General features: G+C 39.4%; 5 protein-coding genes and 1 non-coding gene across 17 annotated transcripts; 3 read left to right on the forward strand and 3 right to left on the reverse strand.

Moving 5' to 3' along the window:
- Positions 1 to 2,054: 2,054 nt before the first annotated feature.
- On the forward strand, positions 2,055 to 97,211 carry BPTF (bromodomain PHD finger transcription factor). 10 transcript variants are annotated; one of them, XM_087710238.1, is made up of 33 exons: positions 2,055 to 2,914; positions 21,284 to 22,106; positions 33,043 to 33,266; positions 37,228 to 37,425; positions 37,737 to 37,922; positions 39,104 to 39,277; positions 39,395 to 39,570; positions 41,748 to 42,103; positions 42,377 to 42,439; positions 42,566 to 42,697; positions 42,810 to 42,939; positions 51,534 to 51,669; positions 53,223 to 53,474; positions 54,206 to 56,525; positions 58,194 to 58,318; positions 61,092 to 61,220; positions 61,324 to 61,474; positions 62,760 to 62,883; positions 66,728 to 66,980; positions 69,938 to 70,099; positions 71,213 to 71,364; positions 71,894 to 72,017; positions 72,733 to 72,953; positions 73,605 to 73,827; positions 75,832 to 76,721; positions 78,382 to 78,464; positions 81,718 to 81,943; positions 85,362 to 85,696; positions 89,762 to 89,935; positions 90,647 to 90,839; positions 91,382 to 91,466; positions 93,942 to 94,128; positions 96,281 to 97,211. In XM_087710238.1, the coding sequence occupies exons 1-33, from the start codon at positions 2,263 to 2,265 to the stop codon at positions 96,315 to 96,317; spliced, it is 9,696 nt and encodes a 3,231-aa protein (XP_087566364.1). In that variant the 5' UTR covers positions 2,055 to 2,262; the 3' UTR covers positions 96,318 to 97,211. The 10 variants fall into 10 exon arrangements, with proteins under 10 accessions (XP_087566364.1, XP_087566363.1, XP_087566366.1 ...); XM_087710237.1 differs by having other exon boundaries at positions 2,056 to 2,914; positions 37,225 to 37,425; XM_087710240.1 differs by having other exon boundaries at positions 2,056 to 2,914; positions 37,225 to 37,425; positions 62,760 to 62,802.
- A 4,064-nt stretch (positions 97,212 to 101,275) lies between these two features.
- CUNH17orf58 (chromosome unknown C17orf58 homolog) lies at positions 101,276 to 113,340 on the reverse strand. The gene is made up of 6 exons (XM_087710247.1): positions 113,147 to 113,340; positions 111,020 to 111,160; positions 107,863 to 108,501; positions 105,632 to 105,712; positions 104,887 to 105,078; positions 101,276 to 103,530 (listed from the first exon to the last, which is right to left on the reverse strand). Exons 1-6 carry the CDS (start codon positions 113,223 to 113,225, stop codon positions 103,340 to 103,342), a joined length of 1,323 nt encoding a protein of 440 aa, XP_087566373.1. The 5' UTR covers positions 113,226 to 113,340; the 3' UTR covers positions 101,276 to 103,339.
- Positions 113,341 to 127,908: 14,568 nt separating this feature from the next.
- Positions 127,909 to 127,981, reverse strand: TRNAR-CCG (transfer RNA arginine (anticodon CCG)). The gene has a single exon. It is a non-coding gene; the product is annotated as a tRNA-Arg (tRNA).
- A 586-nt stretch (positions 127,982 to 128,567) lies between these two features.
- Positions 128,568 to 135,173, forward strand: KPNA2 (karyopherin subunit alpha 2). Of its 3 annotated transcripts, none has more exons than XM_014067016.2 (11): positions 128,568 to 128,732; positions 129,699 to 129,803; positions 129,884 to 130,021; positions 130,407 to 130,495; positions 131,172 to 131,440; positions 131,825 to 131,919; positions 132,005 to 132,268; positions 133,182 to 133,415; positions 133,935 to 134,117; positions 134,279 to 134,428; positions 134,682 to 135,173. In XM_014067016.2, exons 2-11 carry the CDS (start codon positions 129,729 to 129,731, stop codon positions 134,766 to 134,768), a joined length of 1,584 nt encoding a protein of 527 aa, XP_013922491.1. In that variant the 5' UTR covers positions 128,568 to 128,732; positions 129,699 to 129,728; the 3' UTR covers positions 134,769 to 135,173. The 3 variants fall into 3 exon arrangements, with proteins under 3 accessions (XP_013922491.1, XP_013922492.1, XP_013922493.1); XM_014067017.1 differs by having other exon boundaries at positions 128,731 to 128,799; XM_014067018.2 differs by lacking the exon at positions 128,568 to 128,732 and adding an exon at positions 128,738 to 128,771.
- Positions 135,174 to 162,713: 27,540 nt separating this feature from the next.
- On the forward strand, positions 162,714 to 228,709 carry SMURF2 (SMAD specific E3 ubiquitin protein ligase 2). The gene is made up of 19 exons (XM_087710249.1): positions 162,714 to 162,927; positions 195,244 to 195,282; positions 197,568 to 197,676; positions 200,396 to 200,529; positions 201,002 to 201,067; positions 204,888 to 204,972; positions 205,193 to 205,276; positions 206,675 to 206,877; positions 207,228 to 207,312; positions 208,799 to 208,957; positions 214,567 to 214,774; positions 216,874 to 216,977; positions 219,067 to 219,181; positions 219,603 to 219,781; positions 220,509 to 220,646; positions 220,868 to 220,988; positions 222,006 to 222,207; positions 223,663 to 223,738; positions 224,673 to 228,709. Exons 1-19 carry the CDS (start codon positions 162,876 to 162,878, stop codon positions 224,770 to 224,772), a joined length of 2,259 nt encoding a protein of 752 aa, XP_087566375.1. The 5' UTR covers positions 162,714 to 162,875; the 3' UTR covers positions 224,773 to 228,709.
- A 3,088-nt stretch (positions 228,710 to 231,797) lies between these two features.
- CEP95 (centrosomal protein 95) lies at positions 231,798 to 268,081 on the reverse strand. The gene is made up of 22 exons (XM_087710250.1): positions 267,953 to 268,081; positions 266,208 to 266,336; positions 265,093 to 265,200; positions 262,527 to 262,637; positions 259,842 to 259,950; positions 258,393 to 258,508; positions 257,476 to 257,595; positions 252,496 to 252,710; positions 251,282 to 251,354; positions 249,844 to 249,926; positions 247,860 to 247,978; positions 246,469 to 246,592; positions 245,468 to 245,582; positions 244,270 to 244,451; positions 241,715 to 241,807; positions 240,344 to 240,494; positions 237,544 to 237,704; positions 235,926 to 236,000; positions 234,930 to 235,082; positions 232,809 to 232,955; positions 232,657 to 232,728; positions 231,798 to 232,171 (listed from the first exon to the last, which is right to left on the reverse strand). Exons 1-22 carry the CDS (start codon positions 267,972 to 267,974, stop codon positions 231,992 to 231,994), a joined length of 2,658 nt encoding a protein of 885 aa, XP_087566376.1. The 5' UTR covers positions 267,975 to 268,081; the 3' UTR covers positions 231,798 to 231,991.
- Positions 268,082 to 272,450: the final 4,369 nt, after the last annotated feature.

Below are 272,450 nucleotides of genomic sequence, written 5' to 3' on the forward strand. Positions count from 1 at the left end.
ATGGATCTGGTTTTTCTGAAATATAGCTATATTCTCTTGAATTACCATTCTTCTGACTCCATACATCAAATAACTATCCATAAAAAAACTCTTTAGTAAATTGCCAAGCTTTAATTTTAATTAAAGTAATTTTAATATTTTTCACAGAACTCCCCATTTGAGGAGAAACCATTCCAATTCCACCAAACACCAGTTATCTATAGGAAAAAAATCCAGTCCCGAGAGTCGACCTGGGAGTACTTTGGGGAAAAAAATCAATTTTTCTCTTCATAAGTTGTTTATAAAAAATTACTTTATCTTCATTTGGGACGTAGACTTCCCATCCAGAGGTTTAATTTAATATAGTGTTACTTCTGTTCCATTTTTGTGAATTAAAATAAGTTCTAGGTTAGTTGAGGATTAATATAAAAAAGAACTTTATTTCTCTTCCTAATATATCCTGAGTTTCTCATCCAAAGTTTTATAAATCAAATGTTTCACATCTTTTTTCCTAATTGATTTGCTTGTAGGCAAATAATATATTGTTTTTTAGAACACTTTATGTTATAGCTTTAAGAATTTTATAAAATGCATCATTAGTATTTGTCACTAGAGAAATTGCCCAGAATATATAAAGGTACTTTGAATCTTTGCTGAAAATGAACATGAAGGAGCAAGAAAAAAGTCACAGAACAAACATGCTTTTAACATATGATAACCACAGTGAAAACATTATATGCTCAAAAGTGGAAAGGTTTGACATTACCCATAACAGGAATGGCTGGTGATGATGGTGGAACTGGCAGAAGTAGCTAAATTTGCATCTATGATAATAGGGGAAAAGATGTATTTATGACTGACTGGAATACCTTAAAGATTATTTGCATAAAACAGAAAGCATGAATTCATGTTGTGGTTTGGATGATTAGAAAAAAAATGGGTAATAGACAATATTGAAATTGTGCTTATATTTACTGAAGGAGAAATTGAAAGCTGCTTTCTGGTTTTGTTTTTCTGCACTTTTCTTCCTTTTCTTTTTTATTGTTTATTAATTTGGATCAGTTTCTATTTTCTTTGTAAAATCCTTAATTTAAAAAATTCTCAAAATTGGTTCTATTCAGTGTGCAGATATAGAAAGACAAGTAGGTCAAGGATGGCTCTAACAAATAGTTTGATAGATACAGGAAGTAGCTACCATGGGGAAGGTTGGTCTCCTAAATTTGGAATATGTAAAACACTTGAAAGTGCATTATGACTTAGTTTGAGGTTTGGGCTTTTCTACTTCATTTCATCCCTTTCTTCTTGTATTCTTCCTTTCCTTTCCTCCTTCCTTCCCTTCCTCCTCTCCCCGCCCCCCCACAAAAGTAATTGACCAGGAAGGCATAGCATAATTTTGCTATTGCATTTCCATGCCACCTCTCTTGAAACCAGCCTGACACTTTACAAACTTTTCTTCGGGTACACATACAAAACCTTGCTCGAAGAAACCAATCCAACTATTAGAAAAGAGCGGGAAGGGACCCTGGAGGTCTTCTAGTCCAACCCCCTGTTCAAGCAGGAGACCCTGGCCTTATACCATTTCAGACAAATGGCTATCCAGCCTCTTCTTAAATACCTCCAGGGATGAAGAACCCACAATTTCTGAAGGAAATCCGTTCCAGTTGTAATGGGCAACGGCTCTGAATCTGAAACATTTCCAGGAAGTAAATACGGAGCAACCGGGGCTTGAAAAAAACTCTTCGACGTTATCAGGTGCCCGCTGAGGGAGTGAACCACATACGGGCGGGGGGGAGTGTAGAAAGGGGCTCTCCCTTACGGAGGGTTAACAGGTGTCTGGGGCGGTTTGTGAGGCGGGATGCTTCTCGAGAGGATGGAAGAGAGGTTGCAACCGGCGCTCGCTCCGCATCGAAGATGGCTGGGAAGCCAGGCGAGGGTAGCCGCTGCCCCCGTAGATAACTCTCGGGCGCCCCCCGGCGGCCAAAGCCAGCCTAGAGAGCCGGTCACGTGAGGCGCTCTGGGCCTGCCGCCGCCGCCGCTTCCCCCAGTCAGAGCGGAGCGATCCGAGGCAGAGACGAAGAAACAAGATGGCGGCCGGTGGCGATCCGGAGCGGGACGCCGGCGATTCGAATTGAGCCTTCGGCCCTCGCAAGTCGGTGGCGCCCCCTCCCTCCCCCCAGAGCTCCGACCGCGGGGAGGAGGCTCCCGGCAGCCTCCCGCCGGACCCGAGTGCCCTCGCCCCCTCGCTTCTTCTCCCCCCTCCCTCCCCTCGGCTAGCGCCCAGCGATGCGGGGCCGGCGAGGCAGGCCGCCCAAACATCAGCAGCCACCGGCGGTCCCCGCTCGGGTGAGCACCCCTGCTCCGCCCGCCCCGCCGGGTCCCATTGGGGGTCTGAGGTCCCGATTGCGGGGCAGCAGCCGGGGCAGGTGGGCGGCTTCGGCCCAGGCGACTGGGGCTGCGGGGCCCAGGTCGAGGGGGTCCGGAGCTGGCCAGGCCTCCGCCGCCTCCTCCTCCTCCAGGGGGGGCGGCAGGAGGAAGGGAGGCGGCGGCAGCAGCAGCACCCCTGGTGGGGGAGGCAGTAGCGGTAGGGGCCGGGGTAGGGCTGGAGCGGCGGCGGGGGGAGGAGGAGGCGGAGGCAGCCGGAGCAGCAGCAGCAGCCAAAGCAGGGCGGCCGCCTCGTCCAGGAGGAGCGGCGGCGGCGGCAAAGTAGTGTACGACGATCATGAGAGTGACGAGGAGGAAGAGGAGAGCGTGGGGTCCGACGAGGAGGAGGAGGAAGACGGCGAGGCGGAGGAGAAGCCCGACTCCGAGGAAGAGGAGGCGGTCATGGACGACGACGACGATTCCGATTACCCCGAAGAGATGGAGGACGAGGATGATGCCAGCTATTGCACGGAGAGCAGCTTCAGGAGCCACAGCACCTACAGCAGTACCCCAGGTAGGGAGGGAGGAGGAGGGGGTCGTGGGTGGGGGTTCCTGGTTGGGTGGGGGTGTTGGGGAGGGTCGATCCTTTACGAGGGGGGGAGAGGGGCATCGCTCCGCTGGTCCAACACCGGCCTTGAGGGCTGGTTGGGGAGCGCGGCGGGGGTAGAAGGGGGGCGACTGCATGCAGACCAACAACAGACGGCGGGGAAAGAGAGACTCGGAAGGGACTTTTTCGAGAGAGAGAAAAAAAAAACAGGGCGGTGGATGCCTGAAATGCAACAATGCCAAAGCTGCAAAGGAAACAGAGGAAAGGGGTGGGGGAGCTCATCCTGTTGTACTTGGGGAAAGGTGGCGTTTGTAAGTAAATATTGGCGTAGGAGGATTTCTCTGCCTCGGTTGGGAAAGGGGCTCTGCTCTCCATAGACAGTCCAGGTGAGTTGTAGAGTTACCTGGAGCAAGGCAGGTGCCTTGTATCTTGAATGTTAGGGGTGGTGGTGGTGGAAAAGTGTGTGGTTTAAATTTAGTGTGCAAGCCTGCTTCTGTGCTTCAAATTAAAATGGGCATCTTCGTTTTTGGATGTCGGATGCTATTTTTAATTTTGATAGTTTTGCTGTAAAACTGGTTAAGGACACTGAAACTGTTGCTTTATTTGTACTGTGGTTTTGCTAAATTGATAATTGCTGGAGCTGATCTCTCTTAATTATACCCATATTATATGCTTACATAATTTAAATTATAATATTGATTATATTTTATTTCCAATAAGTATTAATAGAGTGCAAATCATATAAAGCATTGTTTGACACAGTGCTACACTTAACTTTAAGTGTGCCTTAAATTAATTTCAATTGAACTTAAACTTCCGAGTAAATATTGTATTCAAGCAAAATGTTAGTTGAGATTACATGGTCTTAATTTGTTCTTAGGTAATTTTTGTTTCTGTTTCTAAATTAACATAACTAAATAAGTTGAAAGTAAAATATTTTAGTTCAAGGGAAACAATATTTGATTTGCCAAAATACAGTTTATTGGGGTTGTGATTAAATGGACATTTATACTGTTATCATGTCAAGGATTTTTTTAATAGTCTAGGTTTTAAAATATAGATAGGTACAATGAATGATAAGATACAATAGATATATTTGGGGTCTTCTGAATACCCAAATCAGTCTTTTCCAGCCTAACATCCTTCATTTAGATTAGATTACAATTCTTGTAAATCACAAGTAGGATTTTGCTGATTGAGGAGTAAGGGAATTATGTACATTTGAAGAGTATCATATTGCCCTCCCTCCAAATACATTAAGCTAATTTTGCCAATTTTTATAAAGCAAACTTCCTTAGCTTCACAGGTCAGAATAGATTGCATAGAAAAGTATAAAGCTTTGTTTATCCATATTATGTTTTTACCAGCTCAGTGTTTATTGATTTTTCTTTGTTTTGATTCCTCAGTGAGAAGGGAAATATTTTATACAATTCAGTGTTTAACTAGGATGTTTGAATTAAATTTGTCCAAGGAGACATTGATAATTATGCTTCTCCAGGAAAGCAAATAACAAAGCTGTTTACCCATGCTCACAACATGGAATGCATTTTTAATTATATGCACTTATGATTTTGAATGAACTTTAGCATGTATTTAATACTTCAGAGTTGCATTTAGTTTGTGTAAACTATTCTTTATATAACACTAATTGTGTGACTATAGATGTTATTGTACATAAGATTAGTTTTAAAGATTAAAAAGTAAAGATTCTTATCAATATAATAATGTATCAAGCTTGTATACTGCCTGGCTCTCAGTGACTAATATCAGATAGAATAGCCAGTTTTATTTCGTAGATATATTTTACCATGTTTTCTTATTGTTTTGCTTAATTACCAGTGATAACAAAGTTTGGTAGTTTATAATGAATGTGCCTGAACAAAGTCTCATTGACCATAGCAATGTGCTAGTTTGCAAATTTTATTTCTACCTGTTGTCCTGCACTGTTCACATATATGCAATTTCACACTAGCGTAATATACAGGTTTTTTTTTTAAAGTTTTCTTAAAATGCTAAAGAACAAAATATTTCTAAAATATACTTTTATTTTGAGTCAAGTATGTTCTTTTTTTACTTAATAGATTTTTATGCTGCCTTTGTTTTTGGTCAACGCTAGTTAATGTATAATTTAGCATAGAAATGTGCAAATTTTTGCAATCCAGATAGGGACATCATGGCCACCATATCTCACAACTTCGAGTTCAAGGAATTTACTTCCCGATATGGTCCCAAAACTGGCATGTTTCACAAAGCAGAGATTTAGCATTGCCTGGATAGGGTTCAAAATTCTCAGGAGTACTCTGGAATGTTTGCTTCCTGAATTGCTGAATTTTGCATATCCCTAATTTAAAGCAATAAGCATATGATAATTATTATTATCTTCCTCAGTTTCCTAATTGTGCCATACCTTGTGGGTCAGTATTTTTCTTTCAATTATCACTTGTAGAAAAGTGTCCTTCCCACTACTCTTTGCAAGTAAATGTAAGGCATGAATGTAATAAAAGTTGTCATTTTGGGGATGGTGCTTAGTAATGAGACACAAAAAGCAACAATTCCCTCTCAGTTTGATTGAAAAGCCATCTTTGGACCAAACTAATTTTAATAATCATATATTTGTATCCTTTATTTTGTATTTAGAGAAGGGAGATAGTGATACTGTAATTTCAGAGGACCTTTTAGAGGAAACTTGAGTATTATGATCCATATTTTGGTTGCTCTTCAGATCGTATCAATCTTTTGTCTTAAAGTATTATGACCCATATTATGGAGTAGCTTTTGAATGCCCTAATAAACTTTTACCAAGAGAGACATATGTATGGTTGTGGTAGTACTCTCAATCTGTTCAATGACATTTGATATCATTGACCATAGTACCCTTTGTTAGCATTTGAGATAGTTATGGATTAGAAGTGCTGTTCTGCTCTTGGTCATGTTCATAAAGAAACATCTGCTCAACCTTTCAGGAATTTTAGGTTGTCTTGGAAAGCAATTGAAGTTGTTCAACATGGTTTGAAAAAAAGCACCTTTACTTCAGAGAGTAAAACTCTCTAGAGATAAACATCCTGAAAGTTTATACATGTTATTTTAGAGCTGTTGGTAAAATCTTTGAGAATTTTTGAAGAATAGGTGAGTCCAATGGATGACCAGTTAGTTGATCTTGTTATTGAAACTCAAAAGACTATATATAAATCTTATTAAAAATAATATAGAGCAAATGTATAGGATAAATTAAGTGCCTGCTCTACAACTATCTAGAAAAGGATCTGTTGACTACTAAAAACCATTGTACAATCAATAGCTCCTCTTACACTTCCTTTCCTTTTTGTATACTAGAAATTTTCTGTTTTAATCACAGGAGATCTAATCTAGACTTTGTTTAGTCTTCAGCATGCCCTGATTTTACCCATTGCCTCTAATTTTGTGTGGATTCTCAAACAGGAGCAATAAAAATAAGAATTGTGACCTTCTATGTACCACTCCCTACATCAAAGGTTGGCCTGCCATACAAAACCATCAGCCAAGAGTCCCTTAAAATAATGTGGGACACAGTAGTACTAAAAAAAAAAATCAAGCTTGTAAGTACAAACAGCACCCTCTCAGAATTTAGTTTGCTTTACTTAGATTAAGACATTAGTGAGATCCATTTTGACAGGATTTGACTATTGGGGTGAGGAATAGGTGAATGCAAGAATCGGCCACTATGGCCCTTTTAGGATCTGTGGACTCGACTCAGGAATTCTGGGAGTTGAGGTCCACAGGTCATAAAGGGGCCATAGTTGCTCACCCTTGAGTTAAGTAATCCCTTTGATATAAAACTAATTGCTGGTGTTACAAGTTTTGTTAGGAAAGGAGTCATAAAGATATTTTAGGGAGTCAAGGTATCACAGAATTTGAGAATCTCTGAAATTAAACCTAATCTGTAAATTGTGCTTGTGAAAGGCCAGGAAGACATGGCTTTTTACTCTGACCCTGAGGCAGAGTGAGGATATTTTGGATTGGGGAAACCGAAGGGATGACTGAGGTACCAAGTTTTGGTTATGTGTTATGGTTTTTATAGTTGTGGGTTTTACTTGTATTTTACAATGGACACATACAGTAATCTGGACTTCAGTAGCTCTCATGTCCAGACTTAATCTTTTTAGTCTTTAGTCCATTTAGGCTTTATAATACATCTAATTTCCAGAATAAAAGTAGTCTTTTCTCCATATGTACATGTTTCAAAGTTAATGAGTGAATAAAAGAAGTTTTCTTGTCTCTTCCTTTTCTTATCACCACCAGTTAAAACAAAATGGTTTTGCATTTTTTAAAAATTCTAAAGGTTACAACTCTATAGTCTATCTCAAAGTAATTAACAAAAGTAACTATTTTTTTTTTTTTGCTATTTATTATTTAGGTTACCTATTCTATTTTTACATTGTACATCTACAATCATACCCATTATGCTGTTTTCTACTAAGGTGAGCAGCATTATGTGGCCAGTAGAAATAATTGCTCATAAAAATTAAAGGCTTGAGATCAGACAAAGAAAAGAAAACAGCTAAAACTAATTTACGCCCCCATATCTTTCTATTCTTACAAACCATCCTTGCTTCCTCTGCGCCTAACAACTGCTTCATACGTTGCCTTTTGTTCTTCGGAGTTCTTTCCTCTTTCATTTGGAGATTCTCCACTCCATCTCATTGCAGCTTTCTGTGTCTTCACCTTCCTCTTGATTCATTCACTTCATATATTTGCAGTATTTTGCAGTTTGAGTCTTGTTCTCTCTATATGACCAAACCACTTTAAATAAATTTTCATACCAATCACTTTTTTTAAAATCCAGTTTGCATTTATTCACATGTCATCTCCTTGAAAAAGTCAGCAACAATCACTTCTTAAGTACCCAAAATATCCCATTTAAACTGTAGTTAATTTTGGTTTCTCCTAATATACCCAGCTCTCACTTAGCAGAAGCAGTCTTATATATAGCCATTTTCTTTCTTTGGACAGACAGACATTCCTTGTGCATTTATCTGTAGTTACCATAAATATCAAGTGGACACCACACTGCCCTGTCTTACCTATAGTTTAATGTTGAACTATTTACTAAGCAATAATTGTTTTTGCACATACATGACTGTTCTATGAGAGGTCATAATTAAAGCTTGTTTGTTTTCTTGTTTGTACACCTTCCAGTGCTAGTGATTGCAGTTGTGAGGATTTTTATATACTGTTTCTTAAGTGCTGACATAGTGCTTTGCTGTTAAGTGCCATTGTAAAACAAGGATTGTGTAAGTTAAAAATGAATTGTATTGTGTTTGTATTTTTTGCCATTTTTATGTAGGGCTTCCAGAGACCTGAAAATTATGTCAAGGGTTCCTTCAGGGTGAAAGGATTGAGGAACATCAGTGCATTCTCTAAATCAATATGTTTAACATAATCTTTCTCAATGCATGCACGTATTTTTAAATCACCTGCTGAAGAGCAAAAACTTGGTACATAATCCCTTGTTCTGCAGAAAATTACCTTGTACAGCTCAATTTTTTTCAGTCTCATATTTCATACCATTTCATTCAACATTTTGACACCTTCCGAAACTAATCCACCTTCATATTTATTTTTACTCTTGCTACCTTTTGTTTTATATCAGCTATTGCCCTGGGTATTTTCCAATTGTAGAGCAACTGCCACTTTGTAGATAAACTACATATGTATTTAACAATTTCTTCACTTATAGTCTACACTTGCAGCCATGCAGTTTGTTGATATTCTCACAGCATTTATGACTACTTACCCACTTTCCAGTTATGACTAACATCCACTTAAAACTAAATTAATTGAGAGATTAATTTGTGTCCCAATATTTTTTCATATGGGATTGTACTTTTTCTTTTTGCAATTATTCTGTTTTCATTCTCATTTCTTTAACATTTTAACATCCGTGTCAGTTTTTCCCAAGAGCACCCCTTGACACTACCCAAAATTGGCATCTCCAACATTCAAACCTGTCATTGCATTTTAATCTTTCATTTCTCTCTTTGTCCTTCAACATAATCAAATGGGTCATGCTTTTAGACTTGTATTCCATTGGATATACAAGAAGTCCTTGCTTAACAATTGGTTCAACAACTCACAGTTATGGCTGTGCTGAATGAATGGTATTTATGCTCAGTCGTCAAAGCTATGACTGTTGCAGCACCCCCATGGTTGCATGATCAAAATTTGGGCACTTGGCAGCCAACCCATATTTGCAACCACAGGGACACTTCAGCTTCCCACAGCCATTTCCCTCCCCCTATCTCTGCCCTTCTAGCCGCCCTGCAAGCCAGCACTCTTCAGTAGTAGTGGCAACACAGGAATGGAAATAGACATCTTGAGGATAGTAGACCCCAGGTGGTCTACTTCAGCTCTAGCACTGCCACTGAGGAGTGCACTGTACAGGGCAGCCAGAAGTACAGAGATGGCAGGGGAGGCAGATTGAAGAGGAAGCAGTGCCTTATCTTATTGGGGATCCGGCTGGGAGCAACCAAGCTAGGAATGGTTTGGGTCAATATGAGGATTTGCTTAACAATTCGGCTAACAACGGTAATGAGGATTGACTAAGCTAAGTGATGTGGTTGCATGATACCGTGTTTCTCTGAAAATAAGACATGGTCTTATTTTCTCCCCCCCCCCCCCAAATAAGTGCTTGGCCTTATTTTCAGGGAGGTCTTAGTATTTTTGAGGTGCAGGAGGCGGTGAGCATGGTCACTTCATAGCTCCTATGTTGCAATATTTTCAGGGAGGGCTTATTTTAGTGCATGTGCTCAAAAGCACGGTTGGGCTTATTATCCGTGGAGGGCTTATTTTCAGGGAAACAGGGTGTATACTTTACAACTGCACCACTTATTGACAGAAATTCCAGCCCCAATTAGTATCTTACCTTGAGGACTAACCGTGTGTATGTACGTATCTATGACTTAAACTTTGCAAATGAAACACAGAACTTTTTTTAAAGAGCTATGGTATGTCACTAGTCTCATCCATGCTTATTCTTTGAATGGTCCTGTCATTTTTTTTTGTACTCATTTGTCTTGTTTTGACCCTAGAATGAGAGTTACCTGAACTGTTATTTTAAGAGGTGTTTCCAGGATGGGCCAGAGATGGTATTATCACAGCCAATTGGCCTCGAGACTGGGTTGAAGCTGAAGCCACGCCTCTGGGCTCCTCTCCTCTGACTCCAGTTTCAATGCAGTATGCAGAAAACAAGTCACAAAGAAGACACCTCCACCCCCAATACTGTCTATCTAACTTAGGGTGGGAACTGGCCCATCCTGCAAACACCTCTTAAAATAACAGTTCAGGTAAGACCAATTGTCATTTTCCAGAGTGGGTTTGCAGGATGGTCCAGAGATGGGACATTCCCAAGTTTCGTCCCAAGGGTGGGCCCTCACTGATCCAACAGGACCTGTTGCAGGACCCTGCGGCCATTGGAAGATGCGAAGGCATCCAGCCTGTAGTGCCGGATGAAGGGCGATGGGGATGCCCATGTTGCTGCCCTGCAGATGTCTTCTATAGGGGCCTGGGAGGCCCCAGGCCACCGAGGTGGTTGCACTCCTAGTGGAGTGGGCCGTGATGCCAGCCGGAACTGGCAAGTTCGGCGCCTCATAGGCAAGGGCAATGGCCAGACGGATCCACCGACTAATGGTGGACGGAGAGACACTCTTCCCTAGCGATGAGGGTGGGAATGACACAAACAGAGCCTCAGACCAAGAAAGTCCGCCGTCTGCCTTAGGTAAATCCGTAAGGCCCTTCTTACATCTAAACGGTGCCAACTGTGCTCCCGCTCCCTGGTCGGGTCTGGGCAGAACTCCAGAAGAACCACCTCCTGCGCCCGGTGCAAGACCTGTTTACCTTTGGCAGGAAAGCCGGGTCCAGGCGTAGCACTATCCTGTTATTGTGAAACGTGCATAGATCCTCCCTGGAGGAGAGAGCCCCCAGCTCTGTGACTCGCCTAGCCGAGGTGATAGCCACCAGGAACACAACCTGTTGCAAGTGAGGAGCTTCCGGTTAACCGTCCAGAGTGGTTCAAAAGGCTCGGCCATAAGGAACCGTAGCACTGTGGGAAGGTGCCATGTAGGAAACCTGTGGATTGGTGGTGGACGAAGGTGGGCCGCCCCCTTGAGGAACCTCTTAACTAAGGGCAAACGAGGTAGCGGAGTGGGCCCCTCCCCAGGTAGCACTGTTGGCAGTGCCACCAACTGTCTCCTAACTGTGGCTAGGGACAGGCCCTTGTCCAGACCCTCCTGAAGAAAATTCAGGACTTGAGGGACCGTGGTCCTGGAGGGGGTCACGTGGGCAGCCTGGCACCAGGAGACAAATGTCTCCCAAGTGGAATTGTAAATCCTGTTGGTTGACTGTCTGCGGGAGGCCTCGATGGTTCTGATCACCTTTTCGGACTGCTCAATCTCCACATGGCCAGTTGGAGCCACTGTGGTTCTGGATGGACCAACTTATCCTGTAGCAATCTCACCTCCCCCCGGGGAATCCTCCACGGTCTCCCTGCCGACAGACTCAGCAGGTCCGCGAACCAAGCCCTCCTGGGCCAGTAGGGGGCCACTAGGATTACTTCAGCCTGCTCACTGACTACCTTCTGGATGACCCTGGGAAGGAGAGGTGGGGGGGGAAGCATACAACAGCCTGACCGGCCACTTGGAGCAAAGGGCATTGACCCCCTCTGTTCCTCGAGCTGGGAACTGAAAGAAGAACCGCGGCAGCTAAGCGTTGGATGGAGTGGCGAACAGGTCCACCACCAGTTTCCCGATCCTCTGGAAGAGGTCCTTGGATAGACTCCACTCTCCGTTGTCTACCGTCTCCTGGCTCAGCCAGTCCACCTGATGGTTGTCGACGCCAGTGATGTGTTCCGCTCGGATGGAGCGCAGGTGTTTCTCCGCCCAGTATCCCAGCGACATCGCCTCAGTGTGCAACGCCCTGGACCGTGTGCCCCCCTGTCGATTGATGTGTGCCTTTGCTGCAACGTTGTCTGTTAAGACGAGAACATGATGACCTTCTACTGAGGTTTGGAACCGTCGTAGGGCAAAGTGGACTGCCCGAAGCTCCAGCCAATTTATGTTGTGTTGAAGGTCGTTCTTTTGCCACCGGCCGGAGCCTACAGTTGCCCCACAACCGAACAGGCTGGCGTCTGTTGTCAGTATGAGGCACTGTTGTTCCCTGAATTCGAAGCCCTTGAGCAAAGCTGGGGACATCCAACACTTGAGAGACATCAGCCTGCGGCGCCGCTGGTACCTTGAGTGTCGAGTTGCTGGAATCGGCCCTCTGATATGGCAGTAGCCTCCATTGGAGCGTTTAGTCTAGTCCTGGCGTTTAGTTGCGTCCACGGGACCACTTCGATGCATGAGATGAACTTTCCCAGCAAGCTGGAAAGAAGAACTACGGGAACACAATGATCCTTCCGGATCTGGTTAATTAACTTCAACAAGCTGGACCTGCGGTCCGGGGAAAGAAACACTCAACCCAGCTGGGAATCAATCACCGCCCCCAGATGTAGGATTCGGGTGGATGGGGAGAGAGTACTCTTCTCGAAATTAATCGAGAACCCTAAGTCCTGGAGGGTGTCAATGACCTGCTGAAGATCTGACCTAATCTGAGCAGGAGACGCCCCCTGGACAAGGATATCATCCAGGTAGGAGAAAAGCCTGATGGGAATCTCCCTCAGATGGGTGGCCGTTACCACTAACACCTTAGTAAAGGTCCTGGAGGCCGAAGCCAACCCAACGGTAGAGCCCTGTACTGGTAGTGAAGCCCTAAGAAGGAAAAACAAAGAAAACGCCTATGCTCAGGGTGGATGGAGATGTGCAGGTAGGCCTCCGTGAGATCAATGGATGCCATGTAGTCCCACTCCTGGATCCCTGCCAGAATGGACTTAAAGGAAGCCATCTTAAAACGTCTATACACTAAGGATTGGTTTAGGAACTTTAGGTCTAAAATGGCTCTCCATCTCCCGATGATTTTGGCACTAGGAACAGGTTTGAATAAAACCTCTTGCTTGCCTGGTCCTCGGGGACTGTCACTGCTCCTTCACTTAATAACCAAGAAAGAAACCACTCGACTCCATTTTGCAGAATTAAGTGTACTTTTACTGATTATAAGTGATGAGAAACTAAGCAAAGCTGATCTGAGCAAAAGAGCGCAAAAGCAATAGATATCAATACATGATTCATTCCCCTCCCCTTGGTACCCCAGTCCATAGTCCAATCGTATATCACCACAGCTGTCAGGTGGGAGATACCTTCAAAAATCATCATCAGGTTGGAATGCTGGACAGTTGGTCTTGGCGGGAAACTCCCCTCTTTCCACATGCGCAAACGAACGATGTGAACAACCCCCATTTAACAGTCCTCCTGTACAGATTACTTCCCTCACCCAATTACCATGCCCTCCCTCCCCGTTTCATGGCAGCCGATAACAAGCAGCAAAGCAGAGGCTGACATTTGGCCCTCCTCCAGAAAAAGGACATTTTGCCCCAGCACAAGTGGGGCAACTAGCCACATAAGAGTCAATGTCTTTTTTCAATGAGGGCCACCAAAATTGCCTCTTGACAAGATGCAGGGTTTTCACAAAACCAAAGTGACCGGCCATGCGAGAGTCATGAGCACGTTGAAGGACCATGGCTCTAATAGTTGCGGGAACATATAATTTAGCACCAATCCAAGCCAGGCCATCCTTCACGGTACATTCATCCGTATATTGGCGGAACCACTCATCAATTTCAAGAGCTCCCTTGAGCTTTGTAACGAGGTCTTGTGTGACTTCCAAATTGGAAGTGGTCTGGCTTCTGGTGACAACAGGAACGGCGAGACTTCTCATTGGCATGACAGGTTGGACAACACTCAAGCTTTGAACCGTTATATTGAGGAAGTCTGGACAATGCATCAGCCATAAAATTCTTCCATCCTGGGACATATTTCAAAGTGAAATTGAATCTATTGAAATGTTGTGCTGGTTTCCGGGTTTCTTTTAATGCCTCTTAAGTTTTTGTGATCAGTCCATACCTCAAAAGGGTGTTTCGCCCCCTCCAAAAAATGACGCCAGGTCATCAAGGCCCACCGGACAGCAAAAGTTTCCTTTTCCCAAATAGTCCATCGTCTCTCAGTCTCTGTTAGCTTTCGAGGGGTATAAGCGCAGGGTTGCAACTTCCCGTGTGCATTTGGCTGAAGTAGCACCTCCCCTACTGCAACATCACTAGTATCTGCCTGGACTACAAAAGGTGAATCCATGTCCAGGTATTTCAGGACTGGTTCAGCTGCAAACAGGCGTTTTAATTTCTCGAACGCAGCCTGGCATTCCATAGTCCAGTTCAAGGGCTTACCCGGTTTGGGTCCCCCCCCCTTTGATTTCAGGATATTTGTAATTGGCAATGCAATCTTGGCAAAAGAAGGAATAAAATGACGATAGAAATTAGCAAAACCTAAGAAGCTTTGCAATTGCTTACGCGTGCGGGGGGGCCACCCATTCAGTGACTGCTTTGACCTTTGCTGGGTCCATTTCTATCCCCTCGTGGGAGATGCGATACCCCAGATAGTCCACCACCTCCTGATGAAATTCGCATTTGGATAATTTGGCATACAGTTCTGCTGCACGAAGCTTTTTGAGTACTGTGCGAACAAGTTTCACATGTTCTTCACGTGTTTCCGTGTAAATAAGGATATCGTCCAGATAGACCATCACGCCTTTGTAAAGGTGATCATGTAAAACCTCATTAATTAATTGCATGAAAACAGCTGACACCTCCTGCAGTCCAAACGGCATAACTCAAAATTGGAAACAACCAAGAGGGCAATTAAACGCAGTTTTCCACTCATCCCCTTCCTTAATTGTGACCCGGTAGTATGCCTCCCATAGATCTAATTTTGTGAAAATCTTCCCTTTACCCAGTTGGGCTAGCATGTCCTTAATCAGTGGCAAAGGGTAGACATTTTGGACACAAACCCCGTTCAGGTTTTTAAAGTTCACACAGAGCCTGAAGGAACCATCTTTTCTCTGAACAAGACCGGAGCAGCCACTCCAGTTCTAGCTGGTTCAATGAACCCCCTTTCCAAATTTTTGTCAATGAATTTTCTCAATTCGTCCATTTCCCTAGGGGTCATTGAGTAAATTTGGGTCTTAGGGAGTTTTACTCCAGATAGAACGTCAATGCTGCAATCGGTGGGTCTGTGTGAGGGCAACTTATCTGAAGATCTTTCACTGAAAAGGGGTATTTTGGCTCATCTTGTCCTGACAATTCACGGTGCGATGCCCCTCCTTCCCACAACGGAAGCACACGGAAGGCTTGGGTTTGCTTGCAAATCCCCCCTTCCCCCCTTTCGGAACTCTTGGGGGGGGTTGGCAGGGGGGATTCTTCACCCTCCCCCTTTGAAATTCAGCCCGGCTAGGTCAATTTCTACCTCAGCGGCTGCTTCATATCAAGGTTGTAATCTACGGGGGGGGGGGCGCTTCTGTTCACACAATGCTGTTAAATCTCTTTGTTTAACCCATCAGCGAAATGGTCTAGCAATGCTTCTTCAGACCACCCCCTCATGTAAGCTGACAGCTCCTGAAATTCTTGTACATACTCAGCTACTGGCCATTTCCCCTGCCTAAGAGTTGTAAATTTAATCCTGGCTCTTCTCTCTGTGAGGGGATCATCAAAACATTTCCTCAAAGAGGCCATAAACCCATTAAAGACTCTCAAAAGTAGGGAGTCAGCATTGTGCAACCCCACCATCCAATCTGCTGCTTTTTTCTCCAAAGCCATCAATATAATTCTTACTTTAGCTTCATCAGAACCCAGTTCATGGCCATACATCTGCATATAATTCCACACTTGAATAAGAAATAGGCCAAGCTCTTTTGGTTCTCCCCAGTATTTTACACAAAGGAGGAAACATAGCCATCCGGCGTCTGCGAGCCCCCCCCTCTCTTGGAATGTCTCTAGCTGTGGGGATTGGGGTCGGCGCTGGGTCATCTTGTACAATTCCCCCTTCGCCCCCCCCCAGCCTCTCTCAAGTCAGGCAAGGTATACCTTCTCTCTGTCTCTGCCTCAATTCCTCTCTCCATTCCACTCTCCCAAGTCTGGCGTCTCTCCCACACCCCTTTGAGAAGTTTCATGGCTTGGGACATCATAAGATTTTCCTCCTCAGGATCTCGCCAGTCAGCTGCTGGTCTTCTGGGTCTCCTCACAGTAATCCTAGTCAACGGTTCTTCAGGGTCCTCTTTCTGTCCCACTCCCAAGTTCACCTTAGTCGAACAGATTGTTCCTCTACCGGCAGGTCAGCCAACAGCTCCGTCACCGACGGGCCTGTGGCCGCTCCCATATCTTCCTCTTGATCACTGCACTGGTGGGACATTCTTCAGCGTTGGGTGCACCCCCCTCAGAAAGTGTCAGCTTCGGGATGGGTGCGAGCTGAGATCCAGCTTAATGTCACGGCGGCTTCACTTAATAACCAAGAAAGAAACCATTCGAATCCATTTTGCAGAATTAAGTGTACTTTTACTGATTATAAGTGATGAGAAGCTAAGCAAAGCTGGATCTGAGCAAAAGAGCGCGAAAGCAATAGATATCAATACATATTTCATTCCCCTCCCCTTGGTACCCCAGTCCATAGTCCAATCGTATATCACCATAGCTGTCAGGTGGGAGACATCTTCAAAAATCATCATCAGGTTGGAATGCTGGACAGTTGGCCTTGGCAGGAAACTCCCCTCCTTCCACATGCGCAAACAAACGGTGTCAACAACCCCCATTTAACAGTCCTCCTGTACAGGTTACTTCCCTCACCCAATTACCATGCCCTCCCTCCCTGTTTCATGGCAGCCGAAAACAAGCAGCAAAGCAGAGGCTGACAGGGACTCTCTGGCTGCAATGTCGAGCAGGTGCTGGATGGCCTGCCACATCTGCTGGCGCTTGTCAACGTTCTTGGTCGGGTGGAACACCTGGAAACAATTGGGGGGAAGGGAAAGGAATTCCAGACAGAGACCATGGGTCACCGTACTGAAGACCCAGGCATCCGTGGATATCTCTGTCCAGGCGTCTGCAAATAGAGCTAGGCGGCCGCCAATGGGTGGGGTCGCAGGTGACCTACTTGCCCCAGCGGAAGGGGCGACCACCCCCTTCTCGAAAGGGCCGTTTGCCCTGAGGCTGGAAGCGGGGCCTGTCCCTATTGAATCCCCTGTTGGATGGCCTATCCGCCCTGCCCCCCGGGTACCTGCTCTGATTGGTGTCCTGTTCCTGTGGTTGCTGTGCTGACCTGCGATAATAGGGCGTGGACCTCTGCTCTGCCTTCTTGGTCGATGTTGGAAGTGCCTTCTTCTTGTTCTTATCCTCCACCAGGATGGGGTCAAGGGAAGTCCCGAAGAGGGAACCCCCTGTATAGGCAGCTGTCACTAGTTGCCACTTCGCCTTGTTATCTGCCTGCCAGCCACGGAGCCACAGGAGGCAGCGCGACACGATAGACGATGCCATAGCCCTGGAAGCAAACTTCATGGCGTTTAAGATAGCGTCAGCTGAGAACTGAGCAACCGCCAGTAACTTGTTGATGTCCTGGTGTAGGTGTACGTTCTCCAGTGGAATGCGCGCCTGAATCTGCTCCATCCAAAGGATGGCCGTACGGTTGAAAAACGAGGTGGAGGCTGCCGCCTTAATGGCCCAAGCCGACAACTGGAAGGTCTTCCTGAGGATTATCTCTGCCTTCCTGTCCTCTGCCTTCAGGTTGTCTGCCACATCCTTGGGTACCAGTGATGCTGGGGCACCCAAGGCCACCACCGGTGGATCCACAATGCAATGCTTGAGAGAAATCTGGTTCAAAGTTATAGAACCGTCTTTCATTGCTGCCTGAGGTGGGGAAAGCCCCGGGTGTCTCCCATTGTCTCTTAACTACTTCCAGGAAAAGGTCGGGAGCAGGAATCTCCTCCTTAACCTCTTTGGGTTCGGAATAGACCATGCTTTGGGGCTTCCTTACTGGCTCACGTGCCTTGGCCCCCTCGCCCCCCCCCCCAAGCTGAGCAGTGGCATGCGCCTTGCATAGGAGGGACTGGAACAAGTTAGGGGGGAACAATCCTGTGAAGGCTGGCGGTTCAGGCTCCAGTTCCTCCTCATCCTCAGAGAGATCTGGGTCATGCTGCGCTTTGTCCCCCAGGACATACCCCTCACTTGCCAAGGACGGGGACCCAGGGGGCAGACTGGCTGGGAAGGGCCCTGTGGCTGGGCTGATGAAGAGCTGGGGACCGTGACCTCGCCCCAAGAGGCAGAGCGAGGCCCTTGGTGTTGCACGCTTGCAGCCACACCAGATGCAATGGCTCTTTCAATGAGGTTCTGAAGACTCACAGGCAGGTCCTCCATATCCAAGGAGTTCCAGCTGGATGCCCCAGGCACCTGACTATGGCTGGGGGTAGGTGCCAGGGTTGGCTTGGATGGATCTCTACCTAGGGATAGAAACCCAGGCTGGTTATCTACCTGGTCAAAATCCTCCATGGAAAGGGGAGGGGAATGGGCAATAAATCCCCCCCCCACTACACTCCCTCAAGGAATCTGGTGACCTAGGGGGAGAATCCTGCCTGGTAGGGCCCCCTAGGGGTGACCTGGACCTGGAGTGGGAGGGACTGATCCTGCCCTGCAGAGCCCTCAACCTCTCTGCCCTGGAGAAAGTTCTCACCAAGGCCCTGTGCCTCCTAGCTTCGTCTCTTTGGCTGGCACGGGAAGGGCGAATGTCAGCCGAGGCTTTAACCCTCCTGGAAGAGGCAATGGAACACTGCCTGGTTGAAGTCCCCTCCCCAGGAGACGTGTGGGGGGGAAGGGGATCTACCCGCCGGGACAGCAACCCAGCCACCGGAGCCTCCAAGCCCTGAAATATAACCCTCAAGTAGCTGAAAAGCCCGCAGCTAATAGCAGGGACTTACTGGGAGGTGAAGGAAGGGTCTCCTTGTGAGAAGGAAGCAAGTTGAGTCGAGGATGGTCCAGAAAAGTTGAATCAGATCAGGAGTCAAGAATTTACAACCTCTCTTTGGCCAGACTGGATTGAAACTGGTGTCAGAGGAGAGGAGCCCAAAGGCATGGCTTCAGCTTCAACCCAGTTTCGAGGCCAATTGGCTGTGATAATACCATCTCTGGACCATCCTGCAAACCCACTCTGGAAAAGAATACATTTTTCTTCTGGATTTTATTCATTCAGAATGTTGCTTACTGGAGCATAATATGCAGTTATCATGAGCCTGTGGATTCTTCCTTTAATGCGCACTTACAACACCCTAGATGACAACCATTGATATATTTAGACGTGCAATTTAGCCCTTTCATTCATTATGAAATCCACACTCCCTTTCCTGCAGGCTTCCAAGCACTTTTATGGTGTTTTGTGTTAGGATTTTTTTACGGGGAGGGAGGGGGAGAGAGAGAATGAGAATATGATTGCAGTAAATATTTTTAGTTGGGGATGGAGATTTGAGTGCAAGTTGCAGCAATTCCAACAGATTAATTTTCTTGTCAAGCTTCTTAGAAACATTTAATTGTGTGCCATTAGTGTTTTGCTATGAAGAGTAGCAAAATAAATATTGTAGCCAGTTTTCTTATTTAGAAGAATCCCTCATCCTGAATCCTGGTTTGTTTATCCATTATTGGTTGAATAGGCCAAAGGCGAACTACAAAATATATTCATCTGTAGATAGTGATTTACCAACTACAACAATCTCCAGAGTTGGAATGAGTGCACTATTGGGCAAAGATTGTGACAATCTTTGTCTGTTTTCCCTTTGTTATGCAACTATTTGGCTTTCCTAAACTTGACCATTTCTAGGTCTCCTCAGAGTCCACAAACTAACATTTAATATAGAATTTGACATTCCGCTAGGATTTGAAATCTATACACCTGGAAATTGTCATGGTTGTAAAACAACAGTAGACCAGCAAAAAGTTTCTCCAATCTCACACAAAAAAGAAGTGGCAAGCACCTTCCTCTCCGAATTCAACAGGCAATTGCTGGTAAAAGAGCCGAGGGCAGCTTGAGGCTGTCCTCTGCCAAAGAAACATTGTTTATTTCACCCTTTCTCCCTTCATTTGAACTACTGTGCAACATTAAGGGAAGCTCTGCAAAAAAATAAAAACAGTCTACCTCAGTCCTATCTTTATTTGAAAATGGGATCACTTATAGAGGACTGCATATCTGTTTACATGCTTTGGGAATATATAGGTCTAGAATGAAGATTGATGTCTAAATCTCCTTAGTCTTAACTGGCATTTTGAACACGGAGATTACAGTTTGTTCTTCTCTGAAGGACCCTTCAAAAGGGAAAATGAATGCTGCATGACAATTCTCTGATTTTGAATGAGAATCCCTAAGTCCAACTGTGGATCAGTAATTTGCAAATTATAGTGCAAACTTCCTTGTATATAGCATTGCTAAATATCTATGGAGATTCTCAATCATCCAGGTCATGGTTGTCCCAATGGTGCTTTTTCAAAAGGCATATGAAGTTTTTTTTTTCCTGGAAGACATTTTGCTTCTCAGCCAAGATGTTTCTTTACTTCTGAAGAAAATCAAATTAGCAAGAGCAGAGAAATCAATAAAAATACTGTTTGCATGCTTTTATTAATATAATTGATTTTACATAGTAAGCTTTGTCTAGGTCTGTAGAGGTTCCCCTTAGAATATGAAGATATTTCATTTTCTCTGGTTCCAGAATTAAGATATATTAATTTTCCAGATAGGTTTTTTTTTAGAATTCTAAAAGGAAGCAGCAGGTCTTAGCTAATTATATCATAAAGCTTTTTTGCAGAGGGTAAACCACCAAAAGCAGAAATATTTTGCCTGCTCATAAAGTTTGATTAAATAGCTGTTGATTTAGATACAGGTAGTCCTCAACTTACGACCATAATTGAGCCCAAAATTTCTGTTAAGTGAGACATTTGTTAAATGAGTTTTGCCCCATTTTATGACCTTTCTTGCCACAGTTAAGCGAATCACTGCAGTTGATAAATAAGTAACCTGGTTGTTAACTGAATCTAGCTTATCTGCTTGTCAGAAGGTTGCAAAAGGGGATCACATAACCTTTGGACATGAACCAGTTGCTAAGCATCTGAAGCTTGATCGCATGATCCAAGGGGGCGCTTCAAAGGTCGTAACTGAAAAACGGTTGTAAATCATTTTTTTTCAGCCCCGTTGTAACTTTGAAGTCACTAAATGAACTGCTGCAAATCGAGGAAATCTTAAGTGCTATTGCTACAGATATCATTGTAACAAGTGAAAATTCAGTCACGATTGTCACTGGGGATATTTCTGCTTTTGCTCACTATTCTCACATTCTTCCTTCTTTACTGTTCATTTATAGGTAGAAGGCGACAGAGAGTACATCGACCACGTTCTCCAATCCTGGAAGAAAAAGACATCCCTTCTCTTGACTTGCCGAAATCCTCAGAGGACTTAATGGTGCCTAATGAGCATATCATGAATGTTATTGCCATCTATGAGGTACTGCGGAACTTTGGCACTGTTTTGCGCTTGTCCCCTTTTCGTTTTGAAGACTTCTGTGCTGCTCTAGTAAGCCAAGAACAGTGTACACTGATGGCTGAGATGCACATAGTGCTTTTAAAAGCAGTTTTACGTGAAGAGGACACTTCCAATACTACCTTTGGACCTGCTGACCTCAAAGATAGCGTTAATTCCACATTATATTTTATAGACGGGATGACTTGGCCAGAGGTTTTGCGGGTATACTGTGAGAGTGACAAGGAGTATCATCATGTTCTTCCTTTTCAAGAGGCAGAGGACTACCCTTATGGACCAGTTAAAAATAAAATTCAAGTTCTGCAATTTTTAGTGGATCAGTTTCTGACAACAAACATTGCACGGGAGGAATTAATGTCAGAAGGGGTGATACAGTATGACGACCATTGTAGAGTTTGTCACAAACTGGGAGACTTGCTTTGCTGTGAAACTTGCTCAGCTGTCTACCACTTAGAGTGTGTGAAACCGCCTCTTGAAGAGGTCCCAGAGGATGAATGGCAGTGTGAAGTTTGTGTAGCGCACAAGGTGCCTGGTGTAACAGACTGTATTGCTGAAATCCAAAAAAACAAACCATACATTCGACATGAACCTATTGGATATGATAGAAACAGGAGGAAATACTGGTTCCTGAACAGGAGGATTGTTGTGTAAGTATATATTCTAGCCATATCAACATTATACACCTTTTTAATAAAAGACATTTGATTGATGTATTTTAATTTAGATTAAACAAAATCTCCATATTTTTGAGGGGGGGTGTGTGTGATAATTGTAGCTGAAAAATGCCAGATGCTTATTTTTCAGTTTTAAAACTTGATATCTGAGCTTAAAAAAATTGGTTGCTTTTTCCTTTTTGTGTTAGTGATGCTCTTTTTTTTAATTTAAGATTTTTAAATTCAAGAAAGCAATTTATAGTATTATTTATATCCCGTGTCTCTGAAATGGCTATTTTACTTGATTCTTCAAAGTGGCAGTTTAACGTTTTTCATATTACTTGCAGTTTTTCTATGAAAACCCAACTAACAAATTCATATACTGTATTTTTCAGAGTATAAGACGCACCAAGATTTTGAAGCGGCAAATAAAAAAAAGTTTTTGCACTCTGCAGCTCTACCCAAAATGGCCCGTTTTTTACAAAAATGGACTAGTTTTTTATCAAAAAAAGGGGATACATAGCCTTTAGGGGAGGCTTGGAGAGTGCTCCTGGGGGCTCGGAGGGGGGCAAAAATGAGCAAAAAACGGCCTGTTTTTCACAAAAACGGGCTCATTTTTTGTCAAAAAAAAAAGGCAGGCATAGCCTTTAGGAGGCTTATAGAGTGCTCCTGGGGGCGGGGGGGAACTGCCCATTTTTCGCTCATTTCCCCCCCCCCCAGCCCCCAGGAGCACTCTGGAAGCCTCCTTAAGGCTATCCACAGCCATTTTTGCAAAGTGGGCGGGGTTTTGGGAGGCCAAAAATGCTGTATTCAGATTTTCAGCCTCTTTTTTTGAGGGGAAAAATGTGCGTCTTATGCTCTGAAAAATATGGTAATTTGAAATGTAGCAAGCAGTTACAAGATGATGACAACAACGATGATGATGAACCCTGAGTACAGTTTTAGATTTTGTGGAAGTCTGATAGAAGCTTGAAATGGGCTTTGAATAACCACAGATACATCTTTCTATTTGACACCAGCATGGTATAGTGGTTGAAGTGTTGGATTCAGAACAAGGAGACCTCTCATTCATCCATGGAAACACACTAGATTATTCTGGGCCACCTATTTCCGCTCAGCCCAGTTTACTTCATCGGGCTCTTATGACAAAAAGAAATAGGTTTTGTAATGCATTAGGCATAAGGATGTTCCTGATTAAAAAATAATAAAATATAATTTGCTTCCAAAGGCTCCAAAGAACAGGACATTGCAGAAGAATCAAATGTTGACATTCTAGTCAATCACTGGTCTAATCATATATAATACTATATTATGATTTATTAGACAAAGCAAAGTGACCTGGTTTAGATATATTGCAAAGTCATAATAGCTGATTTTATCATTATGCTTATCCAAAAACAAACTACATTATATTTTAGTATTGTTTGCCAACCTTCACAGACATCAGATAAGGCACTGATATAAATCCAAAGTACATCATGAGAGGACATGGGTATCTTTGACAGCCTGATATACTTGATTATGATTCTGGTGTCTCTGGGTTCTTAACAGAATTGAAATGATCAACTTCAGTATTAATGTGTTTAATTTCTTTTACTCAATGCTTAATTTCATAACATATTGTCGATGTTTTAGTTTCTTTGTGGTTTTATTTGTAACTGAAATGGTAGTCAATATTTCTGTTCCCAAGGGAGTGGATTTAAACCAAATGAACTAATATCAAATATAGTTTTATTTGTGAAGAGAGAAAACCATATATTTTTTAACCTGAAATTTACACTTTCATCACTAATCATATTCGTGTAGAATGCTAAGCCAAATTCATCAAAATAAAAAAACACTTATTGAATATATTCTTCTTAAACTGGGGTTTTTTTCAACTATTGCCAGTTCTTGCTTTCAGAGGGTTCACTTGTTTGACAGGAAGAAGTTAAGGTTCCTTAGATTATTTGATATTCTTGACAAACCATACCTCTTCCTCTTGTGAAAAATTTTGCTTGGAAAATCTGTTAAAGTATTAGCAGAAAAAACGCCCAGGCTGTTGGATTAATTAAGAGGCAGCCTCCTCATGAAAAACCAGGTTTTTTTCTTCACAAATACTGCAGGTATGTCTGTCTGGTCTTTCCTTATCTTCTGAGGAGAAGAGCTTAGCCAGCCTAGTGGTTTCCTAGTCTAATGCAGTGTTTCTTAAACTTTTTGCTGTCAGGCCTCTTCTTACTTTTAAAAATTATGCAGGATCCTGAAAGTGGTTGTGTTTGTGGATGCATTTCATATTTATCAATATTTATCACATTAATGATTAACATTGATGTCTTTTTAGAATATTTAATTTATTGAGTCATGTAACAATAATATTAAACCCCTTGGATATTAACAAAAATGAAAAAACTACATTTTTTAACTATCAGAAAATAATGAGAAGTGTGACGCTGTTTTTATATTTTTGCAAATATCTTCAATATCTAGAAAATAATTTTGGTTTGGCCAAGCCCTCGTAGAGTTTGGTAGACCCTCATGGGACCTCAGAACATACTTAAGAAACACTGCCCTGGTGGTTCTAGTGTTACCATTTTTGTCTCACTGCTACTTCCTTCCCATATTTAGAAGATTGTACCCAGCACTCCACCAATTTTTGTAGAAATTATTCTCATTGTCAGAAAAATTCTTCTTAGTTCTAGCTGGTTTCTCCCCTTGATTTGTTTCCATCCATTGTTTCTTGCCTTGCCTTTAGGCGCTTTGGAGAATAGGTTGAGCCCCTCAAATACTGGAACATTGCTATCATGTCACCCTTGTTAGAAGACAATTTTATATGTTTTACTATTTATTGTTGGAATACATTAGCTGAATTTGGTGATCAAATAAAATTTTAAATGAATATTAAAATGGATGTTTTCAAAATTTTGATTTGGTACAAAATGTAACTCTCAAAAAGTAAATTGATGTAACTATAAAATAGTTAACATGTACGTATTTCATATGATGGTATCATTCATCGTCAGAACTATAATTTACAGAGCTGATGCATGGATAAAATAATGTGTGTCTTTATGTGTATCTTCAGTGAAAGCTAATGTGTAAGGTTGATGTGCTGACTTGAAGGTCATACTAGGCTTAAAGGATACAAATGGATGTTTTACACCCTATAAGACTTAAAGTTATTTTCCCTTGAACCTCAAGAAAGTGTGAACTAAAGAAGGTTGATAAGCTCTATGCATCCCCAAGCCACCTTTTTGCATCACTATTTTAAGGAGATTTTATAAACTCAATCAATCTTATTCAATCCCCTTCTAAACTGTTTAAAATGGTGGCTATCACATCTCCTAATGGCATATTCACTGTGTAACTACATGTTGTGTAAACAACACCCTTTATTCAATCCTGAATGAATAACTTAATTCAAATACTATAAAGAGAAAAATCTCTATCTCCTTTTTCCATACTGTGAAGGAAATTTCCCAGTATGCCTTAACTTTAAAAGATACAAACATTAGGCTTAAATATCAGTGACATTTTTTTGTTTCCTGTAAAACTTCATTGCAGTTAAAACTCAATGTCTGTATGTTGATATAAGAATAAATAAAGAGGGATTAAAGGTTGTATAACAAAATTAAACAGCATTCAGGTACAGATTAGCATGATACCTGTATTAGTGGCAGTGACAATAATCCTAGATAACAAACATGAGCCAGCAGTATACCACAGCTGCCGAAAAAAAGGCCAATGCAGTTATATGCTGCATTAACAGAGGCATAGTATCAAGATCACATGACGTGCTACTACCGCTTTATGCTGCACTGGTAGCATCACACTTGGAATACTGTGTCCAGTTTTGGTGGTCATGATATAAAAAAGATATTGAGACTCTAGATAGAGTGCAGAGAAGAGCAACAAAGTTGATTAGAGAACTGGGGTCTAAACCACACAATAAACAGTTGTGGGAACTCAGTATGTGTAGTCTAATGAAAAAAGGGACTAAGGATGACATGATAACAGTTTTTCAATATTTGAGGGGCAGTCACTGAGAGGAAGGGGTCAACCTATTCTCCAAAGCATAAGTCATAAAACTACAGTCCGCGGGCCACATGCAGCCCACAAAAACTATTAACCCGACCCATGCAGGACCATGAGTCTGCCCCTGTCCACAGCACCCCACCCACCCTTGGCTGAGTGTAGGACTTGCCTTCCGAGATAATTTCCAATTTTGACCTGCAGAAATGTTCTGGAAGTGTGTGTGTGGAGGGGGGGGGGGGACAGGGTGCATAGATACCCCAGGAGGCCAAAAAACGGGCAAAAATGTCCTGTTTTTGCCCCCAAACCGAGCTGTTTTTGGCCTGCAGAATGCTTCTGGAGGTGGATGGGTAGGTGTGAAAAATGTGGCGAACAGATGCCCCAGGAAGCCCCCAAAATGGGCTATTTATGCCTGTTTTTTGGCCTGCAGAATGCTTCTGGAGGTGGGGGGGAGAATACGGTGCACATAAGCATCAGGAGGCCAAAAAAACTGACAAAAACTGGCCCATTTTTCGCCTCCAGAGCATCTGAAGGCTAGATAAGATATAACAGATGGAAGCCTAAGAGAGATCTAACCTGGAACCTAAACAGCTTGTTTCCTGTCAGTGGGAACAATTAATCAGTGGAATGAACCCCTGAATTAGGGTTGCCTCCAGAAGTTGTGGATGCTCCATCACTGGAGGTTTTTAAGAAGAGATTGGACAGTTATTTGTCCAGAAAGTTATAGAATCTTTTGCTTGAGCAGGGGGTTGGACTAGAACAGGTATCCCGGACTTGTGGGCTGTGGGGTTTGCACACTCCATTTAAGTGAGCAGCAGGCACATGTGCACATCATTTGCACAAATGGAGTTGCATGCACACTTGCCGGCCACTGGCACAGAACAATCCCTTCTCTTTCCCCCCACCCCGCCAGACCGCAGAGTTGGAAACATTTGGGAACTCTAGACTAGAAGACCTCCAGGGTCCCTTTCAACTCTGTTGTTTTGTATTCTGTTTAAATATCAACTAATTTGCAATTGCTGTTAAAAAGTAAATTCCATGCTGGGATACAGCATGTCAGGGTTCCGAGTAAGACCCGTAACGAAAGAAGTCTCTGAGGTTTGAGTTTTCTCAAAATCCCATTTTATTAAAGATGTCATATTGGTATACCTGGGAAAACCCGAATCTGAAAGCTTCTAGGTTTCCCCACCCAAATGAAAGTCCAGCACCCACATGTCTGTCACATGGCCCAATCAGGCACCATCCCAACTAGAGATGCCTCCCAGTCACACCATTCCAGGTGCAGGGCAAAATGTCTTTGATTCTCTGAGAAAGGAATGTTATTTTGACTATACTTCCCATACTCTATATAGTCCCCGCTCTCATTTTCCCACAGCATTAAATGTGGCAGGTATGAAGGCCCAATGCAAAGATGGCTTCCAGGCCTGACACAGCATTTATGACCTGGAATTAAAACAGCCAAGATAGTTAAATTTTTATATAAATCAATGTTGAGACAAGACTGTTATGGCCACCTGTTAAAGACCACTTTGTTCAACAGTTCCAATCAAAGACAATTGATTATATGTGACTAGTCAGCCTAAACATCTTGACGCTTGCTTAGTTTGTCCATATGAAGAGTTCTTAGTCTTTCTAGTCAAGACCTCGCCCTCTTGTAAAGCTCTATCAAAATAGAAAATAAGATTTTATTTTAATTTTATTTTATTCAAAACAAAGTTAAAATAAAATTTTATTTCATGTATTTATCAAATTTATATGGCCACCCATCTCACAAAAATTAACTCTGGGCAGTGATGCATTGGAGAAAGATACATTAGGCTGTCTGGTCAACAGCCAGGGTGATAGATCATAAAAACTTTATATTGTTCTTGAAACAAGCAAGCTCTTTAACCGTGCAGGGGAGAAATTCCTTTATAAATCAACCATTGAAAATGTATAGACACGTACTGTATTTTTCGGAGTATAAGACGCACCAAGATTTTGAAGAGGCAAATTAAAAAGAAAAGTTTTTACACTATGCGGACCTCCCCAAAACAGGCCCATTTTTCAAAAAAAGGGGGCATGAATAGCCTTTAAGAGCCTTGTAGAGTGCTCCTGGAAAGGGGGGGGGGGAAATGGCCTGTTTTTTGCAAAAACAGGGCCATTTTTTGTCCCCCCAAAAAGGGCATGAATAGCCTTTAGGAAGCTTGTAGAATGCTTCTGGGGGGTGGGGTGGAGGCCAAAAACAAGCAAAAAAGGGTATGCAAACCCTTTAGGAGGCTTATAGTGTGCTCCTGGGGAATGGGGTGGGGGCAAAGTTGAGCAAGAAAATCCCCTTTTTCTGCTCATTTCTGCCCTTTCCAGCCCCCAGGAACGCTATGGAAGCCTCCTAAAAGCTATGCCCGACCATTTTGGTGAACAGGATGGGGTTTCAGGAGGCAAAAAATGCTGTATTCAGTGTATAAGACACACCCAGATTTTCACCCTCTTTTTTGAGGGAAAAAGGTGTGTCTTATACTCTGAAAAATACGGTGAGTTTATTGGGGAAAGGGAAATCGAAGGAAAATAAGAAAACAACACCATTAAGGTATTATGGCACTAAGGAAGCACACTTTTTAACATTTGGCACCGAATATTACAGCCTCTCTGTCAAAGAAGTGAAGAGCTGCAACAAATAATATTAGAAAGCATTCCCCTTCCTTCTTTCCACCCAAATGTAGCCTTCAATTCTCACTATGCTGAACCATGTCTAGTGCATTTAAGTGAAAGAAGTTGTAGTCCCATTATGGAATACGTAGTCCATAAGACGCTTATTTATTATTAACAATGAAAATTGAGTACAAGAAAAGCCTAAAATTGCATGCCACTTTTTTTCTAGTGTATTCTCTTTCAATCCTGATAAGCTGTAAGTCAATGAACTAGACTCCAATAATTCTCAGCTATATGTTTGCTGAATTGATCTGGGAATTGAAACCCATACATCTGGAGGGCACAAAGTTTGGAAAAGGTTGTCCTAAGTATAAGTATTGTACCCCTAATGTATGGAGCTTTATTCACAAGAACCTTGGGCAAAAGTCCCTTGGATAATTTTATTGTATCTGATATCATTGCAAAGGACTGCATACATTTTGCTTTGTTTCTTAAAGTAGAATCCATATTTTCCTTCTCATAAACTACTGTATTTTTCGCATTATAAGATGCACCTAGGAAATTGGGCAGTGACAAAGACAGAAGAGGCAAGTCAGCACTGTAAAAGGACCCCACTATTGTGGCACATATTTTTCGCTCTGTAAGACACAGACATTTCCACTCACTTTTTTTGGGGGGGAGTGCGTCTTATGGAGTGAAAAATACAGTAAGTTGTAAATCCGAGTCTCTGTTAGAAGAACAGATTTGGAGAAACAAAATTAGTATTTAAAAATAAATCACCTATAGTATCATGTCAGATTAATACTTTAATATTTTTTTAATTGTCCAGAGTGGAACTAATTGTATATGCTGCTTGCATATTAAAAAGAAAAGTGGGAAACCGCTGGGAGAGATCATCCGCAGGCACGGGATTAGATACCATCAATATGCGGACGATACTCAATTGTATCTGTCCGCCCCGTGCCAAATCAATGAAGCGGTTGACGTGATGGGCCGGGGGCTTGAAGCCGTCATGGACTGGATGAGGATTAACAAGCTCGTGCTCAACCCAGAAAAGACCGAGTGGCTGTTGTGTTTTCCTCCCAAAAATTTGGCCAATAATCCAACACTCAGGCTGGGGGGTCAAATTTTACACCCCTCAGAGAGGGTTCGCAACTTGGGAGTCCTCCTGGATCCACAGCTGTCATTCGACCACCATATAGCGGCTGTGACCAGGGGGGCATTCGCCCAGGTACGCCTGGTGCGCCAGTTGCGACCCTACCTGAATCGGGAGGCCCTCACAACAGTCACTCGGGCCCTTGTGACCTCTAGGCTGGAATACTGCAATGTGCTCTACATGGGGCTGCCCTTGAGGAGCATCCGGCGACTTCAGCTAGTACAGAACGCAGCCGCGCGAGTGATCGCGGGTGCACCCCGATTCACCCGCATTACACCTATCCTCCGCGAGCTGCGCTGGCTACCTGTCGATCTCCGGATGCGCTTCAAGGTGCTATTGATCACCCATAAAGCCCTACATGGCAGTGGATCTGGATACTTGAGAGACCGCCTTCTGCCAATTACCTCCCTACGACCTATACGATCTCATAGATTAGGCCTCCTCCGTATTCCATCGGCCAGCCAGTGTCGGCTGGCAACTACAAGGAGGAGGGCCTTTTCAGCAGTGGCCCCGACCCTTTGGAACGAGCTCCCCGTAGAGATTCGTACCCTCTCCACCGTCCAGGCCTTCCGCACAGCCTTGAAGAACTGGCTCGCCCGTCAGGCCTGGGGATAAGGATTGCTACCCCGCCCGAATGTTGTATGCATGTTGCTCATTATTTTATTTTATTATGTGTTGTTGTCTCAACGTTGTATCCCCCCTTCCCTGGTTTTCTGTGCGCCGCCCTGAGTCCCCTCAGGGAAAAGGGCGGCCTACAAATGCAAATAAACCTCTAAACCTCAAACCTCTAAAAAAATAACTTCCCTTTGCAGATGGTAAAATTAGACTTAATGCATTAATTATTTAATGGTATGGAATTTATACAAATCAGATCTGTTGAGAAGAGGAAAAATGATTTCCTATATAACCAGTATATCACATTTACTTAAGTTTGCACTGCTCATATCTACAATAAAATCAAAAATAAATAAAGCTAAACAGATTATTCCACTGTATATAGTGTGCATACATATGTTGTGCATTCTTATATAAGAGAATTGAAGTAAAAGTAATTTGGTAATAATTTTGCACAGCTTCCATGTTTCATAGTAGGAGAAAGTCTGTGAAGAAATATTGAAATTCATTTTTTTCCACAAAACTGGGGAGTAAGCAGGACCAAAGAGTTTTACCACCACATTATTCTTAGTTTATCTTGCATTTCTGTGGCTAAACTAATTGATATCGCATATATCAAGCCATATCCTTATTATGTTCATAGTGCCTTCCCCAGCACAGTTTCTTATTGTTTCAGGGTGCTTCCAAAGTTAGCATGACAGAAGAGATATGGACCTGTCCTTTCCCAAGTTAGAGAAGGGGCTGGATCAGTTATATTTTTCTTCCAATTAAAGTTTGAGTATCCGTGGGGTAAGTAATTTTACCACCACCCAACATAATGAATTTGGTATTTATCTTTATATAAGAGGTCCTTGCCACTAGCATTGATGATGTTACCTAGTTTGGGTAGTGAAATGTCCACAGGAAAACAACAAATCTCAGAGAGAACCAAGAACCTGTTGCAAAAATCAAATCCAGAAAGCACAGATAATTGATTCAGCAGGATTCATTAACTTCTTTATATATATAATAACATATGAATAAATGTACAATACCAACAGCAGATTCTTCCCATGTGGTAGAGAGGAGAGATTGGTTTCCAGTTTCAATTCAGAGAGTAGACTAGATTAGTTCTCTTGCAGACTCAGAACTACATAGATAAACCACCCCCAGGCTCCGGGTCATCTGGCTTGGCTCTCAGTCATCAAATAGTTCTCATTGGTTGATCCAGTTGCCATGCCTATACATTGGCTGACCTTGTTACCATGTCCTATTCCAGCCAGTCCCCAATGGTTGACCTGTTGCTATGTCCTATTCCAGTTGATGAATATTCTGACAGAACCCCTCATTTCAACCCTGAGCTACAAATATACTTCTTTATTCGCATCTATATAAAACCTCTCATGTATGTAACTTTTACTGGGCAAAACAGTGCATCATAGGGTAAAGCTTTTTCAATCAAGGTATTTTTAAATGGGCTAACTTACAAAATGCATCAAAAATTATGACTCCAATAGAATTGAAATGTGGCAAATTTTATAAAATATTTTAGGACATGAACTTGTCAGAAATCATTTTATGACATTACTGTGGTCAACTCTTAATATGTGAGACTGTTATACTGTTCAACATGAATTATTTCAAGGCAAAAACATTTCTGAATATGTCCCTGGATTTTGAGGAACCTTTCCAGTGAAGGAAATTAGAAACTCTGCCATAGTTGAAGGCATTAAGGAATCTGGTAAGGAAATATCTCTGAAACAATAACCCAAGGGATCAGAGACTGTCTAGTTTTACATAAGAGTGATGGTTCCATTTCATTTTGATTCTAAGGCTCTTCTTTGCCCTTTTAGTAAACTCTTTTATTCTCTGCAGAATGTTATTAGGTATAGTTTGATAATGTCTGTAGAAGAACAGAATACAGATAATCTGTGATTTACAACCACAATTGAATTCAGAATTTATGTTGCTAAGTGAGAAATTTGTTAAGTGAGTTATATCCCATTTTACAACTTTTCTTGTCACATTTGTTAAGTGAATCACTACAGTTGTTAAATTAGTAACACAGTTGCTAAGGGAATCTGACTTCCCCATTGACTTTGCTTGTCAGAAGGTCACAAGAGTGGATCACGTGGTCCGGGACACTGCAACCGTTGTAAATATGAGACCAGTTGTCAAGTATCTGAATGTAACCCATGTGACCAAGTGCATGCTGCAAGGGTCATAAGTATGAAAAATGATTATAAATCACTTTTTTCAGCACCGTTGTAACTTTGAACAGTCACTAAACAAACTGTTGTACGTCAAGGACTACTATATTACATTGTAATTGAGGTGACCTCATCTATACCCAAATATTAATTTGTACATAATGTTGTTTGTAATACCTTTACTGTTTTTGTTTGATGCTATGTTGACATGAAAAAACAGTTCCTAGCAGTGGGATAATTTTTAATGTTTCCCTTCTGAGTATGTGTGTCTGTGCATTTCATTCATTTATTCATTCCTCACATCTCAGAAACAATTTTTCTCATACTGTCACAGAGAAGAAGATTCAGAATGTGAAAAGCATAAGAGAATCTGGTACTATAGCACAAAAGCCCAGCTGGCAGAATTATCTGAATGCCTAGACAAAGATTATTGGGAAGCGGATATCTGCAAAACTCTGGAAGAAATGCATGAAGAAATTCATCGGCACATGGACATAACGGAAGACCTTACTAATAAAGCACGTGGCAGCAACAAGTCTTTTCTCTCAGCAGCAAATGGTAAGAACCAATTAATCTTACCTTTTTAATTACTGATAAACACATGTTGATCGTGTTGATTCATATTTGCAAAAAATAGAATTGTGAGAAAGATGTATTAACGCAAAAGGGTAGGATAAAAGGCACAGCTAATTGGAAAGAGGATCTTCAAAATATTTGAGAAAGCAGCATTTATTTGCAAAGCCTAATAATTGTTGGATCCCAGAATACTCAAAAAAGTGTGCAAATACAGCTGAGATAAGTAGCTTTTAATGACAATGGAATCCATTTGAGAAGATTCCATTAAATCTTAAGTGCCATTGTAGAACTTTTGAGGGATGACAAAAATAGACTTGTATATGATGAAAGCACCTGTGGCTCACAAAAGGATTGTTCCTTTAATAGAATGTGCTAGTCATTCTGTTACCAGAGTCCCGACTTGGGGCTATCATATATCTCCTTCAAATAGTGATTCATGTTTTCTTGATTTCAAACACACAAGTACCCCCAATTTTTGAAAACCAAGACAGATAATTAAGATGTAATTCATTGCATCTCTATATATATTACAGATTAATGATTACATTTTAAACACTCAAATCCTAATAAGATGTGATACACTAAAAAGGCGTTTGTCTGAGTATAGTCCTTTTTCTGCTCCCCACCCCTATATACTATGTAGATGAAAAAACAAGAAGCCATGGTTAAGCATAGCTTTCCATTAGGCACAAACAGGAAATACAGTTAATAACTTTTAAGCAAGCCAGGTCTATTTGTAATCTGTTGAACCGTTGTTTTAGAAATAAGACATAGGAAACTGGTTTATTGTATCTCGCTTATTTCCACATTTATGGGATTAAGTGAACAAAATGACAGCTAATTGCAACTTGCTGAACACAACAAAAGTGATTTTTTTGTTTTATAAATTTAGAATAATTGAATGAAAATAATTGGGGGGTGAAAACTTCCTGTAATGTAGGTATGATGTGTATGTTGGCATTATTATTCAATAGAGAATGTATGCAACCTCATATCAATAATGGCCATTATCTCTCTGGGGAAGCCAGCAGAGAAAGATTGCAGATGGCAATCAAATGATTGCAAGGCATTTGGCAACCAGCTGTACATGCAAACAGATTGCCATATGTCCGGATTGCAATCATTTGACTGATAGTGGGGGGAAACACTGCAGTGGCCATACTTTCAGGGAATGGTCGTAAGTCCATTTATCGTTGTTACTCTGAACAGTCACTGAACAAATGATCATAAATCGAGGATCACCTATAAATTTTTTAGGTGATGTTGGTGATGGGGTTCATCAAGGCATCTTTTGGTTGGTCTTCATTTTGCATTTGGATACTGTTTATTGTAATGTGCCATTTAAAGAATGACTGGTGTCATATTTCTAGCCATTGGTTAACTTAGTTTTTCAAACTAATATATTGTTTTATTTTTAAAAATGTTAGTGAGTTAGAATGGTGAACATTTGTATTTCCTACCGTGTTTCCACGAAAAAAAAACCATCCCAAAAATAAACCCTAAGTTGATTTTTACATGTGCAACTAATATAAGCCCTATCCCCCCCCCAAGAATAAGGGGTAATTAAGACCCCGCCCACTCGGGTACATAGGGTGGGGTGAGGTGCATGAATAAAAATTTAGTTAGGGTGGTGTTAGGGGTGGAGCTACCCTACTACTTACCAGAAGTTCCTGAAGGCCTCTGACAGTGAAAAGGAGGCCGGGGGCAACACACACAAGTGAGGTGAGTCAGTGGAAAACATCCCCTCTGAAAATAAGACCTGGTACCTTTTTTTGTTGACAAAATTTATAAGACCAGGTCTTATTTTCGGAGAAACACGGTAATAATCATTGCCTTTGACTCTGTGAAATCTTATTAAAATGGATTTTTCTGCAAATTGTTAGGTTACTAGCTGTATATATGGATTTTTCTGCAAATTGTTAGGTTACTAGCTGTATATAGTCTTAACAACTATAACTGGTATCTCTATCTGAGTTCTGCTTTGCAATTACCAACTATTTATTTTGACCTGACAGTGTATTTCTTTAATAGATTTGTTTTTATTTGTTTGAACCAGATTTATAGTTCAAGGCCCCTCATTTAGTTCTGATGTTTTTTCAAATATTACAGTGAATAAACACACTGGGAATGGAGTGGATTAAATTAATTATCTTTCCTCTTGGGGAAACTCTTAGCTGAAGGTTCATTTAACCCCACCGTCCCAACTAATTTTCAGTTAGGGTAGAGATTTCCTTGTGTATCTAAGAGAAGATACCCAGTTTTTAGGGCCCTATGAAAAGCTAACAGGGTTGGCAAGGTTATGCTGCCAATTTATATTCCAGTTTCTGATTTGTTTATGGTTCTTAAAATAATTTCTGTATATAAATTGCATAAGAAATGACAATTGAATTATGCCACATACTTTTTCCACTCTATAACCAGTTTACAGAATATCTCTACATTCAATACCATCAAAGGCTTTACAGTAGTACAGATATGCTTTCTTTTGAAATGTCCAAGTTCTATTAAACATTTGCAGTGTGATCTCAAGGGCCTCTAAAATCACCAGAATCCCATTTTGCATGTTATATGATTTTCCACAACATCTAACATCAGGACTTTCATGCATTGCTTGGAGCAGGCTCATATGTCACCCGTCTTTTGGGATTGGAATGAACACTGACATTTTCCAGTCTTTCAGCCATTTACTGATATCCCACTTTTTGACATAATTTTACAGTTGCTGCTGTGGATATGATGATACCAATGCCATCAATTCTAGGCATTTTCATTTTTGACAGATGTTTCAATGTCTATATTATCCTCACCTTCCGGTACACTGGGCTCTGCTTCAAATTTCTTGTTGTTAAAGAACATTAGTAGTCATATACAATTCCTCAGTCTGTTCCTTCCATCTATTTTTCATTTGATTCCGATTTTTCACTTCCTTCCCATTTCTACCTCTTTGTTCCTCTATGTAGAGTGAATAGTGTCTGGATTTTCTTTATTAAGACAAAAAGATATCTGGTATGTCCTTTTTCATTTCTATCTTCCATTTCTATGGATACCTCATTCCGGTAATTTTCTTCGGTTTCTTTTTCTAGCATTATATTAAAATCTTTTATTTATCCATCTTGCTTTATCTCTTTTACCAATGGTTTTAGCTTTCCTACTCTGTTTGGCAATTTGAATTGTTTTTCTCTGAAAACAATTTGCCTTCATATTGGAAGGGTGGGTTGGATTAGATAAATCATATTTCCTGGATGTTCATGTACAGTTTCAAGGTAAATTTGAGACCAATTTTGATACAGGTCATCCATGATTAAAAGTCATGGTTTGCAACAGCCTAAGTTTTATGAGAGAGATCTCTGCTTACCATTTTGATTAAATAAACCATAGTGGTGATCCCCAGCTGGTTTTCTTGACAGAAGCACATCAAGTGGTCACTTGCCTCATTCTTTTCTCCTAAAATAAATCTGCTGACAGTTTCCACTTCTTTGTCTCCAGTGTTCAGATTGAAATCTCCCACATTATATTCTTTTTGCATTTGCATTAGTTATTTCTTGAATGTCAGCATACAACTCTTATTTTTTTTCTTCAGATATTCTGTATCTGTTATTGTTGCATAAATATAGAAAATTACAGGTATTCCTTGCTTTACAACCATAATTGGGACCAGAATTTCACTTATAAACTATTGCAATTATACGTTTGAGGCACCATATGACTGGAACTGACATTCTGAAAAAGCCACCCCATTAAAAAAAAGGTAGAAAAAGTTAATGATGTGCACAATGCTGCATAATTACCAACTGTCAGTTGTACTCAGTTCATTTTCACGTATAGATCTGCCACATATATACTTCTGTGTCTTGAAAGGGTGGACTAGAACATATCAATGGTACTCTTACACTTGAAAACGTTGTCCTTGATTCATCTTCTACCCCCATATTTGCTTTAGAAGAAATTATGGAAGCCGTCAGAGGCAGAAAAGGGGAACTATTAGAGGACAGAAGCTCAGTTGCTGATGAAGAAAAAGGTACGGTTGAAAATAAAGAATGCACAGATACTGAGAATGGAAAAGAAGACCTTTCAAACCAACAGATGGAGGTCAACAAAGAAATAGTAGCAGAGGAAAATTCTGAAAAAGGAGGAAAGGAAGGTAATAGTGATACGCCTGCTTAGTTAATGTATTTGTTTTAGTAGCAATGCTGATACATTTTAAACATTTTAAATTTTATAATCAATACAGCTATTTTTTCACTGAATCAGGTGTAATTTTCCAGTGATGCTATTCAGGACAGATGATACTAGCAGATTTTTATGAATTTATTTTCAGTTCAAGTTCAATTAACATTGTTCACCACCAGTGAGTTATTTATAAAAATAATAAAGATAGGATATAAATCTTTAAAAAGATTGTTAAATCAATATTAAAAATGCTTATGAACTTTTATCATGTGTTTCTTACAGAATCATCAGATGCATGTGAGGAAAACAATTCTGGACTATCGCTTCCTGGAAGCAGCATCCCAAATGTTCCTGCAGAAGAGGCTGATCCTTCTGAAGGGAAGAACACAGTAGGATGCGATTCAGAAATTTCTGATGATAATAAGGCAGACAAAAACAGAGTATCAGAAGTTCTTAAGGATATTTCAGGTACATAGATGGTTTTGTTTTTTGTGTCTTGAGTTGAATGAGTAGTTTCCTAAAATTAAACACTGTTTCCTTTTCTTTATCACGGTATAGTTATTAAGTTTAGAGTTTATTGAGCTGTGGTGATGCAGTGGTTACAATGCAGTATTGCAGGCTAATTCTGCTGACTGCCAACAGTTTGATTCTCACCAGGCTCAAGGTTGACTCAGTCTTCCATCCTTCCGAGGTTGTTAAAATGAGGACCCAGATTGTTGGGGGCAATATGCTGGCTCTGTAAATTGCTTAGAGAGGGCTGTAAAGCACTATGGAGCAGTATATAAGTTTAAATGTTGTTGCTATTTTTGGAGTTACGGTTGATATATATGTTTTTTTTACTGTTTTACTTTCCATAAGATACACAGTTTGATTTAGTGGTTAGAGGAACCAGGTTAAAAACCAGGAGACTGTGATTTCTAGATCTTTAGGTATTTTGTGACTCAAATCAGTCATTCATTTTCTGCCTTAGGGAGAAGGCAGTGCAGACCACTTCCAAAAATATTAGCTAAAAACCTACAGGAACCTAACTAGGCAGTTACCAAGAATCAAGACTGACTCAGCAGCACAAATTTAGTTTACATAAACTGGTGCAAAATTAATAAACATTGGTTAAATGTTTAATGAACATCTTTCACATTATTGTATTTGCTAGTTATACTAACTGATAGTATAATGATACTGATTGTTTAATGCTGGTATTTATAATAAAATATAAATGACATGATTTCGATTATAAAATCCAAAATCTAGCTATCATGTACTAATAAGAATTGAGGATTAAAACTTCCTAGTGGGGAAGATTATTAATTACAAAGTGCCCAAATTCCTCCAGTTTCATAACCACCTCTTAACTATATTTAATATTATGACATCAATTTCAGATGGTGGCTTTGTCAACATGGTTTCTTGAAATAAACTCTAATTAATATTAAGTACATTGTGAGTAGGCAGTTGTCTTCCCTTATAACTTTCCTCATCTATCTGCCTTCCCCCGCAGTTCCAGTCTAAAATAATATAGATATTTATCTATCAGATATACGAGACTTATGTAACTTTCTGATTTCAGATGTTAATGTTCTGTATTGGAAGTGTTCTTCAGGTGAATACTACATACCTAAATTGGCTTTTTTCTTTTCTTTTTTGGGTAGATGAAACAACTAAGGCAGTTCCTAATCTGAACATTGATTTATCTGCTGAAGCACTTTTGTCAGACCCAGAAAACAGCAGTAGCAATGAACCAAATTCTATGCAGAGTGAATCTGCGAAGAATTCTGATGAAGTGGAAATCACTGAAGGAGGTTCTCAGAACTCAGATGATTTAGGTACAAATAATGCTTAATAATCACAAGAATGTACTGTGCTAATTTTTAGTGTAAACTGGCTGTGCTCATTTGCTTTACTTGTATATTCCTATTTAAACCTTTTTTTTTCTCTGATAGGTGATAAATCTAATGGTGAGAGAAGTGACTCTCCAAACAGTGGAATAGGCACTCCAGGTTCAACTCGAATGGTCACTAGGTTACGAAATCCAGATAGCAAACTCAGTCAGCTGAAAAGTCAGCAGTTTGCTGCTGCAGCACATGAAGCAAATAAGCTTTTTAAAGAAGGCAAAGAGGTTTGTGTCAGTGCTGAAATCTGATTCATTGAAATGCCAAAATAATAAGCGTTACAAACAAAATCAGAAACAAATATGCATGGAAATGCCAGCAATGAAGGCATCAATAGCTATACACATATGTATACATGTGTGTGTATTATTATTATTATTATTATTACCGTGTTTCCCCCAAAATACGATCTGTTCTAAAACTAATGCCTTACCACATTTTTCGCATGGGCAAAAATATAAGCCCCCGCCCCGAAAATAAGCCCACTGGACAGTGCACCACTCACTGACCTAGCGGTATCCCGAAGGCACCAAGCCACGGGAGGCGGAAGAAAGGCACTCGTTGCTTGGCACCTTTGGGATACCGCTAGGTGGGGAGTGGCGTTCTGCCTGGCTGGAGGGGGGAGTTGCGGGCAGCTGCTCCCTTGTGAGCGGGCTCCCAAAGAGCCGGGCACAGCCTCAGGGGCGAAGCAGCCATGAGGTGACCACGCTCATGAGCAGCCACCCAGCAAACCCCCTCTCCAGCCGGGCAAAGCTCATTCGCTGACCTAGGGGGTATCCCATAGGCGCCAAGCCACGTGGCGCTCTGCCTGCTCCCCAGCTCCCATGGCTTGGCACATTAGGGATACCCCCTAGGTCAGTGCATGGAGCTCTGCCTGGCTGAAGAAGAGTTGCGTGAGCGCCTGCTCCGCCCCCAGCAAGCATGCCTCTGGCTTCCAAACTCCAAAACTCAGCTGCCGAGTCTTCCAGCAGTGGCCGCTCTAGGAGTGCGCTCTATGGTTGTGGGCTGGCTGCCGGACAGAGAGTCTTCCAGCAGCCAGCCCACAACCATACAGCACACTCCTAGAGCGGCTGCTGCTGGAAGACTCAACAGCAGAGTTTTGGAGTTTGGAAGCCGAAGAAGAAGTTATGCTCGTAGTGCGGCGGTGGCCGGGCCCTGCAGTTAGAGCTGTGCCAGGGCATGGTGAGGCTGGGATACATGCTTGCTGGGGGCGGAACAGATGCTCGTGCAACCCCCTTCAGCCGGGCAGAGCTCCATGCACTGACCTAGGAGGTATCCTTAATGTGCCAAGCCGCGGGAGCTGGGGAGCGGACAGAGCGCCATGTGGCTTGGTGCCTTAGGGATACCCCCTAGGTCAGCAAATGACGCTCTGCCCGGCTGGAGAGGGGGGTTGCCAGGCGGCTGCTCGTGAGCCTGGTCACCTCATGGCTGCTTCACCCCTGAGGCTGTGCCCGGCTCTTCGGGAGACAGTTTGCAAGGGAGCAGCTGCCCGGCAACTCCAAAACAATAAGTCCTCCCCCTATAATAAGCCCAAGGCCATATTTCGTGGGGCAAAAGAAAATAAGTTCCTGTCTTATTTTCAGGGAAACACAGTGTTATTATTGTATGCTTCTGAATCTGGAATGATACTTGTTTTCCTAAACATGTGCTTTCAGTTTCTTTGTTCTGGAATTAAAAAATTCTGTGCTAGTATCAGAGATCATGAATCATGCTTATGTTTTTTTGGTTAAAAATGTTAATGGAATGCAAGCCTAGCTTATTATTGAGGTTTGTTTATGTGTTTATTTATGTTTGGAAATGTTTATTACACTTGTATGCCGCCCTATTCCCGAGGGACTCAGGGCGGCTAACAAACCAAGATGGGGGGGGGATACAAACAACAAATGAGACACAAACAAGTTAAAAGATAAACAACAGTCGCAACAAATTCGAGTGGGGCTGGGAACTCATCAGCCCCAGGCCTGCCGAAATAGCCAGGTCTTAATAGCTTTGCGGAAAGCCTGAAGGGTGGTGAGGGTCCGGATCTCCACGGGGAGATCATTCCAGATCTTATTACCACTATACTTGCATTGTTGAATTCCGGAAAGACTTTAAGTGTTACAAATAATAGAGAAATAAAAGAAAAAGAAAAACAGAACATCCCTTTCAAAAGAGATAATGGTAAACCTGGCAATAGTGTATAGAAATTAACTTTTGGTTTAAAAACAATATCTACCATGGTATGTAGGAGACTAACCCTATGGTCATATACATGCCATAGTAAATATTATTGCTCATTCTTAACATAGTAGTTCCTAAAGGCTGTAGAATTTTCCTCTTGTTTAAAACTTTGAGATTTAAGGTTTTTTTTTTAAAAAAAATTAAGTTTCGTTGCTTTTGTTTGTTTTGTTTTGACTTCAATAAGGTGCTTGTGGTTAATTCCCAAGGGGAAATTTCCCGAATGAATACCAAGAAGGAAATAGTAATGAAAGCAGGCATCAGCAATTATTTTAAGCTGGGTCAAGAAGGGAAGTATCGTGTCTACCATAATCAATATGCTACCAATTCTTTTGCTCTGAATAAACATCAACACCGAGAAGACCATGACAAAAGACGTCACCTTTCTCACAAGTTTTGTCTAAGTCCTGCTGGAGAGTTCAAATGGAATGGTTCTGTCCATGGGTCAAAAGTTCTCACAATATCTACATTAAGATTAACAATAATTCAGCTAGAGAATAACATCCCCTCCTCATTCCTCCATCCCAACTGGGCTTCGCACAGGTAAAGACATCTATGATTTTCATAGGTATATTGGGCATAGGAGCATTAAATTATGGGAAACCACACCAGAGTTGAGCTTTTTATTGAACATTTAACACTGGAGAAATAAAGAAAAAACAAAGGACTAAAAATAAGATAAACATAAAAATAATAGGTAGTTGCTTCTGTTGCAAAGAAGAGAACAGATATAGAAAAGACATTGCAAAGTGGGGGGACATTAAGAAGAGATTTGAATGAAAATAACATCAGATTTTATATTTTATCATACTATAGATATACGCCAATAGACCCAGGATTGAGGTTGAAGATAGGGTTAAATTATACCATCACTTCAAGGTTGTTGCTTTTTTTTTTGCATCAATGTGGCTGTTGCTTGCTATTTTATTGTTTTTGTTTTGCTGTTGAAGATGGCCTAGTGAACACAATCTACTTACTGTGTTTCATATTTTTGTCAAATCACAGATCTAATTGGATCAAAGCTGTCCAGATGTGCAGCAAACCTAGAGAATTTGCATTGGCTCTGGCTATATTGGAATGCGCAATTAAACCAGTTGTTATGCTGCCCATTTGGAGGGAGTCCTTGGGTCACACCAGGTAATATATTTTGAGTGTATATAAAAGCAGTTCCCATAATCTCTCCCAGAGTACTTGGTAATGCTAGGCTAGCTTCATACTTTAAATGCTCTTATGTGTATCTTACAATCAGGTTACGCAGAATGACAGCGATTGAAAGGGAAGAAAAAGAGAAGGCAAAAAAAAAGGAGAGAAAACAAGAGGAAGAAGAAACCATGCAACAAGCAACTTGGGTGAAATATACCTTTCCTATCAAACACCAGGTATTCTACATAACATTATTCTCTCTTTTTAAAAAAAACTAACTTATTTTAGCAGATTGCTACACTTTGAGTAAATTAAAAAGCTGTGAATATTAATGGAATGAGATTTGAAATAATTGCAGTAATACAATAAACAAAAAAAGAAGGGACCTGAATGAATTTGGAGTGCTGCTGTAATCATATCTCATTCCATTAGGGATGAAATCTTGCTCATTTGATCACCAAACATATTTGATATTGAATGTGGTTAGAGTTAATTAAGGGAAATTCTTAGATGGACCCTTTTTCTTCTCCCCCAGTGAATTCTGAGTGGAGGTCAATTTCTTAAGGAGTCCAGCTGGGAATGGCAAACCTATATCTCCAAAAGAGTGTGTGTGATCTTTTTCTCTCTTACTCTGGTAAGCATGGTACATAGATGGTTGTTAAACAACTGAGAAGATCACAGAATTAAAATGCACTGACTTTTGACTTAGCACGTGGAAATTCTAACAACCAGAATCTGAGCAAGAGAGAAAAGTAAATTATTGAATAAAATTGCTCCTCTTTTACTTTCAAGAACCCTTTTGCAAAGCTTGTGGAAACAAGTACACTCTGAGTTTTGTGGGAATAGGGAAAAACAGGCAGTTCTGACAGACCGTGCATTCATGTGTGATGAGTAAAAGGATCATATCCCAAACCATTGGTATTTGCAAGGTGTGTGACCAGAGAGCTGATTGTTAACCATTGTGGGTGACTTTTACATCAACAGGTAAAACTCTACCATTATGACCTGAATTTGTGCCTGAGAAGCACTCAGAAGTGCAACCCTAAATTTTAAAAATAGGAAAATGGGTGCAATGAGTCAGCATACCCAGTTGAAAAGAGGGCAAATGTTTCTTAGATCAAAGAAAGGTGACACCACAAGAGTTGACAAAGGATGCAGCTGTTCATAATGAAGTGAATCAAACAAACAAAAAATAAGGCCCAGTGGACAAAATTGACAACTAAAGCTAAAGGTGAAGGGACTTCCTGAGAGGCAAATGATGCATCAATAAAAATATACATTCCAAATGATGTGAAGTAATATTTGTACCGGATACTCAGACACTTTCCTTAACTATTTTATCTAGTCCTGGGAATCAAACAGTAATTTAAAAAAATTCAGGTAAACTGAAGCAAATTCAAAGAAGGACAATAAAAACAATCCAGAATGAAGAAAAATCTTGTGAAGAGAGATGTGAAGAAATTAGAATTTTTCCAGGGTGCTGCTCTGGAGAGTCCAAGCAAGGGTTAAATACAGCCAAACTGCCCAGAACTGAATTGAAATTTTAAGCCACGCCTCTGGTGCTGACCATCTTCAGTTTTTTTCAATTCAGCTAGCCCAGTGGATGCGCTTCAAGTTTCTCTTCAGTTCTACAGATTGCTTGGACTCTCCTAGATTTAAAAGTAGGAAATATTCCTTTAATTGTGTCCATTACGAGCAGGCTTGGTGAGAGAAAAATTCCCTTTCCCTTAATTGGCTATTTGCTCACCTCTTGGTCCTCCTGGGGTCCTGGGCTCGCTCGGGCGTCGTAGGGCTACAGGTAGCTGTCTGAGGCACGTGGGTCGGAATGCCGAGGCCAGCACCATCACAACAACTCCGCTGCGATAGGGATCCCCGGTGAAGGCTCTGTTGCCGCCAACTGCACTTTGAAGAAGTTGGCGTTCGGTACGGCTCTTCAGGCTCTTACCTAGTCCCGGTGGCCATTTTAGGCTGCATGACTGGCACGGTGGCCATTTTGAGGAGCCAGAAGTTCCGGCCGCCATTTTGTTTAGCCAGTTTCACTTTCTGAGCACATTGCTGCAGCTGCCTGGTTGCCTGATTCACTGCAGGTCGCCGCATGGAAGCTCTTTGTCTGGTTTTCACTGACGATTTGACTCCTAGCCTTGCAAAACTATCAGTTTGGTGCGGCATGGGATTGTGGCTCACCTAGGTCGCCTTCCATTACATGACCTGCCAGGTGCTGGGAGCTGTTATCGCTCGCATCAGAATCCTGCTTGGCTGGATCTGATCTCAGTGGCCTTCTGTGTCTCTCTTCTGAGCACTTGGGTCTACAGTCTGCAATGGCAGATCAGATCCCTGAGAATTCAGAGCAGCTTGGGCCCTCTTCCAGAGCATTCTCCAGGCAAGCTGGCAAGGCTGCCTGGGAGGCCATCAAGGGCAGCAAACCCTATTCTAGGCCAGGACCCAAGCAGGGATCAGGCCCAGATAGGGGTGCCGTCCGTCACCAGAAGATTTTAGAGAAGCACTTTTCCAAGGCTCAGCAGCAGGCCCAATCCTCCCAGTTGGTGTCTCTAGTGGAGCCCTCCATGGGGGTTCAGCCAGAACAGGGGCAACCCATTTCCGATAGTGATAAGGAAGGTCAGGAGTTCTCTCCCATTGCCATGGCATCTTCTCCAGGCCCCTCATTGGCTGACCAGGCTAATCTCTTCACCTGCCCATCAGACCTGGAGGAAGGCCAGTTCCCGTGGATCCCTTAGTGCCCCAACAACCGGCTGTCCAACTCACTCCAGGGGTTCGACCTGTCGAGGACCAGGGCCCTAACCTTTTAGCAGAGATGCAAGATGCCATTACCAGGGCTATATCCCAGGGCATAGAGGCGGGCATGCTGAAGCGGGGCAAGCGCTCGCGTAAGACCCGACATCTCCAAACCCAAGATACCCCTTGTGAGGCGTCCTTGACCCAGCCTTCTCAGTCTCCACATTCCTCCCCGGCCAGCGAGGATTCCGACTGGGAGGAGGAGAACATCCTACGTAGGCCAGAACCTGAGTTTTCAGGGGACAAAGGTGTTGCCTCCGAAAAGCCTGTCTTTTGGGGTTTGTTTAAGCTTGCCAACTTCAAGACTATTTTGAATAAGGCAAAAGTCTCGACCCGCTTGGGGTCTAGCCCTCCAGATCAGGGAACTGCTGAACCAGATGACCTGTCTGGAGATCTCTCTGAGGAGCCTGTGTCGGCCCAAGAGATAGTGCCAGTTCTCAAACTTTTTCTGAATGTGTTGCAAAAGCAATGGGCGCAACTGGCCACCCTGGCTACTCCCAATGGTAATGATAAAAAGTTGTACACGGTAGATGCCAGTCTGGAAGACTTGCTTAAATTGCCTCCCATTGATCCTCCTGTGGCAGCACTTACCTCATCCTCTTGGCGTCCAATGTCACTACCTTTCACCTCTTGTGGCTCAGGCACTGGAACGTCGATATGCGTTCCAAGTGGAAGCTTGTTTTTGCCCCTTTAAAAGGGACAAGCATTTCAGGGAGGTCCTCGACCCGGTCCTTGTGGAAAACAAGGATAAAAAGAAAGTAATGCCATCGGTCACTAAGAAATCTGACCAGAAGGGTTCCAACTCCTACAGGAGGCAGCCTTTTCGGAACACAGAGCCCTCCACCAGCTCCACTCCCTTCCATCGGCCATACTCACAGCACACTGACAGGTCCCTGGACTGTCAACCATTTCGCGACACAGGTTGCCAGCAGAATTTCTCCAGGCGTCCCTTTCGAGGGGGTCTGGTTCCTGACCTTTCAAAAGATATAAGTGACCACCACTGGATAGCTCCCATAGGAGGGCGTCTCCAGCTGTTCCACGCCCAATGGGAGCAGATCACATCGGACCAGTGGGTCCTACAGATGATCCACTTGGGTCTGACCTTAGAGTTGCTTTCTCCTCCCCCCATCACTTCATTCGTTGTCCCACTCCCTTGTGTCTCATCAAGAGGTCTCATGGAACAGGAGATCCGTCATCTCAGGGACATCAGGGCCATAGAACTGGTTCCACCAGGTCAGGAAGGAGCAGGCTTTTACTCCATTCTGTTCCTGGTCCCCAAAAGCTCTGGGGGATGGAGGGGAATCCTAGATTTAAAAAGGTTAAATTGTCACATAACTTACCGGAGATTCAAGATGCAGTCCCTGCAGTCCATCCTGGGATGCATCAGGCCAGGAGATATCTTGACATCCATAGATCTCAAAGAGCCCTACCTCCACATCCCCATTCGCGAAGCTCACTGCAGGTTCCTGAGATTTGTTTATGCCGGCCACGACTACCAGTACCGGGCCTTGCTTCTCGGCCTGTCATCAGCCCCCAGGATGTTTAAAAAGATCCTTGCAGCTGTGGCAGCCTTCCTCAGATCTCGTCCAGTGCAGCTTCATTGCTACCTAGATGACGTTCTCATCCAGTCATCGCCACAGCAGGCGACTTAAGACCTGAAGTACACCATGAAGGTCCTTCAGGACTACGGCTTCTCCGTAAATTTGGAGAAAAGTCATCTTCAACCAATGACCAGGTTGAGAGCACCTGGGCGCCATCATTGACACCGTCACCTGCCAGGTCTTCCTGTCCCCGGAGCGGGTAGCGAGCCTTAAAGAACGGGTCCTACAGGTGTAGCGATCTCCTCACGCCAAGGTCGTGCAGTTATCGCAACTCCTAGAGAAGATGATATCTTGCCTGTCCATTGTTCCGTGGGCAAGATTCCATTCTCGTCCCTTGCAGTGGTTCCTGCTGCCCTACCAGAGGGCCAACGAAAGCAGCTCGACGAGGTTGGTGTTGGTCTCCCCGAAGGTACGTCAATCCCTCAAGTGGTGGCTGTCTCCCACCCTGGCGAAGGGCACCCCGTTCAGGGAGCCGGCCCGTCTCACCATCACGACGGATGCCAGTCTTTAGGGCTGGGGAACCCACCTCCGCAATCAAATCACACAGGGCAGGTGGTCTTCAGTCGAAGCCTCTCACAGCATCAATTGGCTAGAGCTGAGAACAGGTTGGCCCTCATCCATTTCCGCCACAACGTTCAGGGACATCACAGACAATGTAGTGACAAAAGTGCACATCAACCGCCAGGGGGGCACTCGCTCCAGATCCCTGATGACAGAAGCCGACGCCCTGGGTCAGTGGGCGGAGAAACACCTCCAATCAATACAGGTGGAGCACATCTCCGGAGTAAGCAATATCCAGGCGGACTGGCTAAGCAGGGCCACGGTCGTCCGCTGGTCGACCTGTTTGCCACTCCAGCCAACACGCAGCTTCCCAGATTCTTCACGAGGTTTCACGAGCCGAAGGAGTCAACGCCCTGTACTGCCCATGGCCGCAGGGACTGTTGTATATGTTCCCGCCATTGCCTCTCCTTCCCAGAGTCATCCGGAAGATCCTGTCGGAGGAAGTGGAGGTCTTGCTTGTGGCCCCGTTCTGGCCCAGGAGGACCTGGTTTGCCGACCTGGTGAGTCTCTCCGTCGACCCTCCTTGGCAGATTCCCCCGCACGAGGTCTCTCTCAGCCAGGGGGCGCTTCAACATCTGGAGCCCCAGTGGCTACAGCTGGCTGTCTGGCACTTGAGAGGGATCTCCTGAGCAGGGGCAGTCTGTCTACCAAGGTCATCCACACCGTCCAGGCGGCCTTTCACGACCCAGATCTATGACGCCATCTGGAGGTCGTTCGACGCCTGGTGCACCTCTCATGACGTACCAGTGACTTCAGCTACGATTCCGATCATCTTGGACTTCTTGCAAGATGGACTTGACAAAGGCCTGGCGCCCAACACACTACAACATCAGGTGGCCACGATTTCCACAATACTTGCTCCTGATGAACACTCCTTCCTTGGACGTCATCCTACTATCCCTAGTTTTCTGAGGGGCGCAACCAATCTGAGGCCCCCAGTGGTCCACAGATATCCCTCATGGGACCTCAACGTAGTCCTCCGCGCCTTGATTGTTCCACCATTTGAACCGTTTCGGTCCACCAACCTTAAACATTTGACCTTTAAGACTGCCTTTTTAATTGCCATCACTTCTGCGTGGCGTATCTCAGAGCTAGCAGCCCTATCCGTTCGGGAGGACTTGTGTTTGATACAACAGGACAGGGTGGTCCTCAGGATAGATCCAACGTTCATCCCTAAGATCAACTCCTGGTTCCACTGAGCCCAGGAGATCATTCTCTTGGATTTTTGTCCGCATCCCAGATACCCGAGGGAGAAGCGGTGGCAATGTTCGATGTCCGTAGGACGCTCCGCAAATACGTCAAGCGCACAGCTGTGTTTCGGTGTTACGAATCACTCTTCATTTCTTTCCAACCAGCTTTCCAGGGTCGCAAAGTTTCCTCCTCTACCATCGGATGGTGGTTGAGAGCCTGCATTACCCTCGCTCACGTTCTTCAGTCCAAACCTGTGCCTAGCCACATCACGGCACATTCTACAAGGAGTGGCCGATCGAAGAGATTTGCAGGGCTACTTGGATTTCCTTATCTCTGTTTATTCGGAATTACAAATTGGACAAATTTGCTTCAGCAGAAGGGGCTTTTGGGAGGCGAGTTCTCCAGGGCATTCATACCAGCGGAGAGACCCTGAACGCAACTGCTTCCCGCCCTAGTGACATTTAGCTTGGGTATGTCCCTTGCTTGGACTCTCCAGAGCAGCACCCTGGAAAATGGCCATTGTCTTACCTGAAGGGTTGTTTTCAGGGCGCTGCGAAGGAGAGTCCAACCCCACCCTGGGGTCTTTTTTCGCTGTTTCCCATGCAGTATTCTGGAGTTTCCATTTGGATACTGTTCTGATGTTAGATGTGGTTCTTAGACTTGTTGAACTTCTCAGTGCGTAACAATTCCATGCCTTCATTGAAAAAATCAAGATGGTCAGCACCAGAGCGTGTCTTAAAGTTTCAATTCAGTTCTGGGCAGATTGGCTGTATTTACGGTAACCCTTGCTTGGACTCTCCTTCACAGCGTCCTGAAAACAACCCTTCAGGTAAGACAATGCTCATTTTCTTCTTGAGAAAGAAGAAAGCAGATATGATAGTAGCAGATACCTGAAATAACTTTCTAAAGAACATCAAGATCTGCCCTATATGGATTTCAATCACAGATTCCATTTGAATATTAGAAAATAGTGTCTAAAGAGTATGGGCAGATTGACAGTGGAGCCAGTTATGGAAAAACCGAAAAATAACATAAAGGTAGATAGCTAAATCTCCAGACTTTGTTGTATTTTACCAACACTACCAATATTGAGGAATACTGAAAATTATAATTCAAGAATAGCCAGAGAACCACACATTTTCCTACTCCGTATGAATTCAAAAGAATGAAAATAGTGGAAAAAGTACCCCTCATATTGTTAACAGCCTGCCCGCAATTCCTCTTTTAGATTGACTGGAGTCTGGAGCAGGATCTCCTATCCCAGCAGTATAGTCTATTGATATATACTATATTCTATTGCCTTTCCCTTGGTTTGTATAATTGTAAACTTGCTTTTTTAAGCCCAGTGTCCATGTATATGTGTGATTTGTGACTTCTTAATTAAGACTTGTGGTTAGCCCCTGTAATATACTAGACCCCAGCATGGTGGCATGTTTTTTAAAAACCCTCTATATATTGGTTATTAATTTTCCATACCGTATATAATGCTGCTTTTAATGGGTTATTTTTGTTCAGCTTTTATTTTAGTTTAATTCCAGACCTAGGATTTGTAAACTGCTTCAGATTTCTTTGTAATAAATTATTATGCTTTTTTATATCTAATACATAAACTGTATTTATTGCCTTCTTGAATGCAGTTCATATAATACCACAGACACACGTCTCATTTAGTGTCTGTGTTGTGTTCCAGAGACAGAAGATTAAGCAGAATCGTAACTAATCGGACATGTGATAGAGGGAGGGAGACAACAGACAGAAACTATGAAGACCATTGGTTGCTACAGTCTCATTCAGATAAAATTATCTTGTGCAGTATGCCAGGCTTACTCAGGCACGCATTGTTGTCAGGCAAATGAAATTTAATTATGAATGTGTGCATTGGCTGGAAATGAATCTTTAATTACTGTTATATGCTATCATATTTGCAAATGGTTGCTAACCTAGATAATGTAGCTAAATGAGGGATAGATGTAGGGTTACCACTGAAACAGTATTCAGTGCTACAGATCACAGTAATTCAAAAGAGAATATTCTTGGTCAATCCTTTTAGCAAAGTAATAAGGAGAAGACAAACGTTCAGTTTTAAATATCTTGCCAGATACCACTTGAATTAATCAGAGTTGAGAACCTAAGCATTGTTTGAACTTCCAAGGAAATTAGAGAAATCAAGGTTTAAGATTAGTTGTCTGTCATTTTCAAGTCAGTGCCTGCTCCTGATATACAAGCCTCTGGCAGTGAAGAATGGCTATTAACTAAGGCCCATGTATTCACACCAGACCTTAGATAAACTTTTAGTTTCAGCATTAGCTAAATTCATAGAGTAGACATAAGACAGTTTTATTAATTTTTCTAAAGCTAGTTGTTTTTTTATGCTCAAGAAACCTGAATAAGAAGTTCTATTGTCACCTTTTTATACTGATGAAAAGGATTTCTGTTTTAGGCAGAGGAACTTTGCTCTGGGAGGCATGTGCACTACTAGCCAATTGTTTCTAAAATGCTATGCGACTTTTCATTGTAAAAAATAAATGGCCAAGCAAAAAGGTTGTTTAGAACTTGAATGACTAAAACATTAACTTCTAAGAAGAAAAGGAAATTTGAAGCTTTATTTCAAAGCTGTATTTTATATGTGATAAGGCTGCAAATTCATATGAAAATTAACAAAATGTATTTCAACTTTTTCATAGGTCTGGAAACAAAAAGGAGAAGAATATAGAGTAACAGGATATGGTGGATGGATATGGATTAGTAAAACACATGTTCATAGATTTGTACCCAGATTACCTGGAAATACTAATGTCAGTTACAGAAAGTTACTACTTGGTAAGTGCTGGAAATCATCATTATCATTTTTATTATTTCATTACCATATTTTTTGGAGTATAAGATTCACCGAGGTTTTGAAGAGGCAATTTTTAAAAAAAAAAAGTTTTTGCATTCTGTAAACCTCCCAAAATCGGCCCGTTTTTTTTTTTTCAAAAAAGCATGAATAGCCTTTAGGGGGCTTGCAGGGTGCTCCTGGGTGGTGGGCCCCCAAAAAATGAGCAAAAAAGGGGCCATTTGTTGTCAAAAAATTGCATGCATAGCCTTTAGGAGGCTTATAGAGTACTCCTGGGGGGGAGACAAAAGTGAGCAAGAAAAGGCCCGTTTTTCACTCATTTCTGCCTTCTACAGGCTCTGCACGGCCATTTTGGTGAAGGGGCAGGGTTTCAGGAGGCAAAAAATGCTATATTAAGTGTATAAGACGCATCCAGATTTTCAGCCTCTTTTGAGGGAAAAGGGTGCATCTTATACTCCAAAATACTGTGATTTTATTATAACTGACCAATCCAACAGACTCTGGGTATCTTACAAAACATAACCATGATTTTGAAATATGAAGTGAGGTTTAAAATATCAAATACCAGTTTTCACTATGTATTTTCAAGCAACATTGTAATATTTTAATTTCTCTCTAGTTACAGCAAGCATTTCAGGAGAAAAATAAACATATGTAAAATACTCTGTTTCTATCAATTACGGTTTTGCTGTAAAAAGTTGCTAATTATTCACATGTGTCTTAATTTTCTAAATAATGGAAGAACCAAACTACTGTAATTTGGTTTTATATCGAATTTCTACAGCTAGTCCATTTTACTATATTAAATTTTGTAATTAAAGAGAAAATATGTGGTGTTTGCAATATACTCTAAACCTCAGTGTAATAAATTCAAAGCTATATAGAGCAGACAAATAGAATGTCTCCATAGATGAAAATCATTTCCCCCTTTTCGATGTGATCAGAAAATCTGTTCTGGAAGATTAGGGGGCCTTTTGGTATGGTAGGAAACAAAGCACTGAAGGAAAAGGGACAAAGTCACCTGTTTTTCCTAGTGCAGGGGTGTCAAACTCACAGCCCATGGGCCAGATGCGTCACACATTGGCCATCCCCACCCCCATTTTAGCGAAGGGGGAGAAGTCATGAGACGTCATGTGACAACACACGTTTGACACTCCTGACCTAGTTAGTGAGAGCTTCTACAAAATCAAAATCTTTTTGCAAACAAAATTAATAATTATTACTGATAGAGAAATGACTATCTGTTTTTATTATATGGTAATAGATAATAGCTTTTAATACTTTTGGTGGTCGTGTTTAGTCAATTTCCTCTGTTAAGATCTTATTGGATCTTATGATGATCCTGTATGATTTCATAGTCAGTAACATTTCTATTGAACAAAATTGCATTTCAGGGGAGGAAATAGTGCACTATTGTAATTGCAATAGTCTTATTTCTGAATGTAGTACTAGGCTTTTGAAAATGTATGCCTGTCTGAAAAGCTTACACTGACAAAGTGACCAAAATCATATGAGTATTTACATATTTCTTTATCAGCAAAGAACAATGCTGCTATCACAGAACAACAGCACGAATTGGATAAAAGGAAAAATCCAGCAAAAGTAAAAGTAGAGCACTGTTCTTTGAAAGATAGAATAAAGAGGTTCCATGAACCACATAAAAAGGACCAAAAAGAAACTGAACATTCTGAGACCATGAAGAAAAGTCAGATCAAGGAAGAAAATGAACTAAATGAAGAAAAAGCTGAAATTGATGGACATTTTGAAAAATCAGATCAAGTGAAGGAAGGTAAGAAGCATTTTTATCCGTTTTAATAAACATCTAACTTTTTATGGTTTAACGAAATGTTTATATGTGCAACATTTACTTGAAGACAGTCTAGAGGAAATAATTTCTCATGGTAGAGTGTTCTATTAATTCCATATGCCTGTATATATTGTTTCAAAATAATATGTAATTAGTCACAATTTAGATTACTCTTCCTCAATCTGAATTCATTCCAAATGGGGATTTCGGACTTCCAGGATTCTCTACATAATTCAACTATGTGGTGCAGTGGTTAGAATGCAGTACTGCAGGCCACTTCTGCCGACTGCTGGGTACCTGCAGTTCGGCAGTTTGATTCTCACCAGGCTCAAGGTTGAGTCAGCCTTCCATCCTTCCGGGGTTGTTAAAATGAGGACCCATATTACTGTTGGGGGCAATATGCTGACTCTGTAAACTGCTTAGAGAAGATTTTAAAAGCACTGTGAAGCAGTATATAAGTCTTAAGTGCTAAGAGCTATTGTTATTGATGCTGTACATCAGGGATGGGGAACAATGGCCCCTTTACGAACTTTGGACTTCGATTCCCAGGATTCCTGAGTCACTCATAGGTTGTAAAGGGGCTGTCTTTCCCCACCCCTGTGTTACATAATAATGGGAATATGTTGTATAATTGGAATGGTTGGGGACTTGGGTTTGTCAGTATATGTGTTAACTAATAAAGTGTCCTACTGATTAAACATTATTTTTTATAGATGAAAAAGTAATCTGTGAAAATGATAAAGACATCAAGGAGGAACCTATGGAAGTAGATGAAGTGAAAATGGATACTTCCCCCAAATGTGAAGAAACTCCAATCAGTGCAGATTTAATAAATGTTAGCGAAGGTTTTCACTTAAGGACATATTACAAAAGGAAAGTGAAAACATCAAAATTAGATGGACTACTTGAAAGAAGAGTAAAACAGTTTACACTAGAGGAAAAGCAGCGATTGGAAAGAATGAAGCTTAAAGCTGCTTCCAATTCCTCAGATTGTAAATCTCTGAGTCCACAAAGGAATACAGATGACCTACCATTAGCTAAGGCAGAAACAGATGAAAAGAGAGCCCATATTTCAGGTACAAAACAATCTGAAGATCCTGTTAAAGACTGTTTGTCGTCTAACAACCTCCACTTCAATAAAACCAGTGAATCAGTTCAATCCGTGTCTTGCTTGAATAGACTTTTAGATGAAGAATCAGACGTCATTTCAGGTCAGTGCTCAGATTCTCAATGTTTGTTAGCAGCAAATGCTCATGGAAGTGCTTCTGAACCAGTGGATACGGAAAAAAATAAAGTGCTGAGTAAGGAGGAGGGTAATTCAACCATGGAACATTCTCAAGCAATAGACAATAAAGAATCAACTAAATGCAGTGTGCTAGGGGACAATGAAAAAAGTTCAGAGGAAATCACAGGGCCTAATTGCGAACATCATACACAGTCAGAGGGAATTGAACAGAATTGTGAAAAAGAGACTGCATCTTGCATTAAGAAAGGAAATGAAACCTTAAAAACTGAAAAACAGGACTGTGATTCTGTAGAAGCTTGTAATTTAGAGGATCATCATGCAGCAAATAACACAAATGTGAGTCTACCGAAAAGCAAGGAAGATGCATCTGAACCAAAGATTTCATTAAATCCCAAGCAAGTCCTGGAAGGCCTAAAATCATTACATACTGAGCTTATTTCAGAGAAGGCCTTTGAAGCCCAGATTCCTGACACAATAGGAGAAAACATCTTGGATGAAATTACACACTCTAAAATTCCCGAAACAAATGGTGAAAAGCTAGAGCAGGCAAAGTGTGATCCTCCAACTTCCATAAGCAAGTGCATTGATCAGATTAAAAGCATTGCTGATAAAAACAATAATAAAAATGGAGAACACGATGTCCAGATGGACGGAGGAAAGTCGGCAACATATCAGATGAATGGAAAAGATGCTGATTTCAAAGTACTGCCCAATGAAGAATGCTTAAAAAGAGAAGCTGAGAGTAACCTTGACTCTAAAGTCAATAATATTAATAAAAACAATTTGCTAGGTAAATCATTTCCTTCCAATGAATCTGTAAAACCATTTATGAATGGAGATATCTCTGTGGAAGATGTGGATGAGAGAAGACATTCAGAGAATGAGTTTTCCGTTCGGAGTTCTGTGGATCCTGACTGTGATCCTAGAGGCGGTGTTTTACCTCAGGAGGATACATCTCCGTCTGCTCAAGACAGTGGAAGGAAGCAACGTTCTTCTGAAAGATCTAGTCCTATTGATGAGGCATCCCTCACAGCTGTCCATTCCTGTAATGAGAACAGCATAAGTAGTGAAACAGAAGGCATGGAGATTGAGTCATCATGTATTAAGAAGGCTGCCCTCTCGCCTGTAATTTCATGCGAAGAATCTAGTTTGAGTAACGACTTTGCTGATCAGAATGGACTGCAGACACACAGAGTTAAAAACATCAATGGAGAGAGTGCAGTGAAAGCGGTTGTGACAGAAGTGACCACCACGTCTACCATTTCTACAGAATCAAAAACCGTTTATAAAGTGTCAGAGCTGTCAGCGGCCAAGGAGGATAAAGAACGTGTGGTGTCAGCAGCTGAAAATTGTTCCATATCCACTGTAACCACCACCACAACTACCACTGTAACAAAGCTTACCGCTCCCACAACCGATGTTATTTCTGTAAAAGAGCATAGTAAAACGGTGGTTACGACGACAGTGACTGATTCCTTGACAACCCCAAGTGGAACATTGGTGACTTCTATGACAGTCAGCAAGGAATATTCCACAAGGGACAAAGTGAAACTAATGAAGTTTTCAAGACCTAAAAAAACTCGTTCTGGAACCGCATTGCCATCTTATAGAAAGTTTGTTACTAAAAGCAGCAAAAAGAGCATATTTGTTTTACCCAGTGATGACTTGAAGAAGCTGGCAAGAAAAGGAGGGATTAGAGAAGTTCCTTGTTTCAACTATACCGCTAAGCCTGCTTTGGACATCTGGCCTTATCCATCCCCAAGACCAACGTTTGGTATCACTTGGAGGTACACTGTTATAACAATGTTAAAAAATTATAAGGACACTGAGTGGGAGATTTTGTTGTGCATGTATTGTGAATATATTATAATCCAGTACTTTAATTGTCATCACTTACAAATCTTAATTGCTTATGATTTTGTTCCTAAGATACTGGACCTGTTCTTAACAGGAGGATAATATTTCTTGTATGTGTATTTAGAAAGAAAGATTTATTAGCTGCTTCTTGATCAGGATATAGGACAGTATTGGAGTAGGGAATCTTGTACTTAATGCAAATATCTGATATATGGAGTGATGACAAAATAGGAGAATTTTCAGAGGGTATGGACTGTAAAGTTTAAATATGCTGAAAAGTACCCACTGAGACCAAAAAGTAGAAATATCCTGGAATCCCATTCCTTTTAACTTGAACCCGTTGAAATCAATGCAGCCTAAAAACACTGAACACTGCAAAAATGTATTATTTTAAGATTATCCAAAAGAATGGGTAAAAAACTCAGATCTTCAGTTCTGAGCTATGGTACAGAATTATTCCTATTCCTTTAATGATTAGTATAGTATAGGGGTATAGTGGAGTGAGACCAAGGAGGGCTACAGAATTGTTATAGCTAGACACATGCTTTGTGTAGTAAGTTTGCTTTATGTTATTAAACGGGGTTTTGCTTGATAAACCACATTTTAACAGCAACCAAGAGAGCTTTCAAAATAATCACAGTTTGTGTTCTAATACATGCCACTAGTATTATTTAGAGCATATCAATACTAGAAATTTGAAATCATCAAAAATAATTTTCAAATTGCCATTGCAAAATAATGCTTTTTTGATAACTTACTTTCTTTGGTCAGCTTTTCAAAGCCATGACAAAAACATCTAATACCATATTAATTTGGTTTCAATAACTATTTAAGATTGTAAAGCTATAATTAGTTGATCCTCTATTCTAGAAATATTCTGTAACTTGGCATTTAAATGAGAATTCAACATGTGATAGCATAGATCTATATACAGGTACTCCTCAACTTACAACAACAATTGAGCCCAACATTTATATTGCTAAGTGAGACAAGTGAGTTTCACCCCATTTTATAACCTTTCTTGCCACCCTTGTTAAGGTAATCACTGCAGTTGTTAAGTGAGTAACATGGCTGTAAAGTGTATCTGGCTTCCCCATTGACTTTGCTTGTCAAAGGGCACAAAAGGTGATCACATGACCCCGGGACGCTGCAGCTATTATAAATATGAGCCAGTTGCTGAGCATCCAAATTTTGATCATGTGACCATAGGGATGCTGCAACAGTCGTAAGTGAAAAATGGTCATATGTCACTTTTTTCAATGCCATAATAACATCTAATGGTCTCTAAATGAATGGTTGTAAGTCAAAGACTGTCTGTAATCAATGCTAATACTATATCTGTTTCTATATGTGAAAGTACACTCCATTTTTAACTATGATTGAAAGAAAACATTAATTTTATCTCAGAAGATCTATAGCATTTAAGCTGTTTCTTTTAATAATATTTTATTCTGTATAGTTTTTAATGTTTTAATAATTAATTTTTTACTTGTTTTAACATAAGCTGCCCAAGAGTCATTTATAAGGAGATGGGTGGCCAGCCAATGAATTTGGCTGAAGGTTGCCAGCCAATGAATTTCTTTTTGGATTTTTTCCAGGTACCGACTTCAGACTGTAAAATCTTTGGCAGGAGTAAGCCTCATGTTGAGGTTACTCTGGGCATGCCTAAAGTGGGATGACATGGCTGCCAAACCTCCACCAGGAGGAGGAACTACGCGGACAGGTAGAGTTGACTTTCAGAAATCTGGATAATTAAACAGTGTTTAAAAATGTATAATATATTATGGGAACTAGAACTCTGAAATCAATTATTATTATGAAATTCTGTTTTGGGTTTATTCCCACCCAATATGTCACACTTGGATGAATATGAATGAAACTGAAACCAATTTCAGTCCATGATTTTACAGGAAACTGTGGTCACACTACCAAACACAGACAAAAAAAAATTATATAGCAAGAAAGTTGGATATTGTTGTTAAGTAAGAAGATATTTATTAAAAAGAAGCTACCCCAAAATGCCAACCACTGACGCAGTCTAGTATTGCAGTTCATTTAACCATGGGTTTTCTGTGATATCTAAATTGGGGGAACTGGTTAAAATATTTCCTATAAACTAAAACTGCAAATTGGTTTGCATTGCTGGTTTGTAGAGAACCGCATCTTGTCTGTTGGACTATTATAATTATAATACTAGTTTAACAGATTTAAGAGCTGTCTTTGTTGCTGGGCAAACAGAAGGGAGGAATAGCCAAGTTCTTGATACTCATTTCCATAGAACATTGCTTATTAGGACTTTATATCTGAATATAAATATAATCTGTAATTTGGCTTTTAGCTGGTCAGGTTCATTTTTATTAAGTCTTTCACTCCTTCATTATTCCATCAATATTGCGAGTTCAGCATAACATCATTCCCTGGAGATTAGACATGCTATGTCCCTACTGGTTTTCTGTAAGGGCCTAAAGACATGGTTTTGTGGCGAAGCCTGGGGACCAGGGTATGTGATTGACCCATATCTTGGACCTGAAGCATAACTTTTGTTATAGTCAGAAATATCATAAGCATCTTTGTCAATTTCCAGAGTTTCAGTATACACAAGAAAGGTGTCAGTTTAAAAATCAATCCTCAGAATAACTTTTTAAAAAGAAAACAGTGTAAAAACCAGTGCAAAACCAGTTAAAACTCTTTTAGTTTTTGTTTTAATACAGTTTTAATAATATTCTATTATTATTAATCGGGACGCAGTTGCTCAGTGGCTAGGACGCTGAGCTCATCGATCAGAAAGGTTGGCAGTTCGGTTCAGCGGTTCAAATCCCTAGCACTGCGTAACAGTGAGCTCCCATTACTTCTGCTAATCTAGCAGTTCAAAAGCATGTAAAAATGCAAGTAGAAAAATAGGAACTACCTTTGGCAGGAAGGTAACTGCATTCCGTGTTCCTTCGGCATTTAGTCATGGCCACATGAACATGGAGATGTCTTTGGACAGTGCTGGCTCTGCGGCTTTGAAACAGAGATGAGCACCGCCCCCTAAAGTCGGGAACAATTAGTACATATGTGTGAGGGGAACTTTCACCTTTACCTAATAATATTTTATTCTGTATAGTTTTTAATTTTTAATAATTTATTTTTTACTTGTTTTAACATAAGCTGCCCAAGAGTCATTTGTAGAGGAGATGGGTGACATAAAGATTTAATTAATGAATTAATTAATTAATTGTAAGCCTCCACATGTATAGACTGCTTGTAAGAGAATACTGCTTAATGTGGATTCATTTTTAATACATTAGACATTTAATTGATAAACCTGCACTGCTTAACATTTGCAAGAAGATACTGAGGGAGAATACCATGGAGTTTGGGATTGATCATTGTCCGTGAACTTTTTCAGACCAGAATTTGTTTGGGCATGACTATTAAAAGCCATTTCCCTTTTTTCTCTAGTTCTGTGCAGATGTTTTCTTGCCTCCAAATGCAGCAGGCTACTATAGATTCCTTCTGACACAGATCTCAACTATTTGCTTTACAAATGTTTTTTGAAGTTGGTCCAAGGGCCATAGAAGCAGAGTTCTAAATTAGTCAATGAATTACTCATTTTTCTGGCCTTGTAGAAAAGACATTTCTGTTTCTCATTCATTTTAATCTTTTGCAGTTAGAAATTGCAGTAGACTTTTATTTTTTTCCTGTTCTGTTACTCTTTAATTATTATTAACTCTTGTTTAAAATTATGGCTATTCTGCGTATTATCTTAAAGATCTTATGTTCAAAACATGCAGCTATTTTCACCAAATAAATATAAGACTTACAACCACAATTGAGCCAAAATTTCTCCTGCTAAGGCAGTTTTTAAATGATTTATGTCTCATTTAATGACCCTTTTGCCACAGTTAAGTGAATCACTGTAATTATTAAGTGAATCATTCGGTCGTTAAGCAAATCTGGTTTCCCTTATTGACTGTTTGTTGGAAGCCTGCTTGGAAAGTTGCAAATGGTAATCACATGATCCCGGGACAGTACAACTCTCATAAATACATTGCCAAGGGCCCAAATTTTGATCATGTAATCATGGGGATGCTGTAATAGTCATAAGTGTGAAAAATGGCCATAAATCATTTTTTTGTGCTGTTGCAACTTTGAATAGTCACTAAATGAATGGTTGTAAGTTGAGGACTTCACATAAAATCCAGTAATATTAGTCACATTTCTGTACTTCATTTCACTTTCATTACGAGGTTCACCTAATTAGTAACTTAAGTTTGAAGTTACAAAATTTTAAAGAGCATCCTGACATACGGCACAATTGATTAAAACTTTTCTTAATCAATAATGGAGGTTAAATGTGAAGTACTAGTAGAGGGTTTTTTTTTGGGGGGGGGGATTCTGCACATATACTAAAACAAACTATGTAGTTTTTAAACCAAAACTCCAGAATTTCAGCTAACATTTGTGGTAATGTCTTTTTACATTGGTGAATGAATCTGCAAATACATTTCTAGAAACATCAGAAATGGAAATTACAACAACTGAAATAATCAAACGGAGAGATGTTGGACCATACGGGATTCGATCAGAGTACTGCATACGGAAAATTATTTGTCCTATTGGTGTTCCAGAGGCCCCCAAAGGTAAACATGCAAATAAAATACTCAAATAACCTAGATGGACGAACATGGCCTGTGTTCATACTGATATTTAACTGAGAATTGATCGACATTACTTTTTTGTCAGAAACGCCAACCCCTCAGAGGAAGGGGCTTAGATCGAGTGCTTTGAGGCCCAAAAGGCCAGAAACACCAAAGCAAACAGGACCAGTCATCATTGAAACCTGGGTGGCAGAGGAGGAGTTGGAATTATGGGAGATAAAAGCATTTTCTGAAAGGTAAGGTGACAGCCAAAACCTGTTGTAGCTGTACTGAGGTAAATATTTGAAGGTATTTGAGTTATGCCAGTTGGTTTAACAAACAAATTGAAACTTCAGAAAAATAAACATAACTGGAAGTGCAGTTCAGGAAATACAAATGGGGGAGAGACCCTTCTTGATAACCTTTGCTTCTTCATTTCAATGAATGTAATGCTTAAAAACAATAGCTGTTAAGACTGTTAAGCTGATTCCAGTTAATTAAACTATGCAGTCACTTTGGTTTCCTATTTCTTCATTTCTATTCATTCTTTTTGCATAATTTCTTTTATATGCCCTTTCCCCCACCCCAGCTTTATGGTAATTCTACTCGGCTCCAATATCTTGTTTAGTTTTTCCAGGTTTCCTTTTTTAAAAACTTGTTGGAACTCAAGAAAATCAAATTTTGAAAAGTTGAAACTTGTCAAATTCCTGCCCTTTCCATTTATCTCATCATGAGATGAAAGTTATTAATTGATTAAGTTATTAATGGAATGGGCAGCATATAAATTTAATTTAATAAATAAGTAATGATAGCATTTTGTAGCTTTATAACCTATGACTTTCTTTGCCTTCATTTCCTTGTGCTTCTTTTAGGCTTATTTTAACACAAGGCAATAAAGTCCTTCCATGTTTGTTGTACAATGAGTTCTATAAGTCCTACCATAATAACAGTATTATCTGGTGCTAATCAGAATTGATGCATTGGGTTGCCTTCCCCTGTCTCAGTTTGGGCACCTTTCTTCTGAGCTTTTTAAGATCTTCTTTTAAATATTTAAGCTTTAAGCCCCCACTTCACTTACTAAAGATATATCATCCATTGTTTCATCTAGGTAAACTGTGTCATCTGGACATTAAAATAGTTCAGCCAGTGCAGCAGGCAAATCAGATATTGCAGGCAGTGTCTTGAATTAGATTCAGAGGTGGTCAACAGTTGGTTCTAAAGGATATGAATGGAATTCTCCAATTCTGTCATGGGAATGGCATAGGAAGAGCAACCCGGGGCTACATAGGGAAAATGTAATGAGACATTCCTTTTTTTCATTAAATCCAAGTTTCCTCTAGACTTGCAGAGGACAAGGTTTATGACAAGGTTCATAAAATATTTCAAAAGGAGGAATTAATTTATAAGGTTAGATCATGTTGACATTTGAAAATTTCAGGAACTTAAGATGTCCTGTACTAATAGCTTGGAAACGAGTTCTCTTGATATAAAAATTGTAATTCCTTGATAATGCTTGGTATTTTCTATACTTCTCTTTTGCAGGGTGGAGAAGGAAAAGGCCCAGGCAGTTGAACAACAGGCTAAGGTTAGTGAACAGAAGAAGGCAGAGGAGTTCAAGGCTCAAATGGAGGCTCAACTCAAACAGCAACGATTGGCTGCCCAACAGGTGGGGTAGCCTTTTAGAAGTCCCACCTGTAAAAAGCTTGCATTTATGTACAATTAGCAAATTAGCATGGAAGTGTGTCTTCCTTGAATATTTTCTTATGAGTAAAATTATATGAAGCTCCATAATGGGAATCTAAGTTGGTACTTCAGATTTTGACATTTGTTGTACTTGTTTACATTACACTTCATGTGGAAGCTTTTCCGCCGGGTTGTATGCCTCTCCAAATTTCTGTTGAAAAGCTATTAAGGTAGATGTTGACAGAATATGTAATTTGGCAGGGTCTGGTGAATGTAACTTTTGGCCTTCTACCAAGTTTGCAATCAAAAACACTTCCATGTTGGAATGGAAATGGGGTTCTTAGATATATTTATATAACCTTTGATACAGAATTAATCTGCTGTAAATGAGATCTGCACCCAAGGCTGACATATGGTAATTAACTCTGTCATTTTCCTAAATTTCTTTTTAATAGTTGCTTTCCCTCTTATATGTCATTGGTTCTTTATGTTATGTCCATTTTGCTTTCCCAAGTGAAATGCTCACCCAAGTCAGGCTATGTATTAATATAAAATGAAACAGAACACATGTTGCTGGATTTGGCATTCATGAACAAAACAAGCAAAAATAGCAAAAGCAAAATTGGAGGGGGGAAAAAGATCAATTAGGCCACCCTCTTTTCATGTGCTTTATTGATAAGTATATAAAAAATAGTCCGTTTAAACACTCTAGGAAAGTATTCAGTCCTTCCTTCTCTAGCAGACATGCATTTCATATCAACTTTTAGTTAAATATTACAATATAGCAACACAAATTAAAACTTTGTATTAATAAAAGATTTCAGGTGTCGGAAACCACTCAATAGTATGGGTATCCTTGCATGCTTATATACATGTAGAAATATATATATATCAGATTTTCAGCAGCTTTTATTTACAAAATTGATTCATAATCTTCCTACAACTTGTACGCCTCTTAATTCTCAGTAGCTTACATCAAGCAATATAAATAATAAATCAATAAGTCAGCTTGATCAATTATTGGTATATTAAATTAAACTAATATAAAAATAAGGAAGTTGAATTTTCAGATTTGTGCCAGCTGTTGCCTCAAACAATAAACCTCCCCTGAGTGCACCAGCCAAGAAAAAATGTCCTCATTATCCCCAGATGGTTTCCTGAGAAGCTACATTTTAAAATCTCTTCAGAAATCCAACAGAGTAGGTTGTTCTGATATCCGAAGCAAGCTATCCCAAACACGGGGCGCCATCGCTGAAAAAGCTGAACTGTTTAAGAATCCCTGTATATGTCATTCTCTTGGAGAACAAACCTTTAGGAGCTTCTCTTCTAGCTGATACTGGATGGACAGTTGGGCAGTCTATCTAAAATCATTGCAATAATCTAGGTAGATGATGACAAGGACAGGACTGAATAGGCACTGTGCCTCCTTATTCAAGAATGACCACAGTTGATGCATCCAACACAATTACAAAAAAGTCCTGGCTATTATCTACTACTGGGGGGATCCCGAAAACCCCTCAGGCTGCAAGTTAGCTCTTTCTTAGGTAGCACAACCTCCATTGAGAACGAATTTCTGTATTGTTAGCTTTATAATATACCAGCCACTACATTTTGCTAGGCTGGAGTCTGAAACAGTTTTTTCCTATCCATATCTTCCTAGACACCAGGTCACGAGCTTTGCTATTCCTCTTGTCCAATGAGATCAGGGCTATTGTTTGTTTATTGATACAACTTCATGCCATGCAGACAGGGACGAGCTTTGTTATTTTTCCTCCCTATGTGGGCCTGAATCCTGTCTGAAAGAGATTCAGAGAATCCATTTCATTTAGGAAGTCACTGCAGCTGTACGCATATTCTCAGAAATGCTCTCTAAAGATCAAGTGATGGCTTCTTTGAATGGAAGCATACCATGTTTTTCCTACTGAGAAGGGAATTCTTTTCTCTCCTGGAGGAGTTCACCATTTACTAAACTCTCCCTTCTGTAATCTCTGGCAGTTTTCTCTAGCCCAATAATGAAGGCGTCCAATCCATTAGATTAATAGCACAGAGGATTGTGTTAACTTCTTCTGGATCTGTATGTTTATTTATTTTAGAAAATTTCTATAGCCACCTACTCGCTCACAGCAACTATAGGCGGCTTACAAACAGTCGTTCAAGATAAAGTCTCTGTCATCTCAGTTACCTAGAATTGCAGCTTTAACCAAAGTGCCTGTAGTATGTCATAAAATAATATTGCCCAATTAAAATGTTACACAATAACTGCAGGCCCTGTTATCTTAAAAAATGTCGTATCAAATAAGAGGATTTTTTTAAAGAATCAGACTCTGATACTTTAAAAAATGCCCCTGATTGAATACTTTAAAATTTTACTTTCACCATCATAATAAAAGACTTCACAGAATGTTCCAAGCACTGCATATTACAATGGGTTGGATCCAGAGCGGCCATGTTGTGGAATCTGATGAATCAGATGTTCTGTGGAGGAATTCTCTCAAGTAAAAAGTGCCAACTGAGCTGGATGCTACCAGTCCATGCAAAAGAGGACCCCAGATATAGATTATCAGAAGCCATCTGAGGGCTATTCTTTCCTCACACATTCTTTCTTAGAAAGCTACCAAAAAATTAGTGCCAGTGCTTTTTCTTACAAGTGGTGAGTGGGGAATTGGATACAAGAGGAAGAGAAGCAGGAATGTATGAAAAGCTTCTCAAATACTGGTCAGGGACTCCCAACTTGAACAACTCTTGACTGCTGCTATAAATTTGCTTTAAAGGTTTGGGGATCCTTTGACAAAAACCACAATTAGGTATCTATGATCTCAGGCAGGCCAAAATTAATTACCTTATGGAAATATTTATTGATTTTCATGAATGCCATCCTAAAGCACTCTTCAGCATTGCTACAAAAATTTGAGTTTCAAAGTGCCAAGTTACAGAAATATTACCCATCTAAGCTCTAAGGATGTTCTTTGTAGGCCAGTTTCTTAGCTGCTATATTACAATATAGCAGGTTTCATATGGTCAGGATTTCAGTGGAAAACAGTTTCTGTATTCTAATAGTCGTTTGAAAATTTGTAATGGCAATGTGTCCATTATAGCCGGCTTTTCTTTATAAAATATTTTATCTCAAATTAGTGGAATGTCCTGAAGAATTATGTGAGTGAGCTTATCTTTTGCACATTTACACAGTTGTATTTGAATATTTACATAATTGTCCAGCTGTATTTTATAAGATAAGATGACTTTTATTGTCACTTTTTTGTGAACACACTGGTACACATTAAAAAATGAAATTCTAATGCCTACTCTGAAAAGAAAATAAATATATAACCATACAGGCACGCGCATGCGCGCACACACACGTATATACTATTTGTCTATATCTACACACACACATACATACGCGCGCACACACACACACACAGTTCATTTTGACAACATAGAAAAATGAGTCCTGAGAGTTAACGATGTTGATAATAGTGCTTGGTTCCAAAAAAATATAAATGAAATTCAGCCTTAATTTGCCTGGTCTATATAAGGGATGGGCAACTTCTAGGCCAGATCTCAAATTGATCTATTCTTATTCTTGGGACCATGTCTGGTATGATTGCTGAAATAGAAACATACACCCCCTCCCCTCCCAAAAACCCGAAACCCACTATATTTTGCCCATATGTGTGATATGACCTTGCTTTTTTTGTCCCTCTTCCCTGTACATCTCTTAATTACAAATGTTGTCCACCTTTGTATTTTGGGATAAGAATGATGATACAGTTGCATGGATGAATGGAAGCTGTTCGTTGTGATATCATGATGTTTAACTCTCTTAGAAGCGACTGGAACAACAGAAGCAGGTGCCTGTCGTGTGTGGAGCTGCTACAGCTACTACAACTAGCAGTGCTGTGACAACAGTTTCCACTCCTCAGAAAGTTGTAGTAGGCTCATTACCACGCTCCATGCCCAGTGGAGCCAAAGTAGTGCTGGCCACCAAAATGGGATCTCCAGCTACAGTAACATTCCAGCAGAACAAGAATTTCCACCAAACCTTTGCTACCTGGGTTAAACAAGGCCAGCCTTCAACAGGTAAATGACTTAGTTAAAATATACTCTCTGTGGGTTGTCTTAACTTGGATCTGTAGTAACAAGTTTTTATTTACAATATTGGAGTTTACTTATACCAGAGGTGCCAGCTATGGTCTTTGGAATTATGGGGAGCTGCTCAGGGGGCTACACCTAAGAGATAGTTTACGGAGTTGCTGTTTGCATAACCTGGCATTGCTGTCACCTGAACAGAGCAGCTCAGAAAGTTCCGTATGAACAGCTTCTCCTGGAGATGTCAACTGAAAAGCAGAACCATCATGCTAACTGCCCTGAAGACGATTGGGTGATGTGTGCAGGCTGCGACCTGAAATTACTAAGCCTAATTAGAGTGTTCTTCCGAAAACAGATTCCGCAATTGTGTATGATGGCAGTGCGTTTTGTCAACATAATATATTTGTATACTGCTTACAAGAGATTAAAAATTGCCTTTCTTGGATCCAGCTAAGACTCACTTGTTAAGTCAGTCAGTCATGTGGTCATTAAGTGAATCTGGCTTCTCCCACTGACTTTGCCTGTCAGAAGCCAATTGGGAAGGTTTAAAATTGCCTTTGATGGATCACACTGAGATATATTTGTTAAGTCAGTTATGTGGTCATTAAGTGAATTTCGCTTCTCCCACTGATTTTGCTTGTCAGAAGCCAACTGACAAGATTACATGATTCCGGGACAGTGCAATTATCATAAATGCACGCCAGTTGCCAAGTGCCTGAATTCACGTGGTCTCAGGCCTACCACAACAGTCATAAGTGTGAAAATCAGTCATGAGTCAGTTGTAACACTGAATGATCATTAAATGAATGATTGTAAGTTAAGGACTACCTGCACATATTCTTTAAAGGAAGGAGATTCTTAGTAGAATTCTGAACTCAGCAAATGGAACTATAAATGCTACCTGTGTGATGGTTTTAATTCAAGGCTATGTGGTGGCTCAGTTGCTAAGACGCTGAGCTTGTCGATCAGAAAAGTCGGCAGATCAAATCCCTAGCGCCGCGTAACGGAGTGAGCTCCCATTACCTGTCCCAGCTTCTGCCAACCTAGCAGTTCGAAAGCACGTAAAAATGCAAGTAGAAAAATAGGGACCACCGAGGTGGTGCAGTGGTTAGAGTGCAGTACTGCAGGCCACTTCAGCTGCTAACTGCAGTTCAGCGGTTCAAATCTCACCGGCTCAAGGTTGACTCAGCCTTCCATCCTTCCGAGGTGGGTAAAATGAGGACCCAGACTGGGGGGCAATATGCTGACTCTGTAAACCGCTTAGAGAGGGCTGAAAGCCCTATGAAGTGGTATATAAGTTGAACTGCTATTGCTATTGTGGGAAAGTAACAGCACTCTGTGCACTTTCGGTGTTTAGTCATGCCAGCTACATGACCATGAAGATGTCTTCGGACAGCGCTGGCTCTTCGGCTTTGAAACAGAGATGAGCACTGCCCCCTAGAGTCAAGGGACGACTAGCATACATATGTGGGAGGGGAACCTTTACCTTAGGGATGTTGAGGGTGTATATGTTCAGCCTAGTTTCTTCCATTAAATTGGGATATAAACCATGGAAACAAATCCTTGGGATACTGAGGATTCCCCCCCCCCTTTTTTTTTTGCAACAAGGAAATAAATTCTTTGTGCTGGGCAACAAACCACAAGGAAAGTTGTGTATGTTGATTCTGTGTTGTAAGCCCCACTGGCCTCAGTGGCTCCTGTTACAGTGCATCAGGCATCACATTCTCTCCTTCTTCCAACCTGTGTTAAGGGTGAAAGTCTGTAATGGAGATAGGGATAGAGAAAGAATATAGAGGCCCCGCCTTGCAGACTCATCTTCTGCATATGGCAGAGAACAAAAGGAGAATAGGGATGATGTGCTTGTCTCATTCCCTTGAAGCAAGGCGACACTTTCAACTTTTCTCATGCTTTATCTTCCTTTATTACTTCCTTTATAAGTAACTCAAGCGGGCAAACATAGCTAATACTCCTTCCTCCTCCTAAATCCCCCAAACTAACTACCCTATACGATGGGTTGGGCTGAGAGTGAGTGTCTGGCCTAAAGTTGCCCAGCCAGCTTTCATGGCTAAGCTGGGACTAGAACTCACAGTCTCCTGGTTTCTAGGCCAGTACCTTAACCACTACATACACCAAAGTGGCTGTCACCAGTTCAGTTATTTTCTTCTCCTGCATAGTTGCCTGCTTTCAAATATATCATCTTTTAACAACCCCATAATCCCTTTGTGAAATAGAGCCTGGGCAACAGAATGGAGCTGAGTGTTTAGTGGCCAGCTGCCCTTCCTGTCGTCCATGTGGAATTTTTTTTCAGCAGATAATATTCTCAGTGTGCCTGGAGACAGAAATATCTGCCTCTACCTAGGATCGAACTTATAGCCTCCTGATTGTGTGGAGGGAGCTCCACCTCTAAGCCACCATACCACTCCCTGCTTTCAATTATATCTTCCTCTGTTATTGAATTCTGAAAAAAATACAGGATGATTCTCCATTTGTGGAGAAAATTATTTGAGGGAAAGCTATCTTCTTTTGAGTTCATAAGCTTCAACCTTCTGTTAATTTATATATCGGTTTTGACTTGTCACGAAGTCTTAGAGCAAGGAGCTTATTCCAGCGACTTCCACATCCCAAAGAATTGGTATTTAAATGTTGTAATAAATATTGAAAATATTTTTATGCATTACCACATCCATAGTTTTATAAAACTTAGTCTTGCCCTCCAACTCTAATTAAAAATGATTCTTTGGCCTTTCTGTAATGAAGGCTGTGTATTTAAAAGTCCAGGTGAATGCAGCTGCATTATATAATAATGATGTCATCTGGGCAGAAGAGTGAAACAGAATCATTGTTGCTATTGGTTGATTTATTGATGTGCGTTAACTGTCAAAAGAAATCTACACATATACATTGGGATTTTTTTGTTTTGTTTTTGGCCCCAATTTCTGGTTTATTAGCCACCAGCACGGCTGCTACATCAGCAACCACCATATCTAGCAGTGGTCAGACTTTCCAGATTGCCAGCAGTCCAGTAACCATGGCGGGCAAAGTGATTACAAAGCTGCCTCTTCCTGCAAATAGCAAAATAGTTGCTGTTAATGTGCCAGCTACTCAAGGAGGTAGGAAAATGTCATGAAAAACTAAATTCTTTTTTTTTTAAGTGGGGGTTTCCTAGTAAATTATCTATGACCTTTCTTTAGAGAAGGTTACTTGGGATTTGTTCATAGTCTCTGTTTTAATTTCTCTGACTGCCATTTGTTCACATTGGCATCTATAAATTCCCATGCAGTTGTCTTTCATAGTCTCCAAAGAGAAACATAGTTAGTGTTTAAAATCAGTGTCAGTGAACGTCTTATCCATGGTAGATATTAAAGGAAGCCAGTAGCAGACTAAAGGCCCAAGTTGTAATCTTTTAATCTGGCAAGAGGTTTGTTATTACATGTACTACTGGAAAATAATCACTTTGACTATATTTAATTTTAATTATCTTTAAACATGAATGAAATCAAGTTTAGCTGTTGCCTATTATTTATTTTTTTGTAACATTATTTATTGATTTGTAACATTTGTGTCACATCAAACTCTGCCTCCTCATCACAATTAAAACAACATCAATAATAAAACAACGTAATACACATATTTCTAATACTATAAATTTTAAAAACCTGGTACTAAAGCTGAACTTTCAAAATACAGTCCCTCGGTTAAATTGTCTCATCCACCTCACCCTGTCTTAGCACTTGATGTTAAGAACAGGTCTTTAATGCTTTTTGGAACGCTAGGAGAAGGAGGTAGAGGCCTGCTGAACTTCAAGGGGAAGGCAATTCATAGGGCAGGGGTTATAAAAAGGCACACTTTCCGATCCCACAAAGTGCAATGCTTAAGGGAAGAGACTAGGAGTGTGCCCACCCTATTGGTAGGATGGGTAATTGTTCTTAGGAAGAGATGAGCACCACCCCCTAGAGTCGGGAATGAGTAGCACATATGTCCAAGGGGAACTTTTACCTTTACCTTATTCGCTGTATTAAACATTACGAATGCAGGATAGACTTGTTCAGCCAAAATGTTATTTAATTCACAAATCTAATCCTTGTCATTTGTGGTGTGATTTTTTAAAAAGTTGGAATCTTTTTTTAAAAAAAGCCCATCAGAGTAACATTTTAAACAATATGTGTGTTATCTTGTGACTTGGCAGCGCTTTTCAATTAATAAATGCATTGCTCTCCCAATAGGCGTAGTTCAGGTGCAGCAAAAAGTGTTGGGCATCATTCCATCAACTACTGGAGCAAACCAACAAACATTTACTTCATTCCAGCCAAGGACAGCAACTGTAACTATTAGGCCAAATAATACAGGAACTGTTTGTACAACAAGTGCTTCACAAGTAAGTTTCACTCTTTCTTCTATTAGGATAATACAGGACCTGTTTGAGTGACTTTGGGATGATTTCAGTTTTTATCTTTTAATGAGTACTGTAATACATTGAGATCCTGTCTTTTTGGTTACTTCAGTTGACCAGGGGCAATACTGATTGGTAGTTCTGGTAACATATGATTCAGATATTACTCTGTCAAGATATCTGGGATAAATTGCTTTACTCAGATATGAAATGTCTGAGAATAAGTCATTTGCATTTTTTTAAATCATAAACTGGCTGTCAGTTTGGGGAGAGATGCTGCAGTTACTGTTGCTGTTGAATAAAGCTATATGTAAAAAAAAAGTGTTAGGGTATGAACAAAAGAAGACAGGCTTAAATAGAAAAAAATGCAGTTTGATTTTTAAAAAGCTTTCTTGTGGCTTCCGTGAAGAGTATTTTATTTTCATAGCTTTCTTTTGTGTACACACACACACACACACACGTTACTTTTAGCTTTGCAGGATAAGAAAAAGTTGTTTGTTTGTAACTTGTACAGATAATGCCTGGGACACCTCTTCGGCCTGGAATGACGGTCATAAGAACACCTCTTCAGCAGTCAGCTCTAGGAAAGACCATCATCCGAACACCTGTAGTAGTACAGCAAGGTGTTATTCCAACCAGTAGGTTATTTTTAAAAATAATTTCCAGTGTGTGGAGGTTGTGGTTTGTTTCTCCATTTTGAATTTTCTTCTGTATCATTCACACTTATTCAAACGTGTCCAGGTTGAAGAATTTGTATTTAAATAATTGATAATACTTAAGAGCTTTAGATTCAATCACTCTTACCAGACCTAAAAGTTAAATAGCGGAGAAATGCCGCTTGCATTTTGTTCATTTTGTTTAGTTCCTTTTTCCCATTTGAATCAAATGAGATCAAAACTAATGCTTAGGCAAAGAACTCATGCTAGTACAATCTTTGTTCTTTTTTGAATAGTTGACATCAATCACAAAAGGTTATTAAAAGTCTCTACGGTTTAAAAAAAAATTGCCTTGCAGCATTGGAAGGTCTGGTTGAGATACACAATTCCTAGGTCCCCTCGGAGCGTCAGAATAAATTGAATATTTCTGTACATTCTGTACTATAAACAATTGCATTCAGTATGTAAAAAAAATAATTCATCAAAATATTATTAACTGTGTGACAATATAAACTATTTTCAGCCCTTTGAAGGAACCAACTCTGATTTTGTTAAACAGTGTACTGTTGATTTTTCTGGTTAATGGATCTTACTATTGAAGAAGAAATATGCAGTTTTTAAAATGATTGGGTGGGTTAATTTTTTAATAAGAGTCACTGGCCAAAGGATTGTAAAATCCTGTGATATGTTAATACAGGCCAAACACAACAAGTGGTCACCCAGATCATCAGAGGTCAGCCTGTGTCAACAGCCGTGTCTAGTCCTGCTACAGTTTCTGCCAGCCAAAAGGTGTCAACAACTGCAGGAATACCTTCACAGCATCTGCAGCCACAAGCCACTCCACCACATCCTCCTCGGCCTCAACAGGGACAGGTGAAGCTTACCATGGCGCAACTCACACAACTCACACAAGGACAGGTAAGCAGTCATGATTTGGGAGAAGGGGACTCCTATAATGAGCAAAAGATCTCAATCAGCACACCAAAAAAAGATAGCTTTATCAGGGAGTGGTTCAGGCAGAGAGAACTTAGCGTTCAGTGGTACACCACTGAATTTCAGCCGCACCGTTTCAGAATCTCCGGAAGCTGCAAAATGGGGTTTGGGGAATTATTGTTGCCCTGCTGTTTTGAATGAAGCTTCTATTCAGAAAAAAGACTCTTTTCAAGTGGTAAATTTTATTACAAAGTTAAACTACAGGAGGCTTATAAATGTTATCCTCTTTTTAGAGATATTTTTCATTTTCTTTAGTTTTAATTCTCTGCTTTTTGCATACTGTATGCATTTCTTCATAGTATTTGGGTGCTTGAAACCCAAGTTGTGAGATGTTAAAGAGATTCACATCATGACATCAACGTTTCTCCTTTCGGTTTTAAATTTTGACGGGTTTATGCTATGACTTATTGGTAGGAAATTTTCTTCTTTTAGAAATCATCTATATTATAGACAGTGCAGATTGCAATGTCCATATTAACTCTTATGGGGTTGCAATTCAGAACATAAAGCAGCCTTGGCTCTTTTATTGACATTAATAACTTTTGCTTTGTGTTTTTTGTCTTGTCTCCCACTTAGGGTGGCAGTCAGGGATTAACCGTAGTAATTCAGGGTCAGGGTCAGACAACTGGGCAGTTGCAGTTGATTCCACAAGGTGTGACGGTAATCCCAGGTCCAGGTCAGCAACTGATGCAAGCCGCTATGCCAAATGGTACCATTCAGCGCTTTCTGTTCACCCCATTATCTACTGTAGCTACAGCAGCCAGCACCACTTCTACGACAGTTTCCACCTCAATATCAGGTATACTTTTTATGCGTAACGCTCACACCCCAAAAAAGGAAAATCAGCATTTTGATACAAGCTTTAAAATGTTTAGGTTTTTTTTTCCCCATCCCCCCAAGGTGATGATTGGGAGAAAGTTGGATAACTGTTGGGCAGAAGTATAATTCGCTTTTGCTGCTGTTGCTATTTTTGTTTTGGGAGCCCTTGGGTGGACTTTGGGTTGCAGTGCTAGATTGCACTCTGGTTAGGGGAGTGAAGGTTTCAGATATGAGTGGAAGAAGAATGGGACGTTGCCCTGTGGAGGAGTGGGAGAAATGATTTGACCACTTTCTAGTGGAAGCAGAATGGGCCTTTGTGTATGCGATCTTCATTCAGTGCATTTCCACCTGGGTTCAAGAGTTGGAGTCTCAGCTCATAGCAGTAATAGTTTTGAGGGCCTACCAAAAGAGTGTAGCACAGCTGAATGGGAGGTATTGTGTGAGATGAAGGCTTGCAGATGAAGCAGACTGGTCTCTTTAACAGACAGATGGCTCGTGGTGTGCTGGTGAGAACTGGAATGGCAGAAGCTTGGTTGGATTCACCTAATTTTGCAGCTGAGCTCTGTAGACTGCTAATAAGCATGTGAGAACTTTGTGAGAACCTGGCCACCCTGAACCTACTGAGAAGCAGCAGGGGAGATGGCTGTGATGAATGATCTGAAAGAGGTTGATAAAGTTGCTAAAGATTTTCCAGGGTCTTTAGAGGACAAAAAATAGAGACTGGGAAGGACAACTGACATAGGGCAGATAATATTATCCGAGAGAGAATTAAGGTGAGAAACTAGGACCAGGCTGTACATGATGCAGGAAGAGTTCATGGTTTTCTTCCTTTCTCCAATTGATGATAATAGCTCTGGAAAGGTCTGACCCAGGGCCCCTGATTTGTGGGCTGCCTTAGGATTCAGTGATCTCCCCTCTCCTGTTTATTAACATGACAGGAACCTTATGATTGTTGATCTGGCCACTTGTTTGTTAGATCCATGTCCCTCGTGGCTGGATAAAGCTTCCTGGGGGTGGGTTGAGGGGTAATATGTGGGTGAATCTATATGGAGCATGCACGTGCACCTCCTGCCCGCCAGCTGATCTTTGTGTCTCTGCCGCGCATCTGTGAAGGGCTTGCGTGCATGCGGGACAGGCACTCAGTCCAGAAAAGCTTAGCCATCATTGATCTAGAGACTGTTCAGGTCTGGAAGGGGAGGAACAGGCTCAGGCTCAATTCTGACAAGACCAAGTGGCTGTGACTATTCGGCTCTTCTGGTGCTGATGGTTTCCGCTTGTTGATTCTTGATAGGTAGCTGGACTGAAAATCCTATCTCATGACCACTGCTTTGCATGATGCTGTCCTTGAAGACCACTTGCAATCTGTAACTGATCCACAACGCAGTGGTGCAAGCAGCTATCGGCACACTTTGATACACCTAACTAATACCCTTGCAAACTGTGCTAGTTAAATTGCACTCCTGGATGCAATTTAAAGTGTTGGTTATCAGCTATAATGTCATTCATAGCCTAGGCCCTAGGGTTTTATTATCTGGGAGTCTGCCTGCCTCTCTCTCACTATTTTTGACTGTCCCGTAAAGTTCAACAGAGTAGCATGTTTCATGTCCTCTCTAAGGTCATTTGATGAAACCTAAAAAGGACACTTTCTCTCTCGTGGTCCCTGTTTAATCTTTAGACACTTGGCTTCTTCTGTTTCTTCTGGCATAGATTGGTGGTGTGCCATTTGGTGTGTGGTGTCCTTTGGGTTTTTGTACTTTGTTTCCACTGTGACTTTATGTCATGTTATTTTCTCTGTTTTTAGGGATTTTAATAGTACACAACCCAGAATCGCTGCTTATTTGGGAGGTTTTTATCAAACTAATTTTTTTTAAAAAAAAAACCAAACGTGAGCTTCAGATCACTGGGTATTGTGTAATGAATGTTTTTAGGGCAGCGGAGCTGTTCTTTGCAGCTGTGAATATGAGTCTTGCTTTTATCTCCCCAGCTGCAGGAGAACAGAAGCAAACATCTCTTGCACAGACCCAAACACAGCCTATGCCAGCGCTTCCACCTGCAGAGCCCAAGCCTGCCCCTCCTCCACTCTCAGCTCAGCCTCCAAGCAGTTCAGCTCAGACTGTGATGCCTGCACAGACCCAGACCGGGCAGGCGCCAGGTCCAGTTGAAACCCACCCCTCCTCTGAAGCTCAGGTTCCACCTTCACTTCCAAGTCCAGCAGTCACCTCTGAAGCACAGCCACCCAGAACACAATCCACCATAACTCCAGCCGTGGCTCAGCCCCCATCCCCGAGCCTTGCCCAAGGGCCACCTTTAGCTCCAGTACAGAACCAAGCCCAGCCAGTTTTGCATCTGCAGACCCCACCCAAAGGACAGCCGATCCAGCCAACTCAGGTACAGACGGTGGCCCCACAGCAGGTTCAGATCCAACCACATCCATCTGTGCAGATCCAGACCCAGCCATCCCAGGTCCCAACTCTGTCCCCTGCTTCAACTGTCAACCAAGTCATGGGACCGCCTCCACGCCCTCAGCTGCAGATTCAGCCTCCCCAGACCAAGGTCATTACTGTGCCACAGCTTCAGCAGCAAGTCCAAGTATTTTCCCAGCTCCCGTCCCATATGGTGGCCCAGATTCAAGCTCAGCAGAGTGGCCTGCCTCAGCAGATTAAACTCCAGTTACCAATTCAGATTCAGCAGGCCAGCGCGGTGCAAACCCACCAGATCCAGAATGTAGTAACTGTTCAAGCCAGTGTCCAAGAGCAACTGCAGAGGGTACAGCAGCTCAGAGAGCAACAGCAGAAGAAAAAACAGCAGCATATTGAAATAAAACGGGAACACTCCCTTCAGGCTTCTAATCAGAGTGATATTATCCAAAAACAGGTAAAAGTGTTTTAAAGGGAAAACAAAACTTTATTTCTCAGTTGGCATATCGCTACATTTACTAGAATCAAAGTGAATCCTTCCTTCTCCCCTGGAATTAACTTTTTAAAATGGGAGAATTAGCTTAGTTTGGCTGAGAATGTTATAAATGAAATGAATGAGATTTTTTTTTTTGTTCGTTTGTTTAATTATTCTTTTGGAGAGAGGTTATTCTAAATTTAGCTACATCTTAAGTATGATAAGGAGAAATCATTGAGCTTTTGAGGCTTAAATTCTTGGTGATGTACTTTTTATTTTCTCCTTGTCAAAACAAGAGATGTTTGATCTAAATCTCTTTAACATAACTTTTCCAAAATATTGACTAATAAAAGCAATAGAAAGAAATTTACAGCAGAATTGAAAAAAAAAGTTTCAATTAACCAAGACTGCTCAGAATTCATCTGTGTTTAGAAATTTGCACTTTCAGATTGCAGTAAGAGTCATCTTTTGTACTTTCTTCAACTGTAGAATATTAAGGATATATTTTGAGAAAAAGAATGCTATGTATGATAAGGCTGTTGCCAAATATCTAAAATATTTTCAGGTACAAAATATATCACATAAATGATCTAACTTTTCCTACTGCAGAAGGAAGTGTCCTTGCATAGGTTGTTTCCCACCTTTGCTCCAGGAAGCAGGGAGCAGTCCATCAAATGTCTATGGCAGGGGTGTCCAACATTGACAACTTTAAGATTTATGGACTTCAGTTGCCAGAATTTCCCAGCCAGCATGGAATTCTGGGAATTGAAATCCATAAGTCTTAAAGTTGCCAACGTTGGATGCCCCAGTCTGTAGTCTTCTGTGGGAGAAATTATTCTCCCATCTCATCCCGAGCTCTAGGACATCAATGTTACCTCGCTTCTGAACCCCTTTCTGTTTTTTCTTCTTTTTGTTTTGGATATTCTTGAAACTTGAAAAATCTATGGAAGGAAAGGGATATGATAAGAATCTAATAAGGAACTGAAATTTTAAAAATAATTATCCCAAAGGGCATGGTCGATTTCTGATTATTTTATTGGAAAGTATTTATTTTGGAGGAAGGTATTTATTTTGGAGGAAGGTAAATATTGAGAGATCTGAAACATTAAACATGATGGTGGACTAGGCCCTAGATCCAATGTTTCTCCTAAATGTAATGCTAGACTGATTCCCCCCCCCCCTTTTAAGGTAATGTTCCTTACAAAAGTCTTCTCATTTCTTGTCTTTTAGATTCCTTTCTTTGATAGATTTTATTATTATTATTATTATTATTATTATTATTATTATTATTATTATTATTATTTCACTTCCCAAGCGAGGATATGTATATGTGAGGGGTATTATACTCCCAGCCCTGGTCCTCTTTTCCCTGTGTTTTCTCTGCAGCTGGTATTTCCATTTCTCCTGTTTCTTCCTCCTTTGGGGAACTCTTCAGTTTTGCTTCAGAGGAGGACAAGTGAATACCTTTTGTCCAAATTGCAATGGCAATTAAGGTGGCAGTTAAAGGCCACCTTCAGTTTAATCTCTTTGGTGCTTAGATTTTACTTATACTTATTTTACTTATGTTACTTATAAGTTGTAAGAGTTATTTCTTGCTCTCTGAAGATTTCACATATTGAATTTCTTCCCCCCTGTCTTCAAGGTGGTAATGAAACACAATGCTGTCATAGAGCACTTAAAACAGAAAAAGACATTAACTCCTGCTGAGCGTGAAGAGAATCAACGGTAAGGCAAATTGTAATTAACCAGGTATTAATTGTATAGGTCTTCCAGTGTTTCCTACTGCACTGCAATATGTGATAGTACAACACCAGTTCCCACAGTAAGTGGAATCCTCAGTTCTCATACACTAAATGGAAATGGAAGGGGCTCTTCTGGTCCAGGAGAAACATTTCCTAAAAGAAGAACAATGTGGTTATTATTTGCGTTTATTTTTCCCTCCAGCTCTATATGACTGACTGACTGACTCTTGCTCGATACCCTTCATATTGCAGACATTCCTCCCTATTATTTGTAGACATTTCTAGAGTGCAAGCCACTGCCAGAGGGAATAGTAACATTTCCTTCTCATCCTTTTCCATTAAATGTGTCATCATATGGGTTTAGAGATCTAAGCCTATATTTTTAGGAGATAAATGAAAAGGAGAAATGTTTTTCTGTGTCTCCCAATGTCAGAATTCTATTCTGTAGGGCAGGTGTGTTACCCAAAATTAAGCATCATGAGTTCTACTTATTATCTGTCATGACTCCCAAAACCAGCCACATGATTGTGAGATTGCTAACATAAGAATGCACAGATATAGAAGCACGTAAGATGTAAAAAATAGCACAACAAATACCACATTTGGACTATCTGGATAGGTGTGCAGGGTCATCACTGCGACCCAGCTTAGCAGCTGTGTAAATGAACTGTATTTTTGGGAGTATAAGATGCACCTTAGTTTTGGGGGAGAAAAATGGGGGGGGGGAATTCTACCTACCAGGTATTCATCTGGCTAGCGTCCTTAGTCTGGTCAGCTTCAGCACATAACTTTACTAGTTTTGAGCGCACATTCTTTTTATCCCCTGGTTGGGGATAAAAAACAGCTTCCAAAGCTCAGCTGACCCTCGGAGAGAGAAGCAATGAGAAATGCAGGCAAAGCACAGCAGTCATTAGCGCCTCATTAGGGCTTAGAAAAATACATTAGGAGTATAAGACGCACCCAAATTTTCAGCCTCTTTTGGGGAGGGGGTGCGTTTTATATTCTGAAAAATATGTAAGTCATATCTAAGTCTCCTTCCTGTCAGAGGCTCCTGGGCACCAAGGCTGATGGGACAGGCTAAGGACTGACAGCTCCTTATGCTACCTAAGTATTGCTCTTGTGGTCGACCTGCCAATAGCAACTTCCTATATTCTCACCTGGGATGAGGTAATCTTGTCTATTTGCAAACTTCCATGAGCCATCCCTATGATGGGCAGAGGCTGTGTGACTGCTTCTTCCTGAAAAATAACTACCTTATTTTTCGGAGTATAAGACACATCTTTCCCCCCCCCCCTAAAAGAGGGTGGAAATGTTGGTGCGTATTATACACCAGATGTAGCCACCCCGCCCTGCGCATCCCATTTCTTTTGAGAGATGATCCACACACAGTTCCTGCCAGCGTCCTGAGCTGCAGCCCAGCTATCTCTTTGCTGCATGACAGATCTGGGTAGATTTTTGGAGGGGGGAGGAAGGGAAGAGCACTGATCTGCTCCCCACGAAGGTTTTTCTCATGAAGCCAAATCTCCACTTTCTCTCTGGAAAAAGCTATTGGCATCGTTGGGATCTTGGCTAGTGGAAGAACTGTGCGATGGAAAGGAAACTTCAGAATGCGGGACCACCAGCTCGGGAGTCTCCCTGCAGCCTGGCACCTACCTTTGCCCTGAGACTAAGGAAGCCTGGTTGTTCAAGGGGGCAGCCTTGATGGGTTGTTTTCTTTGGGCTTCTCTTTTGCCACTGAGGCGCCACTGTAAGGAACCATTAATCCAAATGGAAGGGATCTCTACCCCTCCTTGCCCAATGGGCTGTTCCTAGTTGAGCGTGGCGGCGGCAGCCGTTCAGCAGCCCGCACACGTCTTTCTCGCTGAAGAGAAGAAGCAAGGCAACTGCCACTCCTTGGGTGAAGCGGCTCCACGTTACTGCCGATCAAAAGGAAGGGGGGAAAATAAAGCATGGGGAGATATGTTTAGTCCTGCTCTGCCATGGAAGGGGTAGAGAAAAGCGGATTTGAGATTGATAAACGCCTTACCCTTTAGGAAGATCGAGCCCATCCAGAGTTTTGGAAATCCCACAGCATAGTGTAGCAAGCTCTTCTGCACGCCACCACGCTGGCGGCGCCCCCCAGCCTGCCCCCCCTCCCCCGGGCTTTGCAATCACATCACAATCCCCAGTGGAAATCATTCTGCGTCAGCAATTTAGGGAACCTGCCTTTAACAACCTGCCTTTTCTCGAGGCTGAGCCTTCTGGGTCCATGTGGTCGAGGACATTTGCCCTGTGACAGGTGGGAGTTCTCTTGGTCAAGCAGGAGTTCCTTTTTAGCCGTATTTCAGGATGGAGCGTGCAGAGGGCTTGGGAGGCCTGTAGAGGCCGGGGAAGGCAAAAACTTTTTTTTTTTAATTTACCTCTTCAAAATCTTGGTGTGTCTTAGTCTCCAGTGCATCTTATAATCCGAAAAATACGGTAGGTCTTCTGTAATCATATTAATAGAAAGATTGACAACCATATCCCAAGGAAGAAGCTTGTTCTTTCCAACTCCAGCTGCCTTTGAACTACATTTCCCAGAATGCCAGAAGAGGTTATTACAAAATGGGTGTTTGTTGCAGTAGTTAAATCACATTTGCATGTTTGGTCCAGGCTTGGATATTAGGCTTACTTTGCTCCAGTCTATGGCTTCTTTGCGTTAAGATGGTGGAGTAATAACTGTGAATTGAATTGCAATTAAATTGATATTTGCTGAGGTAGGAAGAGCAGGAGCAGCAAAAGTCAGCAACTATACAATATGAAAATATAAAACTAAGGGAGAACGATCAGTTATCTAACTGGTAAGGCAACCACTGATGAATAAGGAATACTACATACATCTGATGTTTCCTTTTCCCATTCTCTGCTTCTTCAAAAAAATGTAATTAGTTTACAAGAACTAGACCAAACTTGCTAGTTGATGCTTCTGACTTGGTCATCCACACAGTCTGTAATAAAATGTGTGTTATCAGGTGCAATGGACCTAACCATTGACTTGATCCAGCAATAAAAATACTTCTTTACCTTCTTAATATTGTAGGATGTAAAGATCAGCAGGTAATGATGTGCTGCGGGTATGCTCAAAAGCACTTGAGTAAAAAGACTATTATTCCCAGTTGAGAATTATGCAGTTTAGGGTATTATTATGGTGCATAAAATTTAGTTGACACTCCCCCAATTATTACTATTTAATTACATCCTTCGTATTTCTTCACCAGAATGATCGTATGCAACCAAGTCATGAAATATATTCTGGATAAAATAGATAAAGAAGAAAAGCAGGCAGCTAAGAAACGAAAACGGGAAGAGAGTGTGGAACAAAAGCGCAGTAAACAGAATGCTTCAAAACTCTCTGCTCTGCTCTTCAAACATAAGGAACAGCTGAAAGCTGAAATACTGAAGAAAAGAGCACTTTTGGACAAAGATCTGCAAATTGAAGTGCAGGTAAAATCATCATTCTTAATCGTGCTGGGAGACATGACATAATATTTTGATTTATTGTTTTGCATCCACAGGCAAAAAGTAGAGTTAGCTCTTTTCACCTTATGTTCATTTCCACAAAGCAGCATATTTAGGACCTCCCCATCCCATATGCCTAAGTGTGTCGTTTACTATATTTTCCTGGGCTTCAATTTGAAGGTGACTAGTGACACAGATGGTTGCCCTAATTCTGATGGTTATTGGTCACCTTTGAACTCATTTTTATTCAAGGTTACCAATTGGTTGTTAATATTAAAGTGTGCAGTGCTTTAGATTCAAAGGGGAAGGGAGGGCTTCAGAATGCATAGGTTTCATGGTGCGTCTTCAGGGAACTGGGAGGGACCATGATGCTCTGCACAAACAGTTATGTGTGTCAAGTTGCCAACAGCCCAAAAAGCAGGAGTCTGGCAAGCATTGTGTGCAGGCCTGCATTTGGACTTATCAGCATGGACAGAGAGCAGGGGATGAAAGATATGGTTTGTGTGCTTGGACACTGTGTTACCAGCACAGAGAGTGAGAGGTGAGATACTAGTGTTGGGCAGGAGGGAACCATTAATAGTGTGTGCAAATCTTTCTTTCAAAGGCAAGGGTGGAACATGGAGTGCAAGAAGCAGTTTTCTTTCTAACATTATCAGAATCAAAATTGTCATTAATTATGTGCTAGCCTATGTTGTAAAATATACAGTATTAAAATCCCATCAAAACACTTGTGAGAAGCAATAGAGACAGCAAGTGTGTCCATTTAATGTAAATATTGATAAATACAATATAACCCATACAAACATAATCTCTTGGGCTGTTCTCTATAATTTTTAAAAAGTGGGAAGGGCTTCTGAGAGAAAAACAGTTTATGAAACCCTAGCCCAGGGTAGAAACCAGATGTTGTTTCTTCCAACAACTGTGGGATTAATGTATTAGCAGCATTACTGATATCCTATGATGTTATTTTCTTCCTTTTTAGTAATTATTGAATGGCAGTGGGACAAATGCTTGGATTTGGGATAATGTTTTTTCAAAGCTTCCTTTGTCTTGTAGTTAAAACCTTTTGTAGTTATTGTTCCTTTAAGTTGCAGAAACAAAAGCTGGATTCATACAAAATTACCTACTTGAATTTGGCATGCAGTATTAATAAATTTGCCTCCAATATTTTTTTTAACGGCATAAATATTTTTTGTGCACATTATTAAGCCAGGATCAGTGTATTGCTAATGATGTAGATGTTTTTGATAGCTTGTTCTTCTGAAACTAGCTCAGTGCCAAGGTCTTCTTGGATGGAAGAAATCTGAGAAGCTCACAGCAAGAAAGCTTATGTGTTTTGCATAAATGACTAATTGCTAACCCTACACAAATACTTGCTTTTCTGTGGAAGTTTATCAAACATTTTTTATTAAGTTATAAAGTATTATAAAATGCAAAATAGAAAAGTAAATAAAAGAGCAGTGAGAGGAGAAGGGAAAGGGGGAACAGAAGTGAGGAAAGGTAGGGAAAAGGAAAAGCATTGACCTCTGACTCTCTCTATTGCAGTAGAATCGGGTGTTACATCAAATCACAGCTTTTTGTTTTTCCATAATAATATGAACAAGTCATTTCTATAAAGATCTATCAATCTAATCTATAAAACCCAAAGTCAGAGTTACATTCTTTTCCACATCAAGCCTGAAATTCAGAAGCTGTTTCTGTGGGTAAACAAAAGTGCTTATGTTCTTTTCTTTAATCAGAGTAGTCAGTTTTGCCATTTCAGCCAACTCCATCAACTTCTGCATCCATACTTCTTCCATGGTAGCTATCAAACTGGCTTTCCATTTTTACACGTACAATAGTCTTGTTGCTGTCTATATATATATAGTAACAAAATTCCAATATTTTTCTCCAGTTCTTTTCCCATTAGCCCTAAATGGAAAAGTTCTGGTTCATTTCTATCTCCATTTTCAGGATTTTCTGTATTGGAGTGTGAATCATACTCCAAAATGTTTTTGCTTTATGACATGTCCACCATAGATGGTATAAAGGTCCTTCTTTATTTTTACACTTCCAACATTCATTTGACATACCTTTATATATCTTAGATAGCTTGCCTGGTGTTAAATACTGATACATCATCTTATAAAATTTTGTTTTAAATTATAATTTAGTGTACATTTTAAACCCTTTGTCCACATATTTTCCCATTGTTCGAGCATCACATATCCAAAATTCCTTGCCCACTGGATCATACAATGTTTTCTACATGTTCATTTTCTAAGTTCAGTTTCAAAAACGTTTTATAATCTTAACAATAATAGCAATAATATGTTCATCATTTGCCACATATTGAAAGTTCCAATTCATTTTTAACAAAATCAAATCCATAGCACTTTTTATCCATTTTAAACTTTTTCAATGCCAACTTTAGGGTCTTGCACAACCATTTGTTTTTTTATTTTAGTCAGTCACTAACTTCTTTATTATACCTGATTCTCCACTTATGTCAGGGATTAGCTTGTATCTGATTTAAAAGTCCTTAGCTTTCTCTATGGAATTCAACCTAAATTTTTGCTCATGGTAGGGAAGTATCACCCCTTCTAGTCTATCCCAGTGAAATAAGATTTTTCTCTGCTTCAAGATATCAGTAAGAAAAGCATAAGCTTTCCTTTTTCTCAAAATTCTAACAGGAATTTCCTTCAAAAGAAGAACATCTATATTATCCATTTTCAACCTATACTTAAAATGACAATCCAGAACCTGATCTCTTCTTGTTTTTTCTTGCGAAGTGAACTAGGGCATCCCTTGGTAGCTTTCTCGTGGCAGCAATTTCTGGAGTGTATTCTATATGTCTTGTCCATATCCAAATCTAAGTCTCCATCCCCTTTATTAGTTAACTGAGCCAAGGCCATCTTTGATCTGATATCTTCTCCTGGTTATTCAGGTATTCCAAATCTAATTAAAATTCTTTAATCTGAGCTTCCAAATCTTTGATCTCGACTAGCTCCACCTCACACATAGCATTAGTCTTCTCCAACCCATGCCCCATAGTATCTATTCTGGCTTTTACCTGTTTCGTATCTCCTTTCAGATCTTTAATTTCTTCCTGGAGCTCCCTTACAAGCTCATAAATTTTGTTTTCCAGCTTTGACCCGTCATTTCGAATCTGTTCTTGCAATTTTAATAAATACTCATCCATAAATGGCTTTAAAAAATCTATATCTTCTCAGAGTGTCTGAGTCTTCTTTCCTCTTGACATATTTCACTGAATTTAATAGAACTAAAAGTATTCTTAAGCAGGGTCAGCAATATCACAGACTTTAGGCTCCCTCTTGTGGCTTTTCTGTAGACGTTTGATAGACTTTGACATTGTAAGATAAGTATCTATATGGCTTATTTTTGTGCTTCTGTTTTTCTTTAGGAAGAACTAAAGAAAGATCTATGTAAAATTAAAAGAGAAAAAGAAAAGGCCCAGGCTGCTGCAGCTGCGGCAGCCGCTGCTGCACTGTCTCCCCCTCCACCCCCGCCGCCACCACCCCCGCCGCAGCCACCACCTCCACCACCTCCCAGTTCCAGTGTTCCCTCCACTGCTTCAGGCACATCCTATATTTCATCCCATAAAAGAAAGCGAGAGGATGAGAAGGAGTCTGCCTCTTCAAAATCCAAGAAAAAGAAAATGATTTCTACTACCTCAAAGGAAACCAAGAAGGATACAAAGCTTTACTGCATCTGCAAGACGCCTTACGACGAGTCCAAGTGAGTAAGGAATCTTAAGCGTTCGAAGGGTTTTTAGTTTAGCTTTAGCCTTTAGTTGTTAGTAGCTGGGCTGGAGGGATGGAAATGGAGTGAAACGTTAGACGCCGTTTTGTTGAGTAATTTGCTGAGAAAGAACTAAAAATATTAGCTCTCGGTTGTATTTTTTTTTCAAAGCAGGCTTTTGTGATTCATATCTTACTTGCATGTTTCCATTGTATGATCTTGTCTCACATTGCATATTCTTTACTTTGTCTCAACCCCCTTCTCGTTCAGACGCCATGGATTATAGATTAGTTTTCTTGGGCAGGCTCCAGATTATTTCTAAATATATTTATGGGGTAATATGTACTGTCTGGTGGGGAAGGAACTTTTTGAGTGCCAGGATACACATATTCTGAATATGCCAGATAGGTAGATAATAAGAGTAACTGGAAGATGAATGTGTTACAGTACAGTTTCCATAGAGCTACCAAGTGCTGTCATCCTAGATGAATATTTATTTTATTTTATTTTAGGGGAAATGGAAAGGGCAGGTCTTTAAAATATTGTTTAATAATAGAAATGAAAAATAAATTTATGTACTGTATTTTTTAATGTATAAGACGGATTTCCCCCCCCCCCCAAAAAAATGGGTGGAAATGTCTGTATTTTATACAGCGAAAGTTGCTGAAGCCCTGCCCACCCGCCGGCCCGCATCCTTCGGCCTCTGCCACCCAGCAATTTGCCTCCTTGCAGCAAACAGCCTGGTCAGCTTCAGCACAACCTGATTTAGCAAGAGCAGCTGATCAGCATTTGGATCTGCCTCCCAGAATACTACCTATCAGCTGTTCCAGGCTGTACGGATTGCTGCCGCCCATTGCTGCCACCTATCACCATTTCTGCGCACCCCATCTTTGGCCTCCACATGCCCCATTTTTGGCCCATTCCAGGCAGCAGGGATTGCTGCCGCCAGGAATGGGCCGAAAATGGGATGCACGGAGGCCGAAAATGGGACGTGCGGAGGTGGTGATGGACAGTGGCAATCCCCACAGCCTGGAATAGCTGATAGGCAGATCCAACCGCCAATCAGCTGCTCTTGCTAAATCAGGTTGTGCTGAAGCTCACCAGGTTGTTTGCTGTTTAGTGCAAGGAGGCAAATTGCTGAGAGGCAGAGGCAGATTTTTTTTTCTTGTTTTCCTCTCCAAAAGCTAGGTGCAACTTATAGTCTGGAGCGTCTTATAGTCTGAAAAATACGCTAATCAAAACATCATGATGCCATAGCTAATATAATTTAACAGGTCAGAAATAAGCTTTTGATTTGGATAGGATACCTGGATAATTTAAAAATAGCAAGTAATATTTGAGAAATCCAGCAAGAGACTTAACTGTTCCATTCTCAGAATTGACTTGACTAAAATGCATCTTAACCATAATGGTATAACAGAAGTTTTTATAAACATGTCCTGGATTTCTTGGTGTTTATCTAGAGTTCGAATCAATACTAGAACTTTAACATTTTAAACTTATATGGTTAAGTGCAATATTAATAGGAGGCCTGAGTCTCAAGTCTGCCTATTGTATAAAATTATCATTTTCTGAGAGAATGTGAATAAACATAAAAACACCTATCTTTCAAAATGTCTGTGGCACATTGTTTACTACAGTCATTTCTTGAACTATACTGTAGTATCTAAAGGAAACAAATTATCTAAGTGCATTGAGCAGAATGAGTCAGTACTTTTTTCCTAGAAATTAAGCCCTAATAGTATTAGTGTGTATGAGAGAGAGAGAGTGTGTGTACGTGCACATGTATGTTGATTACAGTAATTTTTAAATAAAATACATAAAAATTGTTGTGATCAATAATAATTGCTTTTCAATTCAGAAAGATAATTACATTTTTTTCCATGCTGAATCTATTGTGAAAGTTTATTGGAAGATCAGATAATTTATAGATTAAAAATAGTTAAGATTCAATAAGGCTTTCCTTCTGTTGAATTATACTCATCATTGATGAAAGTGGTGAAAGTAGATCATTCAGATCCTGCAGAAAGACCGGAAGGCGTTTAGGACAGTGCTATCAACTGGACTTGCTTATGGTAGTTTAGGACCCAGCCATAATATGCTATATGTTTCTTTGGCATACTTATATGAAAGCTGCTTGCTTAGATTTAGTAAACAATCGTTAGAACTGCAGTGGAAGATAAGCAGAAGAAAAGGGATGGTTGGGATAATTTTTGGAGCAATTTGTAATAAAAAGTTATTTCATTCTTAATTTAGAGCAGAAGCCATCGCAAATATGTTTGCTGGCATATTGCAGGAAGGTTTTCTGTTTTCTCAGGAGTGGAGATTAGGGTGGTAGGCCCAGAGTACTATGTAGCAGCCTGATGCTTAAATAGCAGGATAATATAATGTAGTATGCAAAGGGAGATTATGCAGTAAGGGTGGTGTTAAGGATATTCCAACTGATTTTGAGATTAAAGCTATCAGATATAATAAAGTGGTACAGGCAGTTCTGAATTTACAAGTGGACACTTAGCGACCAAAGTTATGGCAGACAAAAATAGCAATAGCAATAGCAGTTAGACTTATATACCGCTTCAGCCCTCTCTAAGCGGTTTACAGAGTCAGCATATCGTCCCCACAGTCTGGGTCCTCATTTCACCCACCTCAGAAGGATGGAAGGCTGAGTCAACCTTGAGCCGGTGAGATTTGAACCGCTGAACTGCAGATAACAGTCAGCTGAAGTGGCCTGCAGTACTGCACTCTAACCACTGCGCCACCTCGGCTCTTATAATACTTATGATCCAAATTCAAAGTTATGGTGGGGGACGGGGGGCTGTCCCACAGTCATGTCACATTTTGGGCACTTAGCGATGGACCTGTAGTTGCCACCATTTCGGCTTCTGATGGTCCTGTGATCACAATTTATAATACTTGTTTTGCTGGAATTTACTTCGGGTTTCTGACAAAAAAACACCTATCACTCAATGACTGTGGTGTTTGTTCTATGACTGCCACACAAAAAAATGAAAAATTGTAAAATTGGGCACATGCACATGGTTCTGGACTCAATTACATCTGTAAGTTGAGGACTACCTGCATCGAGGTACACAAATGAAACTGGTATGAGGTAACTTGTGTTCCTTTCTTCCATACCGTTCCCTCCCTCAGAAGTTTGAAGCAAACAATATATCTGAACCAGCAAATATGGTAGGCAGCACTAGCATCACACTTGAATCACTGAAAGCAGAAAAGAAGGGAGTGAGGAAGGGGCAATAAACAAAGGGAAGGGTCCCGTTAGAGTTAGAATTAATTTGCATGACATAAAATCATTTCACCTCTGTTCCAAGCCAGAGGTTCTTACAAACAATGGCCTTTTTTCTTATTTTGTTCTAATATTTGAACTTGAATACCGACAAGTGAAAGTTTGTAAGTATACAAGGATGAGGTTGCCTACTTTTATGGTGGTTGTTTTTAACTGACACAAAGTTTTTTAAAAATAGGTATTTTGAATAAATGGCCTGCCGTTATTTTCTTTTTTAATTTGAGAGAAACTTCAAGTAGTTTTGAAGAAAACATACATTTACATGTCCCATTTTCCTTCATGTCATGTTATACCAATATGTGTTTTACATATGGCTGGTATGCATGCTGCTTTTTTTTAAAGTGTACCTGTAACTTCTAGTTGTATCTGTACTTCGCTTTTTTTTTTACATTGAGACCTATGTTTTCAAAATTTAAGAATGACCAATGTGCTTTATGTTTTTTTTAGCAAGAGTTTTGAATATATAGATCTTTTCCTTTGGCCGTGTCTTTCTGCATTCATAGTTGAGACATTCACATTTTTCAGATTTCAGTACTTTTTGTTGTTGTGGTTGTGGTTGTTGTTGTTGTTTTGCAAAAATATGAAGAACTATCTGTTAAAGGAGGGCCCGGCAAGTTTTCATTCTATGTTAGGTTGGGAAGAATAGATTAATGTGGCTAGGGAAATTTAATTCAGAAAAAGACAGAAAGTCAGGTTAGCAAGTGCCTTGCCATTTGAAATGACAATTACATTGTCATTTTCATTGTAAATACTTTTAGGTTCTATATTGGCTGTGATCTTTGTACTAACTGGTATCATGGAGAATGTGTTGGCATCACAGAAAAGGAGGCTAAGAAAATGGATGTGTACATCTGTAATGAGTGTAAACGGGCACAAGAGGGCAGCAGTGAGGAATTGTACTGTATCTGCAGAACACCTTATGATGAGTCACAGTGAGTTCTGACAAGAACCTCTTATTTAATATTTAGGTAGCAAACTGCACTGAGTTTGGTAATGTGTTTTTTGAACAAAAAAGAAATATTGTTCAACATCTGTTGTACCTGGTGACATGATTTTAAACATCTCTAAAATGACAGTAAATTGTATTATGTGACACTCAGGGCGGGGGGGGGGGTGTTCTAGTATTGTCAGTAAAACTTTTATTCTTCAAAGCAGACTATTTTTTTATTGACTTATTGAACAAGTTTCATAAAATGCCTTCCTTACCTGCTTAGGAATTTGTAATTTATTTAAATTCATATTAATTTTAATTGAGGCTGAAGTTAATGATGATAATTTCAAAATCGGTATATAAGTGCTATTGGTGCCCCCTTCATATTATGCTGTAGGACTCTGAATGTCAATTTTCTACAGATACTCTACCAATGTATTAATAGTACCTTTTACAAAACGTTGATCCAAAAGAAATGAGAATCTCTCATAATCTTGTTTGTAAATCACAGTTTATGACCTTTGTTCCTTTCTGCGCTAAGACATTTCAGTTGTTTGAGATACTAAGCATGGTTGATAAAGCTGTGTTTCCAATTGGGTTTCAAAAAAATTGAGTGTGAATGTGAGGCAAGAATCCTCATCTTTTTAGATTTGTTAACCAAGGAAAAGTTATAATGTTACAGGTGTTAACCGTTTTCTTTGGGATCTTGCAGATTTTACATTGGCTGTGACCGATGTCAGAATTGGTATCATGGGCGCTGCGTTGGTATTTTACAAAGTGAGGCAGATCTCATTGATGAGTATGTCTGTCCACAGTGTCAGTCGACTGAAGATGCCATGACAGTTCTCAGTCCTTTGACTGACAAAGATTATGAAGGGCTAAAGAGAGTGCTACGTTCATTACAGGTAAGGCTGAAACGTACGTTAGAGAATATTGTTTAATTAATGTACCAACAGACTCTAAACCAGGGATGGGCAATTATGCTCCTTTATGATCTATGGATTTCAATTCTGGGAGTTGAAGTCCACAGGTCATAAAGGGGCCATAGTTGCCCACCTCTGTTCTAAGCACTCAGTTTCACAGGAATGAGTGTCCATTAGATTCAAAGTCCCCTAAATGCAAATGGAATTTTGTCCATTGCACCTGAGGTCTATTGAATTGCAGTCTAGTAAATCAGGATTCACTGCATTACAAAAAGCATTACGGTACAACTTTGAGAAGGTGGAGTTGACTTAGTTCAGCCAGTGAAATGAAAACTGCTGAGCAAGATCTTTGTGAATTGAACCTCACTTGAAATCAACAGCTCTGTCTGTTCTGTTTGCATGGAGCAGTAGGACAGATTTCTACAGGCGATTCCCTCCCCGCTTGTCCCAGTGTTTTGCAGCAATAGAGTTGATGTAAAAGCAGACTTCCCATATTAACGGATGATGTGTCTTTTTCCTAACAGGCTCACAAGATGGCTTGGCCATTCTTAGAACCAGTAGATCCTAATGATGCTCCAGATTATTATGGTGTTATCAAAGAACCTATGGGTGAGTGAATTACAGGGCATCCTGTATGTATGTGATTTTCATATGCTTTATTTCTTCCATAGGTTAGATGGCCACGGTATGTTTAACCTGCAGTGGATTAAATCCAAAACAACATTCAGCTGAATGCTTAGAAGTTCACTAGAATTTAGTAATAAACATGCATTGGATTGAAGTAATAATAATTTCCTTATGATTAGGGCAAGATATTATTTGCACATTTTTTATTCCTGTGGTCTTTCTGGGTTTCACATTATAAGATACATAAAAACAAATAAAATTGTGCCTGATATGTACAATCATGATACTTACAAAATAAGAATCAGAAAACATAATAAACAAGCCTGCAAAAATACTCTTTGATTTTTGAGTAACACGCAAGACTGGAACATTTGATCACTCTTCTCCATAAGTAACTGATTCTTGTGATGTTGATGAATGCCCAGAAAATGTTCACAGGGGTAAGGACCTTGCAGTGTTTTATTGCTTGCATTCAGTTTTGTTGCTATTTAAGAGATGCTTCTTCATCTAAGCTTGGGTTTTCTGAATACATTGCTGTTGGTTAATTTCAGTGAGATTCAGTTAACAGCTTTTATATAGTGTGGCTATATTCCTTTGTTCTGCTGTTCACTGTAACCCCATTGCTTATCTTTTTCTTTAATATTCCTTTTTTTGTTCTTATTACTCTAATCTATTTCCTTTTCTTTTCTCTCTCAGTTTTTCTTTTTCTTTTCCTTCTTCATGACTTAAAGTCTACAAGACCTTGTATCTAGCTTGTTCTCAGCCCTCCCATTTTTGCCTATCTTACCATTGGATTGTGAATCTGTTTACAGCTCTGACAGTAATACTCTTTTTTGAAGTTATAGATACCATTTGAAATTATATATCATGAGATGTTTCTTTTAATAAGGTAGTTCATAGTTCTTCACTGATAGAAAGTACTAGAAGCAATTCTCTTTATTTAGTGGAATAGGATACGGTATTTAGGAATATAAGATGCACTGGAGTATAAGACACACTAAGATTTTGAAGAGGCAAATTTTAAAAAAAGTTTTTGCACTCTGCAGATCTCCGAAATATGGCCCATTTTTTGCGAAAATGGGCCCATTTTTTGTGGGGAGAAAAAGGGCGTGCATAGCCTTTAGGAGGCTTAAAGAGTGCTCCTGAGAGCAGGGGAGAGCAAAAATGAGCAAAAAATGGCCCATTTGTCAGTCATTTTTGCCCTCCCCAGCCCCCAGAAGCACTCTGGAAGCCTCCTAAAGGCTATGCACGGCCATTCTTGCAGAAAGGCGGGGTTTCGGGAGGCTGAAAATGCTGTATTCAGTTTATAAGACGCACCGAGATTTTCACCCTCTTTTTTTGAGGGAAAAAGATGTATCTCATACTCCGAAAAATACGGTACTTCTTTTAGGATTGGTGAGAGGCTAAATGAACAATAAAGCAATTAGTTTGTAAATTGAAGGCCTGACAGTTTTTTGGAGTCTAGATTGCTGTTGAAGATCTAGAATTCTTGCTTCCACTGTCTAGAAATGCATCTTCCAGATTCTCAGTTAAGCCAAAAATGAGAATTCCTGTTTTTGCCTCTATTTTAAGTTGTGGTGAGAAGAGTATTGCTCCCTAGCTGCAGCCAAAATAATTTTTTGTATTTCTCCATTATTTCCCGTAAACAGCTTCAATTCTGTGTATCAACAAGTCTAAAAAAACAGGATTTAGCAAACTGTATTTTAATCTGTGTCCTGCATTCCTATGTAACCCATTTACTATGGCTTTCTAACTAAATTACCAAATCTGCTTTTCCTTATTTTTAGCAGTGCTATAACATTTGGAGTTTACATTTGTGAGTAATAAGGGTGTGTTAGATACTGTTCTATTTTCCCACTCTTTAATGAAAAATGCACAAAATGTTTCAGAGTCAAAGAACAGTAACTCAGACATTTCCTGTACAAGCCCGCCTATTACTGTGACCGGTAGTTACCAACTGGGGGTCCTTGATCACACTGCGTTCTTTGTGCTGCAACTAATTGAACGATTCAGACAAGGTTCTGAATTGAAATAATGAGCGCTCAAGAGACATTAAGCATGTTTATATGCACTAATTACTCAGGGTAATTAAACAACAAGGAAACCCCAAACTAGAGAGTTCAGAGTATAAAAGCCAACCGGTCTCTAGTGGTGATGGATCTGTCTTAAGTTTCCAGAGGGCCCTCTTTCAAACAGCATTTTCAAAAGTGCATCTTTATAACTAGGGATAACGCCCAGTAACCTGCCTTGCCTTTGATCTGGTCATCTTTGATTTAAGGAGCATTTCTTGCTGCCTGCTCAATGATTCCACATTCATGCCCTCAATACATATTCTGTATACGTGACTGGCATTCTACTCAAATGTTGGTTTCTTTTCTGACATATTTCTTTAGGTTTGGACTGTTATGCTGCAAGTTTTTGAGCTTTGTTTTTGAATAACCTGTGTTTGTTTTGAAGATCTTTCCACCATGGAGGAAAGAATACTGAAGCGCTACTACAAAAAGGTGACGGAATTTGTGGCCGACATGACCAAAATATTTGATAATTGTCGTTACTACAATCCAAGTGATTCTCCTTTTTATCAGTGTGCAGAGGTTCTTGAATCCTTCTTTGTACAGAAACTAAAAGGATTCAAAGCAAGCAGGTAAGCAGCTTTTCCCTGTAATATGATTTTTTTGTCGGTATAAAATATACTTTACCACTAGAAGGTACCTTTCTATTTTCTGCAGTATGTCTGATTCTCTCTGTATACTAGACTGAGGCAAATGACTACTAATTAGTCCAATTAAAATACAATTTTGTGAAATCATCAAGGTCTTTTTGTTTAAATAACAAACTGGGTAAAGTATAATAAAGAAAATAAAGGATATGCAGTGGAACTGAGTTTTGAATAGATCTGAGGAATGCAGCCCTAGGCTTGTTGATTCAATAATACTCATGCCAGTAAAAGAATTGCAGTCTAAATTGGAAGTGAGGCAGCAGTACATTTAAAGATTGATATAGTTATTTTTTTTAATCCATTCATCTTGGTGATATACCTAAGTATCTGTTTAAATATTATCATAAGTGGAGTTCAAATATTTGGTATGAACTTAATCCTGTCCTTCGGTTCTTCTGAGTGATCAAATTGTAGACCGGGGCGGGCAATTACCATTTTTTCGGAGTATAAGAGGCACCAAGATTTTAAAGAGGCATAAATGAGCAAAAAAGGCCATTTTTTGCAAAAATGGGCCCGTTTTTTGCCCCAAAAAGGACATGCATAACCTTTAGGAGGCTTGTAGAGTGCTTCTGGGGGCTGGAGAGGGGGGCAAAAACAACCAAACAATGGCCTGTTTATTGCAAAACCGAGGCCATTTATTGCCAAAAAAGGGCATGCATAGCATTTAGAAGGTGTGTAGAGTGCTCCTGGGGGCTGGGGGGGCAAAAAATGGCCCATTTTCTGATTGGTTTTGCCCTCCCCAGTCCCCAGGAGCACTTTGCAGGCCTCCCAAAATGTCTGCACGCCTATTTTTGTGAAGGGGGCAGGGTTTCAGGAGGCCAAAAATGCTGTATTCAGTGTATAAGATGCACCCAGATTTTCACCCTCTTTTGAGGGGGGAAAAGGTACATCTTATACTCCGAAAAATACGGTAAATTTTCCCAAGGGGTCACATGAGAAACTCAAACTGTTGTGGAGGGATGAATCAATAGGGCTGTAAAGGTGCATAGGCCGCACATACATATGGAAATTGTGGGGGAACACAGCAGTCACCTTCAAAGCAAAAGCAATGAGGTTATATTACATGCCTGGCATACACTTATTTACATTTGATTTCTAATTTTCGATTAATTTCATACGGGACAGACATAGAGAGCCAAAGGATCAGATGTGGCCCACAGGCCATAATATGCTCAGGTCTGTTTGAGACACATTCCTAGCGAAGGAAGGTCAGTTTCATATATCTTTTCTCTCGCACAGTGGTTATAAGGGATTGGAGGCAGAGTTGTTTTGTTTAAAGATTGGGAACATCTGCTAGCAAAGCAGCACCCCCCCCCCCAAGTGTTGCTGTAACATCTGACCATGCTTCTTAACGTTTCCTCTGTGGAAATAAGTGATTCCAATGAGAACCAGAATAGGAATCATACAAAGAGAAGGTTGCAGCTGAACTGACAGTAGATTATCTTTTATTCCTTTCTCACTTTTGCTTTCTTATCAACATTAAATTGCTTGGCTGCAACTTCCACTACATGATGGCCCCTGAATTCTTCATTTGCAGATAACTGATAGCTTTAGATGAACTTCTAGCGAGACTCAGAATGGAATGACTATAACCTGTCATACCTTTTTTTTAAAAAAATTAGACCGTATTAATGCAGAAGCAATTGCTTACTAACAGCCATAGTATAAGATGATGGTCAGACATTTGAAAGTCCAATAATAGTAGTAAAGCCAAGGTGTTACCAATTGTATCCTTAAAGCAAAGTTTTCTGAAGGAGAATAATTGATTACCATAAATGCTGTTCCACCAACAATAAACATTATCCTCTTCCCCAAACAAAGTTACTTGCGGACCTGCTCTTTATCTGTGCATCCCTCAGAGCATTATGGGGTGTTTTCAGATGTTAGAGCTGCATATCGTGTGAGTTCAGATCTGCCTCTATGAAGGTGGCAAAAGCCTTGCTTTGTAACTCTTGTTGGTTTCTAAAAATTGGAAAAGGGAGCAGCAAATTGGGTGCATTCCCCACTCAGTAGTTGGATTGGAGTGCCTGCTTCGGTGAAGGTTTTGCTTACTTGTTCCCTTTTCTGCATCCTGCAGGTCTCACAACAACAAACTACAGTCGACAGCTTCTTAAAGTTTTACGTGTTATTGTACCACAAACCGCAAGAATCTGGTTGCCTGGATTTTTTTTTTAATTGGGGAGCCAGAGCTTTTTAGTCAGGGTGTCCTGACAAGTCTTGATGTAAACTGTGTTTTTATCAGTCACATCAGATTTATATTCTTGGCTAATTTTGTCCAAAGGACGAAAGAAAGAAAATCAGCAGCATCGTTTTCTTGTCAAGATTGAATTGTGTTGTTGTGGCAGAAACAGGGAAACATTTTGCTGAAGGACAGGAAAGAAAACAAGCAAGAGAAAACAAGATAACCGTAAAATGGGGTCAAGTTCTAACTCCATGGAAATGCCACATCTGTTCTTCAGTGAAGAAGCTGGTTTATAAATTCCACACAGAGAACTTTAGACTGTATTTATTTATTGTTGCAAAAGGACGCTTTTTTATTGCTGCCCTCATTTGTCAGCTGATGATTTCCCCCCTCTCCCCCCCCCCTTATAAATTCAGTCCTGGTTGTATGTTACCCATTCTGTATCTTACCATGATTCCTGTAGGTAAAAGTACAAGATGACCTCTAGATGTCTTTTCTTTCTATGAAAGGAGCTGCTATGTACACATGTGCACAAACCAACTGGGAATCAACATTGAGTTTATCGTTCGCGGTAGAGGAAACCAATTAAGCTTGCATAAGTTGGGCGAAGTGGTCATGGACTACAGACTTTGTTGCCTTGAATATAAACAGTAGAATATCATTTACTCTACAACGGACTGATCTGAGTAAAATCTATTTGAAGGTATCTTGTTTGTAAACATTTGTCAGATTCTAACTTTTTTTTTCTTTTTGTATTAAAAAAAATTCAAAACATGGATGTATATGAAATAAATAAATGGAGATCATTGTTCTCTCCACATATGTAGGTGTCGTTTGAATGTTCACTAACATGTTTGTGAGGTTTGTTCTTATGTGTAAGATCCTCAGAGTACAGAAGGGAAACGTGGAAAAGGGAAGGAGGAACAAGCGGCCCCAAAAGTGATTCTATTTGTTTTCAATTGACTATAATAAAATTCTTCTTCAGCAGCAGTTGGTTTCTGACTATTACACCTATTTTAACTAGATTTTGCACTAATTCAGAATTTTTGCCCTTCAATGATCTGGAATTTATCTGATTACGGATAAGCTTCCCTTGGGTTTAACCTCACCCTGCTATGCAAAAATCTTTTCTGTTAATTTTATTAGACATTGCTGTCGTTCACACTTTTCTTATAAGTACAGGCTCAGGTGTACAGATAATATAAGGTTAATTTTCTCTAAGAAAGCTTCTGCTTTTGTACATAGATGCTATCATTTAATCCATATGAATTCGAAAGGAAGTTAATGTTCATTGTGAGACCATCCATTTATGTTTCTTAGACAGTAGGAAGAAGAGTATTTGTGTGTTAGGGTATATTGTCTTAGGACTTTTTTTCAAAGAGATGCTACATATTGTATGCATTATGTTTATAAAAGAAGGACTTTTCCAAAATTAATCCTACCAATACTGTCTCTTCATCATATTTCTTTATTATTCATACTTATGGCTGACCTTGAAAAACCATGAACTTTCCTACTTATAGGCAATAGATCATTGTTTTTAACAGATTGTGACAAACAGAAAAGTAACTCTTTTTGTACATAATAGGACATTTCATCTTAGACAAAAATAAAATAATGTTGGACCTCAGATTTGGTGGAGTTCCTAATGAAACATCATTTGTTTAGAATAAAATATGTAGCGCTTGGCATTGCCATACTGTGCAGAAATTCTTTGAAGTTTTTCATATTAATTATGAATGAGGAAAATGCTACTTTCATACACTTTTTACCAAGCCTCATCATTTTTCCTACTGCTTTGTAATATATGAAGACAATTCTTAGCTGTACCAACTATGGTAATTTTTAGTTTTTTGAAAAACTTTATTTATGAGCCAGTGTAATGTGTGTACATTTTAAATACCACTTCTGTAAAAGGAATAAAGAAATTATACTTTACTCAGTTTTTAAATGAAACAATGTGCAGAATACTTTTTTTCTGATCACTTCATGCCTCATTAAAATCACTCACTGGGTATCAAGTGTCATGAACCAAATGAGCTCAATTTTTATTCACAGTTCCTCAGTCAAATGGAAATATTTGGTGTTACAGCTACAAACTTCCAAATACTCATTTACTGCTTTGTTTTTGTAATGAGACGTAAGTTGGAATTGTACTGCCTTGAACAGCTGCAAAATATTTATACCACTATTGGCAAAATGCTCAGTTTAAACGGGATAAGGTAAGAAAGCTCTCCAGAGCAATTGCTATGCTCTGAATGCCTAAACTGGACATATGATTAATCCTTTATTTTAATGTTTGATTAAATTAAAACCATTAAATTGGAAAGCATTTTATCCAGCAAATTATTTAATATGTGACATGCTTAGATACACAATAGTTTAAAAGTTTTATGTCACTATAATTTTCTCTCAAACACACACACACAAATGCACATACTAGCTTTGTTGAAATGTTTCCCAATGTTTTATTAGTGATTGCTACTCATTTTAACAGAAAATAATATTCTCTTGAGTTTCTAGAATCCTTTTATATTGTGAACAAAGCACATGATAGTGTATGCAATCTATACGTTCTCATTTTCCTCCTATTTAAATCAGGGATGGATTATTTCACACAACAACTAACATAGCAATCCTGGCTTATCACATCCTTCAACGTATCGTTGGTCTACAAAGCTGATTTTGGAAGTAGCCAGCCTGGATAATAAGCTAAATAATTTCTGGCTTACATATTTAGCTGGCCACACTAGCAGAAGAAGCCAAGGCAAGAAGCAATCTCTTTGGACTGGAAGATTTTACAAATTATTCTACGATTAGCAAAGGTGGGCAAAGCAAACCACCTTGGAGAAGACTAGTGACTTAGATCAGTGGCCCCCAATTTTTTGGGCACCAGGGACCGGTTCCATGGAGAAAGGGTTTTCCGTGGACCGGAGGAGGCATGGTTCTGTGTGCTGCCTACATCCCACAGATGAGACTTCACTTGTTTGTGTGGACCTGTTGCTGGTATGCCACGGACCGGGGATTAGGTATCCCTGGCCTAGGTGAACAGAATTGGCCTCCACTGCTCTTATGCAACTCGGTTGCACTTATGGGAATGTGGCTTTTGATACCACTGAGTCCATATCCTCATGAAATGGCTCTAGGCTAGAATATTTTTAAGCAATAGCTTAGTTATAGGGAGATTATAAATCAGCAGTTGCCTTGGGGCAGATTCATTGCTGGGTTTTTTTTATAAAGTTTTTAAATGACTTTTAAGACAGCAATCCACAACTTTATGGCTTGGTGGTCTGGCCGAGGGGGAGGGGAACCGGCCCGCAGCTTTCACAAGTGCAAGTTGAACTGCGCGCACATGCAGCCCGTTCCAAACAGACCACGGCCAGTAAGGGATCGCGGCCCAGGGGTTGGGGACCCCTATAATATAGTGTCCACCCAGTCATTTGCAGGGACTGGTGGTGAAAAAAAAACCATGCAAAGCTGCACCCAAAGTGAACTAGTTTTAGCTAAGTTTTTAAAACTGAACTGAAAACAATTTCCAAATTCTGCACTACTCAGAAGAGATCTGACTCATGTTAATATACAAATGTGTATATTCCAATGCAACATTTGAATACACAAATGCTGTAGACTTCAATGCCATGAAACATGGAATGACATTGCCAAATAAAATAATAGCTCTTGTTATATACAAAGCCATCATTTCCTTTTAAAAACATTTAACAGGACTCAAAAGGTAGAGAAAACAAAGAAATATGGCTCGTTTATACCACAATGTAAAAGACTTGAGGCAACTTTTAAAAATTTTGATGCTTTAGAAGTACGCAAAACAGTACTGTATTATATTAAGGAATCCACTGCTTGTAACTTGAGAAAAAGAACAGCATTTCCCCAGACCTAAAAGGATTCCTTGCTAAGCCTTAACTTTTCTTCTCATAGAAAGGTTGCTTCTGCCAGTCTTTTATTAATAGATTAAATCTCAATCTATGATTCTGGAACAGTGAGAAATTAACTACCTCTTACAGCCCAGTACTAAACAGATTTTTTTCCAGAGATAAATTTTGTAAAATTCATTGAATGTGGAAACTGATATAAGGAAGTCACTGTCACCCTCAAGCATATACACAACCTGCAGTATGAGAATAATATTGAATAATATTGATAAATTGCTCTCAAAGAGTTCTCACTTTATTAACTAGAGTTAACATGATATATGATTGGGTTGCAGCAAAGCTTAAACAAATGTTCCTTTCGATTGTGAAAGATTTGATGCTGTTACAAGTAGTTGCCTGTATTTGTATAGGTGATTTAGGTATGCAACAGGAAACTGATTGCTCCATTAAAATTAGATCATTATTGTGAAGTGCTTTTAAAACATTCTTAAGCCCTACGTTAAATAAATGTTACTAATTGTCTTAGAGCCTGTGGGCTGAGATCCTTAATTTCTATGGATTCTGACTTCCTTTTTTGCTCAAAATTCAGCATCACATGGATGGCATGGCATAGGCTTTGAGAAATAGAAAATTAGTCTCTGGGCCTTTGTTATCTATGGAACATATTTACGAATCCATGGAAAAGCCTTATTGTCATGCAATGGTGGGATTCAAATTTTTTTACTACCAGTTCTGTGGGAGTGGCATGACTTGGTAGGCATGGCAGGGGAAGGATACTGTAAAACCTCCATTTCCTCTCCACTCCAGGCTGAAGATTACTGCAAAATCCCCTTTTCGTCTCGATCAGCTGGGACTCGGGAGGCAGAGAATAGATGCGGGTCAGAGGTGGTATTTACCGGTTCTCCAAACCACACAAAATTTACACTACTGGTTCTCCAGAACTGGTCAGAACCTGCTGAATGCCACCTCTGTTGTCATGTAATAAACACACCATGCTTCATCACAGTAAAGAGGCGATTTTAATTCTAGACAAGAACAAAATGACATGCAAGTGAAACCTGTGAATCAAAGCTTTCATGTGATTGACATCCAATAGTTTTTAAAACTTCATACATTGTTTGTTAGGGTAATTTAATAGAGGTATCATTTGTTACAACTACACTATTTTCAAAACTGATGCTGTACATTTCCTTCTTCAAAGAAAATCTTGTAATGGAAGACTCTAGGATCACACAGACACATACCTACAGTAGATGTATCTGTTACATACAGAATGCAAAATAAGGAAATGAATGCAAAGATAAATTGGACACAAGCTACTTCCCCTCTTCCTCCCACTTACAGACTGCTGCCAGGAAATCTTATTTGTGATAATAAAGAGCTTTCATTGAAGACACCTTGGGAAAGTTTCAGGGCTGACATAACACCACATGGACTTAATATTTAATATTTAATACTTAATATTTCCTGCTTCTTAGAAATATATGAACCTGTTTGAAATTCTGATATCTGAAGTGAAGAGGCATTTATTAAGGTTTTGCTCGTACTGTGTTAAAAACTCCTAAATGATTCCAGTCCTAGCTGGCTGGGTAAAAAATGTTATAGTGACAGAGAATGCTGACAGAGAATGCTGATGACTCTACCTTTAGATTATTAAACCAAGTACGCTCACGCTAAATTATTCCAACCCAAAATTCACTTGCTTAGTGTCATTGGTGTCTGCATTTTTCCAACCCATTCACTTTTCCCCCTCCTAGATTTTACAATTCTGATACAATATTGTAATTATTTCTAGCAGTATTAACACTTTCTTTTACATCGCTGCCATATTCCTGTCATATAGCGTTCGCATTTGAATTCACATCACTTATATAAATATCTCTCAAAATGTTTCAATGCTTTATTTCTATATTAGCAATAGCATTTATGAACTCATTAATAAAACTGACCAACTATTTGATAACACTTTATATATTTAGTTTATATCACTTTTTTTTACAGTTGTGAAAGTCACAATTTGAACTTTAGAAATGAATGCAGAACTACATATAATACTTGACTTAGTGGCAGTTTGAAGTGATGATGCACCCATGAACATTTGTCTGAAACGGTATAGGGTTTCCTGCCTAGGCAGGGGGTTGGACTAGAAGACCTCCAAGGTCCCTTCCAACTCTGCTATTGTATTGTATTAATTATTTTTTGTGGCTGAAGATGTTCTGCAAATTTAACCCATTTAACAAAATTATAATTCTAAGTAGTCTCTGAACCAAAAAAAAACAAAAACAAAAAAAACAGAGGGACTTGCAACTTGGTTTCAAAGTTCCAACATCCGCTCCTCACTCTCAATCACGTCTGTGTTTTGTGTGCTCAGCAATCAGCCCACATTGACAGCTATGTGCAGTGCCTTGTGGTCATGTGACCGTGATTTATGACACTTTTGCCAGAAATCGGCATTTACTTCTGGTTTCCAACAAAAAAAGTCCCAAAGTAGACAAATCGCTTCGCTTAAGGACTGTGGCATTTGCTTAATAACCGTTCCAAAACAAGGTAAAAATGAGTCACCTGATGACTCATGACTGTCATGGCGTACAACTGTAATCCCTAAGGTCAATTACAGTCATATGACAAGGACCACCTGTATTGATGTTGTGGAATAGAATTATTAGCTAGGAGCTAATAATCATGAAGTACAGTATATCACAGAAGTGAGTACACACCTCACATTTTGTAAATATTTAAGTATATCTTTTCATGTGACAACACTGAAGAAAGTATGTAGAAGATAATCTCTAAAGGTACCTGGATAGCTGGTTGACTTCGATCTGACCAAGCAGATCAGTTAATAGAGATTAATTACAGGGAGTAAATATCATGCCTTGATAACTGGGTGATAAAATTAAAGAGACTGCAGCAGGCTCCAGTTCCTTCTTTTAACAGCAAAAGCAAGCGATTTTTCAGACCAAAAGTGTTATCGGCCTGTAGCAAAACCAGAGAACATTTTTTATCCACCTGTCACTCCAAAACTGCTTTCAGAGCCAGAGAAAGTGATGGCAGAGTTGCCTTCTCATCCACACTTGGACCGAGCTGCCCCTTGCACCTTTTGATCCCGCCTTCTGTTGAACCTCTTCATGTAGCTGTTGCCTCTGCAAAGGAGTCCGTCTCCCGGCCGCAGACGGCCTCTCACCAGCCCTTGCAGAAGCGAAGGCAGTTGCCTTCTTCGGTGATAGAGGTGACCCATCACAATGTACCTGCCACCTGCAAAATAAGAAAAGCTACATCTCAGAAGGGTCTCTGGAACACGATTGTCTCCAAGGAGAATAAGTTCACCCATTTCTGATTTAAGGCTCTTGCCAGTAGAAAGTCATATCCTCCAATCCTTCTCTCTGCAACATTTTCTTCCTTCGATCCTAATGGTAGGAACTAAGGTAAACAGCACAACTCTTCATTCTGAACTTCTTGGGGCCATATTATAAAACCAGGCTGCATAATCTGCATAATCACTGAAGACAATGGAACATTTCCATAAGGAACTTCATCTCCATACTAGGCCTGTCATTTCCCATTAATTACATGGCTTGTTAGTATACTCCGAATGCAGCGGATTCCATTGGATGAAGAAGAGTTGGCTATCTTTCTTGTAGCCCTTTTGGGGACAGTTTCTGGAAATATTTATTGTACTCCCTGCCACTGAGTCTAGTTTGGTTTGGGTACATCTCTGAGAGTCCCTATCCCTTACTTGCTGCCAATTAAAGATGTTAAGGCTTGCAGTAGAACAAAAAGAGAAGAGAAGAACAGTTTATTTGTTGTTCTTTGACCCAGATTCATGAATAACAAGGATGTATTTCCCCTTCAACCTCTATCCTCTTTTCCTTTTGCATTGTTTCTTAAATTACAAGCATGCAAGAAAAGAAGGATTTGTCTTACTGACCAGTTGCATGTAGACACTGCATATTCTAATGATCCTTCCTTCCTTCCTTCCTTCCTTCCTTCCTTCCTTCCTTCCTTCCTTCCTTCCTTCCTTCCTTCCTTCCTTCCTTTTGCCCTCCCATTCTTCCTGATGGCCCTGAGCTAGGCTGTGTCAGACTTGAGAAGGTTGTTTGGTTGGGGAGTTTGGGCAATTCAATTGTCCATATATCCTTAAATTGTGAAGGTTGAGAAACACTAATCTAGAGAACAAGTGCTTACGTGCCCAATTCAATGTGATTTGAGGGGGATGAGAATTACAGAAAAGGCCTTCCCAGTCGTACTTATTATGTGGAATACTATACATTGCCCTTGGTGATATGCTTGGCCTCTTGTACTTGACCTTTTCAGAGCTTCTAAAGAGACATTGAGACTTGGGTGGCATACAAGATAGAGAGGGAGAGACACAGAGATGATAGGTTAAATGGATGATAGGAAATGATAGAGATAGATGATAATAGAGATAGAGATGATAGCAATAGATAGGTGATAGATGATAGATAGATAGATAGATAGATAGATAGATAGATAGATAGATAGATAGACAGACAGACAGACAGACAGACAGACAGACAGACAGACAGACAGATGATAGGAGAGAGAGAGAGAGAATGATAGAGATTAGGAGAAAAGGCTTTCTTTATTTACCGAGCTGAAAGTCTGGACAGTGTTTGCTACAATTCAGGGCATCCACAACAAGCATTTGAGCTCGAAAGAAGTAACCATCAGGGTTGAGGAACAGCCGATTTGTCTTGTAGAGTCCATTTTTGTTCACCAGCATGGTCACCAAATACGTTCCTTTGTATATCATGGCAATATCATGAACAATTCCATTCACCGCTTTTTATAAAGAAAAGAGTGGAAAATTAAGTGGGATGTTGCCTTTCATTTTACAATGAAGGAAGGCTATTTCTAAAAAAAAAAGCATTGCATAATATAAACCGCCTTCAGTGTGCATGCGATATTGTTAAAATGCCATTAAGTACTGTGAGAATGTGGAAAAGAAAATGTCCTCAGTATTTGGTTAAGAGCGTGCTCCAACAGGCAAGATATTTTAAGCCCTGTAAAATGTATTTTTGCTTCTTCCTAGTTTTCTCATGTACGGTATATTTTGAGTTTGGGTCACAATAAAGCTATGCTAGCAATAGGAAGCCTGAAACATTTAATCCAACTGAATTTAATAGCAGTCTAAAAAAACTAGTACAGTTAAATTGGATGTTATCCCTATCCCCGATTTTGAAGGGAAGGGAAGAAATTATTCTCTCTGGCCCCCTGAGATAATTTTATTTGGTAGTTCTATGAAACAATAACAGAAAATGCTTGGAAAAGAAATTATATTTACAAGTAACATGAGTGCATGAACTATGCCCACCAGTTAACAGGGTGATCTTACCAAATTCACTGCTACAGTAAGCCTCTACTTCCTCCCGTTCCCTCTTGCAACCAGTCAAACATACTTCTAGATTGTCAACATCTATAATAAAATCAAAATGAACAGAAATGAGTGTGAAGGAATGCAAAGAGAGAAGGATCCATCTTAATAATTACAATAATCAGGCAATGAAACCCATGAATAAACGAATCTCTGATGACTCTTAGTTACTTCTAAGATGTTTCAGATATCATTAATTTTCTAGTATGAAACAGCTCTACCTTAGCTTATCAGAGAGCTGCAACTTACAAAAGTAGTCCTTAGTTAATGGCCAGTTGCTTAGCAACCGAATTTACAATGGAGATCCCTCCCCCGCAAAAAAAATATATTTACAATCTGGTTCTGGAATTCCCATGGCTGTATGCCCACCCCTGTGGTCACAGGAGCACATTTCATGCTCTTGGCAGCTGGCTCACTTTTATGGTCCTTTGCAATGTTCCATGGTCACATGACCACGTTGGTTTCTGGCCTTTTTAAACAGTTTCCTGCAGAAAAATGTTCATAAGAATATATTGATTAATGACCACTTCAAAAGACATGAAATTGGGTCCAATCATGTGAGTGCCTTAACTTAAAACCATCATGGCTTACAATGGAAATTCCAAGATCAGTTATGTTTGCAAGACAAGGACTATTGTAGGCCTCTTTTTTCTGAGTCAGAAGTAGAACCCAAAAATAAAATATTTTAGGGAAACTCTGATGGGAGGTTGACAGATGATAAAAATTTGCAGTTGGTTTTCTGATCAGAAAACATTATCTAAAACCATTGTGATTGGTACTGTCTCAATGTTAATGATCGAATATTCCTCTTGTCCAATTATCATAGTGAGCAAAGCTGAGTTCCTGGATGGTAGTGTCCTCTCCCAAAACCTTCAGGATCTTCACAACTTAACCTTGCTTTCTGTCCTGGGATAGCAGCTCAGTAATTCCTGGCACCAGTCCTATCTTCCATGGACATGCTTAAAACGTCAGCTTCCCAGCAAGTTCCCTCCTAACCAGGGGTGGGCTTTAAAAATTTCAGCAATGGGTTCTCTGTCCAGTTGCTGGGTGAGCGTGGGTGGCTATGGTGAGCCTACTCGGCCTCGTGCACCATGGCTGGAGGGAGGCCCATTTTCTGCCCTCCCCAGGCTCCAGAGACTTTCCTCGAGCCTCTGGAAGGCTGAAAACTGCCTCCCAGGCTCCAGAGGCCTTCCAGAGGTCAGAAATGAGGACATTTCCAGCCTTCTGGAATTTCCAGGAGGCCTGTTTTTCCCCCTCCCTGAGCCTCCGTGTGGGCCTTGCATTTACCTCACACCCAAAACAGGCCACGTGGAGACTCCTGGAAAGGGCAAGGTGGGGTGGGAGGGGAAGGGCAGGTGGAGCGGGGCCCGCCAGGGGTGGGATTTGGAGGTTCTCCAACCTAGCCATAATGTTAGCTACAGGTTCTCCCGAACCCGGACAAACCTGTATCAGCCCACCCCTGCTCCTAACATCCAGTATGTAGAGGGTATTTAAACTGTGCTGATTTTCTAATGATTTAAAACAGTACAAATGAAATAGTTTTGCTACAGCACTGCTTCTTGGCTGTATAACATCTGAGTTTGTGACCAGAACTATGCCGTCATCTCCCCTTCCCTCCAGGAGGTAACCCAATTACACAGGTGATAAAGAGGGAGAAAAACACATTATTTTTAAAGAATAGGGAAAAAAATAATTTGTTGAGTGCAAAAGTTTAAAATTATAAATATATAAATATGCATTGTTGAAGAATCTGGAATACTGGTAGTCCTCATCTTACAACCACAATTGAGCCCAAAATTTCTGTCACCAAGCGAAAGATTTGTTCAGTTAGTTTTGTCCCATTTTATGGCCTTTTGTGCCACAGTTGTGAAGTGAATCACTTAAGTATTTAAGTTAGTAACCTAGTTGTTAAATGAATCTGGCTTCCCCATTGACTTTGCTTGTCAGAAGATCGCAAAAGGTGACCACACATGATCACGGGACACAGCAACCATCATAAATATGAATCAGTTGCCAAGAATCCAAGTGTTGAGCACATGACCATGGATGCTGCAAAGCTCGTAACTGAGAAAAATGGTCGTAAGTCACTTTATTCAGTGACGTTCTAACTTTGAATAGTCACCAAATGAACTGTTGTAAATTGAGGACGGCCTACATATTTTTGATTGATTACATGCTCTCAAGTTGCTTACCAATCTTAAAGGCGCTAAAGTCTTTCAGTAAGCTCGGAGTCTGTCGGTTTGTGAACCAATAGGGTTTAGTGATATTTCGGAAGAAACCATGGAATTTGTGGTAAGGGTTTTTCTTCCCAGGCCGGTTGAGTTGATTCAAATCACCAAAGTGTTGACCAACATTTGACCCTGTGTTTTTCAACATGGATGCTTCCACTAGAAGTCTGCCTTGGCAGTGGGGATATCCAGGTGGATGGAAGGAAGTAGAGATGCTGTTGGCAGATTCCAAGCGGAGATGGTTTCTGCTGATTTGGTTCCTTTGACTCAAGTAAGTGGTAGCGAGAGAGGCCTCCTCATGACTAAGGGAAGGAAGGCCTTTGGCATCCCGCAAGGACTGCTTCCTTAAGCCTGTCTGATTCTCCACTGATTTTTTCACATTTTTCCTTTTATCCAAGAGTAGCTGGAGTGTGTTTAATGCTTTCACTTCCAAAGGATTCCACTCATCTCGAGATAAGAACTGGTCCTTCGTGTGCTCAGCCGTCTCGATGTAGCTAATGCCGCTGCCTCGTAGAGACTTGTTCTGGGAAGGAGTGGCAACCCCAGACCCATAAGCATCCTTGTTCAATATCTTCACCGATTTTCCAGCATGGGATAGTGTCCCTGTGTTCCAAAACACACACACACACAAACAAAAGAGAGACTTTAAAGGATGAGAACAATGAGGGATCCTTGGTGTTCTCTGAGACGAGATGTGATGAGAACAATGGTCTATCACCATGATGGCAAACCCATGGCACGTGTGCCAGAAGTGAAGATCCAAAGACAGCTCTCCGGGCACGCCAGCCATCGCCCATTGCTCTTCCAGGTTCCAACTAGTCTTCGCGCATGTGGGAATGCTGGAAGAGCTTAACTGGAAGAGCAGCCCTCTGATGTGCATGCATGCACCGGGAAGTTGAGCTTCTTGTTTCTGGCGTCCACATACGTGCTGGCAGCTGGTCTTTGTGCATGCTGGAAACCGTAAAGCTCAGCTTCCAGGCACCCAAGGGTGCTGCTCTTCCGGTTTTCGACACTCCCCCATGTGCATGCTCCCATTTCGGCACTTGATGCCAAAAAGGTTTGCCAACACTGGTCTATCATGTGAGTTCTGAAACCACACCAATATTATGGGATCTTCCTCACGGAATTCTTCTTGAAAAGATAATCTTAGTAAGAAACTTTGGAAATAAAAGCAATGCTGGTGAGATGTGGGTTGGGCAAGGGAGCAATGGGTGCAGGATTTTAAATGTGAGAATCACTTGTCCTTTTATTTACTAATTGCAAAGCCTTTGAATTGGGGACAGGCAATATATTTACACAAAGTAAATATTGTGTGGCTTTTATGCTTCTGAACTAACTGGATGGTCTGGTATTTGCCAGAATTGGTCCTTTTCTATCCTGCCTCGTCTCCTTTGTCTTCCTTGCACAACACATTGAGATACTTGAAATAGCCGTTCTGAGCAGTAACCACTGGAGCAATACCTCAACAAGGACTGGAGCTGGCTTGACTTGGTGACAGTGCTACATTTCCAAAGCCATTCTTACTTAGCCATTAACATCAGAGTGAAATCTCAGAATCAAATTACTGCAAAAGGCAATATTCCAGTACACAACGCAGAGTATCATCGGCCACCTTGATCATTCCTGTCCAGGGAGGACTGAGAATTGTGCAACAAATATGAAGGGCAGATTTGCTTGAGGAAGATTGTAGCTGTAGAGCAGGGGTATCAAACTCAATTTCATTGAGGGCTGCATCAGGGTTATGTTTGACCTTGCGGACTGGGTGGGCGTGGCCAGCTTGACATCACTTGTGTTCGGGGTGCCTATGGTGGCCCATGGTATCTCTGCCAGTGAAAACCGAGCTTGGGAGGCTGCGATGGCCTCCTGCAACCCTCTGCCAGTGAAAACGGAGCTCGCTCCATTTTCGCTGGCAGAGGGTTGCAGGAGGCCATCGCAGCCTCCCAAGTGCTGTTTTCACTGGCAGAGACACCACAGGCCGGTCCTTCGCTGTTTCCAGGGTGGCCCTGTGGGTCAGATCTAAGCACCCCGCTGGCTGGATCCTTCCCGCAGGCCTTGAGTTTGTCACTCCTGATGTAGAGCAAGCACAGATCTGGGAGTTTCCCTCCCAGATATGCCAAATGTTGAAGGTGTACCACAAGGAATGTTCTGGCATCTTTCAGCTAAGGCTTCATTATTTGCACAAAGTTTATTTAAAAGAGGGAGGGGGGGCAGCCCTGCAGTGGTCACACAGGAGCATGAAGATCTAACATTTTCCCCTGTTTGTGTTACAAATTAAAAACACAATTTATAAACAAAATTGTTTCTAAAAAAAGAAAACTGGATGTCTAGGGAGCATCCGGGGAGCAAGGTTCACATCGTATCCTGGTCTCATTGTTTAAATGTATCTGACAAACATGATGTTTAATTTTCCCATCCATGAGAAGCTTTGTGGAGGTTTGTTGACAATGTCATTTGCGTTATTTAAGGCCTGTCACCAGCTTTGCATGGGTGATGCATAATTATTTAGACTTAAAGGCAAAAACAGTTGTTCAAATACTCTCCAAAAGACCTTGGATCTACCTTGGATCATGTTTATTTAGGTGGTATATTTATGGGTGTGACATCTAAAGCAAGAATGTTTAAGATGGCACCGCTAATGAACTTGAATTTATGGAATATGCAGCAGGATTCTCAGTTTCTAAAACTACCACCCTTAAGTTTATTTTTTCCTATTTAATTTGTATATACGTTTTAAATTAATGTCTTGAAATTTGTCTACTTTCACATAGCTATCCTAAGCAAATTAGATAAATTATAAACTTCTTCAACTTGGTGGGTTTTTTAAAAACTTCTTGTAGCAAGCTACCTTATTTATTTGCAACAAGCATGGGAAAGAGGGTAATCATGAAATGTGGTTGACAAAGCAAAGAATGATTATAATGACTACCAGTTTCATGTTCCACACATCAATTTCTTTAACCAAGTGTTTCAGTACATCGAAGCTGAGATTTTCCCAGGCAGAAGAACAAATGGTGGTTGCCTCAAATTCCAACTTTCCTTTCCCACCTGGGATGCCATTTGTCAGCAAATAGAATTTTTGATTCTAAATATATATATAAGCATATACACAAACAAACCTTACATGGTTGGTTCGGGGTTCCTATGGCTGATTCTGATGGTTGGTTCAAGTCCACTTCCCAAGTCTCCTGTCTGTTGACTTCATCATTTATTTGTCTCTTTCCCATGACAACAGCTGGCGCAAACAAAGATTGCCCGGTTTCGCCTGTGAAAAGCAGAACATTGCCATGAAGTGAAGGAAGATTAATGTGGAGATGTGGAGAGTTCAGTGCTGCAGGCAGCTTTTCCACCTCAACATGTTCCTTTCTCTTCATCTCTCTACCCCATCAACATTATTCTGCTTTGATCAACCAAGCCTTTCATTTTTGCTGCGCCTGAGATGATCGCCGTCATCACCAAATTTGAAGGGAGAGATGAAAGATTAGGTTTTCATCAAATGCTGATTTATTTATGTAAATATTGCGTAAGAGAAGGTTCTCATGTATGCACTATCCGTTGCCCCATTTATAGTACAAGATGTATTATTAGTTTACATTTTATATCTGCAAAGCATGTTGTGGTGTATGAATCATAAGCAATCAGAACAGCATGATTTTCTCTCACAGGGTTGGTTGACTTTAATGAAATACGCAGCTGGATTGAAAAACACCAAGCAATTATCTGTAACATTTAGGACATAGAAATTAGGAGACATCTGGGATTAAGGTACAGTTCAGCCACTAGACACAAACCTTCAACTTAATTTGCATTGCTGGATGGTTGGCAAAGGAAAATAAAATGAGTCATGTCATGAAATTATTGGTGAAAAGCCAGAATAAAGGAGTGCAATAATAAGAATACCCCCAGGTATTTCATGGATAATTAATTACCTACGTACTGCCTAATTTATTTTAGTTAATTACTTCTGGGCAAGAGAGAGAGAAAATATAGCCTGATTTACACTGTTTTAGATTAACCAGGATTGCTTAAATCATTGATTAGTTTATTATTAAATGGAGAGGGGTTGGGAATCTGGGTGGTTAAGAATAATGTCACAAAATGAATTTAAGTGATTGGCATCTGAGTTCAGGGCATGTTTATTCAGAAACAGGCCTAGTCAAATTCAATAGAGTTCAGTCCCAGAATTGCAACTTTCATCAAGCGCAGGAGAGATTATCATTACCCTCCACCCCCTTTCACAACCAAATATCACCATTTTTTTTTAAGTCACATCAATTTACACAGCAGTAATGTAATGTAGAATTTGGTTATTCCCTTTTATTCCTTATCATAATTTAGGAACCACAGGACTCCCTCGCAAAGAAATGCGATGCCTCTGCCTCTTCCACTCACTCCCTTCTACAGAACAACCAAAAGGGGACAAAATGTTGCTTTTGACAGCAGTTTAGTTACCAAACTAGACACCAGGGAGAGTTCTAGTCCCGCTTTAGGCAGAAAAACAGCTGGGTGACTTTGGGCCAGCCACTTTCTCTCAGCCCTAGTAAGGAGGCAAAGAGAAACTGCTCCCTGAAAAAATCTCATCAAGGAAACCTCAGGGACTTGCCCAGGCGGTCTCCAAAAAGAAAAGAAAAATATTTTTGAATTTCCTTCTTTTTCTCTCTCCCATTTACTGCAGGGAAAATCAAGTTCTGTGTCCCCCCCCCCTCCATTCCCAATCCAGTTCCCCTTCCTCTTCCGAAGACGCTCCTGTCCCAGGGAAGAAGGGGCGCCTAACCTCATCCTGCCCGCCTCTTTCTCGTCCCCACCTGCCGCCTCCCGAGCTCTTGCAACCCACCCGGGATTCCCGAGGGTCAGCCCTCCGCGAGCTGAGCGCACCCCGAAAACACGCTCGGCCGGAGGCAACAGGTCGGGGAAAGACGGGGAAGCCCCCCACCCCACCCCACCCCAAGGAAAATACGAGGCTTCGAAGCTGCGCGGGGCAGGGAGGCAGCTTTTGCGGAGAGGGTTGAAGCGACGAGGCAGAAAGAAAGAAACCCGCGTTCGCCCACCAGCCGTCCTCTCGTCCACGGGTAAACCCGCCGGGCGCGTCCAGAGGACGGAGGACCCCCGCAGCCCTTCTGAGGAGAGGCGCTGCCCCAGCCCGGAGAAAAGGCGGCGGCGCCTCTGAGGACAAATTTGGCGGCGGGGAGGGGTGGGGAGGGGCTGCCTCGGCTCGACCTCCCCGTCCCACCTGAGCCTGGGACAGACTTACCTGCTACCCCGGAGGAAGGGAGCGAGGAGGAAGAGGAGGCCAAGGCGAAGCACAGGAGCCAGGCAGCTTCGGGTGTCATTGCAAAGGCGAGGCAGTCAGCCAATCTCTCCCCCCGCCTTTCCTCTCTCTCTCTTCTCTTTCTCCCCGTTTCTTTTTCCCCCTCTCCACCGCTCTCTTGCCCTCCTTCTCTTCTCTCTCTGTGTGTCTCTCTCTCCCTCCTCTCCCTGTCCCGCCCTCTCTCTCTCTGTCTCCCTCTCTCTGCCCCTTCTCCCACCCTCTCTCTCTCCTCTCCCTCTCTTTTCTTTCTCCCTTTCTCTCTATTTCTCCCTTTCCCCCTCTCCCTCTCTCTCTCTCTCTCTCTCTCTCTCTCTCTCTCTCTCTCTCTCTCTCTCTCTCTCTCTCTTTCAGTTTTGGCCCTCTCCGCCCGCCCCCACCGCCCCCATCCTAATGAGAGGCGTCCTTGGGGAGAACGGGACTCGGTCCTTGACGAGAGCCCAGGAACCAGACCAAATTGGGCTGCAAGTCCCGGCCACCCTCGCTGTCACCTTTCGACCCCTCCCCAAGCTATTGCTTCGCTTTCGGCTAGCCGGAGAGGGACGCTACCCCGATTTCAGTGGCTCCGGTTTAAATACCCTCCCCCCCCTCCCCGGCAATCGCACCACCTAAAAATCAAGCAGGTTGTCGAACGTCGGACCGCTCGGCGAGCAAAGCCGCTCAGCCTCAGGGCCGCCTTTCTTCCCGAGTTTGATTGCACAAAGGGTACGTCCTTCTTCGATTAAAGCTTCCTATTCCGAGGCAGTCTGCCTTGGGGAAAATGGGTACTCCGAACATACCCATGATTTTGCTCCAGTTCTCTGCCACTGTGTCAATGCTGTAGTATATGGTATGAAAATACCACTTTCACTACGATTATCTCTAACTCATTATCTTCTAATAACAGGAAATACTTCCAGAACAAGTAAGTCTTGGCACCACAATTGAGCCCAAAATTTCTGTTGCTAAGCGAGACATCAGTTGAGTTTTGCTCCATTTTATGACCTTTTTGCCAAGGTTGTTAAGTGAGTCACTGCAGTTGTTAAGTTAGTCACAAACTTAGTCACAAATCTGCCTTCCACCTTGACTGCGTGTCAGAAGGGTGCAAAAGGTGATCACATGACCCGGGGCACTATGTGTCATAAATATGAGTGAATTGCCTAGCACCCAAATTCTTATCTTCTGACAATGGAGATGCTACAATGGTTGTAAATGTGAAAAATGGTCATAAGTCACCTTTTTTCAGTGCCACTGTAACTTTGAATGTTCACTAAAAGAATTGTTGTTAGGCAACAGCTAACTGTATTTTAGTGGACGATCAGCAATTGTGTATTTTTTGCATGCTCAGGATAGAAGCCCAGCAGCTATTCGTATTATTATTCAACTATCTCCATAAGGTGTCTTTCCAACACTTTGCTCGTTATTGCTAAAGCAAGAACATCTCAGCACTAAACAGTATTTAGAAAAGGATTGAGAACTAGAAGAACTTGCTAAACTGCTTCCCTATCTCCTTTTTAAGGTTCCTCTTTTGGATGAGATATTCCTATCCTTCTCTCCTCCTCCTCCCCTAAATATTTTTAATACTCTAGAGAAATATGGAGAGAAAATTAAGTGGTGAATATTTATTACTGTTCTGCAGAAAGCACTTAAAACTAAAATGTTAAGTGTTAAACCTACTTAAGCTTCACCCAAACAACTAGGGATATGCAATATGCAATTATTAGATGCAGTTTGTACTAAAGGTGCTTTTTCAAAAGGCAACTGGACTTTGGTTTTTTCTTGAAGATGTTTTGATTCTCATCCAAGAAGCTTCTTCAGTTCTGACAGAATGGTGGAGAATAGCAATAGTACTTAGACTTATATATCGCTTCACAGTGCTTTACAGCCCTCTCTAAGTGGTTTACAGAGTCAGCATTTTGCCCCCAACAATCTGGGTCCTCATTTTACCCACCTCCAAAGGATGGAAGGTTGAATCAACCTTGAGTAAGACTGGAACTGCCAAATTGCAGGCAGAATGGAATGGAATGGAATGGAATAGAATAGAATAGATTTATTGGCCAAATGTGATTAGACATACAATGAATTTGTCTCTGGTGCAGAAGTTCTCAGTATACATGCAAAGCAACAATAAAAAGAATTTAATTAATTAAAATTAAAGTAAGTAAAAAGGACAGTAAATAAAGTAAATAAATAAACAAATAGATAATTTTCTGCTTTTGCAGGAGAAATTGGTGCAGTTTGTTTTCCTGCAAAAAAATGTCCAACTTCATAGTTTTAGGTTAATAAAATATATTTTCTTAATCCCTGCAATTACATGATGGACAATATGAAACTATCAAACTTGGGGTTTTGCTGCTTAGTAAGAAGCCTGCTATATTAAGGATGGCTTCAAACCAAGGCTTTCCTTCAAACTGCATATGAAATCAGTTTGCTTCCTGATGAGCAGTTAATAAAATGCAGTGAATAGAGACTCAAGGAATTGTAGAATGCAAAAGCAAGAAATAATTTAGTTCAGGATTGGGATATTGGACTTTAAAGAAAAAAGTCTTAGAAGGGAAATTTCCAGAATAATTCAAGTCTAAAAAGATGTGGTGAATTTTAGACCTTGGAAATAACGTTGACTTTATTTAATAAAAGATTAAGTGAAACAACAACTCTGAACTCTGCTTAATAAAGACTAATTTAATATTGCCGAACATTTGGGGTGGAGGGTGGTCAAAGGAGTTAAAGAAGAAGAATCCAAAGTTCTCTAAAGAAGGAAGTGTACAAAGATGAGTTCAGACTGAACATACTTTGTTTTAATTTGTGTGGGAAGGAGAGAGATGAAAGGAAAACCCCAGGAGTTCCAGGCTTTAAAAGATGATTAAATTAATGGAGGAAGTTAGGTTATATCATAAGATGATGTGACAATAAAATGGATCTCCATGTTTAGACGTAGTCTATAACTAGGAACCAATACTTTGCAGGAACCAAACAAAATGAAACAAACAAACAAACAAAAAACGGCAGTAGCTGACAGTTATGCATAACAGAGATCAGTTACCATGATAATCTAGGTAATCATGAGAAACAACAGTTTATTTACTGAAGGAGCTACAGTGAATGTGGACTTGGAATTTAAGGAGGATTTCTTGAGGGCAAAGCTAGCAGCAGAATGTTTGCTGGGGAGGGACTGTAAAATAGCTATAGATAAATTTACTATTTACATCTGTTGAAAGAAATGTCCTTCTGGATTTGGCTCCAAGTGGGCAAAAAGACACTGGAGACATGGAGGCTGCTTGGAAAGATGGTTTATTGGTGGACAGGGTCACATGGCTTGAGCCCTGAACAGAAAAGGTGATCACATGCTTCAATGTTAGTGGAGAAAAGAGAAAGGCCGACTGAGATGCTGAGTCCCTGGTTTTATCCCCCTTTGATCTTGAGCTTGTATTCTGATTGGTTGTCAGACTCCCATGGGGCCATGCAGTGGCAACTCTCTAGGCTGCATTTTGAATCCAGGTTTGGTTGAGTTCTCAGATGCCATGTGGCAAGTTGGATAAAGGGCCAATATTATCATGCCTTAATCCCATGCCCCTGGAGCCGAAGGGGAGAACTCTTTATTATGTAAAGTGGATTAGCTTGGCCTTCTTAATGGCCCATTGACAAAGTGGGAATGGGTAGGAGCTACAGGGAGTTATTCTAACAATGTTTATAAAAATCTCTGTAACTAGAGTTATTGAATAAATCTGATAAGTCAACTCAACTAGAGTAACAATCATCAAACTCTGCTACTTCATCCTGAGGTTGGAAATTTTTGATCTAAGATACTTGATGCTAAGTTGACACTTGTTGCCGAACAAGAAAATATTTCCTGCTTGCTTCAGATCTAATCTCTCCTTATGACATAAGACTTGTTCAAATTCCAAGTAACCATGATAGAGATTTGGGGATATAACTCCATAATCGACTCAGTAGTTGGTTTCTTGGTTTAGTTTGATGCCAACTGACTTTGATTCTCAGTGTTTTTACTTTCTTGCTACTATAAAAGATCATAATTTTTAACTGGTCTAGTCTGTATCTGTTTTCTATTCCTTTGTTTGACCTTACTTTAATTTAGATTTAAGGAGCTATAAGAGTTCTATTTTGCATTGTCCTCACAGTTGGCAACTCACATGCCTAACAATTAAGGCACAGAGGCCCTTGTGATCTGTGGCAAAGAGTCATATTGGAACCAATCATAACTGCCTCATGCCAAAGATGGATCTAGAACTTAGGGTCTCCCAGTTTCCAGCCTAATATCTTAACCACTACACTGGTTCCCAACTAATGGGTAATGATTTTTAATTTGTGCAAACAGATGGTAGCACTTGAGTAAGCTACGTTTTAGATTTCTACATTCTCTCTGCCCACATTTCCCAAATCTTTGAAGAGGCTTCAGCTGTTCTTCATGTTTGGTCTGTCCCCTTAGAATCAAAAAGAGAAGTTTCTACAATCAAATACATTCTTCCTCTACTTGAAATCCCCTATCTATGTTTTGGCTCATATATTTCCAAAAACATAGAGTAAGTCTGAGAATGATTGCTGGAAGGGACCTTCATAACAACCATAATCCTGTGTATCAGAACCTTTTTTAGAGTTTTTCCTGGAACTAGAATTCAGTCTCCCAGTTTCCAGCCTTATGCCCTAACCATTACACTGATTCTCTTTTATCATCATGCATATTATCCTAAATATTACTCGCCTACACGTGACCTTATAAGCTAAGTACACCAATAGAGTTATTCCCATTTTCAAAATGGGACAAAAATAAACCTTCCAATTGCAGACCAATTTGTGCAATAGATGTTATAGCAAAATTATATACTGAACTTCTTCTGTTCAAAGTAGAAGATTGGACTTCAGGAAATAACATCTGGAATAGCTACCTGTCTTTAAGCATGGCTACTCTACAGTAGATTAAGCTTTGTGTTAAATATAGATTGGAAAAGTGTGTTAAATAGTATAAACTTTAAACCATGATTATAAATCTTTGAGCTGCTTTCATTTCTATAAATAGGAGTTTCTATGGATAAAATAATAAACTTTTCAATAGATCTGTAACGACTGACATTGATAAGGCTATTAGATTCCCATATTAAGATTTGTATTAGGTTCTTAACAGCAAATTCATTTTAAACTGTAGAATCCTTGGTACTCTCTGAACGTGATTATTTTTTTGCAAATGTTTTGTTACCCATAATCGGTGCTAAAAGGAAGTGGAGTTTGATATTTTTATATATACTAGTGTAGCAGTCCCCAACCTTTGTGACTTGGCAGCACAGCTGGAGGGCAAGAGGAACTAGGCTGCACAAGCAGCGGGCTGGCATGCACGTAGCACAACTTGCATGAGCAGCAGGCCCACTGGCCCGCTTGTGCAATTTCAGCTTTGTACCAGAGGTGGTATTCAGCAGGTTCTGACCAGTTCTAGAGAACCAGTAGTGGAAATTTTGAGTAGTTTGGAGAACTGGTAAATACCACCACTGACTGGCCCCGCCCCCATCTATTCTCTGCCTCCCAGGTTCCAGCTGATTGGGAGGGAATGAGGATTTCACAGTATCCTTCCCCTGCCACACCCACCAAGCCATGCCCACCAAGCCACGCCCACAGAACCAGTAGTGAAAAAAATTGAATCCCACCACTGCTCTGTACACACATGTGCGCACCAGCCCATCGCTCGCACAACCCAGTTCCAAGACAAGTGACTTGTCCTGTCAATCATTTTAAACTACATTCTCACCATGTATGGGGTGAAAGAAGAATCAGCCCTTGCTCCATTCATTGTTTCATACATAAAGTTGCAAATTCTGTAGTTTTTTCCCCCGTGAATGTGATTTTCCCAGTCAACTGTTGCTATATGCTGATGACCTGATCCTAATCTCGTAAACTATGGTTGGGAAAGACATTTATCATCTCTAGGGGATAATTTTAATTTAGTGTTTAATTTAGAATTTAATTTAATTTAGTGTTTAGTGTCTGACCCAGTACAATGCCTCTCCGGCTTTGATCTTCCAAGGAAACACTGGACAGTGCTTTCTATAGTCCAGAGGTGTCCAGCCTTGGCAACTTTAAGATTTGTGAACTTCAACTCCCAGAATGGCTGCCTGGGGGATTTTGGGAGTTGAAGTCCACAGATCTTAAAGTGGCCAAGGCTGGACACCCCTACCATTAGTCAATCACTGAGGCTAAAGGCAGATCACATTTTGGCAGCAAGAGAGTGGCTTTGAGGTACAATCTGATGATAACACGTGGCTTTGAGGTACAACTTGGATAGTAATGTTAACATGGAAACCACACCCTGAATGGTAATCACCTGGATGATTATTTTGCCTCTATCTACATCAACATCACAGGCCCCAACAAGCACACACAGAAGTTTAGAGTTGTTTTAATATGCTTTCCCTCTAATATGATTCATGCTGTCATCTTCCAGAAAAGCCTCTTTGGGATCTGTTGGACAAATGTTGCACAAAAGAATGGGCACAAATTTGGCATTAGGACTCATAATAAGAACAGAGTAATATTAGAGCATTTCATCCTTCTAGGACACTCCTCGGGCCTCAAAGTTACTGTTTTGGGGTGGGGGAAGGGGTGGGGACATTAATTCCAAAATTGAGTAAGAGGTTGCTGAACTCGCATTAAAAGATTTCAGGAAATCACAAATACTACAGTTTTAAACACAATTGTTAATTGATAAGGGACTGATCTTTTGACTCACATGTAAATTACAACTGCATAACCAATCTGTCATCCACTGTCTTCTATCCCCACCCTCAATTTAAATCCTTAATCAGTCTCCCCATTCTGGCGCCAAGTGAATAAGTAAAGCAAGAAGCAGGTGTGATGATAATGCAATGAGGAAATTGTAAACAATAATTTGTACATACTCCATTGGCTAGATGCACCAAACTGGGGAATGTGTTTAGGAAAATGGAAGTTCCGGAACATTTTACTGCTGTCATCCTCATGAAAAAAGGTACACATAGGACAAGAAGCCTAGGCCAAATGAAATTGGCTGAAACTGACTAGATCTAGGTCAGCAAATGAATGAGACAAGGCTGCAAGTTCTCCTCATTTGTACAACCTGCATGCTGAACACCTTATTGAGAAACATTGTGCTGGGAAATGATCTGTGTGGTTTTAAAACTGGAGAAAGATTAATAACCTGTGCTATACTGATGATACTACTCAGCTGAAAATGCAAATGGTCTGCAAGTGTAATCATGAAAGACAAGCAGTCCCAAAAGTGCTTTTCAAAAGGCAACTGGACTTTGTTGTTGTTTTTCCTTGAAAATACTTTGCTTTTCATCCAAGAAACTTCTTCAGTTTTGACTGAATGATGGAGAATAGAAGGAGTTACATTCTTTGAATCCTGTCATTAGCACTCTGAAGGCGTTTGTTTGTTTGTTTGTTTGTTTGTTTGTTTGTTTGTTTGTTTGTTTAACTTATAGGCTGCCCATCTTACCTCAAGGTAGCGCTGGATAATTTGCCTTCCCCAACAATTTCTGATTAACAACTGAAGTTATATAATAACCTTCAGAGTTCAAAGTGTCTTGGTTAATTACAAACATAAGGTTTCTTTAATAAACAAGAAACAATGGATGGAAACTAATCAATGAGAGAAGCAACCTGGAATTAAGGAGAAACTTCCTGATAGCGAGGACAATTAACAGTTTGCCTTCAGACTTTGTGGATGCTTCATCACTGGAGGTTTTTAAGAAGAGACTGGACTTCCACTTGTCTGAAATTGTACAGGGTCTTCTGCTTGAGCAGGGGGCTGGACTAGAAGAGCTCTATTTTGATTCTAATTCTGATTCTGATTCAGACAATTTCTTCTCCTTAGGATGTTTGATCTAGGATCTGGTCTAATACTTGACCCATTGCCAATACTTTTGTTTAGTTTTGTTTTTGCTTCTCTAATTCTTCTCGGGTCTAATCTCTTTATCATATAATTTGCTCTTTAAAAAAAGCTAAAGGTTTCCCTTGCCTGTAATAATTGCCTGTAATATCACCAACAAGTCAGAGTTTGCAATGTCTCTTGCAGTAATGATGAGAGACTCCATGGAGATACAATCACTTAATATATCTTCCATTCAAACTAAAACTCCAGCCAAAATACTCCAATCCGGTGTTTGTGTGTAATTTCTTAGGTGGAATCACACTCCTCATAAGTGAGAGGTAGGTGGAGAGTGATATGACAGAAGGCAGCTGTACAACAATTAAAGTGGAAAACAAACTGAAAGAGTTTAAAGAGGAGATAAAAGGGGAGATAAAAGAGGAGATAAAAGAACTTAAGGATGACTTGTAGGAAAAAAATTGATACCAGGGTTGCTAAAATGAAAGATGATATGCTGGGACTTGTAACTGTACTGACAGAACATGTTTCTGGAATTGAAGATAGTCTAGAGGATCTTAACAAAGTTAATACCAATTTGACATCCAAAACTGAAGTGGTGCAACAAAAAGTTGAAAACGCTGAAAAAGAAATTATTATGATACAGTACAGGCAGATGGAGCTGGCATTAAGAGTAAGGGGGTTGCGTGAGGATAAATAGGAGAACTTGAAACAGATTCTTTCAGAAGCTTTTGTTTGTTTGGTGGGAAGATCGGGGTCTAACTTTGACTGGCAGATCGATAAAATTTATCGCGTTAATTCTTGGGTGGCAAAACAGAAGCAACTCCCCCGAGATATAGTTATATATTTCACTACAAGAGGGCTCAGAAACATGATATTACAAGAGTCTTATAACACTAGGCTCCAAATTGGGGGCCAGGATTTGACTGTTTTGAAAGAAATACCACCTCAAATGCTAAGAGCCAGGAGAGACTATGCTTTTTTAGTGGAAGAACTCAGAAACTGTCAGATACAGTACAGATGGGACGCGCAGTTTGGTATTATATTTACATTTGACAGGCAAAGATATCGTCTCAACTCCGTATGGAAAGCTCGAGATTTTTATCACAATATTTTGAAGGTGGGACACCCTGCACCATCTGGATCTGGAGAAAGACCACAAGAAGGACAAGACAGACAGCAAACCACACAACTACCAGACAAGATGTACCATCTTCCCTCCCTAGAAGAGCAAGGTGTTATGGAACAAAGACCTAGCCGTATGACTACCAGACGAATGGAAAAACAAGCTCAACAATCACCGGCCATCGATCAAGGAGTTACAGCAACAAGCTCAGAAGCCGTGGGAGGAGCTAGGCCAAAGGTTAAACAGGCCATGCAGGAGGCTCTAAAAAAGCTTCAGGTAACCAAAGATGACAACTAAGATTTTAACATGGAATGTCAATGGACTGAATTCTCCACAGAAGAGAAAGAAAATATTTCACTATCTTAAACAGTTTAAGAATGATATAATTTGTTTGCAAGAAACTCATATCAAATCAACTGATCAAAAATATTTGATTAACTCAAAACGTGGTCAACATTTTGTAGCTTCTGCTATGGAAAAGAAAAATGGTATAGTTGTATACTTAAGAAAAGACATCAAAGCTGAATTAATTGAAGCAGATCCCTTTGGAAGATATATCGCGTTAGATCTAATCTTAGAAGGGAAAAAGACATTACTTTTGGGAATTTATGCTCCTAATCAACAGCAAGACGGATTCTATAGAAATCTTCATGCTAAATTAGTACAGTGGGACTATAGGTCTTGTATACTATTGGGTGATTGGAATGGTGTGATAGACACTAAAAGAGATAAGAAGACCTCTCACCCAAATACTAAGATGCAAGCAAAGCTACCCAAACCTTTTTTTGACATGATGGACGACTTTGAATTGAGAGATATTTGGCGAGAAAGAAACGCAGAGGAATATGATTTCACTTTCTTTTCTGATAGACATCAATCCCTTTCAAGGATTGATTTTATACTAATCACTAATGATTTGCTTTCTAGGGTGAAGAAGACAAAGATTGCGGCTAGGGTCCTTTCGGATCATAACCCAGTTTGGATGGAATTGGGAAGGGCAGTGCAGGCAAGAAGGTCTTGGAGATTGAATGAAAACTTAATTAGATATGAAAAGTATATTAATGATTGTAAAAAATTGTTATCTGAATACTTTGTTTTGAATATGAATAAGGGTACACTTATGGAATTCATATGGGATGCAAGCAAAGCGTATATGAGAGGAGTGCTGATGAATATAAATAAAACACATAGATATAAACAAGGGCTAAAACGAACAGAATTGGAAGAGGAAATTAAGAGGAAAGAGTTGGAGTTAAAACGAATCCAGGCGATACAAAGGTTAAGGAAGCAATCACCATATTAAAATCTCAATTTGACATGTTGATCTCTGACCAGGTAGCCACTAGTTTATTATATGCAAAACACAATACTTTTTGTAACGCAAACAAACCTGGCAGATGGTTAGCTTATCAGATTAGGAAAAAAAGGAAAACTCAAAATATATCTAAACTTACTTACAGAAGGAAGGAGGTGTTTCAACAGGAGGAGATTCAAAAGGCATTTCGGGAATTTTTTACAGAATTGTATAAAGGGGATAAAATTAATGGTTTAGATATAGACAAATATTTAGATAAAGAGAAAATACCCTCAGTTAGAGAAGAGCACAGGCAAAAATTGAACCAACCAATAACCTCGGGGGAAATTTTGCAGGTAATTAAGCAATTAAAGTTAGGGAAAGCACCAGGTACAGATGGTTTGACAGCGGTTTACTATAAAAATTTACAGTTAGAAATGGTAGAACCTCTTAGAGAATTATTTAATAAGATTCAAATGGAAGGTAAGGTGCCCCCATTTTGGAAGACAGCGTTTATATCTTTGATACCCAAAGAAGATCAAGATACTACCCAACCAAAAAATTATAGACCTATTTCATTACTTAATGTAGATTATAGCTTTTTACAGTCAATTAAAGCAATATACCAACAGCAAACAGCACAAATCATAGTCAATGGAAGTTTAAGAGACTCTTTTCAAATTGGAAAAGATACAAGACAGGGCTGTCCTTTGTCCCCACTATTGTTTATTATAACTTTGGAAGTATTGTTGAATAAAATACGGGGCTTGGATGGTCTAAAAGGGATTAAGATTAGGCAGCAAGAATACAGAGTGCGTGCTTTTGCGGATGATTTGGTCATAATATTGGAACAACCGCAGGAATCCAGTATGGTTTTAATGAATACGATTAATCAATATGGTCAAGTGTCTGGTTTTAAAATAAATTTAGGAAAAACAAAAATATTAGCTATAAATATGAATACTAAACAAAAGAACTAGGAGGGATGCTAGGATGTGAGGTAGTCAAAAAAGTCAAATATCTTGGAGTTAATATTTTAACTTCAAATGGGAAACTATATAAGCATAATTATGAACCACTTTGGCATAGTATACAGATAGAGATGAAAAAATGGGGAAAATTGCACTTATCTTTGCTGGGTAGGATAGCGGCAGTGAAAATGAACATCTTACCAAAATTTTTATTTCTCTTCCAAATGTTACCTATACTTTAAAAAGATGCGAATCTTTTAGAATGGCAGAAGGGTATCAACAAATTTGTATGGGCAGGAAAGAAGCCGAGGGTAAAGATGAAAATAATGCAAGATGTACGCGAGAGAAGAGACTTGAAATTACCTAACCTAAAACTATATTATGATGCAGTGGCGCTATCTGTAATTAGTAATTGGATTCATTTAACTCATGATAGAATATTGAATATTGAGGGAACACGATCTGGTATATGGTTGGCATGCTTACCTGTTATTCAACAAAAAATTGGACAAGAATTTTAAAAATCATATTTTAAGAAATGTTTTACTGCGGGTCTGGAAAAAATACCAATATAAATTAAATGACAAGATACCCATGTGGGCAATTCCTAGACACTCAATTGAAAATATGAATATAGCACAAAAACAGGATAGAATTACCTACAGACAGCTTCTCATTTTGGAAAGGGGGGTACTACAACTAAAATCTTTAGAGGTATTAAAAGAGGAGAAGGTAGTTCAAACATGGTTCCAGTATGGGCAATTACAGGCCAGGTGGAAAATAGATCAAAAAATTGGTTTTATCCAAGTTGAGGATAATCTGTTTAAACAAATAAGAGATTAAATCTTAATGCATATGAAGAGGATATATAATATTAATACAGATGGATTCGGAAACAGAATTAGTTAAAGATTGTATGATAAAGTGGGCTCAAAATATTGAAGAATCAATAATGTTGGATACATGGGAAAGAATCTGGGTAAGAAATGTGAAATTTACACAAGCTCAAAACCTGAGAGAAAAATTTTATAAGATGTTCTATAGACGGCATTTAGATCCTAAAAAGCTGGCTTCTATGTATCCGAATTTACAGCCTAAATGTTGGAGATGTGGTTCTCTCGATGCTACATATTTTCATATATGGTGGACCTGCCAAAAGGTTAAGGTATTTTGGATAAAAATATGGTGGATTATGCAAAATATCTTTAAAAGAAGGATAAAGTTTACTCCTCAGTTATTTTTACTAGGTATAAGTACTGACTTTACAGTGGTAGAGACTAACCTGATTCTGCACCTAATAACGGCAGCAATGTTGGTGGCGCAATACTGGAAGAAGGAAGACTTGCCTACAACTCAAGAATGGACATTGAAAGTTACAAATTTAGCCGAAATGGCTGAAATATCGGCATATCTTAAAGATCACTCAAATGAGAGATATAAACGAGACTGGAAAAAATGGATTGACTATATACAAAATAAATACAGGACCAAGAAATTCCAGTTAGCCTATGCTTAAGATCAGGAATGATTTAAATTGTTTAAAGTTAGCTTAGCAAGAAGAAGCTAAGATCAAGGTAGAGATGTTATTAATTTCTTTATTTCTTTTTTCTCAATAGATTTTAGACTGTGTTTGTTAAAAATTTATACCATGTATGGGTTCTGGGAAGTCGGGGGGGGGAGGAGGAGGGGGGGGTCGGGGGGTCGGGTGGAGGGAGGGAGGGATATACATTAGGCTAGACACGATGTGTTAGATCTCAATGCAATGTGACTTCTAGGCCACTGCACCATTAGAATGCAAACCAGTACAAAAGAAAAAAAAAAGATGAGGATACCAGGGGTGGGCTCCGGCAGGCAGTACTGCTGGTTTGCTCGTGGGTGCGCCATCCGTGTGCATGTGCAATGCAATAAAAATTATTCTGTGCATGCACAGAAGTGAAAAACAAGATAGCGGCACCTAAGGCACCACCCAGAGAACCGGTTCGGGGGGGGGGCACAGTGGTGGGTTCCGGATCCTGTTGCAACAGGTATGGCCCACGACGCCTCCACAACACTCCAGCTGCTCGGCAGAGGATCGTGCAGGCGCCGTACACTCTGTGCGCAGAAGCCCCCAAAACCTCAAATATAGGTAAGGAGTGTGGGCGGGCGGGTGGGTCCTCTGGAGCACCATACCGGAACGGTACCTGGTGCTCCCGTCAGGCACCGGTACACTCGTACCAGGGCGCACTGGTCGTAACCCACCACTGGTGTAGCATGCCTGGATCGCTGCCAAACCACTACCAGTTTGGCCGAACCGGTCCGAACTGGTAGGAACCCACCGCTGGAGGATACCATTACTGAATTCAAGGGTGGGAAAAGTAAGGTTCTACATTTAGGCAAGAAAAACAAAATGCACAGGTACAGTATATGTGGTACCTCACTCAATAGTATCCTAGTGGACAACCATTTAAATATGAGCCAGCAGTGTGCAGCAGCTGCCAAAAAAGCCAACACAGTTCTAGGCTGCATAAACAGAGGGATAGAATCAAGATCCCTTGAAGTGTTAATACCACTTTATAATGCCTTGGTAAGGTCACATTTGGAATACTGCATTCAGTTTTGGTCACCATGTGGAGAAGATGTGGAGACTCTAGAAATAGTGCAAAGAAGAGCAAAGGTGGTTAGGGGACTGGAGGCTAAAACATATGAAGAGCGGTTGCAGGAACTGGATATGGGGAGGGGGGATTAAAAAACACCAGCTAAGAATGAAAAATGATAGGAGACAAAAAATAATAATTTAAAAGGGGGGGGGGTAAAGCCAAAAGAATAAAATACTGCAAGAAATAAAGATCACTCTCACCATAGAATTATGGAAAGCATATGAAAAAGAGTGGAATAGATTTAAGTTATCCAACTTTTGGGGGAACCTTGGTAAGAGTTGAAGTCCACAAGTTGTAAAGAGGCCATAATTGCCCACTCCTGAAATGCAAAGTTAACTGCAAAGTGAAGGAGCACTTGTTGACAGCAAATGTGAATGCTTTAAACCAGTGGTTTTCAAACATGGAAACAGAATGGCTGGGGAATTCTGGGAGTTGAAGTCCACAACCAAGTTTGAAAACCACTTGATTGAAACTGGGTTTTCCCTCCCATTATTTTGTGTTATTCACAAACAAAATGTTTTCAAGGGAGCTCAAGATTGCTTCCAGCCACCCAAGCATAGCTTGGAAAGATCCCCGGGGTGCATTTGGCGCGTAACAACCGTTTTTGAGCAGAGGAAACCCAGTTTCCTGAGGTAGTTTGAATGCTTAACTAGCCTTGCTCTTGTCTCGCGCCCTATCTCCCATTCGTCGCGTCAAGGGAGTTTGTTTTATTCCGTTCCAGACCGATGGGGAGAATGAAGAACCAAAGCGACTAACAAAGCCTAAGATCCATCATCGAGCTCAGGAAGCGTCTTCATAAATTTTAATCCCGCTGCAAAACAAGAGCTACGAACGACCCAGATGGGACTCGAACCCACAATCCCCAGCTCCGGAGGCTGATGCCTTATCCATTAGGCCACTGGGTCACTCGGTAAAGAGCTGTGAGAGCCGCGTTCTAAGGGCCCCTCCCGACCACGCATGACTCCGCCCACCTACGTCGGTCCTTTCCCTCCTGGTTTCGTTTTCCGTCACTAAGACATTGGCCACGCCCCCTCCCGCCTCGATTAGCCTCGTGTTCTACCAACTCACGCCCCCTCATCTCGCTAACACTTCGAGCGGATTTGAAGGGTGGCCGCGTTCTAACTCCTCCTTCAAAGGTTTGGGCGGCCTGAAACTGATGTACCGGCCGTCCTGAAGCGTTTACCGCTAACCGGCTATCCATAGTTTCACCATTTGAAAAAATGCTGTATGTGACCATATAAACAATTAAGAACCCCCGGTAACCAAGCTGACGGCATAACGGTCAATTCTACCCCACGCGGAGTTCGTCTCGTAACGTTTGCTCCGCAAACCACCGCCCCTTTTACGCTGGGAAATGTAGTTCCATGAGCCTCGCGCGTGGGCGTTGCACATAACGATCGCGATATCTGGGACTCACGAGAGACTCCCTTCTCCTTTCCATCCCTCCCCCCCTCTCTCTCACAGGAACGCGAGAGCTTGAGCGTCTTATATTTTTTCAAACTTGCCAATGAGAGGGTTGCTTGGACTCGAATTGGCCAATGAGAGCGGGAGACCGCAAGAAGTTTAAATCACACCTCGAGAAGGCGAAGGGGGGGAAACGAGAGTGGGAGCTCCGCAGCTCCAGCAGTTCGGCGCAACGTGTTGGGGCGCTGTCGGGTAAGTGGCGGAGCTGCGCCGGGTCTGGAGGAGCGAAAGGTGCGCTGAGACTTAAGACGGTGGAAGGGTGAGGCAGGCTTCCTTAGAGGGTCCGAAAGCGGGGAAACGTCGGCAGGCTGTGGTGAAGGTTCAAAGCCTGGGAGGGGAAATGTTAATGAAATAGTTTTCCAGACCGGGACCGGTTCCGGTCACCGTCCTTCTTCTCTCCGCCGCCGCTCGTTCGTATTTGCTACGTTGTTTCACGAAGGCTTCATTTCCTAGCTAGGGAGACAGCCAAGGCGCTTTTCGTTCGCCCGAGTTGGCTCATTTAGCCGAGGCTTAACTCAGTTGGCTCACTTTTCTGAGCTCGCACGACACCCTGGACTGCAAATTTAGGACAACCGAGTTCGCCCAAAGCGCGAGAATGTACAAAATAAATTGCGGTTGGCTGGGTTGGGGGCGGGGTTGGCTGGGTTGGAGAGGTGTCTTGTAGACGCTGCCAGTGAGTTAGGGTGTTGTGTGTTTGGGGAGGGGATGTGAGGATAACAACGGCGTTGCATGTAATGCCTAATGCCCTAAAAATTCTCTTTCGCAATTTCAGTGGACTTTCCGCAAGATTGACCGCAGGCCTAAAGTAAATGTCCAGAGTAAAGGAAATAAAGAGATTGTTGAGCCTCATTTCCTTCCGAAGAGAAATTAAAATGCTTTGAGAGCCCTACTGTGGACTCTTGTTCCCTTAATTCAGAGGCATAAAGTTTGAAACCAAGTCAGCTGTGTATCTTAAAACTTGAAGCCCTAAGGAAAGTTTAAATTTAACTAAATACCATTCCAAAATGCTTGGAACAAAGCTGCCTCTTAGGCTGTAAACTGCATCTTATCTGGTGTTCGCCAGCTGTGGGTAATTTACAAATGGATGCCAATTGCAGTTCTGCAGTTAGTATTGTTAAAGGGTAATATCTTAATTTTAACTACTGGGTCTTTTTATAGGTTTAAAGACATATCTGTATAACAGTCACCATGTCTACCAATGAGAATGCTGGGGCAATGGCTGCCCGCCTGAACAGATTCAAGAACAAGGGCAAAGATTCCAATGTGAGTAACTGTCAACTGGGGATACAACTGCTTGTATTTTTAAAGCTGTAGCTCAGTTTTTCAATATATGTGTTCACTAGGAAATGAGGCGACGACGGATGGAAGTCAATGTAGAGTTGAGAAAAGCTAAAAAAGATGACCAAATGCTTAAAAGGCGAAATGTAGGCACTTTTCCAGATGATGCCACTTCACCTCTGCAAGAAAATCGGGGCAATCAGGTAACTGCCTATTTTATAAGCCTTTTGAAGAGTTGTCTACTTTAAGCTGTAGTTCTGGTTTTGGACAGGTATTTTTCCCAGTTCAAATGAAGGGGGCAGAGATTCAACCTCAGACTTTGTTTACAATCATTGAGTTGTAGGTTGTAAGATCACATTGTAAAACATAACACAATAACACATTTTTGATCTACTTTCATTTGACTTCTTTGAACAAAATAAGTTTGAATATTGCATTGTCAAAAGGAATTATTTTGTTTTTTTCTATCTTAGTAAAGGAAACTAAAATTAAGATTTGTGTATGTAATGGTGTAGCGCTGGTGAGGTTATTTTTCAAAAATACTGTAACTGTTAAACTTAATGTAGTTGCTTGAAATGTTGTTTGTAGGTTGCTGTCCACTGGTCTGTTGAAGAAATTGTTAAAGGCATTAACAATACTAATTTAGAATTCCAGCTGCAAGCTACTCAGGCTGCCAGGTAAGTGTCAATATGCATTACATTCTGCATGAAACAAACTGCAGATAAGAGTTGAAAAATTGTAATCTGAGGTTTCATAGTAAAACGTAGGACAAGAAGCTAAAAACTTTACTGTTTTTAGCACAATAAGAATGCACATTTTTCTTATTTAATGAGTTAATCAAAATCTATTTTTGTTCAGTTTTGGCAATGCAGTATACAATCCAGAAAATTGTGTCTTTCTGCAGGATATGAGTCCAATTAATATATAATGGTTAGATGAGAGGAATAGGAATATCTAAAACTTTTAGGATACAATCGGCAACCTAATTCTGAAAACATCTCTTGATACAAGATATTGGTATGAAATAAAGCATTAATTGGGAATATACAGGGTACTGTAAAAGTGATAGTATATTTCATTTAGTCTATTAATAAGTGCTAGAAAACTTTAGATTTGCTATATGAGTACCAAAAACTTAACATCATCCATGTTTATTGCCACTAGACTGAGAGATTTTGCATCTTATATACAATGCTTTGCAGCAAAAGGAATATTTTATTGTTCTGCATCTAAGTGAAACTCTAGTGACCAACTTTCCAAAATAAAATATGACTAACAACCGTTGTCATGGAAATGAAAATTTTCTCTCTAAAATATAGCTAGGAAAGCTAAATTTATTTCTCTTACACATAGGAAACTGCTATCCCGAGAAAAGCAGCCCCCTATAGACCAGATTATTAGAGCTGGCTTGATACCGAAATTTGTGTCCTTTTTGGGAAAAGCAAACTGCAGCCCTATTCAGTTTGAAGCTGCTTGGGCACTGACCAATATTGCTTCCGGCACATCAGACCAGACAAAAGCTGTAGTAGAGGGTGGAGCAATTCCTGCCTTTATATCTCTACTGGCTTCTCCTCATACTCACATTAGTGAGCAAGCTGTATGGGCTTTGGGGAATATTGCAGGTAAGTTGGTAAAGCTGATATGTTTCTTGTAAGTGGTAGTAAGATTTTGTACATTTCAGTGCTACACCTTTCAAGATTTTTTTCCCAACTCCATATAGCTACTGTTGAAATCATTTACACATGATGGCATTCATGACTAACATCTGTGACTGCAATGTTCTTTGGCTTCTGGTTGATAGTGGCTAGTTTGCCAAGGGTTTTAATGCTGCTATCAACAGGCTGCCCTGTTTCTCCTTCTTGAATAGTTTTCTGTGGCAGTTATTTTTATAATGCTTGGATTGTGATCAAGTCAGCTTGTCATGGTGGTATTCCTGCCCTGAATTAGCAGTAATTCCATATGACCTCTTAGTCTTAGCATTTGACACTCTTTATTTCTGCCTTCAGGTGATGGCTCTGCTTATAGAGACTTAGTTATTAAATATGGTGCACTCGACCCACTTTTGGCTCTGCTTGCTGTTCCTGATCTCTCTTCTATATCTGTAAGTGTGAATTCTCAGCTAAAATCTTAAATGTGAAAAACAATTTTAACATAACTTAAGCATAACCATGGTTTTTTCCCCCCAGATTGGCTACTTGCGTAACATAACTTGGACTTTATCAAACCTCTGCCGTAACAAGAACCCTGCACCACCCATTGAAGCTGTTGAACAGATTCTGCCCACTTTAGTTCGCCTACTGCATTTCCATGACCATGAAGTTTTGGCAGATACATGCTGGGCTATTTCTTATTTGACTGATGGGTCAAATGATAGAATTGAAGTAGTGGTCAAAACTGGCTTAGTGCCACAATTGGTGAAACTGCTAGCATGTGGAGAAGTTCCAATAATGGTAAGATAAATTAGTGAAGGTGATGAAGTATTGAAATTCTTCATATGGGAGAGGCAGTTCCCAACTCAAGTATAAAATCTCAACTATTGAGAAGTTTACTTTTAATATTCTTTGGTTTAGAAATCTTTTCAGTATATTCATGTTGCTCAAATTGCAAGCTCTTTTGGGTGAATATAGTGTTATCTTGAGATGCCTATGCCTCCTCCTTTGACAGAAATTGTTGGCATATCCTTGTAATTTTCTATTTGGACATGCTGATTTTTCATATTACCAAGTTCTACTTCTGCCTTAAGTGCAAAGCTAACTGGCTGAATTTGGACAAATCACTTTCTCTCAGCCTTAGGAAGCAGACATTAGCAAAAATAAGTAAACTTTGATATCTTGCCAAGAAAACTGCAGGGACATGTTCAGGCAGTTGCCAGAAGTCAACACTGATTTGAATAACAATGGAATTGACCAGATATGTGAATTCTATAAAGGTGTCCCCTACTGTACAATGATAAGATTTTTTTTTTTTTACATTTTTACAATGGGTATACGATCGTCCCATGATGTTGCTGTTGCATTTTATGGTTGTGATGAAGATCTAGGCAGCTTTTAACAGTTGGTTATGTAACAGTAACAGTTATGTTCGTTAATAGTATATACTTAGAATAGTAGTATTGAGAATTGCATTAAGAACTTTTGTGGGTGGGCAGGCAGGCTTGCATGTAAATATTGAGATAGTGCAAGGATTTTTTTGCATATTCGGTAGACCAAGGATGTCCATGGGCCACATACTGTCCTGGACAGCTCATAATGTGACTCCACAAAATCCTCAACTTTCAACGTGTGTTTTATACATTTTATGTGAAATATATTTATATACAGTCCACGGCTTCCTCTTGTTCAGTATCTTAAACCTCTCTTTCAGACTCCATCATTAAGAGCTATAGGAAACATTGTGACGGGGACTGATGAACAAACTCAAAGTGTAATAGATGCTGGAGCACTAGTTGTCTTCCCAAGTCTGCTTATTCACCCCAAAAACAACATCCAGAAAGAAGCTGCATGGACTATGTCTAACATAACTGCTGGCCGCCAGGATCAGATCCAGAAAGTTGTCGACCATGGGCTTGTTCCATATCTTGTTAGCATTTTAAAAAAGGTAATGCTGAAAATATATTTTGATATATCTGTGCCATCTTTGCCTTGCAATTAACTTTGGCTTTAAAAACATATGGTTTGCCTCAGGTAGATATTTTTAAAGGGAAAAATTATTCATAGTTTGCCTATAAGGCTTTATTTTCTATCTAGATGTTTCAGGGACACTTTTTTTTTAAACCTTTGGGGAAAGTAATAAAATTATAGTCTCTGAAATACCTTTGCTATTTAAGAACATGGGATGTATTAATTTGTCATATTCTTAATTTAAAAGGTATACTTAAGCAGTGTTCTTTAAATGTTTTGGCCATTTAAAACTAGGAGAAAGAAAGAAAATAAGTTTGATAATATATTTTAGAAGATGATTTTTGGAGAGTTATATAGACGATTTCAGAGGAAGAACTATAAGTATTTACATTTGTGTGAGTGTCACAAAACTTATAACTTTACAATATTAAACTTTGTTGGACCCCTTTAAGGCTGTTCTATTGCTGTCTCCTTACTTTCCTGTATCTTAAAACAGGGAGACTTTAAATCCCAGAAGGAAGCTATATGGGCAGTGACCAACTATACAAGTGGAGGAACAATTGGCCAGATCATTTACCTTGTCCAGGCAGGTGTATTAGAGCCATTATTGGATCTGCTTGTGGTTAAAGACAGCAAAACAGTCCTGGTGATTCTGGATGCTATTACTAATATTTTTATGGTAAGTTGACAATGCAATCCATTCTGGGGGGGGGGGGGGAGCATTTAGAAATCAATACTGTATATTTCACTACCAAGAGCTCTTAAAGCTAAAGCACATTCAGAATATCTTGTTTGTATGAAATGAAATGTGGTCCATTAAAAATGAAATTATCTCTATAGGCAGCTGAAAAAATAGGTGAGATTGAAAAGCTATGCATCTTGATTGAAGAATGTGGTGGCTTAGACAAAATTGAAGCTCTACAATCCCATGAAAATGAGCAGGTTTACAAATCAGCTGCAACTCTGATTGAAAAATATTTTTCAGCAGAGGTAAGTAAATTCAAGTTGGCCTGCCAAGGTTGCTATATAATTAAAAAAAGCTACTTGATAAAAGTAGATTAAAATTTTGTACACTTAAGGGCTTTCTGTAAACTATTAAGGGTGCTACTGTGTTAAAAACATGAAAAGATTGGTATTTTTTATATGTATACAAGCACCAATTTGCTTAAAATATGACAGCATGTATTAGATAGACTGGGAAGAAACTTAGAAGAATATTTTAAGCTTTATTTTTTTATTACAGGAGGAAGATGAGAATGTTGTTCCAGAGGCTGATTCTGATGCTTATACATTCCAAATTCAAGACAGTCCTGATACCTTCAAGTTTTAAGTCTCTTGGCCGTCTTCAGCCTGGTTCCCCCCATCCTCCCTTTTCTGTTCTGTCTCTTACACTGCCTTTTTTCTATGTGAAATGTGAAATAGCACTTTGTTTTATCTAAAAACTACTTGAACAGATCATGGCAGTTACATATGCCAAATGAACTTGTGTCTTCTACTTTTATGTCCTTTTTTGTATTCTGTAAATTCTCCAGTTCTGAATCTGCTGCCTTTCAGTAATGGATGTATCTAGATTTAGATTATATCCGTACTACAATTGGCCAGACAGAAATGGTTTGTGAATCTTCACTCTCAGTTTGATTTGCAGAACACACAACGTTCGTTAGCAAAAGCAAATCTCTCGGACTGATTTTAAAGAATACTTCTTCAAATGAAATAAACTGGTATTTGAGTATCATCCAAAGTGTAAAGAACTCTCTTTCTGAAGATGCAAAATGCTACAAGTTCACTGCATGTGAATAACTATGTACTACCAAACTTTCTGCAATTACCACCAGAGTCATGTTAGCAGAATGAAAATTATTTGGGGCAGGAATTGGCAAAGTAAATTGAAATGTTGATTTATTGTCCTCAGAAGTAGAAGTACTGTATTACCATTTTCAAAAGGCCCAATGATGTTTTTATACAACTGTCTGATCTATTGTTTCTCAACATTGGCAACTTTTAAGATGGGTGTGGACTTAAATTCTTTTCTTAGAGCCACATTCAGTTATCACTAGAGTAAATGTATTGTTTTACCTACATGGGTGGAGGTAGAGATTTCCCTTTGTTTGGGGAAGCAGGGATATGATAAGCCAGCAGAGTCATGTTAGGCATTTTCCAATTTTTTGGCATGCCAAGACCAAAAGGTTCACTGCTCTAGAGGCAATGGGTGTGTGAGTATATGAAGACTGGGTGTTTCATCCATTGCATCTAAATCAAGCCTGTGTATTTTATGCTCCTGGGCCACATGTGATCCTTTGGCTGCCCATGTGAGATCAGTTGAAAATGTAAATAAGCATGCTGCAGGGAGCAGAAGAAGCTGAATTGGTACCAGTTCTATGCAGTTGTCTCCATATACTTCTTCAGTCAGTCACCAGCTGTGGGAGGCAAGGAGAGAAATCACTTTTCTGCCCCTGCACATAACTTATTCCTGGAGCAGTCGGAGAAGATGGTGGTCATTGCATGAGGTCACCTGGGGTTTTCATGGGAAAATTAATTGCCCACTCCTGATCTAGATAATAACTAAAGCTTATGGAACTTCTACACTAGCCTAATAGACAATAGCCTATAATGTGAGCAGGAAGTATGTTGTTTAACCGGGAAGGACTTAGGAAAAGATTAGAAAATTAATTAACCTTTTGCTTTATTTGATGTAATGGCCAATAGCTAGATTGTTATTTAATTGGTTCTACCCTTGCTTTGGATAGTTTTTTAAGCCAAACTGATTTACAAGTGTGAAACTTAGCATAAATCAACCTGAATATTCAATATAGCGGAATAGGATTTTAAAAAGCAAAGTTAACTTGCTGTGTTAAGGACTGCTCTAGTAATCCCACCAGCTCAGGCCAAGCAGAATTTAGGGTCATTAAAACCTTAATTTAGTATTGCTACAACCTTGTGTTGAGCAGTGGCAAAGTGGCAACTTAATCAGATCCTCCACAAAAGCTTATAGTTATATTAGCAATCGTTTGGCAAGGTTGGTGGTAATAAATCATCTGGAGAGACCTATATCCATGTTTACAGTTGTCACAAATGCGCCTTTATATGCTTAAAAGAAGATTCTCCTTCAAATTCAAAGTAAACTTTGTCACTTGGGTATGATCCAGCCTACCGCTTTACATTTATCCTGAAATCTGGACACAATTGCAAAATATAAATTTCTAACAGACATCAGCTGGGCAGGAAATACTCTGAATATCAGCTTACACTAGAGAATAAAAGGCCAGTTGATTGGAAAGTACAGCCCCTTTAGTATTTTAGCTTTGTGTACTTTCACTGTTACCAAGAAAAGACTTACCTGTTTTTCATGCTATTGTTACATTTGTAGCAATCAGCCTATTTAAATTTAAAAAACCTAAAAAAATATCTCTCTTACATGCTCATACTGTAAAAAGGCTACAATAGGGGTGAGGGTGGGGATACAAAATCTTACTGTAATGCCAAAGGCGAGTGTGGGGTAATCAGAAGATTTTTAGTAATCAGTGTTTTTTCAGTTGAAAAAAAATCAGTGTCACCTAGATAACTGGTATTGATTCAACCCCCTAGTTATCTAGGTGACACTGATTTTTTTTCAACTGAAAAATATAAAAATACCTTTTTGAGGAGTTTGAAGGAAACTTTGGCAGTTGGAGGTATATTGGCCTATTTCTCCACTTAGACATCTATCTAGTCAATTCTGGCTTTGTATATTGGCGACAAGTAAACAACTTTTCTTCAAGAAGCCCTGTAGCTGTTGGCCCTGGTTGCTCAGCTAATAACTGAATCCTTTAGACTATTTCCCCTCCTCTGGTCCAGGAACCTGAACACCAAGTGTGCATGGTACAAATGTTTTCAGGTTTCTAAAATTTAAATTAAATAGACTGATTAGTAGAAATACTTGACCTGGGTAATAGCAGTAGACTTATATACCGCTTCATAGGCCTTTCAGGCCTCTAAGCGGTTTACAGCTTAGTCAGCATATTGCCCCCAACAATCTGGGTCCATCAGTAATGACTGATCTAGTATAGCTTCCTGTAAATTACAGGGTAAGGGGAAAAAACTGCTAACTAGAGTTGTTTACACAAACAGCACTCCCAATACGTCATCTTGTTAACCTTGCAACCTATCCTAGCTTTGTAACACATTGATTCATACATTGATGTTTTTAACCTTTTTTTTTAGGAACTCATCAATTCTATCCAACCCTGTTGTCTTTCCCTTTCTGTTAGTTCAAGTCATTTTTCCACAATTCTGTAATTAGATTTGCATACATTCTCCATCAGGCCTCTTCAGTGTATTTATACTTGTAACTCGCTTTATATTCAGTCTCCATTCTTGCTCCTTGCTGCAAATTCTCAGCCAACATACAAACAATACACACATCTTTATATTATATTACCCAACTAACACACACCTAATGCTATCCTAATACATTCATTCAGAGATACATTCAACATCCAAAGGAACTTCACACTTCCTTCTCTTGTTCACTATTCAACGCTGAATCATTTGCTAAGCATCCTGTTCCTGAAATTTTATTACAAAGCTTAATTGCAAGACAAGAAGCTTGGATTATAACTTTAAGTCAACTGCTACATAATGGCTATTTTAAGGATTTGCCTTCAAATTGAATTTGGTTTTCCCAATTCACAAGATGGGAGGTGTTTTCTGCTAAAGCATATTCTAACATGTCAAACTCGCAGGTCAGATGCATCATGCACTGGCTACGCCCATGCCTGCTTTAGCAAAGGGGGGGGAAAGTGATATGTGATGACGCTGTGACAATGTGAGTTCAACACAGATGGAGCAGATGCTTTGGCTGAGTTGCTTTCTTTTTTGGTTGAATCCATTACAGAGAAAACCTATATCAAAAGCTTAATTTTAAAGTGGACATTTCTGGGATATTTCAAACGTGAAGAATCAGATGATGGAATGTATGCACAGATGAGACCCTGTGGATCAGAGGAAGGGTCGCATGTGGAGATAGGACCCAGGTATGGATGGAATGGACATGAGAGTGAGGAATATGAATTCTGATAAAACATTTTCTCTTGTCTTCATTTCTTTGCCTTGACAATTAAAAGCTTTGCTCCTTTCTGTCTCACTGCAGAGGGAGGGGGGGTGGGGGTGGTTGCTGCCTCAGACAAACGTTTTAAACTGCTTTTACTTTTTTCTGAGGAAGGAGGGAGGTTGTGGCGGAGCTGCCTCAAATAAAAACTTCTTTTATTCTGCTCTGCAATAGGAGTGCGGGGGCTGCACATTAACAGCGAGACAGAAGTTAGCAGCTTAAAACCACTAGCCAGGATATTAGGAACAGGAATAGCTCACGTATAAGAAAACCCCCAAAACCCACATAGCTGGCACACTGCAAGATACTCATGACTGGGATGAAAAACAGGTGATGTGACATTTAACTATTTAACATAACAAGCATAAGGGTTTGGGGGGGCTGAAATCCAAATAGCCAATCAATATTATCTGTTATTCATGCATTACTAGGGGAAGGGCAAAGGGTGAATGCGACCATTCCTTGATTATAAAAACTGCTGTAAGATTCTAATCTTGGCCCTTGGTTAGCTTTTCAAACCGGGGTCCTTATATCTTGGTACCAAAATAAAAGTATAATTCTGTATCACACTTTGTGTCCGGTGACTTATCTGCTTCGACACCAACCAAGAGCCCAGGTTTGGTGACAACACATGGGCTAAAGAATTGGAATCTCCAATAAAGTGATAGCAATGGTTCCCCAAAAATGGTTTAAATGGTATCTATAGATCTGTGATTCAGGTTGGTTGCCATATTTTTGGGACTATAAGACCCACTCCCCCCCCCCAAGTGGGTGAAAATGTCTGTGCATCTTATACAGCAAATATTGCATCAGTTGGGGGTTTGCCATACCTGGGGGGAGGGAGTTGGGGCTGCGGTGGTGACAGGCAGCAGCGATCCCCACTGCCTGGAACAGCTGATTGACGGTATTCTGGATGGCTGATCCAACTGCCAATTGGCTGCGAAGATTCCAGCGTTTCCTGGCTGAGGCAGCAACACAGAGGTGGGATTCAGCCAGTTTGGCCGAACCAGTTAACTGTGTGCAATTCAGGAGAACCGGCTGATCCCCCCACTGGCTGGCCTGGGCATGCTCTACGTCTGGCTGCCCTGTACAAGTTAGTCACCAAGGACACCTTGCTGTGGCCCGCTGTCCTGCCACAAGAGTGCCCTTCCCGGCCTGCATGGTGGACTGTGGCACCGGGTGGGTTGGACGACACTTGGCTTCCAGGAGAGTGCAGGCAAAGGAAGCGGCCAGGTTGCCACTGCCTTTCACGTGTAGCGAGATGAGGCTCCCTTTGCCATCCCTTTCCCCCACATTGCTGGGCTTCCTGTTTGAGGGAAGCTTTCCTCTTTCCCTGCTCCTTGTCTTTCCCTCTTTCTGGCCTCTCCATTGCAGAGCAGCATCCAGGATCCATTAGCCAAGGGCAAGCAATTGAAGCAGGATGTGGTGGGGAAGCCTTGTGCAAAAGACGAATGGGCCAGGGAGGCAAGTTGGCGATCCCCGCTGCCTGGCTTGTGGGAGCCTTGCTGGATGCTTTCGCAGCAGAGGTACTACAAAAGCAGAGGCAGAGACACTGAGGGTGGGGGGGGGGGAGAGCTGCCAGGATTATTGGAGCAAGGGTCCATTCAAACAAGCATCCAGCAAGGGTGCATCGGGGAAGCAATAGCAATAGCAGTTAGACTTATATACCGCTTCATAGGACTTTCAGCCCTCTCTAAGCGGTTTACAGAGTCAGCATATCGCCCCCACAGACTGGGTCCTCATTTTATCCACCTCGAAAGGATGGAAGGCTGAGTCAACCTTGAGCCGGTGAGATTTGAACAGCCGAACTGCAGATAACAGTCAGCTGAAGTGGCTGCAGTACAGCACTCTAACCACTGCGCCAGAAGATCTCATCTGCTCACCTGGCATGGTTGAAATCTGAAATCTGACTACCATTCCAATCAGCCATTCCTTTGTTTTTACTTTCACACACACACACACACACACACACACACACACACACACACACACACACACACACACACACCAGTAAATGGGGATGTAAGGGGGCACTGCAGAAACAAAATACGTTCCTATGAATAGTTCTTAAGAAAGTGTCCTCTTTATAAACTGTCCTCTATAAAGGTAAACCTTAAACACGTCCCCCATAACAGTATGTCTACAACAGATCCCCTATAGTAGTGTGTCATTCCTTGATGTTCTCAGCTATAGTGCTTTCCTAACAATAAATTACACATTGCTGACAGTTCTTTCTTGCAGAAAAATACTACGGTACCTCCTCACGCTACATACAAGGGTGTCAAACCAGAAAAGACTAGCAGAAAAAAAATTATTTTACACCTGAAGTAATAAAATAGGCTGAGGAACATGGAAACAGAGCAGTGGACAGACATTCTGGGCCACTTCCAACTGGAAAAAATGATAAGAGAATGGAGGAAGCAGGTGGATGAGCTGCAAAAAGTAAAAGATAAAAGTGAGCACAATTTTCGTGGGCTTTCTGCAAAGTGGCCATAGTTAGAGGTGGACATGAAAGAATGGATCACATATCACCAGAATAATGGCTTCACGGTTTCTACAAATATGGCAATATATGAAACCAAACGCATTGCTGTAGAGAAAGGCATTCAGGGTTTTACTGGGTCACCATCGTGGTGCTACAGATTTATGAGGCAATATGGCATTGCTATGCGCACCAAAACTAGAATTGCACGAAAAATGCCAAAAGAATATGAATCTAAGATTCTGTCTTTTCATACATTTATAATAGATGGTAGGAAGAAAAATAATTTTGAAATTGGCCAGATTGGTAATATGGTTGAAGGGCGGCTAATCTTTGATATGCCATCTGATAAGACTGTTGATCTAAAAGGTGCCAAAACCATAACAGTGAAAACCTCAGGACATGAGGAAAAACATTACACGGTTGTGTTGTCCTGCTATGTGCCGAGCCCATACTTTAATGCCCCCATGCTATACCCCCTGCACATGTTTGTGTGACACCCCCCCCCCACTGCCCCACACATGCACGCATGGCGTTCTTGGGTCCTGGGGAGGGCAAAAATGGCTTTCCCCGCTCCCCTGGAAGCCCTCCAGAGGCTGGAAACAGCCCGTTTTCCTACTTCCAGTGGACCCAGTAGGTCCATTTTTTGCCCTCTCCAGGCTCCAGATGCTTTCTAGGAGCCTGGGGAGGGCAAAAACGGCCTTCCCTGCCACCCAGAGGCTCTCCGGAGGCCAGAAATGGCCCATTTTCCATCGGCCCAGTAGGTATGTTTTTCACTGTCCCCAGACTCCAGAGGCTTTCTAGGAACCTGGAGAGGGCAAAAAACAGCCCCACACACAAACTGGAAGTCTGTTCCCAAATGGCCAAAAATCAAGGCTAAAAATCAAAGCATAAAATCAGCTGGCCAGAGCGCGCATGTGCGCTGCAGCTGATAGGGCAATGCCTTGTGTGCCCTAAGAAATGGCTCCGCATGCCACCTGGGCTTCGCCATCACGGCCTTAGATGGAACTGAAGATAGTATCATATATGAAGATAGTGAAGAAAGTGATATCAGTGATTGTGATCAACTGAGCTTCCTCAATTCTGATACTAGCGATGATGAGTTCTTGGGATTTCCAGAAAATTAGAAGACTGCTTGAACCTTAAAATCTCTTCTCATTTGTTAATGACATGATGATGATTCTTAATACCACTGTTAACTTTACATGGTTGAAATATTATTCTGCTATATTTTATGCTATATTTTATATATATATATATATATATATATATATATATATATATATATATATATATATATATATATATATATATATATATATATATATATATATATATGAAATATAATATTTTTTCTTGTTTTTCCCCTCTAAACCTAGGTGCATCTTATAGTCTGAAAAATATGGGAATTAAAAAAACTCTATTTGAGGTACACTTGTCTCCCAAATAATATATTTGATTTTTTTATGGAAGAAATTTGGGAACTCACCTGTGGTGGGATTCAATTTTTTTTACTACCGGTTCTGTGGGCGTGGCTTGGTGGATATGGCATGACTTGGTGGGCATGGCTTTGTGGGCGTGGCAGGGGAAGGTTACTGCAAAATCCCCATTGCCTCCCGATCAGCTGAGACTCGGGAGGCAGAGAATAGATGGGGGCGGAGCCAGTCAGAGGTGATATTTACCAGCTCTCCAAACTAATCAAAATTTCCACACCGTTTCTCCAGAACTGGTCAGAACCTGCTGAATACCACTTCTGCTCACTGACATATAGAGCCATGTGATATAATCATGAGATGTTTTTCTTTTCTAATTTGTATTTTTAGTTTGTGTTTTTAATTTTATGTTCCTTATTTTATAAGATTAAAATGTTTATACATTTCGAAAAGACATCAGCTGGTCAGGAAATACTCCGAATAGCTGCTTACACTAGAGAATAAGAGGCCAGTTGATTGGAATGTATTATCCTTTAGCATTATTTTAGCTCTGCTAAAGGCTTTCTAACAGCTTTGTTAGAAAAAATATATGAAAAAAAAATAAAATCCTATTTGTCCCGCGACATAGTTTACTGTCATCAAAATCCTGATTATATCATGCACTGTATATGCTTTTTAAGTGACAGGATGCATACCATAATATGTTGGTTTACAATTCCTAATAACCTTAATTTGTATAGAATAACATATCTGGACTAAACTGAACCAAAAAGCATGACACTGAGCAGTATTTTGTCATTGTTATTTTAAAAATGCAAGTGTGACATATCTATCACTAAAACTGCAATCTAGCATGCTCTGCCTTTATAAAAAGCATTGTATAAAAATATTGTTGATCAAAGTCATGGTGAGCGGTGGCAGTAATCCATGTTGATGGGCCTATTTGATAAAGACTATTTATTAAGATAGAGAGTGTGATGGCATCACAGTTAAGATGCTGGGCTTGTGGATCACAAGGCAGTTCAAGACCCAAGTACCATGTGACAAGGTGAGCTGCTGTTACTTGCCCCAGCTGCTGCCAACTAGCAGTTCAAAACCATGCAAATGCATACAAGTAGATAAAGGAGACCTTAGAGTTGGCACGATTGGACTGGGGAAACCTTTATCTTTACCTTCACCTTTTTTATTGTTAAGATATAATAACCAAATATCCTGGTGGGTGCTACAACATGATCCTTGACAAGGGTCAAACACAGTAGCCTATCTCAACATTGGTTTGTCCAATTATGTACTGTGTTTATACTCACATTTCAGGTGATAGAAAACAAATTTCTTTTTTGATGAGATATACATCCAAAAGAACCTTTCCATTGATCAATAAAAATGGGTGTTATAGAAAGAACATGAAGCAGAAAAAGTGTATTTCTTGCCAAAGTTGACAGCTCAATGGAAAGCAGAAATTCTGTTAATTATACTTATTTCTTTGCTTGCATTTCTATGGAAGGCAAGCCTGTCAGATTTAAATGAAGATGTTCAACATGTAGAAACCTTCCAAACGGATAGGCCATTCCTGCAAGATAAATTATACATTCCCAATTGTTTGTGCATTTTAGATTCTTTGTTTGGATTAAAGGAAATAGAGCAGGCTGATACAATTGATGGTCTTTAATCTGCTGATATGGCATATGTAGTCCATCTTCCCTGAATTCTCAAACCAGAGACACATAGAAGTTACATTACACAGTATGACACCCCAAGATTACATGATACATGATTTTCATCACCTTCTTTGGATGAGTGGTGGTGGTGGGAAATTATTTGATTAAAATCCTTTACATAGTGTTTGGGTTTTTGGTGTTGGTACATAATGTATAGGGACGCGGTGGCTCAGTGGCTAAGATGCTGAGCTTGTTGATCAGAAAGGTTGGCAGTTCAGTGGTCCAAATCCCTAGCACCGCATTACAGAGTAAGCCTCCATTACTTGTCCCAGCTTCTGCCAACCTAGCAGTTCGAAAGCATGTAAAAATGCAAGTAGAAAAATAGGAACCACCTTTGGTGGCAAGGTAACAGTATTCCATGTGCCTTCGGCGTTTAGTCATGCCGGCCACATGACCATGGAGACGTCTTTGGACAGCGCTGGCTCTTTGGCTTTGAAATGGGGATGAGCACCGCCCCATAGGGTCGGGAACGACTAGCCCATATGTGTGAGGGGAACCTTTACCATTACCTTACATAACTTATATAGCTGGTGGTTGATATTGGTACATCAATACAGTGTTTAGCGCAGAGGTGTCCAATCTTGGCATTTTTAAGACTTGTAGAATTCAACTCCCAGAATTTGTAATTGGCTGAGGTATTCTTGGAGTTGAAGTGCACAGGTCTTAAAATTGGCCAGTATGAACGCTAGTGGTTTAGCGTTTGCTCCCAAAGATGCTTTTTTCAAGAGGCAACTGGATTTTCTGGGGTTTTTTTGAAGACGTTTCGCTTCTCATCCAATTCTGAAGAAGATTCTAGGTGAAAAGTGAAACGTCTTCAAAAAAAAAACCCAGAAAGTTCAGTTGCCTCTTGAAAAAAGCACCTTTGGGACAACCATGACCTGGATGACTGAGAATCTTCATAGACATTTAGCGTTCGGTGTTTTCAATTCCATTGACCAGCAGGAGGCGCCCTGTGACTGGCTTTATCAGATTTAAGACTGCCCATTTCTGACAAGACCAAAATAAGATAAAATTGCTCTTATGTTGTCTCCTGGTTGTCAATGGAATTGAAGTAGGATTTAAGAGCAGATGGGTCCACATTCAAAGGCCACAGAACCTATTTCCTTAGCCCCAATGTAAAAGCAGTTGATGGTGGAATTACTATGTCTTTAAAATGTACTCTTTCTCAAATAAAAGAGGGTGGAGGGTAGTGTTAAAGCATGTGCAAAAAAAAGTATATGACTGTGAAAACCTAGCCCTGTGATGGCGAACCTATAGCACATGTGCCACAGATGGCATGCAGCCCCCTGTCTGCGGATACGCGAGCTGTTCCTCCAGTTCAGCTCTACCGCGCATACACACCAGTGGTGGGTTCCGGATCCCGTTGAAACCGGTATGGTGCAACGGGGCCAGGCATCCATCACATGCACACACGTGCATGCATACTTACCGCCTGCAATGCTCCAGCTGCTTAGTGGAGCGTCGTGCAGGCGCCGTATGCTCCGTGTGTGTGCACGGAAGCCCCGAAAACCTCAAATACCAGTAAGGAGCGCAGGCGGGCGGGTGGGACCTCCGGAGCACCGCACTGCAACGGTACCTGGTGCGCCCAGCAGGCACCGGTACGCCCGTACTGGGGCATACTGGTCATAATCCACCACTGATACATACGCACCTCCTACCAGCCAGCTGGTTGTCGGGTCTCTGCTGTGCATGTGTGAGGGGGTGGAGGTGTGGAGGTGGGCTGCTGTGCATGAGTGAGGGGGTGGAGGTGTGGAGGTGGGCTGCACATGCAGGGGGTGGGGCGCATGCAGTGGGTGCATGCACAGGGGGCGCATGTGCAGAGGGTGGGGCATATGTACGGGGAGGCTGTGTGTGCATTGCATTTTGGGGGGTCAGGTGTGCACACGCGCATTTTGGCACTCAGTCCAGAAAAGGTTAGTCATCATTGACCTAGCCTCTCCCAGAATCCTAGTTTCTTCAACTGAGTTCTGAAAGAGAAGAGTTCAATTTTCCTTCCTATGTTCCATTAAGCAGTCTAACCACCAACATACAAGCTATGTTGTACTACTGAATCTCAGTTGCTGCTTTCCAACAAACCAGTTGGAATTTCTTTCGCAATAATTCTCTGATTTGGGTCATCCCCAGGATTTAAACTGAATTTTCCCATTCCATCTATTCAATTGCTCATAGCAATGTAGCTCTCTTTCACCAGAGTGGGCTCTAAGTACTATGTCTTAATTAAAGACAATGTTCCATAGTTGGTCTCTCAGCTTCTCTCCCTATTTGAACTTGGGGATTTCTATACTAGTTCTCCATAGTGCACTAGTTCAGTTTTTGAGAGTAAAACAGATTTTTTTTAAATAAATTTATTAGAAACTGATAATTCAAGCAAGCTGGTAGACAATCAAAATTTTTATCACAGGCAAGGCTATGGCTTTGCAATAGGTAGGGCTACTTTGCCTCAGGGAGCAGATCCTAGATGGGATTAAAAAGGGGGGAATCCCCTTGCTATTCCCTCAAATTACACACCAGTCAAAGAAAGACTCCACTATGAATAGGATGTTCCTCAAGAGAACATGAACTTGACCTTTACTTCACACAAAGAGAAGAGGAGGGAAGACAGGTAGTCAACTCTTAAACAGCTGAATCGGCACAAGAAAGTATGACTCGATTCATGATGAAACAGATTCTTAAATCTATGTGTGATGACACTGCAAAAGAAAGCAAACCCACAGCCCCCAAGTTCCTACTTGCCTTATTGCTTCTGAATCCTTTTGATGTTGCATTGAACCAGAGCAGAAAAATGTGCTAGCAATCTTATCAGTTGGGATGAAAGTCAACCATTGCTGCCCTTGGTGAATCTAAACTCATTTCATTGTTGACATCACTAGTCACCCATTGAAGAAAACCAATGGGTTAGCTAAAGGTACATATTATCCTAAAGGCTTAAGACATGAAGCATGACTGGAACAATGGAGGAAAGACCCCCTCCCTTCTCAAGAGATTATCTATGTATTCAAGGGGAAAAGGCTCTAACACATAGGATTCTGATGATGATGATAATAAAGGTTGCCTTCTCTTTTTTATTGCAGGGAGCAGACCAAAAATGGAGAATTGCTGCAGCCACTTCCCAGGCTGCTGAAGTTTACCTACTGTATTGCAGAAGACAACTTGAGAAAAAAAATATAAAAAGCACACAAGAGAAAAGCGCATAGTTTGCTTAAGTGCCACCACCAATTTGCATAAATTAAAAACCAGTAACCATTTGCTGAAAGCCAGGTTGACGTAGTGGTTGAGTCCAGAAACTGGAAGAACTGAGTTCTAGTATCACTTTAGGCCCAAAGCCAGCAGAGCTAGTCAATGTCTCTTAGCCCTACCACGAAGGCAACGGCAAACCACTTCTGAAATCTTGCCAAGAAAACTGGTCCAGGTAGTTGCCAGGAGTCAACCTGACTTGAAGGTCTGCATGCACACCCACCTACATGCATGCATGTGCACAAACACACCCACCCAAATTCTTAGTTAAACCCAGGGGTGAAATCCAGCAGGTTCTGACAGGTTCTGGAGAACCAGTAGCAGAAATTTTGAGTAGTTCAGAGAACCGGCAAATGCCACCTCTGGCTGGCCCCAGAGTGGGGTGGGAGTGGAGATTTTGCAATATCCTTCGCCCCGGAATGGAGAGGGAATGGAGATTTTGCAGTATCCTTCCCCTGCCACGCCCACCAAGCCACGCCCACAGAACCAGTAGTAAAAAAAAAATAATTTCACTACTGGTTAAATCCCAATGACTACTTAAGCATAGAGGTGATCGGTACCCAAAACTTGCATATCGGACAGAAAATTTGATTAGTTAAGTAAAATAGTTACTAAGTAAAATAATCACACAACCGTGATTGGGCTTGTGATTTTATGCAAGACAATGCACGGTAACTGACAGTAATGGCAAATTTGAGACCAATAGAACGAAGCCATAAAGATTGTGGGCATTGGTTGGGAAGTTATTTTTCATCACCATCATAACTATGAACCGTCGCTGTTCTTTGAAGTCACTAGGACTACCTGTACTTTTATGAAGAACTTAATAATATATAAGGACACGGTGTGTCAGTGGCTAAAACGCTGTGCTTGTCAATCAGAAGGTGAGCAGTTCGGCAGTTCAAATCCCTAGTGCCACATAACGGAGTGAGCTCCCATTACTTGTCCCAGCTTCTGTCAACCTAGCAGTTCAAAAGCATGTAAAAATGCAAGTAGAAAAATAGGGACCACCTTTGGTGGGAAGGTTACAGCATTCCGTGTGCCTTTGGCATTTAGTCATACCGGCCACAGGACCATGGAGATGTTTTCAGACAGCGCTGGCTCTTTGGCTTTGAAACAGAGATGAGTGCCGCCCCCTAGAGTCGGGAATGACTAGCACATATGTGCGAGGGGAACCTTTACCTTTACCTAATAACATGGTTTTTCAGTTATGCCTCAATTCACCTTTTTATTATATTTTGTATTTTTGTTTCCTTTTTAGCCATCTATATCATCCAGTTGGGAGGCAAAACGTGGGGCATCATCAAACAAAGAAATTAGTAACTAGTTGTCTTATTCTGTTTTCTACTATGAAGGTTTGAAGGACCTTGGTAGTTTGGAATATGAAATCTTGCATTGTGCTGCAATCTTTCTGAATCCTAGGGAACGCAGCCAGGCCTGTAGAGAACCTTGGAAGCACTGGGGCTATCAGAAATCCTTGAAAAATCTCCAGTGCGTTATCCCAGCCTCCGAAAAATTTCCTCTCGAGCCACTCTGTGGAACAGATGTGGAAATGTCTTTTTTCATCAGCAGGCAGATGGACAGACCTTCAGTTCCAGAGGAATCTTCCCCTTAGTGCTACAGTAATAAGAAGTTCTTTTTTTCTCTCCCCAGCCCCCACCCCAGACAGAAACAATTCTCGGACATTTTTCTTTTCTGAATCGGTTCTCTAGGAATGGGGAGGGACTTTGAATCACCTCCGCATACCATTTCATTTCCTCTGACGGCTGGAAAAAGAGCATTGTTTCACCAGTCTGATTTAGCACAGGGGGAATGTTATGAAAACGACAGGCCGCCTTGAGAAAGCTCGGCAGAAATTACAAGGGTCTTTGAAGAACCTTCCTCTGAGACAATTTGGTAGAATATGCCTTTTCCATGTTGAGGGCTGCATGCTGCATCCCTGGCATTACCAGCCTAGACATTTTTCAGGCTGTGGGACTCGCACATTGGTGATTGCCAGGGACAACAGCTGGAACCACCTTCTAAAAACAGCATTTGATTGGGCTTGGACTTTGCCCAGGATTTTGATCAACACACTTCCGTTAGCTGAGTTTCTACCAGACGTGGGGCTGTAAAAGTATGGTTTACAATTGGATTCATGTGACATGCTAAGCCCAAACCGAGCCCAGCCTTAGTGCTCAGGGTTACTAGAAAATAAGAGGTCATTGAATGGGGTTCAACACTGGAATAAATACAATCCCAGTTATGCTCGAAAATGCATTTATGACACATGGCACAAGAAGCATTTTATAGATGAGAAATTATAGGAAAGATAAATACTTTGTGTATTGTGAGATGCTAGAAATTTATCAAGGGGAATATCAAATAACATCAAGACAACAACTTGTGACAGAAGAACATTAATGTTTTTTTCCTTATTTATCGTTGTAAATAAGCCTCCCAATCTCCAGATAGATCTTCCAACTTGTGGCAAATCCTGGCTGGGCCTGGAAATGACATGGATTCTTTCTCTCTTTGGTCACCCTCCCTGCTATGCCATAATGGATTCTCTTGGATGATTAATCTTCGTTTAGCCAGTGTGCATTCCAATCAACATCATTCTTTTTCAAGAGATATCTTCTCCATCCAATTTCTTCTCACAGAACTCGTTCTTCTGCAGTCCAACTCCATATAAAGATGCTTGCATCCAGGAGCGGATGCAAAAGATGTCAGCATGCACAAGGTAGCTTGTGCTATCCAAATCCAGGTAGCTGGCAATGTGAAGCGTAACAGGTGACTGTGTGAATTCAATGTAGTTTGGAATCCATTTCCAAGTGCACAACAAATGGGATGGAATGTTCTTGATCCTGCTCCACATTTAAGGAGATCTGGATGAAATACCTCTGAGAGCCCTCTCCTTTGTCAGTAGTAGGGCAAAAATATCCAGGCTAGAAACATCTAGATAACCACTAGACAGTAGCAAAGACCTTGCTGCTACCTAAAAATTATCTGGATTTTTTAAACCCATAGATTCTGGTGTCTATGGAGATTCTCAATCATCCAGGTTCTGGTTGTTCCAAAGCAGAGTTGGTATTCAGCCAGTTCTGAACCGGTAGCCGAACTTTTGAGTAGTTTAGAGAACTGCCAAATAGGCTGGCCCTTCCCCTGCTGCCTCCCAGCCTCCCATCTGATCTTCTTTTGTTGCCCTGAACAGGAGAAGGGAGCTGGAAAGCAGGTTAGTGGGGTGGGGAGAGAATAGAGATTTTGTAGTAACCTTCCCCCAGGAGTGGGGAGGGAATGGGGATTTTGCAGTATCTTTCCCCTGCCATGCCCACAAAGCCACGCTTACAGAATTGATAGTAAAAAATTTTTTGAATCCCACCATTGTTCCAAAGATGCTATTCCAAAAAGCAACTGAATTGAAGAAGCTTCTTGGATGAGAAATGAAATGTTTTCAAGTAAAAAAACCAAGAACGTCCAGTTATCTTTTGGAAAAACACTTTTGGGACTTAGATTCTGGTGGACTTTAATTGCCCCATAATTTGAGATTATGCTATATCAGGGATTCTACAGGATAGTGAAAGTGACCTAGTCCACTCAGAAGTCTAGAATGAACCCAAGGAATGGTATAATATCATAGCTGAATAGTTTTCCCCTTTCCCTTTATAAATTATGCCAAGATTGTTGTAATTGGGTCTTTTTCACTCATTTCACATATTGCTTTAACTCATGGCATGTTTTGATTTTATTTAATGTGCAGTGTAAATTTGTAAACAATATTTGGTTCACTACGATGTAATTCCAGCTAGTGACTTCAATAAACCATGGCTAAACATGGGAAATTGGAGTAACAATATATTATTAAGAAGAAAGTTTGCATTTATTCACATAAAATGATTAATTCTGCCAAGAATTAAACACAGGCAATCTTTTGGCTGAATTGATTTACCACAGGATTGCAATGAGAAGGGAGCCATTTTCGGTTGGAACAATATCCAATAATTGGGTAAAAGCAGCCTCAAATTTCTCCATTAATATAACAGAGAAATCCAAACCACTTATAATTTTTCCTTTGCTAGCTGACCTCTGATAACAGTTGGCATTGCAAATGCAAACACTGAACATTTCAGGATATTGAATGACTCAGAGGGTGTTTTGGCATCATTTCTTTAAAAAACATGGCTTTAATGCTCAGAAAGCTAATTGACAGTTTTAAATATAGAATTAAGATCTTTATGTAGAATTAAGATCCAGACATATGAAAAAAAAATCTTTTCAGGGTCAAATTCACTGTTCACATTATTCACAATCATTACTATCTCAAGAGGCTGCCAAGCTAGGCACAGGAAGTGACAAGGAGAAGAACCTTTTGATTTCTTGTTAGAAAAATTGGCATTTTTGTAGCATTATGTCATTGCATCCAAAATATTTATGCGCAGCAAATATTACAATTAAAAACTTTTCATGGCCTTACATATATTTAGATTTCCTCAGCATCCATATTTCTGTACTTGGTGCATATACAATCAGAGATATGGTAATATGATGACATAATTCCCCCAAATATAAACTAATCCTCCCTTCAAATGTAACACATATAAAAGCATTCTTTCCTCGCTGCTCTTGTTGTATTGCTGACAATGCTAGCAAGTCAGTCCATTCGGAGACAGCGATAGAGATAAAACAGTAATTTATATAGAGAGACATTTATAATGCTTTGTCTGTCTGTCTGTCTGTCTGTCTGTCTGTCTATAAAATTATTGGCAGCTCATCTTACCTCAGGCTAACTCTGGGAAGCTTACAGCCATAAAAGATAAAAATTATATACGCTAAAAAGAAACAAATTAGTTCATATAAAAAGCCAAATACTGTGGTCTAATTAAAAGATGGAAGGGGGGAGGCAGGAGTAGGATGCAGTGGGAGCTGGGATCTATTTTTAATTTATAACCACCTCCATTGTGATAGTCCCCCATTGTGGCTCCAAGCTAACCCATTACCTTTAAAGGTTGTCCTCTCATAACACTATGAGCAAATATTAATCTCACATTTTCTGGGATTCTAAAAAAAAAAAAATTAACTTGGCTGGAGGCGGAGGGAAGGATATTAATGGATGGGCTATCCTCCAATACCAGTGGTACAATTCAGTCGGTTGTATCTGGTTCGGGCAAACCGGTAGCGGCTCTGCCCGCCCATCCGAACGTCACCATGTCCCATTTTTGATGCTCTGCATGTGCGTGGAAGGTCCTGCGTGCGCTCACATTTGCGAACCGGTAGCGAAGATCAGTTGATTTCACTCCTGCTCCAAACCAGTATTACCGTTAGTGCATCCTCATAATGACCAAATATTTTCATTTCATTTTTCATTTTTACTTTATTTGTATGCCGCCCTTTTCCCTGAAGGGACTCAGGGCGGCTCACAACTCAAGGGAGGGGAAAAACAGACAAAGTTACAAAACATAAAGACCATACACAGTTTAAAAAAAAGCACAACAATCATACCATTCGAAGTGGGGCTGCAAATCTTTAGCCCCAGGCCTGTCGGAACAGCCAGGTTTTAAGGGCTATGCGGAAGGCCTGGAGGATGGTGAGGGTACAAATCTCCATGGGGAGTTCGTTCCAGAGGGTCGGAGCAGCCACAGAGAAGGCCCTCCTCCGGGTAGTTGCCAGTCGACACTGGCCGGCTAATGGAATTCGGAGGAGGCCTAGTCTGTGGGATCTTATTGGTCTAGTGGAGGTAATTGGCAGTAGGCGGTCTCTCAAGTACCCAGATCCAATACCATGAAGGGCTTTGTAGGTGACGACTAGCACCTTGAAGCTTACCCGGAGATCAACAGGCAGCCAGTGCAGCTCGCGGAGGATAGGTGTTACGTGGGTGAATCGAGGCGCACCCACGATCGCTCGCGCGGCTGCATTCTGGACAAGCTGAAGTCGCCGAATACTCTTCAAGGGCAGCCCCATGTAGAGCATGTTGCAGATTTTGTATCATGGATTTAGTCACTGGAAGATTTGCATGCATTCACATGTGCCTGGACTGCTGTAGTGATAATTCTATCATAGCCATATAATCATATTCATCTTTTCTTGAATCAACATGGATCTTTCTGGTGAAAACCTATGGTTGTGAATAAATGCTTCAATTAAAATAATCTGATTTTTTAAATATTTTTTTAGCTTTTTGTCAAGGGGAAGAATTTTACTTTTTAGAGTATTAAAACATCTTAAACAGATGGCAGAACTGAAAGATATGCAAGCAAACATTCCAAACTAAGGAACATCTTTATATATCACCTAACATTACTAACACAACTAAGGATGGACTCAGAGGGTGACTAACTCTTGGAAAAATCTGATTTATACAACTGCAGCTTTTAACAAGGTGGCCACCGGTGCTCAGTCATTTCCATTCACGGATGCATCATTTCCCTTAATTGCATCCTGCTTCAAAGGCTGTGTCTGTTATCTCATGTCCTGTCCTCTCTTTTGATAGCCAAGGATTTGTCTTTTATCTAACTTTATTTTCTAGCTCAAGCATGGCGCTCAAAACATCACAGAACCAGCTTCCGTAAGCTTCAGCAAGCATGGCTTGTCGTTAGGTATAGTGAGAAATGCAACCCAACATCTGGAGCACAGTTCCCCAATCCAAACATCATCCCCAGATGTTTCGTGTAATGTTGCATTGCTAGCTAGCTTAATTTATAAAAGATAGTAATTTGGGTTTTTTTTGCAATGAAATCTGAAAGCGTGTTTTAATAGAAATCTTGGTGATCTTCAATTCGCCAAATATGTGTTTGGGATTCTGGGAATTAAATTAAAAAAGAAAATTATAGATACAGATTCATTAACCTTTAAGTTTCATGGTTTACTCTCAGATATACTTCAAAACAGTGACGTGCGGTGAGGTTTATGGCTGGTGAGGCACTGACACAGGGGTTTCAAATTTTTTTAGACTTGTGGACTTCAACTCCCAGAATTCCACAGCCAGGCATGCTCAGTTCCGATTTAAAGTGACAGCATTTATTTTTCTCCTTTGCGAAAAAGTTTCCTTCATTCTTTTTCTTCTCCCTCGCCCTCCTTCCTCCCTCTCTCCCTCCCTCCCTCTCTCTCAAACAGACACATGCACACACAGAAGTTGGATTGGAGCCGATCCAAGCCTTTGATTGCAGGCGGAGCCATGTTGCCTTTTCAAACTTGTAATCATAGTTTTATCCAGCTGTGTGTGTGTGTGTGTGTGTGTGTATGTGTTTTTGAAAAGACAACATGGCTCTGCCTGCAATCAAACTACACTTGGGGAGGGATCTACACTTGAGGATGAAGTTTGAATTCCTCCTCCTCCCTCCGACCCACACATACCTTTTCCAGCTGTTTCAGAGAGGATTTGAACTCTTCTCCTGCCTGTCATCATGAAAAGAAAAAAAAAGTGTAAAAGGAAAAAGCCAAGAGCTGAGGTCAGGCTGAGCTAGTTGCTGCCAGAGTCACCGTGGATGACTCTGCTTAACTGTTTTAAAAAGCCTCTAAAAAAGCACCCTCTACAGGAGGAGATAGGAGAACGACGTGCCTCATCTACGTCAGGAATTTTTCGGCTTTTAACCCTTGCTTAACTCTGCTCGAGTGATCATAAAATGCCAGACTAAATAAGGCATGTCGTTCTCCCGCCACCTCCTGTAGAGGGCACTTTTTAAGAGGCTTTTTTAAACAGTTAAGCACTAAGCAGGTCAGCTCAGCCTGACCTCAGCTCTTGCCTTTTTCCTTTTACATTATTTTTCTTTTCATGATGACAGTGGTGAGGCTCTGCCTCCCCTGACTGCATGTCCCTGCTTCAAAATGCTGTTTAGACACAGAGGTCAGTGGAGTATGTGTCAGTTTTTCATATTGGAACAAATAGGAAATGTCTCGATAGGCCAAGATAAAACAAATATTTAAAATCTGCTTAAATTCTTGTTAAGATTCTTGACTTTTACTTATTAATAGAAGCAAAAGTATACTTAAGGAGCAAACTCTAATAGCCTATTTACTTCAAAATCCTATATTATAGAAGTAATGTAGAAATACATATTATTTTGAAAAATATTTTAAGCATAGAATTTTGTCTGTGATTGATAGTTGTGCTCATTTCCAAAGATAAAGCACTTCCCTTTTGGGAAATCCAAGAACCAAAGGCTTACAATACTCATTATTATTATTTTAATACTAATTTTCAGTGTTATTATTTTGTTTATTGTTCCTTTTAACATGTATGAAAAAACAGGGTGAAATTTACAACTTCTCAGTGGGGCACCTTTTAATTTCCTACTTCCAGTTATGTTTTATGTCGCTGAGGAGCATCTGTACTTCTGGTCAGACCATACAGGATTTTTCCATATTCCTTTCTTCAAACGTTCTGTTCCATCATCCAAATGTACAGGTTCCATCACGAGGCTTCTGACAGCTGGTGCATGAAGTGAAGAAATTATGTCGTCCAAAAGATTGAGCTGCTGGGTGATTCAAGGCACTCTTTTCCCTCTGGGCTTGTGCTTTTTACCTCATCCTGAAAAGATTCACGACTTGGTGATACAGTCTCAACCTTGAGTTAAACTGAGATCACGGGACAGATATTAATTTTAATACTTGAATACTCTCTTCATAAACGGCACTCCATAAAATATAACACAATCTTTAAAAAAAACACCATCCTCATCCATTTTTTGCCACTTGGATAGCAAAATATATATTTTTTAATCCATGATATATTCATTTAAGGATTGACATTTCAGGCAAAGGGTCAAACAATAACAGGGTGGAGTAGGAATGATTAGCAGCACAGACAGAAAACACCCAAAGTTACCAATCACAAAATTCTTGCTGCATTCCTTTGTGGAGAGAGAAATCGTAATCTTGTGAAACTGCCAGATGTTTTATCTCACTTAAAGCAGTGGTGACAAAAACCCGTTGCTGGCACAAAAGGCCTGTTAAAATGGGCTGGATCAGTATCAAGCTTGCTCTCTTCATTTTTTGTTCATGGTAACAGCTAATATAGCATTCTGGCTCTGCTCACATCATAAAATAAACTGGGGGATGCACTTAATGGTTTTGGCCTTTTAGGAATGGCAGGAGGTGTGATGTGAGGCATTGTGATCTCACAGGGCAAGGTAATGGTTGGATTTATTTTTTGAAGTTTATAAAGGTGAAATCTGAAGCTTCTACAAGTCTGAGTTCTGCGCTCCTGTTGCACTTTCAAACCTTTACCTCCCAAAACACAAACATATTAAAATGGTCTAAAAGCCACTGGACTCATCCAAGCAAGTCATACTTCAGCTTACTGTTTTGTACAAATTCCTTCTCATTAGGGACAAGTCAATTGTTGACTGTGATAATAAAAACAACATTTAATTAAAGTAAGAAATTATTCACCCAGTGAAAGCTGAGGCTTTCAATGTGTTTCATCTTTTATTACTTACTTTCTGGTCCTAGGCTGGTTTATTATTCAAAATTAGATCTTTTCCCGTTTTCTTGTTTTTTCATTTCTGACTTCAAATTGGTGTTGACTCCTAGTGATTGCTTGGACAAATCATTGTACTTACTTGCCAAGATTTCAGAAGTGGTTTGCCATTGCCTGGTTCCTAAGGCTGCGAGGGAGTGTGACTGGCCCAAAGTCGCTCATCTGGCTTTGTGCCCATGGCAGAACTAGAACTCACACTGCCTTAACCACTAAATCAAGCTGGCTCTTATTTTTCTATGACTGCACTAAATCCATATCCACAGATGTTCAGAGTTGTTGTAGGATTAGTGTCGGGTGCTAGGGAAGGATTGAATAGATTGTTAGGAAGCTAGACAAGAGCTCCCTGGAATAAAGTCATTTTTTTCCCTTCAAGTGGAAGTTTCCCAGCACTTTTTAAACATGGGATTGAATATCTATACAGAAATGTATCTTCTTCCTGAGAAGAAAACTCAGGTTGGGTTCATGAATACACTTAAGTTGGGTTCTGAACACCAACCAGCCCATCCCATTTTAACATTGCATGGTCATCAGCTTAACTGATGATTATCTTGTGACTTAGTGACAATATGGAGATGACATGATTAAGACATCCTGCTTCCAGGAAATCAATCTTTGTGTATCAACAAGGCATGATAGCTCAGTCATATTCAGCATACGCCTTCTAAATATTCACAGCTGCTGCAAAGAATAATGAGAATAAATTTTCCTTCCTTCCTTCCTTCCTTCCTTCCTTCCTTCCTTCCTTCCTTCCTTCCTTCCTTCCTTCCTTCCTTCCTCCCTCCCTCCCTCCCTCCCTCCTTTCTTCCTTCCTTCCTTCCTTCCTTGGCAGAGGGAACACATTTCCTTTTCCTGGAAGGTGGAGAAGGAGAACTGAAATTAGACTACTGTGATCAGGACTGCCATCAATAAGGACAGTTACAAGAAGCTTATTCCGCTCATCTACCTTTGCCCATTTTTCACTTCCATGTGGTCATGGGGTACAGGTGCACACAAGAGTGTGAGGAAAATTAAAATAGCAACAGGTCTAGAAAGGCATCATTTATACAAAGCCTATATAAGCTTTGGTTTCAAATTTAGTTAACTGGGAAGGCAAACTTGGGTCTGTTTTGGTCTAAAACTGTCTGGATCCCTGTTTTTTTTCCTATTTGCACAATTCATTTCTTTCCTCTCCATTGATTCAGTTAAGCGCATTGTATAAATACTGAATTGGATTGAATAAACAACTGTTAACCATAGGTGAGGATATTCTATCAAAGCCTCTAAATTAAAGACAGGCTGGATCTTGATACTGGTATTGGAAAGGAATGCTGAATAGACAGTCCTTTGGTCTGATTCAACTAGACTATTGGATGTTTTTAAATAATGTAATCTTATACATGTCTACTCAAGGCTCAGAAGGAAGTCTTACTTAATTCAATTGGACTTAATCCCAGATAATTGTGTATAAAATTACAGCAAGTCTTCTTAGTGTACTCGAATCCTTAATCATTCCAGAAGGCATTACTGAAAGTGTAATCGCCTGTCAAAACCTCAACACTTCTGACAAAACATATTTGTTTAAAAATAGTTACTAGGAAATGAAACTAGCTTATAGAAGAGATGATATGCAATTATTTGAAGTCATATTTAAATGTTGTAAGTAAAGGACAAATGCTTTTATAATATAGAAGAGATAGATCAGGGCTGTCAAACTTGTGGCCCGCGGGCCGGATGCATCATTCACTGGCCACACCCATGCCTGGTTTAGCAAAGAAGGAAAAAGTTGTGATACATCACATGATGCTTCTATGACGTTTGACACCCCTGAGATAGACAATAATTGTACTTCTTACTTATTAAGTTACTTTCCAAACTACAGGATTTATTGAACTATTTCCTGTCAATAACATTTAAAAGCCATTTTAAAATATCAAATTTATTTAATATAGTTTAAAAGATTTTTACGATGTTCTACTTTATTTGTTGGGAATTATTAAAATATAGAAAAACTATAAAAAATCTGAGCTGTAATTTAATCAGCCTTTTTAAAAATTCTAGTTCTAAGCTTATTTCATATTTTGCAAAGTTATTTCAGTTATTTCAATATATCTAATTCAATATCCTGCCCTTGGAGTGTTTTCCTTAATTCTGCAAACTTACCTGCAAATCAGCTGCACGTATATCAGACACTTTTTACATCAAGGAATTGTAACACTGATTGTGGGAATACAACATGTGTGATGTATCTGATTTCTTTAGAGATCTGCTTTACTGCTGAGCTGCTTTGAAGCCACATGGAGGGTATTTCACAATTACAAAGATTACGGGAGCTGATCTGTGTAACACCTGTGATGTGAGACTCAGCCTTTTCTTTAAAACCGCAAGTGTGTCAAAGGGATAGAATGTATTGTCGATGTAAAAATTATATCATTTTAATAATATAAGAATAGTAAACACTATAATTGATAAGGTCCAATCTGGGTTGGTCACCAGGACCAGAGGTTTAGTCTTCTGAGCTGTCGGACTCATGCTGGAGCCATCCTCAGGGACTTTCTCTGAATACATTCTGGTAGAGAGAAGTTCCCTGAGGATGGGCTCTAGCAGCAGTCCGAAAGTTCAAAAGATTAAACCTCTGGTCCCTGTGACAAACCCAGATTGGGTCCTGCGACATTATCCTGGGAAATGTATATTTGCCTTTATTTGTTACTATGATTTATGTTACAAGGATCATAGGAAGTAGATTTGTGACTATTAAAATTTTAATTTATTTTATTTATTAAATGTTTATGACACCCAACTCCCCTATAAGGTGATATTGTTATTTCTATAATGTGTAAAGTAATTCAAGTTGGACAAGTGATGCAACGCTTTGATTTGTAATAATTAAAACAATTAGCAATTTGGGGCTCCAGATTTATTTGATGTAGCTACTTCAGGGATACATATTTTAAGTATAACAACATTTCATGTATTTCAACATTTCATTCTCCCATAAAAAATCTCTGGTTTTCTCCATCTACATATCCTCTTGAGATTATAATGTTAATCCTTCTACTTATAACAAAGATCTATTGTGGCTTGTTTTGTACCAGTAACTTTAAACCAGTTGCTCTGCAATGAGTTGCAACAGAATGACGCCTTAATAGGTGATTTGAAGTCATCAGCATCAATGATATAAATATTAAAATATTTGAGAGCACAAGTTGAGAAATTGTAAGAGTCACAAGTCATCAGTCGTCAGTAGGAGTAATAATAATTCCATCCAATAACTAACTTGCCAGACCTTTCAATGGAGTTGTCCTATGTCAGGATAGATGGGTTTGTTTGTTATTGCAAGTTCAGGTATTTATCTACAAGACTATATTATTAAAATTCAAGATGACTTAATATGCTTCTTGCAAAGTCACTCTGGTAATTAAAATAGGTACTAAACTGATTAAATATATAAATAAATCTCTCATTTTAGCTTACAGGTACAAATTCTGGAAATACCATCAGGTGTATTAGAATCTTCTACTGATTAAATATCATCCTAAGCTTTTAGACAATTCCAAAGAATTTAGGAAGGAGAAACATGAGGAAATTAGAGGGGAAAAAACTTCATAAACTTGGAAAATAAGCAAATACAAGTATATTTCTTCTCAAACAATAATGTTAAAATTAACTTGCAGACATGTGTGGCATCCTCACAGTTAAATAGCAAAGTTGTACCTGCATCTGATTTTAAAGTTTGCACATGTCTGCAAGTTAACTTAGAAGGATATGTGGCTGCTTTGGTTAAGAAATAATGCAGCTAGATGAACAGAAAGAAATTTGAACTGAACAACAGTAGGGATTTCGCCATCCAGCCTATGGTTGGCCAATGTTTTGGCTTGTTGGGCTGAGCAAAGAGTAATTGTCTTGAACTGCATATAAACTATACAATATAGTTAATATATATAAATAAAAACATCCTTTTTAAAATAGTTTTTATTATTTTGTGGGGCTGTATTACTAACTCTCCATGGCTGTGTGTAGCCTGCAGACTCTGAGTTGAAATACCTGATCTAGTCTAATATTGCTTGTATGCTACTGGCTTTCCAAGGTTTTTTAGCAAGCCATAGTACAATCTTCTGGAAGTTAAAACAGTAAAAATGCCTTTGAACTTAATTCCTGATTACTATACAGTACATCCATACTGTTTTCTTAGAAATAGCACATAAGTCATTAGTCAACGTCATCGTCTCTTTTAAACTTCCCTGTCTGACCTACAACCCCAGTGGGCCCCTATCCAAGATTAACCAATCATTATTCCGACATAGTTTTGAACTAGTCAATAATGCATCATGTACTGAGATGCCTCCAGATAAAAATCCTTTCATCTTTTACCACTGACTATTCTACCTTGGATTGTATTGAAGAAATATTACCAATCCTTATATTACATAAGTAATTCAATGTTAAATTCAACCATTAAATATGGAATATTCATTCATGACCCGGACATACTACAGATTTTGCTTTTCTACTCTATAGTTGCTGAATTACCATTTTGTTTTACTCATGCTCTGCCAGCCCATAGTTACTAGGGACCTAGATTCCCAAAACCCATCGAACTAAAAAATGAGAACTAGATCTATCTGGGAATCATGAACCCAAAGAACATTAGGTGACCATCTGTTTATTATGTGTAGTCCTTGAGTTACAACTATTCATGACTGTTTGAAAAAAATGACTTATGAATGACTTATGACATTGAAAAAAATGACTTATGACCGTTTTTCACATGACTGTTGCAGGATCCCCATGGTCATATGATCAAAATTCAGATGCTTGGCAAGTGGCCTGTATTTATGACAGTTGCGGTGTCCCGGAGTTGACTTTCAGATAGGCAAAATCAATAGGGAAGCCAGATTCACTTAACAAGTGTGTTACTAACTTAATGCCTGCGGTGATTCACTTAATTGCGGCAAGAAAGACTATAAAAAATGGAGCAAAAATTCACTTAATTGCTTAGCAATGGAAATTTTGGTCTCAATTGTGGGCATAAGTAAAGGATTGTCTGCATGCAAACAGGCTGACCCTCACCCGGAGCTCCAGCTAAATAGCTTCCTCATCTTGTTTCGCTTAGGAAAATGAGGGAAACTCCCAATCTTTTGGATCTGGGATGGAAGCGATCCTAATTTCGCTGATCAACTTGAGTAACTATAGCCACCAACTGTAAATATTGGAAGGCTCCGTGAATGACATCACATTGAAGAGGGAAATTTCACCAGCCCCACAGCACAAGTCTACACTCAACACCTCTCGGGTGTCATAAACAAAAGTGACGTCTCTCTCGGGGCTCGAGAGGGAAACCTTGAAAAAAATAAGCCCGAAATCCGTGCAGTCTCCCATTGACCGAGCCCCCGGAGCCCAGGTGTTTCAAAGGCGAACTCGCGTCAGGCAGGCCCAGCAGCTTCGCCCCGCGGGTGTGGGTGTGCTGGGCTCAGTCCTCAGGGCTCCGGGGTCTGACTGAGGAGTCTCGCCCCACTTCTAGGGCCAGACAGGGAAGCCTATGTGGGATTGCCCTGAGGGACTCTCTCTGCGCGTGGAAACCGGGGTTTTGCTCCTTGCAGCCTGGAGAGCGCCCTAAAGGCCGCCGCCGGCAGCAGCAACCTTCCCTTTTGCAACAGCCAATCCAGCCACCGCTCGCCGCCGAGTCAAAGCTGCTCTCTCGGCCTCTCGCTTTGTTGCCCTGGCCGGCTGAGCCTCAGGCAGGGGGCGGAAGGCAAGGCGGCTGCGTCTCTTCCTCCTCCTCCTCCTGGCGCTGCCCCCCGCTCATGGCGACATTGGGCACATCCGGGCTTTTCTTCCTTCGGCGGCCGCCGCCGCCGCCGCCGCCGCCGCTAACGTCGCTGCTGCTGCTGCTCTGAGCCGCGGCCGGCCCGACTCCATTAGCGGGTCCCGTCCCTCCCCGCCCCTGTTTGCCCGCCCGCCTTTCCTCCCTCCCTCCCTCTCTCTCCCCGCCGCGTCCCTGGCGGGGAGGGCCCGAGAACGGCTGCGCCGCATTCCCGGAGGATCCACGGTGTCATGTCCAACCAGGGCCCCCGGAGGAACGGGCCCGTCAAGCTGCGCCTGACAGGTGAGGAGAGCTCTGCGGGGCTGCCCGGCGCACACGTTTGCTGGGTCCGCGGAGGGCGCCAGCCAGGCCTGCACGGAGGGTGGGTGGGTGGGAAGGAGGCGACCCGGGGGTCGGGAAGGGCGACGCGGCTGAAGGAGCCCCTCGACCTGGGAGCGGGTTTGGGGTGGGTGGGTGGGGGAAGAGAGGAAATGCGTGGGTCGGCGTGGCGAGGAAAGCGCGGCCCGGCTTTGTTTCAGTGGGAAGGGAGAGAGGGGGTCGCAGGGGAGGAAAGCTTTCTCGGGGGTAGCTGGGCGGTGGTCGGCGCTGGTCGGCGAGGGCGTGGGAGGAGAGGGCCCGGTGCAGGGAAGGGAAAGTGGAGCTTGGAGAGAAGAGACGGGAAGAGCTCCGAGCCCGGGTGGATCGAGTTTGCTGAGCTGAAGCCAACAAGCTGCTTGGGTGCCTTTGAGATTGAACCTGGGTGGGGGTGGGGGGTCCCGGATTCCCCTGAAAGCATCCAGGCTTTGGGAGGAAAGTAAACTCTTCACCGACACATTTCTGGGCAAAAGAAAAAAAGACGCGGCTGAGGGGCTGGAAAGGGAAGGACGGCGGAAAGGTTGGTGTGCCGTGGAAAAAAGAAAAAAGAAAAGAAAAGTGAAATCCTAGAGACGAAATAGTAGACGCCGCAAGGACTTGCAGGGCTGGTTATTCGGAAAGGTGGAAAACAATCCCGGTTTGAATCGCTGGCGTGAGCGGGACGGATTCTGCTTTTCCGCGGTTTTAATTCTTCCTCTGATTCCACTATTTGCAGGGTTTAGGGGGAATTAATTAAAGCCGGTAAACGGTTTATGCTGTATGAAATTAAATATTGCAACGCTTAGGGGATTAAGCCCACTTGAAGGTTCAGTGTAAATTCCAAAGTTTTTGAGCGTAAACTTGAATCGGTTTTCCGCCTCTTTGTACTCTTTGTTTTGATGTGCTCTGCTGCTCTCGTGAAGCAACCACCATAGGGGAAGGTTGTGTAAGGTTACCTGGGTATATAGCTCCTTGCGATGTTGTATGGAATACAAGTGTAATTAGATTTTTCAGAACATTTGTAGCTTACATCAATATCTACCTGAAGTAGATGAGTCCTGTAATTTAAACATACAAACAAACCTTACCTTTTAATACTGCAGTTTACTTGTACTTTAAACAAAATACACTATGCATGTTTTAGTTGGAACTTGGTCTCAGTCAATTCTTTGTAAGATTGTTACTTAAGAGGGACAGAAGCATATACAAGAATATAAGCAAATTGTAGTTTTATTTACATTTTGATATTGTAGCAGGTTTTTAAATGCCAATATATATTTTCATATATTGAAACATTAAAATTTTAGGTTTTCATTTACAATATTGCATATGATTGCTGAAATAAATCTTACATGTATATCTTCTAATAAATCTACAACCCATGTTTTACTCAAAAAGTTAATTCCACTGTATTCAGTAGAGTTTATGACAATTGTATAGTGAGTATAGCCCCCAATGTAATATAATTCTATGTTGAAGTGCTTTATATTGTGCTATTGAGATTATGTTGTTTAACAAATTATGAGTTTGCATATAAAAATTTTTGTAATCCTTATGTAGTAAAGGTTTTTTGAATAAATGAAATGTTTTGTAATTCTGTGTTTGATATTACTAAACTATCATACTGTAGAACAAATCTATCTTTTAAGCTTTAAAAACCTGATGTGCAAAGGGGAAGATATTTTTAAGCAATTGTTTTTGTCTTCTGTATTTTTATTTTAGTTTCTAGGTTTTCTGTTACATACATACATACATATATATATGACATTGTTCATGATAATACCTTAATTAAGAGATTAAAGGGAAATCAGATTTTCATTTATTTCAAGAGCTCATTCAAAAGGCAAACATGGTAGTTAATTTAAAAGGTAAACTTTTAAAACTCAAATGTACTCCACTAGATCCTAAGAACCTTGAGTAAATAGTAGCAGTATTGTAATTTGGTTAACAAAGCAATTTTGTAATATTCTTTGAAAACAATGAGAAAGAATTGTCTATTCTTAGTAATCATATATCAACAAAATATTTGACACTGGAGAGGATACACCATTTGGCTAACTATCTAGTCTGCACATAATGTTTCTTTTTCCATAGTCTAGGGAATAATTAGTACTTAAGATGCTTTGGAACAATATTTAAAGAAAAATAATGCTATAATCATAATATTTATTTAGAAGTAAGAAACATAGAACTTTGGGGCTTCTGAATAAAATATATACAGCTGTGGACTGTTGAGTTTTTAAGGTTTTGTAGAATGCCTCAATTCCATGCCTCCTACAGTTTGATTTCTCATCCTGATTAAAAATTTACTTCCAATAATTTTTGATGCTAAAATTATGCAGGTTTTAAATATCTGAAACTACAAATTTAACTGAAACTGTTTGAATAGCTATGTGCTAGTTTGCTGATTTCTTTGTGCTATATATATTTAGATTTCATAAACTTTGGAACCTCTTGTCTAGATTAATTATATAACAAACATGTAATATGTATTTCAAATTTATTATCTCGGAGTGTGATGATACAGTCTGAAAAATAGTTTGGAAAAACTGGATTCAATTAGCTGTTTTCAGGATGTAAACATTTAAGGTTCTAGCTAGAAACATTGTTCTGACTGGCTTGATAAATTACAGGATAATGTTTGATGTGAGTCCAAGAATTGATTTGGACCCAATGCCCAACTACTTTGTTCATTTTGAGCAGCCAAATAAAATATTTAGCCTAGGCCTGATTTAGAAGAAAAGTTTGATTCTTTGTGAGACTTTAAGAATGCTTGAGGAATGTTTGGCATACCTTTGCTGTAAGTGTTATGTAGGTCTTTCTATAATCATTACAAAGACCTAATTTTTTAGAATATCTTTTCATAGTTCTTTTTCATATTAATTTTGTACAGTTGTCATTTGAATCATTTGTGATAATTTTTCTCAGTTATCAGCAATATATGGATATATTATTTGTCAGACATCCTGTCTCAAACTATTTCTGCTCACTCTACCAGAACCAACATGGTGGCCATGTTCTGGGTCCCTTCTATTAAGCAGCGCCATCTTGTGGGTCCTAGGTGTTAAGCCTTCTTTGTTGCAGCACCTGTCCTGTGGAACAGCATCCTCCCAGAGATCCAGATGGCCCCTGACCCTCATGGCCTTTTCTAACTCAGTAAACACCTGGTTGTTCTTTCAGCGTTTCAGCCAGCTTGTTAGGTGACCTTGTTGCTTGGTTTATTTATGGCTTTTAAAAAAACCTCTGATTGTAAGACACAATGATCCTTTTGGATCGCTGACATGTGATATATTGGTTGATTATAGTTGTAATTTGTTTTTAATTAATTGAGGGTTTTTATTTTTATTTTTTGTCACCTAGAGCCAAAGTTGTTAAATGGGTAGCCATATGAATTGTTTAAACAAACAAATATGGACACATATTAGGATAAAAAGTAGTTTCTTCCTTCAACTTTTCTACCAATGATCGTAGTATTAAAATAGGTTTGTTTGTTTGTTTGTTTGTTTATTTATTTATTTATAGGGTTTGTATGCCGCCCACTCTCGAGAGACTCAGGGCGGCTTACAGATAAAAGGAAGGGGGAAACATACAAAAAATTAAAAAAAAAAACATTAAAATTCCACAACATTCATAGCTTAGAATGGGGCTGGATAAATCAACAGCCCCAGGCCTGCCGGAACAGCCAGGTCTTGGTCGCTTTGCAGAAGGCCGGAAGGGTAGTAAGGGTCCGGATCTCCACGGGAAGATCGTTCCATAGGGCCGGAGCAGCTACAGAGAAGGCCCTCCCCCGGGGAGTCAGGGATTACTAATGTCATTTGTCTCATATAAATTAAAGTTGGAAAAGAATTGGATTTTTTGAAGTGTTTATTTTGGATTTCCTTTTTTCTTGTTTCTTAATAAGGGAAAAGGCCAACTTTATTTTATTTTATTTTTCAAATATAACTTTGTTCTACTTTCTGTACTGAGTCACAGCTGAGAAATCATTTTTTAGGAATTACAGGTGATTAGTTTTTAGAGTCATTAATCAAAATGCATTATGCACTATTCAGATTCTCACCCTTAACAGAGTCTCACTGAAAAGAAAAACATTAAAAGCAATAATTTTAAGTAGAAATAGCTATGGAAAATATCTATACCTGAACCATAGAATTTCATGAATGAGGCAAATAACTATTTCATAAAAGCTTTATCTGCATTTTAAAAACATTTAGTAGTACACTAGATGGCTAAATTAAAAGAAAATCCAGGAAGAAAACTGTGTCAAACTATTTCTGCATAATTGCCAAGAAAGCAACATATAGGATTTGAGACTGACTCAATAGAGACTTTATTTTTAATGAATTTCAGATAGTTTTTCATGTATCAGTCATGAAAATTCCACAGAATGACACATCAAATAAACTTTAAGGAAGATACTTCACACACTATTTGCATAATAATTTGAATGAAAGATTGTTCTATCAATCTAATGCTGTAGTTTAAATGCTTTGGATCAGAGTATGTATATTGCTATTGAATTTATGGATTCACAAAGATGCTGAATCCTAATTATAATAAGGAAGTACCTGTAATACCATAAAACTTAATAAATGCAGTATATAAGAGGAGCATAACAATTGTTTTGTAGTCATTAAGTCATTAAGATAATGATGAAGTATGGAAATTATATTAGTCTCCTCTCTTGTTTAAGGACATGTTTTTTGAGAAAAAAAAATCAAACAGAAGCTGGTGGCCACATCATAAGCACTTGTGTGCCGTTCTGGTTTTTATCTTGTATTGATACACATGAACTAGCATGAACCAAATGACTGAGAAAGAATTTCTAGAATTATCTGGAAAATGAGTTGGATATACACCAAAACAAAACAAAGCACTCAAAATTTAAAAATATATCACTGTCTCTTGGAAACTGCTCTCAAATTCTTCTTGGTTATGCTTCTTGAAAACAACGTGTTTTCAGTCTGTGACTTTAAATGATCTTATTTTAAGAAATAGAAGATTCTTTATTATCTAAAGCAAGAGTTGAAAAAACTGCAAAAGATAGTAAAATGATCAAGGAACTAGAAATAACCCTTATGTGGAAAACAGAATGAGTTTGATTGGGAATGATAGAAGAGTATTAAATAATATATGGCAGGAGAAAATGGTTAGAAAAATTATACTAGGATTGGAGATGGAGAGAAATTCAGGATAGATAGAAAGTACTTCAGATAAACCATTCCACAATCTGTCTCTCTGCTGTCATTGTACAATGATAAGTAACAGCAATTCTGGAATGCTTTATTTCTTTGTAATTTTTGTAGAACACCCTAAATAATTAAGACTCAACAGTGAATAAAAAAGTATGAATTTAAAATATACTAAACAAGTAAAAAAGTGATAACTCTGAACATGATCAAGTTGGCATAAATGCATAATGAGAGTTGCAGTGCTGCTTAAAAGGTTTGTGAATCCTTTTGAATTTTCAGCATTTCTGCATAAACAACAGTGGTGTGTATGGCAGAGTTGTAAAGAGAAAGCCACTACTCTCCAAAAAGAACATTGCCTCCCATCTACAGTTTGTGTAAGACCATATGGATGAGCCAGAAGGCTATTGAAAGAATGTTCTGTGGACTGATGAGACCAAAATAGAACTTTCTGGCTTCAATGAAAAGCATTCTGTTTGGCAAAAGCAAACACTGCATTCCAGCATAAGAACCTTGTCTCATCTGTGAAACATGGTGGCAGTATAGTGATTTGTGCCTGCTTTGCTGCATCTGGACCAGGACAGTTTGCTGTCATTGATATAAATTCTGAACTGTATTGGGAAATTTTACCAGAAAGTGTGTGTTCGAACTGAAGCTCAAGCGAAAGTGAATCATGCAGCAAGACAACGATGCAAAACACACAGGCCATATGACTAAGAACTAAAGAGTGGTTAAAGCAGAAGAAAGTTAATGGCCAAATCTCAATCATGTCCTTAACCCTCACCTGAAGTGAGCAGTTCATGTGAGGAAGCCCAACAACATTATTGAGTCGAAACGGTTCTATACAAAGGAATGAACTAAAATTTCTTTAAGCCAAATTGGCAAGACAATCTACACTTATCAAAAATGTTTACTTGTACTTATTGTTCCCAAGGTGGGGGGCGGGGAGCGCATCAGTTACTGAAAGCAAAGGTTCATATGCTTTTGCCACATACACACAAATATGTAGCCTTGGAGGCACAGAGGTTAAAATGCAGTATTGCAGGCTAATTCTGCTGACAGCCACCAGTTCAATCCTCGCTGGCTCAAGGTTGACTCAGCCTTCCATACTTCCAAGGTCAGTAAAATGAGGACCCAGATTGTTGGGGGCAATAAGCTGACTCTGTAAACAGCTTAGAAAGGGCTATAAAAGCACTATGAAGCTGTATATAAGTCTTAACTGTATTGCTATTGCTATAATTTTCTTCAACAAATAAATGAACCAGTATATTTTTGATTCATTTGTTGAATTGTGGAGAACAATTGACATTTTAGGTTATATTTATGCAGAAATATTGAAAATTGAAAAAGATTAACAAACTTTTAATCACCAGTGCACTTCTGTCTTGCAAAATACAGGGAGAAAATGTATCTCTAAGGAATGTGTTCTAGAGCATAGGGGCTGGGATAGAGAATGTCTGGCACCTCATCCATATCTCATGTACTTTTTGCTTGGGAGGAGACAACGTTCTCTTAAAAAGTTGGTACATCTTGTCAGGTGCTTGATATATATCACAGGAAAGGTTTATAGATGATAACAGTACTCGTCTGCTTTTTACAAACTCACATCTGGATCAGAAAGTGGGTGGACTACTATATATTCTATGTAGGCCTATCTTTGGAAATAACATGTAAGTTGCAGTTGGCACAGAAACCTGTGGCCAAACTGCTGGTCATGCAACCGGCTACTGCAGAATAGCAGGAATATTAAAGTTGCTGTATTGGCTACTATCAGCTGCCCAATTCAAAGTATTGGCTATCAACTCAGAGATATTAATGGGCTTCCTCACACAAACTGCTCACTTCAGGTCCTTCTATGATATTTCTACAGCATTAAGGCCTGGTCTCCAACTTGGTCTTTCAGATCTTCCAATGGTGCCCTCATTGCCACTGAAACTGAGTCCATCCACGTTGTTGGACATCCTTTTCTCTCTCCTCCCACCTTTCCCAACATTAGAGCTTTCTTTAGGGAGCTAGGTTTTTGTATAATATGTCCAAAATATGATAATTTGAGCCTGTTGTTTGTGCCTTGGCTGACAATTCTGAGTTGATTTGTTTGATGATCCCCTTAGGGACTGCATGGTTCTGATCTTTATAAGCAGAGAGACATCATGGTATTTGAATATCTTTTCCAAGTGGTAGATGGGTGCTTTACCAAGTACTAATTAGCAATGTATTCTTTGACTGCTTGTTCCTTTATTGTTAACGGTTGATCCTAAGTGGCAGAAGTTGTCTATCAATATCTTTATTGCTCAGTTTTAAATTAATTGATTTCTTCATTTTCATTAGTTTGCTCTTTTAATTCTAGTCTCATTTGTTCACTGTGCTCATTGAGTTTTATTACTAAGGCCTGCAGATCTTTTGTATTTTCAGCTGTCAGGGTAACGTAACTGGCATAGGGCAGGTTACTGAAGTTTCTTCTCCAATTATAAAACCACACTTATTTTCTTCCAATCCAGCTTCCCTTAATATATATTCAGCATATACATTGAAAAGGCAGGATAAAAATATAATAATAGCACCTGGAGACAGAAGAAGAGAAGAGAAAGAACTGGTAAAAATAACAAAATATAAAGATCTGCCAATGGACATAATATGAAAGCAAAGATAGTACCAATAATAATAGGCACCTTGGATGCATTCTCAAAACACCTGAAGCAACACATGAACAACATCAGCATTGACAAGATCACTCCCACTCAATTGCAAAAGGCAATTTTGCTTGGGACAGCTTACATCCTGCAAGGATACTTTTTAACATCATTAAACAACATTTCCCTATCCCAGGTCTTGGGGAAGGACTTGATGGGTGGATAAAATGCCAAATCCAGCCTGAACATCAAGCAGACTGTGTGGCCAACAATTATAATAATGGAGAGGATACAGCCTTGTCAACAGACTTTTGGCAACTTGGTGTCAGTCTATTTTACAATATTCTGTCCATATTGTGGCTTCCTCACCTGTAATAAGTTGCTTGTGAGGATGAGATGTGGGATTCCCAGTGGGATTCCTGTTTCAGTGCGATCTTTTGGCTTTCTCACTTTCCCAGCACGCATTAGTGTCTCATGTTCTGCAGTCATTTCTAAAACCAGCTTCCTGTGACATCTTTTTTTCGGTGTAGGACTCTAATCTGTGCTTGATGATCCTAAGCATTATTGTGCTAGCATGTGAAATTAGGGATATTTTATGATAATTTGCACACTCTGGTAAATATATTTGTGGTACTAGAACCAAAGTGGTGTTCTCTAGATTTGCCATTATTTCTCGGATTCCATCTGCTCCTGAAGCCTCGTGACTCAGTAATGACCAGTGTTGATCTAACTTCATCTTCTTGCATTAGAGATTTTTGTACAGTAGGGAATGTCTTTTAAGATGACTTGGATGTTGACACCTCTACTGTGTTTTAGTGTATGAATTCCTCACAGTTTGATCTCCTTTGAATTGTTTTCTGTCTGTTCATTGATGGCATACCAATTTGTGATTACACCTCTTTTTGAGTTCAGAGATCTTTTGAAAGTCTGTTATTTTTCCATGTCTATTGTAATAAAATTATTATAAAGATGCTTATGACTTGTATTCATTATAGTTATACATTATTTCCAGTAATAGAGGCAGTGTGCTTCTCAATGCTCGCTGCTGGAGGAAGAACAGCGGGCGGTAAGAAAGGGCTATATTTATGTCCTACTTATAGACTTCTTATATGTGTCAGGTTGGCTACTGCAATGTACTTTCAAATAACTTAATTGTCTTTGTGTTTCTTCCCTCCAGTAAAGCAACTAGTTTTCTGCATGTCAGATAAATTTCACTAGTGATTTTTTTCTTTGCTACAGTACATAACAGGTTTACAACATGGAGATCCCACAGGCTTACAAACACTAGAAAAGATACCATCTTTTAGCCTCAGTTATGAAATTAATGAATTCTTAAAGACACTGGTCAACCCCACCCCCCACCCCCCAAAAAAAAGATTGTATTGAAACTGATTGTGAGGGAAGTTAAGATTTTTGCAAATGTCTATAGTTTCTATACCTGGTCAGGATAAATAACTCTGTTTTACAAAATCATTTTTTGTTCAGGAGTCTCTGGGGCCTAACTGTATATTGGCTTGTTATGTTTTTTTTCCAGGCTTATGGTAAACCAGAAAGGGCAATAAAATTAAAGCTGCTATAGTATTTGCCAGTTGAATAATGTATCCCAGTTGTGCAATTTAAATAGGAACGGGGCTGCAGTACCTATCACTTAAGGAAGCTCTATGTCAGTGATGGCGAACCTTTTTGGCACTGAGTCCTGAAAAAGGAGCGCGCACACCCTCGTCAGGCCCACAACCTCAAATAGGAGCTGCCCAGGGGGCACGTGCGTGCCGGAAAATGAACTTCCAGTTTCTGGCACAGGCATGTGCGCCAGCCAGCTAGTCTTCCAGTTACTGGAGTGCAGGCATGCACGACGATCAGCTGGCCAGCACACATGTTCACGCAGAAAAACAAGACCAGCTCTTCCAGTTTCCAGCACTGCTGCGTGCACAAAGGCCAGCTGATCGTTGTGCATGCATGAGTGCCAAAAACCCAGAAGAGGAACACTGCATGTGCCAGGCAACATGGATCCATGTGTCACTTCGGGCACGCATGCCATGGGTTCAACATCACAGCTCTAAGTAGAACAGTGGCAGATGAGACTTACCATGGACTGTTAAGTTGTACCTAGCTTTGCCTCTGATAAAATGGGAGAAGCATAATAGATTTTACATAAATTGCAGTTGCCATTGAGATTATGTGAGTTTAAGAGAGAAAATGCTACTTTAAATTAACACAGCTAAATATGACTTAAGCCTGTCTTATTTATGGGTGGGTGGGTGGGTGAGATAAAAGCAATGCCAATGGAACCTGGCAGAAAAAAAAAGTGTTGCTAGGACATGTTTTTGCTGTAGTTAGGTAAAAGTGAGGAAAGGCCCAGGGTCTTATGACTGAAAGAAAAGATGCAAATTTAAATGGATTATGCTTTACATCATAAAGATTTTTTAATAATTTTAATTTAATAATTTTAATAATTAAAAATTATTAAACAGTGGGAGGAAAAAAAACTATTGAATTATTTTTAAAACCATAGAATCCAGTAATAGCAAAACTCCAATTCAGTACTCTGTGTATGAACTGTAAAAGGCAAAAGCATGTGAGAGCAATGCTTGCTAATCCTTTTTGATTATGTGTTAGATGGTGTTAGCTCTCTTTCCTGAAAGTTCAACTTTTGCTTTCATGGACTACAACAGGGGAAGCCACAGTTTGTATGATTTTAATCTTTGTAGGTATAGAAAAATCACTGCATCAGAATATCATTTCCAAAGCTTTCATCACTATTTTATTGCTAGTCTTTGGCAAATTTTTTGACTGCTGGTTCATTTAATGGTCATAGTCAATTGAAAAAAGCAGAAGTTACCACTTCAGTATCTTCATCTTCAGTTCTTAATTTAGTTTTTTACTTGTTATTAGTTCATTTAAAAAAATCTTAAGAGTTGTTTTCATGACTAGAGCTTGTAGTTCATTTACATTTCCAGCTATCAGAGTAATGTCACATTATTTAGAGCAGGTTTTGTTTCTTCCTCCAGTTTTAAAACTATGCTCATCTTCCTATCTAGTTTCTCTCACTATATATATTTAGCATATAAGTTAAAAATAATGACAGAACAATACAGCTTTAGTTTTGAAGACCTGGAGCCTATTTGTTTCACCATATTCCATATAGGTGGCTTCCTGACCTGTGTATGGGTTTTGTATCAGGACTATGATATGCTAGCATTTGAGATTAAATATATTGTATTATAGTTTGCACACTGGTAATATCTGAGCTGTTTCAAAAGTGGCTTTCCACATCATTGAAAAAATAATGTAGTCAGTTTGATTTTTGTGTACTGTACTTCATCTGGTGATGTCCATGTATAAGTATTGGTTTTAGTTGTTGGAGAACTGTGTTAGCAATGAAACTAATCACTGAATTAGTAGAATGACATTCTCCTGCTCGATTTCAATTTCTTAGGTCATACGGTCCAATTACATTTTCTGCCTTAATATTTCCAACTTTGACACCCAGTCTTCCACTATAAACAGCATATTTTACTTGCATGTTTTATTGATTTCATTTCAATTGAATTTGATCATGAAACTCATCAGTGTACTCCTCTTCCACATCAAGGATTGGAGCATAAACTTCAATAATCATGAGATCAAGGACTATCTCATAATCATGAGATCAAAGGGCTGTGACTGCATTGTACTCAAATACTATGACCTTTCTGACTATGAAATTAACACCATTTCTTCTTTGTTTTTCATATCCTAAACTGAAAACAGTATAGGTAGTTCTCGACTTAAAATTATTTATTTAGTGGTTGTTTGAATTTACAACAGCACTGAAAGAGTGACTTATGACTGTTTTTCACATTTACAACCATTGCAGCATCCCTACAGTTATATGATCACAGGACCCTTGGCAACTAGCATGTATTTATGATGGTTGTTGTGTGGTCACCTTTTGTGACCAAATGACCACTTAACAACCGTGTTACAAACTTAACACCTTAATTCTCTTCCTTGACAACATAATTTTTGGGCTCAGTTGTCATAAATCAAGACCTGTACAATCTTCTGATGAAAATGTCCAATTCCAGTCCATTTCAATTGACTGATACCTAAAATACCAGGGTATACTCAATTCATATCCACTTTGTTGTGTTGACTTTTCCCCTCCTCATGCTTCTTGCATTTTCTGTGCTATTTTTGCAGCTTTGGGTGTTCTTTTCGTGCATGGCAACATCAGCAATTAGACATCCCAAAGGTTTTCATTTACCTAACCATTAGTATTCTGAAAGATTCTCAGCTCTTCCTCAGTAGCAGGTTGTGCCTGAAAAGTAGCAGGTTTTGACCCAAAAAGCAGTCATTCGGAGCTGTATTGACAATTGTTTTACATTGTGTGTGTTCATATAGTTTTCTTGGTAAATACATACTTTTCATTGTTTTCTCCTACACAATATGAAACTATACCTTTGCTGATGCCATAACAGTGATCAGAATTCTACAGTGTTAGAATTTTCATGTATTTCTGTTGCCTAACAGGTGTCTGCTTGATTTAGCTGGACAACTGAGATGGCTTCCAGGTTTTCAGTGATTCTGCTAGGATTTTATATTGTTGATAATAGCAATAGCACTTAGACTTATATACCGCTTCACAGTGTTTTACAGCCCTCTCTAATCAGTTTACAGAGTCAGGATATTGCCCCCAACAACCTGGGTCCTAATTTTACCAACCTCAGAAGGATGGAAGGCTGAGTCAACCTTGAGTCTGGTGAGATTCGAACTGCTGGAGTGAGCAATGAGCTAGCCTAAAGTACTGCGTTCTAACCACTGTGCCAACATGGCTCTATTCTTGATATATACTCCCAACATACTTCATTTATTCCTCCTTGGAACACCGCAGTGAGCAGCACAGCAAGATTTCAGGGAATTTTCTAAGTACTTGTACGTATTTTTCTAAAATGTTGTATTAGATATTTTGACGTAAGCATTCTGCACTAGCTTAAAAGCATTTCCACTTCTTCATGTTCTTAGAATGCCAATAGTGTTAAAGAGCTAAACTAATTTTATTCTGTCTCAGATGAGGTGTGATTAACATGATTGTTTAGCTCTTGTTGTTTGTTATTGCTCATTGGAGGAAACTCTTGACTCACCTCATCTCTCCTTTGATATCTAATCTAAAAATCTAAAAAAGGAAAATGCTGATATGAAGATCTTGCATATCCTGTTTCATAGAACAGGCTGAAGGAACTGATGAGGAATTTACAAGATTTATTCTAAAGTATCTTTTCAGTACTGGTCTAGCCATTGAACAGTCCAATTTGCTCCCAGGATACCTGGCTATAGAGATAGGAGCCCAGTCAGTCTTTTCAGTTGCCTGTGGTTTTCAGACCACCTTGGCTGTTAAAATGCCAGCCATAGTTGCTGGTGAAATGCCAAATAATCTGTTGTCTAGACCAGATTTAGATACCGGCCATGAAAGTGTACACCAAAAGCTTGCTTTGGAAGTAACTTGGTAGTAACATTTTGTGTCACATTTTATGTACATATGCATAATTATTATCTTTCCTATTTTAAGGTTTCGGAAAATGACAGGCTGAAAATATGGCAGATATTGAATCGTGTTTTCTATAATAAAAAATATGTATATGGGAAACTTCATCGGAATGTTTAATATGCTAAAAACAGCAGTTAAAAGCAGCATTTTGCTTCTTGAAGAACAAACGATGGCTATCTGCCTTTGTCTACCCATGCATATACCGTAGTGTTGACTCCTGGTGACTACCCAGACTAGTCCCTGCAAATTTCTTGTTAAGATGTCAGGATTGGTTTCCTGTTGCCTTCGTCCTGGGTCTGAGCGTGAGTGGCCCACAGTCATTTAGGTAGCTTCATGCCAAAGTGGAACTAAAACTCATGGTCTCCTGATTCCTAGCCTGGCATCTTAACCACTATACCCATCTGCTCTTCATGGATGGGCTTATGAATGTAATAAATGTAGAGATGTGCCATGAGCATCTGTGAGAATTCATCATATGTAGCACAGTTTATTTTATGACTTAAAGCTCTGTGCTTGCATCCCCCCCCTTTAAACAGCAGAAATAGTTGAGAAATACAAATTATAGTGATAATTACGTAGGTGACATCCATGCAGTGAAGTACCAGTAATTGGATGGATAAAATTGAAAGAAGAAATTGTGATATACTTAATAATTACATTTTACTCTTTTACTAACTTATCTATGTTTTTCACAACTTTTATCCTGTGGCAAAATTATCTATTATTTCATTTTAATCTCTGAGTCCAGTTTTCAAAACCCTACATTTTGCTCAGTGGGAGTAGGAGTTAATCGTACAGATAAAAGCTGTGTGGTTAGATTAAGTATGTTTCTTTTTTGCTTTTTAAAAAAATAATAGAGTACTTGAGAATTTTCCCACAGATATATAATGTGGAACTCAGATGCAGGAAATACAAGTCCTTTTTGATTCTTAAGCAAAATGTTTAATGCCATGTAGATTTTAGCCTCCAGGTCTCTGAATGCACTGTTTATTGTGGTATGGATTGCATAGTACTTTGTATGAGGTTTCCTAATAAAATGCATGTTAATATATTGGGGAAGTATCTGCAACAGTCTTTAAATAAAATGATCAATATTGTAATAATTATTTTATAACAATTTGATATTAGATTGCTTGGAAATTTAAAACAAAAGTATAACGCCAAAGTTGCAGCTAAAAATATTACAAGATAAACTGTGAAAATGGGTTTAAAAATGCATTTATAACCATTTAAAAAGATAATGAAGACGCAAGTCTCCTAAATTCAACAAGAAGTTGAAAGATGTAGGGCATCCAAGCATACTAAAGCTATAGGAAAGCTTCCTTAAATACTGGCTGAAAGATTGAAGAGGTGGTAAGAAACTAGAGGATTGGAAACTGACAGTGGTTGCAATCAGAAATGGGTTTTGTGATAAACCTGGCTGCAATATCTGTTTTATTGAGTTAAAGAGATACAGCATGAGGCACTGAGTAGGCTGTTATAGGGAAGAGAGGTTGCCAATTTCTTCTACATCTGTTGTTTCCACTTGGTCTGTTAGGACTCAGTTGGTGCTGGTTAATGCCAGATTTCTCTGTTATAAAACCACCCATGATTTGATGGTGGAAAAATAGGCAGATCTGATGTGTATTATTGAGACATTGCTGAAGGAGGGCACTGATGTCACCTTGATGCCAGGGCTGAAGGGAAGGGGTGTGTTGATCTTACCTGTGGCCAAGGTTTCTATTCCAAAGGTAGCTGGGTGTGAGTGCATGTGTGTTCAGTTAGGCCTTTTGATGTGCTGGCCGCTGTAGTGCATCTTACTAACCCTTGCTGAAATCCTGGGCCTGGTTAGTGACCTCTATCTATTGGTATTGGGGGTATTGGGAACTCAATCTCCAGCTAGAGAGAACCATGCACTACAGCCCAGGAGTTCATGACCTCCATGAAAACCATGGGCCTGTCAAAGGTTATCTCAGCTTTGATGCATATGAGCAGTAAGATCTTAAACCTTATTTTCATTTTCAAACAGTTGCTATGTGTTGGGGAGATGGTGGGGGGGGTATTACCATCTTCCTTTGTCATGTCCGTTCCTGATCCAGGTGTGTTTGATTATTCCCTACTTCTTCTAGAGAGCTGGACCCTTTTGGATGGTTTGCCCCATATGAATTTGGTTCTGTGTTTTCAAGAAAGTGCTTGAAGGATGTTCCTACAGATTATGTGGGCAAATCATTTTGAGGGTGGAGTTGACTGCTAGCAGGGGGTGCCATCTTGGGCCCTTGACGAAATAGCCCTTCAGCAGCCTATTTCTGCTGGCTGATCCCAGGGAATTCTTTGATGTGGAGTCTTTTTGTGGCAGCTGAAACACTATGCTGCCATATTACCTGGACTTCCTTCTGACTTGTTAACTCCAAGGAACTGTAAAATGTTCCCCACTATCTGTGGCCAGCCCTACCAGGTAGACTAAAAAATTGACTCCAAAGGAAGACTAAAACTACTTTTATTGAGAGTGGCTACAATGATAGGCCGATGGTGCTGTTCTCCTGTGAATAAGGTATGTGTGTGTATGAGTCCCTTCAAAACATTTTCTATCTGTTGTAGACTTGATACTTGTTTCGCTCTTATCATTTTGGTAATGGAGCATGTATATCTATGTTATGGTTGTTTTTCTTACTCTCTATACAGTACACCCATGATTTATCTCTAGATAGGTTGCACAGCCCCTGAAGGAACAGGTCTACAACTTCAGTGTCCTCCTGGACTCACAGGAGAGTCTTTGATGTGCTTACTTGAAAGATTAGGCTACGGCAATGAGTTCTGTAATGGAGTTGTCTTTAAAGATAATACCTGGAAGCTTCAGTTGATGCAATATGTAATATCCCAAGTATTCATTGGTGCCTGCTGAGAGGCACATAATTTTTTTGTCATAGGTTCTGCACTGGCTTCCTATTAGTTTCCAGATGCAAAAAAGTGGTGGTTTTAATCAAATCTTGTTATAGTTTGACACTGGCTTATCTGCAGGGCTGTTTCTTCCCAATTCAGTTGGATCAGAAGAAGCAGCTGGTTCTTCCCCATTTTGGGAAATTTACAGGACCAAAAACATTGTTTTTTCTATCATGGGCTGGTTCTGTGGAATGTTATCCTGTTGCGATTTGATTGGTTCCAATGTTAATTTGCTTTCTGGAAAAAGTTGAAAACTGGGCTTTGGGATTACTCAGTAACAGAAAGTAGAAGCCAGAATACAATTGTCAGCTTCAAAGAGTCCAATGTAGTCATTTTAAAATAACCACACAAAAAAAAACACGTTGTTCTAATGTTTCACAGAAAGACATTCATGCCTTAACGAAGATCTTGTCAACCTTTGAGACAAGAAACCAAATCTGAGAGTTTTAACACTATCTTTATTGTAAGTTTACAGTGACAGAATCTTACAAGTCTGAAAGAAGGCCTCCCTTCCCTTGCCTTTACTTTCCAAGGAACTAGGGATGGTCCCTTCTGAGAAGCTTTCTCCATCCCCATTTCTTCTTTGAGCTGAGATACTTCTTGTCAGACAGACGATGGCTCTTTCTCCTATTTCCCAAGATTATTCTCACAGCCTATTAGGGACTTCTAATAATCCCTTGGCTAGAAATCTCTATGGATCAAGAAAACAAATGTTCCAGCAATTTGTTTACATTCTCTGGACTCATAGCTGCATATTTTATAATAAAAAGTCTGCCCGAGATTTTTGAAGTACAAAGTTGAGTTAGGTCATACTAATACAGAAATAATATTATTTCTATAAAAGTGACTGTTAATAGCCCAGAAACTGAAGTGTTTCTTTTAAAAGATAACTTTGTAGATTTAAGTGAATTTATTATGATTTTTCAACAGATGGTCTAACAAATAACTTTATTTTGTACAGATTTTTAAAATATTTTTCTGTTTGTTCTCCCACTCTTTTATGCTTCTGTTTGCACACATATGTTGTACATTGACTCACAAATTTAAAAGGAATTATTTGAGAATCTCTGTAGAAATTATAATTCAGAACAGTTGACATATTTTAATGTTATAAAACCTTGCCTTTAGAATGTTAATATAATAAATGGTATTGTACATTATTGTAACATAGTAATTATTCTATTTTAGCTTTTCTAATTATTTCTTTCTAAAACTATATAGTTGCTAGTGGATATATCTGTCAGATTAAACTGCTGCCAACTGCTGCTTTTCTTCTGTTGTTACAAAACTTCATGTATTAATATTTTTATCATAAGGTATTTTAAAATAATACTAGTGAATTCAAGTTAAGACTCCTCACTATTTAGTATCACGTATGCCTGATAAACAGGACAAAGTCTAGTCTCACAAATAACACTAGATGTTTTGCTTATTGCTAGGTATACAGAATTAGTTATCCTATAACAAGGATACAGGAAAAGTTTTACAGAAGTCTGCCTTGTAGGCAGAAAGCTTGCCAAATGGGAAGTGATTCATCGTCTCTGAATGAGATGAGCACTAAACAGAAATAGTTTAAATTTGAGATTTATTTGGCTCACATACCACCAGTAAATGATTATAACCATATCTGTGTCTCATTATTCTGCTCCCCAGAATTTATCAGAATCAAAATACTGTGCCTGAAATGGTTTTTCATCAGCTGTATGAAGACTTAAATATAGAATTTTGACAGCTTTAAGTTATATCCATATATATAACATTTATGTTCTTCAATTAGAAGATTAGTTTTATGATAGCAAGGATGCATGAAAGGCAAGAGAATGTCATGATTTACGAGATCTAATGTAAATTATTATTATTTGTTTATTTACTGCCTTTGCATCCTCTGGGAACTCTAGGCAACAGACCTGGTTGCCTTCCTCATCTTAACCTCACAATTGTTTGAAGCAGTGCTTCTCAACTTTGACTGCTTGAAGATGTATGACCTCAACTCCCAGAATGGTATGTTGTGGCTGTGGTGTCTGGAGAATTCCGGGAGTTTATTTATTTTTATCCCACCCGTATTATTTTTATAAATAGCTTAAGGTGATGAATATATCCAATACATCTTCCTCCTCCTATTTTCCCCACGACAACCCTGTGAAGTGGATTGGGATGAGAGAGAGGACTGGCCCAAGATCACCCAACTGGCTTTCATGGCTAAGGTGGGACTTGAACTCACTATCTCATGGTTTCTAGTCTGGTGCCTTTACCAGTAGACCAGACTGCACTTAATTGAAGTCCACACATCTCAAGTTGACAAACACTAGTTTGAAGTAAGCTGGAATTGAGAAGAATAACCACAGAGGAAATTAGTAAACAAGCAAAATATTCCATCTGCCCTCAGTTTCTCAGTTCTGTAGGAATTAGGCTAACTCTACACAACTTTTGCTTCTTTTAACAGACAGGGAGTGTTGGCCAAATGCCTTCCAGAAAACTAATTTAATAAGAAAACAGATTGTCTTGTAATCTGCAGCTCCCACACTACAGAAACATTTGGACCACACAACTCGACCATGGTAAAGCAATAGACACAATATACATAGACTTCTGCAAAGCCTTTGATTCAGTGGTACACAACAAACTACTGTTTAAACTAAGCCCTTACGGCATTTCCGGATCCCTGCACAAGTGGATAGCTGTGTTCCTGTCAAACAGGCAACAAGTAGTCAAAATAGGGAGCACCCTATGAAACCTGGCACCAGGTTTGGCACCAGTGTCCCCCAAGGCAGCGTTTTAGGACCCACACTCTTTCTGCTTTACATAAATGACCTTTGCGATCATATTATAAGCAGCTGTGTTGTCTTCGCTGATGATGTAAACCTATTTAACACCACTGATAATGCTACTGTCCTACAAAGCAACCTTGATTATGTGTCAGAATGGTCAGTCAATTGGCAACTCCAATCTCAACTAACAAATGCTCTGTCTTACACATTGGCAACAAAAATCAGAACACCAAATACAAGCTGGGCGGATATGACCTCGTAGATGACCCCCCACTCTCTCAAGGATCTAGGAGTACTCATCTCAAACTATCTAAGCCCCAGAGCTCACTGCAACAGCATTGCCAAAAAGGCATTAAGAGTTGTTAACCTAGTTTTGCGAAGCTTCTTTTCCGGTAACATTGTACTGCAAACTAGGCCATACAAAACCTTTGCCAGACTAGTTCTCAAATACAGCTTTTCTGCCTGGAATCACCTTGTATATCGCACATTAATACAATTGAGCGGGTCCAGAGGTATTTCATGAGAAGAGTACTCCATTCCTTTGCTCACAATAGCATCCCTTATTTCACAAGGCTTGGAAGTTTGGGCTCTTGGACAACCTGGAACTACGCCGATTATGGTCTGACCTAAGCATAGTACACAAAATTGTCTGCTGCAAAGCAATGTTCCCTCTAAGTTGCGCGGATGCGCGGCCGTGCAGGTGGCAACAAAACACAGTGCAGCAATTTCCAACTGCCGCACAGTGATCTTTAGCATGATGGACTTTAGTCTGTAGGCGGCTAGGAAGCTTCTGTCAGCTGGGCCGGGATATTATAGCACCTGAACACACCCAGAGGACGGCGGGCCTTTGGCCAACAGAAATGTGGCCACTTAGGGCTACAATTGGACTCTCTCCGCTGGCATGTGGCTGATTGATAGGAAGGCCGTTCCCTCCTGGATGAAAGTTACTGAGGGAGCGGCAGCAGCAGCAACAGCCAACTCTCCGTGGGACGTGCAGAGCATGCTTCCGTCGTGGTTTGTTGGCTAAGCCCCCATGGCTGGGCTCCCCGCCGTTGGCTCCGCTTCCGAGATGCGGGTGTGTGGGAGGTGCTCGCCACACAAGCAAGTGGAAACCCACGCTGAATATGCACATGTTGTCTGAATCCAGCCTCTGCGTTTGGAGCATTGGGGGTCAAGGTTTTTTTCGCAGGAAGGGGGAGTCGAGCTGGTGCTCCACGGATTTTATTTGATTTTATTGCTCGAAAAGAAAATGAAAATAGAGGCTTCTTGGTCTGCCTGGACCGGAAAGTCAAAATCTGGAAAATTAACCTTGTTTAGGAAAGTTTTGTGCTGATGGAAAAATAGTGTTTTCCAGTGAAAGTTTTTTCCCTACTTTTCCTTGTTTGCTTTTTTGGCCTCTATTCCTTCTCTTCTCTCCTCTTTTCTTTCTTCCTTTTTTCTTTATTTTTTTCTTTTCTTCCTTCTTCCTTTCCTCTTTCTCTTTCTCTCTCTTTCTTTTTTCTGCCTCTTTTTCATATCCTCCCTCCTTCCTCTCCCCTTTCTTTCTCTCTTTCTCCTCTCTTCTTTTTTGTCTCTCTCTCTGTCTCTCTGTCTCTCTCTCCCTTCCTTCCTTCCTCCCCCTCCCTCCTCTCTCCTCTTTGTTTGTTTCTTTAGGTGCCCCAATTGCTAATCTACATCAGTTGGTAATTTATTCATAACTTGCTAATATCACTGCAGACTATTGGATAGTAAGGGGGAAAGTATAAAGCATGTAAAGTAATTCATAGTATGGAAAATGTGCATAGAGGGAAATTTTGATCCTTTTCCCATAGAGAGTCATCCCTTGAACTTGAATACAAGTAGTCCTCAACTTACAACAGTTCACTTAATGACTAAAGCTACATCAGCACTGAAAAAAGTGACTTATGGCTGTTCTTTACACTTATGATCATTGCAGCATCCCCATGGCCACATGATCAAAATTTGGATCTTTGGTAACTGCCTCATATGTATGATGGTTGCATTGTCCTGGGGTCATCTTTTGCAACTTTCTGCCAAGCAAAGTCATAGGAAAGTCAGATTGACTTAACAACCAGGTTACTGATTTAACCGCAGTGATTCACTTAACTGTAGCAAAAAAGGTTGTAAAATGGGACAAAACTCACTTAATAAATGTCTCACTTAGCAATAGAAACTTTGTGCTCAAAGATCATAGATTGAGGACTACCTGAATAGGGAGATTTCTTTACTTAATGGATATTTACATGGTAGAATTGAGTTTCAAATAACACTGATTTCATTGTTGTCTTGGGTGACATCTATGAAAAAAATTCAGGTGCTCAGGCATGAAAATGTTCTGCTCAAACACTATACTTTTCCGCTTACACTGAAAAAAAATTAGAGGGAACATTGCAAAGTCCTACCTGTCAAGGACCACTTCAGCTTCAACCTCAAAAATACACGGCAAACAATAGATACAAACTCAAGGTAAACTGCTCCAAACTCGATTGTAGAAAATACGACTTCAGGCACAGAGTGGTCAACACCTGGAATGCTCTACCTGACTCTGTTGTTACATCCTCAAACCCCTACAGCTTCAACCTTAAACTGTCTACCGTGGACCTCATTCCTAAGATGTAAAGGGGGCATGCATAAACTCACCAGCATGCCTACCACCCCTGTCCTACTGTTCCCATTTATTTGTACTCATTTCCTTTGTTCATGTCCAAGTTTATACTTATACCTGTTACCTTGTACATGTTTGACAAACCAAAATAAAAAAATTAAAAAAAAAGTTTATGTGTACTTTTTAAGGATGTTCTTTAAGCAGAATCTATTTTATATGTTAAAGCGCCTAAATAAAATTCAGATCAAATTGTAGGTTACAATATTGTAGGATTATGGATGGTTCTTTCTTTAAAGTAAATATTGGGAATTGTTGAAGATCTGATTGCCATCATGCAGTGCTGTCTTCATTCTATCATCCCAGACTTGCAGTATTGATGTTATGTAGTTGAGTAATGAAACATCTGCAAAACAGCCAAGTTCAAAGAGCACTAAGGACTATGCTTCATTGTTTGGTCACATTATATTATCTAATACTCAATGCTTTTACTTGGATTAATTGGATCTTGTGTTCTTCAGCATCATGATGTACTAGCAGAGGTCAATGAAGAATAAATTATGATGTATAAAACTACTAAGGGAAGCCCCAAACCCAATTAATTTAATATATTTTTGCTTTCATTTCATAGTTTGAAAAATGTCTGGTTGTTATCTTTGGGGAGCAGGGATATATGCTAAAACTGAAAGAACTTGTAAAATTAAAAAGTTAATTTTGCAAGTTTTCATAACTATAATGTTATGAGAACTATAATGTTATGAGAACCTTCCCCTTTATTAGTGTTTCATTGTCCTGTTTTTTGACAATTAAATAAATATGCAGAATTTTAACAAAGATGAGAGTAATAGAATGAATCCAGAAACATAATTAGCTGTAAGCAGATAATTTTATGTGTTTTCTTTTCTGTTATAACTCAGGCATAGGATGGAAAAATGGGAGGAATTGTGGAAAAGGAAACCTTTTGTTTACTGTAAAGCAATACTGTGAAGTAGATATGATTAAAACAGGAGTCTAAACATGATGGATATAGGCAGGCTCCATCTGACTATGTCTATAAGTCAATCAGAAATCATAAGCACAGATAAGCAACTGGCAATTTTTGTCTAAGTAGCAGTCACAAATGACATCCTCATTGTAAAAAAATATTCTGCTGAAATAAATGTGGACATAAATGCAGTTTTCTGAACTTTGTTAAGTCTGGATACTCTACTCTTCATTTTGGTTTTAGGACTGGAGATTGCGTGAGACTATCAATGTAACCAATGATGACATGGATTGTATTAAATCTTCCTCTGACATTGTACTATTATTTTGCTTTTTATTAGTACTGTTTGTATGCTGTGTGGTTGGTTTTAATCTTGTACTTTTAGAATTGCAATTGCAAGAAGGAAGGTGATGAAAATTGAGTGAGTAAATAAATAAATAAAATAAAATAATTTGCAATCAGCTTTAGTTGGTAGATCTTGGGGTCAGGGCTATAGTAAAAATGGAAGAAAAAAGAACCACAGGGAAGTGATCTGTCAGAAGAAGAATAGTGAACTTTGGATGACTGCACAACAGACTTATCAAGTATTAGCCATCTGCCCCATTAACCTCTTGGCTAGTCCCTCAGGAAGCAAACCAGGAGGTGGTACTATTTTGTGTCCTCCAACAGACTGCCACAAAGAGCAGACAATCTATTGAGTTCAGTTATGTGAAAATAGAGGAAGAGGAGAGGACTGAGAACCTAAAAACTGCTGGACCTATCAGCGGACAATGCTTTTATTGGTGTTTAGCAGTGACTACAGGTAGAAAATCTCCAAAAGTATTTCCACTAAGAGAAGCCAAGAGAGCAGGCATTTGATTGGACTATTTACCCTCATATACCACTCTCCACTACCTAAGATGACAGTGTGCAGGAGGAGCTGAAATAGGTACTTAGGAGGAGGATAGCCAGTGGAGGGTAGGACAACAAGTTTGATCAAAGTCACATCAATCCTACTGTTCCCAAGGGGAGGGTCGAGTGGTAAAATTCAATGTTTTTACTACCGATTCTGTGGGCGTGGCTTGGTGGGCATGGCAGGGGAAGGATACTGCAAAATCTCCATTCCCATCACACTCTGGGGCCAGCCAGAGGTGGTATTTGCCGGTTCTCCAAGCTACTCAAAATTTCCACTACCGGTTCTCCAGAACTTGTCAGAATTTGCTGAATTTCACCCCTGGGAGAGTCACAGTATGAGCCAGACAGCCCATCTTAGCTGTGAGAGAAGGAGAGAAAAAAAGAAACCAATGTGTCACTTTCTCCAAGTTCAAATCTCATTTAAAATGAATGCATTACTTCAACCGCTTTTTGACAGAAAAGATAATCAGCCAGTCGAAGTGCAGCACATTCATCTCCAAGAAAATGCTTCATAGACACTTTCTCCCACCCAATCTAGATTAGGGGAAATCTTATTTTGAGAGTTACTTGCTGCTATTGATTTTATTGATCGTTTTACATCCCTTACCTTTCTCCATCTTGTCTTCCGGAATCAGTTTGAGAAAAAATTAGACTTACTGGAAACTCCAGGAAAGATAAGAGGGCTGATTGGGAAAGGAGACTCTAGCAGTGATAAGAGTTTTTGCTTAAGACCCATGAGATGGATTATTTCAGCCTACGGTATAGTTAAATGAGAGACAGGTTTCAAAACTCCCTCAGGAAAGGCAGACTGCGGGTCTTCTTTGATACAGTTTCTGATGGAATCTGGAAGGAAAAAAAGAAAGGTTCTCTAAATATGAAGTCCCTCCCCATTCTTCTCTTCCCTTCCTGCTCGGTATAGGCTGTTCAAAACAGAGCTATTTCTAATATGGGATTCCAAGCTATAAAGGTGGTAATTCTGCCCAGTAAAAATAAATTGTTGTGTGAGGAAGAGAGAGACAGAGGAAAGGGGGAAAATCTTTTTTTTTTTAATTTGCCTTATCTAGGCTTTCTTCTCTAGATAAGGAACTAACTCTATCCTTTTGGGTTTGTTATCTGATAACTAGTTGGCTACTTGTCAAGTACAACTATCATTCTACCCAGGTGATTTAGTCATAGCTTCTCAAATAATGCAAAATTTAAATGTTCAAATTGAATCTGCATGCCCTGATCAGGAAGAGCCCTGAAGAGCCAAGGTGGCGCAGTGGTTAAATGCAGCACTGCAGGCTACTGCTAGATCAGCAGTTCAGCGGTTCAAATCTCACTGGCTCAGGGTTGACTCAGCCTTCCATCCTTCCGAGGTGGGTAAAATGAGGACCCAGATTGTTGGGGGCAATATGCTGACTCTGTAAACCGCTTAGAGAGGGCTGAAAGCCCTATGAAGTGGTATATAAGTCTACTGCTATTGCTATTGCTATCAGATGTATGAGTTATATGGAATGTCTCACATAGGAAATCAAATTAAACATATTAGTTAAAATGTATTCTTACAAAGTAAAGACTAGGTAAACTTTTTTCACTTGCAATCTCAGGTGATAGCATATTTTACTAATGAACAAAGCATACATTGAAAGTTCCTTTTTAATTAGTTGTGGCTTATTGTGGGCAATCCTTAATTTTGGTTTACATTGCCAATTAAGTCTGTCTCCAGGTGAGTTTCTTATTGTGTAATTATTCTTATTTTCAGAACTAGAGTCTCCATTTATAACTATGTAATTTTTCCTACTACTCCTGTCAGGTTTCCTTCCAAAAGAAAACTTTTTAAGAAGGAAAAAGATCTAATGGTGCTGATCTACCCTACCTGGAAGGACTCGCAAATCAACCTATTTGGATATCTGTTTCTGTATTATGTATGTGTGTGTTTATTTGTGCCTTCAAGTCAATCTTGCCTTCCAATGACTGCATGGACAAGTGTAATTGCAAGGCATTATGCTATCATAGCAGAGATTAAAAGATACATTTCACTGGCATATAGAATTAGTGTTAATTGTGTCTGCCTTTTGCTCTATGTATCCACTATAGTATTCATAAGAAAATTTAATTCTTCAAGTTGTATTGTCTCCTTAATTAACCACAGGTTGCTTTGAGATAGAGCTTCTATGAGCTTTAAGCATGTAATCATATGAAAGTTCTATCTAGATGACAAAAATCTTCATTTGTAATGTTTTTGTTTCTCCATACATTGCATTATACTTCATTACAGAAAATACCAAAGATGCACAATACGTTTTGATGGTTAGCATTAGACAAAGCTTAACAAACGAGGGCTGTGTAAACAGTTTCATATTGAATTAGATGACTGGTCTGTTGCAACAGATACAGGTAGTTATTGACTTACGACTGTATTTAAGCCTGGCATTATGTTTATTTGTCATGATGGTCAGTTCACCACACAATTTTACACTTTTTTCACAGCGGTTGTTAAACAAAGCCATCGATTGCTATAAGGTGTCTTATGCTCTAAATGGGAAGTAAGTGCCAATTTCCAGCAAAATGGTTGCAAATCGTGATCATGTGACCAGGAGATGCTGCAAACAGCCAAAAATGTCGGTCACTTGCCGAGTGTGACAACCAAAATGTGGTCATGTGACAGTGAGGAAAACTCAATATCAGAACTGGGTTGTAGCTTTTGGGGGTCTGCTGTAACTTTGAATGATTGTTAAGCAACCAATGTAACTTGAGGAGTAGCTGTACAGGCGGTCCTCAACTTACAACCACAATTGAGTCCAAATTTTATATTGCTAAGCGAAACATTTGTTAAGTGACTTTTGGCCCATTTTATGACCTTCCTTGCCATGTTTGTTAAGTGAGTCACTTCAGTTGTTAAGTTAGTAACCCGGTTGTTAAGCAAATCTGGCTTCCCCATTGACTTTGCTTGTCAGAAGGTCGCAAAACGGGAATCACATGACTCCAGAACAGTGCAACTGTTATAAATATGAATCTGTTGCAAAGCATCTGAAATTTGATTGCATGGTTGTGGGGAATACTGCCATGGTCATAAATGTAAAAAATGGTCACTTTTTTCAGTACCGTTGTAACTTCAGTCACTAAATGAACTGTTGTAAGTTGAGGACTACCCCGTATAGAGTAGCTCACCTTCAAGACCAATTAACTTTCCAAATGAGATATAATAAACCTGGAGAAAATGAATATATGTAACCAAACAACATATATTTTCTCTCGGTAGCACAAAAAAGCTGGACTATATCACTAATTCCTTTCAGACTTCCCTGATATTAAAAAAATGGTAAGATGTACATTGGTATTTGGTAAACATTTGATATACAGAATGTCCCTTGTTTAAATTAATTATGTGCATATAGTAAAACTGCAGAACGTGTTTATGAGGAAACAAGGAAAAGTTTATAAATTTAAAAAAACGCTACTGATTTTAATTTGGTAAAATGAAGTCCCTGTAGATCTTCTAGGGAACCAGGAACAATTGTGAGCTATGTGATCTTATATAAGAGAATGTGGTAAAAGCAAGTAAACTCTCCCTTGTACAATGACCAGTTTTTGTCATTCTTTTGGGTGAAAACTAATGCTTAGAGAAATTGTGGGCTTGTGGATTTTTTTTGTAGTTGAGGCAGAGAACATTTTATGTTGGAGAAATATTTCACTTTTTATCACATTGTACCTGAATATTTGAATGATGTTCAGTGAATTTCTTAGTCTTTTTTGTTAACAATTTATAAATTTTTGGAAGGCATATTAGGTTACATAAAAAACCCTAAATATGGCTCTGTTTCTTTGTAAGTACATAGACATTGGAATGGAGAAACTTGAAAAAATTATGTTGTCTTCTAAAAAGAGAGGGGGACCCACCAATTATTTTAATATCCCTGCTTTTGAATTGCCAATGCTGCCCTCTGATTTCAGAAGTAGTATTTTGAAATGGAGAGTTTTCTATTTTTCTAATTCCCTCCCTTCCAGCAGTTTCATTCCAATCAGCAGCATAATTGGAATACAACCACTGTCTGGAGGGAAAGGGGAATTTTTGGCAAGAGGCAATAGAGCAGTTGGAGGTTTATTCACATTAAAGCATAGCTTGTTCAACACATACTAACAGCATGTAGCATTGTGTTTCTACAGCTGGGATATATATTTTAATTATATATGCATACAGAAGGGAACCAATCAGGGAATACTGTGCTAATGACTTCCACTAGAATATTATTTTGAGTAGAAACTAAATTGCTATTTGAAGTGGGTTGTGAACTTCCCTTTTCAATTTGCCCATTTTCTCTACCATATGCATTTCTCTGAGAAAGAGGATGTTGTTGTTTAGGTTTTTTATATATAAATAGGTTTGGATATAATGATGCTTTTTTCTTGGGTGTAATGACATCAGAAAGCTGGAAAATTAGAAAATTTGGGATCAACCACTTTCTATTACAACATTGTTCTTTTGTTAGCCTAGAAATTACTACTTCTGAATATTATAATAATATTATCAAAGCATATTGCTGATGTAGAAAAATACTTTGGAATTTTAAGAATGAAAAAGCCTTGCTATTAGATTTTTAAAAAAATCTTTTGCTGTAAGATACTATGTTTTTCTTTTTCTTTTAAAACATTTTAATGTATTACATTAAAGACTTTATGTATGCTAAACAAATGATAAGGTCTTGCCAAGCCTTAGTTTTCAGCTGTGAGATTGTAGCAGATAAATTTGTTGTTAGGTTCAGTCTGCTTCATTACTAGAGTATGAACAGAAATTCCAAAGTTGTTTTCTTGAAAATATTTTTCTTGTAGCCTCCAGTTTTTTTCAAGTCTTTTTTCCCAAGTTTTTATTTTTGTTGTTGATTTGAATTTCCATTAGTTTTTTTTGGTATGTGCAAAAGCAGCAAAGGATGGTTAGAGTGCAAAAAAGATACATAAAAAGCGAATTACTTTCCTCTATTTTCTCTGAATTGCGATGAAGGCAAGAAGAACAAAGAGGAAATACATGTTATCCTCTGTTTTTTTTTTGTTGACTGAGGGAGTGAGATGTTTTTATTTATTTTTAAGGTTCATTTTCACTTCACTTTTTATCTTTTTAAAATGCTTTAGGCTGCTGGGTAGGGAAGATCAGAAGGTAGCTGGAGATTAAAACATTAAAATTAATAAACACTGGTGATAATAAAACATTCAATTTGAGTTATTTAGAAAAACAGAACAGTTCTGTACACACAACTACATTTTAAAAGAAAGTCATGCAATAGCTGTATGTTTTTTTTATTCTAAAATGTTAATTTTAAAACCTGCAATTTTGCATTGTAAATGCATTTTGCCCCACTTTAGAAAAAACTCAGTTCTTTCATACCTGCACTGTTATACCCTGGTAAGTAAATGATACTGTTATTGCATCAGAACAAAAGTCAGTTCTTCATAAATTCTGCTTCATATTCTGCCATTCTTTGTTCCTGAATACTACTTTTTAAAACTCAGAAATATGTAAATAGTCTCATTCCATGTTAAGAAATAAGAAATTTGGAAAGTTTATTTTGCTTAAAACTAATAAAGGTTATGTCTTAACAGGTGGCAGCACTTGAATGACCTTGTCTGGGCTTAAAAGTTAAGCAGGATTACTACTAGGCTACTGACAGCTCTGGGTGAGAGATTGCAAGTCAAAAAGCAAAGAAACAAAAGGAAGGAATTGCAAACAATTTCTGTAGAGTATTGCTGCCAAGAAAAGTACATGGATGTGTCCATATAGTTGGTAGGAGTAGAGCTTGATTTGAAGGAGACATTATCTTTCTAAAACCATGAATTTGAGTCAGGAATTCCATTTATTGTTTATTGGGCTATTTCGTTTTACCTTCACATATGGTAATGTTAAAATAAAATAAAAATTAATTTTGAAATAAGTGGGGATTTTGCCAGTAAAAAATAGCAATGTATCTGAATGGGTGATATGGGGATAATAAATACTGTAAAATATCATAGTATAAAGATAGCTGGTGATGCCAGTGCTTGTAGCATCCAAACAGTGTGGGGAAGAGAACACGAGGATGCAAAATGATTCAGTAGGTTGTTGACAGTCACCTTCAGATAACTATTTACTTCTTAATTATGGGAGAATAGTGTGGAATCTAGTATTTTATTTCAAGCTGTAACTTAGCAGACGGAATTTAATTTTAAAAAAATCAAATGCTTAGTTCATGGTTGTCCAACCTTTTGGCTTGCTTGGGCTGCATTAAGTGAAGAGGAATTGTCTTGGGCTACATATAAAATATATAATATACTAATAGCCATGAACAGGAACATAGACGTTAGCAACATCTGCATACCATTCAAAGGAGACAATCAAAAAGCCAGAAAGGAAACAAAAAAGACCAAATACCTACTTACCAGCAATCAACGCCCAGATGAGCAGAGATTAACACCAAGATTAACATTAGACCAACAATCAAGAAGTAAAGAATATCCCAATCAAGGAACCTTAAACAATATCCAGTCAAGGAATCACCAAGACCAATCCCAACAACAACTGACACGGGAGCCACTAGAATGTAAAAATGAGAGTAAATCCCATTTCCTACTAGCACTGTGATGTTACCTAGTCTGGTAATGAAATGTCTGCAAGAAAACAACCAAACTCAGAACACCAAGGACCCACAATTCAATCTTGAGCTACAAATGTTATCGTCAATCACTGTATCATATGTTAATGTATCTAAATAATAAACTTTTTAAAAAATAGTTTTTATTATCTTATGGGGCTGCATTACTAGCTGTGGGTTGGGCTTGCCTGCTTTAATATTTAATTATTTTTATACAAAACGTCTCTCCATTTCTTTTTCTTAAAAAGCTCTTCCATAATTCTTTTTGCTTCCAATATTTACCTGATCGTATCTATTATGTACATGTAATTCATGGGCACCGATGGAGGGTCTCCATTCATTTGTCTGTCGTGTACTTCTGGAACATTCTAAAGAGAATATTGGTGAGACTAGTAATTCAGCAAGGAGAAGACACCAGTGGAGAAAACTTTTATTTGTTTGTTTGTTTGTTTGTTTAAACTTGATCCTATTCAACTCCAGACAACTCTGCTGGCTCATAATTCAGCAGACAATGTAGAACAATATAATAAGCATAAAAAGAAAATTGAACTAGTAGAGAAAGAAAAAAGGACAACATGGCAAACTTGATAAACATCATCACCACTTCCGCAAATATCCCTCACATATTTAGCAAAGACAATCAGCTTTCCTTGCCTATGTTATGTTAAAAGAAATGAATTTGAGGCAAATCAACTCTGCTCATACAATATACTAAACACAGCTTACTATTAGCCACAACTAGGTGCTTACTTTATTGTTTGCCAGGCAAGACTGGAAAATTTAACTCACTTCATTTCTTTTATTTGCCAAAAAATCTTTTCCTCTATTTTTCTATTTTAGAACTCTACCTTAGCCTAACTTTTTTCAGACATTCTTTCAGAGCTTTCAAGTCCACTCTTTGAATGTTTTGCTAACAAGCAAAATAATGTTTTTGTTTATTTATTTGAACTTGATTATATGTGCCCTGAGTTAATATGGAGCAAATGAGAAAAAATAAAGTTGTATTATCATTTATATCAATGTAATGGATTGGGTAATGGGTAGAGGATTAGGATCAGTGAGGCTTGAGTTCAAGTTAGCTAAGAAAGCTCCTTGAGTAACTTTGGGCCAGCTCTCTGTCAGCTACAGTTATTGTTTCAGGGATAAAATTGAAGGAGAGGTACTGTGATTGTCAGAATGCTTGCATTCCCAGAAGAATTGTAGGATATAATTTAGGAATAGTGGGATATAAATTAATGTTTATTACTACCTTTATGGGAAAATGTTCAAGAAGTTAATGTGATGTTGGATTATAAATTTGACATTTTGTCAGGAATAGTGGTTATTCCAGATGGTTAAGGAATAATTGCTGGAAATGTTTGATGTATCTTTTTTGGAAAATGCAATACTTTCTCCCAATCAAAAGATGCAGCAATATTTGTTATTAGGGAGGAGATTCTATAATATATAGTAGGGAATATAATTTAAGATCTGCAAATCCTTTTACATTTATATGTACCTTTTTGGGGTTTTCTCAGTTTTACTTTCATACAATTTGATTCCTTCATTGGTATTATCACTTAAGTGTTAAAATCCTGTATTGTTTAAGCTTCAAAAATGTTGAGTAAATTGGGGGTTTGAGTCAGATTTTGTTTCTCATTATGCATATCGTATACTGTATAACTTCCTTTTTCTAATTGGTACAAAGGAATTGTTATGGCAGCATTTTTAGAGCTGACCTATAATATTAGTTGTATTTTTCTCACTATATATTGAATAAACACGCATAGAAAAGACCAACATTTAAATTATATTGGCTTTTAATTTATAAATCAAAAAGTATACTCCATATATTTTGGTCAATGACATTTGTTTAGAGATATGGGGATAATCTTAGTAATGGTGCTTTTGGGTGGGCTCCGCCAAGCTCAGTTTCTCCACTGCTGATTCCAGTGGATGAAGATACTGAATAACAGAATGCCAACTGTACAATATGGCTGTGATCCTTGATCTGTAAACTGCCTGATGTGCCTGCATTTCCAGATTTACAATATATTTCAGTATGGGTACATATGCCTGAAATTGTGTTGTTGGACATTTGGAAATACTTAATTAATACATTAAAACTCAATGTTAGTCTATAATTCTTTTTTCCCCTTTGTTTTGGTTTCAGTTCTCTGTGCAAAAAATTTGGTGAAAAAGGATTTTTTCCGTAAGTACACCTTTCTGTTTTTTATTCAAAGATATTGTCTTACTAGGTAGCATTTCATAAACCATTAAATAGAATACTCTGATATAGTCAAATTATCTACTCATCTTCAAGTATTGTTTATGGCCTGTGCTAATAGAGTATATTGATATACTTGCCTATTGAATACAGGTCAGTGTGGTATAGACATTAAGACCCTGGACTAAGAGCAGAAAGACTGAGATTCCATTCTCAATCATAGAAGCTTATTGGGTTGGCTTTGGATCAGTTATTGTCTCTCAGCCCAATTCGAGAAGGAAGTGTTATGTATGCTGCTTCAAACCCCTAAAGGAAAGGTGGAAATTAAAAAAAATCCCTTTATGTATCTATTATCAATTTTAATTTTTATTTGTGAACCACCCAGAGTCACTCTTAAGAGTAAGATGGGCAGTATCTAAATTTGAAAATTAAATAAAAGAGGCATATTGTAAGAACAGTGTTTTAATTTGTGTTCATTTCTCAATAAGAGTAGGCAGTCTATGACACCGTCTTTTGTTGAACTTCAAATCCCAACATTTCTCACCATTGGTCTTGTTTGCTAGAGATGCTGAGAATAGTAATTCTGTAATGCCATAAACACCAATTTATTGTGATGGTAAAATCTAAAAATGGATTGGTATTATAATATACTTTAATCAGAACTAAAATTGAAGGTCATAATCCATTTCATAGCATTAACTTTTTACATGCAGTTATCAGGAAGCATCCCAAAAGTCCCTTGAGTTTTAAAAATAGATGGAAATTTAGCATAAGAGCAGTTAAAAAGAGTTGCTGCCATCAAATATTTTACACTAGCTTCCTTTGGCTAAATTTGTTGTTTATTAAATAATTGCTTTGACTATGAGTGCTGCTAAAGTCAAGCTCATTTCAGTCAAGTACAACTATTGATAACTTCATGAACACATCCATGCAGTTTTCTTGGCATTAGTATGGATGTGGTTTGCCATGATAGTCTTATGGAATGTTTTTCAACTTCTGAACTCAGCTTATTCTATTGGAATTACCTGTTGGTCTCCCATCCAACTTCTGCTATAATCAGGATGACCTAATTAACTTTCTAAGCCCAGTCAAGGTCAACCAGATGCTGCCACCTGCTGTTTCATGTGTGTTACAGAATGTTTATAAATAGCAGTGCATGTTTCATAATGGTTATCTTTTCATATTTACTTTGCAATTAAATGCTTCAAGAAGTACTATTAAAAATGAGTTCTGTTCTCTAAATCTGTCTTTAACCCAAATTTGTATTTAAGTCAGAACTCACACTTACAAATGGGCTGCTATTGCTAAAATGGCAGGTGGCTCTGTTTTTCTTCAGTCCAGTGAAGTGCTAAAACCGGGCAGTGCTTTCAGAGACTGTTGAAAACTGCTGAAAACAGATTGTGTATTAAAAACGCCTGGCTTCAGTTCTATCTTGACTTTGAATCTTTCTGTTCTTGAAAGCACTGGACTTGTGAGAAGAGTTGTAAAGAAAAGTATTTCCTATTTACAATGATAGCCTGAAATGTCTTGAAACAATGTTATATGTCCAAATAAATTCAGTATAGATTGTATTTTGCAATGAACAAAATAAATGAATAGATTATGGAATTCCTAGTAGAATTTGTTCTTTATATAAAATTCTACTTTTACATAAAGGATTAATGTAGTTGAGTACAAAAAATTATAAAATCAGATTGATAGCATAATGCGATTCCTTGGTTCATTGGATTAAAAAGGAGATAGGTTAGAAAATGTAGATGTTTTCTAATGGACCGCCGCAAATAATATGGTATCAATTAGCAGCATCCTTAAAGTAGAATAAAATATGGATTAAAAATATAAGAATGAAGATGTGGCATAAAAAGGATAGTTAGAAGCTTGCTTAAAAGAAATGTCTTCAGCCTCTAACCACAAGATGTTCTAGCCAACATCCCTATGTCAAAAGTCCAAATCACAAGGTTCAGATAAAGTTCATTAATGACACGTAGTTCATACCTGTAATAAAAGGAGAAGTAAGACCCTCATCTCCTTATAAGGCTTTTTCCTCAAGGTAACCAATAAGAAATGAGTTAAGTGTTTCCGTGTTACGCTGCCTTTGAGTAGGTATAAGAACGTGTGCTTCGATAATGAAGGTTGTTCAGAACTTGCAATGTTAGCCATTTCGCTAACCTTTTGAACCTGGCTGCCAAATGAACTTTTCCTGTATCCTGAGAAGTCTAAAGCCTGTCATTTTCTGCAATATCCTCATTGTATTATGTATTTTCTGACAGGACTTCCTGATCCATTTGCTAAAGTGGTGGTGGACGGATCTGGCCAGTGCCATTCTACTGATACTGTGAAGAATACCCTTGATCCAAAGTGGAATCAGCATTATGACTTGTACGTGTCAATAGAGATTATCTAAATATGACCAAACTTTAAGCTGGGTAATTGCTAAAAATGTATATATTAAATCAGGGTGTCTTTGCTAAGAATTACTCTGAAAAGTAATGCAGGCCTGTGTTAGCTGTTTTTTTTGTTTATAAAACAGCTGGTCTTTCATTGCTAAAGCGTAGAGTTGGTTGATTGATTGATTATGTGTCATTACACGTGTGCCAACTCTTAGCAACCACATAGATACTAATTCTTAAATACTGCTTTTATGTATAAAATCAAAGTGCTTAAGTGAGAAAACAAACATGTATATTTTTTGTGACAGCTGGAAATAGAGACAAAAATGCAGACTCTGGATGAGGAGTGGAGATACCTGGATTATCAGATAGATTTGATTCCAAATTCACACCAACTTCTCAAATCATATGTAGTAATCAGTGATGATGGGACTTGCAGTACAGTTTTAGTGCCACAGATTTAGCAGTCTTCCTTTAATTAAGGTTGGTTGTTCAGAAGCCAGTTTTTATCCCAGTATGTTTACTTCTAATGATCCCAGTATATTATTGCCTAAGTATTAATTGATATATCATAAGTTTATATATAGCACCCAAGAAAATGAAGTTGGGCACTAATAACCCTTGACATAATTCTGAAAGCTCTATACTTAAAAAAACGAATCTCTTAAATAATCATATCAGGCAACTTTCAATAGCAGTATTAAAAATAATAAATTTTCCTAAATAAATTAATGTAGTTCTACCCTGGCATTCAATTACAGGTGTCCCCAACCCCCAAGCTGCAGCCCGTTCAGAACGGAGCTGCGGAAGCAGCAGGCGAGTATGCCACACAGCTCCATCTTGCATGAGCATACTTGAGGCTCCATTTGTGCGTGTGGCATGTGCCAAATGGAGCTATGTGTGTCATCTGTGTGCCCTCTGCTCACACGGAAACATCCCCTCTCCTCTCCCCCCCCTCCAACCGGTCCACCAAGCTGGAAAGTTTGGGGACTGCTGTTCTATAGACCTGGAAAAAATTTGAAAGCATTAAAAATCTTCACGATTTCTTCAGTCCAGCTCAGAAGTTCCTCTCTTCTCCATGTGTGGAAGGGAACTCCTCCACCGGGTTGGAGAATCACACAGAGGTCCTTAAGATCCGAGCTTCCTTTCTACAATCTGATAAAGGATTTCCATCCCTCCCCTGCCCAGTGCATGGTGAGGAGGGGAAACCCTTTGGTAAGTGGTGGCAGCTTGTAACCATCTCTACCAGCTTCCCCAGTGAGTTTCCGGGAAAGCTGGCAGAAAAGATCTCAAATGGCAATCACATGATCACAGGGCACTTGACAATTAGTCATAAGTGTGACTGACATGACTGTGAGGAGGTGTACCATGGCATTTTACAATGGCCAGAAGTGCTTTATGGAATGTAAAACACCCTTTCTAAGCTGTCATAATTTTGAGTTAGACTATCTGTAGTGTATAAAAATTTCAGTGATTTTCTTGGAACATGGGCAAAAATGCACACTACATGTAACACTAAGAAATAGTTCCTCTCTAGCTGCTGACACCATTTGCTGGAATGGTAGTCCCATGAGTGCCTCTTAGAGAGCTAGCACATAGAAGACATTCTCCCCCCTTTTTTTGTAATTGGAGGGCTGCAGTTGCAATGCGTCTGTTCCCCTCATATATATGTGGGTATTGAACTGAAACCTTTGTGTTTGTTAAGAGAAATTGTATGTAGAAACAAGTTGAAAATACCATTATATGAGTAGTCTTTTCCAAAAAGACATCATTTTAAGTCTTGGAAAATAATCAGTGATTGATTTGTAAGCTATGAGAGCATTTATAGAAGTCATCCTCAACTTACAACCACAATTGAGCCCCAAATTTCTGTTGTTAAGTGACACATTTGCCCCATTTTACAACTTTTCTTGCCTCAGCTGTTAAGTAAATCACTGCAGTTGGTAAGCTGGTAACCCTGTTGTTAAGTGAATCTGGCTTCCCCATTGACTTTGCTTGTGCGAAGGTCACAAAAATGATCACACAACCTTGGGATAAATATGAACCAATTGCCAAACATCTGAATTTTGATCGCATGACCATGGAGATGCTGCAAAGGTTGTAACTGTGAAAAACGATCATAAGTCACATTTTTCAGTGCCGTTGTAACTTTGAACGGTCACGAAACAAACTGTTATAGGTCAAGGACCACCTATGTTATGCTGCATTGCAACTCTGGGGTATGTGTGTGATGGGTGAATAAATGATTTAAACAAGTGAGTGTAGAAGGATGTTTTAGTAAATCGAACATTTAGGTGTTTGTACTATGACAGAATGCACGTAATGGGAGAGGCTTACTAAACATTTCCCAAAGAGAAACATAATTCTTAAGTGTAAGAACTCATCCTCCAAATTAAACACTCAACAACATACCATTTTTTTTGTTTGACAGACTGTGACTGTCTAGCCAAAGGATGTCAGCAATGTATGATATATTTTTAAAAAGCTCCTTTGACATTTGTTCAAGTAGAATCTTTTTATGAGTAAATTATGATGGAGACAAGTCTGTGTATAATGCATTTGACCTCTTCTTCAGCATAAAATAAAAATAACAATATGTTATGAAGCTCTAAAAAAATTGCAGTCAAAAATTGTCTTCTAATAGACTGTTAGAAGTATGAAGTCAACATATGTTTTATTGCTGATTCCTGTCTTTTTCCCCTCCTTAGATACATTGGAAAGTCTGACTCTATAACAATCAGTGTATGGAACCACAAGAAAATCCATAAAAAACAGGGAGCTGGTTTTCTGGGTTGTGTGAGACTTCTTTCTAATGCTATCAACCGCCTCAAAGACACTGGTTGTAAGTAGGCAGAACAAAAGTACTTCGGTATTTTGAAATAAGCTTTTTAGAGTGACTTTAAAATTATTTCTATGGAAATTATAATTTATTTGTGATTGATTGATTTGTATCCTGCCTTAATTATTTTTACAAATAAAGCAGTGAACATATCCACTCCAACGTCCTTCTCCTATTTTTTCACCACCACCACAACCCCTATGAGGTGGGTTGAGCTGAGAGAGAATGACTGGCCCATAGTCACCCAGGTAGCTTTCATGCCTAAGACAGAACTTGAACTCACAGCCTCTGACTTTTTAAGACTGGTATTTTAACCATTAGTCAAAAGTGGCTTTGGGGAAGATGAAGACCAGTATGCTCTTCATCTTCTTTTGAAATTCTAGAAATGTTTAATTCAGCAATATGTATTTTGCCATAGAAATTACCTTACATGATCATTACATAGAAATAAGATGTGCTTCCTTTTTTTTAATAGATCAGAGATTAGATCTCTGCAAACTTGGACCAAATGACAATGATACAGTTAGAGGACAGATAGTAGGTAAGTAATGATTTTATTTTGTTTGTTTTATTTTATAACCTGCCTTGATTATTTTTTTAAATAACACAAGGTGGTGAAAGAGAGAGAGAGAGAGAGAGGGAGAGAGAGAGGGAGAAAGAGGGAGAGAGAGGGAGAGAGAGAGAGAGAGAGAGAGAGAGAGAAAGAGAGAGAGAGAGAGATATGGCTCAAGGTCAACTAGCTGGCTTTCATGGGAAGGCAGGATTAGAATTCACAATCTCTTGTCTATGGAGATTCTCAGCCATCCAGCTCATGGTTGTCCCAAAAGTGCTTTTTCAAAAGGCAACTAAACTTTTGAAAGCATCTTTGGGTCACAGTCTCTTGGTTTCTAACCAGCACCTTAACCACTAGGTCCCACCAGACCAAATTTAAATGTGTATTTCAAACACCAGGGTGGAAATGAAAAAAAAAAGGAATGCAAAGTATGTGTTAGGTTCCAAGTAGCACCCCCAACGAAAAAAGACTCCGAGGCTAGGCATTCCTCAAAGTTCCATTTATTAGAGAATGCCATATTGGCACATCTGGGAACACCCGAATCTGAAAGCTTCCAGGTTTTTCCCACCCAAAAGAAAGTCCCAGTTCCTGTCCCAACACCCACATGTCTGTCATATGGTCCAATCAACGCACCGTCCCAATTGGAGATGTTTATTAGTCACACCCTTACAGGTACAGGGTAGAGTGGCCTTGACTCTCGGGGAAAGGAATGTTGTTATGACTATATAACTCCCCAGCTTCATACAATGCCCTCCCCTCCCAGTTTCCCACGGCACTAAACATGGCAAGCCTGAAGATCCAATGCCCAAGATGGTTTCTAGGCCTGACAAGATGATTCTTCTGTTACTTAAGTCTGTTTTGAGTCAGAACGGTATGATTTCGACATAGTCCTATGTAGGTTTGACAGAAAACTCAGCCTAAAGCTACTATAAGACTTCATTCTATTGGCAAAGAAGTTTTTGAGGCTTCTGTGGTACAGTTTCTTTTCTAAGAATAACACATAACAGGTAATGCATTATAGTCTTTTGGAAGAGGTCCCTGTAAAAATGTGGAAGAGGAATATGGTATAGAGTACATTAGGTTAAACGTATTGTCCATAAAAGCCCCTTTGATACAGCAAAGATTTTTTATGAATAAAAGTGAATGGCATTTTATTTCTTCTTTTGTATCCACTTTCTCCCCCCCCCCCCCTTTTGCCTTCTCCCATGTGGTTCATGAGGATTCCCTATTGTCTGAAGAAGATTTGGAGAGATTAAAGCATAGGCAGAATGAAAGCGTTCTCCCCTTTGGAGCTCTGCTGAGTGATTGAATTCCAATTTTGATTGGAAAGAGAAACCATTGCATGAAACTCTTTTATTTCTGCTTATCAACATTACTTGGCATTCATTTTTTGTCTTCCTTATTAATAATTGCCCTCCTCTTACCATTTCTATTTACGCTTTGGCAAGTATATATAATTTATATAGATTTTCAACAGTGACATTCAGATAACTGTTTAACTGAAATGCTTAAAGCCAACTAAGTTTACATGTTACTTACTGCTTTATTTTCTCTTCTTATTAAAGTTAATGTTTAATTTATTGTTTAACTATACTTTGATCCATCCTGTTAATGTATTTGTTAACCCTATGAATTCGTTTTCCAGGAGTAGCGAGTGTGAGAAATTGACAATCAATTTTGTGTTGTGATGGTCTTTTGAAATATAATTCAATTGATCTCACACCTGTGTTGCATGTTATGTGTTTCAATATTAGATCCATTCCAAACATCTTATTGTGTCAATGGTACTAGGCTCTGTGAATGAAATTGAACCTTATCCTTCAATTTAACATTGCTTACAGTACTAATATTTAAGAATCGATTGTACTGAATGGTTGTTTATGATTTAAAAAAATCTAAAAAGTTGGAAGAAGAGTAGATTACTTCTAATGAGAACTTCCAGACTTTTGATTTATAGACTGTATTCCTGCTTCCAAGTTGTTGTTTTGGTTTTTTTTTTAAATGCTGATCCCAGCAGGTGGAATTATAAGGATGGCTGTGTGCAGATGGTGCCCTACCTTCAGAACGCCAGCATTCCTTTGGGTTGCAGTGGGGCCCAGCTTCTCTTGTTATCTTTTGCTGGGTTGATGCTCGTATTGGTCTAGACTTGAGCTTTCAGTTCCAATCTAAACAGGATTAAGAAAAGCCCATTAATCTTAATGCCACAGAAACCACAAATAAGTCATGTGTTCAATTTCATTCTTGACTGGCCTCTTTATAAAGTAAACAGAACTACTTAGGTTTACACAGATAGCCTTTGTTGTATTATTTGCAACACTTTAGGCACAGAATTATCATTTTATTTTATCTGTGAAAAATCTTTGGATGTAAGAAATGTTAGCACTAAAGATTGTCTCTTTAATTCAGGAGTGAATATGGGAATTGTTCGTAAAAATGTAAACTGTTTTTGCAATAGCATTGTGTCATACATGCCACTGTTAAGGCTTGCCACAACTTTCAAAAGGCAAGTAAATAAAAATTGTAAACCAACATTTTAAAAAAACGAATGAGAAACCAGATCATAATATTATATGTTAAATAAAATCCCTGATATGGAGATGCCTTTTATACAGAAGTATCTGATTCCTAGCAATTGACTTATGCTAAATGATAAGGCAAGTGGTAAATATGAAGTTCCTTTTCTATATTGTCCACATGTTCAAGCGAATTAAAGTTCCCAAAGATTTATCTTTACTGGCAAGATTTGTATGTCAGCTTTAATCAGAGCTTTTAGTGATGGAAGTAGGAGGAAATAACATAAAAATAGATGTAGCATACCGCAAAAAACAGCAAAAAACAAAAAAGAATGACATGTTGAAAATAATGTGTTAATAAAATATCTGACCAGGCCAAACCATAAGAATGTCACTAGACAAGTTTCTTTGAGTAGGCGATTCTACAACCTTGGCATCTTAATTGAGAAAGCTCTTTATCTTTCCAGTCACTACTCCCCATGTATATGGTCCTTAAAGGAGATTCTTCGAAGAAACAAAACATTTGTTGGTTCTCAGGTACTTAGTTTTGCCAGGACCGAGTTGCTGCTTATTGGCCCTAATTCAGTTTATTATTATTCCTGATATAGTTTCATTATCCTTCATATGAATTGGATGGAAGAGAATGACATGTTATCAGCAAAGAAGTGTTGCTTCATTATACCTTCTTATTGCCTTTCCCAGTTCATTTTAGTGTTCACAACCATGGAGACAAGCAAAATCTTGCAGGATCATATAACAGTGACATATTCCCTCAGTGTCACATTTTGGAGTTACTTCTTTACGTAGAAATGGAATTGCTGTGTCATTGTTTCTCCCAAAAGAATATGGAAGGAGTAACATATTGGAAGTTGCTAGATGCTCCAGAATTAACAAGATCCACATTCCAGATAAATCATCCATTAATATACTGTTAGCAATCTTTATACTAAAGTAATCTTTTCTAACAAAAGTATGTTTTGTGTTCTACTAGGCAATTATGAGGAACAGATTGCAGGTGTAAGATTGTAGCTTGAGGTTATAGAGACACATAATTTTAAGAATACCTATACCTGTTTACTGAGCTAAAATTTCCAGAGTCAGATTACTACATTTTGAAATCTCATCAAACTGCTTTCCACTATCTTGAAGTAATCCTCAGGAGGTTTAGTGAAAAGATAAGAGCATCCTATATATTTTCAAAGTCCCAAATCTGTACATCACTGAATCAAAAGGATTCGTGCAAGATATGCCATAATAATGTTCTAAGTTTAACTTTTGTTTTGTTTTTTTGATAGTAAGTCTTCAGTCCAGGGACCGGATAGGCACAGGAGGGCAAGTTGTTGATTGCAGTAGACTATTTGACAATGATTTACCTGATGGGTAAGTTCATTTTTTGACAGTTAGAATAAAATACGATGTCGCATGTCCCAAATACTGTTTTAATTTGTGCTTAATATTTTGAAGTGATAACAAAGAATGAAGGAATGCTAGTTTAAAACATATTACACATACATTTCTTTAATAAATAACTATGTGAGCTCAAACATTTGAAAATCAAACTTCTTGTAATGTTGTTTTCTTTCAATACAAAAATATTTAGCTGGGAAGAAAGGAGGACAGCCTCTGGAAGAATTCAGTATTTGAATCATATCACACGAACAACACAGTGGGAGAGACCAACACGGTAAGCATTCTTTTAAAGAGCTAAAGGTGTGGTGTGCCTACAACTCTAGTGGTTGTCAGTGCTAGGAATTCTCCAATTCTAAGTTGATGTGCCAAATCATGTCCTTTCCTCCCAAATTAGAGTTTTTTCTCGCATATTTAATATGTATTACACTATTATATAAAAAACATAGAACATATTTGCTCATGGGAATCTTTTCATGGACTCTTGAGAGGTTGAACATACAAATTAGTTTTCAGATAAATGAGAGGGGTTTTTTAAATTCCCCTCTGCAACAGTCATTTTGCTAGAACACTTAACATTATCTCAAACTTCTGGATATGCTTATTGGATCAAAACAGTTGTTTATCGATGTTTTGTTAAATTTTCCTTAAGTCCTTATCATTTATTTTTTAATATTCAATAATAAGAAAAAAACCCAGCAGGAATAAAGGGGTCATATTTATATATAAAGATAAACCATTTTTTACTCTGATTTTCATTAAATTAACTCAGGGTTTGTTATTAGTTTATATATCCTTTCTAGGAAAGGGAGAAACAAGGGAAACAGTTTGGACAATTAAAGAAATTGTTCTATTTTGCTTACGGTTGAGTGGGAGACGGTGACACTTGTGCACCAGAACAAATACAAATGCAAGATTTTCCTGATTCTTCTATTGTGGGTTGTGAAGTTGGCAACTGTGTTATTGCTAATAGGTAGGAAATCAGATCTCTCATCTCCATTCCTCCAAGTCTTCTTTGTTTCATCTTTAGTACAATGCAAACAGTGTGAACATTTCTCAATGTTGGGATGGTTTTAGAACTTTTATTATCAAAGGAGGCATTAGTGGTCTCTGTAGCAAGGAGAACTTTTTCCTACTACCAGCTGTAACCATTCCTTGTCAGGACTAATCTGGCCTCAGCAATCCTTGTGGTGATAATTTTAGGGCTGGATTACTGGAAATATGCTTTACACAGAATTACCCCGGGGGCTGAAACTGCTTCTGATGTAAAACGTTGCAGCCAGATCATTGAAGGGACATGTTTTATGCCCAGCCAATCTGTTCATATTTATATGAAAGAACTGTTTGGATTTTGGCGGTAGATGCCTGAAGAGGAGTATTTGTTACGTGACAATTCTTTTATTAGGTCTGATGGCAGTGCTGCATTTATCAAGAATTTGTTATGCCATAATCCAAGATAATGTCCTCAACACTTGTGCCTTCTTTCACTGCAGCATCCAATCAACTTGTGCAGCTTATCATTTTAATCTAATTAATTTTTATTCATTTATTAGAACGTGGCCTTCTAGTAACATGTTAAGAAACTAGTATTTCTTAACACATTACTTAAAACTCTGTAATTTTAGACTGTAATGCCCTTTTGATAGAAGAAACAAAGATTGTTGTTTTTCAATAGGCCAGCATCGGAATATTCCAGTCCTGGCAGACCTCTGAGTTGCTTTGTGGATGAGAACACACCTCTTACAGGAATAAATGGTGCAACATGTGGACAGGCATTTGACCCCAGGCTCGCGGAAAGGAGAGTTAGATCTCAGAGGCATAGGAATTACATGAGCAGGACCCATCTGCATACTCCTCCTGATCTACCTGAGGGATATGGTAGGTGTTCCTGAAATTGTATAACTATCTGCTTTCCTTTGATAAATAAGAGAGAAAGTATAATTTTAAAAAAATAGATTATGGTAACTATGATGATTTGGCAATTGTGCAACACTAAGGAGATGCTGGGACCTTGTGGTTAATAAATATTTTAATCAGTGACATTTTCCTCGCCATAAAACACTTACATTACAACCCAGTATGGTCATAAAAATGGCTAATTTTGAATCAGTGCCATCACTTAGGCAAAGTGAACTGTCAATGATAACTGGAGATCCAGGGGAATTTTCTTTAGAAAAGGAATATTTGAACTTTCTGATTTATTTTTGCATTGATAATTTCCCAAACAGAGCAAAGGACAACTCAGCAAGGGCAGGTGTATTTCCTACATACTCAAACCGGTGTAAGCACATGGCACGATCCCCGTGTACCTCGGTAAGAAAATAATGTATCTTCATTGGTGCTGGAAATTAAGCAAAGCCCCCTTACAAATAAAATACAAAATAGCACACAAATTTCTAATAATTGCACGTTTGCCCGGTGACAGGATGATGTGTGTTGGTGATTCTGTGGATACTCAAATTCAGAACATGGTTCAGAAAACAATGCATTCTGAAAAATCTCAATTTTAATTTAAAAAGAGAGTAGCGTGGGCTGAATACTTGTGTCTGAAAAAGAATGTCTTACATGTCAAATACATTCAGAAACATCTGAAGGGGTTTGACTAAGATCTTTCTTTGATCAGAAATGAAATTAATTAAACCTAAATTTATTACTTACTTGCCTCCAATTTTCTTACCAAATAAAGTCAAATCAGTGGAGATTTTCTGCTAATGTAAATGGCTTTTGTCAGTGGATTTAAGAGAGAGGCACTCCACCCCGCTCTTTACAGTCCTCTGTTCACCCTTAAAATTCAGAGAAATCTCTGAAGCAGCTATAAGGGTACATGGAAACCTGTGAGGTCTTGAGAACTGAAGATGGTCTCATGTCAAACAGACTTCCACTTATTAACTTTTAAAGTATAAAACTTTTAATAAGTGAGCTGAAATCTAAATTATATAGTTTATTTTTTCTTTAACATTAATGGATACTGATACAATTTCAATAGTGTTAACTGCTTACACACTTAAATCTAACTTTCTTAGTTTTTTATCTGGTAAATGATGTAACAGTTAAAGCACCGTGCTAGGACTCTAGAGACCCATCTTCAGGTCCCTATGAAGTTATGAAATGTACTGTGTAATCTGCTGTGTCTAATCTATCTTGCCTCACATAATTGTTCTGGGGTGGGAGGTGAAACATGTATAGTGCAGGATATAGAAATAATAAGTTAATGGAAGGCTTCTTTTACAAATATTAAAAGATTTTAAATCAAACTGTATTGAGAAAACTTGTATTCATCTAGGGCTTGTCACTCTATCTCATGGTAGTCTACATGGCGGGTTAAAGTCATTTGTAGTACATTGCAAGCTTATATAAACTTTATGGAAAATAAGGTCTGTTTTCAACTTAGAAAAAGCATTTCAAGTATCCTTAAACAATTTAAAAGACTTGCTGAAATCATGACTAAAAACTAAGTCACTCTTAAGCCCCTATAGTAAGAGTGGCCTTTAAGTACCTAGATTTCTAGTAGGAATCATGCTGATTACAGGAATATTTATTTAAAAACAAAAACAACCAGTATAGTTTTGTGATAACAGCATTTCCAAGGCATGGTAGTGCAATGTTTTTCTAAGAGTATGTGTTTTTTTCTTTTACTTTCGTGGACTTACTCCCAGGGACCAGAGATCCAACCGAAGAGATAATGTTTCTGAAACAATGCATACGCACAGACTTCATGGAATAGTTATGTTACATTTCTGCCTGTTTGGCTCAGAAGCCCTGTGCTGAGATATTCCTTGTTTCTATTTGTTTTTTGCAGGGATCTTAGCAACATCAATTGTGAAGAGCTTGGGCCATTGCCTCCTGGATGGGAAATCCGAAACACAGCCACAGGCAGAGTTTATTTTGTTGATCATAACAACAGGACCACACAGTTTACAGATCCACGGCTATCAGCTAATTTGCACCTGGTTCTAAAGTGAGTTAATATCACTGATATCACCAATATGTGGCTAATAATATTTAGAGTATTTAAGGTAGTTTTCCAGGAAAGTCTCTCATGGTTTTTAATTTCTACATGTGCATTTTAGATTAACCTAATCTAAAAGGTCTTGGAAGTGTTAATGCTCTGAAAAAGAGGATGTTGAAATTGTGTTCTATTTGATAAGTCACTGATTTGTAAAGGGTTATTAGGAATGTTACCATTTTTGTTAATCATTGGTTATATTTTATTTTTACTGTTATGAAAAAAACCAATTTTCTGCATTTCTTCTATTCCTAACAGCCAGGTTTCTCCTTAATTTCTTTTGCATCTGTCCAAATTAAAATAGAAAAACCTAAGATATACGAAGCCTAGAAAGAAAGGAGAAAAAAAAGAGGGGGGAGAGATTCGGTTTCATTTTCAATTTTGGAAGATTGGTACTTGGCCTTAAAGTATATAATTTATATATAATATGAGAAAAATTTTCTATGCTAATTGAAATTGTCTCTCTGGTAGTAAAGTATGATTTATATTTTCATGGATAACTAATCTAGACAGGGATTTTTCAGGAATATCTGATTACATTCTTTCTAAGGGAATTAACATCTTACATTGTTTTAAATCAAACTATAAAATAGTATTATTTTCTCCTGATAGAGTTGAAACAGAGGAAGCATTTTTAATCCCCCAAAAATGTATTTTCTGCACCAGAGATTTTCCAATTTTTCTCCTGCATTTAATACTTCTATTCTTCCCAAGAGCAAAAGTTGCTATTGTCTAGACACAATTATTAATTATTTCAGTTCTTCTTAGAATATAGTTTCTGAACTCTAATACCTTTATATGCCAACTATAAATTTTAATTCAGTAGGTATTTACACCCAATTCAGAAACTATCTTTCTTTCCTTTTTTCTTCACAAAGGCCTCACAGATATGAGTCAGCTTGATTAATCTGTTTATTGCAGATAAGAATAAAACAGTTGCTCGTGGAAGATTTATCCACTTCAATACATTGAAAATAAAGTTCTTAAGATAAGTTCAGACTTTAAATTCAAGGCTTTTTCCTCCTGCCTTTCCAAGTCAATAGATAGCTATCCATTCTCTTGATTGCCTTGGAAAATACATGATCTATACTGAGGTAATAGTCTGGGAACTGCTGGCTTTTGCTTTGTCAGCTTCATTCTGCATATGTGGGAAATAGTTGCATGTCCACTTGAGTCTCTTTTTTTAAAACAAAAGTATTAAAACTATGTTTTCACAGAACAATATTTTGGAACATGATTCTAGAAGATACGTTTCTTGGTTAGATGAACCTTAAAGCAGGTTCCAAATTATCTAAAAATGTTTGATTTTTATATACCTGTTTTAAAATATAATTACAATTTTTTAGAAAATCTTTTGGTTTGCATAACTCTTCAAATCTGGCTTATTTTACTGACCAATGTGATATTACAGCAGATCCTCTTATCTGCTATGTCAAGCACTTTCCAAAGACTTAAAAATAGGCATTTTCTGATTAACCATCAGAAGTATAGTATAGAATATAATTTGTGTTTCATGTAGGCTAACAAAAAGGCTTAACAAATTAGGCTTCTTGCAACAGAAAGAACTTTCTATTTGTCAGGTTCTAAAATCACAGACTGTTTTTTTTTTTGCACTTCCCAAGCTACATACTTTATTTTTTTTTCTTTATGCATCTGTTTTTCATTATGAAAGGATTTCAGAAATTCAGCTAGCAGTGTCATCAGCAAAAGTGTAGTATCTGATAAATTTTATATATGGCGAACCTTTTCAACACCAAGTGCCCAAACTGGAATGTGCGTGCATGTGCGCATGCTGGACCGCCAGAAACCCAAAGACCAGCTGGCTGGCGCACACATGCCTGTTTTGTTGCCGTTTTTGTGGCTGTTTAGGGGACAGTTTCGGGGCTGTTTCAGGCTGGTTTGGCTGGGAAATGGCCTGAAAAAAAGCCCGGAAAACAGCCCGAAAAATGGGCTGTTTTCAGGACATTTTTCAGACCATTTTCAGGACATTTTCTGGACCATTTTCAGGACATTTTTCAGATCATTTTCAGGACATTTTTCGGACCATTTTCAGGACATTTTTCAGACCATTTTCAGGACATTTTTCAGACCATTTTCAGGACATTTTTCAGACCATTTTCAGGACATTTTCCGGACCATTTTCAGGACATTTTTCGGACCATTTTCAGGACATTTTTCAGACCATTTTCAGGACATTTTTCAGACCATTTTCAGGACATTTTTCAGACCATTTTCAGGACATTTTCCGGACCATTTTCAGGACATTTTTCAGACCATTTTCAGGACATTTTTCGGGCCATTTTCAGGACATTTTTCAGACCATTTTCAGGACATTTTTCGGCTGTTTTGGGCCGTTTTCAGGACATTTTCCAACGTCACGGCACATGCGAAGACCAGCTGGCCGGTGCCAGAAACCAAACGAGCAGCTGGCAATGGCGCGTGTGCCTACAGAGAGGGTTATAATAAAATAAAGTATTATTGGGTATGTTTGCTACCGTGAGTTACTTAGAAAGGTGGGATTAAAAATATAAATAAAAATCCAGATCTTTAAAGGCAGGCTAAATGACTCCTGGAGTGGGGACACTCTTCCAAAAGGCTGGAGCATTTAACATACCACATTTGCTAGCTTTAATTTATTCCTTTAATTTCTACCTATAACAACCTAAATATATTGACTCCTGAGAACATTAAAAAGCCCATTAAAAAAAAAATCCAGTTGAAAGTCTACCTGTTCCTGAGAAATGTTTCATGAGTTCTTTTACTATTCCACTTAAAGCACATAAGTTTATACATAATCTTATTTTTAAACTGAGGGTAAAGTAGAATTGCTAGTTATGACTGCTGACAGCAGAAAACTTGTGGCTGGAAGAACAGAAAATTCTGTCAGCCAGAATGAAATTTAAAAACAGCAGCCACAGTTTTATTACTTGGCATAAACTAAAGAATGGAGGAAGAAAGCATTTGTTGATGATGTCTTCACCTGACTGCTTCTGGTTTATGTTGGCTGCTGCTTTTGTATTCAGGCTGGCAACAGTGGTTTTTGATATTAGTAAGCATGGTTGGCAAGGTTCCACCACAAAAGCGCGTAGGACAAAATCGCGCTCGACAAAAGCGCGCTGTGACGTCATCACAGCGCGACGAAAAAGATCGAAAAAATGTAAAAATAAAGCTAAAACCTTCCCCTAACCCCCCCAAACCTAACCCTAAACCTAACCCTAACCCTAACTCTTAACCTAACCCTAAACCTAACCCTAAACCTAACCGTTAAAGTAACGAAAAACGTAACGCTAACCCTTATCCTAACCCTAACGCTAACGCTAACGCTCTAAAGCTAACCCTAACCCTTACCCTAACCCTAACCCTAACCCTAACCCTAACCCTTACCTTTGTGTGAATCGGCTTGCTTTAATTTAATTTTTATTAATTTTTATTTGAATTTTTCGATCTTTTTCGTCGCGCTGTGATGACGTCAAAGGCGCGATTTTGTCGATCGCGCTTTTGCCGTCCGCGCTTTTGACGGGTCACGGGTTGGCAAATATCTGTTGACAGTAAACAAGACATTTTGGCTACCATGGTCCATGCCTGGTACTGAAAATGTCAATTATAAGAGAAACAACCATCTCTTTGTAATGAACAAGACGCTTTCATCCCTTATTTATTTATTAATTAGACTTATATACCGCTTCATAGGGCTTTCAGCCCTCTCTAAGCAGTTTACAAATTTTTTAGCAAATTGAGTCAGCAACTTGCCCTCACAGTCCGGGTCCTCATTTCACCCACCTCGGAAGGACGGAAGGCTGAGTCGACCCTGAGCCGGTGAGATTTGAACCACTGAACTGCAGATCACAGTCAGCTAAAGTGGCCTGCAGTACTGCACCCTAACCACTGCGCCACCTCGGCTCATGATGCTGTCTAAACATTCTTATTCCATTAATCAGTGATTACTTAGTTTATAGCAGGGTACTCAGAGCATAATGCTGAAAAATCTGAGAATTAAAGCTAGAGAGCCTTAATATGATTTTTGCAACTATATTAACCAGATAAGGGTTAAAAAGAAGAAACAAAACTAAATGACTTGGATTCCTATCACAGGCTATTACTAGTCAAATGGTGCTGTCTGAGGAAATCTAATCCTGACAAGGATTGCACAGTCTTGACCAAATATTTTTTATGAACTATAAAGTTATTGAGTACTGGATTGATTTCATGATATTCTTTAAATTTTATTAAATATCCTCAGGTGCTAATAAAGATGGGAGTACTTTCAAAGTTATATAAATAATTACAAATAAACAATAGGTTGGAAATTTGAAAATTTAAGCCCATTATTATTTGTTCTCTTGATTCTTAAACAACCTAACAGTTAATTGAACACACCCCTAACATTTGGTTTATCCACTGATAGGTTTACCTGGGAATACCGTATATATGTTAATACTTATTAAGATTATATATTCAAGGCTAACATCATTTGCAGATAAGCTGATGTTGAATTTGTAACCAAAATGCCACAAAAATTTGCCAACTATGAAAATTATGACACAGTGAATTTCAAGAGTTTATTTATCTGGGTCATTTTTCTTGTTATCATGGTTAAAAATTGAGGGTCATCTTATCTATGAATGGATTTATCCATGTGTATATTTAAGCCTTTACTGAATTTTCATTAACAGTTTGAAACACAGTAAAACCATGGTTGTAAAACCTATCAAAATTACTGTGTTCCATCTATATTTGCCTCTCATTTCTCATAAAATTAATGAATTTGATTGATTGATTTACTTTATCATTGACTTCTGCTAATAATTGGAAGAGGCAATGAATTATGTTTCTCCACATTGTGTCTACTAAGAACTATATTACTTTCACAGTTTCATCTGACATTTCATATATAATCTTAAACAATCAGATTTAGACATTTTTTCTTAGCATAACTTTTATTCTGAAATAATGTTCTTTCTACTTAAAATGCTGCACATTTTGGCATGAGTTGTAACTATAAAAAATGTTAGAAGGACCTACCTTGAATATATCATGTTTTCATCCTTCACTGTCTGAACTTAGTTTTATAACATTTTTCTTTAATAGCTAGTGAAAATATTCAGTTTTCTGTGCCAATTGTAAAATTGCCTACATTCCTGTGGTTAAGGCAAATTCAGGTATAGTGGATACCAACTTAGCCAAACTCTCTACAAGCATTTTGGTAAATTAACTTTTCAGGAAAAGCAATTAAAATGTATGATGATATCCTCCTTTTAGATTATTTGTGTTTGGACACACCTGAAAACCTTGGAAAAATAGGGCAGTTTGAGACATGTTGAGCAATGTCCATATTGTGTTCTGATCCATTTTTTTAAATAAAGTACTTGAAATGTTCAGTATTAAAAGAAACAGGAGTATGCACTCTTCCAGGCTCCTTCAGAGAATTTTGATAGAATAACACACTGAATTTCCCCCCGCCCCAATATGTTAGCTCACGTGCATTTTATGGAAGCCTTGGAAATGAGAGCAACCGGAAGTCTTGGAATCTTGAAAGTTAAAGTCTCTCTGTTTCTTTTCAGTCGTCAAAATCAACTTAAAGATCAGCCGCAGCAGCAGCAACAAGTTGTTTCACTGTGCCAACTTTCAGACGAGGCTGAATGTCTTACTGTGCCAAGGTACAAACGAGATCTAGTACAAAAACTCAAGATTTTGAGGCAAGAGCTCTCCCAGCAGCAGCCCCAAGCTGGACACTGCCGTATAGAGGTCTCCAGGGAAGAAATTTTTGAGGTAATGTGAGAATTATACATTATTGCTGAATTAAAATAAAAGCCAGTGCCTATTATTATGGTGATCTGGGATTTTGCACTACAAATGGAGGAAAATTCTTAAGGCATTGTTAAAATGTATCTAAAACAAATGGTAGCCACACTGTGCTTTTGTAAAAGTCCAGTATAGATTAAAAATAGATTAAAAATGAGTTAAAAATATAAAAATACTTATATAGAGATTAAAAAAAAGAAAAACCTAATTTACATTTGGAAGAACTCTTTACAACTGTTGTTGCCTGTCCTCCATCTTAGCTCCTCCTCCATTTAATTATCTTAAGGCATTATTGAGTTACAATGCAAGTAGGTAGTCCTTGGCTTACAGCCATTTGTTTAGTGACCATTCAAAGTTCCATTGGCATAGAAAAAAGTGACTTATGACAGTTTCTCACACTTATGACTGTTGCAGCATCCCTGTGGTCACATGATCAAAATTCAGATGCTTGGCAACTGGTATGTATTTATGACGGTTGCAGTGTCCTGGAGTCATGTGATCACCTTTTGCGACCTTCTGACAAGCAAAGTCTTTGAGGAAGCCAGATTCACTTAACAACTGTGTTACTAATTTAACAGTTGCAGTGTTTCACTTAACAACTCTGGCAAGAAAGGTCCTAAAATGGGGTAAAACTCGCTTAGCAACTGTCTTGCTTAGCAACAGAAGTTTTCGGCTCAATTGTGGTGGTGAGTCAAGGACTACCTGTATTTTGAGATTCAGTAGGGACATGTGATTTTGTGGAGACGGCATTCTTCTGGTAAAGTCTGAAATTAATTTGATTATGTTCTCTACAGTCTTTTCCAGAATTAAGTGATTTTTCTTCAGTTGATAGGACTTACATTAGAATAAATTTGGATAAGACCAAACTACATAATTATAATAGAAGAGTATAGGTTTCCTATAAAATATAAAAGACATTTTTTTTCCCCTTAAGTAAACCAGGTACTGAACAGAACTTACTATATATACCGTGTTTCCCTGAAAATACGATAGGGTCTTACTTTCTTTTTACCTACAAAATATGGCTTGGGCTTTATTATGGGGAGAGGGTTTATTGTTTTGTGGTTGCCGGGCGGCTGCTCTCTTGCGAGCCGGCTCCCAAAGAGCCGGGCAAAGCCTCATGGGTGAATGGCCGTGTTGCACTGTCGCAGCAATGCAACACAACAGCCATGAAGTGACCATACTCACAAGCAGCCACCCGGCAAACCCCCTTTGCAGCTGGGCACAGTGCCATTCACTGACCTAGGGGTATCGCCTAAGCCACGTGAGCTCCTGTTCGCCACCGCCCGGCTCCCATGACTTGGCGTCTTCCAAATACCAGTGAATGGCGCTCTGCACGGCTGGAGAGGGGGGGTTCCACGACTGGCTGTTCCGGTCTCACTCACCCGCCTCCCAGCCTCAGGATGCATGTGCCAGCTCTCATTACGGAGCCAGGGCATCTCTGCTGCCGCCATCCCAGCCTGGCTTTTTTCGCGGCTTCCAACACGAGTCTTTCGGCAATGGCCACTCTGGGCGCACGCTCTATGGTTGTGGGCCAGCTGCAACACAGCCATTCGCCCATGAGGCTGCGCCCGGCTCTTTGGGTGCCCGCTCTCAAGAGAGCAGCCGCCTGGCAACCCCCCTTTTCAGCTGGGGACAGTGCTGCTCACCAACCTAGCGGTATCCCGAAGGCACCAAGCAACGCGATCACCTTTGCCTCCCCCCAGGTTCCCGCGGCTTGGCACCTTCAGGATACTGCTAGGTTGGTGAGTGGTGCTCTGCCTGGCCGGAGGTGTGGGGTTGGTCCAGGGGGCTTATATGCGGGGAGTGTGTGGGTTATATTTTTGCCCACCAGAAAAATGTGGCAGGGCTGTATTATGAGGACATGTTGTATTTTCGGGGAAATACGGTACTTGAATTTATAAACCTATGCAAGCAGTATCTCTGAATACTAATGGCATTTTTATCGATCTGACAATCAAGAATAAAACTTTACTAATTAAGGCAATAGTGTAAATGTTATACAGTCTAGTTCAAATTGAAAACATAGGAAGTATTTGGCTAATAGGTACCTAATGTAATTGCAGGAGTCTTATAGACAAGTCATGAAGATGAGACCGAAAGACCTATGGAAGAGATTAATGATAAAATTTCGTGGGGAAGAAGGCCTTGATTATGGAGGTGTTGCCAGGTAAATAATAAATCCATCTTAAAATACATAATACTTAAGCTTGTTTTTTTTTAAAAAAAATGGTAATAATTGAACTAACTTTGGATCCTGGTACCTTTGACAGCAGTATTGGAGGCAATGTTCTGCAATTTGTGGTAAATTTAAATGCAAAGAGGACGAAACGGTCTCCCTTCCAAGTTAGTTAGCACACTGGTAGCATTTCATGGGCCAAACCTATCATTTAATTTGACATCTTTTTAGAGTGCAATATGTATAATATAACAAGGTGTTCAGCAGCTCTTAGTTGCGTTCTAGCTCTAGATTGAAGCATTTTATGCTCATTTTTTACCTCCTTTGATAAACCTTTGCCAGGGATTGATCTTGGAAACTTACATGCTCAAAGCTTGCTTTTTACCACTCCAAATTGGGAAGTACGGCCAATAAAGAACTGACAAGAGCTAAGAGCTAAAAACAGATAAAAGTTTCAAGTCAAGCTCAAGTCCTACTCCTTTAATAAAAGAGTCCATATTAATCACAATACAACAGAAGTTTCCAATTGTATTGTTCTGGAGGTGTTTTTTTGACTTCCCAGTCTAACCTGGCAACATTTTTACAAACCTGAGTATTTCTTGGTAGTCTCTCATCCAAGTATTACTGTATTTTTCGGCATATATAAGACGCAGCATTTTGAAGAGGAAAAAAATGTTTTTGCACTCTGCAAATCTCCCAAACAGGGAGACCCTGTTTTTCGTAAAAAAAAAAAAAAAAAGGCCTGGATAGCCTTTAGGAAGTTTATAAGAGTGCTCCTGGGGGCTGGGGGGGGGGGATTGAACAAAAAAACAGCCCATTCTTTGCTCAATTCTGCCCTCCCCAGCCCCCAGGAGCTTTCTAAAAGCTTCCTAGAGGTTATGCATGGCCATTTTTGCAAAGGGGGCGGGGTTTCGGGAGGCAAAAAATGCTATATTCAGTGTATAAGATGCACCCAGATTTTCAGCCTCTTTTTTTGAGGGAAAAAGGTGTGTCTTATATTCCAAAAAATACGGTAAGTAATTGACTTTCAACTTGACTTTGTCTTTCAACTGATTTTGGCCAAGATTGTTGAAGAGCTGGTAAGTTTCTCTGTGGATATGCTTGTATCCACAGTGATTATAACAATTTTAGAGTAATTATTGCACTGAAATATTTAGAGTTATAAAATATTTAGTGTAAAATTATTTACGCTAATAAGGCTCCACCTTGTGGTAATGTTTCATAAAGCAAAGAAGCTTTGCCCAGCCTTGCCTGATTTTGCTTGAAATCATATTGTTTTAAATACTAGGTATGATCTAGTCCATTATAGGTAAATTCTGGAGTGGGAGAATGGGAGGGAAATGAAACAACAGGAAGGCAAATGACCACAGTTGCAACTATAGCCGTTCCTAGTTTCTTGAACAATGATCTCTTGTACAACTAAAGAAGTGAGAAATGGCTACCAGGGTTGGTTCTTAATCGTCTGTATTTGCACTGTGCATAGACATCAATGGGTGCTTTGTGAGCCTCTTACTCAGGAGGAGCATATTTAATCTACAGCTTTCTTTAGTAAAATGTTATCTATATTTTAAAAGTAGAATAGGGTGCTTTTAAGTAATGTTTGGCAGTTGTCTTCCAATTCAATTCATTTTGGCATAAACAAACTTATCGGCAATAAGATTAAATGAATCAGAGCCAGAAAAGTATGAAATTCTATTAATTGGTGCTGGGAGGGGGTTTCTGTTAATTACCAAGGGAAACAAATTTATTTAGCACTTCAAAATGTAAACTTTTAATGTAATAACAAGTGATAGCATATTTCAGCATATTTTAGCATGCTGAGTTGAACCATATGCCACGAAACTCTCATAATCAGAATTACATTTCCAGTGAGCAGAAGCAGTAAAAAAAATGTTTCACGGTAATTTAAATTCCTAAGATATAACTTGTATGTTTTGTGCCCTTAAATTAATATCCTGTATTTTAAATCTAAAAAAAGTAAATACTAACAGTTCTAATGTTTCATCTTTAGGTCATATCACCTTTTGCCTAAGGCTTCATTGAAAGTTGTTTTTTTGTGCAATGTTTGTGTTTTCTTCAGGGAATGGCTGTACTTGCTATCCCATGAAATGCTGAATCCATATTATGGCCTCTTCCAGTATTCCCGTGATGACATCTATACTTTACAGATAAATCCAGATTCTGCTGTTAACCCGGTTTGTCAAAATACTTTTTAAGGCTTATGCTGTATTTGACCAGCAGGTTTAAATAAATGTGAGCCATTAGATTAAAAAAAAAATAGATGGGCACAGATCTGCTAAAAAGCTTATTTTGTAAGAAATCATTAGGCTAAATATAATGACATTATATTCTGTGGTGGAACAGTGGTTATAATGCAGTACTGCAGGCTAATTCTGCTGACTGCTGGCTGATTGCAGTTTGGCAGTTCGAATCTCACCAGGCCTAAGGCTGACTCAGCCTTCCATCCTTCCGAGGTCAGTAAAATGAGGACCCAGATAGTTGGGGGCAATATGCTGGTTCCGTAGACCACTTAGAGGGGGCTGTAAAAGACTGTGAAGCTGTATTTAAGTCTTAAGACTGATTTAATCCTGATTATATATGTTCTTTCAATTCCAGGAACATTTATCCTACTTCCATTTTGTTGGTCGAATCATGGGAATGGCTGTGTTTCACGGACATTATATTGATGGGGGCTTTACGTTGCCTTTTTATAAACAGCTGCTAGGAAAGCCAATTACATTGGACGACATGGAATTAGTTGACCCAGATCTTCACAACAGTTTAGTATGGATACTGTATGTACTTATCCCTTTAAAATTATACTTTTTCTGGAATGGGGGATATACTGGTCAGTTAATTTAGTGGCTGTTTTGTTAAACTAATTTTAAATTAGGATTACTTAAATTCTTTAAAATGTCCATTCTTTGCCTCTTAAAAGTTATTTCTTTAGAGATGATCTATGGGGAAAATATATATTAAAGGATTTATTTAAAAGATGCATGTTTAACTTTTCTTTAATTCATTATTGTTCCAAAAATTCTCTCATTACTTGAATTTACTACATATGTGTGTGAATTAATGGAGGGTTAGGGTATGTAGTAAATGTGTATTTACTACATACCCTACATTTACATTATGTGTATTGACACTAGAAACACTAGAAATGAACCTACCACATGCCAGAAATTTACCATCCCTTCGCCTCTTAAACTAAAAATAGGAGAAACTGTTCAGCAATTGTAATTTAATTTTGTAGAGTTATATGGGGAGACTGATAGTTTTGGAATGTCTAATCTTTGAGTGGAAAGGTTCTTCACATTTCAGAATGTTTTAGAATTTCATTTATTCTTTTATGAGAAAAGTTTAATGAAGAAGAGTGGGGGAAATATACCACCTATTTAGATTGATATTGTAGAGAGGGATCTTTGGAAGTAAATATTTCTTATTATTTTGTTTGAGACTAAAAATGTACAGTATGCCTAGACATTTACTTTTTAGTTATTTCTCTGTGTTTTTTTTCAGGGAGAATGATATTACAGGAGTCTTAGACCATACATTTTGTGTGGAGCACAATGCATATGGTGAAATCATACAGCACGAACTTAAGCCAAATGGCAAAAGCATTCCTGTCACAGAAGAGAGTAAAAAAGAATATGTCAGGTATTTTAAAAGTTTATTTGTTAGTGGTGTTCTATCCAGAGAGAATTGTTACATGTATAAATTAATAAAGTGCATTTGCATCTAAATGTTTTATATTCATTTATTTTACAATATTTTTATTGCCTTTCCCTTGCGTCTCAGAACAGTTATTTCGGGTGACAGAATCTGTACTTTGTAGACAGAAAAATGTTTTACAGTGATAATTATGTTTTTTTTAACAGGTTGTATGTAAACTGGCGATTTTTAAGAGGAATTGAAGCTCAGTTCTTGGCTCTGCAGAAGGGTTTTAATGAAGTAATTCCACAGCATCTGCTGAAGACATTTGATGAGAAGGAACTAGAGGTTAGTATGTTAATTATCAATGTTTTTCTTCTATATGGGATGTGTGTGTGAGAGAGGGTGGGTGAGAACACACCCTCTCTTTCTGATCATTCACTGCAAAAATCATGCAGACACATAGATGTGTCAGATAAACACAAGAGAGGCGCAAAGTTGTGCTTTGTAAATGTGGCGACTAATTGGAGATGAAGATGAGCAGTTCAAATTGTCACATGAGATGTTTGTAGAAGTCCTGTCTTCCCCATTGTTAACCAGATTTACTGCGTATGAAAAGATGGAGAAGTCTGTAACATTCTCCCCTTTATGAGCTTCATCATTCTAGTTCTGTTCTGTTCTGCTAGACTAGACTGCTTTTTCTCCTCACTCCAAAAACAGAAGTTCCAGATCTGCCTCTTGCTATAGAAGCTGGGCAGTTGGAAAAAGAACATTCCTACCAACTCCAAACTCCTCTGGCTAGAATAAAATGTATTGATTTTTATTTAAATTTAAATGAAATAACATCAGATTGAATGTTTGTTTTTGCCCATCTTACTTTGGAGTATGGTCCTCAGCAGGGCCCTCAAAAGTATGTGAGACCTTCAGTCTGGAAAACATCATAGGTTACTGAGCTTACTGAACAGTTAAGGGCTCTAAGCAACTTCTAAATCAAGTCACACATTTCATAAAAAAAGAATTTTGATCACTGGTTCCTACATAATGTCCCATATATTCTATTTCTTGGTACAGTTGATCTACTTATGAGACTGGTCAAATATAGAAAATATGTGCTTTTTGTTTGTTTTAGGATGCCTGCTTGCCAAGCAATTCCGTTGATTGCTAAAATTGGACCACTTCAGGTGTTGTTGTTTTTTGAGGGGGGGTTGCTTTCAGTCATCCAATCTAAAACTGATTATCATTTCATAATGGACGTAAGGCACTTACTATTAAAAGTTAAACAGTTCCCTGTCCCTGAGGTCCAGTAGCTTCTGATTTTACATGTAGTTCATGTCTATTGATCTTTGCATGTGCAATTCTCAACAGCTCATCATTTGTGGCCTTGGGAAAATAGATGTTAACGACTGGAAGGCCAACACAAGGTTAAAACATTGCACCCCAGATAGCAACATTGTCAAGTGGTTCTGGAAAGCTGTGGAGCTCTTTGATGAAGAGAGGAGGGCTCGATTACTTCAGTTTGTGACCGGTTCATCCAGAGTGCCTCTTCAGGGTTTCAAAGCATTACAAGGTAAAAACAGTCATCTCTATACCTCTCTCTTTCGAGTTCACTGCCACAAATATTATCCTTTCCAAAGTAGTCATTTCATATCATGTACTGCAAAACAGATTTTTTTGATTAAATACCTAAACTGAAACGCGTTGCACCTGGGTACAGGTTTAATCGTATTTGAAGGGGCCATGGCTACTTAAGCCCTATTCTTTTCATTACGTAAACCTGCATGCAATCCAATTTAATTTAATTTATTAATTTGCTTCATCCATTCATCCAAATATTGGCATTATTCTTTGCCTCTAGTTTGATCATAGTTGTCTAAGTAGCAATTCCCATTATTTTGCAGAGTGTCAAACTCGCATCTCAGATTTTCTTTACTTTCATAGGCAGAGTGGGAATCATATCCTGCATGCTGTGGCACACACAGCATGTAACTTGAATTTTATAAGCATTTGGGTGCTAGTTACTAGTTCATGAAGGACATACCTTTAGACACAGTGTATGCCAGTGGTGGGTTGCTCTTACATTTGCTACTGGTATGCTGCTCGTGGTCCGTTCGTGCACGCGCGCCTGATGTGCGCTGTGTACGCATGCGCACTCCACTGCCCCTGCGACACCCAGCTGCTTGTGGGAGGTTGTGCAGACACTGCACGCTATGTGCGCGTGCGCAATTGGCCTGGTTGCCTTAAAAACAGGTAAGGAATGTGGGTGGGTGGGCCAAACAAGCCACTCAACTGGTACGGTGGGCGCGCCTCTTGACTACTACTGGTACAGCCGTACCAGGCCATACTGGCTGGAACCCACCACTGGTGTATGCGTTATGCATCTGGAGTTGTTTTTACACATTAATTGAAATGTAACTTTGATTTGCATAATTAGTGCTAGACCAAGTGTACAGTGTAAAATCGTAGATCAACCTTAATGGAGTATATTTGGGGAAGAAATAACTTGCTCAATAAGATATACTGTGCACATCTATATCTTACATTGATGCGTGCTTGCTTACATGCACGCCTTTCCTTGTACAGCATAACAGTGATTGCTTCCTTGGCCTATAGCATGTTCTTTGATTAATGCTGTGTAATACAGGCAATCCTCAACTTACAACCATTTATTTAGTGACCATTCAGAGTTGCAAAGCTACTGAAAAAAATGAAGTATGACAATTTTTCACTCTACCGTTGCAGCATCCCCATGGTCATGTGATCAAGATTCGGATGCTTGGCAACTGGCATGTATTTATGACACTTGCACTTCCCAGGGTCATGTGATCCCCATTTGTAACCTTCCCATTTAACTCATGGACAAGCAAAATCAATGGAGGAGGAAGATGGATTCATTTAATGACCATGATATTCGGGGGAAAACTCACTTAACTGCCTTACTTAGCAATGGAAATTTTGGTCTCAATTGTGGTCGTAAGTTAAGGTCTGCCTATATTGAACTGTATTATCTTTGATGCAATTCCAGGTGCTGCTGGCCCAAGACTGTTTACCATTCACCAGATTGATGCCAGCACAAATAATCTGCCAAAAGCTCATACTTGGTAAGTGAGGAGCTATTCTCTGTTAGCCTTTTTCTTTATTGAAGTTATCCAACTAATTAGAAATATGGTTGTTATTGATGCTTCAGCTCCAACAACATGATTCAGCTAGTTCAATATATGTGCCCCTTACAGAAACCATCCATAAAAAGGATTCAGCATTGGTTTTTCTGGAAACATTGTGATATAAAATGAAAGAGTATCCATGTTTATATGTTGCATGCATGCTTTTTCAGTTCTATCAATTAACAATTTGATAAAAATCTCAAAAATCAGGGAAAAATGGACAGCACAGTCAGTTGAGACAGTCAATTCATGCTAATATTTTCCCATTACTATTAGTTGTTCTTTGTGCTGAGAGTTTCCTAACTACAGGTAGTCTTTGACTTACAAGTTCATTTAGTGACCGTTCGAAGTTACAACGGCACTGAAAAAAAATGATTTACGACCATTTGTTACATGACCATTGTAGCATCCTCATGGTCGCGTGATTTACATTTGGATGCTTGACAACTGACTCACATGTATGACGATTGCAGTGTCCCAGAGTCATCTGATCCCCTTTTGCGACTTTCTGACAAGCAAAGTCAATGGGGAAGCCAGATTCATTTAACAACTGTGTTACTAATTTAACAACTGCAATGATTCACTTAACAAATGTGGGGCAAAAGTCACTTAACACCATAAATTTTGGGCTCAATTGTGGTCGTAGGACCATTGAGGACTACCCACTCTGTGTTGTTCCAATATCTGTCTTCTGCTAGTTGGATCTAGTTCCTATCCCATAGGAAAGCCCTTGGGGGAAACTGTGTTCTTATAACAATAACACACCATTAAAATATGCAACTCCCCTTCATTACTCAGGATTAGTGGTATTGCTTATTTGAGTCACCAACATGATAAGTTGAAATGCTTCTTCTTTGTTGTTTCCTTGCAGCTTCAATCGGATAGACATTCCTCCTTACGAAAGCTATGAGAAGCTCTATGAAAAGCTGCTAACCGCCATTGAAGAAACATGTGGGTTTGCCGTGGAATGATCATTTGCAGACCTGCATGGAACTGAATTTATACTCCAAGCAGAAAATCCTTTCCTCAGCCATGATACAATAAATGCTTGAAATATAGGAAACTCCTCCCCCACTTTTCTTTTTTCTTTTCCCCTACCAGAGGACAATATGAGGGAAAGGACCATTTTTGGAATTCTTCATTCAAGAAAATGTTCTGTGGCTCCTGCCAAGGAATAATTCAGCTGCTATTAAAAACTAGTATCTTGAACAAGCAGAATGCTGACTTTTCCTTCATTTCAACAGTTAAGCAGTATTCTCTTTGAAAGACGACTACTATTTTTGTAAAAGGTGATCTGATCCGTTTGCTTACCCGATTTCTACTATCAGAGGTCCAAGGGGACAGCTCTTGGTACATGCCACATTCCAGCTGACTTATATAAATGTGATTCTGAATAGCACCTGTACTTGCTATTTTTTTAAATAAAGTATTTTGATTATTCCAACTTTTGCATAAAATTGGCTAAAGGAATCACAAACCTTTTAAAGTAAGGCCACTTCACAGTATCAACTGTATTTTCTTATACAGTGCAATGATTTTATTCTGTGTTATGGGTTCAATTTCAGTGGTCCTGTGTCAGGATTTTTATATTTCTCAAGCATGATTTATAAGGTTTGGATCTTCAATCAGATTTCTCTAGCAGAATCTTACCTGAATTAAATTGCACTGCATTTGGTACAGTACTTTGTGGTAAATGTGGAAAGCCCTTTTTTAAAATGTAGGCATTCAGCATTTTTTAAATGAGCATTTTTGTAAAAAGTCAATACTTGAGGCGTTTTTTTTAAAAAAATTGCTTTCCATTTTAAATGGAACTGCTGCATTTTTTTAGACTCCTAAAAATATAAGGATGATATCATTAGCCTTCATAAATCATCAGTTGATTGTTCAAAACACTCTGTGGATGTCAAATCAACCAAAGCTTTTATGTTCAGATACAACCAGCCTGCACTGTATATTAGTTGTTGCTCAATAATCTGATCCAGATAAAATTGCCTTTACTTTGAACTGCTTGTAGTCAATGAGTTTGTGGTAGTGACAAATAAAGGAACAACACCTCCCCCCCCCCCACACAATATAGTTGATTCAGCGATGAAATACTGATGTGGTATAATGTGCTCCGTTAAGCAGCTGGCTCAGATACATAGAAGTTGCCTTTGTTTTAATGCAAGCATGTATGGAATGCTTAAAAAACAAAAGGCATCTTCTAATACTGGTGATTTATATTCAGATTTGAACACAGTCCTTAATTGTTAAGATGCGCGTTTGTTGAAGGTGGCTCATATATTGAAGCTTTCCGTGCAATTCCATGTGGCTGCTAAGACAAGAACAACAGCTGGTATAAAAATTGCTGAATGTCATAATCAGTATGTTTATCGTTAATGCTAATATTTTCCATGCGTCCTACTTAACCTATGTGGCAGATTAAAGTAGAGCTTGCATGTGTTGAACTAGCCCTCATTCAGCAATGCTGCAAACTTAAAAAGTTCAGCTGCTTACCTTTCCACAGTCAAGGGACAGTAAACAATGCAATGCATGCTCTAAGAACTAATTGTAAGCCACCACTTTTTATTATTACTATTATTATTATTATTATACTGATAATCAAGAGTGCCAATTACACTTCGAAAACTGCGTAGCTTTGCTGGTCGATCTTTAAGAAAATGTTTTAAAAGAAGGTGAAGGAAAGGCAAGAAGGGCAAAGCATGTTCACTCACTATATGTAGTGTTTCATTTCTGACTTGGTCCAAGTGCTGATCCTGGAGTCTAGCGGGTTTGTATGGCAATTGCCAGTTCCATCAGGCGCACATTGCATTTCGAGGATAAAGTGTAGTTTTCATTTGACTGTTTGTTCTTGAAATAATTTCATGGTACCTTTGTTGATGCAAAAAGGCAGAAATATTGGAATAAGAAGCAATTGCACAAATTAGACAATTGTAGTCTAGGAGTTGGTGATGATAGATGGTCTATTTATGATTCATAGTTGAACAGAAATAATAAAGTTTCTGGTAGATTAGATTACTGTTTATGGTCTCTGCAGCATTACAGTTATTCAAAGCCTGCTACTGAGGCATGTGTGGCAGCTTAGTTCCAGAGTAGAGAGTTGGTCGCCCTTCAGAAGTTTTGGATTTTACCTTCTAGCGATTCTGGTCAGCACCATCAGTAATAGGTTGTGAAGGTTTGCTACAAAATATCTGTCGAGCACCAGTTTATCCGCTCCCAATAAAATAAATTTGAAGCTGATAAGGAACAAGCCCTTATTCCCAGTTAGGATATCTTCTTTTGTGCCTGTCTGAAGTTATTTTTTTTTTTCTTCAGATCATCTCTGGGATAATCTCTGCCTTTTTCAGCTGATCTTTCAGGTTTCAGGAATAGCGTCGATTTATTTTCTAAAAGTTGAATGAAGAACTTATGGAGCCTTGGTTTTCATACACCATTGAGCACCTCTGAAGGTGGATTCCTGCCTTTTATAATTGACCATTCAGGTCTTTTCTTTTGTATGTACACGAACTCCTCGGGAGCTTCTTGGAGAAGTAGATTGTATCTAAAACCCACTTTGTTTCTTGCTCCATAAGGAAAAGCTACCTGTTCTTCCTTTTCTGCAGACTTACCATTAGATTGGCAGTAATAGCCTTGTCTTGTCTTGTTTAAGATGCCTCTATTTTGAATAGGATAAAACCTAGCAATCTTAAGAGTGGAAATTGAGAGCTGAAAAAAATTGTCAACGGTGAAGACAATGGGGTGTTAAGTTTGGGAAAAGGCAAATCCAACCTGGTCTAATTCCTAAACTTACCTTTTTGAACAGTGACTGCATTGTTGCCCTATTTTAAATGGTGTTCAGAGAACCTTCTGTTACAGCACTAGTCTAATTCTCTATGTATTAGGCAAAATTAAACTATGCCTGCATCTTGCTTGAACCAACACTAAGCAGACGAATGCAAATAAAATTCTCAGGTCTTCTGAGTGCCTTTTTATCTGCATAAAAACCATTAAAAGCTTTAAAGCACACAACTTACCGGAAGCTCTTCTCAACCCATCCGTTGCAGATGTATAGCCAATGCCTCTTTTCCCCAGTGCTAAATAGGATGCTGGACCTTTGGATTTTTACCCTAGGTTTAAATGTGAATATTTATTTCCAGTGCACCACTTTTTCCCATAGGATTTCTTCATCAATTCTGAACGTGGATTGAATAGTTGAGAGATGCCACCTCACATTTCCATGTTTTCTTTTCAGGAATGAATGTGTTAAAATGAACAGTGACAATTTGCTAGGATTCTGTGATTAAGTACTCAGACGCATTTTCAAGTTTAATTCCTAGGTGTAAAGTTTGGTAATGGTGCTTTGTACAGTATGTATTCTATTTTTTGCACATAGATTCAGTTTCTCTAAACTGATTTTTATTTTTACCAAATGTTTGTGTTTGTACTAGAGTCCAGAGCACACAGATTTTTTTTTTAATTCTTCAACACCATATCGTTAAACCTGTGGTGCAGTTAAACTGGCTGCATTAATGGAAGGAACTTGTGCTTTTATAATCACATTTGTAATGTAGCATGACATCACTGCTACAGACTTTGAACTGCACTATATAGTTAACAGGTTCAATTTCTAGTTAAGGCATACTGTTTATTTAGAAGATTTCTCACTCTGCCAAATCCTAAACGTTTTGTCCTACTAAAACAAACCTATATTTGGTATATTTCCTTCTGCCACAAACTGACACATTTTTCAGTTCCATTTCTGTTGTATTTATTACAGAATGTGTTTAGCATTGATATTGTATTTTCACAAAGCTGTTACATGAGCTTTACAATACATCTGTATAAAACATTTTGAGTATGTACCCATGCAGAAATTGAGCAATAAAATTGAATGCTGTTTGCACTGTCACAGCATCAAAGGTTTTAAAAGTTGTTTTTTTTATTTTTAAATAAATTAACAGTGATCTTACGAGTGTTAAGAAATCACAGAAGTCCTGCAGAAAATGAGCAATAAAATAATGCTGTTTAAAAATTGTTTTTCTTTTTAAATAAAATAACAGTTGATTTTCTTAGAGAAGTTTTAAGAAGTCACAGAAATCCTGGATAGGAATATGGCTAACCTTGTAGGCATCATTCCACTGTCCATTGGCTGATGATGACTTTGAATTTCTATGTTAAATATTTACATTTGTAATATTTTTTTTAAAGGGGAGAATATAGTCTCTAAATTTTCCACTGCGTTCCTGTTTTTGTTGTCACTTTTTTTAATACACTGGTGAGATCAAATTCAGTTTGCAGAAACTAAGATAGAAGGAGAAAGGGGAGGTTTTTTCTCACTATATTCCTAGACACAATATGTATGTTCAAAGCCTGGCAACAGATTTCCCTTTCAAGATTTTTCTTTCTACATGTCTTGGCATTGTATAACTCAGAAATATTACACAAAATATTAGCTATTTGTACTATTCAAATTGCTGTGTCCAGCACAACAGTAAAAGTATGGAAGAACAATTATAATCACTTTGCCCTAATCTTCATGATCAGTTCTTTCCAAATATGCTAGTTGAGATGTTAAAATAGCAATACTTTATATGACGAATATACCCTGAAATATTTCATTTTTTTTTCCAAATAAAAAAAGCTTTAGATTTTCAGCAGCAAAAGTTACCGGTGCCCCTTCTTTTGCAAATACAAGGAATTTTGATTGTACATTTGGCCTTGATATAGCAAAATGTATTTATTTGATTTATAAGATCACCCAATCTAGCACTGATTCTGGATAATGTATAAATTAAACTCAAATGCAATACTTTAAAATAAGAACCATAATACACCTAACCATGAGGAAAAAAACCACACACTTGCCAAACTATACAATACACACTAAATGGGCACCCCACCAGTCTATCCCAGAGATCAAAGTTCAGCGATTGTGGGGGGGGAAAGGCTTCAAGAATTGGATGGTTTGAACTTCTGGGGAGATGCGATTCAAGAGAACAGGTGCTGTGGCAGAGATGGGACACTTTCTGGGTTCCATCAGATGGCACTGGTTAATAAATGGATAGCACTCAAAACATGCCAGCTCTGTCACATGATGGGAGAGCAGCCTCAGCCACTCCCTAGGCTAGAGTTTTCAGGTGATAACTGGCATCTTGAATTGCAACCATTTCACTGGCAATGGTTAGCAGATGGGACTATAACTGCTCATGCTACTGCATTCTGGATTAACTGTAGCTTCCACATGGACTTCAAATACAGCATTACGTAGACTTAATGGAAAACTCAGAAGAAAACAAAATGGTGCAATTAGAGCATCAGATAGGCTGATATTTTGCTGACCACAGCTGCCGCCTTCTTATCAAGCAGGAGCTATGCACCTAAGAGTGCACTTAGACTTATATATCACTTCACAATGTTTTACAGCCTTCTCTAAGTGGTTTACAGAGTCAGCAGATTGCCCCCAACAATCTGGGTCCTCGTTTTATCGACCTTGGAAGGCTGAGTCAACCTTGAGAGTGATCCTCAATTGGGCACCAGTTGTATAGGGAAGTATAACCCGATACATAAAGATGGAGAACCTCCAGTACCAGCATAACGGTGAAGCCATAGCCACTTGGTCTTGCCAGTGTTAAACTGAAGCCTGTTCCTCCTCATCCAGATCCGAATAGATTTTAGGCACAAATAACAAGGCATCTATAGCTATACAAATTGGGATGAACACCTGTTGGAAGGTGTGGGAGTAGGAATGGATTTCCAGAGGAAAAAGTGCAGGCAACAGGACCCAGCAACACTACTCAGGTGACCCTGAGGCCATAGGTAAACCTCCAAGTGCTTCAACGTCCCTCTAAAAGGATGCAAATTACCAACTGTCTGCAAGGAATGCCAATCCTTCCATTCCCCACTATCCTATCAGAGTCGAAGAAGCTTCTTGGATGAGAAGCAAAACATCTTCGAAAGAAAAAACGGAAAAGTCCAGTTGCCTCCTGAAAAATCATCTTTGGGACAACCTTGACCTGGATGATTGAGAATCTCTACAGACTTTCAACAAGGTATCTGGTTGAGTATTATCAGAATACTGCTACTACTTGACTCCAGATCAATGCATGTCCTCAACCAGTGGTTTTTTGTAGCTGCCCTACAGGCAAGGTGAGTGTCAAGCCTTGCGGTACTCCACAAACCAGTGAATTTGAGTTAGACCTCTCCACACCAGTCAACATTGACTGGAATTTGCCAGAGAAAGAAGTTGAACAAGCTAAGTGTTTCTACTGGAGAACTTCTCCAAACCCAACTCTTACAGCTGGCCTACTTTTAATTTCATTATATAGACATTTATCTCCAATGGATAGGAAAAGGTAGGTTAAAAGTTTTTTCTCACATTTTCTGCCTAAGAAAGATGCAGCCATATAAAAGCATAGCTCTGCAGGGAAGAGCTTTTCCCAACAATTCCATTAGGTAACTAATATTTATAACATATCTCCATTATCTATTACGACCTGGAGAAATAAAGATAAAGAGTCCCTGGAGATACTTCCTCTAATTAAGTGTGTGATACAATACTCATAAAATGTTATATAGTAGAAAAATTATCCAACAAGCAATTAACTCTGTGTTTCAGTAGAAAACCAAATGGAAGGACGAAACAACAGGATTGACATACAAGACATGGTTAGGGAATACCTCTGTACATTGAATGACTTGATTGCATATTACAGTGCTGTTGGTCTAGCTAATATTTTATATGTAATTAAGAATATTTGGTAAATTAGACAAGGGCCAGATGATATGAGAAGAGCAAAAAATATTCCAATCTTGGAAATGGAGCGGGGGGGGGGGGACGGGACGGGATGGTGGGACAGCCAAATATGACCAGTAAGGCAGTTTGACAGCGAACCTGGGAAGATTCCAGTGCCATAACCTACAATTTGTTTGTTTTTTTAAACTAGCTGTATCTGTGATAGAAATTTACAGGAGCAAAATAAAAAATTGCCCATAGAAGTGACACTCAGAGATAGTGAATTTTGATTATAAGGAAGCTAATCTTTATTGACAAAGTCTTTAAAACCATTTGCTTTGAAAATATCAGTGCAATATTTTCATAACATCAACTTAATCTTGGTCTTGGGGCAGGAGACTAAACTGCTAATTTTATAGTTTTGATTTCGGTCTCCTTGGAAAAAAGCCACATAAATATGATACAAGCGTGCCAGGCCTTTAAAGAAACAGATAGTTCTTGCTGCATTGAAAAGAAGCCACCAAGAGTCTGGATTTCAGTCGATCAGCTTCTAGTTCTCGGAAAAACAAATCATCATCATCATGTGTGATCATGTCCTGCAGCTCTTTAATCTCTTTCTCCAGCTTGGATCTCAGTTCGCGTTTCACTTTACCTAATGTCTGAAAAGAAACCATCAGGATTATGTTGAGCCATCTGTCAAATCATTTATAGTTCTAAAACTTCACAGGAAAAGTATGCATAGTTCTCAGCTTGAGCAAAATGCTTCAAAAAGAGGTTGGGCCATTTATTATACTTTTAAATATAATTAAATCTATATAATGATTTCACTCTTTGTCATATTAAGAGCATTTAGCAATAGCACTTAGACTTATCTAATGCTTCACAGTGCTTTACCGCCCTCTATAAGCAGTTTACAGAGTCAGCATGTTGCCCCCGCAATTTGGGTCCTCATTTTACTGACCTCGGAAGGATGGAAGGCTGAGTCAACCTTGAGCTGGTCAGGATCAAACTGCTGGCAAGTGGGAAGAATCAGTCTGCAATACTGCATTCTAATCACTGCGCCACCATGGTTCTTGTGTACAAATTCAACTGCAACACTTGGGAGTCATCTTCAAAGTACTGAGGAAAGAATGTGAAGACTTACCTGGACATGTGCTCGCTCTCTTGTTTGAATTTCTCGACGTTCTTCTGAAACAGCTTCGGCCAACATTGCAAACTAAAAGAAAGTGGAAGAAAAATTAATAATGGACTGCAAGATATTAAGCACTATCTTTACGATATTAGGAGCAAGCCTACCTGATCTTTGTAATAGTTTTCCATGGATTGTAGCTCATTTTGATACTGCTTCTTTTGTTCAGCACGTTTATCCTTGGCATATGACCTCAACTCAAGAAATCTTTGTTTCTGAATTTCCAAGGCTTCTTCAAACAGTTGTTTAAATATCTACCAAAATGACATTTCATTAACAAGCATAAGAACAGCTCTGTTTAAAAAATAATAATTTCAAGGGCACATAACTATCTTTAGACACAGGTCCCAAGTCCAACTTTGTCACACAGTTATATATAGTGTGTAATCTTAATTCCCTTTTGACAATTCTGATGATCAGTTTTGTCTCAATAAGTGCTATCCAGCCATCCAATTCCTTATTCTAATGTTATCAAATTATCCTTGAGCAGAAATGGAAAACTCACTGAGAGTTGTAACACTTATTATAAAAGCTTGAAGATTAGGAACTTCGTAATATAAAGCAGTGTTTCTCAACCTTGGCAACTTGAAGATGTCCGGACTTCAACTCCCAGAATTCCCCAGCCAGCATTCGCTGGCTGGGGTATTCTGGGAGTTGAAGTCCGGACATCTTCAAATTGCCAAGGTTGAAAAACACTGATATAAAGTATGCTAGAAGATCAAAATTTTTATTCTATGCCCTTGTGATGCAAAGGATGTAACAATTGGGACTGTAGAATTGTGTAACGAAGTTAGCAAGAGGGAGAAGCATTAGCCTGAGGTGTTCTCCATAAATAATCTACTCTTCATCAACCTGAATTACAATTAATCAAATCAATTCACTGATCAATTCCTTTCAACTAGTTAATTCACTATATTAATTCATAGTGAATTATGCACTATGTTATCTGTATTTTACTGAACTCCCAGTACAGGTAGTCCTCGATTTACGACCACAATGGAGTCCAAAATTTCTGTTGCTAAGCAAGACAAGTGTTAAGTTAGTTTTGTGATCTTTCTTGCCACCGTTGTTAAATGAATCACTGAAGTTGTTTCATTAGTAACACGGTTGATAAGTGAATCTGGCTTCCTCATTGACCATGCATATCAGAAGGTCACAAAAGGTGATTACATGACCTTGGGATACTGCAACCATCACAAATACCTGCCAGTTGCCAAGTGTTCAAATTTTGATCATGTGATTGGGAGGAAAGATTGGGTGACAAATGATCATAAGTCCTTTTTTTCCTACCTGTAAATAACCTTTGAGGCAACAATAGCATAGGAAATGCAATTTTGATTTTAAAAAGTAGATAAGTTGGCTCCTATTTTTAAGTTCACTTACTAAAACTACGCTCTGACCGGGGTGAAAAGTTACCGGTTTGCACCAGTTCCCGGGAACCGGTAGCAAAAATTTCCAGGGTTTCAGAGAACCGGTAACAAAAAAACAACAAAAAAGCTTCCCACACTTCACAGCTGAGCTACTCCATCCTCAGTTGTTGTTTTTTTTACTTTTTAAAGCCTTTTTTCCCTGCCAGTTTGCCTGAAAAGAGAGAGAGAGAGAGGGAGAGAAGGAGAAAGGGAGGGAGGAAAGGAGAAAGATAAAGAAAGGAAAAGAAAAGAGGGAGAGGAAGGAAGGAAGGACCACAAGTCTGGCTGGCACTAGATGCAGCTTCAGAGGATGCTTTGAATCAGTACAGCAATACAGAGGGCTGGAAGGGACCTCAGCGGTCATCTCATCTAGTCTAACCCCCTGCTCCCTAGCAAAATGGACCACTAAATTGGCCACACCCACCCAGTCACATGACCTGGTCATGCTAACCCAGTCACATGACCACATGGCCATGCCCACCAAGTCACACCCAGCAAGCCATGCCCACAGAACCAGCGACAAAAAAATTAGATTTCACCACTGCCTCTGACATTTATGGTACATTGTTCTCACCACAAAAGTGAGAGGATGTAAGCCTCTCTACTTCTCATGATGAAGAAATAGTATGAGGCAGCTATAACATCTAAGCACCTTCCAAATTCATCATACTAGGTGATGACACTCAACCACCTAATGTGGGCATTCCTAATTTGCTGCTGAAATGGGGTTTCCTGGATTCACAATTGCAATCACACTATGCTGAAAACATTGCAAATTAACCCAAATTCTCTCAATCTGCAGTGAGATCCCTAACTTACCCTTTCCTCCCGTGTTCTGGTCCTCATCATCTTGGCACGCAGCTGAACTCTGTAATCTTGATAGTATTTTTTGGCTCGGGCAATCTGCTGGCGTCTCTCCCTCACTTTATTCTGTGTACATTTCTGTCTCTCAATGCGCTGCCTAAACTCTTGCTGAAAAACAAACCCAAAGAGGAAACGCTATTAAGATTCCCCAAAGACCAAGGAGGGAAGCCGCCCCTGTTTTTCTGCAAATATTTAAGCAATGCTCTGAGGGCATGATGCTTCTCCCCTTTCCTATGGTGTGCAGCTTTGGTTGGAAAAGTGGCAGTGCTCCAGCCTGTAAGGTTTCTGGTTGGCATGAAAGCAGGTGCTGGAATTTGTCAAAGCTCCAGACTTGTTGGGGAATGATTCCTAGGACTGAGACCCTACAAGGCCCCGATGCCCTGCTTTCAGCTTGGAGTCTTAAATGTTCCACTATGTATGGCAAAGGATTACTTTCTACTAGCTGAAGTTTTCCACAATGGATTGTTCAGTTTTAGTCACAATTGTGAGTTCTGGTAACGCAATGTTTAGAATGCAGTAATGCAGGCTAACTCTGCCCCCAGCCAGGAGTTCAATCCTGACCGGCTCAAGAGTGACTCAGCCTTCCATCTTTCCAAGGTTGGTAAAATGAAGACCCTGCTTGTTGGGAGCAATATGCTGACTCTGTAAACTGCTTAGAGAGGGGCCGTAAAGCACTGTGAAGCGGTATATAAATCTAAGTGCTATTGCCAATTATATAGTGGAAAGTTGCATGCCACTGAAGAGATATCTTTATTTTCATAGTTCTATATTTTTATAGCGACCAAATAATGTTCTAATATATTGTTAGAAGGAATTCAGTTTTGATGAACTATAGATTTTATATGATTATACTGTTCTATTCTTGGACTTCTATTTTCTCCTCCAATGCCTTGCCAACAAATACATTTAAAAATTAAATTATCATCAATACATTAGTTTGTTTCCATATACCAATCTCCTGCTGTGAGCCTGCTCTCTCTTTAGAAGATCCACAAGTAGATTGTGCTTCTTCAGTGTTTCCAGTACCTGAAAGAAGTTCACACATTTCATTCATGTGGCACTGATGATATTACCTCCTGGGTAATGAAATGGTTGCAAGAAAACAATCAAGCTCAGAGAGCACCGAGGACCCCACAGATCTTTTAAATCATTATTTTTCATTCACTTATCAAGCATATTAACCAATTTAGGAGCTCTCAAGAAAGACTTCTCCACCTTGATCTACTCTCTTCCAGAGATACCTGCTGAATAGTTTCTATGCCAGCCTGGACTACAACTTCCCCAATCATCATGGTTTACTCACAGAAAGCCTGAACTCACATTTGAAGGCAGATGCATTTTATGTATTTGATTTTTAGCCCACCCTTATTATGTAGTATAAGTAGCTCAAGGTGGCAAACACACTGTCAGGCCTGGAAACCATCTTTTGCATTGGGCCTCCAGGCCTACTACATTCAATGCTATAGGAAAATGGGAAGGGGGATTATATGGGGCATGGGAGATATATAGTTATAATAACATTCCTTTCTCAGAGAGCCAAGGACATCTTGCCCTGCACCTGGAGGAGTATGACTGGGAGGCATCTCCAGTTGGGATGGTGCCTGATTGGGCCATATGACGGATATGTGGGTGCTGGGCAGGGCCTTGGATTTTCATTTGGGTGGGGAAAACTTGGAAACTTTCAGATTCAGGTTTTCCCAGATGTGCCAATAGGACATCTCTAATAAAATGGAACTTTTGGAGTCTTCTTTTGTTGGGAGGTGTTACTTGGAACCCTGACACACCTCACACTTCTTCCTCCTATTTCCCACACAACAACCCACTCTTATTTCTCCCCACTTTCCCCTTTCAACTACTCCTTGTGCTTTCATCAGGATTTGTAATCCATTTTCTCCATTACTGCTCCCACATTTCCTTCCTTTTTCAGTGTCACAAAGTGATCGAGTGACATCAGCCTATAAGAATAAAGCTCTGGTTGAATGAAAAGTCTCAGACCCTCTTTAGAGTAAACATGTTGGCCAATTCATTGCCTTTAATAACGTTCCCCCCCCCAAAAAAAAGATTAGGAGCACCATCAGTACAAGCAGTCTTCAATTTATGACCAAAATTTGAGCCCAAAATTTACGTTGCTAAACAAGACAATTGTTAAGTGAGCATTGCTCCATTTTTGGATCTTTCTTCACACTGTTGTTAAGTGAATCACTGCAATTGATAAGTTAGTAACATGGTTGTTAATTGAATCTAGCTTCCCCATTGACTTTGCTTGTTGGGAGGTTACAAAAGGTGATCCCATGACCGTGTGACACTGCAAAGATGAGTCAGTTGCCAAGGGTCTGGATTTTGATCACGTGACCATGGGGATGCTGCAATGTTCATTAAGAATTTAAAAATGGCCACAATTCACTTTTTTCTGTGCCATTGTAACTGTTTTGCACGTCGAGGACTCCCTGTAGTCCTGGTTAATGTGTGGGACTTTCATCCCATGTTTGTATCTTTTAGCCATGGCCGGCACATTTTTCTGCCTTGTTTTTGAAAGGCTGCGAATCTCTCGAGCCTGCAGATAACTCACTTCATTTTGTAGTTTCCACTGGTTCCTCTCTCTGGGAGGTTTGAATTGTTCAATTTGGGAGAGCTGCTGCTGCCACATCTTGTTCATTGTTGGATGAGAAATGTTCATGTGAGGAAACTCTTCGAGTAGCAGAGGCAAGAGATCGTTCTCTTTGACTTTCACTGAAAAAAAGAGACAGACCTCAGCAATGAACAGTGGAAAAGTGGGCCTTATGCAGGGGTGGGCTTCAAAAGTTCCAGCAACGGGTTTGCTGCCACTTTGCTGGGTGGATGTGGCCACGGTGGGCATGGCCTAGTCAGCCTCCTGCACCACAGGGGGGGAGACTTCCCAGGCTCCAGAGGCTTTCCTCGAGCCTCCTGGAGGGCAAAAACTTCTTCCCCTGGGCTCCGGAAGCCCTCTGGAGGCCAGAAACGGCCCGTTTTCGGACTTCCGGTAGGCCCGCTTTTTGCCCTCCCTGAGCCTCTCTGCTGGCCCTGCACTTATCTTGCATGATGAACGGGCCGCATGGAGACTCCGGGGCGGGGTGGGAGGAGCCAGCAGGGGTGGCATTTGGGGGTTCACCGAACTGGGCAGAATCCTGGGTAGAGGATCGCCTGAACCCGTGCGAACCCCCAGCAGCCCACCACTGGCCTTATGCTTTGAGCTGCCATTAAAAACAGCTCCCCTCCCCGATCATGGAGCCGCCATGATTAGGGAAAGCTGGACTAAGCTTACTGTTTTATACTTAATTAATGGTCATGGTACTGCACGTCACGTTACTTGATTTAACATTCTTACTTATAAACTGTAGATTGTGTATGAACACATTTAAATAGGACTACTTACTTTGGGGTAGGAGCTATAACTAGATTAACAAGGGATGGAAAAATATTATGTATTTGTATTCTACCTTGGTGGTGAACATAGCCAACACAGCTTCCTCCCTTATTTTCCCCACAACCACCACCACCCTGTCAGGTGAGATGGGCTGAGAGAGAGGTTCTGGCCCAGCCAACGTTCACGGCTAAGGTGGAACTAGAGCTTATACTCTCCCGTTTTCCAACCTTAACCATTAGACCAGTATTATCCAATACTTATCCACAGGTCTTAAAGTTGCCAAGGTTGGACATTCTTGCACTACACCTAACTGGCTCGTATATTTATCACATAAACATGTTTCGAGAACAGAGAAATTATCATGTGCCATCAAATCATGTTGAATCTTAGCGACCATGTAGATTTTCTCCATGATGCTCTGCTTCTAACTTGATCTTTCAAATCTTTCACTAAGGAAACCATCAGCACTATAACTGAGTCCATTTAAGAGAAATTAGCATCTCCTAAATTATTTTTCTTTTTAAAAAGTTTTTATATTCTGTTCTAGCTCTTTTCAAGAATGATATTAGCCAGCTCTATAATTACAATTGTACCCTACCTGGGGGAATATAGCAGCTGAGGGTTATCCTTGCTTTACCAGTCTCATTTCTAATGAGAAATAGCTACTCCTGGTGAATTTATGCCCATATTTTCCCCAAACAGTATATAGTTGGAGTAAAAAAGACCTTCTAATCCTGAATGCAGAAAAATAATTTTAGGAACCACTCAGGCTAAGGTGATATTATTGAGCCCAATAAAACTGACAAAGGACAAGCTGTTCAGCATTGAAGGCCAGCTGAAATGCACAAATCATTAATTTGTTTCCACATCACACTTAACAATACTTCTAAAAAAGCAGTTTGCTTGGTATATGATTTATATATGATTCGGTTTGTAAACCCAACAGCCAAACACGTCACGCTGGTGTTGAAATTCAAGGCATTAATTCTGCTTAATTCTGTGAACTGATTTTTGAAAACTCTATCTAATATCTAACGATATTTACTGCACTTATGTAATTCTTATGGATGCAGATTATTCTTCTTTGAAACCACAACTCCAGATGAGATACTTGACTGTGTTTCAACTAACATTTTTGTTATATTTGTATGGAAGAAATCAATGCTTGAAAAAAGAAATGTGACTTTTCTAAGTGGTGGATAGGCCAGCTGCTTTATCTTAAACTCTCTCATCTATAGATTTGCTCCATCAGTTCAACATCACAAACACATAGAAATATTAAATTAGTATGGTCATTGTTAATATTCCGTGCTCTTAGCCTATCTCAAAACAAGCACAGCAGTTTCAGTATAACAGCTGTCATAACTTATTACTAAACAATATTGCACACCGACGAACAAATCTGAAGTTACTCAGAGTGGAGTTTTTTTGCACTTCACAAACTGGTTGAGAGTAAAGCATTGAGGAAAGAATCATTATCGACACATTTTGAAATCAAAGGAAGTAGAATAGATTATTTTTAAGCTTGAAATGTTTTGGCTACATTTCTTCTTGAATTACCCACACATAATTATATATAGCTTGACAGCATTCATGGTTACTTTTTTATCTGAGTCAAAGGGACAGGAGGTGAGGAAAGAAAATGAAAAGAAAAGGAAAGGAAAGGTTGCTGGCTTGCTCTGCTCAGAGAAGCACTGATTTGTAAGTGATATACCAATCAGGTGTCAGACTTAAAGAGGACGAAAAAAGAATTTCAGCCATGGAAGCCCAGCCTTCCTCATGACCTTGGAAGAAATTGCTGAATAAAAGGCTCCCTAAATTCTCTTCTCCTCTTGCCCAGGTTTAAGACATATGGAGACAATCAGAAAAAATGTTTTTTCACAGCTACGTATATGCTGCTAAAATGCCAGTGATCTTGGCCCATGCACTGAAAGAACATGCTTTCAGAGGCTGCCAGGCTCTCTACCAAGGCTTCAGTTCTTACTTGGAGCTGCTTTTTTTGGCTTCGCAAACCCTCCTCTTGAAATCCTCTGATTGAGTTTGGAATGCCGAGGTATATTTTTTCGAGAATAAATCTTTGCCGCATGTGAAATTCTTGGAGTTCCTTTAAGTACATTCTCTTTGTACTTTTGTTCCTGGATGCAAACACACACACAGAAATGGTTACTGGATCATTCGTTATCCTAGTGCAGGCAGATCCTAATGATAGCACACGATTCCTACAGAAAGAGGCAAACCCATAGTGCAGAGGCTGGTGATTTTCCGTACATCAGACATTTAAGCTCTCCAATGGCTGGTGAATATAACTACATGTCTTTAAGATGAAAGCCTTAAAATATAATCCTAAAAGGCAGAAAGGCCTCTTTTCACATAAACCAAAAGCAGATCTTGGCCTCCACAGATACAGAACATCTTATTCTCCAATCTTCAAATATCTGGTTTGGACCCAAAGAGGTCAACATCTTCCACTTCACACAGGACAACTGTTTTGATTTCCTCTCAGAGTTTTCCAGAACAGCTTCCCTTGGACACACACTGAAGGGGAGAGTTTGCCATCTTGCTTCCTCAATCCAAACATACAACTTTAAAAAAGATCTATATTGTCATTATATCTGTGATATCTTTCTATCTATTAAATGAACAGTGAATTATTTCCATACTAAATCAGCTAACTGGTAACTTGTCCAAGTGGCATTTTACCTCAGAAAATAATACGAAGTCTCCAGCTACATTCTAAAAGTGACTGTTTCTCTGACTCTGATTATATACAGGTAGCCCTCAAGAAAAAGTGGCCACTGCAGGTAGTCCTCAACTTACGAGCACAACCAGGAACAGAATTTCTGTTACTACGCAAGGCAGCTGTTAAGTGAGGTGCATCTGATTTTATGACCTTTTTTGCCATGATTAAGTGAACCACCATGGTTTTAAGTGGGCCATGGTGTCGTTAGGCAAATCCAATTGACTTTTCCTTATTGGAAGCTAGAGGGGAAGGTTGCAAATGGAGACCGCGTGGCCCCTGGCATGCTTCAACCATCATAAATAAATACCAATTGCCAAGCACCTGACTTTTGAACATCAAGGTACTACGATGGCTCTAACTGATTGTAAGTAACTTGTTTTTCAGCACCCTTGTAACTTCAAACTGTCACTAAGCAAACGGTTGTAAATTGAGGATAACCTGTATTTAAAGTGCTGCTCCAGTAAATTTGGTGGGGAGAAAACCCTCATCAAAATTTAAATCTATGAGAGTTGACCTGCAGTGCAAAAGCTGCCCTTCAAATATTAATGATCCAAACCATACTGAGAGTTAAAAAGAAATGCACAGAACTATCAGCATATTTCTTCTGCACCTTACCATTTCCTGAGCCTTTGCTTTTATCTTTGCAAGTTCCAGACTTTCACTAGCTTCGTATGCTCTTAGGTCTTCGTCATAAGCTTTACTCAGATGCTAGAAGACATAATAAAGTCCAATTGTTGTCTCTAAGAAGTTGTTCATTGATGAAACATGCCTTTTGATCAGTCTAACAGCAGTTCGCAAACTAAAGTTTTAAGAAATCATGAGTTCCATTTAATTCTAGGCTACTGAAACTTAACATATTCAGATTCAGTTGTTCAGCTGCAGTTCTAGAACAAAACACTCTATTAACGTACTGAAAGAGTAATTAACGTCTGAAAGGTTCAGAGTCAGATAATAAGATAAGCTCCCTCTATTTTTTAAATAATAAATTAAAAAAGATCCAAGAAAGATCATCAATATTAAGGTTACCCCTTCCTTGTTTCCACCTGTCTAAATTTAAAAGGTAGGAGAAGATATAAATTTGAAATATGTGGATATGGATTTACAATAAAAAAAATGCTGCCCAGATAAAGTTCCAAACCAAGCTTGGAGTTATAAGAATTAATATCCTAAATATTAACAGAGATATCCTAGTTATGTATTATTTTTATTTATTACATTTATATGCTGCCCATTTTGCAGTTTGTGGAATCTCTTGGCAGCTGTCAGTCAGAATAGGGTGTTTTTTTGGGGGGGGGTCAAGTGGATGTGATCAGGGACCAGTCTCAGTGAGGAGATTAGCCCTCAACAGGCAGACTCCTGAGCTTCAGATAGGGACTCCTAGAGATTCATTCAATAAAACAAACAAGAGGACTTGCACTTTCGCTTCCTGTTGTCATTCTACCTATGCTCTAATTCTGTGACTTTTCTTTTCCTTCATGTCTGGTTTTTACCCAAATTTCTCCACTGGCATTTCCAAAAGTGTCTAGTCTATATTAAGAATCTCTAATCACCTTTGTATCTTTCAGTAATTCTTTCAGCCTTTCATCTAGAATAATCCAATTAATCATTCTTTTGGATTGATGCCTTTTCCGTGTGCATGTGTGGAGACTTACACTGAAACCACATTGTTGAAACAAAATGCCATTTTTCTATAACAATACAATACCATAGCAGAGTTGGAAGGGACCTTGGTGGTCTTCTAGTCCAACCCGCCTAGGCAAGAAACTCTACACCGCTTCAAACAAATGGCTATCCAACATCCTCTTGAAGACTTCCAGTGTTGACGACGAACGAATGATCAGTTTCATTCATTGCTGTGCCTCCAAGTGGCGTGATCACTTTTTATGTACCCTTTTGTCTCATTCCAACTTATCTATTCGTGCCACCTAATAAAATCTTGGGATCACTTCCATTTAGAACACTCCACGATTTTCCCCAAACTTATTTCTGATTCTTCTACTCTCATCATTCACTGAACAATAACTTTTTTCTCATGCCCGTCCACAACAATTGGGATGACACAAATTCATACTTCCCAGGATATTTTTCAGCCTAATCAATTTTATACTTTGACCTCTCTGTATGACTTCTTGATGCCATAACACAAGATTGGGCCATTTATATTCCAATCTTATACATCTTTCCCCATTCTTAATTTTTCAAATGTGCAATGTATCTATTTTTCTGTTATTACCTTTATTCATCCAGACTCTTGGTTGTAGCGGCCACAGTCATCAGTAGAATATTGACCTCAGCCAACCCCCATGGCTTTGATCAATCATGTATTTTTAGTGTGATGAACTAGCTTTATCAAGTTATTAGCTTTAACCATATCTGTGCACCATGTAACATTCCCTCCCAACAGCAAGGACAATACTGGTCAGCTTCAGAACATTTTGGCCACTATGTCATAAGCAGGCCAGTTTTACCCCAAGCAAGTGCATGCTATTCTATACAATCTCTGATATTCTAAAGATCATCTAGCAAGCCGACATACAATGCTACCATCCCACCCATTAGGAAATACATGCAGCATACTGTCACACTCAGACTGTTTTTTTTTGGGGGGTGTGTGTGTGATATAAAACCTCTGAAGTGGAAAAGCAGTTCTTTTCATCCATGTTCTATTGACCATTAAATGTCTGTAGTCATCCAGGTCATGGCTGTCCAAAAGGTGCTTTTTCAGCAGGCAACTGGATAAGTTGCCTCCTAAAAGCTACAGACTTTTAGCTATACAATTTGGGATGAACACTCTTTGAATGGTGTGGGAGTAGGAATGGATTTCCAGATGGAAACAAACTGCAGAGTACAGGAACCATTTGCACTACTCAGGTGAGCCTGAGGACACAGATAAACCTCCAAGTGCTTCAATGACCCTCTAAAAGGATGGAAATTACCAGCTATCTGCAAGGAATATAAATCCTTCCATTCCCCACCATCCAGTCAGAGCTGAAAAAGGAAAACATCTTCAAAGAAAAAAAACAAGGAAGTCCAGTTGCCTCCTGCAAAAACCCCTTTGGGATATTGGCTCTGCTAAGGTTCCATGTATGCTGAGAGCATCTATTAATACATTCACTCATTAAGGCATTTAGTTATTTAGTTGCCCGCATTTCCATTCCTGCTGCCATTACCTTTGCTCTTAACTTCCTTTGATCCTGTTCATTTTGCCAACATATTCGCACTCTTCGCGTTGGCTCTTCGGCATCTTTCTGGAGAGGACTATCTGATACATGTGATGGTTGATAATTGGATGGGGGCGGGGAAGCAGAAAATGACCGTCGCCTGTTGGGTGCTTTCCTTGAACGATGAATATCTATGGGAGAAACAAACTTTAGATAAGTCTACCACAATTACCATATTTTTCATAGTATAAGATGCACCAAGATTTTTACGAGGTAATTAAAAAAAAAAAGTTTTTGCACTCCGCAGACCTCCCAAAAACAGCCCGTTTTTCACAAAAATGGGCCTTATTTTGTCCAAAAAAAGGGCATGCATAGCCTTTAGGCTTATAGAGTGCTCCTGGGGGCTGGGGGGGGGGGCGGGGAAACGGCCTGTTTTTTGCTCATTTTTGCCCTCCCCAGCTCCCAGAAGCACTCTATAAGCTTCCTAAAGGCTATGCAGGCCCATTTTGGTGAAGGAGGAGGGGTTTCAGGATGCAAAAAATGCTGTATTCAGTGTATAAGACACACCTAGATTTTCAGCCTCTTTTTTGAGGGAAAAAAGTGTGTCTTATACTCCGAAAAATACGATAGGTTTTTTTTTTAAACAAAGGATCAGGAAAGCCCTTTCAATAAATTTCAGAAGCTCTGTTTCTAAAGTTTGCCCTATCATGTCTTTGGGATCCGATATGGGTTGCCCAGTATTACATTCAATAAGATACATCTTTAGAAAAAAGTACCTTTGAGAGATAACTACGACCTGGATGACTGAGAATCTTCACAGACAATCAGAGAAAACATTTTTTTTTTTTACATTTAACAATTAGATTCAGGCTCTTTGTAAAGTTATTGTTTTAAAACTTTTGAGTTAGCCCAGTTCCCAACAGTGCTCAAACCCTTCAGTTTAGCTGTTGTGACATCCACTATACAGATAAATTTCTTCAATCTAGCACTTTCTAGAAGGTATTACAATGACAATTCTCAGAAGTCCTAGATAGCATGGTCCACAGGAATTATGGAAGTTGTAGCCCTGATAGTTAAGGAGGGGATCAAGTCAAGGAAAGATGCTAAATGATAGGCAGGTATATAGCTATTTTCAATTCCTGATGGAAATAATATGTCCCAACATAGAACAATGCAATTCGTTCATTAATGAATTTCAGAGTATTACCTGATTGTTGTGTGATTTGGCGATAGTCCATGATGCTGTCACTGTGCTGAGAAAGGGTATCCTCATCAGCCGACAACTCGCCTTGGCTTTGTTCACCCAAAGCACGCTTTAACATCTGTAATTGTTTTTTTTTAAATGCTTTATCTATTCAGAGTTGATTTCCAATTAATCTTCCATGATTTTACATACAAAACATTTGCTTTTAATCAAGAAAAAAAATTAAGTACACAAAGTCTAATATTTATTTCAAACACTCTACGTCACCACTTTATGACACCAGCTGTAGGTCAAATCTGCACAAGCAAAGGAACGGCTGATAGAACTCTGTGATGCCAAGAGGTACTATTAAAGAACCCTTAATAGTACTATTACTCTATTGCACTATTAAAGAGCACAGCAAAAGGTTCTGGGTATTTATGCTTCCTATGAAAAATCCCTTCAAGAAACTAGTATCCAAGGTTTATTAAGTCCTTTCCTTGTTGTTCCAATTTTCACAGGCAGGTATTTTTTTTCTTTTGCAGACAATTGTGAACTCAAGCTTAAAAGTATGAAGCTCAGGTCCCTCTGCTAACCATGAATCCCACAACAGGCTAAGCTTCATATCAATTTGCAGTCCGATCCAAGAAAAACAAAACAAACCATATGACATATTTTGAGGTGTGATTTCAGATAACCTGTTTCAACAGACATTTCCCCCACCCCGCCTTCCAAACAATGCAGGAGCCAATGAGCTAGTCAGCCTTGGGTAAAAAGCACCCACAGCAGCAAACCCAGGGAACCCGGGCAGTCAATTGAAGGAGGACAGATCAAGAGTCAATCTGAGGTGAAATGAAAGTTATTCTTGTCAAGAGTACTTTACATTTACTTGCTTGTATTTTAGATTTAACAAAGCTTAAGAGTATGATTGCAGGATTCTAAATTGGCTCATCTCTATTTGCTTAGCTTCAGTCATGTTGCTTGCTTGGTTAGCACAATCCCAAGAATTGTTGGCATTAACTTACCGCATCCAGTTCATTCAGCCTGCGGGAGAGTTTCTCTGACATTTCAGAGAGTTTTTTCTTTGCACGTCTATGGGGAAGAGAGTCTTCTATAAAAGAGTCTGCCAGAGCAGGACGTTCTTTCTGGCTGGGGAATCAGAGTAAAACGTGATAAAATAACAAAGACAGAGAGTGAACACTGAAAGTATAATACTGTACAAATGGGATCATCTTAAGCATGTAAATCTTGTTTTCAAGAGGAAAATAGGAAGATGAGTAGGTAGAAAAAGAGAAAGAGAGAGGAGAGAAATTCAAAGAACATGAACATAAAAAATCCTCCAAGAACATTATTGTAATTTAGAATTTTGTCTTCTCGATACTTAAGCTCTCTTTCTTCTTTTAACTGTTCTTCAATAGCCTCTAAACTAAATGAATGAGTAAATAAAACCTCTCTTAATAACAACATTATTGCTCTTTACATTAATGCATTGATTAAACAACTTAATGGGATCATGTGTTCAAGAACGTTTAGAGCCAGCGTAGCATTACACCCTGTTCAATCATTTATACTTGGCTGTAACCCACTTCTGAAAAATTACTTTTCGCAAAAGGATTTATTCTATTTTTATTTTATTCATCAAATATAGAGACTTCCCATTTCAGTCACAAAGTGACTCTATACGGTGCACAAATAAAAACATAGAAACATAACCACGTAAAAATGGTATTTCAGTAAAAGAAAGCAGTTAAAACAATCATTAAAGGGGGGTGTGTGTCAAGGTGCTAACCAACCTCAATGTTGCATGCATACAACTTGGCACAGCCAGACCTTCAAATTATTTCAAAAGACCACGAGAATGGGAGCCAACCTCACCTATTGGGGACAATATTCCAAAAGGCAGGGGCAATGGCAGAGAAGGCGCTCTCTTCCTCGATCCCACCATGTAAATTCTGTAACTCAGGAGTCCCCAACTCCTGGTGGTCTGAGGACCGGCACCAGGTCGTGGCATGCCAGAAACTGGGCCGTGGAAACAAATGAAGCCCCACCTGAAGGATGCAGGCAGTATGCAAAACCATGCCCCTTCCGGGCCATGGAAGCGGTCCCTGATGCCCAAAAGCTTGGGGGCCATTATTTTAACTGACAGAGCCTGCAACATACTTTCCCTGCCTCACCAGAAAGGTAGCATGACTTTTCTTACTGAACACCTCATACTGATTCAGACCACAGTTAAAGGAACACTACTCTAATTGACACTGTACTGCAACTCCCATCATCTTTAGACAATAGACTGAATGACTTGTAGAGCAGTACAAGGTTAAAAGCCCCAGGTTAGTGGCAGTATGTATGGACTTGGAGGACAAGATTATTCTGAAGAGCAACCCCAAGTTCCATTTTGTGTGAAAGAAATGCATACCTTTTCCCAATAAATAGATTCCTTTGTTTGGGCCTTGTGGTTTGTATAGAGGTGAACTGAGGTAATCCATTCTCCTTGCAACTCTGAATCGATATGTACCGCGAACTCTCGTCTATTTCCTTTTAGAAGGGTGGAAGGGAAAAACTTTCATTCAAACAGCTCAGGACAAATTCAAGAGATTAAATCGGTGTTAAAGTAATAGAGATCAGACTGCATAAAGAAGAATTGCCAAATAGAATTATTATGATAATACAGAAAATTAGATGTCAGAAACCTTTTTAAACAACAATATTTACAGCAGGATAACCAAGCCAAAAAGGCATCTAGAGTTTGAAAACATTTACATCAATCATTCATACATTAAATGCTCCTTAAGGGGAAGAAAAAAAGAAAGAGAAATGCAGTCTTTCAAAATCTCAACATTCCCAGATCGAAGTGAAAACAGACATAAGCTTTTTAGAATCATAAATCATAGAATTTTCATAATGGGAATTGTTTTTATGTATGCTTCTCTAAAAAGTTTTCAGTTATAGAGATATTACATGACCTCTGAATACACATACTGTATTTTTCGGAGTATAAGACGCACCTTTTTCCCTCACCCCCCCCCTTTGCAAAAATGGCCGTTCATAGCCTTTAGGAGGCTTCCAGACTGCTCCTGGGGGCTGGGGAGGGCAAAAATGAGCAAGAAAACAGACTGTTTGTTGCTCGTTTCCCCTCCCCCCCCTCCAGCCCCCAGGAGCACTCTATAAGCCTCCTAAAGGCTATGCATGCCCTTTTTTTGATGAAACACGAGCCGGTTTTCACAAAAAACAGACCATTTTTTTCTCGTTATTGTCCCCCTCCCAGCCCCCAGGAGCACTCTACAAGCCTCCTAGAGGCTATGCATGCCCTTTTTTGACAAAAAACAGGCCCGTTTTGGGAGGTCTGCAGAGTGCAAAAAGTTTTTTTTTAATTTGCCTCTTCAAAATCCTCGTGCGTCTTATATTCTGAACAATACGGTACACAAAAAGTATATATTTAAGCTAGGATTTTGATAACATTCTGGTTGTTCGTACCCGAGAACCATCATAATGAAGATATGCCCAACCAATAACACTGATCATCATTTGCAGTATTGTCAATATTAATTTGCATTTGAAGTATTACTGGAAGTTAGGGTTTGACATATTATCATTAAATCATAGTTAACTTCATTTAGAAAAATGATCAATGTCTTGTTTTTGCAAACAAAATTCCTGATACGAAAGGAACATAAAATCCTTAGACTAGTTTTCTGCTCATTGCTAGATTGACTTTAAGCTCCTCCTTACTGCTAGACTTCCCCATAGGCTGTCATCAACTCCACACTGTATCTCAATATATCCCTCATCTATGATCCTCACTTCTCCCTCAGTACTTAGCCTTTTAAAGGTCTCCTGCTTTATTAAAGGGCATGGATATTCAAGCTTTCGTTCCTATGAATCTGATATATTGTACCAGAACAGGAGTCCCCAACCCTTGGACTATGGCCTGGCACTGAGTCACGGCCTGCCAAGAACCAGGCCACATAAGCAACTGAAGCCCCATTTGCAAACGTGCCAGATCCAAGGCAGCATGTGAAACCACACACACCCCAGTCACGGAAAAATCGCTGTCCACTTAACCTGGCTCTGGACCCTCCAAAAAGTTGGGAGCCACTATCCTAGAACACTGACACAATGCTGTATCTTGTATGTCCACATTCATCTTTATGGATGAACCTATTCTTACAAATTCTGTACCCAACCCTTGTTCTTCATCTCCTACCGAGCTTTAAACCCACATACTGGATATATCTTTGAATTCTTATGTCTCATCTTCCATTCTTTCTCAAGATTCCCATTAGAATCTTAGATTTGTAAGATATGAAGTTTGTTTTGGTTACAATGGAAACCTGGAAGATATTGATGATTATCGTAAACACTGAACAAATACATCTACAGCCAACTAAACAATGTGTTACCTTTTCTGAATCATGTGAGCTGACTTGTAGCACTGATTCACCAGTTACACCAACTCCTGTTCCTGATGGTTCTGTTGGAAAATCTGAGCAGGAGACCAAAGAAATTAATTGTATAAATTACGTAAGAAATATAGATATAGCTCATTAAACACTAAACATTCCCTTATTAGATAGATTACATAAAAAATGATGCCCCACAAATCCAACCCTTCCATTGAGAAGACAGATTTGAGAAAAGGGCAAATGCCTAAAGATTTCCTTTTGCCTGTAGCTTGGTGTATACAAAGGACACTGGCACTATTGTTTTCAACTGAAATTGGTAAGTCTGAGGGATTTGGGTAAGGAAGCTAGGCATTGCCCAGAATTTTTGACTGCATTTATTTACTGTTTTCTCCTTTTCCTTTTTTGGGATCGGAATTTCAAATTCTCTTCCTTTCAGAAAATTATGGTAAATATCTCACTGAAAGGGACAATAAGATTCACATTATGAATTTATCTCAATTTATTTATTCAATTATGGATTTGTGTGTCTTCTTTTAAAGCAAGAAATTCCAAGAGTGTGAGGAAAGACTTGAAACCTTTTATAAACTGTTGTTGATCAAAATGATTGGTAACAAAAGTTTTACTTATAAAGCTAATCCAGATGTCCAAGACAAGATCTGTTTTCTGTTTATTTGATTGCTAACCAGATTTCTAAAGTGTTTCTCCAACTATAAATACAGTATTGCTAATGTCCAACGAGCAACGTTGTTTGCAAAAATAAAGATGTTAGCAGAAAAATAATAGCAAGAATTAGCACAACTAAAAATAACTGCATGCTTCTGCCAACATTCTGTTTACTTTATTGTTGCCGTTGTGGCACAGGGCGCCCTTAGACTATGTCCTGGCTGCCATACCATATTTATGCACCTGAGGGTTTTTGAGCAAGGATCTGTTAACTCACTCATTATGGCTTGTCACTATGTGTGAATTCACCCATTATAACTTATTCAAGTGACATAACAAAATTTAGCCCCAGGAACATTACTGTCATTCTCAAGATTTGAGACGGTGATGCTTTGTGTAAGAAATTAAGATCTATTCTTGCTAGATCTCTACAAAATCTGTAGTTCACTTAAACTTGAAGAAACATAACCACACATATCCCCTTGTCCCAAGAATGCAAACCTGTTGGATGCTAATGACTATTGCCACAATCAGCATGACCAATTGTCATGATAAAAGGAAGAAGTATCCAGCTGGATACAACTGGAAGGCCACAGGTTTTCCCTCCTCACTTAAAATTCTGACAAACAAAATAGAACTCGCTTAAAAAATTCCAGAAGCATCGAATTCTTATAAGCCCATTCCCATGCTAGAAATCAATAGCAATTCAGAGTAGCAAAGAATCTGACTTTGAGAAAATGTTAGAACAAACACTTTAAATGGAAATTCTTACAAGAAGTTGCGTCTGGAAAAGAATGGATGCCATCTGAAAAAAGAGAGTATTCACGCTCAGGAGGTTCTGCAAGCTATAAAAGAGAATGCAATACAAATGAAAAAATATAGTAAAATGGTCAAAGCAAGTAGGCTGAAAGAGGCATTGATCTTAATGAGCATGGAGCATAGAGCCCTGGTGGTGCAGTGGTTAGAAAGAATGCAGTATTGCAGGCTAACTTTGCCTATAGCCAGGAGTTCAATCCTGACCAGATCAAGGTTGACTCAGTCTTCCACCCTTCTGAGGTTGGTAAAATCAGGACCCAGATTGCTGGGGGTGATATGCTGGTTCTATAAACCGCTTAGCGAGGGCAGTAAAGCATTATGACATGATAGGTACATCTAAGTGCTATTCCAATTGCTGTTTTAAAATTTAAATTACAAAATAAACTACAAATAAAAGCTTATACAATTCAGTTTTGCCATTTCTCATCTAAAAAGCTAAAATCAAGAGCAAATTTTGACTGAAACAGATATTCCAACTATAGAAAAACTGTACTAATTTCAGATAAAATTTCATACGAGGTTCACTTATTCCTTTTCCCTACGTATTTTCCCATCCCATATCATGTCAACTTCATATATTTCAAAAATATGCTCCCACTCTTTTCATTCAACAAGATGTGGTAGATTTTCACAATTTCCAAACATGTTGACATTCAAGTCTCATGGTCTCTAGTTAGCTGGCATCCTTGGCACATTCCTATCTAGCAAGTGTTTATTGGAACTGAATTTGATTCAGTCGCTTGAGAGGGAGATGGGAAGCATATAAATTTAATAGATAAACCTAAATAAAAATTCCAGTAATTGAGAATCACCCAGAGCCACTCTGTGAGTGAGATGGGTGGTCTCTAAATTTGAAATATCAATAAAGTAAAATAAAATTACAATTCCAACTTGAGGGCACTGAATTGGGGAAGGCTGAGATATTTGACTTCCTCCACATACACACACTATTTTGTGTGTCCAAGACTTGATTACTAGATTCCCAGTCCAGATTTTCTGATGAATAGGAAAGGCCAGGAAGGATTTGTTTATTTTATTTCTATTACACACTTCTTAGCCTCCCTTCTCTCTTGGTTAACTTGGACAGCATTCCATCAAATCTCCCAAGCTTATGAAAACCTACAATGCATTGAATGATGAGAATTAAACAAAAACAAATATCACACTTACAACAGTAGGTGGCGTTTCTTGAGGTTTAAGTGATAATAAAGGTGGTGGGGAATCCCTGTCTCCAGTGACATTGTTCCTTTCAGCTAGATAGGAGACTCCACTGACGGAAGGTTGGTAGGGGGGCTGCAAAGCAATTGCTGGACGGATTGGGTCCCCAAGCTTCTTAGCACTGGAACTCAACTGCTCTTCAGACAATTGAGCAGGTTTGGCTATAGCTTAAAGGCAAACAAGGCAGACAATACTGTGATTCAAACATGTAGAATTAATATGCTTAGAATATATTATTGGGGGGGGGTATTCCTTAGTTAAAGTTAAGGGCTTCCCTTGCACATATGTGCTAGTCATTCCTGACGCTAGGGGGCGGTGCTCATCTCTGTTTCAAAGCCGAAGAGCCAGCGCTGTCTGAAGACGTCTCCATGGTCATGTGGCTGGCATGACTAAATGCCGAAGGTGCCCGAAACGCTGTTACCTTCCCACCAAAGGTGGTTCCTATTTTTTCTACTTGCATTTTTACATGCTTTCGAACTGTTAGGTTGGCAAAAGCTGGACAAGCTCACTTCATTAAGCAGGACTAGGGATTCGAACCGCTGAACTGCCAACCTTTCTGATCGATAAGCTCAGCGTCTTAGCCACTGAGCTACCGTGTCCCCTTTCCTTAGAAAATGTTAAAAGCAAGTATTACTGGTAGAAAGGTATGCTGGCTGAGTTATTTCCTTCTCATATCTTTTAGAATACTGTTAAGATTTTTTTTTTTAATTATTATTTTTATTATTTTTTTCCCTTCTACACCACCTTACAGTCATTATTATCAACATTATTATGTTATCATACCTGTACATGTAAATATTATTTCTCTTCTATGTTTATAAACCTTTATACACATCTATCTATCTATCTATCTATCTATCTATCTATCATCTATCTATCTATCTATCTATTGTTTTTCAGCTTAATTAATTTTATTCTTGTTTTGCAGCCATTTGTACAAATTGTTCCAAATTTCATAATATTCTGACTCGTCTTTTAATTTTAGTATTAATTTGTCCATCTCTGCACAATCCAAAAAAATTTGTATCATTAATTTGTATCACTAGTGATACGAATTTGTATCACTAATTCGTCCGAGGGGATATCATTTTGTTTCCAGCATTGGGCAAACGCTATTCTAGCTGTGGTCAGCAGATGTGTTAATATGTACTTAATTTTCTTTGTATATTTCCCTTTGATTATTCCCAGCAGAAAGAGTTCGGGTTTGTATTTTATTTGTTCTCCTGTAATTTCTTGCACCCATTTCTAAATTTTTGTCCAATATTTTTGAATTTCCAGGCAGGTCCACTATATGTGATAGAAAGACCCTTGTATTTTTTTACATTTCCAGCAGGTCGGATTCATGTTTGGGTACATTTTAGCTAATCTCGGTGGTGGTAAAGGCCAACGATAAAACATTTTATACATATTTTCTTTGAGTGCTACCGATCGTGTTAGTTTATAATTTGTGTTCCAAATTCTTTCCCAATCCACTAGATCTATATTATGTCCAAATTTTTGGCCCACACTATCATGCAACCTTTAACTTTTTCTTCTTCTAATGTTACTTTTAATAAATATCTGTACATTTTCATTATGAATTTATTTTCCGGGCCAATTAAAATTTTATCTATTTGTTGTAATTCTGTGTATATTCCATATTCTTTTACATTTTTTTTGTATCTCGATTGTAGTTGAAGGTATGGCTACCAGTCTATATTTATATTTTGCTCCTTTAATTCCTGATTTGTTTTCAAATTTCCTTGGATGTCTAAAATTTCACTATATCTAACCATTTTCGATAGATCTAGTGTATTGGGATGTGTCATGGCTTGTCGGTTATTTTCATGTAGCATTTTTCTCTAATTTTATTCCAGACCTGTATCAGTGCATCTCTAATATAGTGTCTACGAAAGTATTTTTGTTTCTTTTTACCCTCTTCCCATAGGAAAAAGTGCCATCCCGTTTGCAAATCGTGGCCCTCTAATGTTAGTATTTTTATTTTTTTTAATTTATCCAATCCCTAATCCATGCTAATGCTGCTGCTTTGTAATAAAGCTCCCAGTCAGGGAGTCCCATACCACCTCTGCTTCTGTCATCCTGTAGAGCTTTCAACTTTATCCTGGCTTTCTTTCCTTGCCATATACATTTTAATATAATCTTGTTCAATTCAATAAAAAAAATTTTTTTATAATTTTATGGGGATTGTTTGAAATAAGTATAATAGTCTCGGTAATACATTCATTTTTATTGCTGCTATTTTCCCTACTAGTGATAGTTGTAGTTTCCTCCATAATTCTAGATCTATTTTTATTTGTTGCACTAATTTTGTATAATTATTTTCTTTTATAGTTGAGCACTTTGCAGAGCCATATTCCAAGATATTTAACTTTCTTTGAATTTCTTCGTCCATCCTCCTAATTCTCTGTCTGTCTTTATTTTTTATTAACTCTAGTTTCTTTTTCGGCTTCTTGTTTTTGGTCTCACTTCCTCCTCTCTCTGTTGCTCTTTCTCCTCCTCCTACTTTCTCCTTGTTCCCCTTCCGTTGTTTTCTGTTGTTGTTCTTCCTGGCTCCTCCTTTCTGCTCTGTTCCTCTTCCGGGCCTACTAGTTGCTCATATAAATCTTGTGCCTTCTCCAGATTGTCAACTTTTATCCTTTTCTCCTGCCAAGTTACCAGCATCCCTTCAGGTACCCACCACCTAAATAGTATATCTGGTTTAATCAGTTGTGTCACCAGAAATCGATAGTCTCTCCCTTGCTCCCCCACTCTTCACGGGATTTGTTTCAGGGTTTTTCACTCTTTCCCTTTGTATACCATCAGCTCGTCTCTTGTTATTCAATAAATTATATCTCTCACTTTTGTCCTTGCAAATCTAATGTGTACTTCTCCAGGCAATCAGTATCTTCTGGCATAATTAGTGCTTACCCTGTATATATCGGCCAATTCATTTAGGATCTCATGCTTGTCTCTTTGTAACATTTCTATTAATTCCGACATTATTGTTTGTAAATCTTCCTCTTTTGTCTCTGTTACCTTCTGGAATCGGAGATAAAATGCTGCATGTTCCATTTCCAGGTGGATGAGGGAGTCTTCTTAGTTTTTGGTTGATGTTTTCATCTGATGTTCAACTAAGTCTAGTTTCTTCTCTGTTTGTTCTGTTCTTTTTTCTACCACTTTTATTAACTGTTCATTTTTTCCAGTGTTTGTTGTGTTATTCCCATTTTATCATCTAATTTCTGTATGTCATTTTTAACTTCATTTTTCATTTCACTCATCTCTATTTTCATTTCATTCATATCCATTTTCAATTTACTGGGGTTTTTAGCTACTGCCTCTTGAAGCTTGGTCATAGTTTCTTGGATGGTTAACAATGCTGCCTGCACATTTTCAATATTTGATCCGGAATCTGGTTTTTCCATTGTAGCCATTCCTTCTGTTGACCTTTGGGTTGCTGGAGAAGCAGTCAATACCTTTGTCGCTGGATTTGCAGTTGTCTTTTTCCCGTCTTTCAGTGATGTTGTTGTGATACTCGTCATCTCTTTTAAAATTTTATTTTTTAGTATATTATGTATGTTGTCCCAAATTAGCATCCAATGACTTATTTCACTAATTTAGTCGATTCGTTCAACACCTTTTCTTTTACTTTTTTTTAAAGTTCTGAGTTGAATTACTTTTCTTTTCAGTCTTTGCAAAATTGTCCACTCTCTTCTGTTCTAAATAGTTCTAGATAATTTCAGCACAGCTGTTGCATCAGCCTTCCCCTTCCATTTCGTTGTCCTCTTCTTTTTCCTGCTATCTGTCAGCCGCCGCCCCCAAGCACACCACCATTCTCCAAGTCCTCCTTCTCTCTCGGTTTCTTTTCCACCACTTGAGTCTGTATGTCTTAGTGTCAGTTCGTGCTCTTTCTTGTTGTCGCCCCTCAGATCGCTCACTTACGCCAATTAGTTCTTTTGGGCCGGTCTTTGCCTCTAAAAATCTGCCGCTCTCATTCCTACAGGTAGCCGCTCAGTTATAGGGCTCTCACCCGATCTCTAGAGACTCACTGCTTTGCCTGTTCTTCTCTGCGATCTTCCTTTTCTGCCCTCACCGCTGTTTCCACTCGCAAGCCAATCCACTAATCCACTTGATGAAACAGGTTGATTAAATTCTTCCTTCCCCTTTTAGTTTGTCGAGACTTCATGTCCGCCATTGAAACAAGGCAGACGCTTGCACGCCAGATTAAAAGGGTATCCCCATGTTGTAGCAGGTGGTCGCCTTCCGCCTAGTTAGTCCTAGGGTTTTCCTACTCCTCTGTGTCTTTCTCCAAGATCAGCGTACCCCCGCAGGGGTCCTCCAAACATGTAGATTGAGATAAGAAGTCAGAGCCTTGATTTCTTTCCCACACTCGTCCCAGACGTCACCACCCGGAAATACTGTTAAGATTTTCAATGTAGTAAATGAAATGTAAAAATATGCCACACTAGGATTAAGTCACACTTCCCCCTTCTGTAAGAGGTACCTTTTGGGATGGCTACAGCCATACAGGACATCATGTGTGTATGCTGTGCTCTTCAAAAGTGGACAGACTTTTTTTTAATTTTTAGTTTCATTTTTAATTTGGTTTCAAATATACTGCTTTCGAAGTATTATTTTATTGGTGGTTTGGTAATTTAAAAAGCTACCACATTTTCGTGTAGGTTCATGAGCAGTCTGGGAAGGATTCCAGACTGCATTTGGAAGCAGTAGCTTAGGAAAAGTCAGGAAAGGGAGTCTATGAGACAATGGTGGGAACGAAGATGGTTAAGGATGCACAATTTGTGTTCTTACTTACTAGATCATCCCAGTCTAAATCCACCTGATTAAGCCCATGGAAGGTCTTCTTGGATAACTGCTATATTCCCCACCGAAATATAACCATCCCCAGGATAAGACCGTTGAACATCAACATCATTATCTTAGAAAGATGCTCACCTGGTCTTTCTGAAATAACAGTATTTTTTCCACTGGAGGACAGACGAAATGGTTCTCTAAAAGTTGCATGTACTTCAGATCCTGCAGCCTTTTTTGGGACTTCTTTTCCTGATGGTAACACTGAAAAACATTCATTAGCAGAATATGAATATTTAACCTAGTAATTTTGTGAATGTTAGGAAGTAGATTTAGAGGCACAAGACACAATGAAGTATCTTCTTTCAGGGCATCAGTAAAGTTTTTCCATAACTTCCAACTGGAGGGGGATTTTTATATATACTTTGCCCAGGAAATAAAGGACGGGTTGAGAAATCATCTGCACCTAATTTTCTAGAAATAGCTGCAGGTGGAGGAGAAAATCTACTCAAAACCTGGAACCGTATTACACTACATCAAAAATAACCCTTGCTTTTTACAAGCCTCTAGTCCCTATTTGGGATAGAGTTGGAGTGACTGGATGGAGCTGAGTGTTTACTGGCTGTGTGTCCTTCCTGATGCCTATGTGGAGTACACAGCAGATATTTTTTCTTTGTGCGCTAGGAGAGAAACATCTGCCGCTACCTAGGATTGAACTCTCCACCTTCTGAGTGGGAGTCGAGCATCTTCACCATTAGGCCGCTCTAATATTATCCTACATTCTTAAAAGAAAACCAATCTATTAAAATTCTCAAAAAACCACTTATTTTGCAGTGCACAAAGGATGATCCCTCAGTTAGGGGTGAAATCTGCACAGGTTGTATAGATGAGTGAACTGACCTATACTCACTGGTAAAGCTTTTTTTTTAATGAAACATATAGAGTTTTTTTGCAGGAAGGATGACAACAGCCCACAATTGAGACTTTCAAAGTGCTCCTTGTACAATAACCATTTCATCAGTTGCATTTGGCTGTTGTTGTTTTTTCCAGAGCCTGCTCACCTTCATTTCTCAGCGAAAACAAATAAGCTGTGTCACCAAGCTTGATCAGCTCACTTGTAGATTCTGAACCACCAGCCTCCAAAGACGGATCAAGCAGCTCTGATGACTGAGAAGATCTAAACAGAACACAATACAGTAAGGTGATTTTTATGATTTGGCCACAAGGTGATAGAATACATAAGAAGCATCAATCAATGCCTTCAGTCCTACAGAAAGTAAGGGGGAAGGGATGTTGCCAATATATTAGAACCATGACAGAAACACAATGAGAAAAAGGTTAACTTCGATTTTCTAGCTGAGCACTTATTTTGTGAGGGGCAACTGGTGCCTTCTTTCCTGTGCCCGGCTTTTTTCATGAGAGAAGGTCCTGGGCTGGGCATGGATGTAGGTCCTGGGGAGATGCCAGAGAAACCTTGGCTGCACCAGTGTGAAAAGTAATGGCGTGAAAGGGCCTGAATGGTGCAGGAGTAGCATGTGATATGGTGGCAGGCAGGGCTGGATGTAGGGGCAGCTGACAGGAGCAGGTAGTTAGGCAGCCAACAGGGCAAAGAGGGAGGGAGGAAGATGGGGGGGGGGGTTCAAAGTAGGCAGTCCCTTACCTTACAAAGGCTCCGGGCTGGGAAGGGACCAAGCTATGAATGGCTTGGGCTGGTGGGTCCTCACCTAATGCTCAGATTCAGTTAAGAAGGCCATCAGTTAACAATGACTGCCAGGGTTGAAATAATTAAGCAATGTTGTCGTGTGACATCATGCTTTACAAAGGCATTGCTTAGCGACAGTAATTCTGGCCCCTATTACCATTGTTAACCGAAGACTACCTATAATTTGTTAATTAAGCTACCTTGAGTCTTTCCAATGTGTCCGCCAAATATGTATAACAAGTTAAATCTAACTGCAGATGCAGTGATAAGAAGATAGCAAGTGTTGCTCTATAGTAATTTTCTCAAGCAACTTGGAAGAGAAAGAATACATTTTTCCTGCAATTCATGCTAATTCATACAGAATGTGTCAGGAATAGTTATGGCAACCTCTGTCCACATATAAAATATTTTAAAGGTGCAGCCAACTGTACATGCCAAAGGTGAAATATCTGAAAAGAGCCTGAACAGTTGCACTATTCCTTATTAATGCTACCTAACAACTACTGAAACCAACTACTCAGTGGTGCAGTGGTTAGAGTGCAGTACTGCAGGCTACTTCTGCTGAAAGCTGTCTGACTGCAATTTGGCAGTTCAAATCCCACCAGGCTCAAGGTTGACTCAGCCTTCCATCCTTCCGAGGTGGGTAAAATGAGGAGCCAGATTGTTGGGGGCAATAGGCTGATTCTGAAAATTGCTTAGAGAGAGGGCTATAAAGCACCGTAAAGCGGTATATAAGTCTAAGTGCTATGGCTACTAATGAGCCCTTTGTGAGCTAGTAAAGCAGCAGACAACTATGGACCTGTCTTACCCTTCAGCTGAGGGTTGCTCTAGGGAGAGAACTGGGATGTCAAAGCCATCTTCTGGCATCTTTGAATCAGTGTGCTGCACCTCTGTTTCTGCCATCTGCTTAAGACCACCTGTTTATAAACAATACTATTAAAAGCAATAGATAATTTTTTTTTTGAAAAATTAATTAACATTCTCCCCTCCTATGTATACATCTGTCCTGGCACTTTTTAGAATCTACTGGCCAATAAAACAAAATAACAAAAAAAAATACAGATAGTCCTCAACCACTCATGTAGTGACCATTCAAAGTTACAATGGCACTGGAAAAAGTGACTAACAACCGGTCCTCACAACAGTTGCAGCATCTCCATGGTCACATGATCAAAATCTGGTTGCTTGGCAGCCGGTATGTATTTATGAGACATGCTGCATTAACTTGGGCATCTATACGGTAGTTGTAGTCAAACCTTTTCATTTCCTTTCTTATGGTTTACTTCTGAACTGTAGTACTTGCAATGTGGCTTCGGCAATTTTGAAAATGCAAACCACATTATCACTTTAAAATGACTACATCCAAACAGAAGCCATATGCTAAATAAATAAATAAATCCAAACAGAATATTTCTTTAAATACTTATTTACTACCATAGTAGGCCAATCCACTGATGGTTACAGCAAAGTACAGGAGGTCCCCGACATACAACCGGGATGGGGATTAGAATTTCCATTGTTAAGCTAGGTGTTCGTTCAAGTGAGTCATGCCTGATTTTACAACCATTTCTGCCACAGTTGTTAAGAGAACCACTACAGTTGTTAAGTATCATGCAGTCATTAAGTGAATCTGACTTACTCCATTGACTTTTCTTGCTGGAAACCAACTGGGAAGGTTACAAATGGTGATCGTATGACCCTGGGATGCTGCAGCCATCGTAAATACAAACTGGTTGCCAAGCATCCAAATTTTGATCACGTGACTGTGGGGACAGTCACGTGAGAACTGATTGTAAATCACTTTTTCTAGCAGCATTGTAACTTTGAATGGTCAATAAACAAATTGTTGTAAGTTGAGGACTACCTGTAACAAATATGCTAATTTTGTTCCAAACAGTTCTTTTATCAACAATTCCTTTCCAATAATTCAAACAAAAGGGTAAGCAATGAAAAAAAAAGATGAATAATAAGCAGCATAACCTCCCACACTTAACTTTGGTTGAGAATAGTGTTCAGGGCTGTTTTGCACCCACCAGAATTGTGAATGTATATTTGGCAAATCCAAAAAGGAAGCAAAAGCGACACAGATAAATTCATGTGTCCAGGAAATACATATCAAGAGACTATGCTCAATCCTTAACCAAGATACAACAGGTTTCCCCCTTTGGATTCTAATTACAGATCTATTTTACTTACTTTCATAGAAAGATATTTAACCACAAAATATCCATGAAGAGGACGTTAGAATTTACAATCTATCCATAAGAATGGCTCTACATTCTATAACTGGATTAATATATTAATATATTACAATTAAGTTTGTTGCTGCTGTACTCATGTGTTGAGCAAAATCATAAACCACAGCCATCCTAGAATGCCTTGCTGAAATTTGTCAACAAAGTTGAAAATTGATAATTTTTTCCTCTGAAAGCCCAGTAAAAAAAAGGTTTTTTAAACCTTTTTGGGGATTGTAAAAACAGTCTCCCCTATTTAAAAAAACCCTGAAGAAATAAGAGCCCAATACAGGTAATCCTCATCTTACAACCATTCATTTAGCAACCATTTGAAGCTACAATGGCACTGAAAAAAATGACTTACAATGGTCCTTGTACATGTAACCATTGCAACATTGTACCATCATGATCAAAATCCAGGAGTTTGAAAACTGGTATGTACATACAGCAGTAACAGCATTCCAGGTCATGGGATTGCCATTTGTGACCTTTTCAGCAAAGACAACGGAGGAAGATGGATTTGCCTAATGACCACATTTCACTTAACTACCTTGCTTAGCAATGGAAATTCTAGTCCCAATTGTGGTCATAAATTGAGGACTATCTGTATATCAGCTTTGCCATCTCCTACAATGTTGCTGGGAAATTTCTGTACCATCTGCAGGTTTCAGAAGCCAATATTCCATTTTTAAAGTCTATTAAGACTCTAAAAACTTGCTTCACCTCGTTACAAATCAAAATCAACTTGGATCTTATAAAATTAAACAAACCACATTAAGGCTTTACATAATTTGTAAACCTACCCAATGAAGGCACTTCATGTGTAGCAATCAGAATTTCATATAGGAACACACTGTCAGTAAATATCACAAATTGCTTTTACTGAGATGAGAAAGAAACGCACCACACTCCCACTAATTAATGTAACATTTCCTTTTCAGCAAAAGGCAATTTGAGATAATTGCATGAGACACTTTTAAATGAAATGTTTCATCTATAATTTGAGCAAAAACGTAATTTCAGTGCTTGCTAGTATCACTATAGCAAGGTGCATACATTTACATCCAAACAATACAACATAATTACTTTATAGCAAAGGCTACCACAATCAGTGAACCAGTAAACACTTAACACTCAGTAATGATGTTTTTTAAAAAATAATTACATCCCCATTTCTTGAAGTAGATATATAAATACTAATAAAAAGACGTTATTTCTCAAAAAAGATAATTTATGGTTTAATAAGCTATTTCTCTCACCATCCTGTTGAGAAGCAGTTTCACTTTCTTCCGTAAGATATTCAAGTAAGCCATCAAATATTTCCAAGAGATTCCTAATAGACTCCGTATCTCCTTTCACAATATTTTCTCCTTCATAAAAAACACACAGTATTATCTTAGAACAGAAGTAAAAGGTTGGGAGGATGCAACTGAACTGGGCTAAGAGCAAAATTCTCAGGTTCTGCTTCAATGAGCACTCCTGATAAGTGAATATCCAACTCAAAATAGTAACTGCACATGTATTAGATTTTATTCTGTTGGGAATGCTTATTCTAATGAAGAAAAGCTTCTCAGCAACAGGACACCATGCAAAATCAGTTTCTTTCATTCCAGACAACTTTCCCTGCCTGGCCTTCCTCCAAGAAAGGCAATGCTGAAAGAAAAACTCATCATATAATTCCCAGAGTTACAATATACAATAGTTGTCTTGAATCTGCATTGTCCAAAAAAAAAACCCAGTAACCCCAACATAAAAAAGTTTAATACCAGCACAACTGAGGTATCACTATGAATGGGGGGGGGGAGAATAATTAAAACCAGAGAACATTAATTCTGTGACTTGTTGAATTAGCTCAGTGAAAAACATTAGAACATCTTGGACAACATCTAATCCATGATACGTTTAGGGATACTATGAGTTTTAAAAGCTCGTAACATATTCTTTTATTCTTCCCTCTATGTCCATGTGCTTTGCCACGAAAAGAATACAGTCATTGTTTCTGACCTGCATTTCAAGTTTTGATGGGGATTGTTTTGCTACTTGGCTAAAATCATCTTAAGGAAAACCAGTTTGTTACAACTGAGATTTTTCTGTTAGGAAGATGGCTTGCAAGTCAATCAGGAAAAGATTCAGCTGGTGGCTCCTTCTAGCAACCTGCAATACATATATTAAGAGCCTAATGCTTTCAAAGTGCATCCTACAAAGTTTAAATCCCATTAGAACAAGGGACACTTTAGATGAGAAACTGATTCTTTGCCAGTTTTAAATCTAGGTACTGAATCATTTATTGTGTAAACAAAGATAAGCACTTGTTATATAATGTGTACTATCAAGATTCTTTGGAAACATTTACTTATAATTACAACTGAATTTGTCGTTACCAATTTTCACTTTATTTGCCAGATAAAACATTATTAAGGCCTGGTGGAAGTATCTTGTATTAAAAGCAAGTTTTTAATCAGCTAATTAATTTTTTTTAGTACTAATGAATACGAATATATATACGAATGTAGTATATATAAAATATATAAAATATATGTAGTACATATAAAAGCATCCTCCTTGCTGTTAATGCAAAAGATAGCACAGCTTTCAATATTGCTGAAACTGACCAAGGTTTTGTTGAGCATAACACAACAAATAGTTGCCATAAATTTTACTATTTTACTATAGTTAAAGGTCTATAGCATAATTGTGTTCTCGTTCATTTTGACTATAGCATTTAGAAAAATTAGGCATGCCTGAAAGTACCTTTGTAATAATTTTATGCCATCAAAACCTATTTCAAATTTTCAGCAATGGATTTAAAATCTGTAAAGCAGATTAAAACTGCCATATTTTTCAGACTATAAGATGCAATCCCCGCACCCCAAAGTAGGTGTAAGTGTCTGTGTGTCTTATAGAGCGCATATTGCGATGGGGAGGGAAGGGGGTTGGTGCAGCACCAACCAGCTGTTGTAGGCAGAGGGGATTGCCACGGCTCCCTATTGTTGCCACCGCTGCTCATTCGCTGCCAATTGCAGCGATTGGGCCGCAGCAAATGGGCAGCTGCGAAGGTGAATGTGAATGGGCCATGGCCATGGCAAATGGCCCACAGCAATCCCCACCGCCTAGAACAGCTGATCAGCAGTATTCCAGGAGGCCAATACAACCACTAATCAGCTGCTTGGCAGCAAAGCCTCCAGCGTTTCCCAGCAGCGGCATCAGCTCAGCTCAGTTGACTGGTGGTGGGCACAACAGAATGGCGCCATAACGAGCCACCTGCTGAGGCTGCAATAACATGCTGAAGCTGACCAGGCTGTTTTCTGTTTGCTGCAAGGATGCTAGCCAGATGAATAACAGATGGACGCTGGGAAGCAGAGGCAGATTTTTTTTCTCTTGTTTTCCTCCTCTAAAGCTAATGTGCGTCTTATAGTCTGAAGCATGTGATAGTCCAAAAAATACGATACTTCTGCCTACTTGAAAACAACCTTCCCTAAATTTTACTTTTGAATAGACATTTCTAAGACTGAAAACTTTATTTTATTTCATTGATTTTACTAGAACAATTTGAGAGCAAGTACTTTGGAGCAGATTGCTCAGCAGTTGTCACAGAACTTTAGAAGAACTTACTTGTAAGCAAAAGAAAAATAAAATTCCATAAAAAGTATCTAAGAATCTCCATATTGCAAATGTAGATAAAGAAGCATCTAACTTGAAATAAATTTCCATTGGCCCAAAGTACGATCAAATGTAGATTAACTTAAGACAAATAGCTATTTTTAACCATCTTATATCACAAAAGTATGGTACATTTTTGCAACAATTGTTTTTAGTTATACTCACCAGTTATATGTGACAAGCTGATCTGCAAGTAGTCCAGGGCCAAAGAGTCTATCACCGCCTGCACATTATGAATATTGTCTTCTTGGCAAGTAGGAACAGCTATGAAATCTGTTAACAACTTTTTGACATTACTACTGTGCATTACAATATACTATAAAGTCAAATAAATGAACTGTATCTTAAATCTTTTGAGAGCAAGTAAAGTCCGCCCCCCAATATTGTAGAAATGCATATAATTCTGAAGTGAACAATGAATTATTGCACAGAATGTAAAAAATACTCCAACATGGTATTCCCGTCACTATCTGAACATCTTAAAAAGGCCTAAAAATTCTCTTCTAGCCCCTCTGGGTGGTCATAGTCCAGAGTGCTCCCACCACCACTGAGACCCCTTATATTTACTCTCCCCCTCCCGCACTCTCCCTCACACAAACATACCTCTCACATATATGAGAAACAAAAGATAGCTTGTCCACATTATCCACAAATTCAGAATTAAGCTTTGCTACCTTTGATGAGGCTCTACTGTAGATGACCAGGCTGAGCCCAAGGGCGGGGTCAAACACATCATCTATCTGGAGTCTCTGAAAGAGACCTAAGTTCAGCCCCCCTTGAAGTCCGTTGACTCTTATCAATTTGCCTTGAACGTTAGTAGACACGATTTTTGTGCAACCCACAGTGCTTTCTGAACTCTATGTTGGCTTCTGGTTTCTTGTGTCTGACATCTACTTCATTGAGGCCCCTCTTTACAGTATATAGAGATTATTGTGATTTATAATTTATCAGCTCAGACATACTGATACCCCAAGGGTGACTCTGAAAATTCCAGATACAGAAGACAAAAAGGGGGGAAGTGTTTGGGAGAGCAACCCAGACAGGCAGAAAAGATAAATATTAAAACCTGAATTGAGATTCACCCTCTATTTAAGAGTTTTTATATTTGTTTTCCAAACTCAGAATACTTTTCCTTTAAATGCAAAAGCAGTGAGGAAAATTAAGCTTAAAAAATTAAGTTATTAAACCTCTTAACCTAGATTTATGCCCAAAGTGTTTCAAATGTAAATATGGAACTGTTACCTTGCTGTAAGGATAATGCAAGATACATGCATTCTTACCAGGGACTTTTTCTCCTAATATTGATTCATAAAGATGAACAAAAACTTCAGCTCCACAGTCAGAGAGACTATTAACATGCAGCTGTATGTTACATTTTGTCAGAAGATCATTGGCAACGTCCACCCAATCTATTTTAAAATTATAAGAGAAAATGAAATGTTATGGTTTTAGAAAAAAACGGATGCATTAGCATAAACAGGGATTCAGACCTCTTTACCAAGCAGCCCAATAAAGTTTTTTTATGCTTTTACTGGGATTAAAAATAGAACTCAGCTACTTGAATCCAAATGTTGTAACCAAAATCTAGTAAATCACATTCTAATTCCCACAAAATGAAATTGTGCCCGTAGGGATGTTTAGTTTAGTAAAACTGAATATCTTCCCATCTCAAGTTCTATTAACTTTATCTACATTCTGGAGATTACTAGCAAAATCCAAGTAACTAAGTATTGTGCTTGATACTTATTGGAAATAACTGATCTTTTTTCACCATTTTACTCAAATTTCTTTGAACTATTTGAACAGGAAAAATACATTTTAATTCTACCATCTATTTTATTTTTTAAAAAACCATAGTTCTCTAGACGTTATTGAATTACACCATCTCACTATGTTTTACCTCATGACTTTTATTGTTTTATCAATGTATAAAATACAAAGAAAAATAAAATCTGGTGTGTCATCAGTTGCCCATCTTTTTATCAGAAGTCCCATCTCACAATGCAATAGTGCCAAACCAAGCAAAGGCAAACTATAAGTATTACAAATATGGTTTTTTCAAAGCCAGCAGTTCTCCACAATGCAATCCCAATCTGATGTGCCATAGACTCTTAGCAACTACATAGCCCTTAACCTGGTCCTTAAATCTACTCAGAAACAATTCCAATAAAAATCAACAAGATCTATTTCAAATGTAAGGGAATTACTCGGTAGGATATTCTAAAGCCAGACCATAATGACAGTCATGTCATTGTACAGGAGTAAAGAGTATGGAACAGATGGTCCTCCAGTTGTTTTTTCTTACAACAGCCTATAACTCACTCAATCACCTCTAGCTAATTACACTGTGTATAGGTTTTAACCAATCTCAAAGATGTATCATTCTGCATATTATGCAAATATGTTATAGTGGGTAAGCAAACTATCTGAGACAATCAGTATCAATTTTGGATAAAAAGGTTACATATACAACTTACTAAAACATTTTAAATAGGGAAATCTGTTTTAGAATATTAACAATTCCTCCCGCTTTATGCAACAGGAGACTTGTTTGTGCAATTACTACACTTCACTTCATCAACAATATAATCAGTTTTACCACAACCTACTACCGGCTTTGCTTCCTCTCCTCCGCTTTTAAAGTTGCAAGCTAACTTATAGCATGCCAGAATGTCTTACTATCCTTTCCATTACTCCCAGAGAAAAGAGAATGACCACTAAAACATAAATAGCATAAATATGTTGTTAAACTACACTGTTGCTAAGAAAGCAACTTTGCCCAGGTCTTGATGCTCGTTCACACGTGCGCGGATCTTACGACACGTATATTTTTCCCAACTGGAGCTGTAACAGACTACTAACACGATTCTCCTCGTGCAAGATCTTGAGGAATTGAATATTTTTTAAAGGATGTTTTCACTGAGCAGCACCATTTGTGCAAGGAGGATGGCAACAGGAAAGCATAAGAGAAACATTAAGTTTCTCCTTTTGAGAGAGACTGAATCCACTCCCCAATCCCACCCACCTCTTTCCGCAGCAGAAGCCATTCCGCAATGCTTCACGCAAAAACCGCGCCCAGCAGCCGAAACGCAGAACGCCAAAGCTTCGGCGATTTAAATCCTGCACCGCTCTCCGGACTTCTGCATGATGATTGGTCAGCCAGAAGCGGAAAAGGCGGGACTTCCTTTTGGCTTTTACTCCCTTTCCCCCCTCCTTCGCCTAGTTCCGGATGGGCTAATAATGCTGTTCAGTTACGCTTATTGTTTATTTTCCGCTAACGTCGGTTTCTATGGCAACGAGGGGTGGATTATGAGCGAAGGGTTTGTTTTTTTAAAAAAAAATCCAAGTTCCCGGGGTGGGTGGGGGGAGAGAAACCGAGGCCGCGCGCGCAACGTAAAGCCTCGAGCGGGAACAGGGCGCTGCTGGTCGCATTCTGTTAGGCTGTTTGTCGCGAGCGTTGGCACGCCTTGCTTCCTCCCCTCGCAACAATCTTGTGACTGGCGGTAGACTGAGATGCCTGCCCAGGGTCATTCGGAGAGTTGTGGGAACCTTAGTATGCTTGACTGGCATCTAGCTTCTCCTGCAAGGATTTGAAGCTAGGTTGGCATCCAGGGGCAAAAAAATGCAAAATGCCACGCACACACATTTGCATTCTTAACCAGCTGTTTGCAAGGATTATCAATCCTTCTATTCCCCACCATCGGTCAGAGCTGAAGGACCTTGGATGAGAAACGAAACATCGTTAAAGAAAAACCAAAAAGTCCAGTTGGTTCTTAAAAAAACATTTGCGACAACCATGACCTGGGTGACTGAGAATCTCTTTTTGACCTTAAGATCTTCTGTGGAAAAAGCAACTGCAGAAGCTCCCCTTTCCAGCAATTAACCTCCATGCCCCAATACAGAATATTTGTAGCTCAGGGTCCAAATGAGGGATCCTGGGTTGTCTCTGAACTTGCTTGTTTTCTTGCAGACGTTTCATTATCCAAACAATTCAAACATCATGATCTTACCTAAGTTGGGTAATGAAATGTCTGCAAGAAAACAAGCTCACAGGAAACCAAGGACCCCACTGTGCCCCTGTTTGGATGTCAAGACAAGAAAGGGAGGCCTGGGGAAGGCACCCATCCATCAACGTAAGGTCAGAAATCAATCTGAGGTGGAGAACGTTGGAGGTGGGTTGTTTGAACTTTCAGTTTATTCCTGGAAAAAGAAATGGTCTTGCCTGAGGAGAAGTTGGAGTGCAGCAACGTTCATTTGGAGCAGGAAGCAGAAGGGGGTGATTTATTTGATTCTTATTTGCCTTGTTAGGTCCTATGATACACTTAAGCCACAGAAAGCCAAAAATGAAACTTAAAGGGAGGCTTGAATAACAATCAGCATTTAATCTTGATCAATGTTAAAGACATGATGGTCAGCCGTTCCAAACATACCCAAGGATATGCATGGAAGAGCCACACACAAGAGAGGGAATGGTTTTCCTTTTACATTGTTAGAAATGTTATAAAACACCAAAAACATTATAAACATCAGTTAAAATCCTCAACTGTGGTCTCCCTAATTAGTCTTGTCTTAGCCTTATCTCTTCCTTGTCTCTCCCTTTTCCTCTCAATTGATCACTTAGCTCCCTGGAAGAGATAAGGGGATTGATTATGGGTTCTAATAGGAAGCCAGGAACATATGTCTTGACAGATGTCAGATATTTTTACAGACCCTAATAATAATGTTCGTTAGTTGCAGGAAATACAGATATTTACAGCATGCAAGTATCCAATGTCTACAAATACCAGTATACAAAGGCATCATCTAGTATTCCAGTATTTTATATTCTGGTATTATTTAGTATATCCTTATTACTATTTCCCTTCAGCCTGATATCTCAATAAGACAGCTGGAGCAGGAGAACTGGCATACCTGAAGAACCTAAAGTGTAATATTAACTAAACAGAAAAACATCCAACCTATATACCAATTGTTCACCACCCACACCTGACTCCTCACAAGACTTATCACAAGAACTTCATCTGATGTGATCACAAGATCTATTTACCACATAAAGCCCTTATAAACAGAAGAACACCAATACTGACATTCCCTAAATTCTGCTGAAGTTGTTACCTAGCCTGGTAACGAAACATTCGGAAACCAACCCACAAGCTTGGACAATAAACCTCCGCTCTCGCCAATTAATCTAAATAGAGATGGAAGGGATCTTGAAGGTCTACTTCAATCACCTGTTCAAGCAGGAGATGCTCTACCATTTCAGACTGGTGGTTGTCCAGTCTTTTCTTAAAAACCTCCAGTGATGAAGCATCTACAACTTCTGAAGGTAAACTGTTCCACTGGCAACTTAACAATTGTTAATTGTTGGTTAATTGTGCAGATGGCCCTGATCATAGCCATAAATGATACATACATGTTCCATTTATTGCTACAATTGGAGACCCTCTGCATGCCAAAGAAAATCAGTGTGTGTCTGTGTGCACACAAAATACAAACAGGTTGTGTTTTGAATGCTGGAAATGATGACAAACTGTAAAAAAAACCTTTGCAATAAAACAAATTCTGGAGTGATCTTGGGGTGATTTTATGGGATGAGTTGGGCAAAGCTGGTATAGGAATTGCCCTCCCCAGCCCCTGCCCTCATCTGCTGTATGCTAGGTTGCTACTGAAATCCCAGTTCAATCTTCTGGATGCCTTCTCTCCCTCTCTTAAGCCTTTGCTAGACAGGCAATGGCCCATGTAGCTGGTTGTTGTTTGCATGGTCTCAGAAGCAAAGAATAGGATTTCCGTGCAGCATATCCCACCAACCTGCCTTCTTTCAAATATTTGCCTTATCCTCTGTTTGGTGCCCCAGCCTGTTACTGATTTTCTTGTTTTATTCCTGATACTTACTCCATTCAACCATTTCTGGGTGGAATAGCTGTATTCAAACTTGTTTTCTTCCATTTGTATAGGCAACTCAGTGGAAACACTTTTCCTTTCAGATATAGACTATCCAAAAATCAGCTCTTCTATGTGGGAAGTATTTGGTACATGGAATGTTTTGCAAAACCCTAAGATAAACAATAGTTCACTATAATAAAAATAATTTCCTTCTTACAAGAGGATATAATGCACCATCCAAAAATGAAACAAAATCTGAAGTGTAGCTGCATTTGGATCTGTTTGAATCATCAACTTTCAGGTGCCTGAAATGTAGCATTACTAAAATTTGCCCAAAGGTATGGTATGTTCAATTATGCCACATGTTGATATTAGTGAAAATACTGTAAGTAGAAATGAATAATACTGCAGTGTTTGAACACTCCAAAACATCTGAGATATACCAAACCATGCACACAATCTAGAAAAGTGACTGATGTGGTGAGATTATATCTTGTTGAGTCAAGGTTTTTTTAAATTAGTGCAGCACAGTAACCACAGCACAAGAAAGTTATGGTTTTAACTGAAAGTACACATGAAAAAATAGTGGGGTGAACTCCCGTTACTTGTCCCAGCTTCTGCCAACCTAGCAGTTTGAAAACACGTAAAAAATGCAAGTAGAAAAATAGGGACCACTTTGGTGGGAAAGTAACAGTGCCACATACGTCTTCGGTGTTGTCATGCCAGTCACATAATCACGGAGAAGTCTTCGGACAGTACTGGCTCTTCGGCTTTGAAATGGAGATGAGCACCACCCCTAGAGCCGGAAATGACTAGCACGCATGTGTGGGGGAACTTTTACATTTGCCTTACAGCCATTAAACACCTTTGAGCCCCAAATCATCCATCAACCTGGATATGATGGAGTTGCATTTCATCTGGAAAATTTTTCTGTACAGGTAGTTCTTGACCATTCAAGGCACACTGAAAAGAGTGAGTTATAACTGTTTTTTACGCTTACAACTGTTGCAGCATCCCTGTGGTTATGTGATCAAAATTCAAACACTTGGCAACTGAATCAGGAAGGTTGCAGTGTCCCAGAGTCATGTGATCAACTTTTGTGATTTTTCTGACAAAGTCAATGGACAAGTCAGATTCACTTAACAACTATGTCACTAATTTAACAATTGGAATGATTCAGTTAACAATTGTGGTAAGAAAGGTCGTAATATGGGACCAAATTCACTTAACTGTTTCCCTTAGCAACATAAATTTTGGGCTCAGTTGTGGTTGTAAGTTGAGGACTACTTGTGTTTTGCTTCTTGTAGGTGTTGAAAGTCCCACTGGAATCACTGTGAAAAGCATGAAAATCCTAGGGGTGCTGCTAATTGCTGCTTTTTGTGGTTAATACTTGCTACTGTTCGGTTTCTTCAGACTGACTGTTGTTTTCAATCTCTGTTTTTGCGGCGTTGTCGCCACACTGGTGGGCTGCTCATGTGTCCTTGCCTAATCAAAAGGAAAACACCAGACAAAATTCCTTGGGATGAGCAAAAGCCTCGAATGATCCTCGAAGGGCTCTTTTATTAGAAAAAGTTAGTTACAGCGTCATAATCACACATGGCACAAGTAAGCTAATGAAAAGTTCACAGCATTCCAGAAAT

The sequence above is a fragment of the Thamnophis sirtalis genome, unplaced genomic scaffold (genome assembly GCF_051295495.1).
Source record: "Thamnophis sirtalis isolate CommonGarterSnake01/CBP01778 unplaced genomic scaffold, rThaSir2_p1.2 scaffold_3, whole genome shotgun sequence".
In the NCBI taxonomy this organism is placed as follows: Eukaryota; Metazoa; Chordata; class Lepidosauria; order Squamata; family Natricidae; genus Thamnophis; species Thamnophis sirtalis.

What these genes read in the sequence shown, in the direction of transcription:
- BPTF (XM_087710237.1), top strand. Translation starts at nt 2,263, where the DNA reads ATGCGGGGCCGGCGAGGCAGGCCGCCCAAACATCAGCAGCCACCGGCG. An exon ending in AGTTCTTAAGGATATTTCAG is followed by an intron (nt 37,923 to 39,103) that starts GTACATAGATGG and finishes TTTTTTGGGTAG; the next exon opens with ATGAAACAACTAAGGCAGTT. An exon ending in GTGATATTATCCAAAAACAG is followed by an intron (nt 76,722 to 78,381) that starts GTAAAAGTGTTT and finishes CCTGTCTTCAAG; the next exon opens with GTGGTAATGAAACACAATGC.
- CUNH17orf58 (XM_087710247.1), bottom strand. Translation starts at nt 113,225, where the DNA reads ATGACACCCGAAGCTGCCTGGCTCCTGTGCTTCGCCTTGGCCTCCTCT. An exon ending in CTTTAGCGCCTTTAAGATTG is followed by an intron (nt 105,713 to 107,862) that starts GTAAGCAACTTG and finishes ATTTTATTATAG; the next exon opens with ATGTTGACAATCTAGAAGTA. An exon ending in TTACTGTAGCAGTGAATTTG is followed by an intron (nt 105,079 to 105,631) that starts GTAAGATCACCC and finishes CTTTATAAAAAG; the next exon opens with CGGTGAATGGAATTGTTCAT.
- KPNA2 (XM_014067016.2), top strand. Translation starts at nt 129,729, where the DNA reads ATGTCTACCAATGAGAATGCTGGGGCAATGGCTGCCCGCCTGAACAGA. An exon ending in CAAGCTACTCAGGCTGCCAG is followed by an intron (nt 130,496 to 131,171) that starts GTAAGTGTCAAT and finishes TCTTACACATAG; the next exon opens with GAAACTGCTATCCCGAGAAA. An exon ending in TTGTTAGCATTTTAAAAAAG is followed by an intron (nt 133,416 to 133,934) that starts GTAATGCTGAAA and finishes ATCTTAAAACAG; the next exon opens with GGAGACTTTAAATCCCAGAA.
- SMURF2 (XM_087710249.1), top strand. Translation starts at nt 162,876, where the DNA reads ATGTCCAACCAGGGCCCCCGGAGGAACGGGCCCGTCAAGCTGCGCCTG. An exon ending in CGTCAAGCTGCGCCTGACAG is followed by an intron (nt 162,928 to 195,243) that starts GTGAGGAGAGCT and finishes TTTTGGTTTCAG; the next exon opens with TTCTCTGTGCAAAAAATTTG. An exon ending in AATTTGCACCTGGTTCTAAA is followed by an intron (nt 208,958 to 214,566) that starts GTGAGTTAATAT and finishes GTTTCTTTTCAG; the next exon opens with TCGTCAAAATCAACTTAAAG.
- CEP95 (XM_087710250.1), bottom strand. Translation starts at nt 267,974, where the DNA reads ATGGCTTCTGCTGCGGAAAGAG. An exon ending in AAGCAAAGGCTCAGGAAATG is followed by an intron (nt 240,495 to 241,714) that starts GTAAGGTGCAGA and finishes GTTTGCATCCAG; the next exon opens with GAACAAAAGTACAAAGAGAA. An exon ending in AAAACTATTACAAAGATCAG is followed by an intron (nt 232,729 to 232,808) that starts GTAGGCTTGCTC and finishes ACTTTCTTTTAG; the next exon opens with TTTGCAATGTTGGCCGAAGC.